Below are 222829 nucleotides of genomic sequence, written 5' to 3'. Positions count from 1 at the left end.
ATCTTACAAATCAAGGCCCTGGACCTGTGATCTGATGAGCACCGGTTAATCTTTTTGCCTGAGCAGAGTCCCATTAAAGTCAAAGTTACACATGGACTCAGAGGTCCATCCACATGGATCAGATTGCCAGCTTGAGCCTAAGCACATAAATGCAGTAGTTTTCCTTAGTTATTAAAAATCAGTTTTAACATTCACTCCATGTGAAGTATGGTACTGTTCTTAGAAGTGGGAAAGGAAAAAAAATGGTCAGATGTAAAAATGAAGTGAAAGTCTTCGGTTCTACAGAAATGGCTTGAACCTATTTCTTCAAACAGATATTCTGAAGTTGTCTTATCCTCCTATCTTTGTTTGTGTCTGAAACAGTAGCAGTGGTCCTCATGTTTGCCTTTTAACATTTGCATTGAAAATTATATGTAAAACTAGTTCAGATGTGGCTTATCCAAAACTCTCTCAGGGAGGCTACCAATCTACTTTCCCATAAGGTAATTAATTTGAAAGAGTCCTAATTTAGAGACTATAATGGGGGGATGTAAGCTTCAAGTTTAAAAATATCCTGGGGGAACATCTCCTGGGTCCTTGGATATCCAGAAGCACTTTGGTGCTTGTGTAACACCACAATCTGTTCTAAATTTTTTGGGAAAACCATTATATTCTTTCCATATATGCTAATGGAAACATTTTTCCTCCTTATAGGGATTGTATTTTGGCAAGTCTTCTGGGTTTTGTGCCCTTGACAGCACAAAAATACCCTATCACCTGTGGGTGAACACTTTTCACAAAATGATCACTCTATATTTGACCTCCCAGTCCTTATGCTCAAAAGAAATCTACACACTTAAATTCTTGTGTTCTTTACAGTACAAGAAAGGTAGAACTCTGCAGGTGACCCTTATCCTTTTCCCATTACTGGTGGTTGTGTGCATCACTCGGGACTCTAACCACTGTCCTTAGGCAACAACATTACTGGAAGTTTCTTCCTTAGTGAAGGAACTCCTCCTCGGCCACTCCTCCTCCAGACACTGCTCCTGGTGAAGTCTTTTTAGGTACTTTTATCAATTTGCCTTGGCATTTCAGCACCTGTATTTGCAGTACTCTTGTTCCATCTCATATCAGCATTTTGCTGAGTTGTCACCTGGCCTTGGTGCTTCAGTGTCTGTGTTTTGGGGACCTTGGTGCCTTTGTGCCTGTACTTGGGCTCCTCCATGAAACGTTTTCTCTTTGGGCTTCAAAACTTCCTGCCTCAAATATGTTTTGTTTTTTAGGATTATAGAGACACAAAGTGGGTGAGGTAATCTTTTATTGGACCAATATCTTTGGTGAGAGTAACAAGCTTTTGAGCTTCTCAGAGCTCTTCTCCAGATCTGGGAAATATACTCAGAATGCCCAAGCAGGGTCGAACAAATAGTTTTAATATAAGTAGATAACACATATTCTATGGAACCATTCAAGGTGAAGTGGCCCATTAACAGTTCTCTAGTCAGAGGACAAAAAGGCACGGAGGGAACAGTAGGCTGCCGTTTGTTGTATTGTTATTGATATTGTTGCATTAAGCCATAAATCCAGTTCTTTATTAAGGGCTAGTCTACACTTAAAATTTACAGCAACACAGCTGTTTTGGTACAGATGTGCTGCTGTAAGAGCGCTTGTGTAGCCGCATTATGTCAACAGGAGAGAGCTCTTCCGCCGACATAATAAAACCATCTAAATTAGCCACAGTAGCTATGTTGCCTGGAGAGTGCCTCCCACCAACATAGCACTGTCCACACAAGTACTTATGTCAGCTTGTATGTCGCTTGGGGGGTGTTTCCACACCTGAGTAGGGTGACCAGATAGCAAGTGTAAAAAATTGGGACGGGGTGGGGTGGTAATAGGTGCCTATATAAGAAAAAGTCCCAAATAATAGGACTGTCCCTGTAAAATCGGGACATCTGGTCACCCTACCTCTGAGCGACAAAAGTTTTGCCAGCATAAGTGCTAGTGTAGTCAAGGCCTTAGACTATGATTTTCAGTGTCTAGCAAAATAATGAATTTAAGTTCCCAGGCTCATCTTTTGAAAGTGTTTATGTAGGTTTCCTTTGAGGCTGAGATCAGATACAGACTGTGAAAAGTGTTCACCCACAGGTGATAGGGTGTTTATCATTTTTCTGAGTTCCTTCTTAGCCTGGAACTTCTTGTTGTATATTGAGGTATTACTGCTGTCTGGCTCTTGACGTTACTAGTGCTAAGCTCTGCCTTATCCAATGAGGTATTGTGTCCTTAAAAGAAATGGATGACAGTGCAGGGAGGAGACTAAGCTGGGAATATTTAGTAGCAGTGCAAGTTCAGGTACCGAGTCAAGTCAGACCTGGTCATCGCTGAGGATGGCTAAAAAGTTGCAGTGCTGCGTTGGAGCATTTCCCTAATCCGATGACATAAATTGGCAGATCTCTGGGTACCATTGGACTTTTGTGTGTATGTGCACCCACATCAATGGCCAAGCCCTTAAGTTTGCTCTCTTGATGTTCAGAAATTGGCTCCAGCACCGGTATTCCTAGCACCAAGCGTATTTGATACGGGTGTAGACAATACTGATTGTGCTTGTGAAGGATTCAGCCTTGTGAATAACCTTGTCAGATCCACTCACTTGTGTGGTTAAGATAATGATGCTTTCCTTCAGTTAACCAGAAGGATACTGTTCATGCAATTGTAGAGACAACTTTTCCAGAGTTTGTCAGCCAGATTTTTTGAGTCAGTGCAAATCTAGGAATCTACAAGAGCCATAGATGAAGTACCTGGGCCAGGAAACACTTTCCAGTAGGGTGGCTGTATCCTTGCATCCTACTTTGGAACAGCTGCTGAAGGCATTGTTGCAGACAGCTTCATGTCTAAAAGGCAAGAAGATGTATTCTTCCTTAAAATGCTACCATCTATATCTAAAGGGAAAAGGCTGGTTCAGTGATTAGGGGGCTAGCATACCACTCAGGAGACCCAGTTTCAATTCCTGGCTTTGCCACAGGCTTTGTGTGATGTGGGGCAAATCATTAGTCTTTGCCTCAATCTGTAAAATGGGGTAATGGCAACCCCCACATAGGGATATGGTGAGGATAGATGCATTCAAAGATTGTGAAGCCCTCAGACAGTATAGTAATGGGAGCATAAAAGTACCATAGATGTTTCACACATTCTCCTTTGCTATCAGAGCTCAGTGCCTAACTCACTGTGATTAGAGATGGGGAAATAGGCCAAACCCATTATATTCTGTCCCAAATCCTGAACTTTGGTAGTTTGAAGGGTTTACCCATTTACGGTTTAAATCCTCTAAGCTGTGAATAATGCTATCTTCTAGTTCCTTACCCAGGACTAGCACAAGGTGTCAGATTTTAAATTCATATAGCAGTTGAAGGTGCAAATAGGGACTATGGGATTTTCAAAAGGCCCTTGATGCCTAAACCATTAAAATCAATGGGAGTTAGAGCCTTTTGGAAAGCTGACTAGGTGCCTATCTGCATCTTTAGGTGCCTAAATACCATTAGAAATCTGGCCCTAAAAGCTTAAAACTTTGGTGCACAAGGCCACAAATCTGGCTAAGCTCAGTTCTGGGTGGAACAGAACAGTTTGGTACATGAAACTTGCAGTGGGGGCGGGGAGGAGGTGGAAGCTCCTGCCTCAGTTATTGGTATAACCAAAGAAAATAATTTGGGAAGAACATGCCCTCAACCTCTAGTTCTACCTGTAGCCTCCGCATTGGAGTCTTGCAGGCCTCCATGTTCCACCAGAAGCTTCAGAAACCACTTCAGTAGCCACAATCTATGAAAGAATCCTATACCTATGCTCTAAAAAAAGGTTCTATCTGCAGAAGTTCCCTGGCTTCTGCAGCTGTTGGGGGATCTGAGCTGTTTGCGGTGCTCGTGAGACTAATTCAGTGCCAGCTCCCACCCCTCTTCTCCTCTCCATCTCCTTTGTTAGCGTCAAAGGGAAAGGAAGTGAGTTGCTAGCTGCAGCTCTGTTAAAAGTGCAGAAGGATGGGCTCAATTACATGGGCCTCCATCATCACCTTGAAAATGAGTCTTAGACATGTCTAAAGTAAACCTTATCCTTGTGCTAGCTGAAGTCATGGCAAGGCTCTACTGGCCTTAGTCAGCTTGTTCAGGGCTTACGTGTTTTATGAGTGACCTAAATGGGTTGTGAAGGGGTGGCAGATACTTCAGGTCATTCGTCCTTAGGCAGGAAGGCTTTGGAAGGGTGGGACTGTTGCATCTCTTGTTGGTGCGGCCAGAGCAAGGGGTAGAGTAAAGGGTATTGAAAGTGCTTGGCTAAGTAAGTAACCCTCTGGTTACTGGTGCTTGTTGAAAAGAGATGGAACACTTTTGCTACTGCTATGGAGGGCAAGCACCCTGTGTTAGGCCCACTGACAACCAGCCACTGCCACGAAAGCCAGAGCTTTCCAAATGGAGCCTCCCCCCCCCCAAAGGGCAGCACAAGGAGAGGGGGAGAGCAGCAGCGGGGGTGGGGAGCACAGCCACCTTCTCCTGGAATGCTCCCCTCCCTCCTCTTCTGTGGAGCCTCATCAGCCAATTTTCTGATTGGGTGCCAGATGAGGACTGCATGGTTTCTTCCCTCATCTCCCTATGCCTCCTGCAGCAGCCCTCATACATTATCCCCTAGCTACCCCGTTACCCATGCTGGAGGAGCGAGGACCTGTGCTTATCCTGAGTCTCAGATCTCCCAGCCTGCTGTAAGCAGAGTGGGTCGAAGCTGCACTCAGTTAACTGCTTTCTCCACGCCTACCAACGAACAGGTAGGGCACCTGAGGAGCAGGGATTGTGCTCTGCCTCTTGCAGCTGGGGAGGAGGCAGGAGAAAGAAACCTAACCAGAGGAGCACAGCTCTTTTCCACCTGTCCCCCACCCCAAAAGCAGAGCCACTGGAAGAGGAAGAGAGACAGACCTGCAGGGTTCTGGGGAAGCCCACTCCCAGTCCCACCTCTCCTCAGGAACTGCTCCCCCCCTCAACTTTTCCTGGCCTTCCTCCTGATTCTGCACTCATATACAAAACGACAGCACAAAGGAGGAATTTACGGGTAGGAGTTGGGCTCCTGCAGCCAAGCCAATGGGCTGCAGCCCTGACTGGACTAGGCTTTAAGGTCTGATGTTAGCACCTGCTCATTGATGTGCTAGCTGACATGTTTTAAAAGCACGGTCTAGACAAGGCACAGTGTCTGTAGCATGCTTAATTGTTTGATTTACAGCTGAGGTGTGTCCCCAATCCATCTTAGCTACCACATGCAGACATTCTACCTTAAAACGCATCTAGACCAGTCCTAAAATTACTTCAGCTGCTGTTTGGAAGCTGCTACAGAATAACACCCCCAGCTTCATTCTGCTGCTCCTGCCTCCGCCCTTTCTTCCACCCTCCCCGCTAGCATTTGTGAGAGGGGCAGCAGAAGGGGCTCCAAAAATCCAGCTGCTGCTGCTTCTCCTGGAAGGGGGAAGCCAGAGCTGCTTCCCGCATAATAATCCCTGACTAGAGAAGGGGCTCCAGGGTCCCCATTGTCTCGGTGAGTGGGGCTGCCAGGGTGGGGTGTGGGACATTTCCCCTCAGAGGTATGAGTGCCAGCCACAGGCCCCTTTCTGTTAGGCAGGGAGCAGTTTAATACGAGCTGGCAAAGGAGAGTTGGAAAGGCAGCAGCAGGAACAGTTACAGACGCCTCAGGGGAGCGTAGCTTGGCTCCTGCTTGCTGAACCACCCCCTGACGGGGCCCACTCAGTGCATGACTGCTGCTCTTCTTCCTTACCACTGTGTTAGCAGCTCTTGTCTCCCTCTTGTTGGCCATGGGATCGTTGCGGGGGAGTGGCCCTGCTGCAGTGACACAGCAGTATTTCCGACCTCAAAAAAAGTCAGACCTCCCCGCAAGCATTATGAAATTAGCCCCAAAATCCTAGAATTTTTTTTTAAAAGATCAAAATGCAATATCATCTGTGGTCTTGGTTTTGAGTGCCTGGTGCCCATCCCAGTCTGTGTGACACAATTACAGTGCTACCACTTTTACAGTGAAAAAGCTGATTTGCCCCCCAGCTGAGGTCAAATGACACAAATTTGTACATAAATCTGTTTGACTGCTTCTCCCCAAAATTCCCATTTCCTATCCTTGTAATTAGTTATGCAGCCCCCACCCCAGCCCCAAATAAATCTGTGCCCTCATTCCCATATCAACTGTTTGTGTCCAAGCCCTTACAGTTGCCCCATCAACTTTTCCTCCCCTGGACCAACCAGTTCTACCCCCCACCCCCCAAAAACACACACACAAATAATCCACATCTGCCCCCCCCCAGCCCCACTTTTACTCCTTCTGCAGCTGTGGAGCTTCTTCAGGCCCCCTTTCCCAGGCACGGGACTCTATTTCCCCCTTCCACCCATATCCTTCCTAGGCTGGGAGGGCAGCTCCTTCAGTGGCCGGCTTAGAAATGAGGGAGAAGTGCAAGACAGACTTTATCGTAAGGAGAAGGAAGAGAGCCCAGAGGCCTCCTGGTCTCTCGCTCCCCTTCCATTGTCCACTCTGGACAACACTCGTCCTCCTCCCTGTTGCTTTCCCCTCACCGCCCTTGGGGCACCCGGCTCCCTTCCCAGGAGGAGTCACCTTTGGAGTCTGCTGGGACAGAGAGGATCATGGCCATTTTCTTCTGCCAGTGACCCGTGTTTCACTCATGCCCATCTTTGGCATGCAGAAGGCTACTGGGGATGAGGGGAGGGCCCCCCCCCCATCAACATCGTTTTGTGTGTGGGGGGGTGTAAGGTGAGAATTACCAAGTAAGCCGCAGCCTCCTAACGCAAGAGGCAAAGCCACTACCCCCCCATCGGCCACAGTGGGCCGAAGGCCAGTGCCCTCTGACCCTACAGGCTCCCTCCTGACAGCTCACTTTGTGGTGCAGGATCACATCTGGTAATAGGGTTACACATTTTAAATGCAAAAAAACCCCAAAACCATTCCCATTCCCCCCCCCCCCCCGGCAACACCCCCCCACACACAAGGCAAACCTGCTGGCAACTCCCACCTCCCCTTCAACAGCCACTTACAGTATGTAGCGCAATAACATCTATAGCTAAGATTGATGACAGTTTCTTACTTAAACTGCAGAAGTGGGAGCACTGCAGTATCCTTAGCTGGACACAGAAACTTTTAACATTAGCTATGCCAGTTTATTTTGCTAATAATACAAAGCTTCAGACCCACATAAAACAACGTGATAGATTAAATTCTTTTTCTGGCACCTGGCACGTCCATTTAAAAAAAAAAAACAGCCAGGCTGAGCAAATAGGGACCATGTGGTAAGGCCCCTCCCCCCTGCCGACTCCCACCGTTATCCCTCCTCCCCCCCCCCCCGGCTTGTTTTGTCACATGTGCCTAGGCTGCTGGGGCTCTAGTTCATGTAGCTGATCCTATTTCCGGTGGTTTTGGGAACCAGGCACCACCGTGCTGTAGACTGCACCCCCCCCCCCCCCCCCCCCCCCGTTTGAGACCTCAAGGGGCACCGCTGGTAGGTGCGGGAGGCAGTGCGGGAAGAACATCTAAAGGCCATCGCTGGGAGGCTTGGGAAGAGGGACTAGAAGCAGTGGAGAGAAGAATGTGGGGGTGGGTAGGGGCAGGTGGGAGGAAGCAGGGACAGCCCTGGGCATTTTGCCAGCAAGGCCTTCTAACCAGAGCACAACAAAGGGTGGGGAGGCTGGTACTTTAGCATGCACTCTCCCACTTCTCCTAGGCCTCTCCACCCCCAGCCTTCCAAATCCAGGTGCCCTCCTTCTGGTTGTGGCCATCTCCTCCTGGCTGCACGGTTGGTGGTTCTTCGAGTGCTTGCTCATGTCCATTCCATTGTAGGTGTGTGCACGCCCCATGTATGGTTACTGGAAAACTTTTCCTCTTAGCAGATTCTGTAGGGCTGGCTCCAGCCTCCCCTGGAGCCCCGCCTACGTGCCCCTCATCTATGAGGTGCTGCTGGCCCTTTCCTCCACTGACGGTTACTGGAACTGCGTTCTTGCTTGCAAGTGCCTGTTAGCTGTAGCCCTTGTTTTTATAAGTACTTGTTAAGTAGTTGTTGTAGTTGCTAAGGTAGGCCCATGAGGGACCTCCACCCAGCATGAGGGTATGCCCCGATCTCCAGACTTTAAGCTTTGTAAATCCTGCAGGAAGGCCTTTCCACTTAGCAACCCCCACCAAGACTGCTTGAAGTGCCTTGGGGAATCTCATGGAAAGGACAGGTGCCGCATCTGCAAGGCGTTCAGACGGAGGACTCAAAAGGACTAAGATATCTGTCTGAAGGCCTTGTTAATGGAGGCGGAACTGAAATTGGCATCAGAACCATCCCGCTCCCTTTCAAGCTCTGCTGGCACTGACTTCATCGCAGCACCGAGCTTCCTCTTCACCAAGGAAGAAGCCCAGAAAACAACACGTCTTTAACTCTCTTCCGAGCGCACCAAGAGCTCCTAAAAAGGGTGGCCTCCAACCTTGGGCTGGAGGCGGAAGAGCTGCAGGGGCAAATGGATGACCTGTTTAATGTAGTGGCGGCAGCAGCACTGACCCGGGTCGCCCTGCTGGTGCACAAAGGGGTCCTAAAGCTGGCGAAGGGTGTCTGGCAAACTCCATCCTCCTTGCCCCCACCCTCAAAGAGGGCATTATGTTCCTGCGAAAGAGTCGAATACTTGTTCTCTCTTCGAGTGATTGCTCATATGCATTCCAATGTAGGTGTGTGCGCGCCCCGTGCACAGATTCCCGGAACTTTTTCCCTAGCAAGCCCCGCATGGCCAGCTCAGGCGCCCCCTGGAGTGCCGCGCTCATATCGCGGTATAAAGGGCGTTGCTGGCTCCGCGGGTCCCCAGTTCCTTCTTTCCGCCTGTGACGGTTGCTGGAACTATCGCCTCTTGCTGTGTGCAAGTAGCTCATTCCCTAGTTGTTTGACTGTTTTCAAAGTTTGTTGTTATAATAGTAGTTATAGAGTTAGTTAGTTTATAGTTATAGTGATAAGTTAGAACCCCGGACGGGGTCCTTTCTACTGGGAGTCATGCCGGGTTCCACAGGCTTTAAGAACTGTGTTTTGTGCACTAAAGCCTTTCCTATTAGTGACCCGCATGACCGCTGTCTCCGGTGCCTTGGCAAAGAACACCGTCGAGACAAGTCCTTTAAGCCTCGGACCCAGAAAGAACGAGACGTGAGGCTAAAGGCGATTCTAATGGAGTCGGCGCTCCGTCCAGCTTCCGAGCCGTCCCGGTCTCCGTCGGCACCGAGTGTGTCGTCGGTGCGGAGCGCCCCCCCCCCCCCCCCCCCCCCCCCAACGGGGGCCCGGCACCGGTGATGGCACCGTTGCAACCGGCACCGGTGATGGCACCGGCACCGAAATCGGGGCGACTGGACTCCCCTCACCGTCGCCATCGTCGGCACCGCTCTCGGTCTCGAGGGGGCAAGCGGCATCGCAAGTCCTCTCGCCGCAGGGGCAGATCGGGTGCTTCGTCGTCGTCGTCCCCGTCCTCCTCTTACCGCCGGCACCGCAGACGTCGGCACCGGTCCACGTCGTCCTCATCGGACTGCTCCACGCGCCGGCGACATAAGCGACGCACGGGGGGCTCTGGTGACAAGAAGGCGGTGCGACCCTGGAATGCCTCTATGCCCCAGGGCTCGGTGTCACTACAATCGGTGGTGGCCCCCCCAGTCCCCCCCCGGCCCCTAAGGTTCATGAGCAGGGTTCGGAGGACTCGGACCCAGGGGAGGGACCCTCTTCTGCACCCCTACCCTTCTCTTCCTCATCATCACCTGATGAGGCAGCGGCAAGGGACCGTAAAGGGCCCCTGTTTGATTTCAGGGCCCACCAAGACCTCCTTAAGAGGGCTGCTGAGAACTTGGGCATGGAGTTTAAACTCATGTCCGAGGAGGAGGACTCCCTCTTTGGGCCCTCGGGCTCTCTGGGACCCTCCCGGGCGACCTTGCCAGTGCATGACAATGTCATGAAGATAGCGAGGAAGCTTTGGCAGACCCCTTCCTCCCTGCCTTCCACCTCCAAGGGGGTGGAACGAAAATATTACATCCCCAAGGAATCTTTCGAATTCCTGTACAGCCACCCTGCGCCCAGCTCTCTGGTGGTCGATGCGGCCAACCAGAGGGACCATCAGGGGGGTCAGGGTAGCACCCCTAAGGACAAGGAGGGCCGTAAGCTGGACTTGTTCGGGAGGAAAATCTACTCTACTGCGGCGCTGCAGTTTAGAGTAGCGAACCACCAGGCCCTGTTTGGGAAGTACAATACAAACCTGTGGGCCTCGATGCAGAGGTTTGCCTCCCAGCTGCCCCCTGACCAGGAGGCGGATTTTTCCACGGTTCTGCATGAGGGAGCTGCGGTGGCTACCGCTGCGCTGCAGGCGGCTAGCGACGCGGCGGGCACAGCCAGTAGGGCAATGGCCTCGGCGGTCGTGATGCGCCGCTGTTCGTGGCTTCAGGCCTCTGGCCTCACTCAGGAGGTTCAGCAGGCTATCCAGGACTTGCCGTTTGATGGCCTGGGTCTGTTTTCGGAGAAGACAGACGACAAGCTCCACGCTCTCAAGGACTCTCGGGCCACCCTGAAGTCTCTGGGGTTGTATACTCCTCAGGCCTCCAGGCAGCAGTCCAGACCGCAGGCCCAAAGGCAACCACCGCCCCCGCCCAGGCCGGCTCCTCGACCACCCCAGCAGAGGAGGGGTCGTGAGCGCTACCGCGGTCCCAGCAGGGGCCTGCAAAAGGGGGTAATCAGTCTAATAAACGTTTTTGACCCAGAGCAGGAGGGTAGTACTCTTCCTTCTCTCTGGGATCCTGGTCGGCCGTTTGGGGACAGGCTTCGCCCTTTCCTTTCAGAATGGGAAGCCATCACTACGGACCGCTGGGTCCTGGAGGTGATTGCCAAGGGGTACGTTCTCCAGCTTACAACCTCCCCTCCCAACACCCCCCCAAGGCTGTCCCCCATTGGGGATCCGGCCTCGGTTCAACTCCTAGTGCAGGAGATTGGGTCGCTCCTCACGTTGGGGGCAGTGGAGGAAGTCCCACTGGCCGAAGAGGGCAGGGGCTTTTATTCTAAGTATTTCTTAATCCCCAAGGCGAAGGGAGGCCTTAGGCCCATTCTGGACCTCCGTGGCCTAAATAGGTATATTAGGCGAGTTAAGTTTCGTATGGTCTCCCTCGCCACAATCATTCCGGTCCTTGACCCAGGGGATTGGTATGCCGCCCTTGACTTAAAGGATGCATACTTTCACATCTCGATATTACCGGCCCATAGGCGGTTTTTGAGGTTTGTGGTAGCGGGACGCCATTATCAGTTTCGGTCCCTACCCTTTGGGCTCTCCTCAGCACCTAGGGTTTTTACTAAGTGTATGGCTGTGGTGGTAGCCCACCTGCGCCGTAAAGGTGTTCAAATCTTCCCCTACCTGGATGACTGGTTAATCAGGGGAGGTCGAGTTCCCATGTGAGACATAGTCTGTTCCTCACACGCGATTTGTGCGCTAGACTGGGGCTGCTTATCAATGAGCAAAAGTCCACACTCACTCCGGTACAATGTATTGAGTTTATTGGAGCCAGGCTAGATGCGGTACAAGCGAGAGCCTTCCTGCCTCAAGCAAGATTTGAGGCGATGGCAGCCATCATATCTGATCTCCACTTGTCCCCCATGACGACAGCCAGGCACTGCCTGCAGCTGTTGGGACATATGGCGGCTTCTACATATGTAGTGAGACTGGCCCGATTGAGGCTTAGACCTCTCCAGGCGTGGTTGGCTTCGGTGTATGTACCACACAGGCATTCTCTAACTAGAATGGTCCTGGTTCCCCCACAGGTGCTGTCGTCCCTCGATTGGTGGAGGGACCCCAGGGAAGTGATGATGGGCGTCCCCTTCAGAGAGTTCACCCCATCTGTGACTCTCATCACAGACGCATCCGATTGGGGAGCCCACATTTCTCACGATCAGGGCACCCAGGGGCTTTGGTCACCGGAGGAGAGAGCTCTGCACATCAATGTGCGCGAGCTCAGAGCGGTCCGGTTGGCCTGCAAGGCCTTCCTCCCCTTCCTCAGGGGCAGAGTGGTCCAAGTCCTTACGGACAATACGGCAGCCATGTTCTACATGAACAGGCAGGGGGGGGGGCACGCTCCTCGGCACTTTGCCAGGAAGCCACTCACCTCTGGGACTTCGCGGTGAGACACGGGTTTCATTTATCTGCCTCTCACCTCCCGGGGGTACGGAACAGCGAGGCGGACCGCCTCAGCAGATTTTTTTCTCCCCGCCACGAATGGTCCTTACACCAGGACATAGTGGCTTCCCTTTTCCAACGGTGGGGTACTCCCCGTCTGAACCTGTTCGCTACAGCGGAGAACAGGAAATGCCCGAGGTTTTGCTCGCTCAGGGGTCGCGAGCCGGGCTCTCTGTCCGATGCCTTTTTGGTTCCCTAGACAGGGGATTTAATGTATGCTTTTCCCCCTGTCCCGCTCCTGCCCCAAGTCCTCCTCAAAATCAAGAGGGACAGGGCGGACATTATCCTGATTGCTCCAGCGTGGCCGAGGCAGCATTGGTACAGCATGCTGCTCGACCTCTCCATCACCGAACCGATTCCGCTACCCAGACGGTGCGACCTGATGTCCCAGGACCATGGGAGATTGTTGCACCCCGACCTGGCCTCCCTCCACCTCACCGCCTGGAGACTTTGTGGCTGACGGAGGGAGAGAGAGCCTGTTCCATGCAGGTTCAACAGGTCCTCCTGGGCAGCAGGAAGCCGTCCACGCAAGTAACATACAAAGCTAAGTGGCGGAGATTTTCGGGGTGGGCAGAAGCGAGAGGGATACACCCTAGCATCTCCCCTATACAGGCCATCTTGGAGTACTTACTGCAGCTTAAACTGCAGGGCCTGGCTTTGGCCTCCCTCAAGGTCCACCTAGCGGCCATCTCGGCCTTCCACCAACGCATGGAGGGCCGCTCCCTGTTTTCTCACCCTATGTCGGTCAGGTTCCTTAAGGGGGTGGAGAGGACTTTCCCTCAGGTGCGGGACCCGGTGCCACCCTGGGACCTCAACTTGGTCCTCAACGGGCTGATGGGTCACCCATTCGAGCCCTTGGCTACATGCTCCCTTCTCCTTTTGTCATGGAAGGTGGCCTTCCTAGTGGCTATCACCTCGGCCAGAAGGGTCTCCGAACTGAGGGCGTTAACCTCGGAGCCCCCATACACAGTTTTTTATAAGGATAAGGTCCGGCTGAGGCCTCACCCGGCTTTTATGCCTAAGGTGGTGTCTCAGTTCCACTGTAACCAGGACATTTTCCTTCCTGTGTTCTTTCCAAAACCCCATGGGTCGGAGGAGGAACGGAGGGGACATTCGCTGGACGTCAGGCGAGCCTTGGCCTTTTATCTCAAGAGGACCAAGCCTTTCCGGAAGTCGACACAGCTCTTCGTAGCTGTGGCAGATAGGATGAAGGGCTTGCCTGTCTCCACCCAGCGCATCTCCAAGTGGATTACTGCCTGCATTAAAGCATGCTATGAGCAGGCAGGAGTACCCCTCCCAGGGCCGGTGAGAGCACACTCCACTAGGGCTCAGGCCTCTTCCGCAGCCTTTCTAGAGAGGGTTCCCCTGCAGGACATCTGCAGGGCAGCGACCTGGTCGTCAGTCCATACGTTCACGTCGCATTACGCCATCGTGGAACAAGCGAGGGAAGACGCAGGGTTCGGCAGAGCCGTGCTGTCTAGAGCAGGTCACCAATAACTCCTACCCTCCTCCAAGGTACGGCTACGCAATCACCTACATTGGAATGCATATGAGCAATCACTCGAAGAGAGAAAACAAGGTTACTTACCAGTAACTGTTGTTCTTCGAGATGTGTTGCTCATATCCATTCCAAACCCACCCCCGTCCCCACTGTCGGAGTTGGCAGAAAGAAGGGACTGGGGACCCGCGGAGCCAGCAGCGCCCTTTATACCGCGATATGAGCGCGGCACTCCAGGGGGCGCCTGAGCTGGCCATGCGGGGCTTGCTAGGGAAAAAGTTCCGGGAATCTGTGCACGGGGCGCGCACACACCTACATTGGAATGGATATGAGCAACACATCTCGAAGAACAACAGTTACTGGTAAGTAACCTTGTTTTCACCACCCTGCGCTAAGCTCCCTAGTGGTGGAGGCGGCAAATGAGAGAGAGAGGCTGGGTAAACCTTGCTCAACACCCAAAAACAAGGAAGAAACTAGACTTATTTGGGAGAAAAATGTATTCTACTGCCAACCTCCAGTTCCGTGTTGCCAACCAACAGGCATTGTTGGGGAGGTGTAATTATAATGTGTGGGATGCTCTCACGTGTTTGGGGGAGGCCATATCTCCGGATCACACCTAGGACTTCTCCACAGTCTTAGAGGAGGCCAGAGCAGCTTTGCAGGCCGCTTCTGATGTGGCAGACTCGGCGGCAATGGCCTCGGGAGCAATGCGACATCGCTCATGGCTCCAGTCGTCCGGTCTTCCCTCGGAGGTGCAGCCGTCCATACATGACCTACCATTCGACGGGGCTGCGCTCTTCTCGGAGCAGACGGATGCGAAGCTCCATGGGCTTAAGGTCTCTCGGACAACTCTGCGCTTGTTGGGTCTGTACACACTGCAATCTTCCAGGAGGCAGCTTTGGTCCCAGCAGAGCCAGCAGCAGCAGCAACCCAGGATTCTGGTGCAGCACTTCAGGAGGCGAGAGAGAGAGAGAATGGTAGGCGGTGTAGGCAGGGCCCGCCTTCTTCCTCAACCACGCAGCTGCCTACCTCCTGGCACTCAGGCAGTCAGTGGCACTCAGTTTGATGGTGCGCAAGAGGACAGCAGTCCAGTCGTGTGACTGGATCCTGCATCCCCACCTTTCCTAAACCGTCTTGCTCCTTTCCTCCCGTATAACATTGGACCGCTGAGTCCTGGGCACCATTGGAATGGGCCATACCCTCCAATTTTCCTCTCCTCCTTGCACGTTTCTGGCCCCGTCCCTCTTCAGGGACCCCTCTCATGAGTAACTCCTCCTACAAGAGGTGCGCAATCTTTTCATACTGGGAGCCATAGAAGAGGTCCTGCTGGGTATGAGAGGATGAGGTTTCTACTCCCTATATTTCCTTATCCCAGAGCCAAAGGGGGTCTCAGGCCCATTCTGGACCTGTGGGGCCTAAACAGGTACATCAGACAGCAAAAATTCCACATGGTTTCCCTGGCCTCTATTATCCCCTTCCTGGATCCAGGAGACTGGTATGCTGCCCTCGGTTTGAAGGACGCATATTTTCACATATCGATCTTTCCGGGTCACAGAAGGTTCCTCAGGTTTGGGGTGGGGGGTTCCCACTACCAGTTTACAGCCCTCCCCTTTGGCCTATCGTCAGCCCCAAGAGGGTTCACAAAGTGCATGGTAGTGGTGGCTGTGTATCTCACGCAACAAGGGTTACAGATATATGCGTATCGGGACAACTGGTTAATCAGAGACAGGGCAAAGACTCAGGACCAAGCCAGTCTGGACCTTGTGTGATCCACCTGTCACAGGCTGGGCCTGCTAGTAAACGAGCAGAAGTCTGCTCTAGTGCCTGTGCAAAGGATAGAGTTTATCGGGGCAGTTCTCGACTCGATGCAGGCCAGAGCGTTCTTGCTGCAGGCCCGGTTTGAGACCATGTTTGGCCTGATCAGGAACCTTTGTGCCTGCCCCCTTACAATGGCACGAGTCTGCTTGCAGCTACTGGACCATATGGCAGCGTGCACCTATGTGCTTTGCCACACCTGCCTGAAGCTCAGACTGCTTCAACTACGGCTGGCCTCGGCTTACACCCTGACCAGACCCCCCCGGACAGGGTTGTCACTATCCCCATGGGTCCTGGCCTCCCTAGAGTGATGGTTAGACCCCCAAACAGTGATGGAGGGAATGCCCTTTGCAGACAGGGGCCACGCAATGACTAGTGTCAGATGCTTCGGACCTGGGGTGGAGGGTGCACATCAGCTCCGGTCACGGTACCCAGGGGATCTGATTGGAAGAGGCCCAAGGGCTCCACATAAACGTCAAGGAGATCCGAGCGATCTGCCTAGCATGTGCGGTGTTCCTTCCCTTTTTGAAGGGCAAGTTGATTCAGGTCTTAACGGACAACACTGCCGCAATGTATTATATCAACAGACAGGGTGGGGCTCGTTCCTCAGCCCTCTGTCTGGAGGCGGTGGGTCTCTGGAATTTGGGGATAGGCCACAATTTTCACCTGGTGGCCTCACCTCCCTGGGTATAAAATGCCACAGCGGACCAGCTCAGCAGGTCCTTTGTACCTTCTCACGAGTGGTCTCTCCACCTATCAGTCACCGACATGATCTTCCAGAGGTACGGGTTTCCCTAGTGGATCTCTTCGCCTCCAAGGTTAACAAGAAGTGCAGCCAGTTCTGCTCCTTTTAAGGGCGGGACAAGGGGGAGATATCAGACGCCTTCCTCTTTCCCTGTTCGGGGGGAGGGGAGGGCTGCTGTACGCCTTCCCTCCCATTCCGTTAATACACAAAGTCCTATTAAAGATCAAGAAAGACAAGGTGAGGGTCATCCTTATTGCACCTGCGTGGCCCAGGTAGCACTAGTTCACAACGCTCCTGGAGCTATCGGTCACCCCTCCCCTGGAGCGACCACAGTGGCACGACCTACTTTCCCAGGACCAGGGGCGCCTTCTGCCCCTGGAGTCCCTCCACCTGACAGTGTGGAGGCTGAACGGCTGAGCTTGGAGGAACAAGCTTGCTCGTCTCAGGTGCAGACTGTGCTGATGAGTGGGCATCGTATTTTTGGCCAAGTGGAAGAGGTTCACTTGCTGGGCTGCAACAAGGCAGGTTACATCCCAGCAGGTGCCAATCCAGGTGGTCCTAGACTACCTGTTGCTCCTCAAGCTTCAGGGTCTAGCTACTGCCTTGCTAAAGGTGCATCTGGCTGCCATCTCAGCCTTCCATCCCCCAATTCATGGGAGATCAGTTTTTTCTCACGCCATGGTGGCGAGATTTCTGAAGGGCATAGAAAAGCTCTACCTGCAGGTCAGGGATCCCGTACTGCTCTGGGACCTGAATTTGGTCCTCTCTAGGCTCATGAGGGCACCATTTGAACCCATGGCAACTTGCCCACTTCTGCTACTGTCATGGAAGGTGGTCTTCTTAGTAGTTATCACATCGGCTAGGAGAGTGTCTGAAATCAGGGCACTCACCTCAGAGCCACCCTATACGATTTTTTAGAAGGATAAGGTCCAGATGTGGCCTCTCCCAGCCCTCCTGCCCAAGGTAGTATCACAATTCCACACCAACCAGGACATTTTCCTGCCAGTGTTTGTCCCGAAGCCTCATGCTTCTGAAGAGGAAAGGAGATGGCATGCACCGGATGTACGCAGAGCCCTGGCTTTCTACTTGGAGAGGACAAAGCTGTTCATTGTGGTGGCCGAAAGGATGAAAGGCTTACCTGTCTCATCGCAACGAATCTCCTCCTGGATAACTTCCTGCATACGCTTCTGCTACGAGTAGGCAAAGGTTCCACTTCCAGGCAACATCACAGCTCACTCCAGACGCCTGCACAGAGCCAGAGTGCAGGCGTCTTCTGTAGCATTTTTGGCGCGGGTGCCTATGCAGGACATATGCAAAGCTGCTATGCGGTCGTTGGTTCATACCTTTACGTCCCACTATGCCATTGTGCAACAGGCGAGGGATGACGCCCGATTCAGTAGCGCGGTGTTGCAGTCAACCAACCTATGAACTGCGAACCCGCCTCCAAGGACTGCTTGTAAGTCACCTACAATGGAATGGACATGAACAAGCACTCGAAGAAGACAAGACGGTTACTTACCTTGCAACTGTTGTTCCTCGAGATGTGTTGCTCATGTCCATTCCATGACCCGCCCCACCCCCATCCCTGTAGTCGGAGTTGACGGCAAGAAGGAACTGAGGGGGTATAGGGCCAGCACCGCCTCATATACCGCGGCATGTGTGCAGGGCTCAAGGGGATCCGCTAAGGGGAAAAATTTTCCAGTAACTGCACACGGGGTGCACACTTTGGTAAGGAAAATTAAGGTTGTTTTGGACCTCTGGAATTAAAACCAGGAAAAGGCAGAGTTAGGTAACGCCTCACACCCCACACACTCTCACACATGTAAATTGCCTCTGGAAATGGCAACATGCACTGGGAATATACCAGAACCTCACCCACACACTCCTCCCAAGATAAACCATTTCCTGTGTGTTCAGTGCTCCTCTTCCCATGTAATCCAGTATTGTTGGCAGCAACAAAGAGTGGGTTCTTCGTATAGCTAGGAAGCACTCTTAAAACTAGTAACCACCACTGGCTTGAACACCCACCCAGAATTTCTAGGATAATTAAATAGCCTCCCTGGGTGCCATTAATAGGCAAAATCTCACTAGTCACAAGCACCAAGTCTGTGCATGAAACAAAGAAAACTTTATTAGGGGAAGTAAAGGCATCAATCTGGGAAAACACAGCAACAGTGTATCTAGCTGAATAAATAAAACATTTCCCCATGGTAACTTTGGCAATAGCCTGTTAACTCTGTTCTCTACCCATTCGTTCGATCATGCAATTAGCAAAGGTCCCATTACCATGTCTCTTCTTCCTTCCCATCCACTGAACCCCACTCAGTTTGGTGTCTGTAAGTAGCATAATTCAAGAGTCCTGAGGTAAATGTGGGCATGCCAGTCTCCAATCCCTTGGGAAATGGTGCCTGGTCCTATTCTGAGACTCCACCACCTACCCTATCTCCACTGATTTGAGTGTTATTTATTGGCTGGATGGGAGGAGCCTTACACAAGTTCATTCAACTCTGTGGCTGTCCTCCGCTTCATCTTCCATTGAAGAGTCCTCCCAAAGGCACTGGATCTTCAATGGAAGGGAACCAATACCATATAGGAACCTTAATAGAAAACATCCTTGCTACAAAATAGAGCTATTTCCTACTCTCCTTTCAGTTTCATTACCCAAGGACTTCTGAGTTTGTGTACCTTTATGGTGGCTCCCAAAGTATCAGTGGAAGAATTCTGGTAGAAAGCTTATGTAGGTCTCTCTCTTTAGCCATATTTCCCTCTGTTCATCAACAGGTAGGAGCAAAGAGCTCCCTACCCTCTAGAGCTTCAGCCCACAGGACATACACTTTGGGTATGTCTATACAGCATTTCAGAATCAGTAGGAGCAAGCCTCCTCACAGGTCAGCAGACTCAGGTTAGCAAGGCTTGTGCTAGTGCTCTAAAAGTAGCTGGGCAGACAGCGCATTGAAGCTGCGGCTCACACCGGAGCTCAGGCTCTGAAGCCTAGGGAATGGGGTAGTAGTATCTGGGGAAGATATCTTAGCTGGTCAACTCCATGATGTCAATCTGAAATTTTAGTCACCTAACTACCTTTAAATTCAAGACGAAGTGGGTTTATGTCCACGAAAGCTTATGCCCAAATAAATGTGTTAGTTTTTAAGGTGCCACAGAATTCTCGTTGTTTTGCTGAAAACAGACTAACATGGCTATCCCTCTGGAACTAATTATCTTTGAGAATCTGGCCCTAAATGACGTGCTCAAGGCCACAAAGGAAAGGAGCAGGGAATTGAACCCCAATTTCCTGAGTCCCAGGATAACACCCTAATTATTTCCGGCCTATACACACTTCCACAATGCTGTCCTTCTGCAATCAACTACATGTAGTATGAGAACGTTATCGTCAGTCTTTTAACTGGAATCTTCCCAACCCAACATTTACAATTATTTGAACTGTATTGTTCGAGCACAATGATATTTTCTCTCCAGTCACACGATGAGGGAAAAAACCAATTAGGATTAAGGATGACAGATAGCGAAGTAAAGCACTGAAAATAAACACTTTTATTAAAACACCACCACAGTGAAGAGGTCATAATGGTATAACAATGGTTTGTCTGGACTGAGCCAGGGTGAAGCACATACATACACATCAAAAGGAAGCATTACATTTTTAAGGGAGAGCTTAGGATGCAATTTAAAAACACAGCATGCTGCTGAAACTTGCTCACCTGCACAAAAAGTGATCAGCAAAGACAGGGTAGCAGATGCTGTAGTGAGGTCTAATCACTAAGATTGTATTAGTTTTAGGAAAGTAAATACGAGACATGGAGTATTTGCTATACTATGGAGTACTGCCGTAAATCAATCTAAATGACTAGTGACAAAAAAGAAGCTTGATCCTGCAAGGTGCGGAGTGCTCTCAGCTCTCACTGAGTTTAGTGGTACTTGAGGGTGCTTTGCAGGACCAGGCCCTAAATGAACAAAGAACATGCTGGGACGCAGCATCCTTGTATTTTCATGCTCATATGCTCACCCATGTGGTTACAAAATTCAGTTGTCTCCCAATGCAAATTAGCAGGATTCTATAGCACTGCAAATCTGGCATTTATTAGTGCACTATGTTCAGCTATTATTGCAGGCTTTTCTTTTTTCCTTAGATGGTCCCACCTAATGCATAAAATCCATACAATGCAATATAAAGAATGAATGGGAGAAAGCTAGGTTCTTTCATGGTTACAGCTTTCATTGAAGACTCCATCCTTTCAAGATTAATGTTTGATAGGGCAAACAACCTTTGCACTATGTGAAATCTTCCTGTGTCAGCGAGAGGGGCCAGGGCAGGATCTCTCACGGTCAAAGTGCCATCAGCTGAAGCAACATTAGGCTGTATTTATATAGACAGAAAGAGATGTTAAAGGTATTTTCAGAGAGTGCAGTTTCTGACATCACACAACTTTGTTCTCTGTAATAAAAATCAGGGAGGCTCCGGTACTGGAGAAACCGGAAAATATATCGTCTCGCTGCCAAAGGTACATTTAAGGTAAAGATTAAAAAGTAGGATACACTCAGCTTGAATGGAGACTTAAGCTAAACAGACACATTTTCAGAAGGGTCCAGTAATTTTAGATGCCTCCATTTTTGGTGTCCAATTTGAGACAAGGTGAGCCTGACTTTCAAAGGAGCTGACACCCTGCTGCTCCCGGTGACTTCACTGGGAGTTTTGGGTGCTTTGCAAATCTAAAAATCATGCCCCCGGTATCTCAGATTGGCCCCAACAGTGGAGGCGCTCGTTTTGTGCCAACACTCATTTACAAGCGTTAAAAGAGATTCACGCTTTAACTGCCACCCCTTTCTTCAAAGCAGCTGAGCAAGCCTCCTGCTCAGGCCTTCACTGTGGGGGGCTACCATTTCCATAAGTAATCCTTAGCCCCCTGCCCTACAGAGACTGCCATTGCTCTGATAGATAGAAAGGGTGAGACCCACATCTTCTTTTCTGGCCACTATCAATATAAGCCCATGGACCGGCAATCAAGAGGGCTTTGTGACAGTTTCACCTGGCCAGAGGACTTCCAAAGCCGTTCTGAAGCTCAAGCTTCCTACGTGCACAGTTATGTAGTGGGACAGAGAGGTACACTGACAAGAGTGCACCAACCTATCCTACAAGCTCAGTTACCTACCCTTCCTCTGCAGCCTCTGATCCCTCCCCTACACCTGCCCATTGTGCAAGAGTTCCTGTCATTCTGCTTCCAAACCACCAGTTCAATTTCTCTTTCCCCAACTGACTTTCCATTCTGATCCTTGTTCTGCACAAGCCTGTCTAGAACTCCCTACCAAGCTTTTGTCACTGAACCTGGAGAAACTGAGATCCCCCACCCATCCCCTCCCCCACAAGCTCTCACTTAAAGTATTGTAATAGGCAGGCTCAGAGGTTCTGCACTTCAAAAATTACCACTGCCTTCATATTACTGTTTGCACAGTGAAATTCCTACTTCACCTGCATCTGAATCCCACTGAAGGCTTTTGGTTTATGAAGTGGTCTAATTAGATGTTGACTAAAATAAAAATATAACCTTTGAAACTGAAACCAAAGTTCCTATTTTCTCTTGCTTCATTTTTTATGTAGTATTCCACATACCACAAAGTGTCGGAAGGAGGAAATCTGGTTTTGGTTTAAACTAGCTGCATTGTTTGCCATTTTAACACACTTGATCAGATGGTGATTAGGTTTAATCAATGCCTACTGATGTTATGTGCAGCATATTCTGACTTCTCCTTTATTTAATCACAGATGCAATAAACCAGAGCCTACAGACTCCTGACTAGGTCTCACATTATAGTCACTAGGACTCATATTATGAACACTAAGGCAGTCTGCTCCCTTTTGGATTACTTACCAAACAACACAAGGCAGGGACAATTTGTATATCACAGCAAGCACGCAGTAGAGCCAGTGTGTTATCAGACAGTTCTGTGGAAGGAGATATTAAAAGGAGAAGAGTTAGTTTCCAATGATCTCTGAAGCACGCTGGTTGCTAAAAAAGGAGACTGTATGGATGTATATGAACAAGTGAAGTGTGCACACACTCATGAAATTCCATTGCAGGGCAGTGACAGACCCATTGCTTCTCTTGAGTGCTGACCTTCATGATGGATTAGTATAAAGTCCTCTAGAGACAAACATAAACCCCCCAGTGAAGGTGACTATCATGTTCTTTATTGAGCATGCTCAGCAAGCTCCCGGCTGCACATCCGTAAGAGGTAAATCTAGCCCCTTGCTTGTGGATGTACAGGCTCCCACGGCAGCAGAAGCAGCCTTTCAAGGGAAGCAGTGGGGGCAAAAATCCTAACTGGCTTCAAGACTGATTTTGATAAGCTTATGGAGGGGATGGTATGATGAAACTGCCTACAGTGGCATGTACCTACAGCTGTAACAGCAAATATCTCCAATGGCTGGTGATGGGACACTGGATGGGGAGGGCTCTGAGTTACTACAGAGAATTCTTTCCCAGGTGTCTGACTGGTGGGTCTTGCCCACATGCTCAGGGTCTAACTGATCACCGTATTTGGGGTTGGGAAGGAATTTTCCACCAGATCAGATTGGCAGAGACCCTGGGGTTTTTTTGCCTTCCTCTGCAGCCTGGGGCATGGGTCACTTGCAGGTCTAAACTAGTGTAAATGGTGGGTTCTCTGTAACTTGAAGTCCTTATACCATGTTCTGAGGGCTTCAGTAACTCAGCCAGCGTGTATGGGTCTATTACAGGAGTGGGTGGGCGAAGTTCTATGGCCTGCAATGTGCAGGGAGTCAGACAAGATGATCATGATGGTCCTTTCTGGCCTTAAAGTCTTTGTGGGGGGAAATGGATGCTAGGAACTGCACTAAGTATGTACACTCTCTGTGTGTTGCAGAGTCCTGGTCTGTGTGAACCCCCTGAGCAGCAACATACAGGGCACAAGGTATGAGCGGGTTAGCAGAGAAGTGGAGCCAGGAGGACCATATAAGTTTTCACACTGCAACTGGGTTGTACTTTCAAAATGTGTCTCTTATCTTTCATATACTGGTACCATGTGCAGTTGCATGTAAACTGACATTCCACTGTACAGTGCTATATATTTACCCAATATCACACTTTATTTCCTCTCTACACCTGCCTTCATGGAACGAAGATTTTTATGAGAGAGAGAGAGCTGGATTTGCAGGTGGCTTTTAATTAATATTGTAGTGCCAATTTCATTGTGGGGGTGGCATTCATTTACATTTTTGTTTAATTTATTTTTGCTGTGGCAGCATAACAACACTCTAATTACAGATCTACATGTTAAAGTATTTTGCTAAATATGGTTTATACTTCAACAACATAAGTCAGACACTCAGCATATACAGGGAAGACAGTGCCTACAATGCAACCCTGAGACAGTAGATGTGAAGGATTTTGACGCACGATGAGAACAGTAATTTGTTTACCAAACTGAATGAAAAGGTTTGGCTTCAATGAAAACTCGTGTCAAACGATTTCCAGGGAATGTTAAATTTTACTTGTAAAATATGCAGTGAAAGGGGTTTGAATTTAATTCTTAGCTTGAATCACAAAGTGCTCGATTCTCTATCCACACTAGCCCCATAAAATTGTCACAGAAATCAGCACATGTACTGAAGCTACCCAGCTGTTACAATTTACCTAAAAAATAAAAATAAACTCCTCTTTTGTGTACAGAATGTAAGTGGAAAAGCTGCTGATATCTCCACTGTACCTGCCACTGCACTGATCAGGATGTGAGCAGCTGAGAAGAGTCCTTTATAATGAAGCCGGCCTTTCTGCAACAAGAGCTCATCCTGTGAACCGTACCCTACCAGCTGCAAGAAGTCGGTTATGTTTTGCTGCTGAGGAGGTCTCAACTCTTTCACTTCCGTAAAATTCGGCTCGTCTCCTGTGCAAATACTATCTAACTGGATAGAAGAAAAGAGACAATCTTATTAGGTTATCACATTTTAAACTAGACATACAGAAACAGGCCCTGATCTTCCTCCCGCTGAAGTCAACAGAACTTGTTTAAAAACTACTTTTAAAAAAAGAAGAGTTTGAATAGAGGGATGTGTTAGCTCTATTTTTAAGATTATTTTTAGAAAGCAAAAAGAGAGTTCCATCATCTTACCACCTCCTCCAGAGCAGTCACCATTTCTTCATGATGCAAGAATTCGCAGAGTATTTTATATAAAGCTCCTTGCTTGTCTCCTGGCAGCTTCACAAAGGGTTGAAATTGCATCTTTAACAGCAATAGATCTTTCCAAGGAAGAAACACACTGTTGAACTCATGAGTCTTACAAATGCCAGTAAACACAACTAAAATTCTTGCTAAGAGATTTTTAATAATTAATCAAATCACTAATCTCTCTAATTCATAATGAAATGCTAAGACATATTTGGTTACAGGTGTCTCTTACTAATGATATTTGCAAATTAATGGAGTGTCAGTGCAAAGTGAGATAAAATAAATACTGTTATTAGGAATCAACATTCAGTTTTAAGATCTCAGTATTTATACTCTTTTTCACATGAAAGCTGTTCATGATTCCCAATAGGATGTTCATTTTTAAACCAAAGTACATTCCTTTACCAGGTAGTCTGACTTCTCAACCAGAATATTTTATTCCTGAACTTCTTCATATTATAGTAAAACATCATGAATAACTAAGCCTGATAGTATTGTTCATGCTTAAAATTAAAAGCTCAGACAGTAACACTATTTCTTACTATCTTCATATATTTCATCACAGGCTTATATGATTTACACTTCTTTCTCCTTTAACCAAAAAAGGTATGTTTTAATTAGCTATAATAGAATCTCTTTTTAATGTTTTAAATAATATTTCATCTATTACAGTATGCAGATTAGAAACTCAGCTACAGTTCATTAGATTCCTTTTCCCGCAATGCAAATGTGAAATTAAAATAAGATGTTTTATGAGTAGTAAATCATCAATATTCCAGCGGTGAGTTCCAGTCAACAACACAACTTTAGGGGTTGGATTTTTTTTTTAAATCCTTGATGATGCCTGATGTTAGTTTTAAAGCCATATCCCTACATGTCACACTTGTCAACCAAGATGTTGGTTTCTCATCAATAATTAAAGATAGTGAAAAACAATTTTCCTATAGGTAGCGTCTCTACATATGGTATAACCAAACAATTATAAAATCAAATACCACAACTTCATGATGGGAGGAAAAGGCGGGAGGGGTGTAACACCTGCACCAAACCACTCCAATATAAAAGATTTTAAACTATTTCAAAAAGCAGGGTAGGTTAATCAAATAAAGAAACAATTCTTTAAGTAAGATAGGCACAGTGGTTAAGAAAAAAAACTGTGCAAAACACAGTCCTTCACAAAAAAAATGGTTATTTTATCCATACAAAGAGATGTATTTATTTCTCTTCAGCAAATCTATACTAGAGGAAAAAAAAGGATTTATTCCAGTATAACAAAATGGCTATTTTGGTTATAATTAATGTATTGATTAATCTGTGAACTCAGAGCCAAATTCTGCTGACATAACTAGTAAATTACACCTTGGTATGTGGAAGTGGCTATAAAGGCAGGACTACAGGAGGAACTGACTAGAGGTAATAAAAAAGAGGGATGGAGCCTCCTTTATTTTACATCTCCTTACTCCTTCCTGTTTGGTGTTTTTCTTGGTACAATCCTATCCTCCCTCTCCAGCCACTTAAAATCAATTTACCAACATGTAATTCACACTGCCATTTACCTCACATTTGAGTTTTGCCCTAATGTTCAACTCTGATTTTTTTTTTTTCAGGTTTCTCCAAACTCAAAGAGGTTCAGGAAGAAAAAACAGCTTTGTATTTTCGGAGATGTCAAATAACCTTCCCTGAGAAGCTTTACTAAGAGAATGTTTTCACATCATGTGTCAAATATTCTCAATGAGCATTTTTAATGCCAACATAAATCATTGTTAATCTTGTGCAGTTTAGCAGGGATATAATAAAACTGATATAAAAACAAAACTGTATAAGGTTTATTATTATAACAAAGGATAACAATATGTTCCTAAGAGATATATAACTTAGTCCAACTCCCTTTATACAATTATTCCAGAAGTACAGTATCTTCTTAATTTTTCTAAGTGATCACCAAGGACTTTTGCTAGTAGCTATTTAAACAAGACTGAATAACTTTTATGTACCATTTTGCAAGAATACCTCCTATTTTCTTGCTTAAATATCTGTAGTGTAATCAAATAAAGCATTTCTGGAAATACCTTGTTTCAATACACATAAGGAAGTATCGCTGGGAATGATGTTTCTATCTCCAGAGTGCCTCTCATTATCCACAGCGTCTGGCTGATATAAAAAGGAAGAGTCTCTAAATGGTAATGAACATGGATAAGATGACCCTTCTGTGTTTTCTCTTTCAAAACCTCCTTCTTGCTCATCTAGCAGACAGAATTCTGTAATTAGAAACACAAGCGAATAAATAAATAAAACCACGAGTGCAGAGAAGCAAATATTAATCATACTACTTTCAATGTAGATGCTAGCCCTCCTAAGCATGTGTGTTTCTACATATCTGATTTTTTTGTAGATGGAAAAAAATGGTTAGCAGTCACTGTCTACATGAATTTACTGAACATTATATGTTGTTGGATGATCTGAACGGTGCTGTACACAGATCTGCCTTGATGTAAATGGAAACAGATATTAACTACAGAATTTCAAACAAGCTTTTATGGATTAATTTAATAATCTGTTTAGCAAATACCAAGAAAAAAGCAATCTGCTAAATTAGAACAGCAATGCTTCTTGTGGATACTAAAATCTTACATACTGTAAATGAGAAAAGGATCTATATATTTCTCACATTTTCTATAAGCTACTAGATGTTATATATCATGGCCCAGATCACCCCTTCCTGCAGGAAACCCATGTGGAAAAAGCTACAAGTCAGAAAAACTCCATGAGCGTCCCTCAGAGCATTTCCCTGGTCACTTTATCAATGGGTTGCCTGGCTCTTAGAACAGGCTGCAGGTTCATTCCCAAGCCCCATAGATCAGTGGGAGGACAGGTCCATGCCAAGTCAGTAGCAGCATGGCTCCCACAGTCGCACTACTGGAGTCTTCTCCCGGACATTGATGCTTCCAAGACTACTTTTCAAGGGAGACACCCACTGTGGAGGAGACGCCATGGGAAAGGAAACAGCCTCCGGCTGCATTAGCTTTTCTGTCTAGTCTCTCTGACAGGATGATGTGACGGGATGATGTGCATCGCTCTATCCCACCCAATGTGGGGCTGCCACCTCCCTTCCGCCAGCCTACCCAGCCCCTGCCCCCCCATGTAGATTCCCTATTCCATAGAGAGCCCTATGTGAGGTACTGGAAAGGGGGAGGGAATAGTGCCACAGAAGGGACTGATCCACCCTTCTGTGAAGGAGAGGGGAGATTTGTGTACTGAGGATCTCTTCTTTACTAAATTCATAGGGCATCATTTGGCTCATCATGCATACGGCTATCGGTGGTAACAGACTTCTAACTACCCAACAATGTCCAGTACTTCACAAACAGTAACACCACCCTGTGAGTTAGGCAAATTGCATTTTACAGATGGGGAAACTGAGGCAGAGATTACCGACACATAGGGAGTCACTGTTGGAGCCAGGATTAAAGTGTAGAAGTTTGTAACTTCCAGACCTGTGCTCAGACCACTGGACCATGCCCAAAAGAATAATACATGTGAAGTAATCCCTGTACATTATTATTACAAAATGTAATGGCCCAAACAGAAGAGCTTGAACCATATGCTATACATGGCATTCTGTAGCAAATAATGGGAAGCAAATAATGCAATAGACAAAAAAAAAAGGAAGTCAGTTTTAAAGTAACATGTGACAAAGAAAGAAAGAGAGGAAAGCCCAACAGCAAAGAGGCATTTCAAAGGAAAAGAAATCTCTGCTACAGAAAGAGGAAAAAAGCAGTCTTTCAGAAAGCTACTATAACGAGTAAAACGACTAAAAGAGGAAAGCAAGTTAGAGAGGAAAAGAAAGATTAACACAAATAAAAGCATTTCTCAGAATGATGAGACCCAGCAAGGGCAGCAGCCAAGACATTACTGACTAAGGTGTACAGTCTTGTCTCAGTGTGCTTGTGTTACTTCCATTACTGTTTACGAGATTTATGCATGCACACTGAAGGTAGAAGACATCACTAATAAACTAACTGTCCTTTAGAGGGGAATGAGACCAATGACTCAAATACATACACAGCATCATGTGAAAATAAGTGAGGCAATCACAACTGTCAAAATCCCATAACAGATTTGGATTCAAAAGCAAATACAAGGCTATGAAAGTTTGTATTGCTACTATTGTCCATTATTTTTATAGCACATTATGTCTGCATGACCCTTTATAGAGGGGGGGAAAGGAGGGGAGGATTGAAAAGTCAAAATATCTTAATGCCATTATATAAAATCAATGGTGCACTCTCTCCTAGAACACAGTGATCAGTTCTTGTCACCTTATCTCAAACTTGCTGGTAGAAATAAGAGAGATCCAAAGATGAGCAATGCAAATGATGAGAAGCAGAGAGACTACCCTGAGAGGAGACCCTGAAAAGATCAGGAGTGTTTAGTTTGGAGAGATGATGATGATGAGATAGAAAACAATGAAATATACAAAGCAAATCAGCCAGGTGCTATTTTATCTTCTCTCAAAACACAAGAACAAGGGGACATAAAGAAATTAAAAGGCAAAAAAAATTAAATTCTTTCAAAGGGACTGTTTTTCCATGCAGTGCATGATTAACCTGTGGAACACAGACACACAACAAAATCGCTGTGGTAAAGGGTTTATTGCAGGATTCAGAAAAGGATCAGACATTTTTATAGCTAAGACCCTTCTCAGTCATGTTAGAGAGGATATATATGTATGGGTTATGAACTCTCATGCCTTAGGGTACAAACCAACCACTAATTGTCAGGAGTGAGGGAAAAAAACAAAACAAAACTCCTGTGCAGGTTATTCCATAATTGTCCATTATGAGGATCCTTCCGTCTCCCTCTGAAGCAGCTGGTACTGGCCCTGTCAGAGGCAGGACACTGGACTAGATAGTCCTCTGGTTTCACCCAGTATGGCAATTCTTCTATTTCTAACCAGACATTTATTCCTGCTCAAAGACCTTACAATCTAATGCGCTCTTATGCTTGCTGAAGAGTACTTTACTCTTCAATTAGTCCCACTGGTTTCCCTTCCCGCGGAAGAGAAGGGAGGGATGATAGTTACAACAAATTAAAAAAAAACAAAAAAACCACTAGACATGTTTTGTTTATGAGGTCCAACAAATAAAGACAACATGAGACATATGTGGTTTGTGAAGACTGAAAGACTAGATAATTGAAATGAAAACAGGGTCAGGCAGCAGTGAAGAAAGACCACATGAAAATACGGATCAATAAATGCATGCATGCACTAGCCAGCTGACGGGACACAGGACATTCCCAGGGACAGATTCCCAGCTACTGACTTTTACTAAATAATATTTTAATATACATCCTTAGCCTCATGTCTTCTTAATACCCGATTCAGCAAGCAGTGTAGTTAACTTGAAAGTATAGTCCAATTCTGAAAAGCGACTGTAAAATGCACGCCCTTAGGGGAATTTTCCTGTTCATCAGGTCTCAGTGACTTCAGGTCAAATACATTTTGTTTACAAATAAAACAAAATAAAAAAATATTACTGCCAGCCCTACAATTTCATCAGGAGATTCAAAAGTCAGTCTAGATTCCTGACGGCCATCATCACCTGTAACAGGCCCAAATGAGATGCATTGTAGGTTTTCATCTCAATTGCACCTTAACAACATCTACAGTTCATCTCGGGTGCACTTTAACTTTTCTAACAGCCTGCCCTGCACACTCAACCTGCCTTCTTTCCTTCTTGCACATTATCCTCTGTAACCTCACTTGGGTCTGGGATGACTCGTGGTGATGCAGAAGAAAGAGCCCAGACGGAGTGTCCAGAACAGGGAATTACAAAAATCCCAACGAACCAAATCACAATCCCCAAACCCTACCCCAATGCATTTTTACTTGTAATCTGAGCAAATCTGACCTAAAGTAACCAAGAGACAAAACACTTTTCTTACAGTCACTTTTCTGAGCAAATCTACGTTCATTTGAAAATGTAAGAAACTCAGGCAAGTTCAGGAACTACCAGCCTCACGCTATTTCTTCATCATTTCTTCTAATTAAATGTTGTTCAGACAGACAATACACTGACTGTATCATATTCTGGATCTGATTGACTATTGCGCAGCAACGTATGTAGTTATTTAAACTAGTGAAACCTGAGTGTGAAGAGGCTATAAACCACTAAAATGGTAGCAATTTACACCCATTTTGCACTGGTGTAAACAACTGCGCAAGATGCAGGGCAGTGAAGAAGCTGGTGCTGTGAGCCTGCATGTGAATGAAAGGTAGCTCTTTTCCATATCATAGCTACATGCAAAAAATAATAATAATAATAATAATGGGCATAATACTTACCAAACTGACCATCACGCTTTATATACAGTTCAATTACACCATAGGCTATAGCGGTGGGAGCAGGAATCTCTAAGACCACATTAGAATCCTTCCTCACATTCCCATTTTCACTCACTGAAACCTGAGGGACATATTCATCCACTGTTTATTTGATTCAACTACAGAGTAGCTGGCACACGAAATGAAATTCAAGGCAACAATAAAAAATTAGATTAGGAAAAGAATTAGCTCAGTTCTCCGCTGAGCCCGAGTTGAGAGCACATGTGAGATTTGGAGTCTGTGAACATTTATGCCAGCAAAGCAATCTGTGCCTGAGCTCTGCTCTGTGGCAGCTGACTGTCAGGGAGACAACAACAGCTTCTCAGCCTCCCAGCCCTGGCGTGAAGGGGGGGGAGCCTTTCAGTTATGCTGCTGGCATAAGATTCCCTTAGGAACATGACACCAGCAGAAAATTGGTCCTCACTTTGCCATGCTGCTGCTCTGCCCTGCCCTCCCATCCTGACACCTCTCCTGCTCATCCCCTTCCCCCTTTACAACCAGGCAGCACAGCAGCTGGTAGAAAGGTCAGCAGAGCAACCTCTGCCAGCTTTATGCCAGTGGAGGCTCCTCCTACAGTGAGGATTCATCCGTAGTTCTATAAACATGAGCTGGCGTATACTTTTATCCTGATGATTTTGTCTCAGTTTGTTAGGCAGTTATTTCAGAAGCACCTGAAGGAAACTGTCAAACAACTAGGATCCTCGCACTCTGTGGAGCTGGGTGATACCGCAAACATGGTTTCTGAACAGTCACTTGAATTTTTAAACAACTGGCTTCAGCTGTGCTTATGCCTCTTTAATGTGTGGCTTTTTTTTAACATTTGTGAGATCTTATGTTATGCACATGAATATTCACAGAAACTGAATCACATGTCAAAAGTATTCAGGGAAACCAGGTTCTAGACTCACACCAGAAGAGCTTGCACACTCATACAAGTAGGGAACTCTACTGATCAGTCACAATTAAACAATGTATCACGTGCTTATGAAGAACTATTTGCAACTGATAGACTTTAGAAATATTGACAAAAAATTACCAAATACTTTAAAATAATGAATACATTTGAAGAAACTGATCTGTTTTCAGAAAATCCATATAGAGAAAAAGGGCTAAATTAATTGTTCATTGCCAGTTATGTGCTTAGCTCTAGCAGTTAGAGAAGGAAAAAATCTATTAGATTAATTATTAAATCAACGGCAGGATATGATCAGTTATAATATGATTTATCCAAAATCAGACGGGAAAAAACAACAGTGCAAATTTTTTCAATTATTGTTTTGTAATATCCTGAGGTATGGAAGGAATCTAATGATGTTGAAGAAATATTTATGTTTTTGTTGGATTTATTTTGACCAAGATGTTTGTAGAGATTCCATAACTGGGAGAGCAGGGAGTGTTCTGCAAGCTGCATGTGTTTTTGTTTTTGTATTACCTTTACCACTTTTGTACTGAATCCCACCACGGTACCAAATTTTTCTTCTGTCTGAATATGTTCAGATATCAAACACTTCTGAGTTGTTACTATCTTTTCTGTCAAGATACATAGCACTTCATGTTTTCTTCCTAGCACTTGTTGCAGTAAATTATTGTTTAGATTTATTGTTCTGAAATAAAAACACAGAGAGAGAGAGAGAGAGAATTAACAGCATAAACACTGCAGCTGAGAAAACAACATTCTTTTTAATTGTACGCCCGGCAATCTTTGTAAGAAGGTTTTATTGTAAAGTATAAATGGTTTCAGTATGAGTATCCTCCTCAAATTATTATGTTCTCTTTTGTCATCTGGTAGCAGCAAGACTGTAATTATCTGTATAAAACAATTTAAATCCCACCATATTCAGTGAATTCTTGGGTCATCATTTCCAGCAAAAATGTCAGCTGAGGCAATTATTTATTTATTTTTATTTGCTTAAATAAAAGCCAAAAAAATTAAGACAAATTGAAGACTCCTGTGTGATTTGAAAACAAACAAACTGATATTCCAAACAAAGGCAGATCCTCAGCTGGTGGGTCAATTGTCATGGACTTCAATGGAGCTATGATAAGTTACACTAGCTGAGCCTCATGCTGACTAACATGCAAAGCCCCACTGGCGTCATTGAATCACATACTGCAGTCCTTATTTTGGAATTAGCTATGGAGTACCAATAAAAGAATAGTTATTTGTGATCCATACAATGGCATACCCTAAGGGAGTGAGACAGACGTCTTAGTCTACTAGTCAATAATTGCAAATTACACACAAAAAACGACTTTAAAAGAAATGTATTAAAGTTGCACAGACAGGCACTCAAATGTTAGGAAATACCAGAATTAATTTGCCTTCCCAACCTCCCAGTCCTAGCCTTCCCACCCAACTAGACCCAGCGCCCCTAATCCCTCCAGTTTCAACAAACTCCTTCTCCCAATCTACTCCTTTTCCTTCCCATGGTCTGTTTTTTAGTCCCCTCTGCATTTGAATCAGACAGCTTCCTCCTCCACGCCACCTGGGTGGCGGCAGTGGTGAGGTATCATTGAAAGCACAGGAGAGACAGGCTCTCTGTTCCAGTATCCGGCGCCACCCTGGCCCAGAGCAGCCATGAAAGAGGAAGTTCAGCTTTGCATCTGTAGTTCTGGGCTGAACCATGCTCCATCACTCTTTGGGGATGGGGCACGCACAGTCTGGTCAACACTAGTAGCTGCGAGAGGCTCAAGCATACTCAGTGAGAACAGAAAATACCCATCTGAGGTTCCTAAAAGAGGTGTCATACCTTCTATTAAAAAAGACAGCTTGAGCAAGATAGCAATCTTTTAATCTTCTAGCTATCCTTGAAAGGATTAAATAACCTGTCTTCTCCATTCTACTGTAAATGGGGTATTCAGAGTGGTTAAACTATAATTCCCAGAAAATACAATACAAAGACATATTCTGCCTCAGATTCATTTAAATCAAGATATCTCTAGATTTTTTAATTTAAAAAGTTTAGATACCCCCGCTTCTGGAGCGTCAAAAGTTATACAGACTGCACAATGTCAGATGGAAGTCAGCTTGGTTCTTCATTTTCTTTAAAACAAACAAACAAACGAACAAAAAGAACAAAACCTTCAGACAATTTTTGATCTGTGTTATATTTAGAAACCTCTACCTGCTTCTATGAAAGCACAGTCATTCAGAAGGAGCTGTCTAAAAAAACCTAACAATTAATTGTGCGGATGAGGAAAAACATATCAAAGTAATGTAATAATCATTATAACAATACACACAAACATTCCTGAGATTTTTTTTGTGCGTGTGTGGCAAAGCCTAGTTTTATATCTGAAAGATAAGGCTTTTTGGGTTAAGTAAAAATCCTAGAACTTTCAAATGATCACAAACACCGCTGTTCTTGGAAACTCACACTGATATGCAAAACTGAACCTACTGAGCAGCACAGTAATTAACCGAGATTATACTTTCCATGTTATTATATGCTATAATTAAATCTTTATGCAGTGTCCAAAGGTGTGCTAGGCATCTTAAAGATATTCAGCAGGATGGGTCCCTACTCCAAAGAACTTGCAACAGACAACATAAGGACCAACAGGGCTGGGAAAAACTGGGATGCAGCACATTTTCCCCATGCTCTCTTGTGTTCATTCCACCTATTCTGTACCTGTTTTAGGTGGTTACAAACTCACCAACTCTATTTTATCCAGTTATAGGAAAATAAAAGAGAATGTCAAAATATACGACCAGATTAATTTAATATCTGAAATAATACTAACTCAAGAAGCACTTCAAAACCTGCTTAAATTTTGTTAAAAATAATGGTCAAAACATCCTGCAGAATTCAGTTTCATCCGTTTCAATGGAGTTATTCCAGAAATGAATGTGGCCTAAACCCTCTTGCGCCCTGGACTCTGAAGTACAGCTAACCAAGTAAGAGTCTTATATCAAAGCTGAAGCCTCATACTTTCAGGTCCCAATTCCCACTGACTTCAACAGGACATGCACTAAATGAATACGGTTCCCATACATTAGAGGCCTTCCTCCTGTCCCCTCTAACTTTAATGTGAACAGGACTGTAAAAACATATACATATAATAGCAATGATTAATCTTGAAATAAGTCTCTTAAGGACGACACAGTAACTGTTTTCCCACAGAGACACACCACCCAGTTTATTTTCAAACGGATAGAACAGGAACATCCTAGCCCCCAATCCTGCATTGTGATCTGCATGGGCAGATTGCTGAAGTCACTGGGACGCAGCTGACCGCTCACATGAATTACAGTGCAGGGTTGCTAGAACACTGTGCTATTTTGGATTAAAGAAATAGAAATCTAAATCAAACATTTAATGCATCTCACCAGATGAAGTAAATGAATAGATATCTTATCTTAATTATCTTCAGAAATAGTCTTCAAGGACACAACATAACAAGGCAAAGGTTCAGCAATGAAAGCCAGGTTTTATGTATCAAGGGGCAGTGTCTATCATGTATCAGAGAATTCCAATGACTAAGACACCTAAGTACAAGGCTAAGGTAGAACTATGAGCATAGATATCATGAGATGCAGGAAGGGCTAGATAAATGACTGAGGATGCATACAAATGAAGTTGCAGTTTTTATTTCACAAATCATATTTTAATACTCTTATTTATGGTATGCCACATATCACTCTTCTAATCTCTTTCACATTCTATTTTACATGCATTATCATTCATCTGGGTTAACTTCCTATTACTCTATTGCATTCCTCTCAAACTCTTTAAAGGTGATTTGAAATCCTTTACAAAGGAAACATAAAACATCTTTGAGATGCTGGTACTTCAAATCACAGATACAACACATATACAGAATTCAAAGTAAACATAAATTAAAAGATTAAGTGAAAGTTTTTATAACTCAGTGATGTTCTATGGCAATGAGTTCCATGGTTCAATTCTGCTTTATATAATAAAAATTTCCTTTATCAATTTTAAACTTACTTGGCCTGATCCTGGCCCCAATAAAATCCAACAGCAAAACTCTGACTTACAATGGGAGTAGGATCATGCCCACTGTCTTTTTTGATTTTATCAGATGGTCTCCTCTTCTTGCATGATAAGAAGGGGTAAGAATAGGAGTCCTGAGTACTCTCTCTCCTGCAGAAGAGAGGCATCAAGGAGACAGGGAGAAGCCTATAGAAGGAAGGAGCACAGCAGGCAGCTACAAACTGCCCAGCATCGGGCACCACAGCAACTCCCTAGCAATTAAAGGATCACAAGTCTAAAGAAACAAATGTAGAACTACCAGCTGAGTGGCCTCCTCACCATGCAATGCCCCCTGCGCTCAGAGTTTCCCCAGCAGGGCTAGGACCACTCTTCCATCCAATCCTATCTAGATTTTCCAGAGCAACAGAAAGGCCCAATCCTGCAATCTCTTTATGCAGTGTACTCAACTACTGGCTGGGAGCGCTGAACGCAGCGGGATTGCAATGTTGGGCCTTTAGTCTGGACAACATCTTACCTTCTAGCTGAACGCAGCGGGATTGCAATGTTGGGCCTTTAGTCTGGACAACATCTTACCTTCTAGCCCCCATATCTCCACTCCCCATTTTAAAATCACCCACACTACTGAAGAGCTGTTTTCACATGTGAACAAAATATAACTCATTCTCTGAGCTATACTAATCACAAATGGATGCTAGCTAGCCCCCAAAAGTAACGTAATACGACAATGTTATAAAACACCTCTCTGACCTACTCAACAGAAATGTGCTAGTCAATTCAATCTTCTCCACCTCGCTTATAAAACACAATAGCCTATTTCTTCTATCCAAATACTGCCTACTGCCTTCCAATACCAACTCTTGCAACATTTTATTCCTTCTCAGAACAAAAGTCTGTAGACTGGTCTCAAACAGCAGAGAACGCCAGTCTAATCCGCTGTCACATTCCACCAAACACTTTTCCATATTATTTCTTTTATTAATCCATTTAAAATACCCATTTTCTGACTGATTTCTTACAGTCACACTAGACCACAATACCTACTATAATCTCCTTAAATACAGTATTTCACAGTTCCTCTACAGAGACACCAGGCAATTACTCTATGCCACATTCTGACTGGTGACATTTTATGAGTTTACATAAGACATGTAATACTACAGACTGAAATCTACATTGAAAAGATAACTGGCATGGGTATCTCACCAGACTCAAAATATTTCAAAAGTGCTCAAAAATGTGTTAAGAGCTTTAAAGAACAAATACAAAGACACGGCTCCTGCCTTGATGAGATTACAAATTAACTTCATGCATTATTTGACAAGTGACGGGAACAGACAAAGGGAAGGGATGAGGGAGGCAGGACAAGATTAACAACAATAAACTCTCACCATTACTCAGTTTAGGCATATGTACATTTTATTGATTCAATATATATCATCTGGCTAATTAACTCACTGCATAAGAAATAACCATGTGAATTTTAAGGTAGAATATACCAGGACATACTTCAGTATGGTCCGATTCTACTCAATATCTTCATCTTCAGTATAATAGCATAGAGTGTACACGTATAAAGTTTGTGAACAATACCAAGCTGGGTGGGGTTGCAAATTCTTTGGCGGAGAGGATTAAAATTCAAAATGATTTGGAAAAAACTGTATAAATTGTCTGAAGTAAAACATGATGACATCCAATAAGGACAAATGCAAAGTACTCCACTTAAGAAAGAACAAGCAATTGTACATACACAAAATGGGAAATGACTGCCTAGAAAGGAGTACTGCAGAAAGGGATCTGGGGGTCATTGTGGATTACAAGATAAATATGAGTCCACATCGTCACACTGTTGCCAAAAAAGCAAACATCATTCTGGGATGTATGAGTAGGAGTGTTGTAAGCAAGACACGAGAAGTAATTCTTCTACTCTATTCCACACTAATTAGGCCTCAACTGGAGTTGTGTGTCCAGTTCTGGGCATCACATTTGAGGAAAGATGTGGACAAATTGGAGAAAGTGCAGAGGTGAGCAACAAAAATGATTAAAGGTCTAGAAAACATGACCTGTGAGGAATGATTGAAAAAACTGGGTTTGTTTAGTCTGGAGAGGAGAACACTGAGGGAGGACATGATAACAGTTTTCAAGTACATAAAAAGTTATGAGCAGGGTGAAAACTTGTTCTCGGTAATCTCTGAGATTAGGACAAGAAGCAATGGGATTAAATTGCAGCATAGGATCTTTAGGTTAGACATTAGAAAAAACTTCCTAGCTAGCAGGGTAGTTAAGCACTGGAACAAATTGCCTAGGGAGGTTGTGGAATCTCTGTCATGGGTGGTTTTTAAGAGCAGGTTAGACAGAACACCTGACAGGAACGGTCTAGCTATTACTTAGTCCTGCCTTGAGTGCAGGGGACTGGACTAGATGACCTATTGAGGTCCCTACCAGTCCTACACCTCTATGATAATATAAAACAAAACACCACAACAATTAGGCCTGAGCTTATTTTCTAACAAATTGATTGTATAGTATTTGAGCCTCATTTATTCACTCTAAGCAGCTGCAAGACACTGAATTACTGCATTTTGCAAATTAGCAACTTAGTTCAGCAAACACAGCAAAAAAGAGCAAGGATGATATATCGCAAAATGTGCTTTGTTCATATATTTGACAAGAGTGTTTTAATTTTAATTACTTTTGATACTTCATATTATTTTAACAGATGTTGTGTGGCGTATTTTGTAAAAGTAATGAAATTTTAGTTATGCGAGACCTGACAGCACACCATTCAGCTGTTACATTTTTGCTAAAGAGGGGATACACCATTGGGTTTTGTATTTTAATTACGAGCTTTACTAGGGTTCTGCTGTAGAAGGTACATGTAAGTGGAGGGAGGCTGATTTTATTACATGTGGCACAGTATCACATTCTGAATGTTGAGAACAAAATTACTTCTTTTAAGAATTATCTTACTGGCTTTTGATTTTTTACTTTATTTATTTAAACTTTTGAATTACATCACAATTCAAGTATTGTGAAACAAGCACTGCATTTGTTGCAAGGAAACAATTAGGATATACTTAAAAATGAGGAACAAAACTACAGATCAAGCAAATCTGGATAATGGTCATTTAATTAGGCAAAATCAAATAAACAACCCCTTGATAACATATTGCTTAAAATCAAACCCTCAGTTTCAAGGCCATTAGTGTTTCTTAATGTTATCACATAATACTCTGAGCAAGATGATAGATAGATATGGGGGGGAAAGGGGGTGAATTGTGGCACATCATGAAACAACTAAGACACAAATACAGGAAATTTCCATTTTAAAGAACTGCCTCAACCTCAGCACGGTAAATTCTAAGGGCCACACTGCTTATGACCAAAGGCACACAAAAATTGGAAATTATTCTTGTTCTGTAATCTCCCAGCTCCTACTGAAGCTAGGACTAGTTGGAATATCGGCAATATATTTTGTATCATAAGCGTTAATAAGTTGTGAAGTGTCATTTCTGGAGAAAATGAACCAGATGCTTGGGTGTGATGCAGGTATGTTGTGATGGCATACTTCCAGCGCAAAATCTGCATAAACAATCCAGTCAGACTCATATATGGAGCATATTACCTTCAGAAAATTAAGGGCCTCACTAAGTGGTTTCTGAGTCTAACAGACTCGTGTCTTCCCACACCTCAGAAGCCAATATTTTTTTTTTTACTAATTTAGGTCTTATATTAATTTAATACACTACATTTACAAACATGATGATGCATATCTATGTGATCTTAATTTTCATTTTAGATATTCCCAGATCGGTGTATGCTTTATGACCATTCCAAGTGGAATAAAGATAATGCTTGTAAATGCAGTTTAATTACAGTGAAGATTGTGAGCCCACAGATATTGGATTAACTTCAATGAATTTCCATTTGCTATGGGAGAGTTGCCTGTTCTAATGAAGCAGCTAACTAGCGATACAAAATTCAAACACTTTAACTCATCTTTTCCAGGGGATACATTTTTTGCCTTTAATGTAAGGCATGATCTAGTGCAGTGGTTCTTAACCTTTCCAAACTACTGTACCCCTGAAGCCTGAGTCCCACCCCCACGGGGCTGAGGCATGTAACTTAGTTTCATGGCGCCCCTGTGGCTCCAGGTAATTGCCTTTCTTGCCACCCCCAATACCAGCTCTGCACTTGCGACCCCTCTAAACCCCCAGGTTGAGAAACACTGACTAGTGTAACACTGTCCTGATGACTACTCTAAACCTAGAATGAAATTATTTTTCTTTATACTATATATAATCTCCTTTTTGAATCATGGCACACACATTTACCATGATATTTATGTTTTTAATCAGGAGATTTACTAAGAAAGTAACAAGGTGCCTTTCAACAGAACAAGTTTGATGGCTGTTTGTAAAGGCTCATGACAAGAACAGCAGGCAATTGTTACTGTGAGAAATTGATTACTTTTGGAACATCTGTTTAATGGAAATTTACATGGCATTGGACAACTATCATGCAGCTAGTGAAAAAACTAATTCTTGCATCTCATTTCTACACCTGCCACCCCTCATTATCTTCATCAGAGTATTAGTAAGGGTTGTTAAAAGTACGTTGCATTGAATCTGATAGATTAAGGGCTTGATCCTGCCATATGCCGAGTACCCTCAACTCCTATATGATTCATGCCCCAATCCTACAAGAAAGTGCACAAAAGACTCCAACTGAAGTCAGCTGGGTTGCTTGAAGGAGTCTGTTATTGTAGGATTAGGCCCTTATATGGGATTTAGGGGCACAAAGCGATTGGCAGGAGGTGTTTGGTACCTTATAGAACAGAGCCCTTGGCTGTGGAAGTCTATTTTTCTCAGGTTATAACAGATTATCGGCATTAGTGATAGGTAAGTGCTGTAAAATATTTATGATTATTAATTTAATTTTTAAATGAGCAAAAATATCAATATAAATTTCTCTTTTGTATTTCACTCCTGTTAAATGTGTGCAGTCAAGTTTTGCTGGTGTGAACACTTTCAGAGAATGGATTTTAAACCTTGCTTACTAGAATACTGGGTATGTAAAGTTTGGTGCCCATAAACATTTGCATTAGAAACCTGGTAAAGAAAAACCTCAAATGTTCTAGCTTGTAAACAACCAATATACATTAAAAGCAAGGTATTCTTACTGGAGCCATCAAAACTTGCACAACACAAATCCAAGAAGCTGCCTGATTCTATTCCAAATCATCAGTGTCCCCTTTTCCTCTCCCACTGGTCATTACCCCCACTGGTTACAACTAGACCAAACTCAGGCTCCAATCCGGCATCAAGAACCAAACAAGCAGATCCCTGCATCCACACAGAGGATATGACCCAAAATTCAACATGTTAATTCAGTATAAAAATAAGCCACTTGAAGGTATTTTTAAAATGTTCCATATTCCTTTTTAAACTTTACACAAATGCTGAAATTAAAACTCATACCTTCCCTTGATGTCTTTCATAAGCTGCTGCAAGTCAGCTTCCTGCTTTCTTAGATGCCCAAATGAAGACTGGCTTTCTACAAAGCCTTTTCCTCCAGCACCCAGGTTGATCTTTCCAAACGAAGTTTCAATACTTCCTCTGACAAAGTCTTCAAACTTCCCCTCATATTTTACAAAGTCAGACTCAACAACAACTTGAAAAACGACAAAAAAAAAAAAAGACTAATTCAGACTTGAAAACAATAGATTCTGAAACAGTAGCAGGATGTGATTAAAAACAGAAGCTTGAGAAAAATATGAACAGGTAAATAAAGTCACACTGAAAAGTTAACTGGCCTATAGCCCTTTCTTTTGTTTGTTCCATCTTTTCCCCAATTTGCTATACTGTTTTTCATTTTGGCCTTTTAAGGAAATGTATGATGATTACAGTACTGAGTTCAAATCCTATGAGAGGTTTATAAAAATACCATATAGATTTTTTCCCTGCCATTATAAAATTAATATACAGCTGAATTACCTATGTTTTCAGTTTTTTATTTTCCATTATCTTGGTTTGTCTCATCATGGGCCTGATCCAAAGCCCACTGAAGCAAATGGAAAGGCTCCTAGTGATTTAAATGGATTTAGAATCATAACACACTCTAGGCACAGAACTCAAAATTGGGAACTGTTACATGCCAGTTATAACATGGATCAGTCTTCACTCCAGATTACTTGTTTATATCGAACAGTCACTTCTGTCTAGAGATACTGGCCTTGTCCATGCTATTACTTTTTCCAATGTTGGTTTAGTAGGGGTGCAAATCAATGGAGGGAGCAACGAGGGGAAACATGAATAGACAGGGAGCAGGCATTTTTACCACTCTATGCAGGAGGAGACAACATGAGGATAAAAATGCCGGAGCCCTGTTTACGCAAGCACTTCCATAGTTGCTACCACCAGAAGATTTTCACTGGTGCACATTAGCATAAACCATTATAACCAAGATCAAAATCAGGTCCAGAGTGCTTCGCTTGCTGGTCACCGGTTCAAATCTAGGGTCAGTCAGCAGTAACCAAATGTCTACAGTTCTGGTAGAGGCACCAAGAAATAGGCAGGCAGGCAGACTGAGCTCTTCCCTATATTCAACTAGAGTTGGACTTTCCAAATCAGGGTTGATAAATATTGGTGGGAGTCTATGGGAAAGCTGGCATTTCTGCTACCTGCGCTATTTCCTTTTTGGGGATCAGTATAAAACCTTCTTCTCCATGGCAGCTAATTAAGCTGAAACAAACAATATATTCAAAAAAAATGTATGAAAAGTTCAGTCAGCCCTCAAGACTGATTTGCCTCAAATTCATCATTTTCCCCAGGACTTGAGGATTGTGAGAAGCATCTCACATCACCTGTGGAGGGGCAAGGGACAACTGCTGAGCATATCACAGTGCACTCTGACCCAGAGGGCACTACGTTTGCACAGTATTATCACACACTGGAGCCTAACAGCTACTCTGAAAGAGGACTTCAGAATATCAAGCCATAAAATGATACAATTTAATAACACCGTCATTTGGAGTCTCCAGCATTCAATCACGCTACTCTCACTGGACAAGACATTTTACTTTTTAAACTAACATTTTATTAGTATTGTTATTAGCTAAATGACACATCAAGTACAGAAAAGATCAAGCCATCTCATTTCTAAAAGTGCTGAATATTTCAGAGCCAAAAGAAATCCTGCAGTAACATGTTATAAGAACCTTCTTTAATAACTGTTAGAACAGATTGTACTTTGCATTTTTCTTATTTACTGTAGTAAAGTACATACAAGTACAGTATTACCTGGTTTTATAGGTTTGTCTTCAGTAAGCACATCACTCAGTGTGACTGTCAAGAAATGGTACTTTGGTTTCTGCCAGCACCAGAATTTTTTCTTTTTTGTTAATAAGCTTTGAAGCTGTAATTTGTCAGAGTCATTCAAACGGGATACAGGGATCAAATCACCCCCACAGTCAGTTTCTCTCACAAAATTCTTTGTTGCTTTTGCAAACATCTTGTGGAATCATTTAGTATCTGAAAGAACAAATCCCCTTTAAAAATACAATTGGAAAGTATCAATGCTTAGGGTTCCCCTTTAAAGAAGCTTAGGGTTTTAGAGAGTTAACCTAGGAATTTCAGTATTAATCTCTCTTCTCATTTATGGGACTCTCTCTACCCAAATCAGTATATTTCACTAAAAAAAAATTTAAAACTGAAACTAACCAACCATACAGAGGAAACAGTGAAAATTACTATACATAAAGTAGAGTCAAATGCAAAAAGTTGTTAAACTGAGGAAAATATTTTTTTTCCAATCTGTTTTTGTACTCCTGTGTGTTACTTGTACCAACAGTTAAGTGAAATATTTTCAGAATGAAATATGATCTTTAACTTGACAGTTTTCTTTTAAATCCCACAGATAAGCCTGAAGAGTTCAAGGTGAAATGTAAAATGTCTTCTTTTTCTTTGAAGCTGCATATTCTCACTTTCTTCATTAATTATCTGTTCTGTTCCACACAGATACTAGATTTATTAATTAGAGATGCAGACAAGGATTGGGGAGGACAGACTTCAAACAAAGGACAAACAATACAGTAAGCATTGGTGAATATTGACTGAAAAGAGACAGAAGAAAAATACAGGGGGCTGGGCATAGAGCTCATGTTTCATTTTCAATTGAGGGGCAGAAGAAAATATTTTTACAGATAGAAACTTGCCCTTCTGTTAACTCTCCCGAAACTCCATTTCAGATAATACTTCACACAATGTTAACCGACTGATGTTCAGGTATTTTCTCATGAGACCCCTGTGGCCTATTCTTGATTCTACATCTAAGCAAGGTTAGCAAAGGATATTTCCTGACTACACAAAAAAGGGAAGGAATTTTAACAATGTTATAAAGTCAAAGACACACAACTTTTTACCTAAAGGTCTCTCAGCACTTTCATTATAAGTTACTATTGCAATGTACTTGAGATACAGTCCAACACCCAATGGGAATACTTCCACTGACTTCAGGTGGCTGAAGGATCAGTTCTTTACAAGAATCGGTCCAAATTTAATGCTCTCTCAAACTTCCCCTCTCACCCCCCGTTTTAGGCTCAATGAACATTAAAAAATGGCATGCATATGTAGAAGTATGGGACACATTTTCAAAACATCTTAAAAAGACAGTTGTTCAGCTCCATTTGGAAGGAAAGAACCTCCACAACAAAAAGACAGGGTTTTCCCCATGCACTTCCACTATGGTGAAGCTGACTTCTAGAACTAACCTGACAAATTATTTGTAGTGGAGGAGGAATACCAGAGAAATTCTCACTCCCTGATAAAGTATCTGTTCCCTGTTTCTAAAACTCATCCCCAAGGAACATATTCTTCTTCTCCACTCTATCAGTAAAGACAAAAATTCCTGTAGTTTGCATAGCTTTTTGCTCATTATGCTGAAATGGGGTAAATCAGGTCTGCCTGGGCAGACCCTTCTGCATATGAAGAGGTCCACTGACTTCAAGGAGGCTAATGCAGAAAGGAGGTCCACTACCCACACAGATACAATTGCAGAAATGGGTCTTTAAAAAATGACCCATCATTTACTTTGATCTACAGCAGTCTCATCTTCTAGGAATTTCAGAAGTCTCTAGATAAACCTGAATCTCAATGGAAGAATCTATAACAACTTTCTGTTGAGATTAGTTTCTGCTGTATGAAGGAACTATCTTGCTTTTTCACTTCAAAGAAATATCATTGTATCTTTGAACTTAACTCCTTAGAAGCCAACTAATCTTACATATCATCTTCACAGACCTCCATTCAGATAGAATTGTTTCAAAGGGACACGTCTAGTCTCAGTGGTAAAACAGTGTTGTACCTGGGTTTCCTAAAAAAATTCAGGTGGGGAAGGCAGTTGGGAGGGAAGAGAGAGAGGCAGAGAGAGAGAGAGAGAGAGAGAGAGCTTAAGTGTTGAGAGGACATTGCCTTTGAATTTTCTTGCTTTGGAGCTTTATCTTAGACCAGGACTTGGATTGTTAGAACTAGAGGGAAAGCTATTCCCCTCGTCTAAATGAAACAAATTATTGTAGCCTGACCAAAGAAACCAGCAGAGAAGAGGAGGGGTGTTTTGCTTGCTTAACTGGAAACTTCACCTAAGTCTTTAAAATGACTTTGCATGTGGGATGGAGAGGGGACAGCATTTCATAAGAACATCAATAAAAGATGCAGAGGAAAAACACGTCAACTATACTCACGTTTCCCCATGATGAAAACCTCATTATTCTTTGGACAGAAATTGTCTTTTTCTTCTGCATTTGTGCAGTGCCTATCACAATGGGGTTCTGGTGCATGACTGGGGCTCAGAGGTGCCACAATAGTACAAATAAATAAACCAAGCTAGTGAAATAAACATCTCACGGTGCTTCATAATATCTGTATACATTTACTGCCACCCCATAGTTATAGATTTAGGAACCTTACCCCAGTAATCGATATTTAGGAATATTCATTCTACAGGAACATTTTACAAGGGGCAAAGAGGGTTGTGAAAATTAGTACATTTTATTCTGGGCAGCAAAACAGGAAGTTTCATGCAGTTACCCAGTATTTCCCACTCTTCCATATATTAAAATGTAATTTAAAAAAAAATCAGTTTTGACCAAAGGACAAAATTGTCCAAATCCTTGGGCAGTACATGGAAGAAGGCTGATTTGGAAGATGAGAGCAATACCACAGAATGTTAGCACACAGATTACAAATTCAAGTTGTAAGTAAATACTTTACAGGACTTACGGACCAAACAAGTCTGAACAGCAGCTTGACAGTTGAAAGAACTGTGACTTTATATGCAGTGAAGAAACTGCAGCAGAGGAGATACCCTTTGAATTCTAATGGGGCCTGAGTATATAATGAATTACAGTGAGAGACATGTAAAGAGAGTAGGTAGCAACAAGTAGCATGTAAATTTTATTACCTTTTGGCTATTGTCAGTATATCTTACGTTGCTCAGGGGCGTGAACCCCGCCGAGCAACATAAATTACACCGACAGAAGCGCCTGCATGGACAGCACTATGCTGGTGGGAGCCTAATTAAACCACCCCCAATGGTAGCTATGTTGACAGGAAAGCTCTTTCCCATCAGCATAGAGTGGCTACACAGGAGATCTTACTGTGGCGCAGCTGCATCCGTACAGCTATGCTGCTGTAAACTCTCTAGTGTAGACATGGCCTTCTATAGTAAAATTTGAAACTTATTTTCATCACCTTATTTTTCTGGATAACTTAAATTAAAAAAAAAAAATCATAAAAACAAATCCCCAACGGTTAGTGTAGGAATTATTTTGGGGGAAGTTCTATTGCCAGTGTTCTACAGGTCAGCCTAGATTACCACAATGGTCCCTTCAGGCCTTGGAAAAAAATTAAGCAGTTAAATGCAGTCCTAAAAGAAGTTAATTTCCAGCCCTCCTCCCTGCAATCACTGGAAACACATACACATTATTTTGGACTGAAAAGATTATTGTTTCCAATCCTGGTGAACTACAGCCTTTGCCTCTAAGGGCTTGTCTACAAAGTTGTACTGCTTTCACTATAACAGTATAATTAAAGCAGTAAAAAACCCCTAGCATGGACATAGTTACACTGGCATAAAAGAACTTATGCCAGTATAAAAGAACTTTATGGGCAGAGGAATAAGTGGTATCAGGCATCTCTATAACTATTTCAGTTAAAAAAAAACACACCCCTAAACCACAAGCTATATGTAGGCCTTAGGGTTTGTCTGCACATCGGATTGCAGTGGTTTCATCCTTGCGTGTCGTAGGTGCTGACTTTTGGTTTTACTGGGGGGTGCCCTAACCTGTCCCCTGAGGTCCTGCCCCAATGAGGCCCCACCCCTATGGCATGCTCTGCCCCTTCCCCTAGACTCCCTCCCCTGAGCACCTCCTCCTTTCTGCCCGTCCTACTTAAGGGCCAGATGTGTGTGTTTGGGGTGGGGATGCTCTTTTCAGCAGATTAATACACTTATTTCATATTCTAGTTATTGAATGTGTGTCTACCATTGGTATCTTAACAAATTAATAATTATTAAAATACTAATGAACTACATATTTTATCATGAATTAAAGTGAAGTCTAGTAAGGGCATTCCATGAGTAAGTGCTCCAATGTTTGGATTGCAAACACTGCACAGGAATCTTAGTCTAAGAACTATTTTCAGCCTTTTAAAAAGATTGTGGAACTTTTTTGTAGTCTATGGTTTTATAACTTTGTTTTTCTTAAAAAATTGGCACTAAGGTTGCTGAGCCAGCTATGGCCTTTGGGGAAATTAGTTGATCGGAGCACGCCAAAAGCTAATCACCCAGGGGTGCAGAGCACTCATAGTTTTTTTTCGGGGGGGGGTGCCTTAGACACCCCCCCAGTACCCATGGAGCTGGTGCCCAAAACTAACTGGATGGGTTTAAACCCAGCCCGACACAAGCCAGTTGGCAATCACCCGTAAGAGCGTCCAGACACGAAGTCGCACCGATTTCACACTAACGAACGCCCTGCCCTGTTCCAAGCAGCGCCGCCTGCGCTGGAGACAGACACCCACCGAGAGAGGGGGCGGGGCGGGGCGCAGCGCGTCGCGTGCCAAGCTTAGCTCACAGCAGCACGCGCGGACCCGCCGCCAAACAAAGGGGGAGGGCGCGTGCCCTGGAGCGGGCACAGAGGGCGCTGGGGGAGGCTTTGCAGCGCCTTCGGAGGACGCGGAGCAGCGTCTCGTCTCCCTTCCCCTCCCCGGGGGTCGGCATCTCTGGCTCCTGCCACTGCGCCATCCCGGCCCGCCGCGGCGCGCCCGGCTGTACTCACCGCCACGCCCGCGGCTCACCCCGCCGCAGCTGCTCTGCCCGGCCGTAGCCGGGGGACTGACTGAGTGATGCTGCTGCCTGTCACGGCCCCGCGCTCTCTCCAGCCCATTCATTGGCTGTGCCGCCCGCGCACCGCCCAACACAGCTTCACTGGTGAGCTGAGTGTGCCGGGCCTCGGCCGAGGGGGCTGGAAAAAAGGCGTGACTGGACTGCGGGGGGGAGGTGTGTTATCAGCTACCTGCATCCACACCTGGATCCGGCCGCCGGGGGAGATAGACAGTAGCACGCTGTGCGGCAGGGAGGGGAAGAAGGGTGGGTAGGGGATCCTCCTGCCTGGGGTTGGGTCAAAACGATCAGCTGAAAGTGGAGGGGAAACAGGCTAAACAGCCTCTGCAGAAGAGGCAGAAACTGCCTTCCCCACAATGGTTTTCTTCTGCAGGCTGGGCACAGTGGCTGCTGGAAAACATGGGAGACAGGAAGCCCTTTAAGTCCAGAGCAAATCTGTTTGCACAGACCATGCACTCTGAAAAGCCCACGACTCCCCTGCTGCATTCTGGTGGAGCATTTCCTATGAAAGTGTCTAAGCATGGCACAATTGGACAGCTGTGGGAGGGACATTTTGCAGAGGAACTGAGAAAGAGCCAGGGTAGCAGTTGCAGGCGATCATTAGCGCCCTAATCCAGTAAATATGCTCATGTAAAATTTTATTACTGTAGAACCCCTGAAGTTAAACAGGGGAAGAAGTGTTTGCAGATTTGGGCCTAAATTACAGCAGTTCTAGAAATTACATCATTTTACAATAGAACTTCAGAGTTACAAACATTTTGGGAATGGAATTTGTTCCTAACTGAACAAAACATCATGGTGCTTCTTGCAAATGTTTACAACTGAACATTGACTTAATACAGCTTTGAAACTTTACTAGGCAGAAGCAAAATGCTACTTTTAATCAGGTACAACAAGATAATTACTATCTCATTGTAAATCTTAAGTGGAGACAAGGCACTTGTAGGTGTGTTTTTATTTAGGGATAACTAATGTGGATGAGCTATCCCAATGTAAAACCTAAGTGGAGACCAGGCACTTCAGTTTCATGCTGAGGCAGACAAGACAACGTCAGCCAAAGGCAAACTGTATAGTACTGACCTCGCCTAACTACCTCCTTGATAAACACTACAAGTGTCTAGTCTCCACTTAAGATTTTATAGCAAAAAAACTGTTCTGTGTCAGTTACTTTGCTGTAGAAACAAACAAACAAAACCAAACCCTGCCATCACCTTTGTATCATCAGTGAAGACAAAGCCTAAGTAACCTATTCCATGCTGGCTCAGATCACTAGTCTGCTGGAGGTTCAATGGCCTATATTAAATGAGTTTGGTGGTGTCAGCCCAGTTCTCAAAACGTGCCATCACAATTGACACTTGTGTTGTCAGTCTTAGCAGAATTCAAGGAGTGAATGACTCATGGGGACTGAATTACCCTCCTATTCTGATATGTAATCCTTCTATAAATTTAACATGGTGGAGGCATGTTTTGTCAGGATGACTTGGGGAAGCCTGCTCTGCTACTCTCTTTGCTTGTTCAGTCTCCAGTGCAATCCAGCTGACACCTTTCATAAGAATTAAGAGAAACATCAATTTCCTAACATTAAATTTAGGTTCAATCCTAAATCTAGCCCCAAATCTGGAGCCACATGGTATAAAAACAAGATGCAGGTAAATAAAAAACCATATAAAATGGAGTGGGGGGGGGGGAGGATTTATGAAATACACTGTGAAACTATTTGTATGGCACCAAACACATATGCTTATAAGATCTTTGAATGTAGCTCTGCTCTGGGCTCCTAACTTTGCTCTTAAAAACATCAAAGGGCTGGTTCAAAAGAAGTACATTTGGCTCTTATACCTGTTTGCAGAAACAGAAGAAAGTAGTTCATCAAGGCATGTGCAACTTCGCATAGGCATAGGAGATGCCTTTTTCACGACTCACACTATGCAACAGTTCCCTGAGTGTCTGAGGGAAGGAGTTCCAGGCTGCAGTGACATGGCCCAGATCCTTTGAGGATCTCCACCATAATGACAAAAATGTCAAATCACTAGCTGTTAATAGATCCAAGATTAGGAACAAAAAGAAGTTCTAAATTAGATGACCTTAAATTAACAAATAGTCCCTGGTAAAGTGTAACAGTTTGTCTTTTTTTCTTAAAAAGCAGGCATATTACTAGTTTTTCATTCCTACCAGATGCCCCAGCTTCTCCTATGCATTTCAATGAGGTTTAGATCTGTCACTCCATCCCTTAATAGCCCTCATTAATACCCTTAACAAATCAATAATAATTACTTTTTTCCTCTTTCTGTGGTTGCACCTGGCTAAGGGCCTCAAGAAATAGCAAAAATGTAACTAAATAAAAAATGTGAAAAGTTACAAAACAAAAGCTAATGACAAACTTTTGTGTAAAGGCAGCATGGTTGAATAATATAAAACAGAGACAGAAAAAACAAAAATCCCCTACCCTAGCCCACCCCCTAGTATACAGCCTAATCCTGAGGGAGGCTGAGTACCCACAACTTTCTCTGACTTCAGAGCAAGTGTTCAGCCTGTTTCAGAATCAGGCTGCAGTAGCAGAATCACCAACTCTGATGGGTGACAATAAGAAAAAGTTACCCATGAATTGTGAATCTTGTCAGTCAGCTCGGGGTGTTTCTTATCAATAGTCAGGAGTTCTACTGAACAAATGACATCCTCTTCACTCCCCTAGTGATATTTCCATTTTATCAGTGTTCAAGTTCAACCAGCTGTCATCTATCCAATCTGCAACCTCAGGCAGGAGTTCTGTTTTGAGATACCCAGGCCTATATTACTGTCTCTTCCAATCAAAGTGAATGTATCAGCATTCTGATAGGATGGTGTGGTCTTGAGCTATCAGTTTTTCACACATTATACATTGGTGACAAACCTGATCCCTGCAAGACTGCATATGGAAGGATGCCTGGGGCAGATGAGTAATCATTCATACTTGTACTTCAGTCAGAATGTAAGTATGTGATGCTGGGCAATTGAAACTGATAGAAGAAAGATAGATCTTGGAATTATTGTAGATAATTCTCTGAAAACATCTGTGTGATGTGCAGCAGCAGTCAAAAAAAGCTAACAATGTTCGGAACCATTAGGAAAGGGATAGATAAGACAGAAAATATCATAATGACACTATAAAAATCCATAGTACACCCACACCTTGAATATTGCATGCAGTTTTGGTTGCCCCATCTCAAAAACAATATATTAAAATTGGAAATAGTACAGAAAAGGGCAAGACAAATGATTGGGGTGTGCAACAACTTCCATATGAAGAGATGTTAGAAAGACTGGAACTGTTCATTTTAGACAAGAGATGATTCAGAGGAGATGTGATAGAGGTCCATACAATATCATGAATGGGGTGGAGAAAGTGAATAAGGAAGTGTTATTTACCCCTTCGCATAACAAAAGAACCTGGGGTCACCTAATAAAATTAATAGGCCGCAGGTTTAAAACAAAGATAAGGAAGAACTTCTTCATACAACACACAGCCTATCTGTGGAACTCGTTGCCATGGGATGTTGTGAAGGCCAAAAATATAAATGGGTTCAAAAAATATTAGACTAATTCATGAAGGCTAGGTCCAACAATTGCTATTAATCAAGGTGATCAGGGATGCAACCTCATGTTCTGAGTGTTCCTAAGCTCCTGAGTGCCAGAAACGGGATGGATGACGGGATGGATCATTTGATAAATGACCTGTTCTATTCATACCCCTGGAGCATCTGGCACCAGGTGCCAGGGTCAGAAAACAAATTCTGGGCTAGATGGATCATTGGTCTGACCCAATATGGTCATTCTTAGGAAATTATTTCACTGGTGAACAAGTAGCCAACACAGAGGCCATGGCGCTGAGGAACTACAGCCTATCAGAGTAGCCTGTGTAAGAATCTCCCTGCCACATTCTGAACCTCTTGAACTTGCTAGACACCACCAGCCAAAGCATGAAGTCCATTGTAAAGAGCTGCATTAAAGAGCTGTACTACTAGCTGAGCCAGTAGAAGAAAAATGTAAACATGGCCAATGTGACACGGGACAGCACATCACCCAAATGGGGGGGGGGGGCGGGGGGAGAGGAAGAAAAGATATAAAATGAGGCAAGCTGGTCAAGAACTGAAAGTTACATCACAAAATTTCACCAATGGAAAATACCCTTCACATGTAAATAGTGACCCATACAACATGACACAGAACACTGTGAAATGAAAAATTCAAAAGTGTTAAGATGTTCCTGAAATGCCTTGGTGTGAGAATCCTCTGACATTGTGTCTGAACAATGGTAAGACAGAAAATAAGATTTAAAAGCCACCAGGTGTCAGTATTGTAAAAGATTACTTCCTTGCACTGCTTAAATGTTTCAGCTTATGCTTTATTTTATGTAGCAATAATGACTGATTTTATCTTTAAATCCCTGACATTAGGATAGGATGTAAGCACAAAAATAGCTGCAAAGAGAAATTTCTTAGAGACAGAAAATAGTCAGTACTATAAATCTATGGCCTGACTTGTACTTCTCTTCAATCCTTTTGTGTGCATATATTAATATTTACAGTATAAAAATCCTATTAATGGTCATTCAGAGATCTTTCCATCTGCATCTGTGCCTGTTAGAGAATAAATTAATATACATGCTGCATGATTTCTTTCTAGTAAGATGTTTGGAAGTCTTGCAAAGTTCTCTGTGGTTCCATTTCAGAGATTTTTAACCATAGCAGCTATGGTGAACAAACACACGGGATAAACTGGAAACCAACGAGGCTATATGTGAGGAGGCAGCTGGGGAGAGAGTTAACCACCATCTCAGTATGCCAGTGGAATATTGGAAATGTGAGGGAAGGGGACAGTTGGGCCAAAACTGCCCACCTCCAGATAATTACTACTATTATTTATATTTAGGCTTGGAAAGATTACATTTTTATCAGTAAATGTCAGTCAAGTCAGGGCACTGCTGGGCCCACGTGGGAGAGGGGTGGCTGCCGGGGATGTTAGCGGGGGCCGGCTCCTCAGAGGAGGGGCCGGCCAGTGCCTCCACCCCAGGTACGCCACTGCTGCAATGGGGAAAGGAGGAGGAGAGCTGAAAAGTGGCCCGCAGCCCTCCTCCGCTCCCCCCCCCCCCCCCGCCGCTGCCTAACACCCTGGCCAGGGCATTAGGCCCACAGCACGTGGGAGGGACGGGGGGAAGAGTTGTCACTCCCTCTCCGAAAGGTTGCTGTCCCCTGATCTACTGTCATTATACAGTTGACCCCCTCAGAGTCTGATCCACCCCTCCTCCAATTTCCAGCAACCGTGAACATTTAAATAAATAAAAATAAAAAATCCTTAAAACCCATCATTTTGCACAACTGTGAAAATTTAAATGAATAAAAATGCGCTTACGAACAATCACTCTCAAAATTATATTTAAAAACAAAAAAAATCAGATTCTGCCTAGCCTATTTATATTGCAGTAGCACCTAGAGACCAGCGCCCCATTGTGCCAGGCGCTCATTATACAAGCTTATAGCATAGAGAAGGTCCCTCCTTGAAGAGTTTACAATGTAAACTGGGCCCAATGTCAGTCGCAAGGCCCAAACACATTCCCCAGCTCCTCATTCTCGTCTTTTGAGCTTTCTGCAGAGCTGAATGGAGGGTTGGTTGGAAGGTAAGCAGTAGAGGATGGTGCAAGTGGCCTCCATCGATGGCTTTCTTATGGGCAGCTGTGGCCTTTTTATTTTGCAGCAATTGGAGACATGCATTCTTCTATGGAACAGGTCGAAGCCTGGATTGATTCGGTTGAGCCGTGGCCCTCCTGGAATGACTGGCTGTACATCAGGACATGAGCGATGCAGCCTTCATCTGAGAAGAAAGACTAGTTGTGTCCTGCTAGCCAATATTAAGCTAGCAGGACAAAATGAGTAACTGATAGAGGCAAAGTGAGTGCTCCCTTGTTCTAGTTACCAGGGCTTCCTGCCCACATACTTAAAATTCCCATTAATTTCACACATCCTTTTTTTTCCTGTCATTTCAAAGTCGTGAGTAGGCACTGGCATTTATAGGTGCCCTCATCAGCCCGGTATTAATGAAAAGTAATAACATAGCATTTCTAGAGTACTTTACATGTTCAAGGAGCTCTGCAAAATTGACTAATTACTGTCAGGGCCTCTTTTACCAGCTGTAAATTTGGTTGCAAGAAGGTTTAAATTATTTTCTGAATAAAAAGACAGTTGCATACCTTTCAAGTGTCCCTGAACAAAAGACCATCACTGTACAACAGGATGAGGATGGGTTTGTTTTAAAAAAAATCAAGCAGATTATCTTCCCAACCAGCTGGGGCCATTGGGCGGGAGTTTCTAAACACATGTAGGCAGCCAACTTTTTTTGGACAAGCTCTGCAGTGGACAACTAGGAAATGAGCATGCTGCATCTTCTGCTAGCCTCATTTTGTCCCCCCTGCCCCAGCATTTAAATTGGCAGACACAATAGCCTGGATTTCATTTATTTTCTGAAATAAGGCTAGATGGCAGTTTAGGACAGAGAAGGAAGTAGGTTCATCATGTTTTTGTATATGCAGTACTAAATCAAATAATTATTGTGATAGGCTCCCCTGAGGTGCAACCTGGGACTGGGGTACCACTGTGTCCCCTTAACTCTCCAGCGTGGGCTGTCCCTCACAATGCTTTACTAGTGACAAGCAGCAAACCCCTCCCAGTGCTGTTATCGCTCAATCCATCGGCATGTGAAGCTGTACATCCAGCTAGATTGCATGAATGCTCCCAGAGTCACTCACAAATCATATGGAGAAAGGCCAGCCAGTTTACCCCAGCTTCCTGAAGTTGCCCTGTCCTTCCCTGTTTATTAACTAGTCCCTACCAGCTAATATGAGGAAGACTTACACTAGCTTTTGTTAACTGAGCTGAGATTTTTTTGAACACTTCCACCAAGATGCACTGTTTTAAAGATAAAATATAAAACAGATGTATTAACTACAGAAAGATGGATTTTAAGTGAATATAAGTGGTAGGCAGAAGAGATCAGAGATAGGTACCAATGCAAACAAAAACACACTATCTAAATCTTAAACCTTTAACACTAGGCAGTATCTAGATTAAGCAGTTTTCTTACCTCACTAGTTGTTATAGTTCTCAATGCACAAGCTTCTTCCAGAAACTTGAGTCTAGGTTCTTGGTCTTCTAGCATTCCTATTGCTTTCAGTATAGGTGTGGGGGAGGAGAAAGGACAAAGCATGCAGCCCCAGTTGCTTCTTTTATATCTTTTTGACTAGTAGGCATTAGTCCAGGAACGGCCAGGTGGGCTCTGCTGAGTCATAGAATCATAGAGTTGGAAGGGACCTCAGAAGGTCATCTAGTCCAACCTCCTGCTCAAAGCAGGACTAACCTCAGCTAAATAATCCCAGCCAGGGTTTTGTCAAGCCACATCTTAAAAACCTCTGAAGATGGAGATTCCACCACCTCCCTAGGTAACGCATTCCAGTGCTTCACCCCCCCTCCTAGTGAAAAACTTTTTCCTAATGTCCAACCTAGATCTCCCCCACTGCAATTTGAGACCGTTGCTCCTAGTTCTGTCATCTGCCACCACTGAGAACAGCCTAGCTCCATCCTCCCTGGAACCCCCTTTCAGGTAGTTAAAGGCTGCTATCAAATCCCCCCTCATTCTTCTCTTCTGTAGACTGAACAAGCCTAGTTCCTTCAGCCTCTCCTCATAAGTCTTGTGCTCCAGCCCCCTAATCATTTTTGTTGCCCTCCGCTGGACTCTCTCTAACTTCTCCACATCCTTGTTGTAGTAGGGGGCCCAAAACTGGACACAATATTCCACAAGGTTGCTCAACACCCCCTTGTGGTGCTTGCGCAACAGTCACTGAATTGTTGATCCTCTGACTACAATTACAACTCCCTTGTCAGATAATAGTCTTTTAACACCCTCATGGGATGGGGCCACCACCCTTATAGAAAAGTTTCTTAAACTTGCAGCATAATTTCTAACAACTTTCCAACAAAAGTCTCATAACTTGATAACACTGACAAAATACATATGTGGAGAGCACAGTGGATTTTAGCAGGTCATGACTTTTCCTATGATACCTTACATGAACTGCTTTGTATGAAATATACCATTATATATGAAGGATGAATATGCGGGTTATAGGGTGCTTCTTGGGGGCAGAGGGTGTCACAACTATATAATTTTATTTTCCTTTAGAAATAAATTTAACTTCTTGTAATTGGCCTCCTCATATAGTTCTTACTTGGACAAAGCTCTCTTTGGAATCCACAGGAGCTTTGCCTGAGTAAGGATTGCAGGATTTGGCTCAGTATTGTAAAACCTTTAAGAAAAATGGAGTCTTTTTCAAAGCTGTTTAACAATCCTGTGTTTTTAGCTGTTTCCAGAAGATTTGTTTCTTTGACTGACTGGTAAGTAGCACACAATGACTACAAGAAGGATGATCTCTTGACTTCACTCCATCTTCAGTTTGACAATGGCTGGGACATGGTGCCAGATGCAAAAAGTAAACAGTGGTAAATCACTTCTCCCTTTCAGCTATTGGACAAGATCTTGTCTAGTGATAAATCCATATAATCATTCCAAAATTCCAGACACTGCAGAGATGCTCACAAAAAATAAAGAGAAAAATGCGTTTCAAGCCATGTATTGTAATAATTCTTTTCAAACTAGTTTTTAGTGCGATCTTCTGCTTAAGATAAAAGCTTTTCATGACATTTAAAAATATTCCAGTAATGATATGTTTGGTGATACAACTAACTCAATTTTTAATAAAAGTATTGTTAATTATGCAAATGTCAGTATTTTCTGATGACTGGAGTTGGCCTTGGGGTTAAAATGGAATTACGGGAAGCATTTCAAACAAATCTTAATAAGTGAAAGTAATGTTTCAACAAATGAAAAGTCCAAATCACTGGTGATACAGACCAGATCTTCAACTGTTGTAAACTGCTGTATGTACAAGTTCTCTTGCTGGAATTCATTGTTTTTTCCCTCCAAAGACTATAAAAGTTTCATAAGTAAATTCAAGGGGCCAAATCTTCAGCAGATGTAAATCAGCGTAGCTCCATTGAGTTCAATGCAGCTATGCTGATTTATGCCATTTGAGAATCTGGCTCCTAATATTAGGAAAGAGTTCTTTTCAGCAATGAATAAAGAGTGGTATTGCAGACATGGGGAAAATCAGAAGTATACTCCAAATACAGCATCCAGGCTTTCTGTGTGACCTGATTTATAGTCTTAGGCCCTGATCCTAAAAATTCTTGTGCACGTTTAACTCAATGGAACCAAGTCATGGGTGTCAAATTAACCATGCATATAAGCATTTGCAAGATGGGGAACTTAAAATGGTTGTATTAAAAAGTTAACATTTGCAAAGAGCTACTACAAGGGCTAGAGCATCTCAAATGACAAAATGTATCCGTATACAGTACTTAGAGGCAGTAATTGCAGCATCTCAAGTCTCACTGTGTGGCAGTGGCTGACTTTTAAAATGAAGACTACTGTCAGACACTTGGACAATATAGTACAACTATAGCGAATGTGGATCATGAAAGTGTTGTGTCCAGTTTAGACTGAACGCTCCTTAGGGGTAGAAACTGTATTGTGTTGTTTGTGCACCCAATTCATTCTTGGTCTATTATTATGGCCAGTGGCATTCTGTAGAAAATATACCACATTCTGCAGAATTTCATCCTATTGGATTCATGGAAATGTTTTGGGAAGTGTGACATTTTTCATGCAAATTAACTCAGCACACACACAACACAATAAGTTGTCTGGTAAGTTATCTGAATTTTCAGGTCTTTTGTATTCTTTTTAAAAAAAAAAAAAACAAACCTCACCTTTCTCTTCAAGATGTCACATTTCTTCTCCCCCACCCCCATCTCTTCTCCCACATCTTTTCCTTTTAGGTCTTTACTCAGCTCTCTCTCTCAAGCCACCAACCTTGAGGATCCTAGTGTTCTCACCCCCAATCAAATATTCAATAAAAATGTTCCTTCTGTGAAATGTTCTTTCCAATTCCTGCAACCACTCTGGCTAAAGTACATTAGCTGATGAGTCTATCAACATGATCAGCAATGAAATAGTTATTTAAATTATCATGAAGATGTTAACACTTCACTGAGATAAATAGGGATAGTTCATTTATGTAAAGCTAAGTCTCAGAGTCAGACTATAAGGTCAGAAGGGACCAATGTGATCATCTAGTCTGACCTCCTGCACAACGCAGGCCACAGAACCTCACCCACCCACTCCTGTAATAGACCACTAACCTAAGACTGAGTTACTGAAGTTCTCAAATAATGATTTAAAGATTTCAAGGTACAGAGAATCCACCAGCAAGTGACCTGTATCCCATGCTACAGAGGAAGGCAAAAAACACCCAGGGCCTCTGCCACTCTGCCTTGGGGGAAAATTCCTTCCCGACCCCAAATATTGTGATCAGTTAAACCCTGAGCATGTGGGCAAGACTCAGCCAGACACCCAGAAAGAATTCTCTGTAGTAACTTAGAACCCACTCCATCTAACATCCCTTCACAGGCCACAGGGCGTATTTACTGCTAATAATGTAAGATCAATCAATTGCCAAATTAGGCTATCCCCGCATACCATCCCTTCCATAAATTTATCAAGTTCAGTCTTGAAGCCAGCTAGGTTTCTTGCCCCCACTGCTCCCCTTGGACGGCTGTTTCAGAACTTCACTCCCCTGATGGTTAGAAACCTTCATCTAATTTCAAGTCTAAATTTCCTGATGGCCAGCTTATATCCATTTGTTCTTGTGTCGACACTGGTGCTGAACTTAAATAACTCCTCTCCCTCTCCAGTATTTATCCCTCTGATGTATTTATAGAGCCCAATCATATCTCCCTTCAGCCTTCTTTTGGTTAGGCGAAACAAGCCAAGCTCTTTGAGTCTCCCCTCATAAGTCAGGTTTTCCTCAGATCATCTTAGTAGCCCTTCTCTGCACCAGTTCTCGTTTGCATTCATCTTTCTTGAACATGGGAGACCAGAACTGCACACAGTATTCCAGATGAGGTCTGACCAATGCCTTGTATAACGGTATTAACACCTCCCTGTCTCTACTGGAAATACCTCGCCTGATGCATCCTAGGACCGCATTAGCTTTTTTCATGGCCACATCACATTGGTGGCTCATAGTCATCCTGTGATCAACCAATACGCCCAGATCCTTCTCATCCTCTGACACTTCCAAATGATGCATCCCCAACTTATAGCAAAAGTTCATTTTTAGTCCCTAAATGCATGACCTTGCACTTCCCACTATTACATTTCATCCTATTTCTATTACTCCAGTTTACAAGGTCATCCAGCTCTTGTTGTATGATATCCCTGTCTTTTTCTGTATTAGCAATACCTCCCAACTTTGTATCATCTGCAAGATTTATTAACACACTCCCACTTTTTGTGCCAAGGTCAGTAATAAAAAGTTTAAATAAGATGAGTCCCAAGATCGATCCCCGAGGAACTCCACTAGTAACCTTCCTCCAGCCTGACAGTTCATCTTTTGGTATGACTCGTTGTAGTCTCCCCTTTAATCAGTTCTTTATCCACCTTCCAATTTTCATATTAATCCCCATCTTTTCCAATTTAACTAATCCCCATATAGAACCGTATCAAATGCCTTACTGAAATCTAGGTAAATTAGCTCCATTGTATTCTCTTTGTCTAAAAAAATCTGTTATCTTCTCAAATCAGGTTGGTCTGGCACAGTCTACCTTTTGTAAAGCCATGTTGTATTTTGTCCCAATTACCGTTGACCTCAATATCTTTAACTACTTTCTCTTTCAAAAATTTTTCCAACACCTTACATACTACTGAGGTCAAACAAACAGGCCTGTAATTACCTGAATCACTTTTTTTCCCTTTCTTAAAAATAGGAACTATGTTAGCAATTCTCCAGTTATTTTGTACAACCTTTGCATTTACAGATTCATTAAAAATCCTTGCTAATGGGCTTGCAATTTCACATTCTGGTTCTTTTAATATCCTTGGATGGAGATTATCCAGGCCCTCCTCCCCCGATTTAGTCCCATTAAGCAGTTCGAGTTTGGCTTCTATCTCTGATGCAGTAATTTCTACCTCCATATCATCAAACCCATTAGGCCCCCTGCCACTATCCCTAAGCTCTTCATTAGCCTCATTAAAAACTGAGGCAAAATATTTGTTTAGATATTGGGCCCTGCTTAGATTATCCTCAACCTCTATCCCATCCTCAGTGCTTAGCGGTCTCACTTCTTCTTCGTTTTCTTCCTGTTTACCCACTCTACTTGGCTTTTGGCATTTCTCACCTTGTCTTTACATGTTCTGACTTCCAAGAGATATCTTTCCTTGCTGATCCCTCCCATCTTCCACTCCTTAGAGACTTTCGGCTTTCTCTTAATCACCTGTCTGAGTTGCTTGGTCATCCAGCTTGGTCTCCAACCTTTGCCTATAAATTTTTTCCCCTCCCTTAGGATGCAGGCTTCAGATAGTTCCTGCAACTTTGACTTGAAGTAATGCCAATCCTCCTCTGCTTTTACATCTATGAGTTCTTCAGTCCAGTCCTCTTCTCTAACTAATTCCCTTAATTTTTTAAAGTTAACCCTTTTGAAATCAAAGACCCTAGTGTCAGATCTATTTTTGTTTATCCTTCCATTTAGTTTGAACTGAATTAGCTCATGGTTGCTCAAACCAAGGTTGTCCCCTGCAACCAGTTCTTCTAGGAGGTCCTCACTACTCAACAATACCAAATCTAAAATGGAATCTCCTTTTGTTGTTTCTGCAACTATTTGATGAAGGAATCTGTCAGCTATCACATCCAGGAAAATCTGAGCCCTATTATTACTAGCACTAATCTTCATCTATATCTGGGAAATTAAAATCTCCCATAATCACACAGTTCCCAGTAGTATTTACTTCATTAAAAACATTAAGGAGGTCTCTATCCAGATCCAAATTGGATCCTGGTGGTCTGTAGCACACCCCAAACACTATCCGAGGGGAAGCTCTAGCAGTTTTCTTCCCCAATGTGATTTTTGCCCAGACAGACTGTCTTATCCATTGCATCACTTCTAATTTCTTTACAGACTACTTCACCATTGATATAACACGCTACTCCACCACCTTTGCCTTTATTTCTGTCTTTCCTAAACAGCACATACAATGTTAAAATCAGGCGTGGAAGTCACCCGGGCATCTCCCAACCATCTCCCCCAAATGCCTAGTTTAAAGCTCTCTTATCCCTCCCTCAATCCAGCTGGTAGCCAAAGTGGCTGGATTTCCCTACCGGAGGTAGAAGGAAAGAATCTTTTCTCACTCCAGCTGCACTTATCTTGGCTCCGACACTTGTTCTGCAGGGTAAAATGACTGGTGAACTTAGGGTAGTGAATTCAATGAGCACACTATTCCAGCTCTACTATGGCACGCCCCAAATCCCCCTCTACACGCATGGGCTAGGAAATGCAGTAGAGCTGTGCTCCAAGCTGATCAGAGAGTACATTCCATCTGTATGGGCTCCCCACTGCCTACTCCATCCATTCCGTGCAGCCAAACTACATCTCAGGACCCCTGGACCTATGGAAGGAAGGGCAGGATTTCCACTATGCTGCTATTGATTCAGTATCTGCCTGTGGACTCAAGAACAAAGCACTGTATTTGGTTCACACTCATGTTCTTTTTGCAGCTGTAAGTAGTAGGTCGATGTTTCAAGGTTTTGTTGCTGATAGAGGGAGATCCATCTTCACATTCTCTCTGCTAGAGCATATTACTGCTGTGCATTTTTTTTCTGACCCTTCTCATGATTAAGATTAAGCCTTTCTTTGGTGTAGATGTATGCCATGATTTTCCCTCCACCCACTCCTTAGCATAATAGCCACAATGTGGTGTTTTTCAGTGTGTCAAGTAGATGTCACTGGAGAATTGCGAAGTTAAGTCAGAGGATTGTGAACGTGATGGAAGCACTTCCAGCCTGTCCGTTTTGGAAATTGTAAAATCATAAGTCATCCCATCAAATAGATTTATTTCAGCTGTCATTTAAACAGACACCACCAATTCTGAGCAAAAATCAGGATGCACCATGACGTTCATATGTAATATTTATTAATATCTAACCAAACTGCTTAGACAGAGAAAACAAGCCATAAGCTGCACATTAGGATGATCCAGTATTTGTACAGCAAGTGAAGAGGACAGAAATGGTTCTAATTGTAATGAATAAAATACCTTCCCCTCATAGTGTCTAGTCACTAGTACCCCACTGAAAATCAAAGACAAGTTTTAATTTTTAACAGTTTAATATTTGTAACAGCTTAGACATGCATGTGATACACTTTTCCAACCCAGGAACTAGCAAAAAAACAAACAAGAAAGGACACGATCCTGAGCACACTACTCCCACTGAACTCCGTGGAATTGAGACGTCCCATATCTTGTGGATCAACCTTGCAAAATTCTCATGTAAAACAAAACTGTGAAGCGGACGTGAAGTCTTGCAAGAATTTGTATAAAAGTAAAGAACCATTTAAAATACAGTTTAATATATGGCAACTTTTTACACATGGGTGCAACTAAACTTGTTTTATTGTTCTTAAGAGTAGAAGCTGCAAGATTTGTAACAGCTGCAATGTACAATAATATAATTGGTGATATGTTTAGGCATTTATTAAGTTTTAACAGGAAAGCTAGTTAACGTTTTGGCACAAATCCTCAATGGAAGAAGGAGCCTACTTACCTTTGATGATCTGGGCCTTCGTAACTGGTTGTTGGCTTAAGGAGCTTACTAATGGAGGATCACCCCCATCAGCAGCCTGGACAGTATTGAGACTAGCACAATTGTGGATAGCTGAGATCTATTTACAGCAAACATATTTAACACATGAATAAACCACCCATTAAACTGAAAGGAACCTTCCATTTTAACTTCACACATCTTTCACATAGTACCACCAGCACCCTGTAATTGCAATAGGAACCAAATTCTGTTGAGATGGCTTTCATCAGTTTGTATTATGGACCAAATTCAGCTTTCATTTATATGGTTGTAAATCCCAAATAACTCCAGTTGACTTCAATAAGCATATTCTGGTGGTACTGGATGTATTGCTCAAAGCAGAATTTAGCACTGTGTATTGATTATTTGTTGAGTGCTAGCAACATACTCCAAGCTGTACAAAACTAAGGAAGGCAGAGTCTCTGCTGTGAGGGGCTTATCCTCTAAGCAGACAACACAAGAATGTACTTGCAGAATGCTGACCAGAGGATGGTGCTAATTTAGGACCCATTTCTGCCACCCTAAATGAACTCTAAGCATTACCGTACTTCTTTGTGGAGTAGTCCATTGGTTTTGGGACTACTCCAGACGTAAGGAAATATTCAGAGTAAGGGAGAGGGCCAGAAGCAGGCTTTTAAACATAGCATGCTTGGTATAAAATAGTACAGTGACCGCTTTTACTAACATGACTTAGCACTTGTGGGCCTTTGAGCAGTGAGGGTTTTTTTTTTTTTTTGGGGGGGAGGATTTTGACAAGAGTGAGATTTTACAAGTGGTACACTGGGATAGGGATGGGTTTCCAAACAGGAGGAAAGGCAGAGAGAGAAACTGAATTGTATGACAGACAGCTGTATTTTATTTTTGTCACTTTCTTTGGTCACAATATAAAGGAGACAAAAAGTTTGTACATGGCACTAGCTCACCAAGATTGCAATACATCATATAAAGCAGCATGGTGCAATTTATTCTTTATAGAGGACATGAAGAAACCTCAACAAGCTGGATGTAGGGCAAGGTGCTGAAGTTGCACGCCTTCTGTTGTGCCCGTAGAGAAACAGAGCTGGAAAATTCTTAGAATAACTCTAAACAGTCAAGTTTGTGAACTAAGTGGTCTGTCTACTTGTGCCTTTTTTTGCCAAGTTTTTCACTCCTCTCAAAACACTAATTTATAAGGCTACCCAATAAAAGTATGGGTATGTGCGCGCATGTATATATAGCAATAAAATCCTATCCTGGACCAATGCTGCTGTTATGCTCCTGATTTATAGGTTTCATTTAAAAAATAAAGATAATTTAACTCATAAAACCAGCAAATATGCCACTGATCATTTAGTTCCAGGAAGACTGTTTCTCTAGTTAAGTTTTGGCTACTCTATTGCCCAACCTTTTGCTGGGTAACAGCCAAGGAACAAAATGCTGCATGACTAAGGCTGTATCAATGAAAAATAGGATGATGAAATTCTAGGGCGTCACATATATACCCAACCCACATGTGAATAAAGTTCAGCTGATATCAAGAGCCATAAAAAAATAAAGGTATCTATTTTGTATGTGTGTGTGTGTGTGGGGTGGGGGGGATGTTGAAAGCACTGCCTGAACATTTTCTACATAACATTGTTAAATCAATACGGGGATATGGATCTATCTTAGATGGCTCATTCTTTAAGCTTACACCCTTCCAGCACTACATTTCTGATCTTAAAATAGTCATCTTTAAAAAGTCAGCCTTTGCTTGCACAGTGGTATCAGAGATATCTTAGGTACAGAGACCAGATACCTATGGCCAGTTGGCAAATGTCTTTTTATAACAGCAATCACTCAGTACCCACTCTATACATCGTTTGTGTTAATTTATATGGATGTAAATTGTGAAATTAACATTCAATAATTTATAACAATACTCATGTTTATCTGGGCTTTATTTGCCCTCTAAAATGAAAATATGAATCACAATTTAAACATTTAAGGGACAAGGATGGATTTGGGGTGTAGCATAGTTGAAAAATCCTGCTACGCACTGGAACTGTAGGCACAGAGAAACTGGCCATGGGTGTCCTTTGCAGACTACGCCAACACTTCACCAACACTATATTAGGTAAAAACCAGAGGTAAACTTTAGATAGTGTGAAACTCTGTAGTCACTCTGCCGCCCCCTGTCCCAATCAGAGGGAAAAACAGATTCTAGCTCTCGTTTCAAAGTAGTTTCAGCAAAAAGTTTAGACTAAAACAAATTCTGCTGAAGGTGGAAGCTTTCCAACCAGCTCTGATGTAGTCGTGGTAAATTCCACTAGAACGGGCATGATGTCTTTCAGTGGCTGAGGACCCAGCAGTCCACGGGTCCCTAATTTTTTTGGATGATTGCTTCTTAAAAAAAAAAAAAAAAAAAAAAAAAAAAAAAAATTTTGGCAGCTATCTACACTATGATTTCCCCACTTGGGTACCTATACTTGCGCATATCTCATCGAGCTAGCACCATGTGAATAGCTGGATAGCCACGGTAGCACAGATAGCAGCAGCGGAGGCACGGCTTAGCCATACTGAGCACAAACCTGCCTGAAACCAGTGGGGTACATACTTGTGCCACTGCCGCTTCCTGTGCTGCCGCGGCTATCCTGCTATTTACACGCACTAGCTCGAGGAGAGATAGTGCAAGTACGTGTACACAAGCAGGGGAATCCTAGCCCTAGCTGGTAGCATAGATGTAGCCCATAAATAGAACTCCAGCCCAAGCAGCTGGGCTCCATTTCTGCAGCAGGAAGCCCGGTTTAGAGGAACTGAATGCGTTCCTCACCACTCCCCAATACCATCCCTTTAAATGTAAATTAATCCATTAGGTCTAATATATACCCCAAAGAATCATTTTACTAATCGTCTCCCCCATCTGTAGGCCAGCCCCATGCACAGGTATGATCATCAGGTGGGAGTTGTTTACATTTGAAAAGCAACAAAGTGTTTCACAGACCCACCCAAAAATTCTAAAACTTCAACAGATGTTAGAGATTCTGTTTACCAAGAATAGCAGGGTGGATTGATTTAGTTCAAAGCCATCAAAATCACCCATTTTAATCATGATTTAAATCAGCAATCAAATTTTATTATTTAAATAGATAATCCATTTTAATCTTGTTTTGCATTTGTACTTTTTTTCTCCTCCCACCCCAAAGAAAGGTGGATTCTCATTGTTTGGTAAACATTAAAACATGTTGAGCTGCAACTAAGTATAGATTTTACACTACATTTAGTGCTTCTTGTTGCTAAATCAGCAGGCTACATTATATCTACACACATTTAAGCAATTACATAGTTTAATTTATTCCAGTTCTTAATTTGTACATTTTTGTATTACATTAGAAAACAGTGACTTATGCATTTCTTGATTTTTTTTTTTTTTTGGCTTGTGATCTGTATCAAGGTCTATTTGGATTGAAATTAAAATTCTATTAAAAAGTCATAAAACAGCATTTTTTAAAACAAAAAAGTTAAATAAAAATGTGCTGGATACAAACTCATATCAAGGTTATTAAATCATATTTTGCATTTTAAACCAACTGAATTATTACACAAAAGTAGTCATATCTGTAGTGAATTGGACAGATTGTTCATTATACCCTTCAGGATTTTAAAACTAATAGTTCTCATCCTATCACACCCAAATGTTTTTATTCAAAGCTTGGAAGAGGAACACTAGCTTTCTGTTTTTTCAACTCCCACTTGGTTTCTTAACTTTGAATGAATTAGTCACTGAACTGAACTAGTTGAATAAATTGAAATGAAAAAAGATATCTTCTGTACCTACAGAAGAGGCTACTGATGTCAAAAACTGGTTTAACACTTCAACAAACTGACTGCAGCTGCTTAGCCAGTGACTTCCACCAGTTCAGTGATCTGATTTTCTTCACAGATTGGCAGCAAATGCATACTGCTTAATATATTTTTTTTAATTGAAATTTAATTTAGTATGTTAGGCTTTAACATATCGATTTCAAAATAACTATAAGTGAAATTTATTTTTTAAAAACAAGCCTAAGTACAAATTTAAACAAAAATATTTGACTCTTTTTTTAAAAAGAAACAATGACTTTTTTTAATCCATCCTAAAGTGTATTAATGAATTAGGGCCCTGATTTAGCAAAGCACTTAAACAGGGCCTAAAAAAGAAGTTTGGTGCTGACAAAATAACTGCAACATCGAGGAGATTTAATCAGATTGTGAGGATTAAGGAATGCAATGGCTAATGATATTACCCACTTCCATTCATAATATACTGGCTCCAAAATGTCCCTTGCACGTATCAAAAAGGATGTCCTATATAAACTATACTACTGTTTAATAATTACATACCAAAAGGTAGGGGTGTGTGTGGTGTGTAAAAGACGATTTTAAGGTAACAAATCCACAACAGCAAAATGGACAGAGTTAAAATTTCACTCCTGTAATTCTGCAAGTATTATAGCTAGAGTTGTTGGGTTTCATGTTTACTGCTTTTCTGAAATTCAATGTTTGTGTTATGCAAATTATGACTCATTTCAAGATATCTATTGTTTATACAATTTTTTAGAAAAGCCAAAGGCATGCTTCCATCTTTTAGTTCAAATTCCCTCCCAGTTACAATTTTTTAGTTCAGGAGTCTGCTCTTATCAATTCACACTGAAAAATCAGCAAAACTGAAGTAGAGACAGCTCTCAATTTCTCATGAACAAACTAGGAGACAGAATCCAACACTTTTGTTTCTTTTGAGTGCGTATTTTCAAAAAGTCCACCAGGAGAAGTAGCTTCAAATAGTTTCATGGGTTAAAACAGAAAGCCAGAATCCCTGTTTATAGCTCATAAGATACACAAGAGCAGCTAAAGCCCCAGAATAGGAGGATGGTAGCAAAGATACTTGTTCTTCATGTTCATTTATGTTAAAGATGCATGTCTATTTTAATAGCTTCCTTGGTTTTGTGGGCTGCTGTCAGAGCCTTTTAATTTCAACAGAGTTTCTTTAAAATGGCCAATATAAAAGTAAGAAGCAATTGCACCATATTTTGTTCTTACTATGCAGGGAGGAAGTGTGACAACAGCTAATAAATCTAAATTCAACAAAACGTTATTTATTTAGTCATTAAAAAGAAAAGCTCACTATACTTCAGGAGGTTGGTGTGACTTGCATGCTTATCTTGCCACGAGTAATTCTTACACATATAGGCTATGAATGTGTTTGTACATGGCATAGGAGATACACCCCACAGTTTGAGACGGTGTGTAGCTCTACCTTTCCCCATAGTTAACACTGATGCTACAAACCTGGCACGTGTATATTGAGGAGGGGTTGCCAGATGAATATTTATTGTGTATCAAAGCAAAACAATTGCGATTCCTTAGGTACCATAGTGACAGGAACAACAAAAGGCTTGAATAAAGTACAAAATTAACAACCCATCTTTCTGATCTGGGAGTATTGCCTGAGGGAGGAGTGAAGGATTAGGCCCTTGCTTAAGGCCAGGATACTCAGTCATTGGCAAAAATGCATTTTTGCAGTAGCTCAGGTCCTAAAATTATCTACACTAAAGATTAAAAATAGTCACAAAAGTACAGCCAACCCACAGTGCTCCAATATTATGAGTCAGCTCCCCAAAAAACGAGATTTAGAAAATCATGAGATTTTCGAACAACGATGCGTTTGGGGTTTAGTTTGCCTTCTTGAACTCACGTTTTCAAACTTTTCTCACAATCAGGAGAGCGAGAAATGTTCCTAAACTGAAAACAGACTCGATAAAATTGTGAGTTGGCCACACTGCAAAGGTTAGTTGCATAAAGAGCCAGCTGCTTTGGACGCTCTTAATTTATGGCTAATCGTATTACATGGATTTGGAAGAGAACAGACAGCATGGAGATGGTGATGCATGCTCATCAAGATACTGAAAAGTTTAAATACCACCTTAGTCCCCTCCCCAATTTTTTCTTGAGAATTTTTTTTAAAGTTAATTTTGTAGGAAAATAATAGTGATTGAAGTATTCTGTTTGGAGTATATGGTAATTAGTGATGGCAGGGACAACTAGAAGTCGCAATACATTCTTGAACCAGCTTTTGATTATTAATGTGAAAATAAACCAAGATGGAGACAACAGGGTATCTGACTGCACAGATCACCTAGCTCTCTCAACACAGTCCAACTATGTCCAATGGATCAGTTTTCCTGTTGAGTCGGAAAGCCCAGGTTTCACCTCTGCCTTAAGTGGAGCACGTATTATTTCAAGCTGCCGATTTTTAAACAATTATTATATCCTGCATCTTTTAAGGCCAGATTAAATAAAGAGAATGCCACTTGGCTAACACTGTGCAAACAGGAGAAAAACTGATTTGCAACGTGAGTTAAGCTCCTAACATAGCAGCTGCGCCTCCAAAATCAGTGGAGTTTAAAAGGTACTAAACTACCAGGCAAAATTAAATAATAAATTTCACTGACATCACAGAACAGTTTTAAAATGGAACCTTTATAGCACTTGTTTAATGTTATACATGATACAATAAACTTGCAATAAAGAGATCTAATATTTAAAAGGTTTTCTTTAAGACTGCATGGGTACACAGTAAATTGGAAGCTTTTCAAAGCTGTTGATCTCTCTGAAGTCTTCAACTTCCACAGCTGCAACTTGCACCATTAATAAACTGGTTAAACACAGCAACAACTTTAGATTCACTCATGTGTTTTAATTTGCACTATTAACAATCTCAAAACCGCCACTAATAATTTATTTTTTGCACATTTAAACCAGTGGAAACCCTTCAGTGTTATCGGAAAGTCTCGCACAGGATTTGCATGCAATAGACCTAGAAAATGCAGACCAGGCTTGGCTTCTGGTTTGACCAGGAATGTAAATTGCTTTGAGAACGCGATTTGTTCTGCTACATTTGCTACTGTATTACTTTGATTTTGAGAGGAGAGGGAACACCTCATCACCTCTATTCAAATGTGCAATTTTCTATACATCTATTTCCTGCTGTAGTTTGACAGACATACTCTGATATGCATGAAAATACTACCTATCTGTACCAAGAGTACAGGAAAAAGATACAACCAATTTAATGCAAGTCACAAATATTTATCTGAACACAGCAAGCAATAAAGGAAGATCAAAGATTCCATACATTTAATAAGGCAGATGGGTTTGTTTTTTTTTTTTTTTTAAATACAAGATCTTAAATATACTGCTTATAATAAGAGGTAGAATATATCAAAATGTATTTAAGAAAACATCTTTTACCTTAACACAATAACTTACTTTGCTAATTTTCATCCCTGTTGAGTGATTTTTTTCTAGGTAAATAAAAGAAGTCCAGCTATGGAAGCATAAGATTTCGTGCCCGATGTTGATTTTACTTACTGGAAAAGAGAAAAAGATCTTTTCATCTGGTCAGTGCTCAAGCATTAACCAAGCCCTTTTTGGGGCTGTAAATTTGAAGCTTCCTAGTGAGAAGATTTGGTGGTGATTCCTGATCTTCTAGTGTTACATGTAGCAAGGTTCAATTGTCTAAGTAAGGCAGCAGAAGCATGAATACAAGCTCAGTATTATCTTTTTCAATAGGCTAATGACAATCAAATAAAAATAAAAACAAACAAAAAAAACCCCCCAAAAACAGGAGTTTATTTAATCTCTAAAGAAAAAAATAAAAAGGTTACTCAGACTCCAGCACCAACAGACTTGCTTTGTTTCAGTAATTAAGAGCTGTCTGAGGCAAGAGACAGCTGAATTACTCATTCCAACCTCGGTAGCCCACTTAAAGTTCATGTAACCATGGCTTCCATTCATGTTTCTTAGCACAGTCAGGAGATGCTGATATTTTCTCCTTTGTAATTCAATAAGGCATAAATTAAATCTGAATGTACATTACCTCCCTTTGGAAAAATAGTGTTAAAGCTTCTTTCCTTCACCCCTCCAGCCATTAACATTCAATAATGTTTATTTTATTAAATAGTTTATAAAAACAGTGCTTTTATACATTCAAACAATCATGTAACAAATAGTAAAGAAATCAAATGAAGAAAATATATGTCAAATTCTAAATTAAGCACAATTCTAGAAGGTACACTTAATGTATAAAGCAGCACACATACATAAATCAGAGAAATACAGGTGAGTATCTTCTAAAGGCCTCTTTCACCAGAGAACAGGATTGTCCAGTTTGGAAAAACCAGGGTCCTTTCTAAGGTCCATGTATGTTCCATTGCTCACCCAGGAGTCATCTGTGGATTTCCTGTCAAAAGATTAAACAAATTTCCTGAATGTATAGCTGAAGACTTCTTTGTACTTTTGCTAACCTTTGGTTTCTCAGTCCTGTCACCTCCCTTTAGGTCTTTAGTGGCCTGATTTTCAGAGGGGTTAAGCATCCACACTTTTGCTTTGACTTCTGCTGGAGTGGTCAGTACTTCTTAAAATCAGGCCCTAGGCTTCTCCTATGCCTCAAGGTCCACAGCCAACTTCCTGGAAATCCTTATGAGAACGGTCTTTCCAAATGATCCAGGATGTTACTTTGGTCCCCACTGTCACCATCTGGAGGATTATTTAACTTCACTCCAAGAATGGTGTATAGCACTTATTTTTACTGTGGTAGCGCTTAGAGGCCTCAATCAAGGATCAGGGCCCATGGTGCTAGGCACTGTAGATACAGACAGGTCCTGTCCTGAGGAGATTACAATCTAACTTTAAGGCAGAGTATTTATGACCAGTCATTTAGTCTAAAATTATTTTAAAATGAAGCCAGGTTTACTCACTTTAGAAGAGAGAAAATCCAAGTAATCCAAGGTAAACCTGTATAATCCATATCTGTGCTAAGGTTTGGATAACAGCCTTGCTAGAAATTTTGCCCTATTGATTTAAGCGAAAGCCCAAGTACCGCATATTCAGTGTCTCTACCTTCACGTTGACATGTAGCTCTCTGTTACAGCTCACTGCCTGCTGAGTTACATTTCTACCAATACACAAATCTACACTGTACGTTCCATCTTAACCAATATTTAACTGAATTTTGTTTCTCCAGATCAGGGGACATTCCCTCTTGGATCTACCTTTGTGTGACACTGAACAGATCAACAATTTCTTCCTATTAAAGGATCTGGGTGAATGTACAATTAAAACAGTACTTGAGTGTCTTAGCACCTACAATGATATGTTAGCTGCTGAAGGCAAAGCTTGCTTCCCGTCAGTCAAAAATCATACACTTAGCACCTTAGTTTAGTCGTTATAACTGATATTGGATAATCAGGAGTTAACTCATCCCAACTCCTCACACACAAGGAATATTTTTTAGTCTATAAATGTTTCTATGTTTCTTTCACAAATTCCCCCTATAAGACACACCCACTCCCACTCCCGAGAATTATTTCTCATGAATCCCCAGGCCTTTTTGCCTAGGTATATAACTGTTCTACTCTGAATCTGGCTCCAGCCTTCTTATCAGATCCTATACCAAGGACGTGGCAGGTAAGCATAATGTTCTCGCCAATATTCACTTTTAAACTGTAGTTGCTAAAGTCTGTGTTAGCCATTTTATGTTATGAATGTAAGTCTCCCTCCCCCTTTGTATAGGCAGAACACATTCAAGTTAAAAAAGCAATGAAGTAAAGTCTGAGATTGCTAGCCCAGGAAACAAACCTGCTGCACGTGGAATTTCCATCAACTTTGACTATGCAAGGAGGGCTTACACAGAGCAAGGGCCAGTTTAATCCTTCCACTTTAACTATTTGGCTTAACTCTTACTTGAAGGGATGAAAAGACAAGTTCATTCCCCAAACTAATTCAATCTGCAGCCTCGGTATGGAGGCTGCCAACTGAGATTTGTTTTCCGGGATTACAAACACAAACAAAAAAAGGGTTAAGGATGTGATGGAAAAAGGGCCATATTTGTTCCTTGGCTACTAATCTAAGTTTGAAGCACGTTTATCTGGCCAGGTTCTAAAAACCCACAATTGTAAAAGTTGACTCATGGAAATACTCACCCTGGTCCATTGTGGTACAAAGCCAGTGCTGTAACACAGAAACGTCACTAAATTATAGTATCTCCCATTCCTTACACAGTACCTGAAAAATCTAGGTTGATGCTCCAGGTTGTTTTCTTCTAGAACCTTTCTCCGTTCTCTCTGCAATTGCTCAATCCTCTGCTTTTGCATTTCAGCTCCTTCAATGTTCCCTTCCTCTAGAAACCTATAATATAGCAATGATATAAAAGCCAAAGATTATTGGTGCTTCTGCTCTTTGTTTGACTCAAAGTTGACTCAAACATTGACAAAGTTTCAGAATCTGAAATAAGATCATGCAGTTTGTAGCTCAGATCCTGTGAACAATTAAATCTGCAGAGCAACATTTTTCAGTCACATAAAAGGGAGTTGCAAGCACTTTGAAGGACAAGATTAGAATTCAGATTAGATTCAATACAGTCAAGTACTATAGTTACAAATAAAAATGAAATAAACGGGTAGGCCGCAGTACTGGAAAAGTGGCAAAAAAGAAAGATGTGGGGGTTATAGCGGACCACAAATTGAATATGATTTACACCATATCTCAAACAATCATCGCCCATCCATCAAATGCTCTCTAGAACATTCCCACACCAGCATCAGCTTCCAGGACACCGTAATCATCTTCAAAAATGGAACCCTACAAACAACTATATAGAAGAAACCCACTGATCACCACACTTACCTCCATAGATGCGGCAACACCAAGACATTAGTTTCTATAGCCAGGCTCTCAGTTATCACAGAACTTGCTCCAAAGAGAAAGTCCAGGATACACACTTAAAACTGCCTTCACCAAACAAGGACACTCCGCCAGAGAAGTAAATCGCACCATGGAAATGGCCACCCAAATACTCTAGGAGCACCTGCTTCAATCCAGAAACAACCCACTGACAGCACAGTCCTAACTGGCACCTACCACCCCACAGTGGAATCCCTATGAGGTATCAAACAACTACAATCCACACTTGATGGGGACCACATACGACAAGAAATATTTCCTGAATCCCATATTTTGTCCTTCAAACAAACCACCTAATCTTGCCAAGCTCATCATCAGAAAGCAAGCTCCCCACAGACCAGAATGCACCAGCTCAAGGTGGCACCAGATCCTGCCAGAACAAGACGCAGAACCTGCAGACATATCTCCACTGATAGAATGTTCAATATCCGCTCCCCCCAACACACTGTTCAACATCCATGGGTCCTACACATGGTTATCACAACACGTGGTGCACCTCATCCAGTGCATCAAATGTCCCAACAACCATGTGCGTGAAACCAAATCACTATGCTCTTGAATGAGCTCACATAGAAAACTGATAAAAGACAAGCAAACAGCGTATCACCCAGAAGTGAAGACTTTTCACAAAGCAATCACTCCGTATCTGACCTGTCTGTCCTCACCCTCAAAGAAAACCTAGAGAACAGCTTCAAAAGACAAGCCTGGGAGCTTAAATTCATAACTCCGCTAGACTCTAAAAACCATGGACTCAGATACTGGTTTCATGGCTCCTTACAACAATTTAGAACACCCGTGCCTGCTAACTTTTAATTGATTACTTCATTTTAAGTGGTCTCCTCCAGCATCTGTGAACCCCTTATGCTTAACAATCTGTCCCAACTTGTTATATTTAGCTCAGGCACTCTGGTTATCTCCCCCAGATCTGAAGAAAAACTCTGTGAAGCTCAAAAGCTTGTCCCTTCCACCAACAGAAGTTGGTCCAATAAGAGATTACCTCACCTATCTCGTCTGTCTCGATCAGAATATGAGTGAACAATGTGATGCTATTGTGAAAAGGCAAATATCATTCTGGATGTATTACCAGGAGTGTTGTATCTAAGATGCAGGAGGTAATTTCTTCAATTCTACTCAATAATGCTGAGGCCGCAGCTGAAGTACTGTGTCCAGTTTTAGCACCACACTTTAAGAAGGATGTGGACAAACTGGAGAGTCCCCAGAGGAGAGTAACAAAAATGATAAAAAGTTTAGAAAACTCAGTGTATGAGGAAAGGTTGAAAAAATTGGGCATGTTTAGTCTAGAGAAGAGAAGACTGAAGTGAAACATGATAGTTCAAATATGTAAAAGGATGTTCTAAAGCAGATAGTGACCAATTGTTCTCCATGGCCATAGGGTAGCAGCAGTAATCACCTTAATTTGCAGCAAGGGAGATTAAGGTTAGGTATTAGGAAAAACTTCTAAACTAGAAGGATAATTAAGCTCTGGAATAGGTTACCTAAGGAGGTTGTGGAATCCCCATCATTGGAGGATTTTAAGAATAGGTTAGGAAAACACCTGCCAAAGATTGTCTAGGTATACTTAATCCTGCCTTGAGCTCTGGAGGATGGACTAGATGACTTTCTTCAGGTCCCTTCCATGTCCATGATTCTACGAAAACAAGTTCCGTAAGACCTCAGCTGCACTACATTCCCCACCCCCTAATATTTCCCACTTATGCAGTTCTCCCAGTGATAGCGGCATGGATACTCAGATAAAGCACTAATGGTTGTCAACATTTTAAACACCCTGGCCAAGATTTTCAAAAGTGGCTTGGGGTGGGGGTTTCAATTTTGGGGTACAAATGGTACCATCTTAGAGGTGCCTAACTTTCAGAGAATGCCAAATGCCCCATTTGAAAAAAATCTTGGTCCACAGTGACTACACTTGCTCTGAGCAAGGGGTTAAAATGCTTAAATCTGATTTATGTTAGAGCTCCCACCAGTGCTAGCCATAAATGGAGCAGCACTGGTGTTAGCAAAGGTGGGAAATGTAAACAAAAAAGTCTATACTAAATAGCCAAGTGTGGAATAAAGAGCGACTTCATAAGAATGGCCATACTGGGTCAGACCAATGGTCCATGTAGCCCAGTATCTTGCCTTCTGACAGTGGCCAGTGCCACATGCTTCAGAGGGAAAGAACAATTCAGGTACTCATCACGTGATCCATCCCATCGCCCATTCCCAGCTTCTAGCAAACAGACGCTAGAGACATTTCAGAGCATGGTTTTCCACCCTACCCATCCTGGGCCATCCATAAAGAATAAAAAATACTGTATGAAAAGAATATACATGCAAAACATTTTACCTTTGGTCTGGCCTAAATCGTGTGTCAGTAGATGGTAGGAATGGCCTCGTCTGTGGGTCTAGTTCATTTAACTCTAATGCAAATTGTGTAAATCCATAACACTGCTCATAATCTTTAGGCATTGGATCTAAAAAGAAACATATAAAGAGTGTAAATTAGGCTTTTTTTTTTTTTTTTTTTTTTAATTTTCAACACACATTTCTTCTCACTTGCTCATCTCCTCAAACCAGTGCCCCACTGTTTTAGGAATATAGCTCATTTTAAAATATTGAAACAAAAGAGGAATAGGTAAAATAGCAGAACCTCAATCTATTGTAACACATAAGGGATTTTAAATTCACATCACCCCAAATAGCTTTCTCGTATCTCAGTCAAGATACAACAAAGATGAATACAGTACATATTGCAGAAGGGCATGACTTCACAACTCGATACCATTTTAAAGAGAGATGGGTGCAAACCATCAAATTTCATGGGCGTTCATATTTGGATCAGATTGCAGAACTGAGCTTTGTGGGCCAATCTTTAATTTCTAAGAAAAGGCATCCATTAAAAAGTCTTCAGAAACTGAAAGGTATTCCCTTTTATTTTTTAGAAATATGCTCCTAAAACCTACACTTGCCCAAATGTGGAATTGAGACCCAAAGTAAGGGGAACACAGTGCAGAAAGTTAAACAAACATGATTAGTTTCTTCACCAAAAGTAATATTAGAAAACTCTAATATATAATTTAGCTTTTCTGATTTAAGTTTTACATATTAGAAGCAGAACAGCAAATTTGTGAATAATAATAATAAACCTGGGCCTAACACATAGCAGTAGATGACGTATAAACATAGGGGTAAATTCATTCTCAAGCAAATTTAAATTCTTCACAAGTGTTGATTATTCTGGTTACTAACTTGCTCGCCAGATGCAGGTTGGTGAAGACGGGGTCCCACAGTATATACTCTCGTGCCATTTTCCAAAAAGCCGGTGCACTACTTTCCCATTTTGATCCATGATACTGCCTTCGATCTCATGCATGTTGGGATTCCAATATTTTGCCTATAGTTAAAATGAACAGAAATGACATTGCTGCAAAGATAGAAGTGTGAACTATTTTGCCATTTAGATGTATTCTTGTTGTATGACAAATAGGAAAGTGTTTTTTCTTAAAGAAAAGCTATATGTAAGATCTGGGTCACACATCCATTCATTTTTGTCTACCACTATACAGTGTTAACAGACATCAAGCAACCCCCAGTAATTTTAACAAGTTGACTTGCAAAAACCCTTTTGTTTATAAAAATCTCTGAAAGTTTCATTTGCCCCCTTTTTTTTTTTTTTTTTTAAAAAGGGCAAAGTTAAGCAGAGAAGGGCAAAGCAGGCATTGGACTTTGATTTTACAAAACCCAAGGCAGAACCAGAGATCCATGGCCTACTTATCTAAACTCCTCCACTTCTGCAAATTTGGGAGAGAGGTTGATGCTCAGATAAACGGGCCTAATTTTAGCCAGTTTACAATGTAGAATACTTAAGATTTGCCATACATGTCAAACTTTAAAATCTCAGCTTCAAACACTGACTGTATATAATGTATCCATAATTTTTCAATTAAAAATAAACATTTGAAAATCACTTCAGTGCTACTTAGAAAAGGACATAATACTCATGGGAACAAATCAACAAAAATGAAATTTCAAAGGATATTTTGTAGTAGTTTATTTTCCCCTGCTGCAGATGCATGGCACATGCAACAGCACTTACAATGGGGATGGAAGTGATGAAACAAACACATGCACAAAAAACAGATAAGGAGAATCTGGATGTAGGTAAGTATCCCAATGTGATATGCAAAAATCTCACTCAGGTACCAACCAGCCTAGTCAATGTGCTGCCAAGAAGCCATTTTAATCCACTGCTAATATAACTTTAAACTGGATGATCAGGAGTACTTGATGCATCCTACTGAAGCACAAGCCTTACGCAACAGCTCAGCTAGGCTACGCAGTGTATACAAAAGGCAGAAGCAAAGTACTGGCTGCTCACCGAGAGGCTGGTTAGGCACCGACAGAGAGAGTGCCAGTTCTACAGCTGCTGGTAGAAGATAACTTGAGAGCAAACAGAACAAAACTGCCCCACAGTGGTTTAGTGAGAATCGTGTGGAGCCACCCCACTAATGGATATCTATTTTAGTCCGTGGCAGCTGGAAAGTAGCCACTAGTGGCATCTCTTCCCCTATCCTTGTGGTTTCTTTCCATCTCTCAGGAGTCTCCTCACACAAAGCAGCAGCTTTTATTTTATTTCTGCCTGGTCCTCTCAACTGAAATGCAATTCTTTTAGAGTTACATTCTCCTTCTGATGGACAAGACTCTTCAAAACATCAATGGTAATTACAATAGACCAAAGAGAAAATGCAATCCATCAGCAGTCCAAAGAACAAGGGTACCCTGCTGAATTGATATAGTCTCCTCCTCACAGCAGCGCTCATTAGAAAAGGTATCAACAATGATACGGTTACTGAAAGTCACACCTTTATAAAAGTCAGCTTGCAGAGACAAGTTTCATCTTTCAGGTTTTTGATGATGATCTCTCCGTAGTGTTCGATCCATCTTTGCCCACTTAAGATGTTATGGATACAAGAAGTCACTTTATTCCACTCAAAATGGTCTCTGAAACTTGAAGAAAGATAAAGAGGTGAACGTGCGGCCATTCCCAAAATAACCAGTGAACTCATAAAAATGACTAATGGAGGAATGTCCTTATTTAAAAAATGCAAAATGAGTCTTTCCAAATGCATCAATCTTCTTTCCCTTCTCCCTCCCCGGCCAGCACAGAGACAGCAAGAAAATCCATTTCCCTGAAAAAACTTTGCACTTCTGGTGTAAATCATAGCTCTGAATTCAGTTAGATTTCTTTTAGCTCATCATACACTAGCCTCAGTTATGCCAAAGTTGAAAAAATAATGTTCATATTGCATATAACTGCTTAAGGGAAAGAGCAGTAAAATGTTCAGAGTCTCGGGACTTTAACATTGGCATATGAATGTACAGGGCCTGACTGAAAGCCTGCTGAAGTTAAGGGGACTCTGAAAGTCCACTCTAGTCAATAATCAGGCACTCAAAGCACAAGTGAGTGCGTGGCTCTAGGTAAGAGCGTAATAAGACAGACTGATCAACTACTTCCTGAAAAGGCAGTTGCATACTAGAGCAAGTGCGAAAGGAAAAAATATTAAATAAAACAAGGTAATTGTATAACATTAACATCTATATGCCAAGGAACTTCTCCATTTTTAAAAACAATCCTGAGCATTTAAAAAAGTCTGAAAATGAACAATTAAAGGAAGCTTGTTGATAAGTATTCGAATACCCTCTAATTCCATACAGTCTCTTCAATACATATACATATTTAAGATACCACATTGCACATTCCAAAACCAACCTAAATTCTGCCAAGCTTAAACCAATAGAAACCTTCTTGCACCCAACTCTACATCAAAACACCTCTCTCGTTACCTACAAACTGCAAAGGGCCCCTAGACCACCTTTCAGCTCACCAGCCCCAAATCATTGACAGATCTTGCCTCTTATCTTCCATCTACAGACTTCTCCTTCCCCAGTTCAGGCTTTCCACTATGGACAAGAGATCACAATATATTGTCCCTTATTCTCCATGTACAATCCAGGAACACCACCATTTCCATACCCACCATTCCACTAGGAGGCAGAAAGTCCAATGTATTTCACCCACTCCTCCCTCTGTGGGATGGAACTCAATGTACCCTCCCTATTCAACCTCAAAAATGTGAGGAGCCTCCCAGCCTTAGATACACTACAGACATTTTTACCCAATCCACTATGCACAATCCTTTATGTACTCTATTCATTACACAGCAACCTAGCACACTGATAATCAGAGTGGAGAAAAGAGTTGACATACTTGTATCTGTAGAATAGATTTTCACTTTTAGCCAAGGATTGCAAAGAATTTGAAAGTTCCAATGATGACAAACTTATTCCAAACATGCACAAACAACCTGAGATCTGACAGTCAAGCTGAATTATCTTGTTCTCTCGTGTACCACGTTGCTGGTAAGTATCTGAGGGCCATATCATAAACTTAATAGCATCAGTGAAGACACAGCCTGGTATCCGAGAACCAAACTAGGGCCGAGTTTATAATGGTGGCAGTTGAAAGAAACATTTTAAAAATTCTAAACTGAGCAAATTTGAGACAGAATCAGGGAGACTCAAATCTAGAACTCTACAACACCATTTTATGCAAATCATTTTTCAGACCAGAAATTCATTAAGTGACTTGCCCAAAATCATACAAAGCGGATAGAACTAGGAATATTACCCAGTTATCCCAGTCCTGTGCTTTAACTATTAGTCTATATTTCCTTACCTAATATTTGTCCGAACTCCTTCCCTTTCCTCCAAATCTCTCTATAAACCCACTTGTTCCATTAATCATTCCAGTTAAGAGTGATGCATGGTTATAAATTTGCTTTATATGATAGTACATTGGTTTTTGGGACAGGGTTCCCATGTGGCACAGTGTGCCAGCATCATGAACATTTATGGCGATATATAAATAGTGTTCACAGATCTTACAAGTTGTGTTGCCAAGGAAATCTACAACATCAAAAGACAAAGAAGAGATGAAGAAGGGGAAACAAAGTACATGCAGACAGGGTATAGAGAGGTATAGTGTAAGAGGCAACCACAGTCTGTAGTGAGGAGAGCAAGATGTAGAAATACACTTGCCAATATTTCTCTAGGAAGAGTGTTACAGGTTCTGCACTCTTGTTCCAAGTCTTACACTACACTTCCAGACAGAAACATGGCTATTGCTGCTTCTACAGAAAAGAGGGGCAGTGGGAATGGTGTTTGGGGGGGGAAGGGAAGGAAGTAGATCAGTTCCTTCTTTTTTGTCCCAGTCTTTTCAACTCTTCCTCTATTCTCTCTCATCTTTAAAGTATTTCTCTAGATGTCAGATTTTCTGTGCGTCCGGTGCTCCACTGAGTCAGTAATTCTAGGACTCTGAAAAGAGTCACTGCCTCCAGAAGATGCCAATTCAGCACCACAGAGGACAAGCAGACTAGTGGGTGCAGCAAATTTAAAGGACCTTTCAGTATCAACGATGCCTTTTAAATGACAATGAAAACAAAGGAGGCAACCACTCAAATGAGCTTTCACTGTGGCTGTTTGGCATAAATCAACCAACCAAAAGGAAAACTACCCAGAACCAGTGCAGGGAGCAACATCATATTGCTCATGAATTCAGGTAAAAACAATTTGTGAGAATGATTTTAGGGTTGGTTTACTTTTTTGGGTTGTACTTCACAGACATATGAAGTATATCTTTCTGTACCATACAGTGCACCATCAAATTTAACAGCAATAAATATGAACCCTTGAGCATCTCTTCATAAGTCTCATCATCTTACTTCACCACTCCCTGAACCTACCCAGGAACTTGATGTAATGTTTGCTTTGCCAAGTAATGAATAAATATTTTGTTTAATTCTGGATAGGTAAAGGAACCAGGCAAGTTTTGTCTGTCTAGCAGGAGCTTTTAAATGGCAGGTTAATTCAATATTATTGTTTAGGAAATAGCAGGTTTAAATGGTATACAGATCAACCTTTAAACCTGTGCTGTGCAACGCAAGATTGAAATAGACCAGATTCTATCATGGAGTTTTAATCTAGTAATGAGTACTCTCTGCCACAGCAGCACAGGAACACTGGGTCTTCCCCCCTTTTTAATCAAAGGATGTTTATTAAGTACTGAAGTGTTGCAATCAATCACATTAGCTATTGATTTCCCTGGATAACGAACACACAAGAATATGCTGCTTTTCCTAGTTATTATTAATAGTAATTATTTATATTGCAGTAGCACCCAGTAAGGACCAGGACCATTGCGTTAGGCACTGTACAAAACACAGCAAAAAAAGAGTCCCTGCCCCAAGAAGCTCTCTCATCATTAAAGGCAGTTAATGTAGCAAAGAAAGAAGAGTCCATGACCTGCATATACTACGCAGTACTAAGCCTGCATTCCCTTTAAAAAAAAAAAAAAAAAAAAAGCATAAATTAGTGAGAAAATTAAGTATTTGTAAAATTCTTTTGCGTCTGGACAGAAGATTGGCTAAAAGATTTTAGACTTCAAGCCAAAAGCAAAGGCTCTTTGAGAAGTCTACTGCCGTATGGTAGTTGTGATCTTATCTTGTAAATGCAACCTTGCTTTGTCTGCAGATAGTAACGTGTTGTCGTGGCACTTACGCTGGCAGAGTTACATGTGTTGTACCAACTGGAACGATTTCCATGGACTTTCCCCAGAATTTGTTTTTCCATCTCACATCTGAAACAGAAAAACCATGACACATTCAATGATAAACACATGAATAATTCAATTTCTGAGCTGAATTATTTTTAAAAAGCATTATGCAATAAAATGTTTGCGATACTAAGTTTCAGCTACTGACCTGCAAAGCTCCATATAGTTTCTCATTTTTCAAAGGGAGGCATATCTAATATTTCAACTAGAAAGTCAAAACCAGAAGTAGAAGAAAGACTATATTCTTTATCAGATTTTGTTCAAATGAAGAGATGGTTACTCACCTTGTGCAGTAACTGAGGTTCTTCGAGTTGTGTGTCCTCCACTACCCATCCTCTTTCCCTTTTACAGAGGGTTCTGAGTCATGCATGCCGAAAATATGTGAAATACGGTATACGGTGGGTGGGCCATAAGTGCTCCGAGTTCACTCATGCGGCGTGCCGATGTGATTGCGACTAGAAATGCTACCTTCATGGACATGTGCATTAGTGAATAAGTCGCTAAAGGCTCGAATGGTGGCTTGATAATTGTCCTGAGGACCAAGTCGAAGTCCCAAGGTATTATGGGAGGACGTATGTCTGGGTACACATTTTGTATACCAGTCATGAAGTGTTTGACCGCGCAAAAATCGTGGTATCATCTATGAGATCATGGAAGGTAGTGATAGCTGCTAGGTGTACTTTAATTGAGCTAATCGCTAATCCAGATTTTTTTATTTCCAGAAGATAGTCTAATATAGTGGGGATTGATGCTGTTAGATTCTCCTTATGGTGTCAACGCACTAAGTCACTTCTGAAGGCAAGTTTTTCTTGCGGCAGGTTTTCTGTTATTTAGTAAAATATTCCTTACTGGTTCTGAACTTCGTAGTTCAGCTTGTCGGAACCAGTTAGGCACCATGATGTCAGATGTAAATTCTTCAGGTGCGGATGGCAGATGGTTCCATTGTCCTGGGAGAGAAGATCATCAACTAGTGGGAGAACAATTGGTGCGCAGATCGACATCTGTGAGAGATACATGAGCCATGGTTGCCTGGGTCATGCTGGAGCTATCACCACCTTCGCATTGTCCTTGCTTCTTTTGTGGATGGTTTTGGCTATCATGGGGATGGGAAGAATGCACACAGGAGACCTGTGTTCCAGTTGATAAGGAATGTGTCTCCCCCAATGAATGTGTACCTAGACCTGCTCTCGAGCAGAAGTAACGGCATTTGCAATTCTTCATTGGTGCAAATAGATCGATTGTGGGGTATCCCCATTGACGAAAGATGTTTTTCTAGGACTGTGTTGTGTAATTCCCACTCGTGATTGTTGCTGAATTTTCTGCTCAAGTTGTCTGCAGTGGTATTCTGGGTACCAGGTAGATATGCCATTGAAATGTGGATGTTGTGGGATATGCACCAATTCCATAGTCTCATTGCCTCTAAGCATAGAGAGCGGGATCTTGCACCTCCTTCACAATTGATGTAGAACATACACGCAATGTTGTCTGCCATTATTTTTATAGCTTTCCCCTCTACCAGAGGTAGGAAGGGTATACAGGCGTTGCGGACAGCTCGTAATTCTAGTAGGTTTATGTGTAATTTTGTTTCCTGTGGTGAACATTTGCCTTGAATGATATGCTCTTCTAGGTGCACTCCCCGTCCTATCTGTGATGTGTCTGTTGTGATCATGATTGAAGGTGTTTTGCTTATAAATGGAGTTCCTGTTTGAAGGTTGCTGGGCTGTGTCCACCATTTTAATGGATTGTTTGATTTTTTTGGCATTGATACCGTTTTGTATAGAGATTGTCTGTGTGCTTTCTAAACTGTTTCAAGCCACATTTGAAGTGGTCTCATGTGCAACTGTGCATTTTGCACTACAAAAGTAGTGGCTGCCATGACCCAACATTTGAAGGCATGTGCATACGTTCAGAGTTGAACAGCTTTGTGTTATACATTCCAGATTTACAAGAGAGTCTGAAATCTGTTCTTTGGTAGGAACGCCCTGACAGTGAGGGAATTCAGGTGCACCCCTATAAATTCCAGTTGTTGCACAGGCTGTAGGGTGGATTTTTTGTTGTTTATCATAAGCCCTAATGTGTGAAATACTGTCCTTGTAGCGTGAACTGCACATACAGCTTCCATATAGGTGCGTACCCTTATTAGACAATTGTAGAGAAAGGGGAATATGGTGATCCCTAGCCTGTGAAGGTAAGCTGCTACTACAGCAAAGACGTTGGAAAAGAATCTTGGAGCAGTGCAAAGGCTGAAGGGTAGCACCGTGTATTGATACTGGTTGTTGACCAATGTGAATCTTAGGAATTTTCTGAGGGCCAAATGAAACGTGAAAATACGCACCCTGAAGGTCAAGGGCTGCAAACCAGTCCCCCTGTTCCAGCGCTGGCAATATAGTAGCTGGAGTAACCATCCTGAACTTTTGTATCTTTATGAATTTGTTCAATTTTCTTAAGTCTAAAATGGGTTTCCAATTTCTGGTCTTCTTTTGGGTGAGAAAATAATGTAAATAAAAGCCTTTTCCTCTGTGTTGGGAGGGAACATGCTCTATGGCACCTATTTGGAGTAAACCATCGATCTCCTGTTGTAATAGTTGTTTGTGAGATGGGTCCCTGAAAAGGGACAGAGAAGGAGTTTGGTTTGTAGGTATGGAGGTAAAGAGGATAGTGTATCCAGATTGGATAATTTCTAGTACCCATTTGTCTGATGTTATGTTCACCCAGTGTTGGTAAAAGGGGCGTAGTCGATGTTTGAACAAGATGGACTTTGGCTGTTGAAAGTGGGGGAGGTCGTACAGACCCTCGACTAAGTCCTCAAAATTGCTGCTTTGGGGAGAGGGGGCAGCCTGGCATGTTGATGGCTGCTGGTTAGTCTGTTGATGTCACTGTGGCTTTTGATGGGAGCATGACTGTTTGTATCGTCTGTTTTGCGAGTAACGTTGGTATCTGGAATTATATGACTGATACCTGAAGGGTCTTTTTATTGCAGGAATATAAATTCCAAGAGTGTGGAGCATAGCTCTGGAACCTTTCATGGTATGCATGACTCCATCTGTTTTTTCTGCGAAGAGCTTCACTTTATTGAAAGGAAGATCCTCGATCATTGTCTGCAGTTGTTTAGGCAGAGCTGCAGAATGAAGCCATGATGCCTTATGCATAATGACAGCAGTTGCCACAGTTCTAGCCACAGTGTCAGCCACGTCAAGGGAAGCCTGCAATGCTGTTCTTGCGACCAGTTGCCCTTCTTTGATCAACTATTGAAATTGCTGTTTTTTATCATCCAGGAGAAATCCAATAAATTCTGGTATCTTGGAGTAATTTTTGTGGTCATAATTTGATAGTAAGGCGGCATAGTTTGCTACTCTTAATTGAAGCATAGCTGACGTGTAGACTTTTCTGCCCATTAAGTCCAGCCTTCTATCATCTTTGTCGTGTGGTGTCGACTTATGATGCTGCTGCTTATTCCTCTGGTTAGCAGCTTCTATAACCAGAGAGTTAGGAGCTGGATGGGTGAAAAGGAACTCATATCTTTAGTCAGGACATAATACTTTTTAATCAGCCCTTGAACAAGTCGGGGGGGGGGGGGGGGATGGTGATGGGGGTCTGCCATATATTATTTGCTGGCTCCATAAGGGCATCATCCATTGGAAGGGTGATTTTGGTGGTCTGCAATATTTTAAGCAATCTGTGTTGTGACCCTGCCACTTCCCGGAGTGGGATCGCCAAACAGTCCGCTACCCTCAAACAGTTTCTGGAACAGCTTAAAATCATCTGCAGTAGGTGGTGGTGGGGGAAACTATGGTCTCGTCGGGTGAGGAGGATGAGTTGTGTGTGGTTGGCGGCATTTCTTGCTCTGCAGTCACATCCTGTTCATCGGCAGAACCAGTTATTTTGGGTCCTGTTTGAGTAGACTTAATAGGTGATCTGCTTCTGTACCTATATAAAGTTGACAGTCTACTGTGTGATGGTGTGTAAGTAGACCAGGTGTCCCAGCCAGGCCAGTGCATATGGTATTGTGGAGCAAACCATGGATATGTTGGTTGTCTGTGATGTGGCCAATGTCCGGATGGGTGGCCTCTGGGTGATGAGGAGTACGATGGGGAACAGGCTACCTTCTCTCCCCAGCTATCATCACTGGAGAAGGGAATGGGAGACATGGGCTGCTCATGAGTAAAGTGCACTGGAGAGGTATCAGTGCTGTAGAGAGGTGATAGCAGGGAAAACATTACAAATTCCTCCTCATTCTCATGGTGTTTGCTCTTCGAAGCATGTTTTCGCGGAGTTGGAGTTGTCGGCTCCGTTGTGAATGACGGCGCCGAAGTGTGCTCCATAGCCTTTTCTGGTGCGGACATATCCAGCGGCCCCGAGGACACCAGTGGTGCCATCTGTTGCTCAGGTTGTATCAGTGCCATTAATACTGTGGGTTTTGCCGGTGCCAATGTAGACTGGTTGGTGTGTTGGTGCCGTGTCACTTATTGACGCCGAGGTCCAAGTAGGTGCCGCGGTTGAGGCAGTTACAGCCGTTGTGTGGGCCTTTGCTTTAGACGGTGCCATGTTGACACGGGGTTGTTTAGTTTTGTGTCTAGACTCTTTAGAGGAGTGATGAGTCTCTCTTCTTGTTCAGTAGGTCAATGTACCCAAGGAACCTAAAGCCTCTTTGGTACCGAAACCTCTCTCCTTTTCAGATGACTTCCTTTTCTTGGCATGTTCAGTTGTAGATGAAGTAGAGTGCCTTTTTCTGGTGTTTTCTTGTGAGAAGCCATTACCTTACCTAGGGTCTGGGGCAGGTGTTAGCTCCATGAGTATTAAATCCAGCATTAACTTCAGGCGGAGATCCATGTCACGCCTGGCTCTGGCTTTTAGAGATTTGTACAATGGATGAATTTCTGGGCAACATGCCCTTCACCGAGGCATCTAATGCACTCGGAGTGCCTGTCTGAAGCTGGCATAGCATCCCTGCATGAGGTACAGAATTTGAAGCAGGAGAACCCTGCATAATCCTACTTATAACAGAGGGGTGAGACTGAGGGAATTTTTTTTTTTTTAAATGGGCAAGGATTAAGATAAGGTACACTAAACTACAGGTAAAACTGAGTAACTTTAGGGGAAAAAGAGACATTGAATATTTCTAGCGGGCTATGAAGAACTGCTGGGAGCTCAGTCTTGGACCACGGACAGCTGAGAAGGAACTGAGGGGTCTGGGTTGCGTGCGCCAAAAAGGGCGCCAATGGTGCCGCGAGACGGGGACGATGCATGTGTAACTCGGACAAGCACTGCTGGCAAAATCTCCAATCGAAGACATGAGGACGCCCCAACACCTGAAGTGGAGCACCCACAGGGACACTACTCGAAGAAGAATGGAATTTAAATGAACAATTCCTAGATAACATGTACTTCATTCACATGAGTCTCCCATCGGTGTAGGTAATCCACCTCCCTGAGAAGTGGTAGCTAGATCAACGGACCTAGCGCTGCCTACACCAAGATTTAGGTAGGCTTAACTATGCCGCTCAGGAGTGTGAATATGCTGACCTAATTTTCTAGGGTAGACCAGACTGTGGGGAGAAGGGTTATCAACGCTAGGGGCAGAATCCCTCACGTCAGCGTAGATAGTGTCTACATTGAAGCAGTGCGGCTGTGCCGCTGTAGAGTTTTAAGGGCAGACAGTCAATGGGCACCAGGCACCCTTTATGCCTTGGAAAATCTTCCCCAAAAGGCTGCATCACAGATTAGTCTAAGGTTTGTGAAGATTACATTATTTAATCATAAAAGTAGGCATGCATCTGAAATGACCTCCTCTGTTGAAGGGTCTGATGGAGTTAGACAAAGCATCAAGAAGCACAATACACATTTGATGCTGTTTCAGCAGCTTTGATATAAAGAATTTGTCATGATTCCCTACATTTCATAATACAAGAGTCAAAATGACAATCTTTTTGATGGTGTGCAGGCAAATGCAAGATTTTTTTTAATGAACTAAATTAACTGAAATACTTCTATCATAAGTAAGAGACCAACATTACTTGAAGTGCTGCCATATAATAGACATGTCAATGGTACAGAGACCTCTCACAAAGTTTAAGTCAGAAGGTACTGTACAGACAATTATATGCTTTATGATCTCTAGTAAGGCTGTCACATTTAAAGACCAGTACACTGGAAACATCCCAAGAAAAATGTAGCACAAGGATCCAGAAAGTTACGATAACGTTTGTACCACATAAGGAGTTAATTGGAAGCTATACCCATGGTAGTCACAGCACAGATACTGTGATGGTAGGAGCTTTAGAAAGCTAGAGAGCTCCAAATTCAACCAAAGAACAGCAAATATCAACATCTCCTTTACATGCGACAATGTAATAGGCCACCAAAAGTTTCAGTTTCATAATGGAGAAAAAATGGTTCCCAGAATAAGCAGCCCTGTCAGAACCCATTCTCCTGACTCACAAAGATGTAGTGATCTCATCAATGAGAAAGCCATCTTAGAGGACAGAGTTACAATAGAAAAGGCAAGGTGGGGTTGGGTGGTGAAGCAGCAGCAGAAAGGGGAATTCAGAACCCCTCCCCCTCCCAAAAAAAATTGTCACTCAGCATCCAGTTCCTCCAAACACGAATGACCAAATCCCAGGAACAGCAGCATTCTTGAAAGGGAAATGGAGCCTCAGATTTAGAACGCACACAATACAAGGTGGATTCCTGAACTTTGGACAGCCTTGCCAGGTTCAGCAAACCCTGGGCGAGACCAAAGTTCACTTGTTTTAGCAATGGAGGATAAAGGATTCGGAAACATTCACACCATAGAAAGAACTTTCCTCACAGACTAGCTGCTTCAGGATTATATTTCTTGATGTTTAACATTCCTCACCCAAACAGGACTGTCCTGTGGGAAGAGGTGGCAGCATTAGCCCAGCCTGCATTCTCCTAGCAAAAGTTAAAGTGTTGTCAGAGTCCTTGAATAGCTCAACTGACCGCTTTTTAAACGAGCTACATGTGCCCTGATTCTGTCTTCTCCGTCACCCAAAAGGAAATGTTAAATTCTCACTTACTTACAAGGCCAGATTCTTTCTGGATTAGCATTTGAGAACAAAATGCCCGAGATGTTATCACAGCCAGAGATGGTATTTTAAAAAAAACACAGAACAAAAAAACCCCAACCAGGTGTTTCAGTGTCTTTAATTTTATTAGACTGCTTCTGCCTTTGCCATGGATGATACAATTTCGTCTTCCCTATACATTGTCTAGTCTCTTTTGCCTGAACTTGTAGTCATTAGCTATTTCAGGTCAAGACTAAAGAACTCTTGTCCTGTATTTATGTACAAAGCAGAGGAACATGTTGAATGATCAAACCCAGACTACTTAGAGCCCCAACTATTTTAAATATGGCCACAGCTGTACTGACTATACTGAAGCCAGGCAACTCAGAGTTAAAAGTTGTAGCCTAGATACATTACGCATTATCAAACCTCTCACATTTAAAGGCGGTAATTCAGTTATGGGAACATGGTTAGGTCCCATCTACCCTATTTCGTAGACTATGAAGTATACTGGTCAAGGGAAAACCCTGTTGTAACTAGGTCCCATGACTTTGCCATAGTTATGAGCCAGATGGAGTCTTTGCATCCATGTTTTTTGGAAAAACTGGGAATCTAAAGACAGGGGCAAAAAAAAAAGAGTCAAACCACACAAACTCCTGCCAGGCTCTAATGATTTCCTTCTCCCCATATGGTCTCAGTTTTACAATATGGTACACCGGTTTCTCCATTATCTCAAATCTCTTTGGGTGGGGGAAAGGAGAGGGGCGCGGAAGAGGGGAATTTAAAATGTGGTGAACCCTGAAAATGAATTGGCCCAGGGTCTAGCCCTTTGTTTTCTAGTTCCAATCCCATTTCTATGGTTTTATTTTTTTTATTTTTATTTTTTTTAAACTTGAGATGCAACTTTTCCCCAATGCTTTATTTAAATTACAGAACAACATTTCCAGCTTTTTTCAGAAATGCAGAAGTTTGTACTGGTAAAATATCCTCCATTATTGTTCAGGAATGATTACACAAAGCCTCCTCAATTACAAATGTTATAAAAGGCAAACCAGAGTCTAGGGCAGTTGTCCCCAAACTGTGGGGTAAGTGGTGTGCCCCCCACAGAGGGCGCGTAGGAATGTTGTGGGGGGTGTGGCGGGGCCTGGGCCGGCTCTCATGGGGGGCTGGGAAGGAGAGCCACATAGCCCTATTCTGCCCACAGCTCTGCTCTGGCCCCCAGCCCCAAGTGCAACTCCCGGCAGCATGAGGACCGGTGGACAGGTTCCATTATGGGGGCGTGATGGAAAAAGTGTTGGGGATCACTGGTCTAGGGGCTGAGATTGCCTAGAGCAGTTCTAATATTACTTAACAACTGGGGAAACTTGCCTCTGATTTTCTGGGTGTTTAACATTAGACATAAAATGAAGCTACTATGAAAACAGCAGTAAATGATAGACTAAAGAATTACCTTGCCAAAAAGCAAAATTCACAGATTCAGCATGACATGCAGATATTGGTGGGTGATGACTGACCTAATTTGAAACGGAGAAAAAAAAATGAGTTAGCAGATTCAAATGAACTTTTAAGCACTAAATTTTTTTCATGTATGAATTTTACAGCTTAAATGCCTCATTTTCCTTATATAATTTTGTCCTATGCAAGGGGAGTTAGTAAGCTAAACTGATAAGCACTGATTAAAAATAATTGTGGGAAGAGGGAATCTCAAACAAGTGTTTAAAAAAAAAAGAGACCTGCGAGATTTGTGTGTTGGGTGAACTATTAACTGCATATGTTGCACAGGATCACTAATGTGGTAATTACATATAGCCTGAGGACCCATTAATTTATTAACAGTAGCCCAAAAAAGAGGTTTAGAAACGAAGTACCAAGGTCACTTCTGGTATAAGCAGAGTAAAAGCAATGCTGGCCTCATTTTCAAAAGGTGTGGATAACCAAATCCCATTAACTTTGATGGAAGTTGGTGCTGCTCAGCACCTCTGGAAAAAATCAGGCCATATAACCCTATCTTCTAACAATAGCTGTGACTATATACAGTCTTCTGTACTTGCTCTTTCCAGCATAAAAACCTCAACCCCAACATTTCCTCAGTATCTGGCTTGTGTAGTTGCGTAGACCTGAATTAGGGCAACCGCCAAATAAAACCAGGGTTGAAAAAAGAATTTGACGTTTCAGAGAATGAAAGAAAATAGAGTGTGACAAAGCAACCACACAGTAGAAGCATCAGCCATCACACTTAAGTTTCACATTCATTTCTTGGTGGACGTGAGTTGGAACTGTGCTAATGATACAGCCATTCAGTGCCAGACAAGTAACAGGAATGATGCAAAGAAATTTATTTTCTGTCGAGAGTAAATGTATGCTACTAGGAGTCTCATTTCTGTTTCAGCAGGACATGTAAATAAGGTTGAATATGCAATTTATTTTTGCCTCCATTATTTTTCTTATTGAATCCTTTCACTGTTTTTCTATAAAGGCATGCAAGTCCTTCTTGAATATCCTTTAAACCTATTCTGGTGAGTCTAATATACAGATAGCTGGTCAGCACTGTCCTAACCCACATTGGGATGATAGTCTCCTTCTCATATGCACTGCACCCACCCTAGTTTCATATATTCTATGGGCTATTATCAGATTTACACTGGTAACAGAGAGGAATTATCTTTGTTTATTCTCTCTTTTACTGTAACACCAAGAAGCCCCAACCAAGAGCTGGCACACATATGGTAAGCAACAGTCCCTACCTCCAAAACTTACAATCTAAATAGATCGGACAAGAATTTGCCTCCCCCCCTCGCTCTTGCTGCATGTTTTGTTCTTCCTGTATTTCGCTGTACCTGCCAACTGCTTCCTCACCTTCTTGCCAGTACATTCACTGTATTACCTTGCATTTATATTTAGCACACTGCACATAGTGGAATGTGTTTGCAGGATAATACAAGCCTCCACACTGGTTCTTAGATTCCTACCAGTTTAGAACAAGCAGTTAGTGTTTTTATTACTTGCTTTATCCACTCCTTCTACATTAACATCAACTCAAATTACTTTGAAATTGCAACACTGGGCCCGATTCACTGCTTCATTACTCTAATTTGGTTTCATTGCCAGTATAACTTCCATGAATGAATGAATTACATCACCATAAAACTTGAGTAAGAGTGAAGCATCTAGAACACTAATGGAATTCCAAATCTGATACTTGCCCTACCCATTCCCATATTTCCACCTCGGTAATGCTGGTGACTCATTTCCAAAGGCTAGATTAAGATGACAGCACTTTTTGTCAGATGTTTAAGATCTAATGTTCCAGGTTCTGCCTTTACAGTTTTCTATTAAACTTGTTTCTTAATGGATTCTAATTTAGGGTTTCCTATGACCAGAGTTCTACAATATGCACAACTTTTTTCTATGTCCTTTTATCATGTCTAGATGAGCTGAAACAGTTTTTAACCTGTTACTTCAGTAAATACCATAGTACCCAAATTCCCTCCTCCCACCCTTTTTAGTTTAGTATTTTAATAACTCCACCTGCTTTTGGTTTAGCCTGTTTTTCAACCTGGTATTATATTTCCTATACTTTAGTCACCTTCCTGTCTGGAGATGATTTGTAGAAACACTAAGACTCTTTGCCTTCCTGTATTTGGCCTGAAACCACATGACCTTGGCCTGGGATCCCAGATCTTACAGAGTAAGAACAGAGTCAGGCCCAGTCAGTGACTGAAGACATTTAAAGACAACCCAGAGTGCTACAGAAAACAGTGTTGGTGGTTGAGCAGCTGGTATAATACCTTAAAACAAGTGCTTCATTGCAGTACAAGGGGGCCACCATGCTGTTGAAAATACTGTATGCAACAACAATAGTCCGGACTATTACTGATTGTTAAAGATCACATGAAACTTTTCACAGGACTATGAATATTTGCCCTAGTCCAAGCCAGATTTCAGTACGGGCAATTGGATTCTGCCTAGCGAAGTTCTCCTGTTAGCTTGAAGTTGTTATTCTTTGCCTCTTGGTCATAAACTGATGTGTAATGTTAGCACTTTTACAATGGCTGCTACTATGTTCCACCCTAGAGGTGGCTACCTTTTAGCAGAAAGTGAACTCTATAGTTTATAATTCTGCAATGTCTTCTGAGTTTTGTGAAGATCCTATATATTATTTATACCCAATTCTGCGGACAGCCCCACAGGACGGTTACCATGCATACATAATTAACCAGGTCTGTCAAGTGAATAATGGTACAGTTAAAGGCATAATACACAGTACCTGTTCTGAAAAAAAGTGGAAGCCCTTATCGTCACGTACACATTCATAGGTTTCTCCAAGCACTGGATTAAATGGTTTACTTCCAGCCCTGTAGTAACTGGATGCATATGCAGATACTGCAAAAGCAGCCACGTACACCTGAGAATAAACAGGATTTTGCTTAATTGGTCGTAACAGTTTTCACTATACATTGTGTTTTGATTTTATGGGCAGAAGAGGGTCCCCCTCATACTGATGCCAGATACTACATTTTTCTACAGTTTGCAAATGTGTATATGCCTATTGCAAGCAACCTTTAACATGAGAACTGAGGTGTGACTGTTTGCACAGTCATTTTAAAGGCCTTTATTAAAAATCAGAAGGATCCGAATCCATAAAAGATTTAAAATGTATTTCAATCTCTCCTTCCACAACTATGAGGAATAAAAATGAAGCCAGAAACACACACCAAAAATGAAGAGACAGAGAGAGAGAGAGAGAGAGAGAGGGGGAGTGCATGGGAGCAAGACTGTGTCTGTACAACTCCAAATGCTGGATCAAAGTATACTAGAGCTGTTAATTTTCAATGTTGTTGTTGCTCTGTTGGCCCCAGGATAAGGGAGACAAAAAATGGGTGAGGTAATATCTTTTATTGGACCAACTTCTATTGGTGGAGGGGACAAACTCGCGAAGACTGGGAAGTCAAAAATATTTGTCCATAGGTGATAGGGTGTTTTTGTCTTTAATGATTTTGCGGTGTGAGTTCACTTGAGAGCATAGTGATTATCTGGTTTCACCCTCACAGCTGTTGGGGTATTTGATGCACTGGATGAGGTACGCCATATATCTGACCTCTCAGTTCTTATCTTCAAAGGAAGCCTACATGACACCTTCAAAAGAAAAACCTGAGAAATTAAATTCATAACTCTCCTGGACACTAAAAATCATGGACTTAAGAGACACTACTTTTATGGCTTATCACAACAATTTGTAACACTTTGCTGCCTACTAACCCTCCTTTGGCCGAGGACTGCAGAGGTATTAAGTGCACACTTCATTTTAAGTGGTCATCTACAATGTGTGAATCCTTTATGCGTAACAAATCTGTCGAACCTTGTCGCCTTCTTCAGACCTGAGGAAGAGCTCTGTGAAGCTCAAAAGCTTGTCCTCTCCACCAACAGAAGTTGATCCAATAAAAGAGCTGTTAAAGTAACTCAGAGTTTGATGCCAATTTAAAAAGTTCATTAAAACGGTGCTTCTAAAAAAAGCACTTAAAACAAAATGCCATTCCAAAGAACAGAAACAGTAAATGAGAAAGTGTTTAAAAATCAATTACAAATGTTGTATTAGAAAGCATCTCAAGATATTAACTGTACAATTGTGGTCCTTGGACCGATGGAATCATATCCTTAAAACATGGGGAAGTGGCTCATACCTCTGTAAGACAATGATTTACTGGTCTGTTTAGGTTTCCATGCGGGGTCACTAAGTTTTCTTCATCAGTTTACACTGCCATTTGTCTATTGCGTGTTAACCTTTAGCCTATCTTGCCAGTTTCCTTAACCATAGAGCTAGGAGATTGTAACCCTCCCCCCCAAATAGTTACAAGTACCGCTGCAAACCTCCACAGTTTGGGGAATAAAAACTTGGAGGTTATTCTGTGGACCTTGACTCATCGCTCCTTTCCTTCACTCCCTTCCTCCAGTGAAACTCCCTCCCACCTTTTCCTTTCCTTGGGAAAGCCTTAAGTTATGACTACACCAGAGCTTAAGTTGACATAAATTATGTTACTCAGGGGTCTGAAATTGGCCTGGTCTATATTAGCACTTATGCCGGCAAAAGTTTTGTGAAAAAAGCCACTCCCCCCAAGCGACAAATGTTTTGCTGGCATACGTGCTTGTGTGTACAGCACTATCTCCCATTGACATAGCTACCGCTGCTTTTAGGTGGTTTTATTAGATCAGCGGGAGAGTGCTCTCCTGTCGACTTAATGCACCTATACGAGCACTCTTACAGCAGCACAGCTTTACCGATATTGTAGATGTGCTCCCTCTCAAATCTCAGTGTCTCAGTCCATAAACGAAACACTCAAAGTGGACTACAAGGTAGTGGGGTTTCAGGACAGTCACTAACTGTTAACCCTGCTTTCCAGGTTCTTACTGGAGAATTCCTTATGTCTTCCTGAAGGTAATTTCTCTAAAACCTGATGACAAAAAAACCCTGACTTGCCTTTACTTCCTCATAAAAAGGCAACTGCTTATTTCCTTTTTTAATACACATTCTCAAGCAAAGAGGAGAGAGAACTGAATGCTTATTTATACCAGACATTAAGGCATTACCTACTTTGGCCCAGACTCATTTATACCTCTAGCAGAGCCAGCAGAAACGAAGATAGATCTTTAAGATGGGATTAAGTTTTCCTTATACAGAATTTAAAAGTTGCCTTTCAGAATTGTTTGGTTATAGAAGAGAACAGTGACACTTCAACATGAAAGCCACTGAGCTGAAGTGTTCATTCCCTTCAAGGGAAACTGCAAGGCATTCGTTCCAAAAAATTAGGAATGGTTTAAAATTCCTTATCAGCGATCAGAATATATTTATAGATTTAAACATTAATATGAGATTACACTTCAAAACAAGATATCGAAATCAGTTTCTCCCTCCCTTACCTGCCAAGTTCTGAATTCAGAGTTCTGTCTTTCCAATAGTTGACAGCACATGCACCCCCTAGCCAGCCAAGCAGTGCTGAGTTAGGTGGTAAGCTCAGGAAATGAAGAAATGTGAAGTCCCGTCTTGGCCGATAAGTAAAGGAGAAATGTCTTTTCAAAAAATTTCATTTCAAAGGGCATTTGTGTTTTAACTAAATGCACACCTCTTGCCCAGTTTGAGATCTCATATTTTAAGGTGACCAAAAAAGCTTTACACACAAAGGCTGATAAAAAACAAGTTGTTAATACAATTGTCATTAACATTGAATTGGAAGACCCAGCACGTGTCCCCCATGCACTGAAAAATGTTATCAAAGCAGAATAGATATTGTGCCATTTATGTTCATCAGGGAAGTATATTAGTTCCACAACAAAAACAAAACAAAAAAAAAAACCAACTCATTTTAAACCTCAGAAAGATGACATCACAGAACATAACTAAGTTTCTCCCTTGACTAATCTTGCAGGAGAATCAGACACCTGAGAATGGCTACTTTGTTAGGACAATGGAAATTATGTCAAAACAGAGAGATCACAGGAGTTAGTTCTGTTTTCTTTTAAAAGCCTGCTCCTCTGAGCTGGAAGCACAAGAAATGAAAAAGTATTTTCTTGTCTCTTAGGCTTAAGAAAATCCATCATGTTACGTTTCGATTACATCTAACTTTGCTCAATATTAGAAAGAGGTTTGGGGTTTTTTGTTTTTTTTACCATCCTTTCAAATGGATTCGGGGTACGTGCTGCTTTATCCAGCAGTTCACTGTATTCCAGTTCTTCACAAAGTCGTTGAAGAGTGTTAAGTGGCTCATTTAACTCAACAGGCATGACCACTTTGGAGAGATCCTTCCCTATATTGTTTCTCAGGATATTCCATAGGCTGATGTTGCTGGTATCAGGACACGGAGCCGGCAAACATGTTCTCCTCTTGGAATGGCTTCCCATCCCACTTTGAGCAATGCAATCTGGAAGGAAACGCCAGGAGCACATTAAGCAGTTCATAGTTTTCTTACAATATCATCTCTTCTGATAACACTATGCACGTATTACAGCATCAACCATTTTCTTATCTTTCAGACAAAACCTCATTCCCCATGGGACTCAAATATGTGACTTGTGGTTTGAAGATAATCTGCTGTACACTGATATTTAAAACAATATTTTAAACCAAGCAAGTTTTACTGAGATACACATGAAGCTAAATGCTTCAAAACAATCCCTTGAAATGCTCTGTAAAAGCCCAAGAGTGTGTCTACACTGGACTAGAACACCCGCAGCCCATATCAGCTGACCCGGGCTCATGGGGCTTAACCTGCAGGGCTATAAAATTACCATGTAGACATTTGGGCTCAGGCTGGAACCCAGACTATGGAACCCCAGAAGAGGGGAGAGTCCGAGCCTGAACATCTACACCGTAACTTTATGGCCCCGCAGCCCAAGCCCCACGAGTCCAAGTCAGTTGACATGGGCCAGCCGCAGGTGTTCTATTGCAGCGTAGACATACTCTCAGGCTTTTGGAGATTACACTTTTAAAGAGTACATATTAGAACTAGCTTGTTTTATAGGAGATGGATTCATGTACGTTTAAGTAACAAAAACACCTTCCTGACAGATCTTCAATTAAGCTGACATTCTTTTCAAAAGACAAAAATGCGCTTAACAGAACCCAAATGTGGAAACACTCCTCCTCTTAATCTCTTCCTGCTTATTTGATGGACTCCTCTTATCAAGAAAATCTGTTGCTGTCGGCAAACACCAGATATTCGTTGCAGGCTTTTCTACAATGCTTGTTGTTGTATCCAAACACCTCACAAACATTCATGAGTTTAGCTTCGTGACGCACCTGTGTGCTGGAGAAGGCCACAGGAGGGCAATGAGTTTACTTGACATTCAAAAGGATAACTTATGCATCCAAGAGAATGGCTGAGCTCTGTCAGAGCAATCTGGGCACGATAAGTAGTTCCAAATTTTAGAGTAAACGACTTGAGACAGATTTAAAATAAAGCTACACAACAAAGATTAGATTTAGGCCAGAGAGTGTGCCACAAAAAGAACTCGCCTTAGTAGATTACTTGGCTTAGCTATACTCTCATCCTATTTGTCTAAAGCGACCAGGTATATCCTCTCCTCATCATTCCTGCCATCTCCTCATCTTGTTTTCAATCACCCTGAACAGTATCCGTGTGTTTCCACAGCACCCAGCTCTGATCCTGTGACATTTGGGTGCTGCCTCAATACATCATTTCTGCCTCCTTCTTCATGTTGTCTTTCCCACATGAGTCTTTGTCCCACTCAAGGAGGGGTGGATATGACTCCTTCCATAGTCTATCTACACTTCGACTGAAATAGCCAGAGAAGCATTGCCCATGAAGATATAGTCCATCCATTTTTAAGAAGTCTCCCACTGTTACACCAACTCCACTGGTGCCTGCAATGATGGTGACGGTGGTAAAAACATAGTGACCATCTACATCATGTCATCGAATCCTGCTTAGAGCACATCAAAATGTGAGAGTAGAAAAGTGGTGCCTGCCTGGACTACACCATTACTGCAACTTTGCCAACGCTACTGTAGTGCATCAGTGGGAAATTTCCAGAAAGTTGCCAATGCACACAAAGTCACAGCTCTACACAGAATGCTGCCTCCATAGTTCTCCCAGCCCAAGAATCAAGGACTAAGTTTGAACTCTCATCCCTGCACGGTAGCTATGACAAATAATTCACCTATTCTCTGCTATAATTTATTGTACATTATTTTCCTGCCTACATGCAATCTGTCATAATGCTAGCATAATGCTAAAAGACTGCAAGGCATCTTGAACCTGACAGCCCACCTGGAGTCAGGAAACAATTGAACTAGTATGACTTCCCTTTCAGAAAGAGGTTGACTCAGATGCTTCCCATGGGAGAGGAATACAATTAACATCCAAAACAATTCATCCCAAAGAGAAGCTGTTTTCCTAGAGCCCAGCAGGGAGGAGATATCCTTTCAAAAGACAACAAAAGTGCTAAAAATGAATTCTGGTTCAAAACAGCTCTTTGAAATGGAATGCTATCACACCCTGGGAAATCCTCAACTGAACTAAATAGCTTGGGCCACATCCTTAGCTGGTGTAAGCTGTTGTAGCTCCACAGAGGTCACCAAAAATAAACGTGGCCAATTAAAAGCAATATAGACACAACCGTAACAGTAGACATCAGGGCATACATAATCGGAGATCAACAGCAGATGTATAGCTAACCATGCTAATGAAGGCTTGAGACCAAGGCAAGCTTTTTCAGTTAGGCACTTATACCCATGCTTTGGGTGCCTACATAAAATGTCCTATTTTTAGAAGTGCAGATTTTTCAGCTGTCACTGGTTTCATTTAGAGTTGTGGATGGTCATCACCTGAGACAATAAGGAAGCTTCTTTCGATGTCTAGCTTTAGGCATGTACATTTGAAAAACCAGGTGATGGTTTCCAAGAGCTGGAACAGGTGGTCTTGCTACACAGGGAGATCATTGACATCCTGTCTTGAGAGCTAGATTTTAAGACCAGATGGGACAATCATGATCATCTAGTCTGATTTCCTGCTGAACCTAGGCCACTGATTTTCACCAAGCAAGCCTTGTATCAATCCCATAACTTCTGGTTCAGCTAAAAGCATATCTTCTAAAAAGACATCCAATCTTGATTTAAGCTGAAGTAGCAGAGGGAGAACAGGAACTAAGAAATGCACAGAACTGCTAATACATAAGTTACAGTTCCAACCTCTAACCCTTGTAACCAAATAACTCATTAGTGCAGCTTTCCATGGCCCAGGACAGGAGAAGAGCACATTTAAATGATTTTGGATTTTATGCATTTTTTCCCAGTCTCTTTTTTAAAAAGAATAATTACTTTTAATGAAAAATAAAGAAGTCCCCATGCAATCAGCATGATATTTAAATGAATACAATCATTACCGCTATCATCAGGAGACAAGAACACAAAAAAAGGAAAGCACTATGAACATACACCAGGCCTATCAACGTAGGGTTATTCTCTCTCTTTTTTTTTTTTTATTATTAAATAAACTGCATTTTGTTAACAAAAACTATTCTTTGGATCTGGATAGTATGTAAAGGGACAAGTTGGTACTGAAGATCTAGAGTGATGAGAAAATATCTACCTTTTAGTGAAGAAGAGATAGCAACTGGATTAGCTACTCCAGAGAGTTTCAGTGTCATGGTAAGAAGCTTGGGAGCAGCTGCAGGTCTCTGCAGAGAGGTGACACAAACAGCAGACAAGTGTCTGTGCTGATACACAGCAACACTCACACCTTAAAATGGTCAGGGCACAGTTGACTGCATCCAGAATATCCAAACTACACTACTCCAAAAACAGTTCAAATCATAAAAGAAAAGCAAAAACTAGCCTGTGTCTACATCTTGATATCTGTGATAGAGTGATTTCTGGTAAGTATCCTCTTCTCAGAAGAGGATACAACAAAACCCCAATCTTACCTAAAGTCTGGCTTTCATTCTCAATGTCGTTACTTAGGTTATCCTCTGAGATGTTATCACTTACATCACTGGCATATGAGTCATCATCTGATAGCTGGGGAGGAAGGAAACAACATAAATTTATATACATGAATAAGTTAGCAATATGCTATCCCCTGACAACTGTTATGATCATTTGTGAAATTAATGGAAGAAATACAGATCTGTATTGTTTGCACAGTGTTTCTGTGTCGCACAGAAACAATAGGCAAGCCTAACAATACAAAGAGGTGTCGAGATCAGAGAGCCATTAAACAGATTTCATAATCACTAAATTATTTTATTCAAGGCAAAACTCATTTTCTTTGATCCTGAAACTTTAGAGAGGCCTTTCTTGAAATCAGGTCTTATCAACTCTTTTTGGATTTCATGAAACAGAAAACCAAATTTAAAATTGCATGCTGCAGCAGCATCAGCCCTAGGTCAACCTACAGGTGCCACAAGAAAACTTAAAAATACACAATCCTTTGATAAAATTTCTTGCAGCTCTTGTAGGACGACTCAGGACAGATGTTGCAACATATTACTTACAATTTCTTTTTTAAAATCAAGTAATGTTTGCATGCAAGCTACATTGCCTGTTCTCCTCCTTCAACCACCTCTCTTACACACACTTAATTTTTTTTTATTTTTTTAAGAGAGTAGCAAACAATCAAGTGTATGTAACTTTGAACTCCTCCAAAATATTTCATTTGTGGTAGGTCAGCAAGTTTGCAATTAGCATACAGAGAGATAAAAGGTCAAATATGTTGAAAAAAGCTATCAGAGTGATATTCTGATATTTGTGCTCAGACCTCGTTTTCTGAAGAGCTAGCAGACAGCAGGACTTCTTGAGCATCAAAGAACTCTGTGAGAGAGTCTGTGACAGATTGTCTACTTTCACTGGAGAGCTGATGAACGAGATTTCTACTTCCTTCTCTTGAATTTTCCTGTTTAAAATAAATAAAAGGCTTTTAGGGAAAAGTATGGTAAGTAGTAAAGTGCACATGCATGTACAAACCAACAGATACACAACTCAGAGGGCTTTAAATGTTGCCACAAATGAATGCATGCACTGTGTATATAGTTTACTGTAGGTAGCATGCATTTCAAAGATGGGACAAGCAGCAAAGTGCAGAAAAATCAGACACACAAATGACAAAGTGAAGCTCAGTAATGTGTATTTTGCCAAAATTAGTTACTCCTCTTGCATAAGCCTCTTTTTTCTCTCCCCCAAGATCAGCTGTTAGAATGTTGCAACAGTCAAGGGCTCTGCTTAGCTGAACCTATGTAGCTTCCCAGTGAAAGGAAAGCAACTGCAAAAACTCGGTTTATTGATGTGGACACAGCAGCAAAATGAAGACAGACATATGCACGGAGTTAAGCCGCAGTCTGCAACTTTTATTAAACTTTAATGCAGGGAAGGGATGCTACCCACCCATACCTTATATTCTCCTAAACCAGGCATTTAATTGGCTCCAGTCCAGGGCTTACATGGCTCCTTACCATATAACCCATAATACGGGGTGGCTCTCCTGATCCTACCCCACAGGAGTCAACTCTCAGAGTCCTAGCAGCCTCCCCACCACTAGACGGAGGGAGGATGCTGCAGGGTGAGGACCTCAGCCTGCAAGGTCACAAGGTCCATCACCAAAAATCCCAGGTCTTTTACCTCTGGGAACCATTCATTTTATTTCTTCAAGCGCACTGGACACCAGCCACAGCGACTAGCTTGGTCGTTCCACACCAAACCACACCAGTCTGGTATCACACCACCTCTCCAATCCACGCCTGCACACGTGGTAGCCGTACGTCAGCACTTCCATCTGACAAACGTGTGCCCTCATCCCCTCCCAAACTTCTGGCCAATTGTAATGGCTCTGGCACTAAAGGCAGCAGACTCTCCCCTAATCTCTGCCAATTCGTCACTTATTTCCTCCCAAGCCTTGTTTAAACACAAAATGTGCAGTGCATTGGCATGCAAAGATTTAGAGGAGCCAAAAAGTATTCTAAATCAGCGGTTCTCAACCTTTTTTTCCCCCCCGAGTACCACTCGGGCCAGGTACAGTCAGGTCAAGTACCACTTGACCCGACTGTACCCGACCCGAGTACCACTCTGGAAAAAAACGTGAGGGGACTTGCGGCGGGGTTTCGCGGCGGCGGCGGGAGGGATTTGCGGCAGGGAGAGACGGGCGGAGGGGTTTCGCGGCAGAAACAATACCCGCCACCGAAACCCTTCCGCCGTTTCCCCATTTTCCGTGGCAGAGTTTCACACGGGAGGGTGGGAGGGCCCTTCCAGTGGCACCGGATTCAGCGGCGCGCGTACCACCCAGCCGTCCGGTAAGTACCACCGGTGGTACGCGTACCACCGGTTGAGAACCGCTGTTCTAAATAAAGGCCTTGCTTTCCTCGCTCTTTCTGCTGCTATACAGGTGTAGTATGGCACCAAGTTCACATGTGCAGCATGCCCTGTTAATTAAGAATATCATATTACCAAGGCTACTTAAAGAAATAGCCTTTACTATGGGATTCATAGCAGCGACTATACGTTATAGCTGGGATAAGTCTTCGTGTACTTGGTACAGTGAAGCTGTTCGCAGGCAAAGCTCCAAGAGACATTAGTTTAGACTATCTACTGGATAGAGAGAGGGAAAAGAAGTGGGTAGGAATAAGCGTCCTTGTTCTCTCTAACACCTCAACAGCTATTGGGGAGAAGGACAAGGTGGCCCAACGAGTATGTCACTGCCCTCAAGTTTCATTTTGCATATACCTATGTCTATTGTTAAATCCAATATAGTAAAATCTACTTTAACCGGTAGCCTAATAAATGGCTGCCCCCTCTTAGGTAACTGTCAGGGAATACACTCAGTGCAATGAGTTTTAGTGACTGAGCACAAGATAAATAGCACGTCATCATCATCTTCCTTTTATCCCATCATCTGGGGCACAGTCGTGTTGCAAACATCTACCACTTTTTTCTGACCAAGGTAACACTAACATCCACTTGCTTACCACCTTCTTTGACACAATCCAGCCATTGCTTCCTCAGCTTTCCTCGGGGTCTCTTTTCCTCTCTTGCTATGCTATCTTCACTAGGTCCTCTTCAATCACCCTCTGTATGTATCGAAACCAGCAAAGTTGTGCTTCCTGGATTTTGTCAGCCACATCACAGGACTTGGACTTCCATCCTAATGCTTTCATTTCACAATCTGTCTCTGAGTAACTTTTTATTGTGCAAAACCATCTAATTTCAAACATCCGTAGATATTGACCCTGCTGTCTCTTTACAACCCATGCTTCTGAATCATACAGCACTGCAGGGTGCATCACTAGTCTATACAGTTGGGCTTTTATAGTCTCAGTATCATATGTTTGTCATTCATGACCTCAGAAGTTATTCCACACTCTTCCAGCACTCCCCAGTCTGGACTGCCTCTCATGTTCAAGCTCGCCATTGTCTATAACCCACCACCAAGGTACTAGAACTGGTTGGTCTGGTTTAATGGTACTTCATTAAACTACATATATCCAGCTTTGCTGTGGCACCTTTACTAACCCACATGACTTCAAGTCTTAGGAATAGAGTGGAAAGGAGCGTGACTGCTTAGCTGGTCATACCAATGGTTTAATATTTCCTCAAGGTCTTATTTTGAGGATACCTTTATCGATGCATCGTTTGCATAAAATAGCTTATCTTTTCCCAATGGGATGTTCTTGCTGACGTAGCCATCAATATGGTAAACATGAGTGGACTGAGGGCCGACCCCTGATGCAGTCTGAATTTCACTTCAAAGGAGCTTGTTGTTCCAAAACATGTTTGGATCATCGTGTTAGGTTATCTATGTAGTGCATGCACCATAGTTATTAAATTCTCAGATATTCCATATTTCCTCAGCACCAGTGTAAGCGTTCTTCTGTCCACTTTATTGTATGCCTTTTTCTAGGTCTATAAAAGCCCAGAAGCTATCCTGTTGGTACTCCAGCCACTTCTATATCACTAGCCCAATGACAAACATGGCATCTGTGGTTCCTCATCCTTTCCTGAAGCTGAATTGTTCTTGTTTGTGGATGGCTTCCACCATCCTTCTAATCCTAGGATCTATGATACATTCCAGTATCTTCATCCCATGCAACAGTAACTTTATCCTCAATAGTTTCCACATTCACAGATGCTTCCCTTCTTACGTATTGGGACCAAGATAGACTTGCACCAATCTTGAGGGAATCTTTTGTCTTGCCAGACAGTATTAGCCACTCTGCTCATCTATTTTATGCCTCTCTCACCCAAAACTTTCACCAGGTCCATGGTCACCTTACCGTTCATTTTCTAGACTGCATTTCTCTCCTCTTCCTCCGTTATGTCAGTCTCAGGCACCACATTAGGGTCACATGTGAGCCACTCTGCCCAAAAGGGGCTCGCCTCATTTCAGAGGCAAAAGGCTGGTTTACACTTACCTTGCGATTTGGCGGCAGTCAACGGGAGTTACACAAACTACGCAGAGTAGTTTGCGTAACTCATGTCAACTGCTCTGCTTCCCTTCTGCGCGCTGTTCACACTGCGCTGCCCCGATGGGAACAGTGTTCCCGTCGATGCAGCGCTACACTTTTTGAGGGGGTGGATTTACTCCGTCGACTTCCTGATTGAGCGGGTCTATACTGACTGCTCAATCGATCCAGAAAGATCAATCTGGCGGCGGCAAATTTGCCGCCATCAGTATAAAGACAGCCTCAGAGTATTGTTTCCATCTCTCCTTTGCTTGTTCAGGTGTTACTAGCAGCCTCCCCAGGTCATCATTTATAAATGGTATTGCAGCACCATACTCCTTCCCTCAGACTCATTTTTGCAATGTTATAGAGATCTTTTTGCCAGCCAACTGTAGGTGGTTTACAAGCTCATTTTACATGTTGTCTAGGGCAGTGTTTCTCAACAACCAGTCCATGGACCAGCACCAGTCCCTGAGATCTCCCTGACACAGTATAGGAAACCTGAGATCTCCCCGACACAGTATAGGAAACCGGTCCCTATTGTCTTTTGCCTTCATTGTCTGCTTGGTAGCTTGCTTTGCTTCTCTGTATTCACTTTCATTTGCACTCTCTGGATTAATTTCTTTTTCTTTATGCACCACTTTCTTATTTCGGATTGCCATCTGTACTTCATGGGTCCATCACCACTCCTTTTCTCTCGTTCCCTCCCCCACTTCCATCTGCATTGTCCACAAACCTCTTCCACCCCCACAATTTATGTTCTTTTGAGGTAGTTCCACTTCTCTTCAGATGATGCCAAATCTGTCTTGAGCTGCCTATCCTGTAATTCTTGCCCCAACTTCTCTGCCATACATCCCCTTAACTCCCTGTACTTTGAGTTTCTTTTGAGGATAAAAAAAGCACACATGGTCGGTGTAAATGGCTAGCCCAGTGTTATCTGGAGATATATTTGCAATAGTTTCCAGGTGTCTGACAGTATGAAGTTTTCATTCTGCAGTTTCCCTATTTTGTCCTAATAGTCAAATCTCTGACATTTAATATAAAGCACTAAAACATTCTATTTTTTAAGCTATCCATTAAATAAGTAAAGTGCACTACTGCTACGTTTCCCATCATGCTCTAATGAATTTGGATGATTGCTTAATTGAGTTGTTTCCACAGGAGCTTACGACAGTCTACAAGATTCTACTGTTCTATGAAATTCTATACAACATCAATGCACTATAATATACCAAAACCAGCAGATTTTTCTTATACAATTGTGATAAAACCTCAGAAAAGGTCTGACTTCACAATATTTAAAGTTTCATAATCTTCTCCTTTGTCAGGAGGGGGAAGGCAGACACTGTCATACTGTACACAATAATCAAAGTCTTGCAGGAAGACTGGGATAACTGTTGTTCCAGGGATTGCACATCTGTCTGAATACAATATTTAAAAGTAACAATATGAACGGATTAGTTCCATCAGAGAGTTTGGTGGTTTCTTATAATTTACTGTGTGTTGGCGTTTTCTTTTCTTTACTTCATAAGACTCCAACACAAGCAATAAGTCAAGTCACGAGCTGCTATATGGACAAACTAAACTTTTACCCTACACAAAGTTGAGGAACTAGTTTTTACTAGTTTGATTTCTAAAGGGTCTATCATAATTTGTTACTGAAGTGCCATGATTGTACTAGCGAGTGTAGAGAATATAGGGAAGCTGTCACTGAGTCAAAGCCCTATGACACCATGCAGTCAAAGTAAAAATAAGGGGTATATTTCCTGAGTATAACCATGGCCAGAATGAAACTGGTGCTGAAGCAAGACCTATTTCTGGCAACAGGAGAATTAGAATGAATAAAGTTGCACATGCTGTGAAAATGCAATACTTTTCAGCGTGATAATATCAATTAGCAACCTCCAAATAAATTAGCTATACTCTGAGAAATGACATAGGAAGCTTGGAATGGCAAAGTAATAGTATCCAGTAGAGTACACTTAAAATGGAATTTTGTGCAGTGGCACTCTCAATCTCTCTCACCACTCCCATGAGTACACTCTTCTAGCACAGTCTTCCAGAACATATTTCACTAGAATGAAAACAGGTCCAGTGTAAGTGCCTTGGTCCTTGAGCTAACTAAGAAATCCTGAGCCAAATTATGGATAGTTTGTGAATGAAACGTTAAAGAGTTTTTTTCTTATTTATTTAGGCATGCATTGCACAGTATATAAATTGCTTCAGGACTGACCCATTGTCATTGTGAGGCCTTTTATGCATTAATAAGAAAATCTTTTTAAGACTAAGTTGGCCTGAGATAAGTTTCTATCCAGAAGAGCTATTATACATTTTTGAAACACTGTTCAAATTCTCAGGGGGATAAAAGTAGAGGCCACTAGCATAATCAATTACACTTTAAAATCTACAAGTATGACCAAAATCCTACTTGAACAGCACATTATACCAAGACAGTTGAACTGACAATGACTAATTCAACATCTTAAAAAGAGGAAATTAACTAATAAATTATAGAGGACATAAAATGAAATCTCCCATTCCACTTCTAACGAAACGTTTGCTATACAATCATCTCAAGTGGTAACTTCCTTAGTTATAAGTGACATTTAAGACATGAAGAGGACCTCCTAGCTACATACAAAGAAAACTAAATTACTGAAACTGCTCTTATATGCTCCTACATCTCCATTTTTATTGTCTTTTTTAAGAGACTGACCTATTTGTTGCATGTTATTAACACATATCTAAAAATATAACTGACCCTTAATGAAACACCCTGGCAGCTGATGTACTAATAAGGAGTCAAACCAAACTCAAGAGAACAAAATATACCTGAAATACAATACTTACTGTATTTTTTACAATAAGATAACCCTTTCCCTCTGCAGTTATTTGGGTTCTGTGTTAAAAATGCTATACAGTAACAGCAGCAATTAGGAAGCATGACAATGATCAAAGAAAACATAGTGCTAACAGAAAATAAGGCCCAATAGAATGACTTTACTCATGCCTAAGGCAAGGGGGAAGTAACAGAAGAACAAAGGACCTGATGGCCAAAAGCAATGGAAGTGTTTAAGAAAACTGTTCTACATCAGGTCTTAATACTACACAATGCAACATCATGTGAGTCACAAGCATGAAGGAAGAGGAGCTTTTGCTAATACAACTCACTGTATGGGGAACAAAGAAACAGGACAGTATGCAGCTATGCAACAGTCTAAATGTAGGGGTTTGCAGTAACAGACACCACTGAAACAGGAAATCCATACCCACCTTAACCAAATCGGGACTTGATTTTGCATTAGCTGCTGAATCAAGGAGCATAGACTCTGCATGTATTCTGCGTAACCGGTCTTTAAGATCTGTGTTTTGTGCTATGGCCTGGAACATTTAACAAAAAATATTGGGGCTATAGTTTTCTTAGCTAATGTAGACAGTGGCTTCATTATGCAAAAAGGCAGAAGAAAACTGTGAATGAAGTCAAAAAAATAAGGTCACGAAATACATGACCTGTTATTGGTTCTGCATTTAGTATACCACAAATGCTTCAGACATTGCTCCTTCTCTTGCAAACATGAGTAGTTTTTGAGGGGTGGGGGCAGAAGAGGAGTGAGAAACTGGTGAAGAGTGGGTCAAGGAGGGACGGGACACTAAAAAGAATGGAAATCTTAGGTCAGCAGAGGCTATAAGCTGGTTTTTCAAAGTTTACATGTTATTTTATGGGTTATTTTTTCCCCTTTGTGGGCTCTTCCTCCATCCCTTTCTATAACCTATCCTTTCTAATCATATACTGTTAATTCAAACTATTTTCCCCAGGACTAAAAAAACTGCCATTAGAAATATGCATTTTCCTTTCGGCAAAATATAACACTTCCCTTCGCTTGCCAGTGCATCACGGACAGCGCATCTAGACTACTGGCTCTTTCTCTACTCAGAGCCACCATACTATTGGCTTGGTTCCTATAAATCTATCCCAAATCATCTTCCTTCTGCTGCATCTGAACCTGCGGGTTATAAAAATTATGCTACTTGGCTGGGCAAGGATGGAGCAAGCAGTGTTAGGGAGCACAGGACAGCCTTATGCAGGAGAGGCATGTTTTCTCCAAGAAAGAACTCTAGTGATGGCAAAGGGCAAATTCCATTGGGCAACAGGGCTGGAACACTGGGGAATAGAAATGAAAGTAAGGAAAGGCACTTTTCATATTTTAATACCTAAATTCAACAAACATTAAGTTTTGCTCATGTAGTTTGGGCAAGAGCCAACAGGATGATGAGATGAATGGGAGCAGCTCTGTCTTCCTCAAACAGAGAAAAATATTGTGACTTTGTTCAGTGCAATTATTTTATTACCAAACATTTTTAAATGATATATGTTTTCAATTTTTAAAATTAGTTTTCAGTAACAGTTAATACACAAATTTCTCCACAACAGTGATAAAGGAACATCCCATTCTATTCACCATGTCAGAAGCGGACATCTCTTTAACAAACACTTAATATACAAAGGTGACATTATCAAGAGAGATCTGAAAAAAACCCAACTTATATAGGATAATGACACCGTATAAAATGGGTTTCCACTTTTACATTTAAACATGATTCAGTAGTTTTAAATACTGGAGTAAATACTGGAGTAAATACTGGAGTAAATACTGGAGTAAAGCAGAAGGGAAGGCGAGTTCACTTGTTCCAGTCAGGGTGCCTAAAACCCCCCCCACAAAACAAAACACAACCTTCTACCAGGTGCCCTAAGGCCCTGACACGTTTTCCCTCACCATTTTATAAACAAGATGGGTTGTTAATTTTAGGAAGGAAACATTAGAAGGTTTGCAGAGGCCCTACGAAAGGGTTCCTTCCTGATATTTTCCTTTCTGGCAATAGAGCTTTCATCAGTCCTGACTTCTGAGTGTGTGCTTTCACTGCAGAAACTGGATGCAGTTGAAACTTAACACCTGGCAACCACATCTTTTTGGCCATAGCCCTTTTTAACGCCCAGAAGAGTGCTTCTGAAGCTGAACTTACAACATGAAAAAACTTTAAAATAATTTCATTAATGAACTTGCTAACTTGGAAATAAACTCTCTCAAACTTCATATAGAACACGTGAAAAACTGACTATATAAAATTGATTGAGGATTAGAAGAGAAGCATCAATGATAACACTGTCGACTTCACCTTTTATCCAAGTGGGTGTGATGAATGGGCATGATGCATAACTGTTGTTCCAGGGATTGCATAGAGAGGCCATTCCCCAGAAAGGAAGTTTTCAGGTAAGAAAGTGGAAATGCTAAGAGCTAGAATGGAAACTAACCCTTAAATGTCTGGGGAGTAGCAAACTATCAGTAGTAAGATAGGGATGGCTCAAATAACAAAAGCATATAGTCTAAATATTAGTGCAACCCAAAAAAGAAGTAATTTTAAGTCATTAAGGGATGGACCGCCACTTGGATACTCTTTCATATGTGGAAGACTGTGTATTAGCTGCATAATGCGTGGAGAATGTAGACATGGATGGCCAGGTGGCCTCTGCATACATGTGATGTGGCCTGAGACCTCCCCAACCTGGTGGCTGATATTAACCTGGTTGAATGGGTTGTGATCCTTCTGGGAACGGGTTGCACAGAGATGATGCAAGCTTCTCTTATACACCATGGCAATCATCTCAGATCCCAAAATTGAGACATATCTGAACATCTGAGATCTGGGTTTTTTTTTTTTTTTTTTTGGGGGGGGGGGGGGAGGGGGAAGCAATCTGCAAGATCGGATTCTGGAGACTGATTAACCTTTCCTCTTTTGGTCTATAATTATTATGCCTTCTGTGGTGTCTGTTGCCATTCTCAGGCTGGAGAGTCTGTTTTACTGTACTTTCTTCAGGTTTCTGCTGATACCAGTACTCCTGGAGAACAATTATGGCTTTGGCTGTTGGCTCCTTGGACCCCTGAAGAGATTTGGCTCATCGTAGAATTGATAGAGCAGAGGGTTTAGTAATAACTACCCCTCAGTAGCTTCATGAGAACCTTTTGGGTTTTGTACCGGCACATGTCTGATCTGTATGAGAAACAGAATCCCATGACCACTGGAAAGTGCAGTTATGCTGCTGCCAGATCTCCTGCAGCAATGTAGTAGTCCCTTGGAAATTTGGCAGTTACTGCTGATCTTGTAGTTTCCCATTTTGAATGTGGATTTCTTTATCCATTTAACAAGGTATTTGGGGTTTAGTATAACCATCACTCTCCTGAGTCTCTTCCAGTCTCTCTCCATATCAAGAATATGGAGCAGGACCAAGAGATTCTTTCTGATTAGATGGGTTCTATGGCTTGAGAGGAGTAAAGGCCATCAATCTTTTGGAAGGTTTGACATTAGTCAGGGCTGAATGAAGGAGTTAATCACTGAGAGGGAGTTGGGAGTAGCATTAGCACATATCGTTGCTGCAAAATCTCCAAGACCCATGTGTCTATTTTTGGGCTGTCTAACTGGAGCAGAAAGAAGAGAAATGCCCTCAGTTTGGTGTTTAACCTCAGTCATATTCTCTGGTTGATGTGCATTTTTTTTTTTTTGGTCATGAGGTGGGGAAAAGACAGGGTCAGCCTCTGGCCCTCTTGTTCTAGGATTTTCCTTATTGGACAGCAAGCATTCTCTGGGGGAATTTCTGTTAGGAATAGAGCCAGAGAATTGCTTTCTGTAACTGGGTTTGGAATATTTCCTCTGGCTCTCAGACTACTCTGACAAGGATCATTTTCATGTTTCTACAATCGCTGCCAACATTTTCTCCAGTGTTTCCTGGAGATAGTTGGCTCTTCTCAGCATCTCATCCAGGAACAGGTGCAGATGGGTTCCTGACACCCTCATTATGGAAATGACCACCAGCCAAACAACCTTTCATCTGCAAGCTTGCAGGAATAATTATTTGCTTTTTGAGTGAGTCTCTGATGTCCAGGGTCACAGCCACAGTAGTCATTCCAACCATAGCCCTGGCAGTGAAACATACTGCATACATTGTGTGTTATGAAAAATGTGGACACTGACATCCATAAAAGGGCAAAAAATCCTCTGGAGGGGTCTGTATTTTTGAGATGATTGCACAAGTATAAAATTATTCTTGCAAAGCAAGCAGATGTCAATATTTCTTGCACAGAAGTGATGAAAGCCGCAGAGCCCTTACAAAGCATATTTTCAGTTCTTGTTTGTATATGTTTACTGGAAAGGAAAAATCACCTTCTGATGGGAGTACCACAGTCCCAGCTTTGGAGGCCATCACTGGGTCTTCTTTCAGGAGCTGGACTAGATAGCCCAGTGTCCCCCCCCAGTCTCCTTTTATCTTAGATTTGGGAAACCTTCCTTGTTTACTCATCTCTTCCCCCTACCACTCTTCTCCAGTCTAATCATGATTTTTTTGGGGGGTGGGTGGTAGGTATTTTATCTTTTCCCCTTTTTCCCATTCAACTGGCTGGATTTACAGCACTAGCTATTACTAGTCTACAGAGTATCATAACCAGGGGACAAAGAAAAAACAACAACTGTCACCTTTCCTAAGTATCCTGTTCCTGATTTTCATGGTCTGCTGCACAATGTTCTTCTTTCTCTAGGGGTCAACCCAAGGAGAGGGATTTTTTCCCTTTGATTATTTGCTCTTCTTGGTCTATTTGTGAAGAACAGATCACTGCCTTGTCAGCAGGAGAGAGTACCTTTTGTTTGTGAGCAGAGTGCCTTTTACATGATTTAAGGTAGGCATGAGTTGGGTCTTTCTTCTGGACTCTGAGGATAGGGAGGCCGAAAGAAATAGTAGTGATTTCTCTCTCTTTAAATCTGCCTGATCACCTTCAGAGCTGAATACTCTGAGCCATTAGCTCAGGCTATACAGAAATCCCTTTAAACATCTTGGTAAGGACTGTGGGGATTTTGGTTAGGCTTTCTTTATAGGAAGCAGGTCTTAGCTAGGAAGAGAGTTTGAATCTTAGATCATAAATGCTGCACTCTTGGTGTACATCCACCCTTCCAGATGCCTACAAAGAAAGCTCCTGGCTTCTTCCTGAAGAATGCCTGCTGCATGGGATGATCACGTTGCTGCTGCACCATCACTTTCTCTGGCTTTACAAGGATCTACAGGCTGATTACAGGTCTCACGGTTTATTCTGAGCTGAGGAGTCTGGAGCACTCTTTTGGGTGTGGCATTTTTTTAGCCCTATTATGCAACAGCAGGGGAAGAGAGCTGGTAGAGAGTTCCAAGGGGAATCGAAGAGGAAGTATCTGAACACCAATATTTAGCCTTTTGGAAAAAAAGGTTATAGGCTCAACTGACTGTTCACTCTGTGCAGAGGGCCTAAACTAAGCACTTTTCTCCTTACAGATTTAAAAAGTAGTAAGAAAATAACTTTGGAAAATGATGGCTTGTACAGCTGTGACCTGTACAGTGGCCTCATGGGAGCCAAACAGAAAGTTGTGGGTCAAATGGACACAGTTGCTATGGAAGAAGCTTCAGCTGCCTCTGGTTTCTGTGGAGAGCAGAAGCACCTAGAAGTTGGACTAATGGAGATGCTATGACCTAGAAACTTTTCCCATAAACAGAGATTCTGGAAAGCGAATGGTAGTTATCACCTGTTCCTCTAGCTACATACCCAGTTCTATCAGCTCACCGAGAGCAGACAGACACCACTGCCTCCAGCCAGAAGGCTGCAAGATAAGTTACAATCTAAAGAGAGTGGCAATGACAACTTTCCCCCTCTGAAGATCAACCACTGTGAATCTGACGAGTTTGATCACCAACAACCTTGGGAGTGGGAATCTCCAAGTCAATCTCAGACTGACTGCTTGAAACCAGGCTGGTGCCAGTCCAGGGATTGTATTTTATAGTAGTCGTTTCTTCACCAGAATCCAGTTAAGAAAGCTGATCAGTGCAAAAATATGAATAAGCATTAGAGAAAGCAGATGATTGTTTTTAGTTGCAGCAGCATCACAACACAGCAGCTCAGCCTCAGGTGTGTTGTTAGGAACAGGAGAGACAGCCAAATATGTTCAGCCACCCAAGAAGTGACTTTAGGCCAAAGCAGATTGTGGAGTACCTGACTGCTGTAATACACCATGGTAGTAAAAATAAAAACATTTTAAAATGAGAGTCTGCACTCTGTCAGTTCAGTTTATGATGTTACACTGCTTCATAATTCAGTTATTAGTATGAATAATTTCACAGCTGTGATCAATCAGGTCATGCAGTTTTCAATGGCCACAGTACTATTCGTATAATATCAAGCACCAAATTCACTTGCATTTATTAGAGAAAACAGTAACTTTGGGTCACTGTCAAGCAGCACCACTGATTCAATACAACATAGCCAGTACTTAATAAAACATACAATTGATAGATTAACTCTGCATAGTAATGTCCTCTCAATTTGAGGGGCACATGCACACCTCCAAGGCTTGGAATAAGCAGAGTATATGAAACATTATATACATATTAATACTAAAGCAAAATAAACTCAGATTTAAATATAACCCAAGATACTGAAAAAACGAGAAATCTGATGAACTGTAATAACTAACCCCTCTGAATTTCACTGAGCTCAACACATAACTTACGGATGATAAGGCATTCTTCAATCCAGCTACTTGTGCAGATGGAGATGAGACTGCATCATGTTCCAGCATCTGCTTCAATTTCTCTCTCTCAACTGAGATTGTGCTAAAAGCAGACTTTAAGGTGAAGTAAGCTAAAACAATTTTTAAAATAAAAGCAGAGAATGAGAAAAATGTCACCGGTTGTATAGCAAGTTGTGAAACAACATTTCAATGCAGCTTAACATCCAGTGACAGAAACAAGACTTGTGGAGACAGAACACTAAATATAACCTTGGGTAACTTCGCCTAAGACCTAGACTTTTTCTAGGAAAAATGCTTTTTATATGACAAATGCTCTGTGCTCCTGTATTTTCACAGTCAAAGTATTTTGATTCTTTATTATAAATGGTAGCATTGTAACTGCATGTACTGCATTAACTTTCTTCCATTCCTCAATACGATTTTAGTCTCCAAAACTCCTTGAGGTTCTTTCCCCCATTCCTTGAATAAGCAACATTTCCAGTGAAAAATCCAGGAGGCAGGCTAAACTGTGCTGACTGATTCACAGGATAAATAATCTAGCTGTGAACAGGCTAACAGTTTGTTCATGAACAGGGCTTTGTGGTATTGGGCCATACTATATTGAGCTGTGTGGGGATATTTCATTTTAAGTTACAAGAACTAAATGGACTGAACTACAAGATACTGAATTTATTTAGTAGGTACTTGCTATGCAAAATTCATACTGCTATTTCCATTCCTAGCTGATTCAGTGTTGCTAACCTCAAGTGTTCAAAAACCATGAGTCAGGCCCCAAAATTTCATGAGATCAGCTTAACAATCATGAGATTTCAAGAAGTAATACATTTTGGATTCTTTTTATTTGCCTTGAGATTTTGGGGTATACGTGGGTTCATTTTTTCATGCTTTAACCATGATGGCTAGAAACTTTAAAAAATAATACTGCATTCAGCCGACTCCAGGAGCTGGGGATTTAGGGTCGGAAACAAAATATCAGAAGCCTTGCGATATAATAGAGTTGGCAACGCTGCTGAAATTCACATGCTCAGAGGGAATTGGGGGCCTAAGATTTGCGAGAAGTGAGGACAACAGGGCCAAATGAAAAGGTAAATGGAGAGGGCTATTAAGGGTATAGCTTCACTGCAGAGTTAACTTGGGTGATCGGCACCCAAGCTCAGGTGTGAGCAGTCACCTTGCAAAGTAGTATTTAAGTTACTGAATCCAGACTGGTGCAGCACTCACTTGTATGTGTTGCTAGGACTTTTGGACATAGATGCCATGGTTCTGAGCACTGCAGTAAGTTGAACTGCTTTATGATTCTACCTCAGTGAATCGGAGAACTTGTCTGTCCTTCTGGGCAGGGGGAGGTGGAGGGAATTGTGGGAGGCACTGGAGGATTAATAGTCCCTGACCGGCTTAGCCTGTATCCTCACTGAGAAGTGGACAGGTTACCATCCCAAGTAAAAGCTTCACTCAGACTTTAGCCAATATCACTTGATGGGCCAGTTAGCCAGGGTGTAAAGCACCAACTCAGATCAGAGGTTTGCGTGTGTGTGTGTGTGTGGAGGGAAATGTACACACATAAAAGCTCAGGATAACTCTGCAGTGAAGAAAAGTCCTTGATCATGAAAGGGGATGAACACCCACAATTCCCAGTGAACATCAAAAGAGAAGGCTGGGTGCTCAGTCTCCGTTAGGAGGAAACCCACAGTTTGTACAGCTAGTTCTGGCTTTCAATGAGCTTTCAAATGGGCAAATGTTTGCAAGAGAAAGGACTCAGGTCCAGGATCCAAGAGACTTGCACTCAAGTTTTACAAAAGGGACTAGTGATTTTAGGTGCCCAACTTGAAAATCTTTGCCTACAGTTATGATGTAGAGAAAATAGCCTAGTCATAATCCTAATGACTTTTTATGTCATACGCACTGCAAAGTCTATGGAAGCCATTTGTGAAATACCACTCAATTTTACAGGGGTAACTACGAGCAGAGGAATAACTTATCATGCATCTAAAAGAAATGGTCTGTAGTGTTCCAACAGCACTGTGCAAAATCCAGATTTCCAACTCCAGTGAGATATACCAAAGTAATGTTTGATGTTAAATCATATGTCAGTTGTAGTGAACCCAACAGAATATACACAACTATAAGGTTTCATGGCTGATGAGCCTTCTTAAGTACAGTATTAAGTTGTATGTAGCCATTCTGCATTTCCTAACGGAAGTATTACAATGTGTGCCCCGCAGCCTCCATGTGAGAGGTCTTTGTCCAGCTGTCAAGAAAAGGGGTGCTGCCCCTAAGACCTCCTCCTACAATGGGGGTACAAATACCTCCCCGCAGCTCCAAAGAAGCCCTCTTTTACCAGAATCAATGCTGCTGGTGCCAGCCTAACTCCAGGTGCAGCAGCATGGTGAGATTGGAGAGGGAGAGCAATCCTCCCCTCCCAGCATGTGGGGGACTTCAGTTAGATTGGCCTGGGAGCGAGGAATCCCTAAACATGAGAGGGTGCAGAGCTAAGAGTACCCCTAGGCAGTGGTGGGGGTGTGTGCGCGCGTGCATGCGCGCCTGCAAAGCCAGCATCCTGGGGGCACCTTCTTTGGGGAAATGGAGGCACATCTCAGGATGGCTGTTGCATAGACTCCAGCCATAATTGAGGACCACCTTTGGGGAAACTGAGGTCTGAGTCAACATTGGCTGCACCCAAGACTCCAGCTCAAGTTGAGGGCCAAGTCTGGGGAAACTAAAGCACAGCTTGGGTTGGCAGTGGCCAAGATTCCAGCTGAGATGAAGGATCAAAATTAGGGAAAGAGGCAAAACTCAGGGCAGCTGACAGTAGAAATTGGGAAAACAAGGCAGGCAGGGCAGATTGAAGTGTGCGCTAGCCTTCTGGTCACATTCCAGACTTTGGTTGGTAAATTGAGGTTACCGTTGGCAGAAGGAAAAATAGAAGGACCCTCTACCAACCCAGCAGCAGATTGAGTTATATATGTGAGCTGGTATATCTAAATTCCCCCCAGGATAAGCTGGGGGAACTTCTGGGATTGTCAAGGGTGACATGCTATCCTCCATGTACACCCTTGGGGTGTGATTTGTGTATCATTCATCTTCACCCATATAGTGTAACTGTGTATTGTTTAATGTAAAGTGTGTCATGTAAGGTGTTTTTGGAATACTTATGACATACTGAACATTGTTGTAAGATTAGCATGAAGGGAAAGCAGCATACTACCATTATAACAATAAAGTAGGTACTATTCTTGAGCTCTTATGCAGTATTTCAGCATTGTAAGTCGTATTCATGCTCTGATTCTCTGTATTTATTCATTATACCATTCCTGAATACTTTAGAGAATATTATTTGGGAATATACCCAGAGTCAAAGGGGCAGAACCATTCTGGTAACACTAATACACATTTTAGAATGTTACCTTTTTAAAAAAAAAAAAATTACTTTGGATGTGACACTAAAGACTGATTTTACTCTCACTGCACAAATTCTTAAAATTTAAAATTACTTGTCTGGTCTCCAATGATATATTATTATATACCTTAATAAACAATCTCTACTCTCTCCAGGAAATGTATCAGCACGTATTTAGACTTATTACAGAGACTATGCCTTTTAAATGTTACATTTGGTATAATTCATCTCAAAGATAAAACAACCCTCTCCTCCATTCAAAACATTATTTTCCTATTTCATAAGTATAAACAAGGCAGTGTGAAATAAAGCAGCATTAACAAAAATGTTATATACCCGTCATAAAAAGATACTGCGTTAAATGGCACCCAGCAATCACCCTAACACAAAACAACTATTGCAATCTGGGTTTGTAGCATAAAGCATGCCATATAGCCATGATGCATATTTTTATTTCTAAGAGGGCAATATTTCTTCCAAGAAGAAGATTCTTAAAACATCTTTAGTGCTACTGCATTTTTTTTTTTTTTTTTTAATAAACATTACATCAAATTTTGACCACATTTGATTTGTGCAAAGCTCAATGTTGAGAGGGGGGTCCCTTATGTAAGTACAGTATCTAAAACATACCGCCCCCTCAGGGGAAAAACAAATGAGGAATGTTTGCAAAGAGTGGGTTTTCTGTGAGATATCCTTATTAATGGTGAAATGCTTCAAAAAGCATTCATTTAATTTCTGGTTCATAAAAGCCTTCCAGATATTTACAAAGATTCTCTTTATTCTCCCTCCCCCGGATAAAAAGAAACACTGCTGAGGTGTGATAGTAGATGGCAGAAATAGAGATTGGCTCCTTCATGTTAGCAAAGTATAGCTATGAAAAAAGTGTTTTTGCAGAGAAAGCTGCTCAGTGGCAGCTTGAGCTAGCCCTCTGGCTGCTTAACATGAGATTTTACTCTTCTGTTTTCACTAAAAATAGGCTACTACCATAGCAACTCTTGCATCACAAACATTAGCTCTGAAATACTGCAAACCATCCTGAATGGGGTGCGGGGGAGGAGAGTGAGCGAGCGCAATAGTGTACGCATGAGGAGTGTGTGACAGCACGAGACCACACTCTCTCTCTGTCCATCTTTCACTCATGCATGCACAAAGGTACAATATATTGCTGCATTTATAAAAAGTGATTTTAGGACAACTGCTTCTTCTCAAGCTAACAGAGTCTAGAGTGATTACACATAAAACTGGGGAGAGATAGGCCGCCATCATTCAATAGTGAGTGAAAATTCCAACAATTCCATTTAAACTGGCTTATTACCCTGAGGTCACAGGGTCTAATGAGGATCTGCCCTTGACAAGAGACCATTGGTGTGTATTATGAACGGAAAAGCAGTTCAATTTCCCTTTAAGTCAGTTTAAAAGGAATCAATTTTTTTTAAAAGTATACATAAAATGAGTATGAATTTATGTATTATGTGAAACCATAACACTTTATGGACTTGGAGAGGACTCAGACTGTATTTGGGTTCCAAATCCAAAGTTTTGAAGAAAAAAAGTAATTTGATAGTTAAACTATTATTTTAATGACCTGAGGCTACCACATTTCAGTGCCTATCATATCTTGGGGAAGCAAGGAGATGAGATGAGACGTTATCCAGGCCTTAAGAATTTCTACATAAACCAGTCTCAGATGTCACACTATTATTTTAGCTGACACTTCATATAAGCCATACATGAAACATACAGAATCTCACTTACCTTTATGTGCAATGTGACACAAGTCTTCTTGCATTTTAGAAAATTCTGTGGTTTCGGAGCCATCAGAGTAATTTTTCTCTTCCCCAAAATCTATTGTAGATAAATTAGGATTGGAAGCATGTAGTCTCATTGGGGCAGAAAATACTGTAGGTACCTACAGGGAGGACATTGACTTGTCATTTTTACCAGCTGAAAAAGTTTTACATTTACAGTGTCTGCAGTGTACAATCAGGCCTTAGACAACAGCATGGGAGGAACAGCTGTTGATCAGCAATGGTTTTTTGCATGGATAACACATTTGGCAAATCAAAAAATAGGAGAGACCATGCTCAACGGTTACAAACTTGGAGATTCGGCAAAAAGTTAGTATAAATATTAGTTTTGGCCTGGGGAGCATTGTAGAGAATATTGCTGTGCCAACATTTAAATTTATAACTAACCAGTAACACAATTTGTGGAAGCCACTAGGTAAACAGACAGTTAAATAGTAGTGTAGGATTTGCAATGGCTTCTGGACACAGAAACGGAGGCTGGGTTGAGACTGTGCCCTGGTTTACACTTACCTGGAGATTCGGCGGCAGTCAATGGGAATTACACAAGCTATGCAGAGTAGCTTGCATAACTCTCGTCGACTGCTGTGCTTCCCTTCTGCGTGGCGTCTTCACTGCACTGCGCCGACGGGACCTGTGTTCCCGTCGAAGCAGTGCTATTGCACTTGAGGGGGTGGTTTACTAACGTGGACTTCCTGATCGATTGAGCTGTCTGTGTAGACCCGCTCAATCAATCCGGAAAGATTGATCTGACAGCAGCGACTTTGCCACTGTCAGTATCGACACACCCTGTGTGTGAAATCTTGGCCACTTTGAAAACAATGGGAATTTTGCTATGGACAGAAATGGAACCAGGATTTTGCTCAATGACAAGGCACTGTGAAGTCCAATCTTACACACTACTTGATTTAGAAGGATTCATATTTCCTTTGGAAGTGCTAGAACAAGAAAGGATCAGTTGTTAGTATTTTGAGAAAGTTGGGTTGGGACGGGGGGGGGGAGGGGGAAGACCATTCCAATTACCTGCAACATTCCTTTAGCATCTTTACTAATGACTCTAGACCGCCATCTCCTATTTGTTCTTTTTTCCTTTTTTGGACTTTCAAAAGATCCACCCTTAACATAGGGAACAAAAACAACAGTAGGTGTCATAAAATACTATTACTAGGAAGAATTAACATCCTGACACCCCTCCCACCTCCATGAAGTAATAATTTTCACAACTGACCTGCATGGCACTGATCGCAGGTGCTGAATATGTCCTATGGAGAACTTCCATGCTCTGTAACAGCTGGCTCATTTCCAATAAATATGTGTGACAATAGGAGAGATCTGTTTTGAATGAGAAAATATTTTCAGTTGTTTCCAAGAAATGGAGACACAGGAAGTAATATTTTTTACATGCCGTTAAAGTCTTACTTCAATTCACCTTTTGGTTTTTGTCTAGTTTATAGTGGATTGGCATCAGCAGCACAAAGATTGTTACCACAGTTTGGCATTCATCAGCCCCCTTAGTGGAGAGGGCAATGATATCACAGGCTTGGAGACCATACTACCTTCTCTCACCCCCTACAGGTGAGTCCTTCTAGGTCAGAATACAGAGATACTGATGGAGCAAGCTTACAATGTTGCTGTTCACGCTGTAACTGTTCTACAGGGAAATAACTTCAAAAGAACCTCAAACTTTTGGACCGTAAATATGGCTGGCACTTGGTGGCCCCCAGTGGACATCACATTTTCAAAAATGAGGAGTAATTTTGGATGCTTCAATTTCTGGGTGCCTAGTTTGAGACACCGCAAAGCCAGATTATCAGAAGATTGGTGCCCAAAACTTTCTGAAAAAAATCAGGCCCCTTTAAGGAGGTCTCATGCTGGCTATCCTAAAATTGAGGTATCTGAGAATTACTCTTCTTATAAAATGTAGACATAATTCACTGAAACAAATCCACCGCCATAACTTTCAGAGGTAAACAACTACATGAGGACAGCCCTTACACAGAGTCAGTTCCAGTAACATTCAGGAGATCTGAAATAACTTAATAATTTAAAGTTCCTTCAGATAACATTACCTTTTGAGCATTTTTCCATATCTTCAGAAGACTGTAGCCAAGGTGGAATCCTGGACTCACTACTCTGACAAGAAAACTGGAAGCTACTTCCAATTTGCAATGAATTCTGTTTTGTCATACTGCCTGCCTGTTCCAAAGAAACAGAAGTGAATTATTAATATAAAAGTCAGTTGATTATGGTGGTGAAGATACATTTAGACATCCAGGTGCAGAGGACCAGGTTCAAAAGCTGGTGAAGACTACATGCACCAAAAGGTGTCACAAATTTATGAGCCAACAAAGATATGCACGTTGTTATTTAGTTCTACCCCTTAGGGACATTTTCACTATCAAAATCTGAATAAGGGAGTGAGCTGACTAGCAGCTACCAGCAAGAGAAAGCCAAATACAGAAGAAATCAACAAGAAGAACTAGGTATGCTGAAAAGTAGATTTAAAAAGGTTTAACACTTGAAACTAGTTATACAAGTGTCGTAAATTGAATAGCACACCACCTGCCTTTAATGTTTTCCTCAATCCCCACTCAGCAGAAAAAGGAACAAACCTCCAATAGTTTATAATGAATGTTTGCATGATACATTTAAAGTTTTTAAAGGAACGGGGGTAAATTTCACCAGATGTTATCTTAAGAACTGAATAATGTTCATATCTCTATGATTGAAGGTAAGGAACATCTTCTGTATGGGGAGAGATTAAAAAGACTGGGACTTCTCAGCTTGAAAGAGAGACAACTAAGAGGGGATGTGACATAGAAAAATTATCACTGGTGTGGAGAAAGTGAATAAGGAAGTGTTATTTACCCCTTCATATAACACAGGAACCAGGGGTCACCCAATGAAATTGATAGGCAGCAGGTTTGACACAAAACTAAGGAAGTACTTCACACAACACACAGTCAAACTGTGGAACTTGTTGCCAGGGGATGCTGTGAAGACCAAAACTATAACATGGTTCAAAAAAGGAACTAGATAAGTTCATGAAGGATAGGTCCATCAATAATTATTAGCCATAATGGCCAGGAATGCAACCCCATGCTCTGGGTGTCCCTAACCTCTGACTGCCGGAAGCCGGGAATAGACAATGGGATGGATCACTCAATTGCCTATTTTGTTCACTCTATCTGAAGCACCTGGCATTGGTCATGGTCAGAGAACAGGATATTGGGCTAGATAGTTCATTGGTCTGATCCAGTATGGCCGTTCTGATGAGGATCTTGGTAGCCATTAGTAGCCTTTTGATTGATACCATGCAGTATCTTTTGCATACGAATTACCATGCTGTATCGGCCAATAGTTGATTTAGTCTGCTATCCTATTACCTGTCTCTAACTGCAACATATGCCACAGAACATGGTGTAAACCCCCTATAAAGGCCTATTGTGCAGTAGTAACATGCTTATGGAGGAAGTTTCTTCATAACACTGAAATGAGTTGGTAGTTTGTTTTAGAATACTCCGATCCTAGCTAGAATAACTATAGGATCTTAGTTCCAGAGGGGTAGCAGTGTTAGTCTGTATACAGCAAAAACGAGTCCTGTAGCAATTTAAAGAGTAACAAAATTTAATTTCTGCAGGCATAAGCTTTCGTGGGCTGCAACCCACTTCGTCAGATGCAAGAAATAGAAATCAGATAGGGCAGCGGTTCTCAACCGGTGGTACGCGTACCACCGGTGGTACTTTGAAGAAGGCTGGGTGGTATGCGAGCCGTACCGCGCCACCGCATCCACTGCAGAAAGTCCCCCCTACCCACCCACTCCCGTGAAACCCTGCCGCCAAAAAGGGGTAAACGGCAGCAGGGTTTCAGCAGAGGGCATAGTTCCCCCATGTAACCCCGCCACCGCCGAAAGTCCCCCTCCGCCGCCGCCACGAAACCCCGCCGCTGCCAAAAGTCCCCCCCCCCCCCGAGTACCACTCGGGTCAGGTACAGTCAGGTCAAGTACCATTTGACCTGACTGTACCTGACCCGAGTGGTACTCGGGGGGAAAAAAAGGTTGAGAACCGCTGAGATAGGGGGTATATATATACACATTAAAAGGTAAGGAACAACAATGGGGAGGGTAGGTGTTCGCAAAGTCCATTCAGTTAGAGTAGATGAGGCCTATTCACAACCATTGATTAGAAGGTGAGAATGTGTGAACAGTGACAATTACTTCTTGTAATGAGGTAACCATTCCAAGTCCCTATTCAGACCCAGTCTGATTGTGTCAAGTTTGCATATGAGATCCAGCTCTGCAGTTTCTCGCTGGAGTCTATTTTTGATGGGTTTGTTTTTTTTGGTAGAAGTAGGGCAACTTTCAAGTCAGCTACAGAGCGTCCTGGGAGATTGAAGTGCTCTCCAACTGGTTTATAGATGTTACCATTTTTTATGTCTGATTTGTGTCCATTTATTCTTTTGCATAGTGACAGTCCAGTTTGGCCAATGTACATGGCAGGAGGGCACTGCTGGCATATGATGGCACATATCACATTAGTAGATGTGCAGGTGAATGAGTTCCTTATGATGTGGCTGATGTGGTTAGGAATTGTGATGGTGTCACTAGAGTCGACGTGCAGGCAGATCTGGCAATGGGGTTTGTTGCAGGGATAGATTTCTAGGTTAGTGTTCTTGTTGTATGGTATACGGTTGCTGGTGAGTATTTGCTTCAGGTTGGGGGGCTGTCTGTAAGCAAGGATAAGTCTGCCTCCCATGGCTTGAGCGAGTGAGGGATCATCTGCTAGGATAGGTTGTTGTGATGTGTTAATGATGTGTTGGAGAGATTTTAGCTGGGGGCTGTAGGTGATGGCCAGTGGTGTTCTGTTGTTTTCTTTGTTGGGTCTGTCCTGTAGTAGGTGACTTCTGGGTACCCATCTGGCTCTGTCAATTTGTTTCTTTACTTCTCCAGGTGGGTATTGTAGTTTTAAGAATGTTTTATGGAGATCCCGTAGGTGTTTGTCTCTGTCTGAGGGATCGGAGCAAATCCGGTTGTATCTTAGGGCTTGGCTGTAGACAATGGATCGTGTAATGTGTCCAGGGTGGAAGCAGGAGGCATGAAGATAGGTATTGCGGTCAGTTGGTTTTCGGTATAGGATGGTATTAATGTGACCATCCTTTATTTGTATTGTAGTGTCCAGGAAGTAGATTTCTTGTGTGGACTGGTCCAGGCTGAGGTTGATGGTGGGGTGGAAATTATAGAAATCCTGGTGGAATTCTTTGAGGGACAGACCCAACAAAGAAAACAGAACACCACTGGCCATCCCCTACAGCCCCCAGCTAAAAAAAACTTCAAAAACAGACTTCAGCGAGAACCTGCAGAGCTGGAACTCATATGCAAACTTGATACAATCAAGCTGGAACTGAATAGGAACTTGGAATGGTTACCTCATTACAAGAAGTAATTGTCACTGTTCACACATTCTCACCTTATAATCAATGGTTGTGAATAGGCCTCATCTACTTTAACTGAACGGACTTTGCTAACACCTACCCTCCCCATTGTTGTTCCTTACCCTTGGATGTATATATATATATACACACACCCCCATCTGATTTCTATTTCTTGCATCTGACGAAGTGGGTTGCAGTCCACGAAAGCTTATGCCTGCAGAAATTTAATTTGTTAGTCTTTAAAGTGCTACAGGACTTTTTTTTTTTTTTTTAAAAAGAGGATCTTACTATTTATACAAGTGCCTAACCCTTTTTTTGGGATCCCAGTAAGCTTTTTACCTTCAGTAGAATCTTGCAGGAGCAAGTTCCACAGGCTAATTATATGTTTCATAAAACATTTATTTTAAAAATCAGTTTTAAATGCGTTGCTTCCTTTGAAATTGTGTCATGTGTTCCCTTTATTCTAGCATTATGAGAAAGGTTAATTGAAAATGCCTAAATGACCTCTGTCACCTATTTAGTCTTCTTTCATGTTACCTCTTGCTCTGCTCCTCTCAAACTCAGCAATATAAGCCTTAAATCTCTCTTCATGTGAAAGTCTCTTCCATACGTCTATATTAATAAGCTTGTTGCCGCTCTTTAGGCTTGGTCTACACTTACCTCGGCACTTCGGTGGCAGTCGACGGGAGTTACGCAAAGAACTTGAGTAACTCTCGTCGACTTCTGTGCTTCTCTTCTGCGCGTCATCTTCACTGCACTGCACTGATGGGAACCGCATTCCCGTCAATGCAGTGCTAAGCCATTTGAGGAGGTGGTTTTAGTATGTTGACTTCTGGATCACTGACTGCTCAGTCGATCCAGATAAGTCGATCTGACAGCAGCAACTTTGCCGCCGTCACTGTAGACATAGCCTTGCTCTTTTTACTTATGGGGTGGGAACAAAATTGAACACTATCTATTGATACAATTGATTTTATATACTGGCATTAGAAAAAGTGTATTAAATACAACGTGCTTAGAACCAAACAGTAAATATCAATTAGTAATTTTATCATTAATGCACGTATAGGTTGCTCGAATAATTCTGTTAGACGGCTGCTCTAGTTCTTTAATTAGTGCTGAAAGCTGTAGCCATCCATATCTATTAAACATTTTACCCACCTTTTGGAATGTAAACAGATGGTATTTATAAAGATATGTAATTTAGAACAATTTTGTACACATTCTACATTTCTCTCTCCAAAATCCATAACGTGAAACTTACTTTTGTCCTACAATTCAAAGACAAATGTGTGTTTCGTGGGGAGTGGGGAGGGAGGGAGTTGCCAAAGAAGGCAGTGAGGAAAGCAAGTGCTTCTAGAGCTCCATCTAGCTGGACCCACTGACTCACAAAGAGAATGTTAACCCTTAGAATGCAAACATGCTACAAGGTGTTAAAATTTGTAACCTACAACATTGACTATGGGCCAAATCTTCATCTGGTGACTCTGAAACTGGTTTAAATAAATTGAAAGTGTACTAAAGTGTTTCATGTTAAAAATGAACAGTTACGTTACTATACCTCTGGTTCTTCAAGTTGTGTTGTCTGCGCAGGTTCCGCTCTTGGTATGCATGTGATCAGATTCTTTCAGCCAGCAGTGTCTACTGGGGGAGCCTCTGTGCCCTAGATAGCCTTGCACTTTCCCCAACAGCATGCATAAAGGGTGGAGTGGCTCCAACCATTCCACAGTTTCTTTGCGAATACAGAATCCCAGAGGAGTAGGTCTCTGTAGCAGCAGGTAGAGAGGGCAGTTCGTGGGATCCACATGGACAATGCATCTCAAAGAGCCACAGGTCCTGTGAGGTAAGTCACCTTTCTTTCAAGCGATCATCCATAACATGGAGGTGGGTAATAGGAGTCCTACTTAAACAATGACTGCAGGATAGCCCTAACACAGCAGGAATTCGATCTGGATATCGCTACCAAAGAATAGCATCTTGTAAAGGTTTGGACTGAGTTCCATGTAGCTGCCTTACAGATTTCAGAAATAGGGTTATTCTCTGGCACCTATGCCACTGCTCCCAGTTGTAGAAGGGAGTCCACTTCTTGCTTTAATAGTCATCTCCAGTGGAACTACTTCTACTTCTGCTCCTTTCCCTGTAGCACTAAGGTCTGCTGGGGCTGATAATAGTACTGGGCAAAGAAGCACTACTTGAAGGAAGATTGTTGACATGTTTGCTTCTTTCTTTGGGCCACTGTGTTCCAGTCCCAAGAACATAGAGTTGCTCTTGAGTCTCAAGGATCTCATCCATCCTAGAATTAAGAAGTTCACTGCCCTCCAATGGAAGGTTCTCAATGGTTGTTTGGACTTCCCAGAGGATCCCTGAGTTCTGGAGCCAGAAAGGCCTACTCATTTTGCCACCAATGTGGCCATACTACATGTATCAATGTGTTCAGCAGAATCTATCAATTGGTCCTCCATCATAAGGACCTTCATCTTCTCTTGATGTGCTTTTGGAAGCTGATCTACAAACTAGACAACTTATCCCAGTTTAAGTAGTCATGCTTAGGGAGGAGAGCCTGTTAATTAGTTATATGCATCTGGAAGCTGAATGATGAGTACACCTTACACCTGAAGAGGTCTAATTTCTTTGCATTCTTCTCTTAGGGTATTCATTTGGGAGGTCCCTGTTTTTACATTTCCTGGACAGTGGCCACAAGCAAACCCAGTACTGGGTATGACTAGAAACATTTAAATTCCCTGAAAAAGGGTTTGTATTTGGAAACCATCTGTTGGCTCACTTGGGTGTGACCAGAACAGATGCTGGCATGTGCTCAAAATCTTTTGCAGGCTCCAATAGTCCCTCATTATGTGGGTCAGGTGAGCCTGCCAGGTGTGGAAAGGTGTTAGAGTCCAGAAGTTGATATCATTTCTCTTGTACCACTTTCAGTGGCATATTCAGGGTCTTTGCCATGTTCCTGGAACACCTTGAAATCATCCACTGAGGTAGACTTAAACAGGATTCATTGCCTCATCTGAGGGGGATGCGGAGATGGTACTGCAATGGATGTTCTTCCTCACTTTCCAGCGCTTGCCTTACTAGTATTTGAGACTACACTACATGGCATGGCTGGAATGATCTATACTGTCTCTTTGGGGAGCAGAACCTAGCTCTGGAGACAGAAAATATAGGTTTTCTAAACTATGGCTGCCCAACCCATTGTGTCCAGTAGGCCATGGTTGGTAAGGATATGAATACTGAAATGGGGACACAGAGAATATCCTTCCTGATATTCCCTATGAGCTCTAGGATATTGAGCTTCCTGATATTCCCTATGAGCTCATGGAATCCCCTCTAGAATCCCTTCCTGGCTCCCATCATGTTACACAAGGTGGATGGTGGAAAAGGAGTCCCTGCTGTGCCTAAATGAGGATGAGGGAGGGGTCATTCTATCAGTAGTACCCTACTTGAGGAGTTGAGGTTAGTTCTGGAGATACTTGCTTAACCTGATGAACCGAGAACTCAGAAGCTGGTGGCTTGGAGATCACCACCTTCAATCTTTTAAGGAGGGGTGACTTGGGTCCTGTACTTACAGTTCAGTCATTTGTACAATATATGCTTTGGGTACCAAGAGAGCTAATACTGGGTAACACTGTTTTGAGATGACTGATATGGAGGTAGTAGATAGCAGGGTGCCAGGTACTGAAACACTCCGTGCCAAGGCTCTGGATACCAATGTACCCAGTGTTGAGATTGATGCTCAAGGATTGGCATACACAGAAGTCCACAGTCTTTGGGGGTACTGCTAATGTTCTCTTGGTAATCGGTACTGGGGTACCTCAAGAGGCTTTGTCAGGCTTTTGGCCCTTAGGAGATTGAACTTGAACAAAGCCAGAAGTTTGAGGACTCTCATATCTCTGCTTGCTAGGCCCGGGAGAAGGTGACCTGCATTTATCTTGTCCCTTCAGTGATGATCTTTTCTGCCCATCAGAAGTTGTTAACGTTGGAATAGTGGGACAAGCTTCTTAGAAGAAGTGGTCTGGGAGCTTAGATTAGACTCTTGTCTCACCAGGGCACAAATAGAGAGGGACTGCCCAGATGACTATGGTCCAGTTCTGACCTTCCTTCAGTGTCCAAGGAGGATGCATCGAGCACTCAAGGTGGAACAGCTTCAGATGGGCTTCTCTAGTTTTCCAAGTGTAGCTACAGAAAGAGCGACATAGTCCCAAGAAATGCTCTATCTGTCCCTACCCTAGGCAGAGTAGGTACCAGTAGTGCCTAGCATTGACAGGTCTTGAAGCTTCTGCTATGTCAGTGATATGGGTGCGTCTACTCTAAACTGATCTTTGTTTTAAGCCAATGGGAAATAACGAACTAGTAAATAATTAGTAAGAGTACTAACTAACCAGCTAACTAACACAAGCCTAGTACACAGAGAAGCAGACAGACACTGAAGGTGTTTTGCCTCTGACACAGGTACCTTTCTGACGAAGGAACGGAGGGACCCCACTCTGCACTTTATGCCCTCAGGGGTGAGGCGGGAGGAGGGGGGAGTGAGGGAGAGTTAGCACAAAGATCTATGATGCAGGCATGACCCCAATAAGCACAGTTGGCCAAAAGAATCTAATCTCGTGCACATGGAGTGCAAGCACGCCAAGACCAGAATCTGTGTGGACAACTTATCTCGAAAAAGAAAATTCCACATCAATTAAACACATTGGCAAATTTATGATTTACTGTTTTATCATTATCACTGCACTTTTTGAAAGGAAGCCTAATTACTTACTATAACGTCAGATTACTAATATTTTGTAGTTCTTATAGCAAATAAATGTAATAAGTTTTAATGCTAAACCCACACATTTTCACCACAGTAGTGTAAATGGTGAAAGTTTAAATTTAAAGTAAAAATCTAGAGTTAGGTTTCCCACTCTGGCACCAAAACTCACATGTTCCAAAAGGAATAAAAAGGTGTATATTATGCAAACATTAACACATTATAACTGGTCTCATTACTGTTTAAATGAAGAAAAATTTTAAAAAAAATGTAAATGATATTAAAAACGGTTAGCTTTACAGTAATCTACAGAAAATCACTTGAGAAGCAAAATTATACATTGGTCTAAGATGTAAACTGTAAAATGGTCTAAACCTTTACCCAACCAAAAACTCCATATGGTCTTTCCACAAACTGATAGAGGAAATTGAGTTAAATTAATCCTTGATGAAAGCTCATTATTACCTTTCTACTTGAGACAGAGTCAAACACACCAGATCCAGAGTCTGTTGTACAGGATGGGAAGAAATGATTACTGATATCATGTGGAAACATGGCAATTTCATTTTGACGATACATTCTGTGGTGACGCAGTTTTGCTACCCATTCGTCAAATAGTTCCTGAGATTTCACCTACAGAAAATAGTTAAGTTGTGTGACAGGGAGTTATGGTTCAACCTTAAATTACTAGACAAAATGAGATCTTATTTTTTTTTGCTATTTCTTACAAGGTGGCCACGATTGGTTCTGAATTCTTGACAGAGCACCAGTAAAGAGTTCCTGCTAAATGGTTCTCTTCACTATCCTGGATACAATATGGAATATATTAATGGAGCAGCTCAAGAGGAAAACTGTTAGCTAAAGTTGCTCTCCAAGGCCCCAGTTCAGGAAAGCACAAACAAATGTTTGAATCCATCCCTATTCATGGCAACAATGAGCACACGCTTAAGTCTCACTGACTTCAATAGAACTTAAGTATGTGATTAAGTGCAATCCTAAAAAGGGGTAGCATACTAAATAGGGCCTAATATTATGAACTTAAATACAAGTCTTGTAAGCCTGTCTTCTTGAGGACAGACTCAACTTAAACCCACAGAAGCATGGCAGTATTAAATCTTCACACATACCACAGTTGTATATACAAGTTTTCAGTTTGACTTGCACACCTCTTTTCTTTTAAAAAAGACTTTAATCTTCATTAAATATAGGTTTGAGGGTTTTTTTTACATTTAAAAAACCCTAATTATGTATTTTAAGTCAACTTAGACCATTAGATTAACAACTTTAAAACCACAGAATATAGCCCACAGATAAAGTAAATACATTCCTTCTTAATTATGTCCTATTAATAGATTAGATCAGTGCAAGTGCTCTCACATAATGGAAAATATGAGACACGAGCACAAGAGCATCTAATTACTCTGATCCATTTCTCCCCTCCCCCCTTTTGTCTCACAAAAAGGAATAAATAAATTTAAGTACAAAAAATTGTTGCCAAGTATGAGACCTAGTGTTTGACAAATTTAAAGTTAAAGAAAGATTTTACAGAAGTTACAAATCCCAGAAACTGCACTTCAGTAGTACAGATTATTTTAATTGCACAAAGGAGACTATTTGCCTCTGAGCAAACTATAAAGTTTGACCATATTTGACATCTGCTACAGAATTTAAAACATTTATTTCATCAAGTTAACCAATATTTCCACCACCCTTTATTAAAATGCCAAAACACATTCACACAGATCAAGTACATCAGCATGCTTTCATATTTTTATAATTTAATTGGTAAGATACAGAATATAATTGCCTTGAAAAGAATTACCTTTAGATGGTATATATATTCTTCTGTATCCAAATCTATACATTTTGTTGATTTCTTTACAGACATCACTGAAAGTCCAACATCAATGCAGCCATGCAGCTTCTCTCTCTCTATCTGCAAAGAAAGATTTTACACAGAAAATTAGTATTCATGCTTAAGGCAGGGTAGACGGGATGCACTGATAGGCAGGACCAACATTTTTAATTCACCTAGTAGTTTAGACATTCTAAATCTTTCTTTTTCACAACACGCCCCAATCGAGACAGACACAGAGAAACTACTTACATCAGCTTGACACTTGGCATACTTCAAAATTCCTCTGTTCAAGAAGAAGTATCTCTGTAATCAGAAATGCAAAGAAGCCTTTTATAGAAGAGCAGAAAATGATACAATATATATATTTTCTACTAAAAGGCCATCTTCTGCTGTTAGTTTTTCAACAAGGACAACACACCAAGGGAGTTAAGTTTAAATGACAACAAACCTACCTTGTGCCAGCCTTTCAGGGGCCATTTCCTCTTTTTCAGCAGGTAGCCTTCCTGTTTCTGGGGTTCCTGGGTATAATTCATGACTCCTCGCAGTCCTTCTACAATTTCCCAGCTGTCCTGTTAAAACAAAAAATCCAAACCTGGTTGGTTGGTTTGTTTGTTTTTTAAAAGGATCAGCATTAAAAACAACATTTCTGAGTAAAACCCAGTGAGATCAGAGTTGCTCAGATTGAGAGAGACAATACAAACTAAACGAAGTGCAATTTTTCTGACACCACGTCTCATTGAATGTACATGCGCACCAGGGTTATTTACGTATAATGCACAGCCACAGGGTAAAGCACAGTTTAGTATAAACCCTCCTACTAAAAGGAATTAATTAGTGAATCATTGCCTGTAAAGTAGAACTTAGATTTCTGGCATGTTCTTCAGCGCACAGTGATGGACTCCTACTGTCTCCTCCCCCAAAAACAAAAACAAAGCTAGACGAGCAACTCAAGTGCTATGAGAAGTATGAGGCAGGTGCAAAAAGAGGAAAAACTAAATAACGCCAAAAGAAAGCCAACCTACTGTCCCATTCTTCTTCTGCAGAACAGTACTAAAGGAGCGACCATGAAGCAATTGCATGAAAGGCAGGAATAGAGCTGATGAGGATTTTACAATTTTTGTTCATGATTTTTTATTTATAGAGAAGTGTTAATGAAAGTATAACAACTTCCCAGATTTCTGACCAGAGCTATTCTATAAAAGTAGTGAAAAGTAGTTCAACTATCAAGGGACCAGACAAGTGCTTTTTTTTTTTTTTTTTTTTGTTTTTTTTTTTTGGTTAAGAGTTGATGAGAAAAATATTCTATAAATAGGGGGAAATTTATTTTTTCTACAGTAGTACATGCTGTGTGTGTCATTGGCACATATTTGGCATGGGTGGGAGGATGAGGGAGGAAAAATCTAGATAATCTTACCCTTCGCTAAGGTCTTTTAATGATCGGGGACACTATTGTAATGGAAAACACTGACCCTATCAAATGACACCAGGAAGAGGAATATTTAGGTACCTGGCTTCCCTACTTAATTTATACAAAGGAATCACACAGAGGAGTCACATAGCACCTCCCTGACCCAAAAACCTTCTTTAAAAAATTAAACTGTATTTGTTGCATTTCTCTATTTATTCTCGGTTTGTCAATCAATTCTGGGTTGCAAAGGATTTTATATTTAAAACCCCCCAACAGTTTGAACCATCACACTGCCCCTTCGGTAGAGCTAAGCTAGAATAACGGAGAGAGAAAAAGTCAATAAATATAGAGGCATATCGATTCCTCAGTTTATGAAACATTAGTTGACATGGGAGCTACTGTAAATAGGAGTGTCAAGATGCAATAATCCTGCCCCGACGATCCTTGGGAAGCTAGGTAAAGCAATATGTTCATTAATAAAGCAATGATGTAGAATAGCAATATTCGGCAAAATAGGCATTCCATAAACAGTTTAAGCAAATTATTCCTCCATTTGCCTGTCTCCACTGTCAGGATTCCTCCATTTGTTCCTCTATTTTCTCTGCTGTGGCACATCATGCAACAACTAATGACAGTGTTTCCTGCTCTAAGAATCAGTACTCCCAGCATTGCACAACAGCCCAGAAGAGTTAGAAGGGAAGAGCGCTAATCAGTTTTCATCATAACACAACACAACATTTAACTCACAATAGGCTTCCAGAAACCAAAGATGAGCCAAATTTCCAGTTTCTTTAATTTAAATTCCTATGATAGGAAACGTTTTGCATGTTGCCCCTTGTTGGTTCTGGCTCCTTTCTTGGCTGCATTATAGAAGAACACTTTCCTCACCCCTTCCCAATCTGGAATATTTTTAAACAATCACTTAAATATTATTTGTAATAAAGATTTATTAAAATCATGTTTTTCCTTACTAAAAATCACAAGTTATGCTTCATGTTCTATCCTTTCCTCATTTGGGGCTAGATTGTAGCTTGAACTATACATCCACATAAGAGGCCCCCCCACCTCTTACACTTCTAAATAAGTTACCTGAACCTTTGATCAGGGACACAGAGGGTCCCACTTATACCCACCCAGAGCAGGTGGGCATGGAGTATGTGGGAAATGGGTGAATCCTTGGGTCTGTCCTCCAAATGAATCAGCCAAAGTTGAGCCAGAGCATTGTAGTTTGCTGCTGGTTGAGACCAACAGCAAATTAAAACCTTTCTCCCCTGGAGCAAAGTGTGAAGCAGGGAGATAACTGGGACTCAGATGGGCACTCCTGGACTACAGGGCCTCCGAACAAACAAACCATCTAGTCCTTAGTTGACTATTTGCTGCTGGAGAGACAAGTCAACACTAAAGCAGGTTATAATTTCACAGATAAAGGTGTTTTTTTGTTTCTTTTTAGTTTTTGTTTTACAATGTGTGTAGGTAGGTCTCAAAGGGAATCCCAACAATGTGTATTAAATGTATACTCTTAAAAGTCAAAGAAACATGTTCCGCCAGCTTTTCTACACTAAAAGCAATTGAGTCTGTAATGAATTGCCTCCATGGTGATGGATGGAATATTCCAATCTTCAAAGATTGTCTAATGACTCTTGCATAATGCCAACAATTTTAAGCCATTGAAGTGACAGGACATTAGGAAGCAGGCCCTGGAAACTTCAGCAAATGCTGTGTGAGGTTAAGAAGCTGGAGATGATCATCTGTTTTATCCAAGATCTGTACTATAGACCATTTCTCCCCTACTTTGTCTTGAAGGTTCTTTTGTCCAGTGAAGTAGTGCTACACTTGGTTTGGAGAAGTCGAACCTTCTTTCATGTAAACATTTTTCCCAAAAATGTCCTGACCTCATCCAAGATTTTTCAGTAAGTTTCTCAAGTTAAAAATTGAAAGCAACTCAAAGGAGTCACCAATGAACCCCTAGTGCTATCTCAAAATAAAGCAGTGGTACCTAATCCTGGCACCAGCTGTGCTTGCCCACATCCCTGAACCCAAATAAATCACCTTCTTGTACCATCCGGCCTGACTGCCATAGTGTGCATGTGTGCACGTGCGGTGGCAGGGAGAAGTGTGAAATGAAAAATGCTGATGGACCCAAGACTAAGGAACAGCAGCTCCAAAAAAAACCAAAACAATATACTTAAAATAGTATTCAGGTTTGAAATCAAGCCATCAAAAAACAACATAAAACCATCTGGATGCTAGCTGGCTCAAAAAGGCTTTTCTGGGAGCTGGGCATAAAGGAAGCCCAGCCACACACTACCCCACCCAAGGGTCCTCCTCAGATGGTGGAAACCTTCTAGTGACTCGTCCTCATGCTAAACAACATCTGTGCACCACTGGAGCAGGTCCAAGCTGCCCCCATCATACTAGTGAACTGAACATGCTTTACAAAAGGGTTTAATCATTTAATTTCATTCTAGCATCATCACTGTAATCTGACAGTCATTGTTTTACACAGTAGCTGAACATAAATCCACGTAACTGGGCAAAAAGCACAGTTGTGTAGTTAACTGAAAAACTGAACACTGCATGCGACATAGGGTGCAAGTGCAGTAGTTGACAACAAGTGCTGCTTTGAATAGGAAATCAATGATTTTCAATTCACATTAGTTAGTTATCAGGGGGAATACATTAAAATGTCACAACTATACTAATTGTTGCTAAAGGTTTGGTGTGTGGATCAGTTCCCCTATTAAAGAATTTTCCATTAAGTGAGCAGATTTAAAAGTTCGGCCTGCCAAGGGTTGCTTTCAGATTCGGTTCTCAAGAAAAAATCCCAGAGAAAAGGTGCTGGATTTAACTGAAGTTTTCCTTGGCTGGAGAGCTTCGCAATGGAGCTGAAAGACTGAAAAAGTACTTGATATTTCTACAGATTTTTATTCTTGGAATCAGCCAACTGCTTAAGAGTTTTATTGGTTTCCCCATCAATTAGATTACTTCTTTCAGAGAAAAAAAATTGTCAAGCAAGCATCATACAAGGCAACTGCCATTGCTTTAGCACAAGTGTACTTGATACAGAGCCTAACACCATAACCTATAATGAAAAAGAAAAAATTCGATAACTGAATTGCTACTAAATAGAGAGCTCTCTTAATGCACTACAGATTGTTTGGTTTTTTGACAAGTGTGGGGAAGTGCTCAGTCTTCTGTGTTCCATCCTTGTGCATTTTTGTTAAGCATAATCAGAGAACAGAGCTGATCAAAAGGTCCTCAATCTTTTGGGAGGCAAATAATTTATCAAGTGCATGAGGTTTACAGTACTTTCTATTGATATAATGGTCTTAGAAGAAAATAAACCAAGAATGTTCACATGAGCTCTTTAGCAAATCACAAACATCTTGACTTGGAATGGGTGGGAGAGAAGCTGAACCTTATCATTTCAAATTCATTATTCATAGTTAAATCTGCACTCCTTTCAACCAACAAGAACATATAAAAAAGGATCAGAGCATAATACAGCTTCTGCCTGATCTTTTCCCCAGAACACTTTCCAATTTCCAGGTTGGAAAATACTTGAGCACATTCAAAGGGTCGGAGGGGAATCAGCACATTGGAAGGGAGAAGGTTACAGAGCGGTGGAGTCCACAGGTGAGACAAGGGTCATATTGGATGGGGGCACATGAGGTGAAGAGGAAACAGTGGAAAGAAAGCTCATCAAGCTGCATCAATTTGGAGGCATAAACTTGTTTGCAATATAGCTCAAGTAAATGCATTGAGGAATAGGATAATTTTCTTGGCATGCTCTTAGGGCTAAGGGTGATTGTTTGAAAAGCTCAGATCAGGAAAAGGGTCTTCTCAGCTCTCATACTCCTCCAAATTTGAGCAATGATCAGAGCTGGTATCCATTCAATAGGAATTTGGATTGGCAAATGCAAGAAAATGCTTTTACGGTCACTCTTGTTTGACGTTTCAGAGACATGTAGCAATAGGAAAGGGCAGCTTCTGTAGTCCCCAAATGTTTAGGATGAGAGGTGGCTGATCACACAGCCACAACAAATCAACACTTGAGCAAATGTTCAAGACCCCATGCATGTCTCGGGTCCAGGAATCAAACAACTCCCAGATGAACTCTCAATTTCCTTTGTCTGTGTCGCTTTTGGAAGATGCAACTTTCCCTTGATTTGAATCTTATATCTATCCCAGATCACACCATGCTGAACAGAACAGAACTGATGTGGCCTGCTACTTGTCTACAACTTGCCTCGTCTCAGGAAAAAAAGAATCTTTGGTTCTATGCTGCTAGAAGGAACTACTGCCGCTAGACAGGTATGCTCAGCCAATGATCTTTAGATGAAGGCAAATAAATAATGTTCCCTTGCTGATTCTTACCTCTGCTGGGGACTCAAAATTAAAAAGTTACATTTGGCTCAATTACATTAAAAGGGAAATAAATAGGAGCAACACAGTCTTAGCCCTGGTCTACACTTACCTGGAGATCGGTGACAGTCAACGGGAGTTACACAAACTACACAGAGTAGCTTGCGTAATTCACGTCGACTGCTCGGATTCCCTTCTGCATGCTGTCTACACTGCACTGCGCTACTTGAGGGGGTGGTTTACCATCGTCGACTTCCTGATCGATTGAGCGGGTCTATACTGACCACTCAATTGATCCAGAAAGATCAATCTGGCGGCAGCGAATTTGCCGCCATCAGTATAGACATGGCCTTAGTGTCCAGAGTGGCAGAGTTCAAGACTGCAGCGCTGCTGCAAAAAGTGACTACAATGAGAACTAATTTTACATCTTTGTGGACCAACATCAACAAAGAATGAGCACAACCATTACCTCTGACAGCAACGACACAACCCAGCCCACGGACTGAGGCAGGTCAGCATAGGGAATTTGCCCTGCTGTTGTCTGGCTCAGCCATAGAACAGGTATGAAGGATTTTGGTCACAAGGATTATTCATCTGGCATTAAATTAACTAATCAAATAAAAGCCTCCTGATTTTCTACAAACACAGGATACCAGAAACTCCTCAAGGCTATATTATGTTTCTGGAGAAAAGAATGAAGTAACGAGTTTGAATGGCTTTCAGATAGATGCTTGTTCTTGCAGCTCCTTGAATATAGTAGGTGACAGTAGCAGACTTTCTTCTAGTATAAAATGCAGTCAGTTGTACTGCATGTTTTAAAGTGCCAAAAATAGAAAGCTGCTTATTGGAGGATAAGATTTGGCATCAGCAGCAACTAAAGCATTTGTTACAGTTCATAACTTCAGTAGAAGTTACTGAATTTTCCTTTTCGTACACAATTTTTAAAATCAGCTCTCTCCATCAGAGCCTTTCCTTACCGTATCTGCTATTTCACAAAAGTTTATTTATTGCTTTACCACCCACACTATTTATTTTGACCATGTCAATGTTAAATTTTAAAAAAAGATCAATGACTTTTTTCTACCTCCACAAATATTTAAAATTATGGCCTAATGGCACATGTTCTACTGCATTTCCAGGGGGAGGCTTGGAAATGGAAATTAACTTCACACCAACTACTGAGGCTTAAGGGTGAAGGTGAGTCTGGTTTCCTGGGAAGGGATTAATGGTCAGTGTTTTCAGGGTCAAGCTGCAAATGTATTCAGCCTGCCAGCAACAGGGCAGTAGGATTAGTGAGGGAAGGAATGGTATCCTAGAAGGAAAGTTTCACAACCCCACTTGAACCACTCTCTCAAGCCATAATGGTCTCTGGTCTGCATCACAGGGTTCTTTACATAAGCATCACCAGTGCCATATGCTGCTCTATGGGGAGGAGTAGTCACATCATATCAGACTAAAATACTCTGATCCCAGAAGGTGCCCTTATTCTACCAATGGCACAATATCCATACTCCCAAATCATTTCCCATTCTCTGGGGCCTGAATTCACTTGTAGTACTCCCTGCTTATCTGAGCTTGGGAAACTTGCACCCCATTATGCCACAAAATGTCTGCCAATATCCCTCTTTCCCCTGTGCCTTGTAACAGTTTCTTTCCACTTAATCTGATTAATGAACTGTCCTGTCTTGTCAGATCAGCTGAAGAGACCCTGTGGCCAAGGGGAAAGAGGAGGCAGGACAACACTGTCTTGATACAGCAAGCAATAGAGAGCACACTTCTGACTGAAATGGATCAGGAAGGGGCACATGGGTGTGAGTGGGAAGAGGAAGGGGAAATACATGTCACTAGAACGGAAGAAGAGAGTACCAGATGATTGAAAAAAAACAAAAAACAAACAAAAAAACAATGTTCTCCTCCTCCTCACAGAGGATCTGAAATTATGAGCTGTAGTTTTGGGGCTACTTCTAATAAAATAGTGGAGTGTACTATATTTGTCCTGCTGGGGTTCTGCTAGAATCTTTTCTTTCAGCTAGTGTGGTTTTACTTCCTATAGTTTTATGAAACTACCTTGATAAAAAATAGGGCTGTCAAACAATCAAAAAAATTGCAATTAATCATGGTTACAAAAATACTTGTGTGATTAATCGCAGTTTTAATTGCGCTGTTAAATAATAGAATACCAAGAGAAATTTATTATACATATTTTGGATGTTTTCCTTCATTTTCAAATATGTTGATTTCAATTACAATACAGAATACAAAGTGTATAGTGATCACTATTTTTTATTACAATATTTGCTCTGTAAAAAAACCCCCAAAAATAGTATTTTTCAATTCAACTGGTACAAGTACTGTAGTACAATCTACCATGAAAGTGCAACTTACAAATGCAGAATTATTATTATATTTAACATTACTGCACTCAAAAACAAAAACATAAATCTTTAGAGCCTATAAGGCAAAGCATGAAGGGGCATACAAATGTTTAGTATCTGGCATGTAAATACCTTGCAATGCTGGATACAACAATGCCATGCGAATGCCTGTTCTCATTTTCAGGTGACATTGTAAATAAGAAATGGAAAGCATTATCTCCCATAAATGTAAACAAAACTTGTTCAGCCAATCGCTAAGACAATCAATAAGTAGGACTGATTGGACTTGTATGAGGTGAATTGAAAAATACTATTTCTTTTGTTTACCTTTTTAAGTGCAAATATTTGTAATAAAATAAAGTGAGCACTGTATACTTTGTATTGTAATTGAAATCAATATATTTGAAAAATAGAAAAACATCCTAAAATATTTAAAAATAAATTTCAATTGATATTCTGTCATTGTTTAACAGTGCAATTAAAACTGCAATTAATCACAACTATTTTTCATCTAGTTATTTGTTTTGCATTAATTGCATGAATTAACTGTGATTAATTGACAGCCCTATTAAAAATAATTGTTCTTAAAAAACCAGCAACGTAAATGCTATAATTTAAAGCAAGATTGCATGAGCAATAGAGAAGAAACCTAAATAGCTAGTAAAAATAACCAGTCTTTCATTTAATGATTGGTGAGGTCTCTAGAGCGGGGAGTTGGTGGGGAAGGAAATGCCTAATTGATGTCTGGACAGTGGCAGCAACTATTCACCAGTTAGAGAGCTTTGGGGAGAAGAGGGCAATTAGTTAGCAACATGATGTGTATTCTGTCAAATCTGATTAACAATACCATTCATGGGAAATCTCTACAAATACCCCAGTCTCACAATATTCTACTCCCTCACAAGTTTTAAAAAAAGCTTTCAGCCCCACTATCAGCAGCCTCAGTATCATGGTAAAGGTTGAATGAGCAATTTTTATGAAGACTCCTAACTTTCTTTTCTGGGTTCCCTCCCTCTCTCTGGGTGAATCAAGGAAGAGAATGCCAGACTATTTAAACTAAGCTACACAGATTGTTTTGGTGCTAGTGAGGAGAGGGCAGTTAGTGAACAGAACACATTTCTGCTTAAACACTGACAATAGAACATGAACAGCAAGTCATCTAGCAGCATACCTCCTTCTCGGTTGCTCTACAATGAGTGGAATATTGCACTATCTGGTCCAAAGTGTCTGTCTTTTTCATATGCAACAGAAAGAAAAGAAATATTTTCCATAACATTGCATCAACTTTTGTATTTCATGAACACTTAACAGTTATACTTATCTATTAACTTTCAAAAGTTAGAAGTGATCAAGTCATCTTCCTTACTCAAAACAGGTATCAGCCCCCATTTTATATTTCTTGTATTTTCCACTTATTGGTTATTAGCAGGTAAATATCCAAACAGAAAAGACCGTATTTTAATTACTTTGATTACATACAAATATTCCACAAAATATATCTTGATTTACACACTCTAGTCATTTACTTGTACAGTCATTTATGGCATACCAACATCGTCATGGAGTTAAACAATGAGCACCAGTAATGTGGGAATCGAGATAAGCTCACTTCCAGGAACTCTAACAATGAATGCTGAAAACGCATTAGTTTAATTCGAAAGTACTGTATTTTTAATTTAGTTTTTACAGGAATAGACTCCTGATATCCTGCTTGTATCTGGCAGTTGGTCAGAGAGCTTGTACTCTTAAGTATGAAGCAAGTTTACAAAAGTTGTTATATTTGCCAAAAAGGGGAGAAAATTATATTAAAACTATGTGGAAATAAGGAATTACAAATCCATATTAAAAAAAATCCTTTAGAAAAAACTTCACTGCCACCCACATTTGATAAACACATGCTCTTCGGGAATACATTCTTAAATAAACATTTCTGCACTTCAACTGTATAATACTGGCCTCAGGTTTCAGCATTCCTCCTCCACACCTCAGGTTGACAGCATGCTTTAGTGGTAAAATATTCTACTGATTATTGCGAACAACCCTCCTGAATTCTGTTTCTGACTCTGACATTAACATTCTCTGAGGTCTTGGGCAAGTTACTCAACTTTCATGCCTCAGTTTCCCCATATGTGAAATTGGGATAATATCCACTTAGAGTTGTGATGATTGACTGCACTGAGACCTTTGTTCTTCCAAAAAGTTTAAGTATTAATCAAACTAGGAAGATGATTAGATCACTGTGTCTCACTCATATTATTAGGAGGCGGCGATATGAATTGTTGGATGCCATTTGCATCCTGTAGGCACCACTTTATACCTCCATCTCACCTAACCTGGTTGAGCAATTTAGCCAGTTCTTAACAGCCAACAGGGCTTGGGTGAAGGCTAGATGACTAAGAATCAACCCAGACAAAAAGTTTGTAGGGTAAAAGAAGTATACTCCATGTGCTAGACTTGTAATCTTTCCACATTTGGGGCTTGGACTATATGCTCATATAAGAAACACTGCCTTCCCCAAATCCTTGCATGCAGGCTACCCAGATTGAGAGTTGGTGGACACAGGAGTAAGAGCACAAAGCACCCCCATCCCCAATAGAAAAGGTAGGCATGGAGTGGAGTGGGCAATGAGTTTTGCCCCAATGCTCTGGACAGCAAACCTGAACCATGCCAGTGAGTAATGTAATTTGAAGCCTTATCGTGTCTGTTCTTACAGAAATTGTGCCCGCAAACATAGGAATGCTTCTGCTACGTAATATACTCTTAGTGGGATTTAGCCATGCTCACGTAATCTTATTAAGTTATAACTGAAATCCTCTGTGCTAATAATGTTTGGTTGACATTAGCTCTAGGAACAAACATCATTTATATCTTGCAATTTTATTTTTTTTTAAGTTAACCTTGCACTGGGGGTGGGGGGAAGGGGAAGAGGGAAAGAATGCTTGAAAGAAAAGAGTACCTTGAAAGCAAAGGCTTCTCACACTCAAAGCTCTAAAAATGGGATTCTTTTGCTTACCAGCACAACAATCTTTAAGAGGTAGAATCATTTAGGAGATTAGTGTCTCGCTTCCTGTTTGTATGCAGGAGTAACATTTCAAAACACCAAGTCTGAGATTTCAAAGCTGCCTAAAGGATTTGAATGCCCAATTCCCAGGCAAATTCAATTGGAGCCAACCGGTCTGTTCTGTGCACATAAAGCTTTATTGCAATGATGTCACTTACACTCTCCCATGTAGGGAGCCATCACTTGTAGATTAAAAATAATGGCTCAAGTGCCCAAAAGCCTAAATTTTCAGTGAGACTGCAGCACAAGTGTGTTTCTCCAAGAACAAATCTGGGCTTGTACACTTTTTATGTTCCAACACTTGTAGGCACACTTTAAAAACCTAATTTAAAAAAAATGCACAGATGATAAACTCAGAAGCACAGACCATGGTTTTCTGTATGCGTTTGCATTGATCAAGGCCTATGAGTGCCACAGCAACCATCTGCGTTCCCGGGCAGATTTTCAGTGTCAATATTGGCAAAGTATGCAAATAAAAGATATTCCTAACTGAAACTCCTCCCTCTCCCCACCCTTTTCACTGAAGGCTTGACTAGGCAGCTACACAATATGTTACCAGTGGGGTGACTTCTTCTAGGGGTGTTTTGGGGGTTCTAAGCACCAAACCATAGAAGCCAAGCATTCAGCAGTCTAAAGAGAGAGAGAACACATTAACAACTGAATTCCCTGTTGCCCTTTCCAAGGTTATCCGTATCTGCTACTCAGTAATGTGTGTTTATTTCACTTGACCGAAGACAAGATGCCACTGCTGGCAAAACAAGAAAATGGAAAAAGAAAAGATCAAACAACTGCGCAACAGACCCTTAAACACTTAATTTTGTTCATCAAGGTCACTAGAATTGGCCATTTTTCCTAATTCTTTGAAGATTTTTCCCCCTGAACAAATAGGAGCTAGTGAAGTTTATTTTACCTGTCTACTTCCCTGCTTGGAGGAGCAGCTACTGGTACTTCTTGAAGGTGACAACACTTTCTGGGACACACCAAGGCTCTTTTCTTCACTCATGATTCCAGAGGCGGGGTTTTTTGGGCCTATTCAGTTAAAACACCATCCGAAGGGCTTTCAGCAAATGTATTGGAAGATGTGGGAGAGCAAGGCAAGAATCATTGTTTACCCATATGCATTCAATTGGCATCCTCAGGACCCCAAGGAGATTCCTAAGAGAAAAAAAACAAACAACAAAAATAAGAACCACCACCACATACGCATCAGATACAGTCCATGTTATTTTGTAACATGGGGTCAAGAATTCTTAATAAAGCCCTTGGTAATGTAGCTTGACTGCACTGCTGTATGTTGTTAGAGGTTAACTGAACAACTGCTTTAGGATAATTTCCAAAAACAAACAAACAGTGGTTTCTAACGACTTGTTTTAAAAGTCATAATACTGCACCATGTGACTGCTTGTAAAGAACACACAGTTTAAGTGCAGCATCAAGTGTCTTTTTAAAGATTAAATAATCCCAAACCATGAGCAAGTTACATACGTGACCTGAACGGGGCTATGACATAAAAACCCCAAGACATTCACAGAAAGCTAGGAAAGAATAGTTTCCCCACAACATTCACAAAGACTCTGAATACCCCACAATAAGGGAAAAATCAGAACACAACTACTTCCCAAGTTCCTTGAAAATGTAATAAAGTGAACATTTGCAATTCAAGGTTGTTTTTATTTTTAGCAAAGATTGTACAAATTTAGCTACTGACAGGTAGGCATGTCTAACTGTACCTGGAGTTACAAATTTCTAACTACATCACATCTGTTACTAAGTGAGTGGCAGAAAGATTAATAAATAGCTTGTTTAATAAACAGTGGTGGTTACAGTGTGCGCAAAAAAATGTGACGGAAACCCTGAATGACTGATTTGCAGTGTTGGCAACTGTTGCCATGGCAACTATTACACCTAACAAAGCAGACAACAAAAACAGTAATACTTTTCAAAACCTGAAAAATGTATTGCGCAAGTTGTACATCACTTCAGACTTGACTGCTCATGCACAAAGCAGCGTAGGCATCTGCATGGTAAGAGGAAGGGCTTAGAAAAGTAAGGGAGTTTCTACACAGTGGAGAAAGATTTTATTGCTCATGTAAGTGGGTGTGACTCCACTGCCTTAAATAAACCACTGCCTTAAATAAATAGTTGTGCCAGCTTACACTCCAGTAGTGATTTAGTCTCATTGTGCATTGGACTTTTTTTTAAGGCTTGAAAACTACATTGAGACAAGATGGATTAGAGCAACCCTAGTAAATGGAGAGGCCTAAGGTACACATTTTTAAAGAAGCCAAGCATTCTTTTTATGTTCTTTAAGATAAGCATCCAAATATAACCTAATACAGTGCTGTCTGGAGATCTGGGAAAGACAATACCCCTCTGTGCTGCTATATACAGGAATTTAGATGTTCTTATCAGAGGGTCCTTTAGAAAAGCAACGCATCTTCTCTGTCAGATTGTTAAATGGAAAACTTACTATAAAAGTTCCTACCAAAATACCCTTTTTTCCATCTAAAAAAGGGTATTTTTCTTACCTAATTCCCCTTACATTTAAATGAGATACTTAGCTTAAAAGTCACAGCAAAAATAGCCCTACCATTCTTTAAAGTCAAATTAAAAACAATAAATAAAACCCACATGACTGGATGGCTCAGGCATCAGATAATAGTCGGGGGGGGGGGGGGGGAAGAGTCTTTCCCTTTTACATGACTACTTCATACAGCCAGATTGATAGTGACTAAATATTGCTACCATCAAATTCTACCATGAGGAGTGTGCTATAAGAACCAGTACGGCATAAAGAACAGCTGTGTGGTGAACTTCATTATAAATTAGACCTGGTCTATGCATTTTTATTACTGATGTAATAATTTTTTATTAGCGACGTAGCATTTTGAAGGAATTAGATTCTCCTGCTTTTATTTTGGTTGAAATTTCCCCCTTTTGGCATTTCATCAAGGTTAATGTTTTTAATATCTATAAAGCTCACTTTGCCTTGGTTTTAAATAGTTGCCTCTGAGCTCACACAAAATGTGTCTTTCTTGATCAGTTTCCAGCTCTTTAGTAAAGCAATTATTTCTTTTTTTTAAGAAAGTCATCTTACAAAGATGGCAGTCTCTCTTCACAAGCACGTTTAAAAAAGCCTTCATGAAAAGAACTTTAAGCTGATTTAGACAAAATTGATCATTCATGCACCCATCTGCCCACTCCAAAGTCCAATGCAGAAAATACTTTTGTAACACTGTTTACAGGGTGAACACTGCCCACTCGAAATTTCAGCCTTGTGGTTTGCAATCACCAGTCTATGACTGCAACGGTACTGTTAATTGGCTAACATGCTTATAATATGGCAGAGTTTATAACAGTTCATGACCACAAGCAGGCTCTAATTTGCAAAATGCACTCAGAGTCTATTGAACCATCACTGTTGAGACCCAGTTAGGATAGTCTGAGTCACATTAGACATAAATTCTTCGGCGCCTCCCTGATTTCTAAAGCATATTACTAAGCATAGCTGTGCTGAATTCTCTCGTAGCTTCAGACCACTTTTTTTTTTTTTTTTTTTTAAATTCAACATGATAATCAGTACCATACTCCTTATATTATTTGGTTTGGAGTCCTGAGAGAAATGAGACTAAGATTCTGCAGCAGCGGGCTTCAGTGGTGCTCCTCAAACAGCAGGTTTTTGGTCTTCACCCCCGCATCCCCCCTTCATTTCCCAGATGTAGCTTATTGAGAAGAAAAAACCTAAACAATGCCTTCACACACAGCATAACAGGAGTAGGCTTGTGTAATAAACTCTGAACAAAGTAGAACAATGGGGAAGATTGAAAACAATGTCCTTTGCCCCAAATCTTCTCTGTTATTTGACTGGTGCTTCCAAATGATGTTCACAACACCAATGACCTGCTGAAGAGTTCCAGATTTGTGCATGAGAGATTGCAAAAATATTGAGAATGTATAGTAATCCACCTGCCCAAACGCCTGCATCTTTCAGGAATCGATCTGCATCCCTTTTTAACTCTCCTTTTCATGAAAATCTGAGACTATTAGTATCTCAAGGTCATATATTTAAAATGGATGTGCTCTTCCTCCAAGACTTGGCAGTTGGCATGAGAGTGTGAGGGGGAGAGAAATCAACATGTCCAACAATAGTGACAGAGCCATTCTCTGTTTTGTTTTGTATCACCACCTATCGAACTTACTGCCACAAAATATTAGAGAGCCAAATAGCTTGGTAAGATTATCAGTCATTCAGTTACATTAAGAGCTTGCCTATACCAACTGTTTGCAGCAAGCTGAGGGGTCCAACGTTGGGGTTGGCAGAGATCCTGTGTTTTTTTTTTTGTTTGGTTGGTTTGTTTGGGTTTTTTTTTTTTTTTTTTTTTTTTTTTTGGGCTTTCCTCTGCAGCAGGGGGATGGATGATTTGCTGGTTTGAAATAGAATAAAATGGTGGAGTCTCTGTAACTTGAAGTCTTTAAATCAAGATTTGAGAACTTCAGTAACTCAGCCAGAGGTCATCAGCTTATTACAGGAACAGATGGATAAAGTTCTGTGGTCAGTGATGTGCAGGAGGTCCTGATGATCATGGTCCCTTCTGACCTTAGCATCTGAGAGTCTGTGAACCTAGCCTGCACTGCACTAGCCTACCATGGACTAACTGTCCATGTGGATCCTGAGGACATTCATTAAGAGTTTGTTAATGCACTTTGATCTAGTCCTGTTCTAGAAAGGGCTACCTTCAATCTGTTCCTAGGAAGGTTATGAAATAATTTCAAGTTAAGAATAACCAGTCTCATTGTCCCTATATTAAAAGGGAAATACTAGGTAAAAATATGACAGCAGATGCAGTTAAGACGTCCACTTCCCTTAAAAAGATAACTACTTGGAGACGCTAGTGCTACTGCTGAAGGTTTCACAACAATTTAATGTTGGTTTTATTTCTTGCATCCCTCAGTGTAACAAACTAACTGCAGTCTCACAGCAGAAGAAAGGGAGAAGAGAGGAAGATTAGAAAGGGCTGGAAAACTATAGTATGAAATCAACCTCATTAAGAGACTTTGTTATTGTTTTGAAAAATGAAGACTTGCAGCTGACTCAGTTAATTAAGTAGGCTAAAAGTGCTATAGGGAGCATTTAAATGTGGAGACAGGATCAGATGCAAGTTTTCAGTCACTAAAGTCCACTGTGGCAGGCGAATGGAGGAACAGGGAAGGCAGAAAAAATAATGGACACCCTAGCAGAACTCCTAAGTGAAATAACCTTTGCACATTAAGTCAGCAGTTTTCTTTGTGGTATTATTTTAAAATATATTTAGTTTGTAAACAAGCTCTCCAATTATTTTGTTGGATAAGTGTTACATTGGAGACCAAATAAATAAATAAAATCAGATTTTTGCCCTGAAATTTAGTGTTAATCCAATTGAAGTGCTTCCAGATCTATCTGGTCTATGCACTGGAAAATAACTCAATTAGTTTAAATATCTTTTACACCATGTAAAAATGTAATGTTTCAGCTGTGGCACAGAAAATGAAGAAAAGGTCAGTTTTAACCTCTCTGACAGTCTAATATAGTTCCCCAAAGGTAAGAGTTATTTATATGGCAAAAGAATTGAATACAAACATGAAGAAATATTGGTAATGTCTTTTTGGAGGAAGACATCTGTATTTTCCAGAGATTACAAGATTCACAGCACTGAAAGAGAGAAGACAATCATAGCAATGCATATATACTATGAAGTTTCTAGGCTGCCCTTTAAAGAAAATGTTTGTAGGAGCAGTTCTGATGGTTAAAAAGGCCCAGTTTATTAGATAAACACCACTGCAAAGAATAATTCAAAAATATTTTTTCTTAAAGAAACAGGCCATATTTATCAAGACAGGCTTCAACCAAATAGCTATAGCCTGACTCTAGAGATTACTTAGATTGTAACCTCCATGGGGCAGATACATTCTTTAGTTAGGTATTTGAACAGCATCTGGCAGAAAGGGGTTATGTTAAATGATTGGGGCTCCTAGTTGCTAATGCAATATAAATTTATTAACTCCCCTTGCCTAAACTTAGCCAGACTACTTCCCTCAATCCTGAGTCAGGCTTTCATAGTGCCACTATGAAGTTAACTCATTAAAATAGTTTAAGTGGGAAAATTAGTTTGTAAGTAAACTACTTATTTTCGAAAAGCAGAAACAATTTAAAGCCAGTTTGGTAGCTGATAGATAATGCTTGTAGTTAAATCACACAAGAGAAAAAGACAGTGCCTATTCTAATCCAAAAGGAAACAGGAAAATTACAACCAAAAGGAACGTTCCACTAGAATAAGTCACAAGGAAAATATCAAAGAAAATATGCCTCAGTGCCAAGCCTATTCAGCCTCTCATGGAGCCAGACAAGCATTGCTGCTGTTTCATTAACCCCTGGGTTGAATAAGTCAGTCTGTCATATTAGCAATATCTTACATAAATTCAGAAGTAGATCAATGTGCACTCTAAAAATATAAAAAATGACCTCCTTCCTGCCCACCCTAGAAATGGAGTATTCAATGCATGTGAATGTTCCATACGGGCATTAATTTTTATCCAAGGAGATCTCAAGCAGATGTTCGTATGAGACATATTGCATATATATTCTGCACTAACAAATCTGTAAATAAAAATAAACCATGACACTAGTGTGTAAATGTATGGTACTGTTGTTACCACTTACAATTTTATAATCAACTCATACTGAACATGTGATCCAATTGATAAATGTTGATGAAAATGAAAATACATGAAGTAACATGACCAGTCTTCATGGGCCTTAAGAATTTAAAATACCCTCTTTAAGACTCTTGCCTAGTGGTAGGCAGCTCATTGCACTACAGTTCTGGTGAACTTCTGCATTAAAGAGAAGCCTCCAGACAATCACTTGACAGCTGATACGCAAGATACATACAGAGCTCAAGGCTGTTACATAGATAGGAAACCCAGGCAGCATTATTCTGAAGCACTCCCTTGCAACTCATTGCAGATGTACCAAAGATAGCCAAATCAGAAGTTGCATTTCTTACCCTCAGCTAGAAGTAGGGTGATCAGATGTACTGATTTTACAGGGACAGTCCTGATATTTGAGGCTTTGTCTTATATGGGTGCTTATTACTCCCCCCCTCCCCATCCTGATTTTTAGAACTTGCTGTCTGGTCACCCTAGCTAGGTAGTAACTTACTAGTAGCAAGTGACAGAGGATAAGTGAGCATATCAGAGAACAATATTTATAGTTTTCAATGAGGAAAGAAGCATTTGACAGTTATGTTGTAACTCTTTATGGCATACATCCACCACATCTCACTTCTCCATCTATAGCAAGAATGCTCTGAGGTAATAATTTATGATACTGAAGGACTGGTAACCCCATCTCTCGGTTCTAACGTCAGATGTTACCACTAAGCTTCCAGAGTTCAGCAGTGGCTGGTTGCTTTCATTCTTCTGTTCTCTTACTCTTGACAGTTTTGTTCTGTTCTGTTCATTAACTACACTTCTTCCACAATGCCCCAAGGCCTGCTGCTTTTTAAAAGGGGCAATCTCCCTCACTCCAGACTTCTAAAATGAGTTCTCTTAATTTCGAAAGGGTTATTTTAAACACATATCCACTTTGTTTTCTAATGGCCATTTCAATAGGCACAACCTGATGAGAACAGATCTGAACTTTGATGTTCAGTGCCTTCCCATGGCAATAACATGGCAGATACCAGCAAAATACATCAGCATCTTAAGCTGGTAGTGTCTGTGCAGAGACACAAAGGCCACGTCTACACTAGAGAGCTTACAGTGGCACAGCTGTACCAATGCAGCTGCGCCGCTGTAAGATCGCTTGTGTAGCCACTCTATGCCGATGGGAGAGTTCTCTCCCGTTGGCATAATAAAACCACCTCCACAGCAGCGGTAGCTATGGCGGTGGGAGAAACTCTCCCTCCAACACAGCGCTGTCCGTACCAGTGCTTCTGATAGTGTAACTTATGCTGCTCAGGATGTATGGTTTTTTTCACAGCGCTGAGCAACATAAATTATATCAACAAAAGTGGTAGCACAGATGTGGCCAAAGCTACTTCTCTGCTGCCAGAACATTGGAGGCATCAATGTCTGTTCTATTGTCCATTAATAAAGATTGCCTAGGAAGCAGGAGCATGCACGGGGGGAGGGGGGGGGGGAAGAGGAGGAGGAGGAGAGGGTAGGGGTAGAGCAGCAAGCAGGGGCCAGGGCTAGAGTGGGAACCGACAGCTCCTCCGGCTCTGGGAGAGGAGAGTCAGCAGCCAAATTTTTATTCCTGTGCACCCCCCTGCTAGGAGGTTATGGAAGCTCCTTCAGTGGAGGTTTTCAAAAAGAGGCTGGCTAGCCATCTTGTCTTGGACAGTTTAGACTCAACAGATCCTACAGCTTGTCAGGGGGTTGACTAGATGACCCTTGCGGTCCCTAGTTTAACCCTATGACTATCATCTCAAATCAGAACTTATTGAAAAGCCTTTTAGATGAGCAGGTGGGGAATTCTCTGAAATTCTGCATGAAAATCCCAGTCTACATCTTATCATGCAATGAGAAAAGGGAGGGGGAGGGGGGAAAAAAAAAAAAAAAAAGCTAAGAGGTGTGATGACGACACAGGTAATTCCAGGTTTATTAAAGATAACCAAAGCACAGCCTAAAGATGCTTCAGCCACTTCAGGGAATTGGACATACTTACAAAAAGGTGCTGGAGCCCATGGTAATTTGTCTAATGAACCTACCTCTTAAACAGTAACATTGAGGTATTGGGTATCACTCTCAGTAGCATAGTTTACTTTTTCCAGCACATCTTCTGGACACAGTAATTTGGAAATAGCAAGGGAACACTGAGGATATCTTTCTCCCACAGTGTGAAGCTTTGAAAAGACTGGGTGTCTATCCTAGGCATAATATGTTTTCTTCCAATGCCTACTGGATCTCTGCTACATATCTGTCTAGTAAATATGACAGGAAAGTTTTGAAAACATTGGAATTCCAATGAAAATAAATTAGCAAAAGGAAAACTGCACTTTTCACAGATTTTTAGTTTTTTCCATTCTTTGAGCAGCTCTATCATCTAGGATTTTGAAGTCCACCACCAAGGGGCATGATAACTAGACACAGTTCTTCCTTTAATCTATAGAAGTTAGCTTAATTCTCTACAACTCAATATGCCATGACTTCATCTCTCTCTTTGCTCTGCTCACAAAGTCTTTGTGAAAGCTACAGACAGTCAATCTTTTTCCCATAGAGGTTCCTTTGTCAATTTGATTCATACAGTTGATACTCTTATAAATTGGCTGCCTCAAAACATAGCTGCAATGTTCTTTTAAAGATAGTTTAAAGTTATAGTTATCTTCACATTTCAGATGGCCTGGATCGTCGAGAGAGAGATTTATTTGACTGTTCTGACCACAGTACATGAAGTAAGGAACTCTCAAGATCTAATCCCAACTGACACCATCTCTCTGTAGTCTGGGGCCACTTAACCTCTCTCTGCCCGAGTTTCTCAATATGCAAAATGGGGATAAAACTCAACATCCCCTTAGAGAAATGCTGTGAGGATTAATATTTATGAAGTGCATTACATGACTATTATGTATTTTCATTGCTACTGAGTATTTAGGTGGAATGTTGGGAGAGGAGCAGAGAGAAATACTTCATACCTTTTTAACAAGAAGAAATTTGGGAATGGGGATAATTCAACAAAGACATACACAATATTTAATGCCCCAATGAAGAAAATGTTGAGCATGCATTCACGTATTCACTGTAGGCTAGAAACATACACAAGGTAAAAAGTCCAGGACATTCCAGTGTGTCCACTAGGCTTGTTCCTGCTTCCTTGAAGGTGATGTAGTATTTGGGGACTTTTCTGTTTTGCCCTAAATCCATGAAATCCACTAGAAGCCTGCTCCAAATTTCACACAAACAGGCAAAGACTTTGGTGTTTAAATTTCCGATCTCAATTCAGCAGCATTCTACTCATCTTCCTCCCAGTCTGGATAACTGAGACTGAGAACATATATGTTTTTGCCCAAGTCATCAATAGTTTTGTTTTCCTGGTCATACCTTAACATTATTTGTCTTCTTGGGTCACTGATACACACCACAATTGTGGAATACTTACTGTTGAGTTTCTTACCTGTCCCTGGAAGTGGAACATAGCAAGTCTCACCACCTTGGTCTTAGAAGTTAAGGACAACTTCCTTTAGACCAGTGACAATTTACACAGCATTAGTGCCTTTCCTAGCTGAACACTTGGGCTGGTGACCTCTGTAGTCAAAACTTCCCCCTCCCTGGGGGGTCCAGAAGATATCTTTTCTGGAAGAGTTTCTCAGTTACACATCACCTCAATGATACATGGAAAACCCTGTGTGATTAGACTGTTGAAGGAATCTCAACTCCCCTTTCCATTGTTATAGTTGTGCTGAAGAAAGTCCATGAAGAAGCGTGCCCAGGGCACTATCCCCTTGGCTCATGGTCACTGACCATTGAACCTGCAGGCAGACCCACATTCTGCTCTTTGAACAGTGAGCTGAGGCTTTGAATCTGCTCTGCATTTGTTCTTTGTGCACTTCTTGAGAAAGAAGTATGTATCCTGTTGGTGCTTCTTGTTCTGGTACACTAGTTCTTGTGTTGGATTGAGGGACCACTCTAGGGAAGCGCAGGATTCTGCACTTCTGTCCTGGATCCTGACCCAGATTGAATCAGCCAGCAACCTAGGTACAGGAAGATGGATATGCCCTTTATTTTTGAGATTGCAAAGGAGGGCTTGGTTCTGGAAGTGCTGGTCCACGACAGAAAACTGCAGATACTTCTGGCAAAACTGCAGGACTGACACATTCAGGTAAGTATCTTAGAGATAGAGGAAATAAGAATTCACTCATATTCACTTCTTGAAATCACTTCACTTCTGATTGGAATGATTAATCGGGGGGAGGGGAACGACGACAACAGGACTGATCCTTTACAAGTTCAGAACTAGATGCAAATTCCCCATTGTTTTTAGGACAGTGAAGTGGATTGAATAGATCCCCATGGCCTTCTGACCTTCCTTGAAGAAACTGTTTAGGACCTCTCAAGCACCTTGCTGGCTCATGGCAGTAGAATGAGGTAGTTGTTAGAGGATCTCACTATTTCAATCAACTGCATGCAAGTGTGGAAAAAGTTCTTCAGCTATTCCCTTAATGCCAGGAAATAATTAAAAAAAAAAAAAAAAAAACCCCAAACTCTAATTTTAACATGAACTCTAGTTCAAATACAATTATTATGGGATCCACTCCTATATCAGAAAAACAGTCTGAAAAAGCTCTTGAACCTGTATCTGAAAATCCCCCCCCCCCCTCACATTAGTGGGATATGGGAAAACTGCAACAATATTGCTTTTACAAAAACATTCTCCATAGGGAAATGGGCTCAAACATTCACCTCTGCAAAGGCTCCAATCACGCAAAGTACTGATATACATACTTAACTTTAAGCATGTGAGTAGTCCCATTAAACTCACTGGAACAGTACTCAAGGGGACTTCTCATATATAATTAAAGTTAAGCATGTACTTAAAACCTTTGTGGGACTGAAGCCTATGTGTTTTTGGTGTAGTTGTAGGTGGAGGGGAGCTGCCCAGAAGCATACTTCAGAATAAATATACCTTCTATATGCTCTATTCAACAGCACAAATAGTGACAGGAAATCTCTCTCCTCCTCCCAACTTATTATGGTCCTTCCTTCTGCCACTACAACATTATGGATTTTCCTACTCATCTGTTTTATTTTAGAGAGAGATTGCAGCTCAAAATTATTTTTCATAAATTGAAATAACATAATTATACCCCATACACACACTTGACTGGTTCTCTGTCATCATAACCATGAAAAACACTCTTGCTGGATTTGTAGGATTACTAGATTATTCTGTGCTATTAAATTACTATGCTATAAATATAGTAATTTACTAGATAAAGGAAATAAGCCATGGCCACCATCTTAATTTTGTCAGAACACTGTAAAACCTGCCAAACACACAAGATAGAGAACCACATATATATGTTCAATTTACAAATATTGTCTGGTGGAGCAAATATGATCTTAAACAGAGAGAGACGTTGAAAGGAAGGGAAAGATCATAACGGCTGCTTTTATGCAGTTGGACACAGAATCCATTCCGGCTAGATAATACACCTGTTCCTGCTCACCAAATTGTCTAATGACAAGAAAGATGTAAAACAAAGGGGAAATGGTTTTACGGTCTCAAAAGTCTGCTGAAAAGCTGCTGCCTCTGGTAGGATTGAAATTCACTCTCTTCTAAAATGGGGAAGGAAATGGAAGGCAATTCCATTTTATTGATCCAGAGGATTTTTCACTATTCCCTTCATGGTTTGTGACAAGACGGCCCACTGATATAGGTACAATCATGTACAAGTCTGTGAAGCCTTCGTTATAAAGTCTCTAATTTCAGTGGGGGTTATATTAAGTGTTACTGTTTTTAAAAAATAAATTATTCCAAAAAGTACCTAAGTGACTTGGGAGCCTAAGTCACTTTTGAAAATGGGAATTAGGTGCCTCTGAAAATTTTACTCAGAACTTTGTCTCCATTAGTGAAGGATCCTCCTTTCCTGAATTTGAGGAAATGTGTTAAATAGATTTATTTAAAAAGAAGGATACTTTCCAGTGTGCCTAGAGGTTCTATTAGAGAATGCACCATTTGAAAAGATAGGCATTATTAGAATTTAATTTAAGTATGATACTCCTTTTTATGCTGAAGGTGGCAAATTCCATGATTTTGAGAAGCTCAATTCTTTTTAATCTAGGTCAGTTTAATACTTCGATGTCTAAATTGTGGATAGGAAGTTGGCCAACAAGGCAGGATTGAGTTGATAATGAATAATTTAGCACTATTGCAGACAGAGCAGAATATAAAATATGTACATGAGCCTTAATGGACTAGCATTATTCCCAAAGTCAATCCTTCCAACTACAGTATAGCACTCAAACGCAAACCATGGCGCCACTCCAGCAAGGGGAGCCAGTGGCACAAATCCTTATTCCTATGAAAAGTTTTATGGGTTTCCATGAGGTCTGAAGGTCTGCATTGGTGACTCACTTTGTAGAATCCGGGTCTGGGTCAGTTATTGCAGCCTACTGGATATCTTCTTTTTCTTTAATTAAATGTACGTAACCAAAGAAGCTGCAGATGCACTCCCTATTTCCAAGTATTTCTAGAAGTTTAAGATTGGAGTGATTAGAAATTAATTGCCATCATTGTGTTAGAACAGAGAACTTACAATGGACCTCATCTGAGTTAGGCTCCTCAGCACTATAATTTAAAATCTGTTTTAGTCCTGCTAGGGAGCGCTGTATTACTTGAATTCCAGCTCCAGTCACTGCTGAACGGGAATTCTGAGAAGGCTGGCAGCAGAGTGGTCATGGACACTTTATAATTCATGCAGAGTTTACTATTTTTCTTGTTGCTTAGCATTTCTATGGCTGTTTTAAAATTATGGTTCTATTATAACTCAGTTATCTGGGGTGTATTTTTAGATTATACAAAAAAGAGCAGCTATAAATACAATCTGCCACAATTTATATAATTCCTGCTTAAACTTGCACGTGAGTACCATACAAAAAATGGAAGTCCTACCATTCTGTTTTTCTTCCTTCCTCCCTTCCATTTTTTTCAAGTGTGGTGGGGAGATGGCTTTCTAGATAATTAATATTGTTGCCACAAAGATCATTACATCTATGGTTTTACACTTTTCCAAAAAGCTTTAAACCTGCCCTACAAGGATTTTCCTTTATTTGTACCAGTCCATTTGACGAAGTCATTAAAAGATGCTTTGGTAAAAAGACATTTAGTAGAAGCAAAGAGCTAAAAGCACAAAAATAATCTCACACAAGAGAAGACTAGGGAGTAAAGGTGAGGAAACATTAAAATGAAAAGTAAATAATTCCTAAGCATGCGTGGATTGTGCCCATTGTAGTAAAGACAATAACACATTTTTCTATCATCAGCCCTTTTTTAGAGACAATGCTCTGAACCACTCATGTTTGATAATTATGTTTTCTGTGCTTGGTCTTGATCTGAAGAGATATTTGTTTACATAACAAAGAAAACAAAAACCCGAAACCAAAAACAAAAGTGTGGGAGAGATTTACGGTATATTTTTGTTTGTTAATCACATACAGTTTGAACAAAATTTATTTAGGCATTTAAAAAAAATAATCAGAAGGAAAGGGGAAAACGTTTTTAAAAAAAAAAAAAAAAAAAAAAAAAACACACACAAGCTTTTCAGACACATGAAGCTTGAAACTTGTCACATACATAGTTTCCACTGAGGGTTATTGCCTTTGATTGATTTGAGGGGGGGGAGGGGAAGAAGAAGGTTCCTCTCCAGCAAACATTTAAACCTACACGTAACACTAGCACTAGCTTTGTCAGGAACAGGAAAGATTACACGCATGCAATGCAGACAATTTAAAATTGCTCTGTTGGAACCTTAATTCTGCATTTCTTGAGATTTTTGTTATTTTAAACAATGCAGTACTAACATTAAAATATTTATATTTTTAATTTAATGTACATTAATTGAGAAGGCAAAAGGAAACTTCATGTGCAGCAAGCAAAGATATGGAAGAGTAAAGTTAAAGAAAAAATTACTATGAATAGTAATGTAAGTAAATAGAATTCAAAACACTAGTATTAAAAACCACTCATTCTTTCTCCTGTCAATATTACGCTCTCCTTTAAGAAACTTCAGTATCTTTGAAAGACAAATTCAGGTTGCTTAACAAATCTTATCTTTCCAACACAGTGCAGCACATCACAAAATATGCCACAAAAAGATGGCTCAGAGCTTTTATTTTTATCATCCCAAAGTGACAAGCATTTCTGCAGGAAACTTGTTTAAATATAGAAGTTGAGACATGAGTGGGACCTGAAAAGATTACTTTTGAAGTAGTTACTTGCATCAACATTTGTAGTTCAATAGATGTTTCCACCTGTGCTCAAACTGAAGAAAGCAAGAGATATGCTTGTTTCTACAGCAAAGGAAAGGGTGAGGAATCCCACTGAATTCAAGTTTCTGATTATCATCAGCTCCCAGACCCTACTCGCCCCCACCACCCACCAAGATCAGCAAAATGGGAAGAAGATTGAGAAGATTTCACTTCCTTCATTTGCAACACAAGGGTTGCTCTGAAAAGAAACTTTATTATTATGAATGAGGGGAAAAAGTCCCTTGGTTCATCTCTCTGGGCTTTCCTTAAAGATGAGAAAAAAAACGTTCACTTTGACAGATTTCTATAGCTGACATGTTTTGTGGTTAGCAGCACAACGATGTTGAAAAGGTACCGTATGCAGCGTTTGCATAGCAAAGAACACACAGTGTATCTATGTACTGCAACCTGAAGGAGGAGAGGGACTTTAGACTAAAATTACAGGCCAAGCAGTTCTACTGATGACCAAAGGCCATGTACATCTAGCATTTTTTTAGGATAACATTTTGTGCTTTAAAGCTTGCCCTAATCTGGAGAACTGCCAGACAGACTGCTGTTGCTGCAACTACTACTAAATTGGTCAGTGATTCAGAGACTGAGAAGCAAGGGTGCTCCTCAGGGAGATTTTACAATGCCAACTGCAGTGGGTGGAGGGGATAAGCAATGAGAACTCCTTCCAAATCATTCAGTACAGCACTTACTGGAGGCTAATTATCCGGAAAGGCTGTGTACCAGAGTTGCATAAGCAATGTGCAAGAGCTGATTTAGGCTCTCTAAAAAAAATCAGCTTGTTAAACACCAGGAACAGTAAATGCAACTTTGCTTCTAGTGTTTGGAAGCGAGAAAGAAATTGTATATAATTCAGAGATGGGTGAGAATTTGGATGCCTACGAATATGGTATCATTTACAGCATATGCAAAATCAAAGTGGGAAGAGAATGCAGTTCTTAGCTGCAAACAGTGCTTAAATAAACTGAAAAAACTGAGCTAGAGTTAAAGAGATTTTCAAAAGACAGGAGGGTGGACAGGTGCCCAGCTCTCATTGAAAGTCATTAGAATTTGAGCACTCAACTCCCTCCCGTTCATGCCTTTGGAAAAATGTCCCCCTTTCTCCGCCCCCAAAATCTAATTCTACAAAGAAACAAAAGTTCAGTGTGAAATTCCAGAATCTCCTTAGTTCAGGTATTTGGCCGAATACAACTATTTTTCCCCTGCTCCTGAATCGCAGGCTTTCAGGATGAGCCCGGTTACGATTGTTGACAGAACTCCATTTACTAAGGTGGATCCAAACCAAAAGGCACCAGATTGTGTAACTGGCTCTCAAGAAATGTCTCCTGCAGCAGTCTGATTTTTATTAGCTTTTGTAAACGGCTGAGAGCAAGGATAACCTGTTAAAATGATGAAATGTCCTATTCCTTCACGGTCTTCTCCAGAAGTCACAGATGGAGCTAGAGCAGGGGTTCTCTCAACAACATGTTTGGTGGCCTCAGATTATGGCCACCCATTCTTGCTGGTGGCCACTCTAACACTAAGGAATGGGCCCCTACGAGCCAGAGTTCGCGGGCTGAAGCTCAAGCCCCACTGCCCCAGGAAGGTGGGTTAGGAACTCACCAGCTGTCTGCAGAATCCCAGTTCCCCATGTCCCAGCCAGGCAGGAGTGGGGAAGCTGCCCAGGGGAAGGCCCTGGCAAGCAAATGCTGCAGCCCAGAGCCACCTCTGGCATGGGGCATACCAGCCCCACGGGTCTCCATAGATGCTGCCCAGAGTCCCCGAGGAGACTACATGGTGGAGGGTGCTGATCCCTGCTGGCAGCACCAGCACAAACACCAAGGTAGAGCATCTAGGAGCAACACCTGGTTGCTGCAGGGAGGGGCCACTGCTTTGTCCCCAACCCCCAATCTCCACCATGCTTTGGAGGCTGTCCTGGCTGCAAAAAATCAGCTGGTGGCCACATTTGAGAAACATGGCTCTATAGTGATATAGAAGGCCTGCTGCTTGTTGTGCTCTCCATCACTTCTATCGTCAAGCCTCTTGGCCGTACTGCCAGTGAAATTAAAGAATTAGGGTTATCTTAAATTTGGTTAAGGAAATATATACCTGTTGTAAAAAAAGGCCCTGATTAGCAAGTAAAAGGAAGGCCTTTTGAGTTATAAGGCCACAAAGAACGAAGCAGTAAGGTCAGGTTCAAACAATAACTAATGAGATAAGGGAAGATTTCTAAAAAGGCCTCTGAAGTCTGACCAACAGGGTAACTGCAGATTTTAAACAAGACAAAAAGAATCTGCTTAAAATGAGGCCAACATGGCCCTGTCCACACCACATACCAGTGTTATCTCCAAAATTAGGGCCTATGTGAACCCAAGTGCAAAGGAAAAACTATTGGTCAATAAGAAAGGGAAGAGAGAGGGAGGAAAGGAGGTTGTAAATCTTATCTGGGATTAAGACTGGAAAGAAGAGTCATCTGTCTCAAATAGGTTTTTAGTTGACGTCAGTACTTGGCAATGACATCACTTGTTTCAGATTTGACTTTTATATACCCTTCAGCAAAGGGTTCATTGCTAATACTGGCCTGAGAATGCTGGAGCTGACCAAGCCAGGGCTAAGCACCCCTGGGTTTAGCCCATTTGTAAGTATCTTGATCAAATGTTGGTAAGCCTTTAGTTACTCTTCAGATGTAGTAAATTGCTTATTTTTAGGCATGTTTAGAGCAATTGCATAAATACCATTTGCCCTTTGGATTTAAATGGATTTGTGGTTAAATGAGTGTTGTGGTACCTTGTAAAAATAATAATTCCCACAAAGCAGCCTAACCCCTGTTATAACAGTCACATCCTAACTGGAGGCCATGCTAAGGCTATGTCTACACTGATGGCAGCAAAGTCGCCGGCATCAGATCGACTTATCTGGTTCGACTGAGTGGTCAGTGTAGACCCGCTCAATCGATCAGGAAGTCGATGTTAGTAAACCACCTCCTCAAGTGGCGCAGCGCAGTGAAGACACCACCCAGACCAGAAGTACAGCAGTCGACGGGAGTAACGCAAGCTACGCAGAGTACCTTGCATAACTCCCATCAACTGTTGCCGAATTGCCGGGTAAGTGTAGACTGGGCCTAAGGCACCTGGTCAGATCTCAAATAAAGCCAACCTATAAAAAGTAAACACATTATGTTCTTCATCTCCATGTCACAGACTAAAATTTCATTAACTAAGTAATATTGAAGTTTTGCACTCAGTTCCATTCCTCAGGGCTTAAAGACAATTAAATTTCACTGTACATTAGATTATGCTGGTCACAGAAAGTAGCTCATATTTCAAGTGCGTAGCTAAGAGACAAGCAACTTATGGATTAAGCTGTTTTCATGGCATTGGAGAATCTGAACATTTCACTGAAAATCCACATCAATATTTCACATTTTTTTTAGCCCTGGCCATTGTTTCTACCAGGACCAGCCCCTAGACCAAATGGCACCCCAGGTGAGGAGCATCTTCCCCCCGCCATTTATTAAAGTTTTGAATACTTTATTTTTTATTGCATATATAGCCCATTTCACAACTGTGATGAACAATTTGCATGCATGATTTATGCCTGTCATATAAGATAAATTTGCATGCTAGGATCTGTAAGTCTGTATTTATTCATGCCATATATAAGCAAATACAAAGTTCATTTCCTCTAAGCTTATAGAGATGTTTTAATTTTAAGAATAACTGAAATGTACTAACATCAAGAAATTGAACTGTGCACCAACATTGATATTAAAAAATGTTACAGCAGGTGACAGCCTTAAAATATTAACCATAGTCCTTTAGTTCAAAAGGTTGCTTTTATTGCCTTTGCCCTCGCAAACTGAAGCACAGGGTCAGAGAGATCCAAAGACTGGTCATTGCATTTTCAAGCGATAAAGTAGCAAGCGATGTCAGTCTCTCATTGGCCATCGTTGACTGAAGGTATGTTTTAATGAACCTGAGCTTTGAAAAGCTGCGCTCACCACTTGGGACTGCAACTGGCAGTGTAAGCAGAATCCTCAAAGCTATCCACACATGAAGAAAAATGTCCTTCAGCTCTGCATCATGAATGAACTGGAGAACTTGCAATGAAGAGTGCTTCCCATGTGGCAAAATGTTGTGCATGTTGTCCAATTTAACATAGATCTTTATCACTGATGTCCAAATATTTCCCCATGTGTCAGTGTCCAATGAAGGTTTATACAATTGGTCAAGAATGTTTTCCTGTCCACTGGCAGCTTACTAAGGTCAAACAAAAAACCTCAGGTCTTTTCATGGTGCTTCATTTGTCCGAACCTTTCTTTGATGGACACTTGAGCAGCGTCAACAAGCGAGCAAAAAAACTCCCTCTTCAATTTTTCTTCCGATCTTCCCATTACCTCATCTCTGCCCTCGTAACCAAAACTCTCTCTCCTTCTATGAATACGAACATCCTTGACTCTTCCGCCATTTCTTTAGTCTCAGTGAGGGCATCTTCAAATCCATAGTCTCTGTAGGCCAAAGATAAATCAAGGCAGCTTGGGGTTTGATAGATCTCTCTGGCATCTCATTAAACAGGTCCTTTTATTAGTCACTACTTACTCTTCACACACAAGTACACTTTCACAATTACACAATAAAACAAGGTTCAGAGCTTGCGCTCTCACTTCACTTCAGTTCATTTTTATCTTTTACTGACTGGCGACACCCCGCCCATTTTGTACCCATAAGGGTATGGCTAACAACATTCTAGGAGGTTCGAGGAAAATTTAGTTTTCAGAAAGTCTGGAAGGTTCCACGAGATTCTACAAAAGGTCCAGAACATTCTAGGCGGTTAGTGAAAAATGAATCCACATAAGGAATACCTGAAACATTTTACTTCAAAACATTCTATTTTCCCTTTTGTCGCTAACAACAAAAAAAAGCACCCGAGCCCAGAGCTCCACAAGCCCGGCACCCCAGGCCTCCTGCCCCTAAATCCAGCCCTGAGCTCTTATAGATCTGCCACACACTAACCCGTCTTCAAGAGGCACAAGCTGACACCAGTCTTCTTCTAGGTTAACTTTTAGTTACCAGATTACTTTTGATGGTGCTACGTTCTACCCAATCAACAGGAGAACTTTTGTAGTAGCACCTGCATGAAGTCAGAGAGTCAGAGCAACTCATCCTGGCAATAAAGAAACAAGGTGTGAATTAACATTCACAATGTTTGATTCAAAGTGCAGGTAACCCTTTCAAATCAGTCTAACCAGCCTAAACCAAATCACTTAGATCAGTGGTCCCCAAACTGTGGGGTGCACAGCAGGGCCCAGGCCAGCCCCTATGAGGGACAGGGAGGAAGCACCACACTTCTAGCTCCACTGCTGAGGAAGCCTTGACTGGGCAGCAAGGGGGCAGGGCAGGTGGACAGATTCTGTTAATGGTAAGGAGGGTCACGACTGGAAAAGAGTTTGTGCAGCTCTGACAGACTATAAGCTATTAGTGGCAGGAACTGTCTTTTCTTACATGTGTGTACAGAACCTAGCACAACGTGACCCTGATCCTAACTGGGGCTTCTAGATGCTGCCACAATATTTATTATAATGTATTATACGAGGCTACGGCTACACTGACGGCGGCAAAGTCGCCGCCGTCAGATCGATTTCTCTGGATTGACTGAGTGGTCAGTGAAGACCCGCTCAGTCGATCCAGAAATCACCTTCACAAGTAGCATAGCGCTGCGTCGACGGAAACACGGTTCCCGTCGGTGCGGTGCTGTGCAGTGAAGACGGCGCGCTGAAGAGGAGCGGAGAAGTCGACAAGAGTTACGCAAGTTTTTTGCTTAGCTTATGTAACTCCTGTTGACTGCTGCCAAATCTCGGAGGTAAGTGTAGACAGGGTCTTAGTCAGCCTCTACCTGAGGAGGATGAGGAAGAAATTTTTCCTAGGGGCAGGTTATTCCATAGCTGTCCAGTACAGGGATTCTTCTGCAGCATCTTGTCTCTAGCATTGGCCAATGATAGATCATGAAACAGATGGTCCACTGGGCTGATCCAGTATGATAACTTCTATGTTCCTGTGTCACCGCCCTTTCACCAAGAAGTTTATAACCTAGGATAGGCAGAAACCTACACAAAAAATGACAATGTGCATGTTGGTTGGTAAGGGAAAGGGAGACTGGACAATAAATAATGAAAGGATACACACACTCAGGAGCTATCCCTTAGCTATCACCTGTTGCCTCTGCAGTTATTTACAATTATTTATGTTAGTTTTTATTATTTCGTTTTAAATGGTATGACCAAAGCACTAACTCAAGTACAGGGTGTGCTGGCCATTTATGGGGTGAAATGTGAACTAATGGATTTGAAGGAAGAAACCAAGTCAATCCACATGTAGGGTGCAGAACAAAAAGAGGTGGAGGGGCAGGGAAGTACAGTTTTTACATGCTCTAGATTAGAAACTCAAAAAAATTTAAAAATTACAGACTGGAAGGATTTAGCTCATTTTCATTCAAAGCCGTGCACTACCCACAAAAATAAATGCAGCATCCACTGCTAATGAGAGGCTTTTTTTAGAGTTTGGCATACCCAAAGTATTACTTTACAGATCTCTCTGATATAGTCCATCTTCATAAGCATAGGCCAAAATTCAGAAAAAAAAAGAAAGTAGAGAGACAATGCATTTCTAACAGATATAATAAACACATAGATTTGGTCACACAAAAGCAACAAGAAGTCTTCTTTCCACTTGCTAATTTTCTAAGGGAACATACACCACATGATAGCCCCACATTTCAAATAAAGAACATTTGCACTCACTCTGCAGGGCATATACATACATATCATATGTTTGAGGGGAAAAAAATGCAACATATCATTCTTGCACTCAGTCTGCTGTAAGAGAATCTTCAATCTACATTTCCATTTTTCTTGAAGGCTTACTCATCACCGGGGGTGCTGGAACAAATTTTTATAGTGGGGGCACTGAGAGCCATTGAACCAAAACTATAAACCTGGTATAACACGGAATCCACTTCAAGCCAGACAGTGCAGCAGCACCGCCCCTCCTCACCCAGCACTCATAGTTGCAGCACCTATGCTCATCACCATTCTTTAAGGAAACTCATTGTACTCATCAGCTCCTCCTCAAAACAGCAACAATGCCAGTTTACATCACTTCCATCTCATGATCTCCAATGTAAAATCTTTCTGTGGTTTCCAACATTATAATATATTCTTGGAAACCAAATAACTGGCTCATTCTTTTATTTGTGTGACTGTCAGAGCTTTTGCATACTTTATGACCTGTTGTTTTCGCCTGTTAACATGACAGACAGAAGAGCTGTGTACCATACGTCTCAAATAACGTGGATTCTGGCCCCCAAATCTCCTCCCTCAAATGCCTCCTGTTACAGTGACCCTCCGTCTGGAGATGAGGCTGGATGTGGCCATTCCTAAAGGAAGACAACAGTACTTACTACATTTACCTGGAGGATGAAAGGGAGAGAGAATGGGAATCACTAGAGAACAACCACAAAAATTTATTTGAGTCACCAGCTAACATTCCCATACCAGGACCAAAATTTTAGTCCTCTGTACCCACACTGCAGTACTTACATCACTACTAAACTGCCAGGGGAAGGGTAGCAACTACACTTTTTTCCTGAATCTAAGCCATGTTTGTTTTACTCATTTTAATGTCCTGTACAGTCTTTTTTTTTTTTTTTTTTTTTTTAAATAAAAAGAGTTCCTGTTTTTCTGAAAATTCCTGTCTGACAGTTATTCACTGTAGATGTTTAAGACCTACACGCCTAGAAACTAGGAAATCTTTTCTTCACGAATACATCCATTCTTGGTAGACAAATAAGATCAGGTGTATAGTCTTACAATCCATATCGCTGTGTTGCTCAGGGGTGTGAAAAATCCACCTAACCTCTAGTGTAGACAGTGCTATGTCGACGGGAGGGTTTCTTGCAGAGATGGATTTAGTATGCAGATGGGAGAAGCTCTCCCATTGGTGTAGTAGCATCTTCACTGAAGCACTGCAATGACGCTGCTGCAGCATTTTAAGTGTAGACCTGCCCTGTGCAACTTCTCAGAATCTAGGCAGATTTAAAAGAACATAGAAAGGTTGGGTAAATATTCATTCCCATAAAACTAGATTGAATGTATTCAATCTACCATGTAAGCCTGTTGAAGATCAACCACATGCTGAAGCATAGCAAATGATGACATCTTCGCACCCCAAGATACAAGGAACACAAGTTATTCTCGTCATTTATTTATATCATCATAATGCTTAGGTTCTGCTGGCTTCTTTAACCACAAAAGTCTACCTAATCATGGGACTGAATTAGACGATAACCACAAGATGAAAAAGAATCCACAACTTCAGTGAGAGGTGGAAGAACTCAAGTTGCCTTTAGGAAAGGAAGTGCAGAATCTCATGTTACACAACGGCTCCTGTAATGCTTCCAGAAGTTAAACTTACTCTTGTTCCTAAAGCACAGGCTGGCCAAGAAAACTTCCTTCTAAAATGATCAGACACTAATTTTCCTTAGTTTTCCTTGCATACAAACTTTACTTCAAGGGTTTACAATGAAGTACGCAGTGCTTTTTAGAGATCTATTGTGTTTAGTTATATTACTTACTGCTTCAGCGACCACTCTGTTACAAGCGCTTTGTTCTTCCCTATCTTGTGACAGAGGATGAACAATTGTAAGGCATTGAAACTGGCAGGCTTTAGCCCTGTACTGATCCATCCTGAATCTAGGTATTGGTTTGTTGTAGCCTATCAAGAAAACATGTCATGCCCTTGATTAATTACACAGGATCATAGACATTGGGGGCAGCAGTAAACAAATATAAAACTACCCACTAGACAAAAACCTTAGCCACTTGTTCTAGTTAGTACCAGCCATGAGAAACAAGTGTTGATGGAAGAGTCGCAGCCCTTTATACACAAATTCAGGAGTTAAAATATTTAGACCATGATTTTTTGTTTTTAAACAAGCTAAATATAGGATATTAGTGACTCTACCATATAAGACCTCTTCCAGTCTAATTTCTTTCCCCACATATTTGTGGCATGCGTAATATTTTAGTGGTAAATGTGCAAGTACTTTCAAAAATATGGTTTAAGACAGCAATAATTGAAATACAAGTTAAAATGAAATTAACTAAGACATATATATAATTCTGCATTTATTGAAAAATGCCTGGTACAGGCATGTAATTCCCACTGATACATCAAGCTCTAACACCGGTCTTCAAACAATTCCCTTCTTCAGTAAGTTAGCATGTTTACTTAAGGAATGAGAGAGTTGAGAAATATTTATCCTGTAGTCAAACACTTGTTTTATATTACTCTCTGTGCACAAAAGTCATCCTGCCCTTTTCTCTGCCCATAGACTTTATTTATGGCATTGGCTGTTAGAAGGGCTGGGCTTTTTTGTTTTCAAGTGAGAGACATCAGAATCTCTGAACAGCAATTTGTAAGTGAGCAGGGTTAGCTCACTTTTCCCCCTTTTTAAAAACGGGATTGGTGCTATAGAAATATGCAGAGTTTAAATTAGTGATTAAAAAATGCCCTTTAAATGCCCAAATCTTCAAACACACCTTTGCACTGAGCTGACAAAGACAAACACCTCAAGTACATGTCCATGCATGTGCACAAACAGATTTAAGTGCACATACATCTGATGCATAGAAAGCGCATGCACGCTTTCAAAGATTTGACCCTGAAATGGTCCTCTCCTAAGCAGAATGTACCAAGGAGTTCGATATTTTGGTCATAGCTGTTGGGCCAAATAAACCATGGGACTCGCAAGACTACATGACACATGACGTTTTCACGCTATTAGCTATCTCAGAGAAGACATTTTAGTATACAGCCAATAAAAGATATTGCAGTGGACTTGCTGGTTTGCCAGTATTCACATGGCTCAAACTCGCAATAGGTGAGCAAACAAAATAAACTGTGGAATCCAAAAAGGTATTCTGTAGGATTTAAGGGCTCCATGGGAAAAAGTTAAAAACGAAGTGAATTTGTGTAATGCTGTATAATAGGGTTAAACTCCGAGGAAGCAGAGTCATTGGTTAAGCTAGAGGGATGATTTAAGAAGGAATGAGCACTGAAAAGGGTCCAATAACATTCTTAAGTTAAAATTTGAAAGATGGGGAAAACAGTTATTTCCTGCAATATATTTCTTTCAATACTTGCATCAAATTCATGTTCAAGTGTGCAGTCTGAAAGCATTTTAAAGAATCAGTGGTGCCGAAACCATTCCTCTTATTGCCCATTCACTTTGAGCACCAAGTGGGATGTTTTTTTCCTGATACAAAAGGACATACAACCTTTCAGTGAATTCAAACCTCAGTTTCCCCCATCTGTAAAATGAGACCATTTACTTCCCTCATAGTGGGAGGAGGCTTTTTTTTGTTTTGTTTTTTGTTTTGTTTTTTTTAAAAATAACGTAAATTGAAATTCTTGGCTAAAAGACATTAGACCAATACAACATTGTTACTTTCCTGCTAAACCATGAACTGCACAAAAATAATCTTCTCTCTCTGTGATTAATACTAAATGCCAATATCGCTTTCTATTCGGGCAAAGTGCTTATGCAGAAATTTCCCTCAACAGAATCCAGGTGTGTCAGTCCCACTATGGGACTATGCTCTACTGACCAAGAGTAAAAGTCAAGGCACTCTGAAAACAGGTCTCCAGTTGCACAAGCCAGTGGAACCCTCTAGTCAATTGATTTAATGTTACTGAATTTCTGAAGCCTTTAAAATCATAATTTTAACTTAATATAATTGCTATTAAAAATGCACTGAACCAGGGTTTTTAAAACAGCGTGGGTATGCATACATGTACACCTGAGTCCTGTACTTCCCATTCTTACAAAAACACACTGCGTGCTTCTCAAGATGAAAATTCTGGGAGTAAAATGGAAAGAATTGTCCTTGATTTAGAGGTTGTAATTCCAATATTGTGCATCAAACTTGGCGCGTCTGAGATATTAAGTGTCTCTGTGTCCTACAATACAGCTGTTTGTTGTAGTCCTGGAGACAGTTTTTATATAAGGAATTCCAGATACTTAACCAGAAAGTGTCAGGCTGCCTGATGCTAGAAACACATTGGACAGAAAGCCAAGTGTCAAGGGAGTCAATAGCTCAAGGCAGCTCTTTTTAGCTAATTAGACCACAGTACTGATTGGATCTGAAGAGCTCTGTCTTGTCCTCCGGAACTCAGAAGGTTAGTGGCTGAAGGCTATGACATGGGACCTCAGTAGGACAGTCTCCATGGGGTATATCTGGTATAAGGAAGTGCCCTCCTTAGAAAACAACGTAGAGATCTAGAACATCACAGTAGGGAAGCATGGAGGAGAAAAACCCAACCTATCCTCATCAAGTTCTGTAAGGCCAGACAGCTGAGAACGAGGCACTCATCACAAATTCCTGAAGAAATCAGGGATAATGATACTAACCTCCCTTGTAAAGTGCTTTGAGGTCTATGGACGAAAATGTGATAGGAGACCTAAGTAATTATTATTATACAAAATAGCATTTTAAATCTTTACTGCCTTTCCTACAACAATAAATTACTGAACATTTCTGGCAACATCTAAAAATCAAAATATATGTACAATTAAGGTTCTTCTTCCACCCCCACTTTAGCTATTCTTTGTCTTCTAACTTCTGGGAATTGAAAAAAGACTCACAGGTTGTATTTTCTTTAGATGGGCTGTTCCCAGGAAAGATGCAATAGCTCCAGCATAGCTGGGGGCATGTTACGTATTTATGTTTTTCATTACTTTTATCTGCAACCATTGAGGACAGAATGTGAAATAAGCTCTGCCAGGTCAGGTATGGGCTAATAATCCTGCATATGCTCACAAATTCACAATTCAAAAACATTAAAAAAAGACAGGTTTAGCACACCACAGAAAACTGTGTCTATTATTCTTTCATTCACTGAACTTCAGAACTGTTGTTTAATACCACAGAAACATTGAAAAACTAGCTGAGAAACCAATGAAGCAAGACAGCAGTATATACACTTTTATGAGAGGATGATCCATGGAACTATGTTCTCAAAGATTCCAGAACACTAGCTGTATGCACAGTATCTTCCTAGTCATCTCTGGAAAGTAATGAATCTTCGAAGATACCTTCATGGGTGGGAATTAATTTCCCTCCCAATGGCAGACCATAAAACAATGTGCCCCAAGGTTATGAACAAGCTCATTTCCTCCTCTCTCCACCCCAGTCCTCCATTTCAGGAGGCACCAACAAGTATAATGCATTATCCCAAAAAGAAAATGAAAGTTCCCCCCCACCACCCCATCTGTAAGATTTTCCTCTCCAGTCAAAAATAGGTGAGGGGAGAAGATTTTAAGTCTGATGGTCTCCAGCTCTCTATGTATGAGGAAGTTTCTTTCCTTCTGAGAGCTTGTCACAGCAATGAAATGCATCCTCCAGGCTGAAATTAGACTCCCTAATAACTTGCCTTCTGCTTAAAGTCTGGAGAGAGAATTCACAACCATGACAAAGGACTTACAATGGCTCATTCTTGTACTTCTACAAGTGCAAGAAATCTAAAAATCACCTCTCCCTAGCTATTTTGAATTCAAGCAATCCCATCAGGAAAAAGTCTGACCACCTTACACATTAATCTGATTTTAGAATAGAGAAAAAGATGCATCGTATGAAGAGAAAAGGAAAGTAGACTCTCACATCTGGCCTTTGGGGCCTACGAAGCCTGTGACCCACTGTCACTCTGGTGGAGGGGGAAGAGGAAATCTACAAATATCAGTTTGTCAGCTCATTTAAAAAAAAAAAAAATGTAATGAGTTTCTAGCTCTTTTCCTTATGAAGATCTGCTATTACCAAGGCTGAAAGTACATTACTGACTTTTCCTAACAATCATTGAATCTTTAAGGTCCGCTGTCCGATGATAATGCATCAAAGGTCCAAATCAATGAGCCTCTGCTATGAAAAACAATGAAATTTTAGCCAGGGGTGGGATTGAAGTTAAGATACACACACAAGTGGTAGATTTCTTAATGGAAGTCATCCCCGCCCCAAGACTCCAGGATGCTGTACAATGGCTTTATAGTTATATTAACAAACAGACAAGGGAATCCTACATAGGAAAGAAGGAAAAGGAAAGAGTGACTTACCCTCCACTCATTATTAAATTGGTTACCTTAAAAACATCCCCAAGTTTTTCAGTTTTGACCTTTAATTAAAGCTACCACCTGTTGACAAGACAATCACATATTTCGTCGCTTTTGGGACTTGAAGGGCGACACCATAGGGTACATCTACACAGGGATAAAAGACCCCCGGCACAGCTATGGCTGGCCCAGGTCAACTGACTTGGGCTTATGGAGCTAAGAATCTCTGCGTAGACATTCAGGCTTCAGCCTGAGCTCTGGGACTCTCCACCCTTGCAGGGTTCCAACCCGTGACCAAATATCTACACACGAACCCCATGAGCCTGAGTCAGCTGACTTGGGCCAGCTGCGAGTTTTTCATCCCTATGTAGACATCCCATGGATACACCTGTACATCAATGAAAGCCCTGTGCCAAAAGGCTGTTTTATGACAAGTTCTGAGGTAGATGTTCAACTGGAAAGTTAAAAAAGTTAATCCGTAGACTAAAAGGTAAATAATTTTAGGTTGTATCTATCTATCTATCTATTATATAGATTTTAAGGCCAGAAGGGACCATTATCATCATCATCATCATCTAGTCCGGTCATAGAACTTCAACATGTTTCCTGGGGCAAGCCTAGAACTTTGCCATCCTATATCAGCCTTTCCAGAATTTTACCCAGGATCAACATCAAGCTAGCCAACTTATCAGAGTCATCCCATTTACCCTTTAACTCTTAGAAAAACACTAGCTTTTATCCTGCCCTCTGGGACTTTCCTAGTATTCCAAGATTTATTAAATATCAACATGAATGGCTCAGAGATCTCATTTCTCCAGTCCAGCAAGACTTGAAAACATTTAACTTTAGCAGTTACTGTTTCTATTTTGACAGTAACTAAGGAAGACACTAAAGTATTACATTATCAAGGTAAACTGTGAATAGGTCATTCAGTTTCTTCTCAAATACAGAATGGAGATATTTATTGAGCACTTCTGCCTTTTAGGCATCCTTATTGATATTACCATCTCTGTCTAGTAATTGACTTACATCATTGCTAAAGGCTAAGAGTTTTGGGTTTTTTTTTTTTGTTTTTTTTTTTGGAAGAAAAGTCTTTACTGTCATCAACCCATAGATTTTTCTCCGATATCTTTAGGTTTTCTTATCAGTTGTCTGCATTTCATGATTTAATTTATAGCCATTGCTATCAACTTCTCCCTTTTGTTATATTATATTCCTGAAATTACCACCATGAAGTGCTGAACTGCCTGTGAAACTAGACCCCTCAGCCATTTTTATATATTAGCTGTTTTACTTTATTATTCTTCGTGTATTTTTAATAAAAAGCAGCAGTTAAATACCAGGGCTGGAAGTTTTAAAAAGGTAAATAAAGTCACGTATGACAGTGTTAGTGTTATAAAAGGTTATCAGTCCAAAACATTCCCCCCCCCCGTGTTGCATTGCCTTACCTTACAAGATTAAATAGCTAAATAGGCTAATAATGCAAAAGCCCACTGGCAGTTTTCAACTGTAGGAACTTGCAGTGTGTGAGGCAGCTCAAATAGTGTGATGTAAAAGTTTTATTAGTCAGACTCTCCTAAATCCATGGGTTAACATTTTTTCTAATGACTCACAAACAGTAAGAAGTATTGTATATAGAATAGTCTAATTTAGATGATAAAATTCCTTCTTGAGAAACCAACAAAAAAAACCCAAGAACTCTGGAAGTGTGTAGCTTCAACTCCTTGTACCATTTACATCTGTAAAAGTTAAAAAACAGAAGTATTCTGGCTAGAAACTGACTATTTATCAAATGATAACATTTTATACATTCCATTATGGAGACTTTTGACTTTTGTGATTTGTTCATACACCAACAGTTGAGATAAGAAATGAGCCCTTTAAGGCTAACACCCATTAACAAAACTATGATGGCAAAAAAAAACTAATACCAATATAAAGGGTTACTCACCATACTATTTAATAGTCTTACTAGTCCATGTCTACAGTTTCTTGTATCTGGATCTGCCTACAGGATTATATTGCAATATGCACACCTATTCTTCTCCAAACCTAGTCAGCCATTCTTCCTCTCTGTTACTCAAGGGAAGAACACCCTTGTCTCATGGCACGGAACAAAGATTTCTGCCAATTCCAATTTTAATGGCAAGTTTTACTTATCAAGCTCTAGTTTCCCCATCTCAAGAATTCATAGCCAGTATCTATCTCTGAAGATGTATTTTTAGCTGACAGCTAAAAATATATGGGTTCAGCATTTCTGGTCTTTTTTTTTTTTTTTTTTTTTTTAAATGAGAGAGACAATTATAAATGCTGAAGTGAGACAGCAAGATACCCTACACCACCACCTCTTCTGTTATTCAAGAAGCATTGGCACCCAATGCTTTTCTTAAAGAGACCTCTCCTGACTGTCAGATAGGTACCCCTTATATTTCTCCTCATGCATGCATGCTGCAGCACAATCATCATCAATTTCTCCCCACTGCCTATTTTCTCTCCTGTTTAATCAACTCTTCTCTTTTTTTCTTTAATGCGTTGGACTAATTTTTTCCTTTTGCTCTTGTGTTTTGGATCTCCCTCTTCATTTCCCACTCTTAGAAAACAGAAGGCTATCTGAGGTAGACATGGGCATTCATTGGTGGTGGCGCCATGAGCTCAGTTGCATGCAGTTATAGCTGAGTGCCATGGGAGCAGGAGAGAAAATGATGGATCTGGGGGCTGCCTAAGACTGCAGCCCTGCCAGTATCATATAGTTGTGGTCATCTGCCTTAGGGACTGCTGTGGGAGCAGCAAAGGAACAATGGTGGCTTTCAAGGAGCTGCCAGCTGCATTACGTGTAGTTACAGCAGCGTGTCTGCATTAAGACGAGGCAGAGCCAAGATGCTACAGTTAACTCTGTTCACTGCCCAGTCCCTTCCCCCACCCACAGACCAGACTGGCAAAACTCAGAGAAATATGGTTTCTTCTTTAATTTCCCTGTTAAAAAAAAGGAAGCCAAGGAGACACTGAGAACTTACAAAGTTCTGCATTAGAGCATAAAAGGCTACTAAAGTTCTTTAGATACACTTTGTTACCCCCGTCTATACTCTGAATAAGGAAATTATTACAAGCAGCTAAGACAGGGGCCTAATAGTTTACTTTAAAGATTTTAAGAGTTGCATAAAGTAAGGATCAGTATATATATAGTTCATGGAACCTGTGGGCTTCTTCTTCACCATAATTTCTTGTGTCAATGTTATAAGGTACTTTGATTTGGCAAGAGCCATTCCGGTTTTAAAATCAGTCCCAAGGCTGAGCAACCTTTTTGACATATTATATATATATTTGAAATACACGAAACAGCTCTTATAAGTAAATACACTTCTAAACTGTGTACCAATAAATGCTGCCAAGTGGAGTGGATGTCAGGCTGGAGACCAAGTGCTTTCCACTCACCTCCCTGTCTTACCAGCTCTGCTATCAGAGACCAATCAGATATGAGAAGAGCAGCTAAGTAAAGCATAGATGGAGAAGACTTGGACAATAGCATGTTTTGTATAGTGTCTTGAGCACCCAAGCACCTCACCTCAAACCAGTGTGGGAGCTTCAGGCTCTCCCTGCCTCAAGTTAGAAGAGAGAAATAGGACAGATTTTTTTGGGGGGGTAGGGGAGGGGGAAGAGGTGGAAAAAGAGTACGCACTGAGAAGGGAAGGAAAGAAACAGGTAGATCTGAGCAGGAGAGAAATATGAGGAATCCCCACAAGGGAAGACAACTTTGATCTGCTGTCCTGCCTCTGAACACACCAGAGAGGATTTATCTTCCTCCTCTAAGTTTGAATGGGAGGGTGGGGGAAATGAATATTACAAATCCAGGCTCCACAGGCATCTAGAAATCTGGATGACTCCCAAGACTTTTAAAAATGTTAAAAATAACCTAAATTTTCACCAATATGTACAAATAATATCAGTAGGCCCCAGCTACTGCAGGGTTAAGTTTATGCAGAGAATGGTTTCTGCGGGGGAAAAAAAAACAAAAAAAACCCTTATACTACGTTTCCAGCAATACTTACACATATCAGAAATTGTTCCCTTTCGAGTTGCTTTTCTAGTATTCAGTAATCTGCAAGTTACAAGATTAGCTATTGCTACAATTCAGGCAATGAATGCCCCAGCAGCACCTACTACTACATTTTGTTGCCAATATGCAAGATTTATAATTCTCTTTTAAGGAGAACTTTTTCCCATCGAGTTGACTAGCTGGTGTGCGGTTCAGAAAACACACACATTAAAATGGTCCCTCTAACTAGGTGCACAAATAGTTATTTTTTCCATCATTTATAGGTCTTGTCCGCCCCAAACTATGAACTAATTAACTGCATGGACACTGAGGCTCTACATCCCTGTTCATGTGCCTGGTCATAGCTACACCATGCTCATAAGATCACTGCTCTGGAAATCACATGAATTCTTTCTTCCACTCCTTAATGGAAGAGTTTGATACACTAGAAGATCATGTCCATATGATATCTTCTTGCACCTCCCTTTAGTCCATGTCTCTTAAAAACAATAGGATGAACCCAGTGTCCTTTGATTCTTTGGTCACATGCTTTCCACACTGTCACTGTATATTTTCTGTCTTAGATTCGAGCTTTTACAAACTAAAATTTATAACCGCTGTTCTGTCCTAAAACTATTTGTGTTTACAATTCCATGTTAGTTTTTTTTTTTTTTTTTTTTAAAACCTCATCCATATTATAATTAGGGCTTGGGTTTTGGAACAAGGTGGGGGGAAGGGGGAGTTAATTTTATTTTTCTAGGGTTATCTAACAATTTTTTAGTTTTATGTAGATGTAAAATAATTGGGGGCTTTCAAGGCTCCTTGAATATACTGTAAATGATTTAATGTCTATTATACATACATTTATTACAGTAGTATATATTGCTATGAGTAACATTGTTATATGATTCCCTAGTGTGCTTTAACATACTATTGTTTCAAACAGCACTTGTTAAAGTGCACCAGTCAATCTAGTGAACCTTTAGTGCACACCAGCAGAGTTTACCTGGACCAATCAACACACAAATGTTTAGAGTAGAGTACTTTATCAAAAAAAATAAAAAAAAAAAAAAAAAAAAAATCATATCCTAGTAGTCTATACGACAACTCTGTGTAGACAAACCCTTAGATACAAGTAGCCATTTCCAGTGGTTTTTCAGCGTTTGTTGGATAACCGCTGATTTCAGTTTTTGCATGTGGGATTGTTTTGTGGGTGTTTGATCAGTTAAAACTGATCATCAGAAGCCCTAAATTATAGTACACATTTCTTTATAACCACTAACATACCCTAGGGCAGTGATGCCCAACCTTATTACACAGGAGGACCACAAACCTAATTACAACCTTGTGTGGGCCAAACCAATGCTACATATATGTTAATAAGATTTAAAGTCCCCCTGTATTAGTTTATATTTTAAGTTCAGCTTCTTTTGTATTTATTTAGCTAGAAATAACCTATGTACAGTATTGTCTATTTACACAACAAAAATGAGGTAAACATGACAACACTAATGAATTGTCCATTAGTATATTGTCTTCAAGCAATAGGGTTCATAGGCCTTATGAAATGCTTGGTGGGCTGCGTGTGGGCCATAGTTTGGGTTCCCTTACCCTAAGGCAATCCAATGGACACATTTAGCAATATCAGAAAAATACTTGGCTTTTCCCTCCTTTACCATATTATTTTCTTAAATCCTGGTCTCATGATTTGTATCTGTTGTCTCTAACGTGCTCCCTAGTATCACCACCACCACCACCACCATTTTCATATTATTGCTGTGGTAAGGGTATGTGCAGGAGCAGCAGAGGCATCCAGATAGCATGGGAAAGAGAACCATACAATTATCTAGATAGGCTCAGAACACCCCAACACTCACAGAGAGTGAAGCAGAGCCATGGGAGAGCAGAAAGAAGGCACTCAGTCAAGCAAAAGTTTGTTTTAACAGAACACAACAGATATAAAAATATTCCATTTTCATCTCTTGCTCCCTCCTTCCCCCTCTCTCTCATTTCAGGAATATCAGACTGCAAATACAGAAGCTAATTAGTTTCTAGGTACACAGGCACACAAGTGACGCATAATGCTCAACATATGCCCACATGTTCTCTCATACAGTTCAGAAACATTTTTTCATAGTTGGGCAAGCAGCAACAAGTTTGACAACTGTTGAGCAATGCCACTAGGGATGAAATTCCCCTGAAGAGGTCAACCTTAGTGATAAGATCAGCAGGTAATAGACTATGCTAAAATAGCATTATATCCTTGCCAACATGCAAGAGACAGGCAAAAAAAAGGTTCCAGCCAAAGCCCTGAAGAAATATATATATTCACTGTGCAGTGAGTGGAAAATAATGCATATGGAATGGCTAGTCAGATTAAACTACTATATAATATTTCATCTTGGGAGTACCAAAGATAAACACTTGTCTTTCTGTATTAAACAAAGGATTGTTTTATGCTACCCCTATAATCTAATCATGTGAAAATAAATAATGCAAGCTCATTTTGCAAGGTATGGCTGGTAACACAATATGAACGGTCATTATGGTAGGGATGTGATGTCAAAGTTATCAAGGCTGTCAAATGGAACCATTAGTTAAGGATCTTCACAGAACATCTTCCATCAGACACACCTTATCATTCTTATAGCTCTGTAGAGGAGAGCAGCTGTTGTCTCAGGCAAGTGCTGCATTATTTCCGAAGGTAAGAGAATTCAACCTCATGATTACACCAGGATATTAACAATACCCTACAATTCAACTGCAATGAAACATTAATGAAGCTGATGGTTTGAAAATAAAAAGATGGCTGAACCCACAGCTAGAGTTTAAACAGGAAGTTGCACTTCTTTCATGTTACAGCTTAACAAGCTAATCAACTCAGACTGAAAGCAGCTTTTGTAAAGCCTGACCGACAAAATAAAGAGTAGATTTTTTGATGCATAAGAAAACATTAAATGTCCTAGAACCTGAAATTTGATCTTTTAAAAGGCAAGATCATCATCAATAAGATCTTCAGTGCAGTAGGGAGTTGCATATATAAGTCATGGTAGCAGGCAACCAGCTTGTACACCTTAGTGTTACTTAATACAGGAGACAATGTTTAACATGTCTCTTATTAACATGCTGTATTCCACAAAAGAAAAGTGACTGCTACTAGATTTTTTGTTTTCGAGAAGTGTCAACGAGGTTGCAATCCTGCCACCTCTAAAAATCAATGGGAGTTTTGCCATTGACTTCAACAGAGCCAGGACTTCAATTTAGGACTTGGAGGTGTCACTCAAAGTGGTACAATATGTAGAAATGTTAGCTGTGAAATGCAGTGAAATCCTAGGACCAGAGATATCACACATGTAGAGTTCTAAAGTCTTATCTGTGGGTCTGAACTGTTGTTTACCCAGTTAGTACTTTTTAAAATAAAAGAAAAATCAGATTAACACTCTGACTGCAATAGTGCAAGCTCATACATACAATATAATATTTTTGGTTGGAAAAATAAAAACTGAGAAACAAACCTGTCATCAACTAGAGTGCAGGGTTGCTGTAGTTACTTTTGCAAAATTATAGCTCTGTCCCATCCCCATGCTTTCCCCCATTTATACAGTTCCTTACCCTCAACATTGCCAGTGGGAGTCTGATATGTGAGTGTTTCTGCTCAGTGATTTATGGAGGTTATCTGTAATGAGGAAGGTTTTTTTTTTAAAACCAAAAAAACAAACAAAAACAAACAAACACTTTGCAGACAAGGTGGCTTCGTCTGATTGTGCGGGAGCAGAGCTCTGGGGCTACACATCCATGTCAGGTGAGAACAAAAACACGGGCTTTGAATTTCAGCAGCTCTGGTGGTACCAAAAGGAACTCCAGACTGCTTCCTGCAAGGACAGTCAATATGCCACCAGTGAAAGGGGCTGCTTTCAGAGTAGATTGTCAGCACCACCGTTAGGGAAAGCAAGAAGTCTGCTTCCCTTCTAGAAGGGATTGTTATACCCTATTTCAAGAAGTGACCACTTAGAGAACTGGTCAACATCATTTCAAACCTTCTGTTTACAGGTAAGACTGAGAATGTTGCAGCACAACAGTTCCAGTCTCCATATCTTAAGTTCCCAGGTCTCCAAACTCAGCCAAATGTCGGCTTCAGACTAGGTTTGGTACTGAAACTGCACTGGTTTTGTTGGTTGGTTGATCTCCTAGTGCCCGCAGAAGATTAGGTATCCATGCTAATTCTTGATTTATCTATCCATTGCCTCCAGTACCATTTACCAGTGTTCCTGACCTGCCCAGGGATCATTGTAAGGGTAGATTAAGTTGTTTCTGAGCTTCTAGAGCAGTTTCTTGAAGGCAGGCACCCTCCACAACGTCAATAGCTCTTACCCTATATGAAATCCAAGCTCATTTCCTTCCTAGAGCTTGGCCTTATCAATCAAGAAATCACACTGAAGTTTTCTTCTCAGACTTGGCCATTCCTAGGGTTCTCTAATGGGTTCAGTCTGCCCACAGCTTGATCTACCCTTCCCCTAGAGAGTCACATCTACCTCTCTGACATCTAGGTGGGGTAAATAAGCAAAAACAGTGAGCCGTTAAAACCCACTTCACAGTTTTCCAGAAGGATCAACTTCTGGTTTTAGGCAAACACCCCTTTACCCCACCACCATCTACAGCCGTACCCAGGGCATGCACTCTGGTTACCTCTTTCTTGTGCAGTCCAACTCCTATATTTATTTAGATTTAAATACTAAATACGTATAAGGATGCCTCATGTCTTGTAATGCAATAAAAATTTCAGAAGCACTAAAAATAAGTCATTTGAATTCAGCCAGCCAGCTGCCTACAATAAAATCCTTTCAGCCCTTCATCTTTCTGGGAAGAATAGTCCCCAGGCAGTCTCTAGAAGACCTGCTGTCTGTAAAGGTTCCCTTTCTATGGCCTCCAGCTTGTCTCAAGGTCCTCAGGAGAGGCTGAAAACATATCCAGTGTCATCCCACAACAATTGCCCAGGACTATGAGTGGACCACCCTCTCTGGAGTCAGCCCTACTGATTCCCACATGTACAGGGAAATCATTACTGAACGGTTGGTTCCAGGAATCCTCTTGGACACAGGTGACCTGCACAGGCTCCACTGCTCAAAGAAGCTCAAGCAGTGCTAAGGAGGAGCATTTTTCTTCATTTAAATTTCCACTGAACGAAGAAATTTTTTTTTAAAAAAATGTGCTAAAATAAACCAGGGGCTGATTCTTATTTACACAAAGTCCCTGGCAGCAGAAGTTACACTGTTTTGGCAGTGGTAAAGAGGACGTAGAGTGAATGTAAATGTAAAAAGGCCTTTGTGTAAATGAGAATCAGATCCCGTCTGTGCAACAGACGAGTGATGAGGAAGCAGAAGATAAAATACAAAGCACTTTTAAACACATTTGATTATTCAACAAGCTTTCTTATAGCAAGATGTATCCTTCCTGCTTTTCTTTGCTATTCTCAATCTTTTGCAGCATAATGAATCACGTTATGTTTCATTCAAAAAGCTAATAGGAGAGAGAAGAAAGCAGGAAGGAAATTCACAGAGGTTCCCACTACATGGGAATGAGATGGGATGTGTGCACATGCACAGGTGAGTGGAGTCTCGTGCATACACATGGTTCCATTTGTGACCACCCTAATGTTAGAGTCTGTGTTTGCATATGGGTGCACCTACTGTTTGAGCAAAAGTGTTTACAAATATACGTCAAGCAACAAGCGACAGTGTGGATGTGCTTTGTGTGTGGCTTGCATGACAGAAAGCGTAAAATTAGCTGTAACATCCTGGAGCTTAACACATCCTCTACCAGCAATTAAACAAATACAAACCAAAAAAAGTCATTTTAAATTTTTTTAAAAAAAAGCGAGAACAGATTTAGGTCAGAACAACAAATTTATAGAAATTGGGATGTGGAAAAGCCTCCAGAATAACGGGAAAACAGCATTATAATAAAAATCACCAAAGAAAGTTGACCTAAGCAATTGCAACAACTGGCAAAGCATTATCCTTCCTTCGGGTTATAGGTAAATTTTCTGCAGTATCATCTTAAGCAGAATAAAGCAAGTAGGTGAGACAAAGCTAAGGGATGATCAGGCTGGATTTCAACCCAGAAGATCATGTGTTGACCAGATTTTCACCCTAAGAACAATCATTGAAGAGAGCATTGAATGGCATAAACCACACAAATTTAATAGGATTTCAGGAAAACATTCGACAGCCTCATCAGGATTCATCCACTCTGGAACATCTTACAGTGTTATGCATGCTGACAAAAACCACCACCACCATTTAGGCTTTAGAACTGCAGGTGGCATGTTGATAAGGTAAACAGACTTGAGCAAATGGTTCAAAATAGACACTGGTGTCAGACATGCTCTCTCCCCCCTCTACTGTCAATATCAATATCATACTTCATTATGAGAAAAGTGTAGGCAGATGCAACACAGTCTTTGCAGGGCTCCTCAAGAGCCCTATAAGATCACACTCCTCAAGAGCACACTATAAGATCTAGATTTTGCAGATGACATAGGTCTTATAAGTCAGAGTTCAACAAACATGCATGCAAAGACCCAAAGATTGTCCGCCATTGCAAAAAAGGACAGGGTTAATGATCAATTATTTAAAAAAAAAAAAAAAAAAATCTAATGAGAAACAGCAACTCACAACTCAAACATGATATTGTATTTCTTCGTCTTAAGAAGCAAGTCCATTCACATACCTTGGCAGTAAACAGACAAGCCAATAGGGATGTCCACAAGAAATAGGATGACCAGATAGCAAGTGCAAAGAATCGGGATGGGATAGAAGAGTAATAGTAATACAAGACAAAGCCCCTAACATCAGGACATCTGGTCCACCCTAAGAAGGGAAGGGTATCATACATCAGCAAGACAGCAGCTGCATTCACAAGCTCAAACAAGATTTAGTCACCAAAAAACCTATTGCTTAAAGATCAAACTACAAATCTGCAACTCAAATGTTATTTCCATCTTAACATATGGATATGAAAACTGGAAATCCCCAGAAAGTACAGACTGATGTCTAAATGCCTTCAAAAGCAAATATCTTAGAAAAATGCTAGGTATTACATGGAATTAAGTTTATAACAAATGCAGAGATTCGTCAGAGAGTTCAAACAAACCTTATCTCTAAAGTTATCCAGAGAAAGGGGGGGGGGGGAGGGTGAGGGAAATCGGGGACATGTTAAAAATTAAGCCAGTGTCTGCCATGTCAGGCATGCCATTGGGCAGCTAGACGAACATGGAAAAGGATCTGACTGAAATAATCCCTCTGTCACACTGTACTTGGAAAGGGAAAAAAAACGTATGGGACTTAACAGAAGACACGCAAAGAGCCACCCAGATAGACAGCAACGGCAGAGCCTTGTTTGTGCCCAAAACAAGGTCTGACGGTGAGGGGAGGATACAGATTCAGTTTAAACTGATATACATGTGACATTTTTGGATTTTAATCATCATCATGCATTCCTTCCCACATCTAACAAATGCTACTATTGAGCCATTCTTGAAAGCACAAGAATCTTGAAACAATAATGAAAGGAGTAAATACGACACTTACTTTGAAATACAGAAATTCACAATTGGGCTAGTTGTTCCATTTCAAATAACGCTTTAGATCTCAATAAAGTTAACTAGAATAAGTCTAGAAGCTTCCATCTGTACACACCACATATATACACATGACTTGACACGAGTATCAGTCTCTTTAGAAAAGACTTAGGACTGGAATAGGAGAGGTTTTGAAGCTAAGGACAGAAGAGCATTATAAGAATTGCATGGTAAAGCTTGCACAGTACTTGTCACACCAAAACTGGCTCAAGTCATGAGCTCTTTACTTATTCTGAGTATTACCACAATACTAATAACTAATAAATTGCAACGGTATCAAAGCTCCATTGTGCTTCGAGCTGCATACAAACATGTAGTTTCTGTCCCAACAAGCTTACACTGACTCACTGTTTTTAGTTGTTTTTAAAAGCAGACACTTAGGACAGTACAGGTTTAACTATATTGACAAATGCACATGGTCATAAATAAGTTTAATACTTCAACTCAACCCCAAACCTAGTGGCTTTTCAAGCAAATTACATTATATACAATCCAATATCTAGGAGTATGTATATTCCATTATTTGTTGGGGAAGAGAAATCAATAACTAAGATGAAATATTATACAAATATGTTAGAGTATTAAATGAAAAACAAGTACTCACATAATATATAACATACCATATCTGTCTCTGTGAACTTGTACCAGTCAATAAGATATACTACAAGTTACAGACCTGTGGCACACTCACTACAACCGAGAAGGCAGTGGAAAGACACTGCATATATTTTCTTTAGAAGTTTCCTCATTCGACTTTGTTCCAAGTTATCTGAGACATCAAAATATGCTACAGGCTTGACTTTAATAGAGCACTGAAATCTATGCAAAAAGTGTTACATTGATCCAGGTCTCAACTGTAAGAGACTCTTATAATATATAGAGAATCACAAGCAGCGTCAAGAACCCTGCAAGCAGGGAGGATACAAAAATTTTTTTTTGTTAAAAAAAAAAAAAAAAAAAAAAAAAAAAAAATCGGATTCGTATTTAAATCAGATTTAAAAACAAATATTAAATTTCTCGTTATTTTTTTAAACAGTTACAATTAAATCTCATCACAAATATGCTAAACCTACACTTACAGTCTCATAAAAATGAATGAATGGCTCTAGTCTGTCCTGCCCAATTACCAGCTCTTGCTTCTTGAAAGTTCTGGGCTTTCAGTTTCTGTTTCAGTTTCTGTTTCCTCAGTAGACTAAAATCACATGTGCAAAGAAAGACACAGGCTGGATAGGATTGTTGTTCTTCTGTGCTTATGTGGTGGTGGAGCTGGGCCAAGCAAGGCAGAGAAGTTAGTTAAGACACTGTCTTAAAGACAGAGGCAGAGTAGACAGAAACAGTGGAGTGGACTGGAAAGAAAAAGGGAAGACATTATTCAGTACACACACAGCTTCCTATATTCCCCCACACCTTTGCCACAGAAAAACTGTTATGGCTTCTGGATGTGAGAGACACCCTATCTGGGAATATTTTGAAGAAATTCCTTCCCTGGGTAAAAAAGGAAAATGGGTCAAGGGTAAGCAGTGCAAGAAGGAGATGCAGGGCCTAGTTGCAAGAATGAAACATCATAATGAAAACTGCTATTGGGAGAAAATGATGTGACTGAAGATGTGGATATGTCTGAAGAACAATGTGGATCAACTGATTATTAACTTAAATAATTCACTTTGCAATGCATCATTCTTCAAGACTTTCTATGCCTTTTCGTATAAGTGTGATTTAACAAGTAAATTCCCAAGCTGTTTGCTATGTTGGATGTTGCTAGAAAAAAAAAGTTTAGCATAGCTAATCCTTATGGCTTGCTTAATTAGGTTTGGACTATCACCCAAGTATACGGTATAGAAAGCTGCAGTAAGAAATCTAGAGTTGCCAGCTGCCATGGTGTCATTTTCTTATTTTATATTACGTAATACATGCTCCTTATTTTAGATCATCATGGCCACAGACCATAATGGTGATACCGTAAGGTCTATTCCCTATTTTACTTCAGCATAACTCAGCTTTCCCAAGGGAACTCCTTCCTATTCTTGTTTTCTCAAAAAACACAAGTGCCAGTGAGTTCTATGGGGCTTACTCTAAAATTAAGTGCACTGTATGTGCAGTCAGTCTTAGCTTTTTTGGTAATTTGGAATCAGATCTGCATTCTTACTGAAAAAAATGAAAATGATTAACTGAATAATAGAGTGAGAAGAACAACTATTCAAAATCATCTTTGAATTTTGTTTCAGGATTTTATTTAAGCATAAGAGACGTTGACTGATTGTCTATCTGCAACAACTTCAGAGTCATCCGTTGGTACTTTTAGCAACAATGCTGCAACTAAATGTATTTCAGACAACAAAGTATCAGTAGCAAGCAAAAGATTTCAATCATCTAGTAAAACCACCATCATGGATGGGTTTGTAGTAAGGACCAGCAAATAGCAAGATACCATAGATGAAAAGATTGCTCGGTTCATTTATGCCACAAATTCTCCTTTTTGCATGGTTAACAATAAATGCTTCATTGACATGGTTGAGTCCTTGCAACCAGGCTACACTCCACCTGGGAGAACAGACATTGGTGGAAGGTTGCTAGATACGGAGTACGAGAGGAACTTGAACAGTGTGCAAGAAATACTGAGGGGAAATTTGCCAGTTTAAGCCTTAATGGGTGGAGCAATGTACACAATGATCCAGTAACATGTGCCGGTGTGACAACAGAAGATGGGGTTCCCTATCTTTCAGAAACAATAGATACATCTGGAAATGCCCACACAACAAAATGTTTAAAAGAAGTGGCAGTGAAAGCTGTAATAAACTGTGAACAAAAATTCAACTGTCACATGCGCAGTTTTGTCACAGACAATGCTGCAAACGTGGCAAAGGTGAGAAGATACTTAGAAGAAGAAACAGAAGGATGCTCCTTAACATATGGCTGCAGTGCCCATTTAATGCATCTTTTAGCCAAAGACTTAAGTACCTCTTCTCCAGGAAAAGAAGAAATGTTGTTGAAGTCACAAAATAATTCCATAACAACTATTTTGCTTCAGCTTCACTGAAGAGAGCAGGAGGATCCAAACTAATTCTCCCTCAAGATGTTCGATGAAATTCTGTGGTTGATTGTTTTGAACAATTTATTAAGAACCAGCCTATTCTCATAAAACTTTGTGAAGAAAACCGTGATAAAATAGATGGAAGTATCTCATCAAAAATATCTAACATTGGATTAAAGAGGAATGTAGAATGTGTGTTCAGAATTACTGAAGCCTATATCCATAGCCTTAAACAAAACTTCAGAGAAATTGTTGACAGCATCAGCAATGCAGCAACATTTAGAAGGCACTTCAAGAGACATTGAATAAAGAAATACCTCAGCAGAAAGTTAAACCGCAGGCAATAAAGAAGCGAATGGATCAAGCACTAACTCCACCTCTTTTTCTTGCAAACATTCTCGACCCCAGATATAAAGGTAGATGCCAAACTGCTGAAGAAGATAATGCTGCCACAGCATAGGCATCTCAAAAATCACTCCTCAGTTGTGCCAGTCATAATAAATTTCAGGGCTGGAGCGGAGCCATTTAAACAGTACATGTTTACTGATGATCTTTTGAACAAAGTCACTCCCCTGAACTAGTGGAAATCATTAGCCAGGCACCTTGAAACAGAGTTCCTTCAGTTGCTTAGCCAACTTTTCACAGCAGTAGCTTCCTCTGCAGGCACAGGGAAAATATTTTCATCATTTGGCATTATTCACTCAAAGCTAAGAAAATCGACTGGGAGTTGAAAAAGCAGGAAAATTCGTATTTCTGTTTCAGGGTATGTCTATACTGACAGTAGCAAAGACACCGCCATCAGATCGATCTTTCTTGATCGACTGAGCGGTCAGCATAGACCCACTCAATCGATCAGGAAATCGACGCAGTATATCCACCCCTTCAAGTGGCACAGCGCTGAATCGATGGGAACACGGTTCCCGTCGACGCAGTGCAATGAAGACGGCGTGCAGAAGGGAAGCAAAATAGTTGATTGCCGATGAATTTCCAGGTAAGTGTAGACCAGGGCTCAGTCTATGAATAAAAATGATAGAGGGAGTCAGGAAGATGAGAGCTAGTGTAGAAGTTTTAAGGACAGAGTACATTCAGTGTTGTGATGACTTGTCTGATAAGGGTTAATATAATTTAAAAATTTTAAAAAAAGTTTAAAGGACAGCCATCAACTCAGGAGACTGCTGCAATTGCAAATTTGAAACACTTATATTTTATTAAACTAAATCTTAAATGTTACATAAGTGCTATATTGTGTTTCTGTGGGTGATTTAGTTCTTACCATTCCTAATGTACTGCTGCTGCATCTGCAGCTTGACTCAGGTAATGAGTATTATGTACTATTTCCTAAATGAATAAAAATCAAGTTATCTTAAAAAATTACACAAAGTATACCCTCCTAGGTGTTGTAAAATGCTGTATTGAGTTGTAAATTAACATGTTTTAATGATCAGATTTGCACCATTGTTTAAGAAATACATTAAGTAGAATTAGTGGGAAACTTGATTTAAACCAATTATTTTCTCTTGGTGATTTAAATCATGATTTAAAATTGCCTTGATTTAAATCAATCAATCAATCAATCCACCCTACCTGCAAGGCTAGCAGACTAGTTGAAGTTGAATGAGTAGGAGTTATAGCAGCATCTCTCAGGATCAGCCCAACAATAAGAGACATGTTTTCTGTTCAGGTTCCTATAGCACGTTCATCACCAGTCCTTTTACTTTGTTGATTTGTGGGTCAATCTAGGTGCTTGAGGTGAATTTAACCAAACTTTCTGTTAGGTTGTTCTCTCTCTCACTCACTCACACTTCCTCCACTCCCAAACAGGCCATTGTTTCATTATTTTAGCTTCCGCTTTACTTCCCGGCACCTTTGTGGTGCGTTGGGATTTAAATGCCTCCACCACAAATGATTAACTGCACAAGTCTAAATCCACACAACCTGAAAAAATGTACCCCTTCCAAATACCAGTAAAGTCTGTTATATTTTTAATTTCATACATAATTATATACATGAAATCTGAGTGAGTCTGTAATTTGGCATACAATTTCTGACACCAGATATATGAGAGACCTCTTAGATTATCCACTTCATTTCTTTACAAGGATTGTACTCTGTGGTCAAGGCCTTGTGAACTCTATTTCAAACTGGCCTTAGATTCTGTGCCAGTCTAGTGCCTCAGACTGGAAGTTTTGTAGCTTCGTTTATATTAAAAATAGTTAAGTATTTTGTGGAATCACAAATGAAAATTAGTACTGTAGCCCCATGTTATTTTTGTTACATTCAATATATTTTACAAGCTACCCTCAAATCTTTAATTTTCCAAGGTCATCACAAAAATATACTGCACAATGTATAACTGCATCCTAGAAGCAGTCAGGGGAAGCTGAAGCGTTTGGCAGGTGCATAGGAGATAGCTTGGGCATGTTGCTACATGAGAAAGCATGAAAAGCAGTATGGAATTCTGGGATAAGCACATTAATAGGAAACTAAAATGATCCACATTGAAATTAGTTAAGTTGACATTCAAATTATCTTCTTTAGATTTCAGAGTTAACACCACTTTGAAATGCATTGAGCATTGCACATTTCTAAGCTACCGTTTCATGCTATCTGCAAATTACGGAAGATGACAAATTAATTTAGTTTCATGTTTCAAAAGGTTTTCTTTGCAATCATTTTTAAAGAATGAAAGCTTACGTTACAGAGCACAGTTTGTGATAGAGGCATGGATTCTGGGTCCCTGCACAACAGAACATTTGCTACTGTTTTGTCCAACCTAAGTCTGCATTAATCGCATGATGGGGCACCTTCCCTAAATAAAGAAGGTTTATGAAAGGAAAATAGGATCTAATTATAAGGCCCTTTACTCTAACAGTGCATAAAGCAACACTAAATACTACCTATGACTATACTGCAGAGGTTTTCAGGCTTTTACTGCTAGTATGTTTACTAGAGGACAGATCTGAATGCCATTGAAACCATGGCAAAAGTTTCCATTGGCTTCAATGGCCTTAGGTGAAGTAAATAAGATGCTTCTAAGAGAAGAAGGTAGTCCATAATTTTATAACCGACTGCTGCCATATTCATCATAGCATTCCTTTGAACTGAATACAACAACAAGCTGAAATTCGCCTAAAAGGTTAATTACTACAAGCCAACAGAAACCTTGATACTCAAACCCTAATTAATATATAAACTGCTAACAACACTGTAGCAACTGAGAACTCACTTTTTTGCAATTTAGAATCCATGAAATCTAAGACTGCCAGAATAATGCAACACTTCAATCCGTTCTCTAGACAGCATGCAACAAAAGTACCTATAATACAGCAAATGTATGTAGAGGAGGCCCATTACTGAATTACATGTACTCTGTTTATATTCACATGCTTTTAACTACTCAAGCTCTAGTGAGAAGACAATTACTTAGCATTTATATATATATATGTGTGTGTCTGCATTTGCAAAGCACTTCACAAACTAGCCATCTGTTAATCATTGTAATAAACAAACAAACAAACCCCATCTGAAGTCTCACCAGTGTTTTCTGTCTTTGGTAAGTAAGCTCATAACTCTCAGCTGTGACCTCCGTATTCTGGGCCCGATTCTCCATGAGTCCCTAGCATGCACATGCACTGAGTAGTAGCTGACTCCATGAGCAGGCCCACCTTCTCTATGGAGTAACACGTGAGGCTGGCAGACCTGGTGCCAGCTCGTGTCAAAGCTCCAAGGCCTCACTGAACACTGACAAATGCATAGCTGGAAACCAGTCTTACTAGCGTGTTATCAACTTAACATCCATTCTAACAATGCTAAGAATGTGTTTAGTGTTGTAGGATGGTGCATGTATTGATATCACTTATAACCTTGGTAGCCCAGGATATAAGGTTATTGTGTGTTTGCGTTATAAACCTCTGCATTATAAACAAACAGGAGAGAAGCCTTCTCTCATGCAAATGATGGCTTCCTCCAGGTCCCGCTCAACAAGAAGGTCTTTGAAACCAAATGAGCCATTGTGAGTTTTAAGAGAACAAAGACTTTGTTCATTGAATTCTTCACTCCCTCCAGGAAGAGGAGACCTGTTTATGAACTCATCCCATCAGCTTGGACTCTGGGGATAAGGGGATAAAAATCTGTTACAAGGAACTGGGTTTTTTGCTGTTTGGACTCTAAAGGTATGTCTACACTGCAGTTAGACATCTGCAACTGACTCGTGCCAGCTGTCTCAGGTTAAGAGGCTATTTAATTGCAGTGTAGATAATCAGGCTCAGGCTGCAGCCTGACCTCTAGGACCCTCCCACCTGGCAGGTCCTAGAGCCCAGACTCCAGCCCAAGCTTGAAGTCTACACTGCAATTAAACAGCCCCAAAGCCCAAGCCCCACAAACCTAAATCAGCTGACATAGGCCAGCCACAGGTAGCCTAAAGGGGCAAGAATCCTTAAGCATAAGCAAAAGACCTCCCAACAGTTTTGCCTGGGTTAGCCCTACAGTACATATCAAGTTTCCTTATTACAGAACTGTATACAATATTGATTATTTTAGAATCCAAGACTAACTCATTTGAGTGTGTATGCTGCCTGCTTTAACCTTGTAAATAACTGGTTTCTTTTCTTAGTTAAATCTTTGGTTAGTTTATTACAGGATTGGCTACAAGTAGTGTCTTCCCTGAGAGATCTGGGGTGTTAATTGACCTGGGGTAAGTGACTTGCCATTTGAGACTCCGAGTAACCTGAATATTGTGATTTTTAGCATGAGGGACCATCTATCACAAATGCAAGCTTGCCTGGGTGAGAAGGCAGACAGACCAGAGTGCCCCAGGGGAGTGTCTGTGACTCCATGGTAAGGCTGTTATAGGCTTGTGGAGTTTATTCTTGCTATTTAGTTGGTAAAATCTAATTACAGAACTTTCAACCAATTCATTCAACAAGAACTACATGAATATATTTTTTAAAAAGGATTAAAAAGCATATTTAATATGATTGTTACATTTTTCAACCAGAAGATAGTACTAATAATTACATTAAAGCTTGTGGAAATTAGAATTGTGATTTCTTTATTATTTATTCCTGATTTCTTATGCTTTAAATACTGAAACAAACCTACATGCTCTGCTGAAATTAAGTAGGGTCAAAACTAGCTTCTAAAATCTGTGGTTAATCAATGAAAAAGATTAAGCGAATATAAACAGCCTCTCACATCCCTTCTTCTCAAGAAAACTGAAGCTGAACAGCACTCTTGCAGTCATTATGGGGCAGGGGGAAACGAGACACATTAACTCCCAATGAAGAGATGGTAGTTAAATAGCCTTTTCTATACTGACTCCAAATGGTGCACAATATTAAACTACTAAAAGTGGGCAAGTGTGAGCTAAGAGCACCAGATGGATTTCATGCAGTAGAATACTTAAATGCTCATTTACTCATTTGGATTCAAAGTCATGATGGAAATTACACTGCCTTGGAAATGGTACTGAAGTGACTGGATTTAATTAACCTATTTCCTTAGAGAGGTGGGCAGGGGAGAAGAAAAATTATGGCAATTTTTGTTTTATACTACTAAAGGGAATCATAGAATCAACTGACAGTGAGGCTTTTGGAAATATCCTCTAGATCTCTGAAGTTACATTTAGCAGCCAGCTGGCTTCCAGTTAGATTTTGCTAAGCACACAGCAAGAGAGGAAAATCTACAGTGGCTCCCTGCTGAATGACTCCTGGGAAATTCACCTCTCAACTCTGAAGACTTAGTAATTGATACAGGATTACGTTTTGGAAACAGATGCTTAATATATCAATTAATCTAGAATTAGGTCTATTTCAATGCCACAAAGAAAACACCAGGCACCCAGCAAATAATGAAAATCCTGAATGGTGCATAATTCAAAGCAAGTAAAGACACTTCTTTAAAATTGGGTAATCAAAACAAAATAAATACTTTATACTGTCACAGCACAACTAAGGATCTCAATGGATTTCAAGAGATGACTAGTCTGTTATCTAAAGCCTTTTCTTCTGAGGACACTTTAGTAGAGTGGGCAGAAAATACAGACTGACACGGTAATGTGTTGTATTTATAGTAACAGTCAAGATTCCCCATACATTAGAGGAAGACAAGCACTATTCTGCCCGATTGGCTGTATTTCAAAAGTCTCTAAACCCCTTCTTCAGACACTTGCACTGAAACTCACAGGAAAGCGGGTAGACCTCCCCATGCGAAGGTTTCCACGCAGTGACATGAAGGCTGAACATAAGCAGCTCACCCGCCAGGCCAATTATTTTCTCCCAAGTCTCCAACTACCTTCCTTCCCGACCACTTCACCCTGAAAACGCGCGTGTGTGTGTGTGGGTCTGTTCCGAAAAGCCACTTGGTTGTTACAAAGTTTTCTTGGGGCCCTTTCAATTTCGCAGCCTCCTCTCTCTCTCACCGGCCGGGGGGGGGGGGGGGAGACACCCCAAGCAAGAGGCACAGCCCCCCCTCTTTTCCCAGTAAGCCAACCCAGCTCTTCAGCTGTTGGGGGGCGCCGGGGCAAGGGGGAATCTAACCAGCCCCACTTACCTGTGCGACTGATCGCCTGCGCTTGGGCTCCCCGGGAGTTACAGTCTCGGGGTCGGCGACACCCCACGCGCCCGAGTCACATCCGTGGGAGAAGGTGCCACACGCCCCCAGGCCAGCAATGCACCCCAAGGACACCCAGCGGCTGAAGAGGGAACAAGGTCCCTGCACCCCGGGGCGCCGAGTCCCTAGAGTAAAGCAGGGGCCAGGCAGGGCACCGAACCCCAGCCGGGTCCCTGCCCCCGCAGGTTCACAGCTGGGAGGGAGGCGGCACCTACCTGAGCGCGTGGCCCGCAGGCAGCAGCCAGGCTAATGGAAGCTCCGAGGCAGCGGCGGCGGCGCTCAGCCCTTCTCTCTCCAGCCCCGCCACACAGGCTCCACCATAAAAGGAGGTGGGCGGGGATGGCAACCAGAATCATCAACTCAGCAGCTTCACCAGGGTGCCCGCTGGAGCGGGGAGCAGAGAGACCGCCCGGGCGGCTCTTCAGCTCTCTCTGGACTCCAGGGGAGGTTCCAGTTAGAGCGGGCGGACTTCATCTCATTGATTGACAGACGGGATGACCAAAGAGAACCTCTGCTCCGGGCCAGGCAAAGGAGGCGCTCGCGCCCGGCTTCTTCCCCGCCCCGGCCGATCTGGGGAAGGGCGGGTGTTTCCGTGATGTCAGCGAGAGGCACCTCTCCGACACGTGGAGAGAGGGGAGGTGGTGCGGGCGGGCAAAAAGAAAACCCTGCTGGGAACGGTACGGCGTGAGAAGTTGTCACTGACTGAGTCAGGGGGGCTGGCCCTAGCCCCGCTCTCGGCAGCAGCTGGCGCTTAATCACAGCGTGGAAACCAGTGCGGGGGGGCCCAGCTCCGCCGGCAGCACAGCACAGCACGACTGGTGCGGAGCCGCTCAGCCCAGCAGCTGGCCGGGGCCGGGGCGCCGAAGGCTGCACGGCCCGGATTTCAGTGCCCCGCACGGATCCCGAGCCCGCTTTGTTGCACCTTTGTGGGAGCCAAGCGGGGAGGGGTTTACACCGCGGCTGCGGTTTGCCCGTGGCCGGGGCCCGCCTGCTGCCGATCGGGTCCCAGGCCGAGCTGAGAATCCCCGCCTGCAGCGGGGAGAGCCGCCAACCTGCCCGCAGCAGGCGGCGCAACCGCGGGGAGCGGGATCTCCCCCACGTCCCCCCAGGGCACCTTCAAGAGATGGCCCGCGAGCACTCAGGGCTCCGGTCCCACGGAGCTGACAGGACCGGGCTGCCCAGGAGCTGGCGGTCCGATCCATTTCCAAACACCGTCCCTCCCCATAACTCCACCAGGAAGGTCCGTGCGCGGAATTACTCCCGTGTCAGTTCACACGTGCAAGGATCGCACCCACCCCTTACTGCACACGAACAAGTACAATGCATAGAGAGAAAGGAGAGCAAGGTAGGAAAAGGAGTCAAGATTATACCTTAATTCTTAAGAGGAGGCAGGAAAGGTCCCCCAGCCACTGTTAAACTGTTCCAGGCACGGATGTAACTTCTGTCTGCCTTTCTCTGAACAGGCTTCTCTCAGTGCATTAACAAAGGACAGCCTTAGCCAGCCCCTTCTCCACTGGAGTAGCTGCTCCAAAGGAGGAAGAGGAGTTGCTTGCACATTGCCTTCTTCTAGTCATCGCATTAAATACTTGGCATCTTTAGTGACAGGAAGGAAAAGTTCCATCACCCAGCCACAACATGTTGTATGCTAAGGTTAAGATTTGCTCCCTCAACTTCCAGAACTGCTGAGTCAACAAGGAATCTGAGGTCTATGACCCTCCCTAAAAGGCAGTAGACTCAATTAAAGAAAAATTCAACCTCCCCCTACAGAAAAAAGCCATTAATACCCTAACATTAACATGCTCCTCTGGTTTTATTGAAAAAGAACCCAAATGACAAATGAGGTTTTGCTTCAGTGGTGGTGACTATGACTCTGTGGTTAGAAGTGCTAGGCTGATTATATGTAGTCTTTCATGTGTGCTCCAAAGCTTTCCAAAATTTGAGCTCAAGGTCTGCAGGGATGTAGGCAGGCATGTGCCATGGTACACAATGTTTATTTTCAAAGGACTAGCTATCCCCTGGCTTGGAAGAAAGAACTGGGGTTTTGGATCCAGCTTTCTTTGGCAAAGCAAGCAGAGGCTTTCAGTTTACGTTCGGAGTTTTGTATTTTTCTTAACGGGGATGATTGTGGTAAGTGGACGAGTTGCTGTTCGTATATATCACTATACAGAGTTCTAGGGCTGCGTTGGCAGGGAGGTAAAAAGGTCAGTTTGCCCCCAGGGCACCCGGTTTGGGAGGGCCCCGTAGCATTGTGGCATGGCGGTCACAATGCCCCTCACTCAAATTTGTCCCAGCCTCCCTCTGTCATGATGACGGAGGGGCAGCCGGGCCAAACCCAAGTGGCCCTGTGACCCCGTGTGCCAAGTCCCACTGCCCAGAGCGGGAAGCCAGGCTCAGCCCCACAGGACAGGAACTGCCATTGTGAAGTGAGTGAGTAGCAGGCTTGCTCTCCAAGCCCCTCATCCCTCAGTGATAATTGTTTTGAAAAGGTGGGGAGTGCTTACATTTCAGATTTTGCTCAGCGTCCCCAAACACCTCTGTGCAGCCCTGCAGGGTCCCATGCCAAGATGTTAGGGAAGGGTAAAGGCAGGCTGACAAAATGGGCTTCATGTGTACCCCAAAGTGGTGGGATTTCAGTTAAAGAGGGGTGGTGGGAAAGGAGAGGTTTTCAGGGACAGGAATCGATGTAGGCAGAAAATGAATGTGTGGTGGTGCCCCTCGTTTTGGGGGTAACCTTGCTGACTACATAAATGCGAGGGACACAACTCAGGATCATATTTATGTCAAATAATACTCAGTGTCGGTTTAACTATTTATCTGCTGTTTAATGGAAAACTCATGCAGTGTTGACCATGTACCTTATGAGTTTCTTTGAAGTACATACATCAGAGAACACTAGCACTTTAAAGACACAGGCAAGTAAAAAACTATGTTGTAACTACACACACACACACATACACGGAAGGTGTTATGAATTATATTCTACATGGTCTAAAGTGATATTAATAGCATAGGTTACCTTCCATGAGATAGAAATAATTTTTAGAATTCTACTTATTTGTCACCATTTATGGCTAATTTTAGCATTTCTTGGCCAATGAAAAGCAGCGAGGTCAGTTTCACTTTTGCTTATGTTATTCCACTTTTAGGTTGCAAGTGCTACAGCATATGGGTTTCAAACACTGCAAGGAAATGTGTATTGGTTTGAAAACAACTGGCATTTAAAAACAATGGGTAAACATTTCTATTTGTTTTAGGTCATACAAAAGCTTGTCGTCCCCCCCACTCCCCCCAAAAAAAATATATATATAAGTTTGGGACATATTACAGTTGACAATATCCCTGTAAAGAGTGCCATTACTGCACTGAAGTTATGATGGCCTCCAGCAGCAGTTAAGGAAATATCAACTTACAAATATAATATGTTGATGGTAAACCTTCTTAATGGCTATATAATACAATAATAAAATGCTATATAGCTGTGCACACATAGGGCCTGATCCCACTGCCACTGAAATCAACGGCAGAACACCTATCTATGGACTTAAATGAGAGTATGATTTTGCCCATGATAGCTGCAGTCCCAGAGCGCTACAATAAAAAATAAAGCAAAAGCTAAACAAAGACAAACTGAATTCCAGTCTAAAATATTAATCTTCAGTCTTGTCTTAAAGGCAGGGATATTCAGAATTCCTGATATTCTTACCAAGATTTAGTGTTCTCATGTTCATCGTGGCAAAAATCACAGAACAAACACATCCCCGGGGTAAATGAATTCATGTCACTGCAGTTATATCATGGAGGAAGGTGGCCAACGTATAAATCTGTCCTTCTGGACAGCAATAACCTCGGACAAGACAAAGCTCTCTGAGGATGCAGGTGTCTGTCTCTTTTTCTTTTGTTCTACCCTACTGTTTGACAGAAATAATGAACAAATATTGTAGGTGATCCCTTTTATGGGATTAACTAAAAATAAACATTAAATGGACAAGCTTTCAAGAATCACATCATCTCCACCAGATAAGGGAACACAGAGATAAAGTGGCAGTATGTTAATTCAGACTACTAAATTAAAGTCAGATGTATAGTTCATCAGAGGAAACTGTGGACACAGAAAAATCAGGTACACATATGGATTGGTGTTTTTCTTCTTAATAGGTCTGTCACCACAAAACCATCCAGTTTATAATAATGAAAGGAAAGCTGTGGAGGTATTCCCCTAGCTTGGGCACTTAGCTTTCACTTTATCCTCACCCTTTGATTTTCTTCTTCTGATTGATAAATCTGTATACCACTTTAATCCTTCCAGAGCTATTAAGAAGAGGAACTTCATTCTACATATTCCTCTTGATTTTTTTTTCCAGTTTCCCTTTGATATAATGTAATTCTAAATTAAATTATGTGGTCTGAATTAAGATCCTGACTCTATGTGTGTCTATCTATCTTGCTCTTTCCATGGTTATATAAAGAGAGTGATTCTCAAAAACACCCAGTTGAATTGCAGTTAGTGAAAGGGACTGCCTTTTGATTTTAAGCCTTTCCAACCCTAACACAATTATCACTTCTGTATCCTACTCAATGAGATCTTAAAATTTTTCTTTTTTGTCAGACTTGTGTGTTACTAAGGGGGCCAAAGACAGAAAAAAGCATGGCGTGCTGGGTGCACGTTACACTCCCAAGTGTAAGTTAGACGACCAAGAGAAAGAAAAATGCACTTGTGCAAAGCATCTACACTCACGGCAGTGTCCTGGTGGCTTAGGAAACTTGAGTAGTAGGAGAGGTGTGTGAGCAGTGAAGTGATTCATCACGGCTTATTGTCTGAGAACTTTGCATGTTACCCTTTTTTATGGCCTCCCTCCAGGCTCACTGTCAGAAATTTGTTCTTCCTCCCCGAGGAATACTCCTTTTCCTCCTCCTCCTCCTGTTGGTAACCTTTCTTTCTGATCTAAAATAGACTGTTGGTGACCATTGAGAATTGGGAAGGATAACATCTCATCCATACTGTTGCAGTACGTCTGAAGACGGTAAGGTGTGTAGTCACCCTGCTGTGTTTACAGATGAGTTTTATACAAGATAGTGGAGCTATTTAGCTTGCATCTCCCCCTCAGTTATGTTTCCAGCCATTTGCACTACTGCTGAATGTAGCTATCTTCCTAATCTCTTTTCACCTGGCCATGGCCTCCTTCACTCACTCCCCCTACTCTCTAGCTAGTCTATATCCAATTATACTCCTGTTGCATTCCTGCTGAATGTCTCTGGAGTGCAAGTTATGCCCCCTGAGCACTTATGCCACAATATGGATGCCTCTGGCTCTGCTACTCACCCATGTTGTTTCAAGAACAATGAAATTTGCCTAATATTTCATACCAGTAAAAAAAAAAAGGACACTGTCTTTGCCTTACAACCTTAGCTGGGGAAGTTTCAGCTTGTCTTTAGCTGTGGAGGCAAGCATCCAGATCATCTGCCACAGCAGCCCACATTCTCCTTCCCCGCATGCAAATCACCTCATTTGTCCCCAGTTTTCTCGTTCAAAAGGAGGAGAAAGCTGTGAGATTTCCATGTGGGCAGTAGGGGGCCAGTGGCATGGCCAGAAATGATCAAATGAAGGGGAAGGAGATGAATGAAAAAGAAAATTAATTTCTGCCGGTCTGATCCTTACTCATAGATTAGACCTGCTGATTCCTCCACAGTGGAGACAGCCTGCAATTGTTCCCCCCTTCAATTTCAGACCCCCTCTGCTGGAGGGCTGCAGAACTGTTCTGTGACCCCAAGAAATGACTTCGAAAGCTGAAACTACATAAATCGGGTAGGAGAGTTAATAACCCCATTGTAGATGATAGGATTTAATTTTTTATCAAGTATGTTTTGATATATATAGAGGGTCTGTTCAGACCAGTGCATGTCTCCATTATGAAAAACAAAAGTTAATTACATTTTTTAATTAATTTTCACATATATGGTCCAGACATTACCTCTGGAAAGCAGGAAGCAATAAGAGCCAATTCCTAAGGAAGGAATCCCAAATAAAATGCAATATAAATCCCCTTAAAAGAAACAAGAAATGGAAAATGTACCTGTAAGATCTTTGGGAGCAGGACTGTCTTTTTCTTCTGTGAATGGACAGGGGTCCTGGTCCTTGACGGGCTCATAGGCATAACCACAATACAAATAAATAATACTATTTCATTTTCATAATGTTAAGTGTAGTTGTCTGCTCAGTTTAGGGAAGCTGGATCAGCCCAGGAGACACTCTGCTTTGTTGTGTTTGATGAAGAAATTGCAAATCCCAAGTGGTTACCATGTGGTGGGATGAGCAGATCTAATCCATGTGTAATATCCAGGCCACTGGAGGGCCATCTCTGAGAACCACCAGTTGCTGCTTCCCACAGACAATGGCATGCTTCAAACAATTACTTTAACTACAATTCTAACTTAGAAAGGAGACACAATCCCACTGTTTCTGATGCAAGTTGAGATGATCCTGAAACTTTAAAAATAGTTAATTTTCCTTTTAAAAAATGATAGGTAATTTAAGATTTCTGGTTTGTCAATCTGGTAGTAGTTTCATTCACCAGATGCTAATGTTTAACATTTATCCTCCCCCTCATCAGTATTTCACCTCTGCCCAGATATTCCTGGATTTTAATATTTGACCACATTTTAGGAACCTAGATGAAATTTACTCTCTTTTTTCCATTTCATTTAAGGCAGAATACATCAGGGTATATGAAAGTTTAGCATTTTCATAAACGTTTATAGAGACCTATGTTTACTGAGACCTGGCACCCAGATGCTATAGTGACTGGCACCCTGTAAATACCATAGACAGCCAGATTGGCAAGAAGAGTGGTGCAGCAGCCATTCAGAAACAGAGTGTAGTTCTATTAATTGGGAAGTACATTGTCCATCCCTCCCCATGCAAGCTTGTTTGCTCTGGCTGTATCTGCATAGAGGCTAGGGGAGAGTTAGGAGAAACACTCCATAGCTACTGAGCCTCTTCTCTACTAGCAAATGAGTTGGCTTGCCAGTCTGGGTTGTTGCAGATTTAAGGCTTGATCCACAGTCCACTGAAATCAGTCATGGTTTCCATTTACCGCACTGGGCTTTGGATGAGGCCCTAACTAGCCACACCCTTCTCCCTAGTTCCATGCTACTGGAGACAGACCCCTTACTTTGCATCCCAGTTCCCTGGAGCCAGCAGGTGAGATCCCTGCATGGGCTCTCTACACCTGCTCAGCAGAACAGTACTGGTTTTGTGATCTACAGGCCCAGTGTGCGTTTGCAGGCTGAGAATAGGAGGTGGGCCTGTTCTAACTACCTGTTAATGCTATGTTCTTTGAAATATACTTACTATAAACAACATTCAAATAATAAACGATAGGAGATGAGGGTGTGGGTTATTTTGCCCAATTAGGGTCGGTGGGGCACAGGATATGATAATGTGCTGAATTTGTTTTGTTACGTAGTTTTTTGTACAAGGCACCTAAAGCATGGGATAGATGGTTTTTCTTTTGATTAATAAATGAAAATAAAATGCAGAGGGGGAAGGAACATTTGTATTTGAACCATGTAGTCCTTCAAAAGGTACCCACTGAGGTGGTTTCCTGACTACCAGGGATATATTCATCCCAGTTGTATGCCCAGTGAAATCAGTGGTGTTACACCGAGGGTACATTTGATCCACAGTGGTCTAAAGAATAGTAACTATAGGCCAACTGCTGAAAACGATATGTAAAAGCAGTGTAAGTTAAGATGCAGAATCTTTTTCTCCTTTCACTGACACCAGTGTAACCCTATTGCCTTTAAAGGACTAATGACTAACACTGATATGTGAGAGCAGATAATCAAGCCCCCACTATAAAAAAAAATGACATTCTGGAGCATATAAACTGGAAATGGGATGCTGCTGTGGTGTATTAGTGGCCCGAATCAGCAGGCGTCGTTAGCTACCAAGACTGTCTGGGAAGACTCACAGCAGGTTGATGAAACCCACAAGATGGCATTTTCACACACCACCAAGGGGGCAACTGTAAAGGCAGCAGATGGAAAGCAATGTTGAAATATTATAGCATGCCTGGTCTTCCTTGGTGCTGTGGACAAGTCACAGATACCAGCTCTTGTGATTTTATCATGCACATCGTAACAGGTGATGTTCTTCAGACCCCAGCTTCTGGAGTTGAGTGATGTTGTGGGAGTCTCAGCTTTCATTTTAAAAGGCATTTTAAACCCCCATGGTTGAAGAGAAGAGCCTGAAAACATGAACCGAGTGCACCCTGAAACCTCAAAACTGAGAAGAAAAATACCTCCCTTCTCCCAAGGTTATTATTTTTTAAATCCTGTTATTTAAGTCATCTCATGATTTGGGGTCTAAGGCAAGATTTTTATATGCACGGGGTTGGCAATACTGCAATACTGCAAACTGTCATTGCCTCTAATGCATGTTGTGTTTTTTGAGGGCTGCTCATGCATCTTGCATCTACTCCTGATTTGCCATTCAGCTGATGCCTTTTGTTTTGTCCAGTGCATTAGGACTTTGTTCAGCTAGGAGACCTCCTACGTTTACCCTCACTCCTGGAGAACTGCTGGGATATTGAATTGTTGTGCCCAGCCAGTCCCTATAAGGAAGCAGCTGAAGGCTGTGTACCTGGCATTTGTTCCAGACTCATGCACACACAAAGTCTTTAATCCTTGCTGGTAAATGGTGAACTTCAGTGATAGTCACGGTTTAGTATGTAGTAACTGGGCTGGTATTTGCACTGGATCAGTCTTCGCTGGTTCCCTGATTTTTGTTGGTTAATTTTGGTTTTTACGGGCTGGTTGGGTGTGTGGAATTCATGCCTTTGCTGATGACTGCTGTGATGGGAATGTAGCTACACCACTACTTAGACACTCCTTCCTCCACCCACACCAGCTCACCATTTTTTTTAAAATATAAAGGATACTTTCTGACTTATATTTCCCTCCTTTCCCCAAGCCAGACCATTTATACTCCCTTTACACCAGGCAACATTATTGGGAAACGGAGCCTCCATGGCCACCTCCAGCTACACCTGAATAAAAGATCATACACTTTTCCACTGCCCCCACAGTTGGACCCAACCACTCTGGCAGCAGAGTAAGAACTTAACTAGAATAGAGTAGAAAGGTTGTCCATAGCTAAAGTAAATGAGTGGAGTGCTCTGACGGGAAACACTTTCAGTCCAGCCTGAACCTTGTTGCATTTCTGTAGAGCTGCAGTCAGTTTTTCATTGGTGGAAAGATCAAGCTAGATGGACAGAGTTCTGTAGAATCCTCACCTACTTCTGTAAGTCTGCCATTAGCTTCAGGGGCTGAGTTTTAAACAGATTCAGAAGTGTGCTAACGTGGCATATTTCCCATTTTAACTCCTGGCAGGAGACCTCATTGGATGGAAAAATTACAAATCTTCCTTGATGCTTCAACCCTGACTGCAGAGAACAGGTCATTTAGCCAAGACAAAATTTGTTGCCAAAGGCAAATTACAGCAACTAGGAGGGCGGCGAGGCACCTGTTTTATTCACAATAGCGTTACAATTCCAGGCAGTTAGTTAAGCCCAGATATTCAAGAGTATTTCATTAATATCAATGGAAGTTATGAGCCTAAATACCTTTGAAGATCTGGGCCTTAGAATCTGGTCCAAACCCCACTGAAGTTAATGGGGGGAAAAAATCACCCTTTGACATCAATGAACATTGGATCAGTCACCTAATGCTAATTGATCAGAACAGTTATCAGCTGAAACTTCACCAGTTCTTCTTGTGTCCCCAGCCCTCCAGGAGAACCCATCTCTCAGGTACTGGAAGCTGGACCTCCCATAGGTGATAATTCAGGCAAGTCATTCCCTAACCCAATACCATACAAAACCAGGCCATTGTGCAGGCACACCTCCATCCATACTTTACTCTGCAGATGCTATTCATGTAGCAATATGGGCTGCTGAGAGATGGGCCTCTCAGTCCCTCTTTGGAGGAAAGCTGTAACAATAGCAGAGCTGTGAACACCTCCACTTGTATATAAAGACATTTATTGGTGGGGAGGTGAGCAAAGGTATATGTGGCACTGTGAAGGGTATTCTCACTGTTGGCACTGTCCAGGGATCAGGCTGGGGCATGACAGAGATTTCCCTGGCACTCCCCTTTTAATAGCCCTGCAAATTTCTGTCCCTCCTGTCAGGTCCCATGTTCAAATCCAATCCTTTCAGGGTATATGTTAAAAGCCCAACAATGGGGTAGCCTTCTGGGCTAGGCAAGGGACCCTGGGCTTCCCCTTGGGTGAGGGTCTTAGGATCTGCGATCTTCTAGCTTCAGGGCCTTCCCACAACTAGATTCCCCACACTAGGGATAGGCTTCTCTAGTTTTTAGGGGTTGGTGGGGAACCTAGGGCCACTTCTCCACTGGGTTCCAATCCAAGGCCCAGTTGTAAGCAGATAAGTCCCACACCCTAGAGTGCAATGCAGCTGCCTCTCTGGATCACTTCCTATCAGCCTGCTTTCTTTCCAGTGGGTAAAGATCTTACAGAGTAGAACACAAAGAGAAAGCTTCTGACCTCTAGAGAGCCACAGGGCCCTTCTTTGTTGGCTTGGCAAAGTCACTTCTGGCCGGCTTCAGGCAACAAGAGCTCCTGTGAGGCTCCTTCCCAGGAGCTCAGAGTGCAAGTCAGCCCACCTCCACTCTACCATTAGTGAACTACTCTGTCTGCTCCCCTTTTCAGCTCCTCCTCCAGCCTGTGCACGCTTTGCAGGTGTGATCAGATAGGGTCACCCGGACCCGAATTTGCTCTTTAACCCCTTCCTTTCTGTAACAGGCATATTGTGACTGACAAGATAACACAGGATCAAAGTAAGCAAAGGAAGCCTACCACATCCTGCCACTGGTCCAATATGTGAGCAAGCAGAGATAAAGGTCATTGGTTACAGGTTTCACTCACATGCAGCCCATATATAATCAGGTCAACATGGTCTCTCCACCCCAACCAATTGCTGATCTGGTGAATGGTTTCTTGGTATGTGTCCAGCCACTACTCCTTGCAGGCAGTGGGTTGCACAGGAATAAAAATGTGACCCCTTTTGGAGGGGCATATTCTGTGCTCTGCTGTGGCCCCACAACCGGAGGATCTGGCTTTCCCTGTCATGGTCCCAGAGCTAGAGGAGTTCTGTGCCCCTGCCAATTATTGGGGGGACCTGTGTCCCTGCTTGCCTCCTTCGTGCATGCCCCTGCCTGCAAGCATGACAGCTATATACAGTGGTCTTGCCATTCTGCAGCCCCCCCGGACAATGGGTGGAAAGCTTTTGAAACTATTAGCTTCTGAAGCCAGAACATTGTTTGGTTAAGCTCAAATTATACCATTTGAAACCACATGAGCATTAAAAAAAACCTACCAGCAGGAATGTCTTTAACTATGGGAAATTTAATTTTCCCCGGCATTAAAACCCCTCAATCCCATTGTGCAGCTATACTAAATTCCACGGCAAAAGTTTGCAATGTTTTATTTTGTGCATATTTAAAGAATGCAAAAAGAACAAGTGCATTTTAAAATATTAAATATTGTGAAGTTCTTCAAAACCTCCATTTACAGTTAAAGAGGAAAAACAAACTGAAAAAAAGCCAAATGATTTCTTTGCACTGATCTTCACACCGGTCAATAGTAGGGGAGAGGGTGGCAATATCTACACAGAGGTTACTTTTTACAGGTAAAGAAGGTGTGACACTGTCAGAGGTGTGTGTTTAAAAAGGTGATGCAAATATTAGCGCTATTAAATTGCGTTACATCACCAGGACCAGGTGATATGAAAGAGTTCTTAGAGAACTAAAGAATGAAGTAACTAAATTTCTCATTACAGTCCTGATCCAGAGCCCAGTTAAAACAGTGGAAATGGGTTTTGGATCAGGCCCCATACTATGTAATTTAGAAGGACTCAGAGGAAGGTGAAAATATAGTGCTCACTTTTCAAAGAGGAGCCAAGGTTAATTGTTGGAATCATATAGATTGGTGAGCCTTACCTCAGTACTGGGAGAAATGATACCTTTCTAAGGCAGCTAGATGAATGTATTAGGATAGAGACAAACAACAATAACTTTTATGATGGCAAATCAAGTCTCCAAGTTGTTAAAATTATTTCAAAGTTAAAATAATGGATAAAGGAAAAACAGTGGATATAATTTATTTAGACCTTCAAAAAGCTTTTGATAAAATCCGTCTCAAGAGGCTATAAAGGAAACTTGATAATTAGGGGTGAAAGGTAAAGTCCTGTCATGAATTAAAATCTGGTTAAATCAGAGACAAAGAGTAGGAATAGATTACTAGTTCTTGGTGTAGAAAGAGGTTATTAACGGTGTGTCCGAATGGTAAGTGCTGGAATCAATGGTCAGTATATTATTCCTGGTCTGGAAGTGGTAGAGTGAGGTAGTAAAATTTGCTCAAGATACAGAATTATTTAGGTTTGTCAGAAGTAGGGAGGATGATGAAGAACATCAGAAGGATCTAAGAAAACTGTTGGAAGACATAACTCTAAATTAAATTTCAGAGAAAATTCAAGATGATGCTCATTAAAAGGAACTTGAACTACAGCACACTGATACAAAATAAGTTCTGAATTAGCTGCAACCTCTCAAGAAATATTAAAGTCTTATTGTTTTCAGCTTATTGAAGACATCTATTCAGTGCTCAGCAGCTGTCTAAAAAAGTGAGTGAAATGTTGAAACATATAAAGAAAGGAATCATGAGTAAAAAAACCACAATAGTACAATGCCATTCAGTGTTCCCCTCTATTCTCTTCCTGTGAGTGAAACAAAGAACTGCTAAAGAGAAAGTTTGAAATTAAAAGCCAATTTAGGAAAACATCCCTATTCATGAAAACACTTAAGCACATACTTAAGTTCTTTCCTGAATCAGGGCCTAGGAGTGCAGTTTCTTCCACTCCCTTTCATTCCACCAACCTCTTCAATCACTCATTCCCTCTCCCTCCCTGTTCATTCCATAACCACATTCATTGCCTCCTCTCCACCAATCCTTCTCTCCCTCTCATTGTCCTTCCACCCTCACCCACTGGACCTCTCACACACGCTCTCTCTCATTTTTACTGGTGTGTCAGAGATTAGGAGAGACTTCACTTTGACAGACACCTTGATTTAACAGGTATGTGAAAAATCCTCAACTTTTAAAAGCAGTTAAAATTCGACACATAACGTCTACAAACCAGACATTACACATGTATTGTCAATTGACTATTTTCACAAATCAGGAAAGTTACCTGAAGTGTTGCCAAGTTATACACTTATAAAATGCATTCTCAGTGTTCATTCTAGTTATGATTTTCACATGTAATGTGCCCTGTATGCCTTAGATTCTGCTTATTTTTTCCCTTTGCAATTGCAAAACTGCCAATTTAGCCTATCTGTAGAATTGGCTAAGCACAAAACGTGTGCGTGTATGCACGCTTCCAGAAGGAAGGAAGAATGAGGCATGGACAATCAGAAAAAAACATGAGATAGCCTGGCTGAGATTCTCTGTTGTGTCCCCCAGTGCAGTTCAGGGAGAGGGTGCAGGTGAAGGTGGCTTTAAACAGCATTCTGCAGACAGAATCATACAGGGACAAATAAGTTCTCCAACAGGTAGTAAGGAAATCTTTAAGCAATGGATAATACTGTAAACCTTATACAGCCACAAAGCAATTTCTTGCCCATCTATCTATGATACTTGTACGGTCCCCATTACTGTAGTATCTGAGCACACCACAGTCTTTAATATATTTATCCTCACAACCCCCTTTGTGAGTCAGGAAGTGCTATTGTCCCATTTACAGGTGGGGAACTGAGCCACGGACAGACTAAGATCCTCAAAGATATTTAGATGGCTAACTCCTATTGACATCGATGAGAGTTAGATGCCTAAACACCTGTGAGGATCTGGCCTAAGTGACTTGCCTAAGGGCACACAGGAAGTCTGTGGCAGAGCAAGAAATTGAATCCAGATCTCCCTAGTCCCTGGCTAGTGCCCTAACCACTTCCATACCATTGTTCCGTGGCAATAACAGTTCTGGTCACACATTAACCTTCTCCACTGAGGAAGAGAAAACCAATGAAGGAAAAACAGCCTCCTCTCTCTGCTAAAATAATCCCCTTGAAAATGTATTGGAAGAACAGAGTACCTGCTCAGGATTTTATCCAGAAAAAACAAGATCTGATCCCTGTCTGAACAGCAAATGATTTCTCCAGACTTCCAACCTAAAAGATCAAAGTCATTCATATGAGACAGCTTTGCTAATGCAGCCTGTGTAAAAATAGCAACACAAACTCTAGAGGAAGAAACCACAGAAGGGAAGAGAAGAGGAAAAACCTCAATGCTCCTCTGAATGCCATGGGCTGTAAGATGTCTTTTCAACCTGAGCACCTTTCAGTGATTTCCAGGCATTCAGAAGATTCTATTTTAAAAGGGTGCAAATTACTGCTAACCAACCCACAGTTATCCAGCTGAAGTAAGTGTTTAATCAGAACCCAGCTTCCCAGCAGGACAGAGGAAAGAAAAGGCAAAGAGTCTCCAAAAAAGGTGAGTCTAAATGCAGCAACTTACTGAGCCAACTGCAGGTGAAGTGCTGCCGCCCAAGCTACCAGACCAATCAACTTCTGTCCTCCTTTAGGCAATGTCAAACACAGTGAAGTGGGTTTTAACCATTAATAAACATTACAAAAAGATTCTTCTGAGTCTGTCCCAAGCAGCCCCCGAGGACGGCCTACATGCACTAAATAGTGCCCCAGCATGGAAGCTGTCAATGTATTAGCAGCTAAAGTTTTTCCTCTGAAAGAGGCCAAGTATGAGTCAGCAACATTTCTGCAATAATTTTTTCCCTGGCTCCTCTCAGTTTTCAATATAAGCTGATCACACCCCAAGAATACTCCCATCACCTGAATTCCAACTCTCTTCCCCAGCAATTGCCATGAGGAGTAGATGGAGAGCCACCACCCTGCTAAGAACCTGCTAAAGGGTATCATTTTTAGCCTAGTTTGTGCAGGCAGAATAGGATACCTCTGTGCCTGTTTGCAGAGAGCCTGCACATCACTCTGCTGAAATTAAAAAAAAAAAAAAAAAAAGTGACATCATTACATTGACAAGCAGATAGGTCAAGAGGCACAACTGGCACAGAAAATTCATCCAAGAGGCTTGTCAACAAATGCATTAGAGAGCCAGTGCTTGAGCATAAATCACCAGATAGTGCATCTCTTAACAGGGAGATACTGGGCAAGACCTTTATTAATCTTTAAAACAGCTACCTAGATTGTGATACAATAATGTAACATAAGAGGTAAAAACTGGTCCAGTTCCAAAAAACTTCTAGAGTTCTAAGCAAATATTTCTGATCAGTCCCATGAAGAGTTTTTTCCAGATGTGCTAAATGAGCTTAATATTAAGAAGTCTGCAAACAGTTAAAACATGTCTAATTAAAAACAATTTTTCAAAAATACATTGGATTTACAATGCAATAAGTTAGATCAGACTGTGCTGCTGAGTCCGTGCAATTTTCTTCTTCTTAACAATTTGCCAGAGTTTTCAACAATATTTTGTAATCGGAGCAGAGCAAAGAGTGAGGTCTCCAGTTCCTTAAATCATAAAGATCTCCTCTCTCTGGCAGCAGCGAGAGGCAGTTCATTCTCCTGGATATGTTCCAGGAATACATAATAAAAGTCATTACCAATTATGTCCAAAAACTGTTTAGAGAACATACTGGACAAACCTTTGCTGTCAGAGGCTCTGTCATTACACAGATAAAGAAAAACAATTGATAATTCAGATAGGAACTACTAACCAGGCAGGATAATTCTGGGTGCAGCTCCTCAATTGCCCGTGATTCACAGAACTGAATGAGCACCCGCAGCTTTCGTAACTTCTGCAGAACCAATTCTCCCTCTTGACCACTGGGCAGCTTTACATGTTTTGTGTTCCAGAGACTTTCTAAACCAGTCAAAAGTCCTGTTGAAGCACATCTTTCACTTTGGTAAAATGGGCCCTATGTGGAGCCCTTGGTACCTCTCCAGCAACAGACTTCCCCGAAACTGTTTCTTCTCTTATAAGGTCTGTCACAGCCTCATGCTATTCTCCCTATTTAGGGTCTTGTCAAGTTACATGATATCCCATTCCAGACCTTTGTTACCTGGGGAACCAAGGCACAGCACCCAGCCTGTCTGACTCACGGACTCCCCCTCTCCAGCCTAGACTTGAACCAAAACTGATCAGAAGACAGACTTACAAAAAACAATGAAAAGGCAGTGGGACACACACCTAAACCCTCCTGGACACGGGTGACAGGATTAAGGCAACTCCCCTAGCCTCATTTGCATCAAAGATGCGACAAGGAGGCATCTCCATTAGCATACAGAATGGAAAACAGAGATTCCAAGGCATGGACCACACTGAACTCTGGGACCAGAGAATCAGGGAAGCACTGCATGATGGGGGATCTGCTCCTGATGTTAATGAACCCAAGCCTGCACACCCCCAGCTCAGCAGTTATCAGACCATTTCTAGTAATTAACCCTCTACTGGCATCCAAATACTGAATCTGCCCAATTGCATTGTGAGCTCCCTTGAAGGATCTCCGCCCATAGCCAGGAATGATCAGTTCCTGTTGTCCGACCTAAACAAAACAACTCTGGTATACTCCCTTGAGTCATTGTTTACCCATAAACAAATCTAGTGTTCTCCCTTGAACCATTGTTTCTTCCCTACAAAAACCCCTACCCAAGTTCAAAACTCTGGATCCAAAAGCTGCATCAGTTCCACTGGGACTTCACCTTTTCCTGACTGATTGTGTTGGAGGCTCTGTCTATCTCCAGTACCCCAGATCTTCAGCTACAGCAGCCACCTGGGAACCTTGACCGGTTCAAGCTTCATGGAGTGGTGAGATCCCAACACTCACTCACTCTCTCTCTCTCTTTTTTTTAACTCCTGGTATAGCTTTCTAAACCTGACTTTTGTAATCAGATTTGAGCTATATTTCCCCAATGCCCCAATTGAAATCATGTAATATTGTAACTATTTGGTTTGTTTGTCTCTCCTTGTATGGCTATTACTACTAGTATCATAAGTTGTATATACCTGGCAATAAAATAACTTTTATAATCAAGCTAGTTGCCAGACTCTCTCCAAACTTCGTTTACTTTTGCATGTTCTCGGCTTCCCTATTTTGCTCTGCAGCAACGCTCCTCTTACCTAAGCCAAAAATCCCTGTAATGCCCACAAATCCTGTGGGGTTTGTTCATCAAGGGGGTTACTATCAGAACAATTGTAATGTGAAAGTGGGGATAGGGACATGCTGAACCTGTGGCATATGAGGGTGGCAGCTTGGAAGTGCTTCTCAACCCAGCCTGTTGAATCCAGAGACATATAAGGGTGGCAGCTTGAAAGTGCAGCTTGACCCAGCCTGTTGAGTCCAGGGGCGTATGAGGGTTGCAGACTGGACATGGTGTTTGACCAAGCCTGCTCAGACGTGCTCTGTTAGTTTGTGTGTGTGTATGCGTGTGTTCAGCTGATTCTGGGGCTGGAGGAACCCAGCCCTGGGAAACCTAAGTCCTGCAGGGTGGCTCCATTGGGAAGGGACTTGCAGAAAGGAGAAGCAGAGCTCCGTATGTTCGCACAAGTGACACAAGCAGTACATTGATAGAATTACAGAACCCCCCAGGAACGTAACCCTAATAAATAAGTGCACCGCAAGGTGACGAGCAAATCTGGTAACATCGTGCACAGCATGCGTCAAGTAGATTTGTGAACAATACATCCAGCTTACCACAAACAATTGTATTTGCGGTTTCCCTATATCTCACCACTGTCTCAGAGACGCAGAGAAATGTTTCTGCTATTGCCAGTTCTCCCTCAAAGTGTAAACACTTCTGTAAAGTTAAGCCCTTTAACATCGTAACACTGAACTGCCAAGAGGGAGAAGACCACAGACCTCTTATTTTTGGAAGTACAGAACTGATCCAGTCTAGCCCCTGATATCTGACTGGAATTAACTTTGAGCCAGGAGTACTGCCAGGTGAGAGAACCTCCACACATCAATCAAATAGGAAACAATTATGTGCTGGACTAGGTATAGCTCTTCAGGATTTCTGCCTTATAACTGCACCGATGCTCATGGTTTAGTCTCCTGTAGAACAACAGTAATCTCAAGGTCACAGATCGATAAAGCCTGTGCAAATTTGTAAAACCTTTACTAAATACACTACTGGTGTGTATACTTACTTGTAGGAACCAGTGCTGTACAGCCTGCTGTAAAAAAAAGGAATTGTGTCCCAATACCAAGCTAGACCAGAATAATCACCCTGCACTCCCCTTAGAGTTGTGGCTCAATAATACTTCCTCTTCCCATTCTCTTAGCCTATTACCCTGGTTTTCAGGATGTGAAATTGTTTTCTTGTAAGAAAACACTGGCTTCTGTTGTTAGAAATTCAAACAACTGGGCCCTTTTGTGTCTGTCCCTCGCCACTAATGTTTAAAGAAGCCATAACAAAAAGATGGTAGAAATCAAGATTTGGGGGAGGAAGAAGGAGGATAGAGAGACCAAGTCATTAACAGGTGTATTACTATACGGTTTAGCATGCAATCCAGCTTCTTTAAAAGAGAAGTATTTTGGACATTCAGGACTGTCAAAGGAAACAACTTTTAAAATAAAAGAAGCACCACTATAAATCAGGAAAATAAGCCTCAATCTCAACACTCTGTTTCTTCTTACCAAAGGCTGCAGGCATTGTCTCAAGGGCATAGGCATGCGCACGGGGTGTGTCAGGTGTGCCCAGACACACCCTAATGCAGGGCTCGAGATACCCGCCGAAAATAAGTACGCGAGTTGCAGCCGAACATCAGGACACTGGTACTTTTTACAGCGGCGGATAAGATGCAGGTAAAATTCCATAGGTAATGTGTGCACACCCTAATGAAATGTGCTGCGCATGCCTATGCACAAGGGCCTCAAATATCATAGCTTTATTAATATTAACAGTACTGATCATATTCTACTCACCAGGGTCCATCTCTGCTTCATCTACCAAGTACAGGAATTGGTTTATAGCAGGGAGCCATTCCAGAAGGATTGATCCCTGAATTAGTCCCACAAGATAATCTTGCTAAGATACTTCTCTCTATAGTAAGAGAAAGATTAGACATTTATATGAACAAGTGAATAACCTCCAGTCACCCTAGCTAAGACCAAATTTACAAGCGCTCTCAGTCTTTAAGCTTCACAACCAATCCTTGTAGCATTAATGCCACTTCATCAACAGTTCCTTGGAACTCTGCTTGCACAATGAGGTCTGTCCATACAGGACATCCTACAGGACTGGGGTCTAAGCTTGAAATTCATATACCAACACTGTAAGAAACAAACCTTTGTTCCAACACTAGTAGTCAACTGTAATCCAAAAATACAGAGGCAAGGAACAAAAGATGGGACTCCGTAGCTGGCAGAGATCACATTAGTTGGAGTGCAAGGAGCAAGAAAAGGCAATGATGATCATTTATGTTTATAATACACTACATATAAGCACATAGGAGTGCTGTCAGCTTTTTAATACAAACAATCCTGAAAAACTCATTTCCAATGTGAAAACAAAGGATGTACAGCTTTTTAATTGAGTCTCTAAAATTGAACAGTCTGATTATTGACATAGCTCTTCCTTTATCTGCTGCTCCATTTTCTATACATTCATTATGTTTACACATTGATTATAGTAAGCAACTTGCAGAGCTGGCATCAGCCAAAAGCAAGTAAATAAATAAAGGAAAAAAAATAACATGTGGAAGTGTCATAAAGGATAAAAAGCCATGTCCTATGGTACTGCTGAGAAATAAATACTGCAGTGCAATGACAAGAGCGTCCTATAGATACTACAGCTGTCGCACAATCTTTTGACTTTAAGAAAGATGGAAAAGACAAACAAAATGTACAAATAAGGGCTGGTGTAAATAACTAGATTTAACAATGTTTACTTTCTCAAAGGGCAGCAAACAAGTGGATATGAATTTCTTTTCAAGAAGTACTTCTAAATTTAAGAAGCATGTACCACACTTTGAAGTAAGCCCCCCGCAGATCAGCTTTGTTTCTGTTAATGCAAACAAAATGAGAGCTGAAGTGGATTTGAAATGCTTCATTGTTTCTTGAATGCTCAACATAGGCTCCTGGCAGACCCTATGGAGCCCTCACTGACATACACCAGCTGAGGATCTGTCTATTGGAAGCCATACACAAAAGCTGCAGCATATGCAGTGGATAACGAACTGTAGGATAAGGATAAAAGTGTCAGAGTGCCTAAGTGATTTAGGAGCCTAAATCCCAATTTTGCTTTTTAAATTTTTTACTTCAAAATTTAAGCCAGGAAAGGCAGAAGTGATGTTAGTAGGAAGAGAAAAACATTTTGAGGAACTTGTTGATATTCTTACCTCACCACTGATTAAAGGCACTGTTAATCATGATGCTTCAGGCTGTTTGAATCATTACTGTTCCTGGCCATGCAGACTAGCACAGTAGCAAGGCATTCCTTCATGCATCTTCAGTGTTGCCCACTCTAGTGATTGTAGTATGGGCTGTGCAGTGATTGTTTTTTCCTTAAAGTCCCAGCTCCTGGAGTCCTGCAATTATGTGAGAATCAGCTTTCATTAAAAAATATGTTTCTAGTCCTTGTGATTGTGGACAAAAGAATGAAGATGTGACCCAAGACTGCCTGAAAGGCCTAAAAACTTCAAGGCAAATGAACCAAAATGTGCTGTTTTTTTAAAAAAAAATCTCAATTTTAAAACTAATCTCATGAGTTTTTGCCTCCTGTTTCATGATTTGTGAATGTTGAGGGTTGGTAATGCTGCATCTTCCAATGGCCTGGAAACAGCACTCCTGTCTAAGGGGAGGAGCCTAACCACTGTGCTAATGCTTTTGTCCCCTTCACATTAGACTCCAGGTGCTGCAATTCTTTCTACCTGAGATTGAAGGAAACCACCACAATGAGGCTGATACCTGAGGAGAGAAGCCAATGAGAGTACACCAGATCTACGTTTAGCCAACTCCATTATCTCATTATACATTTCAAGAAAGATTTCAGTGACCTAGTCTTAAGTCTTGTCTACACTAGAAAAGACTTGCCAAAATAGCTGTACCAGTATAACTTATACCAGTTCCCTGCAGGAAATAAGCCATATTGGCCAAAGTACTCTCTTGACAGTATAACTGTGTCTATGCTAGGGCTTTTGCCATTATAAAAGTGTTGTATAATAATGTTATTTTTATACAAGCAAAAAATTTTAGTGTAAACTAGGCCTACCTCTATCAAACCTTTAATGCAGACTTTCAGTGTGGACCACATTTTAATACAGAGCTGGTCTCATTGACACATTTTCTCTGAAGATGTTTCAGAAAAATCACATTGGTGACCTCTCTTCCCATAACATCCCTGCAGCAATTGTTTACATGAAAAAGTAACATCAGGAAAGTATTTAATGTATTTTAGCTTCTTTTAATACAGCAAAACTGCTGAAAATAAAGAGAACTTAGAGTGACCTGATAGCAAATGTGAAAAACTGGGATGAGGGTGGGGGATAATAAACACCTATATAAGAAAAAGCCCTGAATATCAGGACTGTCCCTGTAAAATTGGGACATATGGTTACTCTAAACTGTACCTTGTGACCAGCCAGCTCTCCATAAGCCCTCAGCAAATGCTCCATGGGCCATAGTTTGTAAAACTCTGCGTTAACAGATTGGACCTAGTTACCACAGAGACCTCATCATCATCTATTACTCTCCAAGGCAGCTACTCATGGACAGTACAACTAGAGACCCAAATTATCAGGCTGGGAGGCTGCATTCTCATTGGCAGGACTCCAGCTGTCAAACTCCTTGCCAGAAGATGCTTCCATTGATGTTCTCTATAATTATCATTTTTCCACCCTAATCACAACTGCACCACAGATGCACAGCTGATATGAGTCAATGTAGCTCCACTGAAGCCAATGGAGCTATGCACATTTACATCACTTGCAGCCCTGGCCCCATCGCCACAGTTCTGTCTGATTGTCCACCCACTTGTTTTGTATCATACCACTCATGGCCATTTATTTTCAGATGTGTTACTTTTCTCTGTCTAATTATAGTGAACGAGTTAATTGAGTCTTCAGTTCTATGTGAAATATGCTAACTATAGCATCGTCTGAATAATTTCAGAGAAAATGATCAAGACTGAGTAAGGGAACGAATGAATGCAGGAGAAAGACATTTGGTGCAAAAGGCTGTCTCAAGCCATTATGTAATCCTTCTAAGTCACCAGCATGAGTCAGTCTTTTCAGAAAGTTTGAAGCGTTTGGTAAATTGTTCCTAATGTTGAACTAAAAAATAAAATAAAATAATAAACAAACAGCCTGTTTGCTAATACACTTCAGTACGCGTTGTTTCCATATATAGCATCCAACGCATAATGAAACATTCAATGAAACTCAATGGCTGAAGAGAGGAATGAGTCACTGTCTTAGAAAATGGGAGAGAATTTCAGACAGCTGGGGTAGCAGAAATGACGCAGGAATCCTTAACTGTGCATGTGACACTAGGAACCCCTATATTCTCACCCAACACACTACTGCAATAATATTTGTACAAAATATGCCTTGTGAGGTATCATATGAAAACTAATAACATGCAGGTTAATAATATCATTATAAAATGCATGTGTTAATGTTATATGTGAAGTCAAGAATTCCCTCTGCATGATGTGGGTAGAACATGTTTAAGCTCAGATAGCCTAGCCTAGATAAAGGTGATAAACATGTCTGTCCTAGACCAAGGAATGGAGGTTTACCTCAGTTTACATATTAGCAGTAAACAAAGCCATCAAGCTAAACTGGTGGGGATTATCCTGATCTTGAACTCAAGAGAAAGAGAATTAGCATGACCACTGCACCTGAAAGAGACACAGGAGACTGAATCCCCAGGAGGCCTTCTTGATGTGTAAGACAAAGACATCCTTTGGAGATATGAGGAACAGAAAGAGAGACTCTATCTTTATCTTTCACCGTAAGACCCAAAGAAACCAAGCAATCTGATCTCTGTGATGGGTCCTGGCTAGGCCATCCAGTAAAAGCTGGAAGGAAACTGTGGGTGAGAGAAACCATTTTGAACACAGACTGTATCTTGCTAGCTTAAGTTTTAGTCTTTTAGATGCGTGTTTTCACTTTTATTTGCTTGTAACCATCTCCACCTTTCTCTCTTTTACCTGGTATCACTTAATCCCTGCTCTTTGGTTAATAAACTTGTGTTGTTTTCATTGTAAATCATCAGTGCTGTGTGAGTTCAGTAAGTGTGACAGGTTGGAGCATTTTACTCGTAGGCATCGCTTGCCTCTTGAATTGGGAGAGGCTGGCTCTTCCCACGAGGCCCTGTCCCCACTCTGCTCCATACGTGCTCCGCCCCAGACCCCACCGTGTTTGGTCTTCTCCCACAATGCTCCCCTACCCGCACTGCTCACTCCTCTCAGCCCCCCTGCTCTTGCTCCACTTCTTCCCAACCCCGCTCCACCTCCTTCACCAAGCCACCCCAGCCACCCACTGCTGGCTCCTGTGGGGAGTGGAGGGAGAAGGCGGAGTGAGCGCGGGGCCTCCACAGGTAGAGGCCAAGCGGGAGCTTCCAATGGCGGCTGTTTGTCACTCCCATTTTCTAATGAGGAGTGATCCAAAGTTGGGGCCTGTCAAATTTGATGTTGTCCTTTTAACCAAGAGTGACAAAGGCCCAGATCTTTACTTGTGGCTAGGAAATTTCACAGAACAACTTTGGAGGGGGTTGGGATGCAGAGAGGCATTAAGTCATCTCTGCACTCCCCAGACTTAGGCTTGCTGTGCACCGGGCCAGTTATCAAGGGGTTGTTATGGCAACCAGGGATTGCTGAGATGCAGGAAAGCCCTGGCTATGCCCCTGTTTCCCCATATCACGTCCCCAGTGCTAGCCATTGATGAAGGGTGGGGGAGGATGTATGTGGAATATTCCTGGGGCTATCTGTGACCATTTAGTATGCTTATAATAGTAGAGTGCAAAGGAGCCTGAAGGCAAGGGAGAATCTAAGTAAAATATCTCTGAACAAATGATTTTAGCTGCAAATCACAGCAATTCTCATCTCATTACATTCTGGATGAGAACTGTCTGGAACAGTTGGTGTAAGTTTCACAGTGGAGGTTGTTGAAGGTCAGGCAGGATTGTAGAGGTGCTCAACAGTGGGTTTATGAGATACACAGATGAACATATTGCTCCCTTTTGAAATTGGCCATTACCTGTATGTCTAAACATTAACTGTTGTTGTCCAGGAGAAATTGAATCATAAATCTGATTCAGTGCTCTGGAAAAACTAGTAGGGCCTGCAGGCTGCTGCCCAAGGTTAAATTAGGTTTTCAAGTTGTTTATTTCTGCATTGCAGAATTTTCATGGTCATTATCCTATTGCCCCAAATAGGATTTCTACGTGTTTGGGTGTATGAAAATAAGTATTGCTCAGAACTGAATTTCTATATTGATTCTGCATATGGTAGATACCAAACAAAGCCCTTATGCTACCCAGCATTTATATGGTACATAGCTACACACAGTAGACAGAGATGTCTTGCTAAGTTAGACTTCTCTTTTCTGCCTTAGACCTTAATCCAGCCAACTGTTTATACCACTTGCACTACTGTATACATTTATGAAATTTGGAATGACATTCAATCTCTCTCTGGAGGGGCACTGACTGGAATAGGAGAGGGATTCAAGAAAGATGGAGGGGGAGGAGAAAGATTGCACATAATCTTCCTGCATTAGGCTTGGCAAACGGCATTCCTATCAGTTTCATGATCATTAATTTCACTTCACTGCATCTGGACTGGAGCAAATATTTTGCTTATTTTCTTCAATGTGTCTTTATAAGGAGCCTTGAACTGGCTTTATAACGTCTGTTAACAAAAACAGAGTAAAACATTTTAAAAAAATTCTTAATATGAACTAAAAGCTTTGACAAAGAAGCTAACAGTTTTTAGAAGAATTTAAATATTCAGAGACTCATAGACTATAAGGTCAGAAGGGACCATTATGATCAACTAGTCTGACCTCCTGCACAACATAGGCCACAGAACTTCACCCACCTGTTCCTGTAATAGACCACTAACCTAAGACTGAGTTATTGAAGTCCTCAAATAATGATTTAAAGGACTTCAAGGTACATCAAATCCACCAGCAAGTGACCCGTGCCCCATGCTGCAGAGGAAAGTGAAAAACTTCCAGGGCCTACACTAATCTGCCCTGGGGGGAAATTCCTCCCCAACCCTAAATAGGGTGATCAATTAAACCATGAGCATGTAGGAAAGACTCACCAGCCGGACACCCAGAAAGAATTCTCTGTAGTAACTCAGAACCCACCCCATCTAACATCCCATCACAGGCCATTGGGCATATTTACTGCTAGAAACCTAAGATCAGTCAATTGCCAAATTAGGCTGTCCCATCATACCATCCCCTCCATAAACTTATCAAGCTCAGTCTTGAAGTCAGCTAGGTTTCTTGCCCCCACTGCTCCCCTTGGAAGGCTGTCCCAGAAATTCACTCCCCTGATAGTTAGAAACCATCTAATTTCAAGTCTAAACTTCCTGATGGTCAACTTATATCCATTAGTTCTTGTGTCCACATTGGTGCTGAACTTAAATAATTCCTCTCCCTCTCTGGTATTTATCCCTCTGATGTATTTATTAAGCGCAATCATATCTCCCCTCAGCCTTCTTTTGGTTAGGCTAAACAAGCCAAGCTCTTTGAGTCTCATCTCATAAGGTAGGTTTTCCATTCTGCGGATCAGCCTAGTAGCTCTACTCTGCACCTGTTCCAGTTTAAATTAATCTTTCTTCAGCATGGGAGACCAGAACTGCACACTGTATTCCAGATGAGGTCTGACCAATGCCTTGTATAATGGTACTAACACCTCCCTATCTACTGGAAATACCTTACCTGATGCATCCTAAGACCTCATTATCTTTTTTCATGGCCACATCACATTGGTGGCTCATAGTCATCCTGTGATCAACCAATACGCCCAGGTCCTTCTCTTCCTCTGTCACTTCCAGCTAATGCGTCCCCAGCTTATAGCAAAAGTTCTTGTTATTAGTCCCTAAGTAATGACCTTGTACTTTCTCTATTATATTTCATCCTATTTCTATTACTCCAGTTTACAAGGTCATTCACATCTCGTTCTATGATACCCCTGTCTTCCCGGTAATTCCCCTGTAGCAACAGGAAATCAGACATCATGAACATTGTTTCAGTACCTTGGAATTCATTATGGGCCAGATACTGCCACCCTTACTCATGCTGATTAGTGCTTTTCTTCATGAGTAGGCACCACATCAATGGGACTACTCCTGGAGTAAGGCACTACTAACTATGAATAAAGATGGCTGAATCTCACCTTATACATCCACAAACCACTTTAAACACAGTCACAGGTTGCTTGTGGCCCAGTAAATGAGAGCATACTTTAGCTCTTCTCAGTCTGAAAGCATGTAACAAAAACAGTGCCCAGATCAAGGCTGCCGATTTTCACATCCCCTAGCTCCTTTTCCCCTGGGATATTCAGATGTGGCACACAGGAAATGCAAAGGTCTCCCTGCATGCCCCACTCCCTTGGAGGGTAGCTAGGACCATATACTTTTTCAAGAGGTGGCTTTCTCCATCATTACTTCACCAGCATGCATGGATGGCTCACATATACACGGATCTGATGAATCAGATGGAAGACCATGGAAGCAGTCAGCAGTACTTTCCTCACAGAGCAATATTTGGAAAAAAAAATTAATAAATAAATTAAAAGCAGATGAGAAAACAACAAGATCTCTGAGCTTGAGGTTCAAGCCAGAACCTGTAGTCCTATCTTCCCAGAGGTATATTCCTCTGTTTCCCAAGCAACAATTCTTAGGCAATGTCTACACCGCTGAGGGAAGTCGACTTACTTTAAGTCAGCTTTCAGCAGTTGATTTTTAGAAGTCGCAGCAGCGTGTATACACTACGCTGTTTGTGCAGGTCTCCTGCGTCTACACTGAGCACTCTTAATTTGAATTGCAAAGCAGTGCCATGTGGGTAGCTATCCCACAGTGCAACTAGCCGCGGTGGCTGTTGGGATGAGTGTCATCGTCCCATGATGTAACACTGCTTCCCCCTCTCTTCTTCCGCCCCGAAACAAACAGGAAAAGTATTTTTGCACCTTTTTTTACTCCCTGCACTCGCCATTGCTGCAGAGACATGGAGCCAGCTCAGCTGTGCACTATTATTGTGAGCATCAAAAATACATCTCAGTTTATCACTGAGTATTTTCGAAGTAGAGCAAGAAGCTGAAGCACAGACAACAGCGATGCCACCGAGGCTGCCCTGCTACAAGCCATTGAGAAGAATAATTCCTGTTTGCTGCAAGCTCTAACGAATCATCTGCAGTCCATGGAGCACTGGTTCTGGTCCAGGGAAACAAGCAGAGACTGGTGGGACCGCATCGTTATGCAGCTGTGGGATGATGACCAGTGGCTGCAAAGCTTTCGTATGCGAAAGGCAACTTTCCTGGAACTGTGCTCGGAGCTGGCCCCATCCCTGAAGCGTGTGAATACTTGCTTGAGACAAGCTCTGACAGTGGAGAAGAGAGTCGCCATCGCTCTCTGGAAGCTGGCAACCCCCAACTGTTACTGCTCGGTTGGGAGTCAATTCGGAGTTGGTAAATCTACAGTGGGCATCACAGTGATTCATGTATGCAGGGCCATCAATAGACTTCTTCTATGAAGGATAGTGACTTTGGGAAATGTGCAGGACATAGTAGAGGGGTTTGCCAAGATGGGGTTCCCAAACTGCAGGGGGCCATTGATGGGATGCACATCCCTATCTTAGCACCTGCCCACCTAGCAACCAAGTACATAAACCGCAAGGGGTACTTTTCCATGGTCCTGCAGGGGCTTGTGGATCACAGGAGTTGTTTCACCGACATCTATGTGGGGTGGTCTGGGAAGGTGCATGACGCGCATGTATTTTGGAATTTGGGGTCCAATACAGATTCAGTACTGCCTCCGTGACCTCTCTTTGGGCCTGATTCTTTTCTCGCTTTCACTGGTTTTACACCAGTGTAATTAAAATTACTCCTGATTTACACGAGTGAGAGAAGAATCAAACCCTACAATTGTAAACAAGAAATCCCCTGAGCCACAAGGTAGTGCTTATTAGCATTTATTCATCCACAGGCAAAAGTTAAGTGGAAAAGGTAAACTGAAACTGCTGCAAACCTTCTGGCTTGAAGTGGATTCCATTATATACAGGGTTTACTGTTTGGTTCAATGGCTCTCAGCACCTCCACTTTAAAATTGTTCCAGCACCCCTGATTGTAACTCCTAACTCTCCATTCAGAGGAGAGTAGAGGGGTTGCATAAATACAAGCAGTTTGTCCCCAGAATTAGGGACAATGCCATGACAGCTACACTTCAAAGCAGCGGTAGCAGTGAGAGCAGCCTTGGAGAAGGCTCTCAGCTATCTAGAAGTGAGATCATAGTGAAGGTCAGCTAGCTCTGCAGAAAAGGAGATAGGAAGATTATGTAAGTAGCGGGTGTAAAGGTGGGGACAGAGGAGAAACAAAATAATCAAAACTGAGAAGATAATCTGTGGTCACAAGCTTGAGTCAACCTATAGCAAAACTAGAAAAAACAACAGTTCTGTGGCACTTTAAAGACTAACAAATTTAATATTTGCAGGCATAAGCTTTCGAGAGACTTCAGCTCTCTTCTTTAGATGCAGTAATACAGAAAATAGGTAATACAGAGGCATCTTATAGATATCCAGGTGCATTGAGAACAATGGGGGAGGTGGAGTCTGGTACTTAAGACCTAATGACAACCATTGAGTAGGAGGTGAGAATGGGTGAGCAAAGTAATTTACCTTCGGTAGTGAGACAGCCACTCTAAGTCTCTGTTTAAACCCAGTTTGAATGTGTCAAGTTTGCAGATCATTTCTAACTCAGCAGTTTCTCTTTGAAGTCTGTTTTTGGAGTTTTTTTGTAGAAGTACAGCAACTCTCAGGTCAGAGACAGAATGCCCTGGGGAATTAAAGTGCTCTCCCACTGGTTTGTGGAGGTTGTTATTTTTTATGTCTGATTTATGTCCATTTTTCCTTGTGCGTAGTGATAGTCCAGTTTGGCCAATGTACATGGCAGAGGGGCATCACTGGCACATGATGGCATATATAATATTAGTGGATATGCAGGTGAATGAGTCCCTTATGGTGTGATTGATGTGGTTAGGACCAGTGATGATGTCATTAGAGACGATGTGTGGGCAGAGCTGACAAGGGGGTTTGTTGCAGGGATAGGTTCCTGGGTAGGATTTTTTGTAGGGTGTATGGTTGCTGGTGAGTATTTGTTAGTCTTTAAAGTGCCACAGAACTCTCATTGTTTTTGCTGTATACAGACTAACACGGCTACCTCTCTGGAACAAAACTAGAAAAGTTAGAGAGCAACAAAGCACTTAATGTGTGGCCTTTTTATATTGTTCTCAGAGCATCATTTTTAATAATCTTTTAAAGAACTATGACACTTGGCAATATGATTAATGAGGATGCTTATGTTCTTGCCTGTGGTTTTAATTATATATCAACATTAGTGATATATAATTAAAACCACAGGCAAGAACATAAGTCTCCTTCTGAGGTTTTAATTATACATCAACATTAGTAGAGAACACACCAGATGCCGGGACATCATTGTCTGATATGACAGACAGTCATTCATCTCAACATTAGTAATACTAAATACTCTGCAATTTGCCTCCTTTAAGTAAAAAATGAATGTGATAATGGTTCCTCATGTCATTTAGAGCATAATGTTGTAATTTTACATCCTGGCTTTCAGAAGAGATGCCTTGAGCTTGATTCT

The 222829-nt window shown here is 41.5% G+C and overlaps 2 protein-coding genes and 1 long non-coding RNA gene across 9 annotated transcripts; 1 reads left to right on the top strand and 2 right to left on the bottom strand.

Annotated features, from left to right (window-relative positions):
• Positions 1-19811: 19811 nt before the first annotated feature.
• On the bottom strand, positions 19812-48306 carry GSDME (gasdermin E). Of its 2 annotated transcripts, none has more exons than XM_067561656.1 (10): positions 48153-48306; positions 43123-43353; positions 41302-41494; positions 32299-32470; positions 30828-30948; positions 26551-26739; positions 24425-24552; positions 24023-24218; positions 22168-22241; positions 19812-20657 (listed from the first exon to the last, which is right to left on the bottom strand). In XM_067561656.1, exons 2-10 carry the CDS (start codon positions 43331-43333, stop codon positions 20427-20429), a joined length of 1515 nt encoding a protein of 504 aa, XP_067417757.1. In that variant the 5' UTR covers positions 43334-43353; positions 48153-48306; the 3' UTR covers positions 19812-20426. The 2 variants fall into 2 exon arrangements, with proteins under 2 accessions (XP_067417757.1, XP_067417758.1); XM_067561657.1 differs by lacking the exon at positions 48153-48306 and adding an exon at positions 47797-47816.
• Positions 48307-69456: 21150 nt separating this feature from the next.
• On the bottom strand, positions 69457-193537 carry OSBPL3 (oxysterol binding protein like 3). 6 transcript variants are annotated; one of them, XM_067562043.1, is made up of 24 exons: positions 193106-193537; positions 144337-144581; positions 141537-141596; positions 132670-132786; positions 132467-132520; positions 132182-132295; positions 130825-130992; positions 122240-122366; positions 121399-121502; positions 121194-121286; positions 120121-120274; positions 114948-115078; positions 108645-108752; positions 101702-101836; positions 100869-100962; positions 97095-97345; positions 93700-93837; positions 90883-90946; positions 82353-82431; positions 78599-78743; positions 76986-77130; positions 76084-76210; positions 73062-73184; positions 69457-71238 (listed from the first exon to the last, which is right to left on the bottom strand). In XM_067562043.1, exons 2-24 carry the CDS (start codon positions 144427-144429, stop codon positions 71142-71144), a joined length of 2721 nt encoding a protein of 906 aa, XP_067418144.1. In that variant the 5' UTR covers positions 144430-144581; positions 193106-193537; the 3' UTR covers positions 69457-71141. The 6 variants fall into 6 exon arrangements, with proteins under 6 accessions (XP_067418144.1, XP_067418145.1, XP_067418147.1 ...); XM_067562044.1 differs by lacking the exon at positions 193106-193537 and adding an exon at positions 192831-192928; XM_067562046.1 differs by lacking the exon at positions 108645-108752.
• A 4320-nt stretch (positions 193538-197857) lies between these two features.
• Positions 197858-201199, top strand: LOC137162328 (uncharacterized). Its single transcript, XR_010922351.1, has 3 exons — positions 197858-197916; positions 198616-198693; positions 201034-201199. It is a non-coding gene; the product is annotated as an uncharacterized lncRNA (long non-coding RNA).
• Positions 201200-222829: the final 21630 nt, after the last annotated feature.

The sequence above is a fragment of the Emydura macquarii genome, unplaced genomic scaffold (assembly GCF_026122565.2).
Source record: "Emydura macquarii macquarii isolate MOO-44397 ecotype Brisbane River unplaced genomic scaffold, CSIRO-AGI_Emac_v2 contig_2422, whole genome shotgun sequence".
In the NCBI taxonomy this organism is placed as follows: Eukaryota; Metazoa; Chordata; order Testudines; family Chelidae; genus Emydura; species Emydura macquarii.
Note: the sequence above shows the minus strand (reverse complement) of the source record. Positions and strands in the feature narration are given on the sequence as shown.

Coding starts and splice junctions, on each gene's coding strand:
- GSDME (XM_067561656.1), bottom strand. CDS start 43,333: ATGTTTGCAAAAGCAACAAAGAATTTTGTGAGAGAAACTGACTGTGGG. Junction 32,471..41,301: donor ATGAAAGACATCAAGGGAAG/GTATGAGTTTTA, acceptor TTTTTATTTCAG/AACAATAAATCTAAACAATA. Junction 26,740..30,827: donor AAAGCGTGATGGTCAGTTTG/GTAAGTATTATG, acceptor TTCTAATTACAG/AATTCTGTCTGCTAGATGAG.
- OSBPL3 (XM_067562043.1), bottom strand. CDS start 144,429: ATGAGTGAAGAAAAGAGCCTTGGTGTGTCCCAGAAAGTGTTGTCACCT. Junction 120,275..121,193: donor ATGCTAAAGGAATGTTGCAG/GTAATTGGAATG, acceptor TCCTCCCTGTAG/GTACCTACAGTATTTTCTGC. Junction 76,211..76,985: donor AACCTGCATCTGGCGAGCAA/GTTAGTAACCAG, acceptor GTTTCTTTTTAG/ATCCAATGCCTAAAGATTAT.